Raw genomic sequence first — 262,300 nt, 5'->3', positions numbered from 1 at the left:
ACCGGGCCAGCCCCATATTCAGCGTTTAAACAAACATCATGTATTATCTCCCCCTTCCTATCCACTTACTTTCAAAAAGTACGGGAGTTGCCTTATAATAGGAAGAGTGATACAGAAGAACAAACGTTGTTGGTAAAGACAAAAGCCAAGTTGTAAAGCAAATAGGAACACACCCAGCTGAGGTCAAAGCAAAGGTGAACATTTCTAAGCCAGCGAGAACATCAACTGTGACCAGGTAAGGTCAACACATTCAGAAAATCATTTGGCCACATTGCAGCCTGCCCTGGTCTCGTCCCCAAGAGCATCAGGGCCTAGTCAGTGGAGCCTTTGGGGGAGAACTGGCCTCCGGTGTCTAGCAACCAGCCAGCTCGGAAGATGAGAACTGACCCTGAGTCATGAATGCCTAGTATGTTTCATGCGAATCCAGCTTTTGCATTCAGGAGCTCAAAGAACTACTTAATTCCAATCCCCACCCAGAGACATACACTGTGCCTCTGCCCAGATTACCTTTGTAACTGGATCTATGAAGTAGGGAAGCTTTGTAAAATAGTACTATCGATACTATCTAACAGAGGAAAAATAACTGCTGCAACCCAGCCTGAATTTACCCCAGTCTAAGAAATGCATTGTCTCTTTTGTAATCCTCAATTCCCCCCACCCCCTGAGAGGATCTTGCTATCCCTGTGTCACCAACCCTACGCTTCTGTGCCTTCTCACATGCACCCCCAAACCCTCCACTGAGCCCTCTGGAATCTGCTTAGTAGTTATGAACACCCCTACGTCCTCAACAGCTTCACGGAACCCACTCTGACTTCCTACCTTATCTGATAATGCCTTTCCCCATGTAGCCATCTCCAGTATAAACTGCGAAGTCCCTGACATCGCATATTCCACTGGGTCAGATGATAAAATTAGCATCCTCCCAGCTCCTCACAATTCTACCTACAATTCTACCACTTAAGCTTTCCCATCTTTTAGCCCACTCACTAACCTGTCATTCTGCTTTTCACTCAATTACTCCAATACACTCATTCTTTTCTGAAAGTTAGGTTTTTTGAGTTACAAATTTTTTTTTTTGAGGAACATTAGCCCTGAGCTAACTGCTGCCAATCCTCCTCTTTTTGCTGAGGAAGCCTGGCCCTGAGCTAACATCTGTGCCCATCTTCTTCTACTTTCTACGTGGGACGCCTACCACAGCATGGCTTGCCAAGTGGTGCTATGTCCGCACCCGGGATCTGAACCCGCGAACCCCAGGCCGCCAAGGAATGGAACGTTGGAACTTAACTGCTGTGCCACCGGGCTGGCCCCAAGTTACAAAATTTTCAAGCTTTATCCAGGTTTAATTGATAAACAATAAACTACATATATTTAAAGGGTACAATTTGATGCGTCTGGACATACATTTACAATCAGGAAAACATCATGACCATCAATATAATGAACACATTTGTCACCTCCAAAAGTTTCCTCACGGTCTGTTGTAATTTCTACCTCTCCTTTCCCAGGCAAGCACTGATCTGCTTTCTGTTACTGTAGATTAGTTTATATTTCCTAAAATTTTATATAAATGGAATCGTATACTATGTATTCTCTTTTGTTTTACCCCTTTCAATTTGAGATTTCATCTAGGTTGTGGCTTGTATCAATAGTGCATTCCTTTTCATTGCTGAGTAGCATTCCATTGTATGGCTACATCGCTACTGTTTATTTTTTATCCATTCATCAGTTACTACACATTGAGATGTTTCCAGTTGTTTTCTTTTTCCCAAAGATTGGCACCTGACCTAACATCTGTTGCCAATCTTCTTTTCCTTCTTTTCCTCCTCACCCCAAAGCCCCCCATTACATAGTTGTATATTCTAGTTGTGGTGCCTCTGGTTGTGGCATGTGGGATGCCGCCTCAGCATGGCCTGACGAGCAGTGCCATGTCCACACCCAGGATCCGAACCAGCAAAACCCCAGGCCATTGAAGCAGAGCATGCAAACCCAACCAGTCAGTCATGGGGCCGCCCCTCCAGTTTTTAACTAATACAGAAAAAGCTGCTGTGAAAAGTCATAGACAAATATGCTTTCATGTCTATTGAGGTATAATCCATTTACAATAAAATTGCACATTTTTTTTTTTGAGGAAGATTAGCCCTGAGCTTTTTTTCTTTTTGCTGAGGAAGACTGGCCCTGAGCTAACATCCATGCCTGTCTTCCTCTATTTTATATGTGAGAGCGCCTGCTGCAGCATGGCTTAGCAAGCAGTGGGTAGGTCCGCACCCAGGATCTGAACCAGTGAACCCTGGGTTGCCAAAGCAGAACTTGTAAACTTAACCGCTGCACCACTGGGCCGGCCCAAAATTGCACATTTTTAAGGTGTACAATTCTATTTGACAAATGTACATGGTATATAATTTGACAGACATATGCAGTCATGTAACCGCCACCATAATTAAGCTATAGAGTATGTCTATCACCCCAAAAAGTTCCCGTGAGTCCTTTTCCTCCACTCCCAGAGCGTGGCAACCACTGATTTGATTTCTGTCCCTGTAGCTCTGTCTTTTTAGAATGTCATATAAATGGAGTCAGACAGTATGTAGTGCTTTGCGCCTGGCTTCTCTCACTTAGCATGCTGGTTTTGAGAGTCAGCTATATTGCTGCATATATCAGCAGTTCATTCCTTTCTGTTGCTGAGTAGTACTCCATTGTGTCAACGTAAGATACTTTGTTTATCTGTTTACGAGTCGTTACACATTTGAGTAGTTTCCAGTTTTTGCCACTTATTAGAATAGCATCCATAAACATTCCCATACAGATTTTTTTTTTTAAGATTTTATTTTCCCTTTTTCTCCCAAAGCCCCCTGGTACATAGTGTGTATTTTTAGTTGTGGGTCCTTCCAGTTGTGGCATGTGGAACGCCGCCTCAGTGTGGCTTAATGAGCAGTGCCATGTCCGTGCCCAGGATTCGAACTGGCGAAACTCTGAGCCGCCAATGCAGAGCGCGCTAACTTAACCACTCAGCCACGGGGCCGGCCCCTGTACAGATATTTTTTGAGCATATGGTTTCATTTCTCATGAGTAAATATCTAGGAACGTGACTGCTGGGTCATATAGTAGGTATATGTTTAACTTTATAAGTACATTGGTTATTAATCTTTGATTTCTCTTATCCTTTGATCACTCTACTTTCTTCTTTTATATTGGCTAACTCTTATCTTCATCTTCCTTATCTAAATTAGATTCCATCTTTCATCATTTCAAACATACTTTTGTTCATATCCTCAACTCTTTGTCGTGTTACTTCCTGCCAAACTCACCTTACAAAACCCCATCTCCTGCATTAATCCAACCATCCCTCTTCTCTGTACCTAATCTGGGGCTACTTTGCATATCTTGAGAAAAGTCATTCAACGTACATATTGATGTGACATAAATTGGTTATCTCTAACACTGCAGAGAAACCTTTCACTGCCTTCTTGGTCAGCTCGTATTCTCCCCAGCAGCTATCTCAAACCTACTCTACTCTTACCAAGCTTCGGATCCCACTCCCACCTCCTTCTCCTGCTGAGATCTCAGTAGATGATGTCTTAGCCGACGCCATCAGCTACATACCTACTTGCATCTACACCCTTCCTCGCCTCCTGCCCTTCTGTTACAGTGAACAGTGGACCCAGGCTCTGGCTGCTTAAGGCTAATCTCGCCATCTGTGTTTGCTCCTAGTTTCTGAGTCCTTACTGTGTAGAATGCTCCTTTGCTCTCTATCTTCATCCTCTTTCCCTCTAGTAGATCCTTACTGTAGTTTGCTAGCTAGCTTGTTTGCTCTTTCTTTCCTTCTTTCTTTCTGGAAGATACTCCCTCCCCTTCCCCATCATGGCTCTACAGAGCTAGGCAGGAGAGTTTTTGGTTTTTTCTTTTCAGGAGATGCTCAGCTCTCTCAGAGAGGAATTAATGGCCTCTAACTGGCTCTGGGATCCTTGGGGCCCCAGCTGAGCCAGGGACGGAGGCACAAGGAGGCAAGGGGTCCTTGAGGCAAGGAATTAGTGTCCTTGACCAGGCTCAGACTGTAGGAGCTCAGGGGCCCTCAGGGGCCTAAAGAGACACCTCAAAGACTGGGATGGGGAACCCAGAGCTTCAATCAGCAATGCTCCTCTATCTGTAATATTTCTTTTGGATCGATTTTGGCACTTCAACAACAACAATAACTTTTGAAACTCCTGTCCTGGCCTCCTGATCTGAGTCTTAGGCTGCCCTCCTCCCTCTAGTCATGGGGAAAGATGTGCTCCCTCCTCCTGAAAGGTTTCTGCTCAGAGCCCGTCAGCTGCCAATTTACCAGCTGAGGGAGCTTCGGGCAAGCCCCTCCCCTGCACTGGGTGTCATTTTCTGTACAATATGGGTGGGAGGAGGCCAGACCTTGGCTCTGCACTTACGTTAAAGTGGGGTGATTCTAGAAGGAGGGCAGGGCAGGAAAACCAGACAGAGTCGCCCCTTCACAGACATACAACACATACATACTTCTTTTCCACCTCCACATAGGGGAACAGAAGCTAGGCAAGAGGTTGTGAAAATAGGAAACTTTAATATAAATAATAGGCCATGGGGAATACTATGCAGGAATGAAAATGAATGATTTTCATAGATTTATTACCACATGCAACAATACTGGTAAATCTCATAGACTTAATGTAAGTAAAAGAAGCCATAGAGCACGTATCATATGATTCTAGTTATCCAGGCTCTAGAATTAGGGCATGAAAACAAGTAAAACTGTTCTACTCTGTTACAAGTCAGAATACTGGTACCCTTGGGAAGGTGACCGAAAGGGAGTACAAGGGGAAGTGGGGCTTCTGGGATGCTGGTACAAGTTACATCAAGGTATCCAGTCTTAGAAGTCCGGCAGCATCACTTCCACTGCATTCTATTGGCTTAAGTAGTTACAAAGGTCAATCCAGGTCCACTGAGGAGGAAACATCGATACCTCCTCTCGGTAGAAGGACATCAACATCACATTCAAGACTATCTATCCAGATGGGATATATATTCGTGCAGCCATCTTTAATCTGCCACATGTATAATTTGCCACATAGTGCATCATCTTTGATCTTTTCTTTGTCCCCAGTCATTAATATGTGCAATAAATCACCAAAGCCTACTACTATCTCTTGATACTACTATGCCCTGAGTCTGTCTTTTTCAGTCTTTGGACAGCTTTTTGGGCCCCCCCCCCCCAAAGTCTAACAGGTGAATCTAGCAAGCAAACTGCACAGGCTTGAAGTCAGTACAATAAAATGCATGCTGTCCTGTGAAGCAGCCGGGCAGGTCATCTTCAGCCTGTGTCAAAGTGACCTTGCAGCCCCACACCTCATGACTGAAGACGCCAGCTGGACAGATCCACAACAGGAAAAGATAAAGGGTAGCTGGCTCTCACATCTCCCAGCTGCATTTCTTAGAGATTGAGGGAATAATTAACAACCCTGGTCCTTGCCTTCCTCCACACATAGATAACGTCAGCATCTCTGAACTTGTGTGATGTATAAACAAGGAATTCTTGTTTATGTTACCTTCAGTGTATGATCTAGAGAAAAGCCCAGATGTACTCTATCCCTTTTTTCACATATGTGAAATCTAGTTATAAAGGTTTTTTCTTTTCCTCTTCCCTACGCATACACTGTCTTGTGAAAGAGACAGAAGCTGTACTTAAAGTCACGCCCCTCAGAGCAGTTCCATCAGAGCGCTCTGTTGCGCTGTTCTGCCGAAGTTCGAATTCCTCATGCGGATATTTAATAAATTCCTTCACTAATATCATCTAGACTCTTTACTTCAGTCAACAAGAACAAGTCCATCACCATTTAGACCACCTTTATTTCATGCCTCCATCATCCCACCTGGATTACTGCGTAACCTCCTAACAAGAACAGTCTTTTTGCTTCCAGCCTTACACCTTTCCAATCTATTCTCCATACTGAAGCCAAAACAGCTAAAAAGCGAACAAACAGAAAGCCCACTTATTTGCTTAAGTATTCTTAAGAATGCTTATCCTGGGTAGAGATCTCCCCAGATTGCTTAAAGTGAAACACTGATTTGTAGTTTTCTCTTTCTTTACTGATACACAATCCACCACTCTTTACCATGATGGTTACTTTTCATCAAAAACTACAGTTTGGCCACCAGTTCCAAGAAGGGGTCTTTTATTTTCTTTTTTTTAAGATTTTATTTTTCCTCTTTCTCCCCAAAGCCCCCTGGTATGTAGTTGTGTATTTTTAGTTGTGGGTCCTTCTAGTTGTGGCATGTGGGACACCGCCTCAGCATGGCCTGATGAGCGGTGCTGTGTCTGCGCCCAGGATCTGAACCAGTGAAACCCTGAACCGCCAAAGCGGAGCGCGCGAACTTAACCACTTGGCCATGGGGCGGGCCCCAAAGGGGTCATTCTTTCCTGGTAATTTATTTATATGTAACACTACACTGCAGAATATTTCAACCAGTGTAGTGTTTCTCAAAGTGTAGTCCCAGAATCAACTGCAAAAGGTTTTGTGGGGGAGGGTCCCAAAATCTGTATCTAAATGAAGAATACCATGCGATTCTAAGGTACTCTAAAATTCGAGAACCACTAGTTAAAGTTTTTCATACTTGCCCAGTTAACCTAATGAGCTGAATTCATTTCATATTCCTCTACTTTCTCTAGCTTCTCATTGTTTTTTATTTTAAAGATTTTATTTTTCTTTTTCTCCCCAAAAGTCCCTGGTAGATAGTTGCATATTTTTAGTTGTGGGTCCTTCTAGTTGTGGCGTGTGGGATGCTGCCTCAGCATGGCTTGACAAGCGGTGCCATCTCTGGGCCCAGGATCCGAACCAGCGAAACCCTGGGCCGCCGAAGCAGAGTGCACAAACTTAACCACTTGGCCACAGGGACGGCCCCTCTAGATTCTCTTTGACGTCCCCTCCATTTTCAGCCAGCCTAGGGGAGGTGGGTAGCGGAGAAAGGAGAACACATATTCAGACCTGGGACTGGAGAGCTTCTTCACTGCTGGCAGCCCTGTTTCCTCAGCTTGGCTTGCTGCCTGTGAGATGAAGCCAGGGGTTCATTTAGTTGAGCTTGCTCTGTTCTTTTAAAGTCTCAGGGCCTTGACTCACTCTGCTCCTTCATTCTAGAATGCCTTTCTCTCCCAACTCCACCTCTCCAAAATCATCTAGTTATTAGAACTCTCTAAACAATTCTGGAGTTTCTCAGCCATTTTTGCTATGCTCTCAGTAATCCATGCAAGTGCCCATTCATACATTCAACAAATATCTATTGAGCACCTACTATGTACAAGGTGCTGTTCTAGGGCCTGGAGACTGGATCTTCATGAATCAAACCGGATAAAAATCCTTATCCTTGTGGAATTGATATTCTAATGAAGAAGACAGACAATAAGTAGTAAACAGACAAATAAGAAAGTAATATGAGATGTTAGGAGAAACAGGAGTATACAGGGGTGGCGGTCCAATTTAAGTAGCGTGGTGGTAAGAGAGCTTCATTGAGAAGATATGAAGCAGTGGGAAAGTCAGCCATACGGCTACTTAGGGGAGGAGCATGTCAGCCAGCAGTGCCAGGCAGGTTGGAAGCAGAGGGCAAGCAAGGAGGCCATTGTGACTGTAGCAGGGAGGGGGAAGAGGTCAGGGAGGTCATGGGTGGCCAGATTCCACAGGGCCTTGTAGGCCACTGTAAAAATTTGGGTTTTTACTCTGAGTGAAATGGGAGGACTTCGCAGGGTTTTAAGCAGGGGAGCGACATACTGTTTTACGTTTTTTAAGCGTCTCTCTGGCTGCAATGTGAAGACAAGACAAGAAGAGTGAAATCAAGAAGCTATTGCAATAATCCAGGTGAGGCGGGATGGTGGTTTGGACCATGGGGGCAGGTGTGGAAGTCATAAAATTACATTTGCTTAATTCAAGTTGCGGCATTATGGCTTGTATTGAATGCATCACTAATATGCTTCTGCGGTGGGTTTTCCCAGCCTGGATTTCAGGAAGGGTAGGAAGGGGAGGGGGTAAAGATGGTTTGCGGTTACCAAGGAAACAGAACATCACACATCTGAAAACCTGAGATGGTTCTAGGCCTTTAGGCCTCTGGCGCAGCAATAATTCCTGGTCTGAGACCACCAGCCGCTTCCCAACAACCATGCGCAACAGGCCAGGGTGGGAACCTATGGAAAGCACAGGACTTTCGCAAAGTGGGACGGGCGCATTCCGGGAATCGTAGTTCTGCGCCCCTGCGCAGGCGCAGTGGCTTCTCCCCCCCGCCGGCTTGCGCGCGCAGCCCCTGCAGGAATCGCTTCTAGAAGCTCATTGCGGTGGCGTTGGTCCTGGCTGCGGGTCCTGCGGCAGGTAGTGGTTGTCCCGGGCCCCTAGTTTAGGGGCTGCGGCCAAGTCGCGGGCTCCGAGGGTGCACTAGGGGCGGGCTGGGGGCCGAGGGCAGCCTACTGATCTCGCTGTGCGCTCCCGGTGCTGCAGCTTCTGTGGGAGGTGGGCACTCTCCCGAAGGACGGAGCTTTCCTCCTTCCCCTCCCTGCGCCCGTGGTCTCGCCACTTCGGTACTTGGACATTTTGGGCGGGAAAATTGCATGCTGTGTGTCGGGGGGATGAGGGACAGTCCCGTGTGTTGCAGGATGTTTAGCAGCATCCTTGCCTCTACCCACTGGGTACCGGTAGCATCCCTCCTCTGCAGTTGTAACCAGAATGTCTCCAGACATTGCTAAACGTCCCCTGTGGGGCAAATCCTCTCCTCTCCCCCGTTTGAGAACTTTTTTCTGCCTGCGTCACATTTTCACGGAGCCTCTCTTGTAAGCTCTCTGGAGACCGAGACGAGTGTCTTAGTCACCGCAGAGTTCCAGGTGCTCAGCACAGCGCCAGGTACTTGGTAGGTGCCTAATATTTGGTGGGGGAATAAATGACGTCATGCATACTGTGTGCCCGGCTCTGTGCTCGGAGGTGGGTATTGTTGGTATCAGTTGCAACAGGAGGAGAATGTCTTCTCACTTGCCGCAGTGTAGCACATCTCAGGCTGTATTGTCGTCTCCTGGGTGCTCTGTGAGGGCGGGGACCCTGTCTGACCTGTCCATGCCTGTCTCCGTAGTGCCGGGTTCCCAGCTCGTTGTGGACGTTCAGTTATTTGTAGAATGAAAAAATGCATGCAGCACAGGGCAGGCTCCGTGCAGAAGTGCACTTGGAGATCAGAGAAAGCTTCACACAGAGGTGACAGTTGAGAGGAGTCAAGTTTTAAAGAATGAGTAAAAGTGGCAGGAGAGGGAAAGAAGGCAGCATTCCCAGGAGAGGGAATGGCTCTCGTGCAAAGGATGGAAGGGATAGATGGGTGGCTGGGACTGGTGAAATACTTCTTCATGGCTGCATTGTCCTTTAGGGGCAGCTAGAGCTCAAGAGGTGAGCTCATGGGGTGGGGTCTCCAGATCATCAGGCATGGCCTTTGCATTTGAATTTTATCTTGAGACACCTGGGGAGCGATAGGACCATATTTTGCATAATAGAAGTTTCCTTGGGCTACAGTATGAGAATGGATTGAGGAAGCCAGTACTTAGGTAGTTTCAGAAGGAGAGAATGGAGAGGTTTGTAGGAAATAAAACCTCCAGAACGTGGTTATTGATAATGTGAGAAATTTCAGAGGCAAATATGAAATCAGGCTTCTGAGTTGAGCAACTGGTGGGAAATGGGTGACCATTCACTGAGAGGGAGCAGGAAGGGTTGAATAGGTTTGTGACTAGATCCTCTTGTAGCTGTGAGCCTTTTCTGACATGTTTTGTTTATGAAGAGGATCAAGTCTGAAGAAACTGTTTTCTTGGAGGTTACCTTTAATTACCTGTAAGTAACTCCGTGGCTTTTCATCTATGGAGAAAACTATTCTTTTAATACAGTACTTGGGCAGGGCTGTTCTAGGCTTCTGAGAGTATGTGTGTGTATGTATTTGAACCAAAGCAGGAACCGTGTTTTTAGGATTAACAGTTTGTTTCACTTACTTAATATCTTCTGTTTCTTGACAGTTTCTGCAAGGCCATACACTGAATTGTTGGAACCCTTGATATTTTGCTGTCTGTAGTGCCTCTTGGTGGACTATACTATATTCAACTAGAGTCTGAAGAGGACTGGATTCCTGCTGGTGACAGACATTGCAAGCCGTAGTACTCTTGAACGAGATGACTGCCGTCTCCCCAGACCCTCAAACTCTGGCCTCGAGTGAACAGAGCAAGGTCCTGAGAATGGATACTCGTGGGGATCGAGAAGCTGTGCTAAGAGGAGACCCCGCGGACCCAGAGTCGTTCAGGCAGAGGTTCAGGCGGTTTTGTTATTCAGAAGTGGCTGGACCCAGAAAAGCCCTGAATCAACTCTGGGAGCTCTGCATTCGGTGGCTGAGGCCAGACATCCACACGAAAGAACAGATTTTAGAGCTTTTGGTGTTTGAGCAGTTCCTGACCATTTTGCCTGGGGAGATCAGGATTTGGGTAAAGTCACAGCATCCTGAGAGTAGTGAGGAAGTGGTGACCCTAATAGAGGATTTGACCCAAGCACTTGAGGCAAAGGAAGGTGAGATTCATAGATGGAGGGAGGAAGTGGGAGAGGGCTCTTCAAGGTGCGAAATAGACTCCCCAAAAGAAAGCAGTTTATTGCTGGAAAAGAGTCTTAATTTTGGAGTTGAGGCTGGGTTTGAGTCGGCCTTGCGTTTTAGTGTGTGATCTTTGGTAAGTTACATAACCTCTCAGAACTTTACATTTTTATCTCTAAAAAGGAGATCTCTAGTTTTGTTGTGAGGATTAAACAAGATGAGGTGGATGCTCAGGAAATACTGATTTCTTTCCCTTCACCCTTGAGCAAGAGGGAGCTGAGAAGACAGGAAAGAAAGAAATTTGAAAATCTTTGGAGTCACAAGCATGTCATCCGGCCCGGGCCTCAACTTCTTGCTCCAGCATGTACAATAGCATGTTTCTAGAATGGGGCCATCCAGTATCGGCGATGGTGGAAATGCGTTCTGCACTGTTTTTGCACTTCAGCTTAATCGTATGAAATGTGGCTAGTGCAACTAAGGATTTGAATTTTTAGTTAAATTTAAATTTAAATAGTGATATGTGGTGAGCAACTGCCCTACTGGATAGTGTAGTTCCATAGCCTTAGGGGAGGAACAGCTGATTTATATTTTTATTACATTATTATACATTATATGTAAATGTATAAAATATAAACTATGAATTGCAACATAATTATACCATTGTAAAATATTGACGAAAAGACTTCTAGGGTGGGTAGCCCTTTGAGGGCATGTGGTTCAGCTTTTATAAAATCCCTCTAATATTCTACAAACATTCCAAATAGTTGTAGCATGTTATTTACCATAAGGCTCTCAATACGTATGTGTGACAATTTGTATTCTACCAAGCATTCTGAGAGAGAGAGGGAAATAGTGTTTACCTCCACAGAGGTAATTTGTGGTCATGCAGCTAATTGATGTATCTAAAATTTGGGTTTCCTGATTCCTCTCTGACTTGTCTGTCACTGCCACATGTGTGTCTCCAAAATTAGGGCCTCTGTGGAGGCCCCTGCAGTAAAGTTCATGAATTGGTTATCTAGCATTCTGTAAGATAAAACAGTTTCCTTAAAATGATCCCTCTTTTTTTTTGATTACATAATTCTGATTCTTAATGGATAAGCTGCCTAAAATTCTTTCATAAGAAAGTGAAAGATGATTTTAAAAAATACTTTTCCTTTATGAAAAGAAGAGCTGTTGAGATCTTAGGGTATTTCATACGTTTAGTTCATGTGTTCAGATTCCTGATTTCTGTCTGCAGGATTTGCTGGTGACCACAGAGGTGGAGTTAGTTCTTGAGACCAGCTTGGTGCTTTCATTCACAAAGTGACTCTTTTGTGAGACGCTGTGCTAGGACTACGAAGAAAACAAATTAATACATAAAACAATATGCTATTTTACCTTAATATATCTTATAAATCATAAATATTTTGAAACCCATTATTGCATGAATACATTAAAACTTGGGGTATATAGAATGAGGGAAGTCAGTTTTTGAGCTTAGGGATTAAAAGATTATTTTATGGGGTAAGAGAAAAGCTTGGGTTTTAGTAGGAAACTGTATCTGTGGCTTTTCTCTCAGTTTGAAAGAGTGGGGAAAACTGTTTTTCTGTTTCTTCTGACCTTTTTATCCAGAGGGACATATGTAAGAATTTCTAGTCTGAGGAGTCCATTTGAAAGACTGGACTGTGTTTTTTTCCCCTCCTTCCTAGATCCAGTCTCTGAGGATTCTGTTCTTTCCCAAGAGGAGCCTTCTGAGGAAGATAAAATGGTATCTGTCCTTCCAAATACCGAGTCCTGGGTAAGCTTCCTTTCACTCGTTTTCATTCTTAAGTAAATATTTAACTGAGCTCCTACTGAGTGGTATAAAGATACTAGAATAATTAAGACAGTCTCCTTTTCTTCCCATTCTTTACCTTCTTAGAGCTCATTATTCACATGCTGTTTTATTTCAGTTACAAGAATTTGTCACAAATCTGACTCTTATAAAAACAAAAAAATGACTTATTAGAAGTCAACAATTATTCCCAATGAAATTAGGTAGCAATAGAATTCCATTTCCTTAACATGGTAAAGAACATCTCCAGCTGGATAGTGTTGGAAAATAAAAAACAATCTTCACAACGCCAGTAAAATGATAAAGATGTCTAACCTTACTGCTATTAATGAGTATTTTCTGGATATTCTAGCCAATGCAGTAAGAGAAGAAAGAAATGAGGTAAGTATTGGTATGAAAGAGGCAAATGGATATTATTTGCAGATAATACTGACTATTTGGAAAACCTCAGAGAATCATCTGAATAAGTACTGGATCTCATAGAACAGTTGAGAAAAGTAACATTACAAATCACTAAGTTTCCTGTATACTAATAATTACTAGTGAGGAAAAAAATTTTTATTCACAATAGTAGATAATAGTGCTGTAGTAGGCTGATTAATGGCTCTCCAAAATATATGCACTTGCTGAGCCCTGGAACCTGTGAATGTTACTTTATTTGGAACAAAGGTCTTTGCACATGTGATTGAGTTAAGGATTTTGAAGTGAGATGAGGAAATGAGCTTGAATTATATGGGTGTGCCCTAAATGCCATCACAAGTGTCCTTGTAAGAGAGAGACAGAGGGAGATTGAACACACAACAGGAGTAGGCGGAGTGGGGGGTGTGGGGGTGTGCGGAGAGCTATGTGAAGATTGGAGCACTAAGGCCAGAGCCGAGGAACGCCAAAGAATGCTGGCAGCCACCAGAGAAGCTGGAAGAGGCAAGGAACAGATTTTCCCTCAGAGCCTCTGAAGGAAGTGCAGCTCTGCGAACACCTTGATCTCAGTCTTCTGGCCTCCAGGACTGTGGGAGAATAAGCTTCTGTTTTTTTATTTTTTATTTTTTAAAGATTTTATTTTTTTCCTTTTTCTCCCCAACGCCCCCCGGTACATAGTTGTGTATTCTTTGTTGTGGGTTCTTCTAGTTGTGGCATATGGGACGCTGCCTCAGCGTGGTCTGATGAGCAGTGCCATGTCCGCGCCCAGGATTCGAACCAACGAAACACTGGGCCGCCTGCAGTGGAGCGCGCGAACTTAACCACTCGACCACGGGGCCAGCCCCGAATAAGCTTCTGTTTTAAGCCCCCAAAGTTATGGTAATTTGTTACAGCAGCCAGAGGAAGCTAATAGAAGTGCTCATATTTGCTCTGTTACACTACCTCTCAAAATAGCCTGCAGAGGATGCTACAGAAAGTATATTTTAATATCGCTGTGCTTGTGTGTCATTTGGAATAATTGCAAGTGTGCATATGTTGAACACAGATTCCGTTTGATTGGGATAGAAAATAATTGCTACTTATAACCAACTGGAAATGAAAATATGGAATGTACTCACTGATAGTACTCTTATTATTGCCTGTAGTCAGCTTATGTTAATTCTCTGAATTTGGATTTGGGAATGTAATTTGTAGCTTTCATTTAATATTCTTCTATTAATCCTAGAAATCAGTGTGTTGGGGTGAACTTGATCAATGTTAGACATTCCAGAGAACCCTTGTCCAGCATTTCACACCAGGGACTAACTGGAAAAGGCAAGGATTGTGTCATAATCTTGCTCTGTATCGCATATAATAGTCATATAATAGCTACCTTGTAGCTTGGGTTTTGAGTTTTTAAAAAGTTGGATCCTGTCATAACTATTTATATCCTAACCACTTCTCTGAATCCTTAGGATCTATTTGGAATAATCCACTGCAAAAAGACTGTGTTTGGTGTTCTAGGAATCTGTGACATTCAAGGATGTGGCTGTGAACTTTTCCAGAGGAGAGTGGAGGAAGCTGGAGCCTTTTCAGAAGGAGCTGTATAAGGAAGTGCTACTGGAGAACTTTAGGAACCTAGAGTTTGTGGGTAAAGACATCTTCTCCTCATGATCTAGCATATAAACCAGATAGCTTTTTGTCCGCTATTATTAAAAGATAAGTGGTATTAGATGTTTTGGCTGGGCGTGCGGGGGTAATATGACTAATCCTAAAAATGGGTCCTGAAAATGTACTTTTCTGCAGTATTTCCCCTAAAAAAGAGTTTTTGTTCATTGAACTGGAGATGTTGAGCATCATTTTACTGTCATCAAGGCCATCCCTTCCCCACTTTTCTCCTCAAATTTCAGTACTGATGTCTGTATTTGACAGCGTCTTCTCTTCCCTGAGGCTGTGTGTGAATGTTGGAATGTCTTTGTTCTATGGAAAAACAGCCATTTTCTCTTCTTTTCTCTGTAAGCAGGCTTGCCAGTTTCCAAATTAGATTTGGTTTCCCAGCTAACGTGGGCTGAACTACCACGGCTGCTGGAAAAAGAAATCTCAAAAGGCTCCAGATCAGGTGAGTTGGTGAAAAGTAGACAAGGAAATTAGAACAGTTGCTTACCAACTCATTTGGGAAGAGCTCTTGAAATACTGGGTGGGCTAGATGCTAAAGTAGAAAGATGATGAGAATGTACCCCTTGCCTTCCTGGAATGTTCGTTTTAACATGGGAGACTCTGTTTGGGTCCTCTGAGAAGCACCTGTCAAGGCACGATTAGCCATGCCAGAAACTTACTGGGGAGAATTCCAGTGAAGGAAAATGGAGCGGGGGTTGGAAGAGGCCAGAAGAGCTGTCAGAGCATGATTCAGGTCTAACACTTGTGAATGGGAGAAGGAAGGAAGGAAGGTTGGGTGGGAAGAGTCTTAGACTGAAGTTGAGTTTTAAGAAGGTTTTGGGAAGGCCAAAAGAGAGTCTTCCAGGCAGAGTTGCCTGGCAGAGCCCTGTGTCTCACGGAAATGGGCCTGCTTAAGTATCCCTGCTCTCTTTGTCATTGACTGGGCGCAGCCCATGGGAAAGTGGCCTTGGTGTGAATGCCATGGTGGACTCATAGAGCAGCAGCAGGGACCCTTAGGTAAGTGCCCCAGAGGAGGAGATCTGAGAGGTGCATTTGTATGGATGCCATTGATACAGATATCAAAACAAAAAGTGTTAGGATTGAGTGTATGCTGTAATAGTGGCATGTGTAAGAAGCAGTGGGAAAATAGAGGAGCAAAGGCTTGATTAACATTTGAGTTGAATCTTGGACGATAAGTAGGAGTTCATCCAGTGGCTAGCACATATAGTATAATCCCGTTTTTGTTAAAAGAAAAAAATATACATATGTGTATGTCTAAATAGATAGACAGAGATTTTTAATATCTGGAGAATATTCATGTTAACCCTGGTTCTCATTGAGGGATTGCATTTTCTTGCTCCTTCCCTTAAAATTTAACAAGAAATATACTAAATTTATATTTTTAAAAATAAAAATAAATCATTACTTATATATCAATACCTTGGTTTGTTTTAAAGAAAAAAAGAGTTATTCACTTGGCTGTATTCCATCTTCTTAACAGTTCATTTTAGTCAACCTGTTGGCCGTTTCTAGTATAGTTACACAACTAACCGACGGCAATTGTCTTACTATGTTAAACTAGCATTTGAGAGAGTAATTCCAAAAATGGGTTCTAAAAAATGTTTTGACTAATCTAGCAGCATTGGTATAAATATATACCCCTCCCCCCAAGATACTTATGTAAACAAAGCATCATTTAGATGTACAACTTGTTTAAAAAGTCACTTACAGCAGACTGGAGAAAAAAGTTTTTGACAGACAAAGCAGAGTCCATAGCCATAATTTATAAAAAAGCTCATGCAAATCAATGAGGAACACTGAGTCTGTTAGAAAAATGGGCAAAGAACTTGGGCAGATAGCTGACAAAATTAAAAATAACTGACAAAATTAAATTTAAATAGCTGTGAACATGAAAACAAGTTCCCAGTCACTGGTCAACAATGAAAAATACATTTAAAGCAACGATACATTTGTTACCCATCAAATTTGCAAAGATTTAAAGAAAGATCATTTGACCAGAGATGAGTACCCAGGTACTTCTGCTCATCATATATTGTGTAGTAGTATAACTCTTCTACCCTTTGGTTCATTAATTCCACTGTTATGTCTCTCTTCTGAGGAAATATTAATCATTTGATAAACATTCAGTAAGGAAATAACTAAACAAACTATGATATATCTATGTGGTGGATTATTATGTGACTGATTAAAATTGTCTTTATGAAGAATACCAATGAAGTGGGAAAGAATTATGAATGAAAAAAGTAACTACATATTACACACAATTTTTCTATCCTAAAATATGTAGAAACTTTATAGAAGAAAATAGACAGGTTTTAACAATGGTTAACTTCTGGGTAATAGTATTTTGTGTTTTATAGTTACCTGTTTAAAAAATAGTGTTATAAAAGTAACAATATAATCTCATGATTAAGAGCCGAGGTGACTGATGTGGTGAATAAATGAATTCAAAGTTCTGAGAAGAGCATAAATAGTGAGTATATGGTATTGAAGAAAGCTCTGTGGAGACTGTAGGACTCGAACCCTGGGCCCTGCCAAATTTATATATTTGTGATGGTGAGGGTGCTGTGGAATTGCATTCTAGGTAGTATGAAGTATTAAGACTATTAATTAAGTATTAAGACCAAGGCAATAGGATTGAAAATGCTGTAACACGGACAGTAAATGGATGCCTGATTAAAGTATCCATAAGGTTGATAGGGCTGGATTGTGGTGACCTTTGAAAGTCTAGTATAGATGATGTCGCATATCTGTGATGTGATTAACTATCTATAGTTAATATTTTAAACTTATGCTGTGTGGCTGCTTTGGGGAGAAGCAATGTGGTCTAGGGACCAAAAGCATGGGCTTTGGTGTCAGGCTAGGTTAAAAATTTAGCTCTGCCACTTATAACACATGTGACCTTGGTCAAGCCATTTAGACTCTACGTGCCTAGTGGTCACATCCATAAGACAAGGATAGTAATAGGAACTACTTCATAGGGTTGTTGTGAAGATTAAGTGAAATATAAATGAAGTGCTTGATATGGCACCTGGCCTTTGGTAAGTATTTGATAAATACCTGCACTGTTGTCATTATTGTTTGGAAAGAGAATAGATTGGATATAGGCAGAATAAGTTTGAACCAAATATAGGAATTTGAATTGAGGGTGAGAACTTGCATTTCTAAGTATGAAGCGCAAAACTTTCATCTTCCTTAATATTTTCCCTAACCCCTGTGTTTTACCTGGTTTCCCTGTATCAGCTTTCCCTTCCCTTTGTAAGACTCGATTTGAGAACTGTCCAAGCCATTTTCCTTGTAATCATTACTGTCTCTCTTCCTATTTCAGTCCCAAATACAGCAGCTTTCTTTATTGCAAACAGGAAATATTCTGTTATTTCTTTTAGATTGTAAACGTAGAGGTGAATTGAAGGAATCTGTTCAAAATCAAGATGTTTGTTTGGAAGAAGCAACTTTAGATGAAATAATAGAAAGATACCTAATGGGTAGTGATTATGGCTTGATGGGAGAATCCTGGAAACATGGTGCATTAGAGGAGGATCGTAGCAATAAGGAATATTCACAATCAGCAGTCACACAGAAGAAAACGCGTGGGAGAGGCAAAAAGGGTGAGGAATTTGACCCAGAAAGGGGCCCCTTTGGAAGTAATTTCAAACAAACTTCAGACATAATTAAACATCTGAGAGTCTACTTAAGGAAGAAATCTCGAAGGTATAATGAATGCAAGAAGCCCTTTAGTTTTCATTCAGACCTTGTTCTGAACCGCAAAGAACACGGTGGAGAAAAGTCACGGAAATGTAATGAAGGCAGGAAAGTCTTAAGTCACTCTTCATCTCTTACTGACCATCAGAAACATCAGAAAATTCATTTTGGGGATAAGACTCAGAAGTGCACTAACTGTGGGGTGGCCTTTTTTCAAAGATCATCCCTTAGTAAGAGAAAAAGCTCTACGTGTGAAAAATGTCGGAAAAATTTATGTCAAGCCACCGCCTCGAATAAAGATGAGGGAACTGAGACTGAAGAAAAAACCCATAAATGTAGCAAGTGTGGAAAAGCCTTTGGCTATAGTGCCTCACTGACCAAGCACAGGAGGATTCACACTGGGGAGAAACCCTATATGTGCAATGAATGTGGAAAAGCTTTCAGTGACAGTTCATCACTCACGCCACATCACAGAACTCATAGTGGAGAGAAACCCTACAAGTGTGATGATTGTGGAAAAGCTTTCACCCTGAGTGCCCATCTCATTAAACATCAGAGAGTTCATACTGGAGAAAAACCCTATAAATGTAAAGAGTGTGGGAGACCCTTTAGTGACAGTTCGTCTCTTATTCAACATCAGCGAATTCATACTGGAGAAAAACCCTACACATGTAACAACTGTGGAAAATCCTTCAGTCATAGCTCATCCCTTTCCAAACATCAGAGGATTCATACTGGAGAGAAACCCTATAAATGTGGTGAATGTGGAAAAGCCTTTAGACAGAATTCTTGCCTTACCCGACATCAGAGAATTCACACTGGAGAAAAACCGTATTTATGTAATGACTGCGGGATGACTTTCAGCCATTTTACATCTGTCATTTACCATCAGAGACTTCACTCAGGAGAAAAACCCTACAAATGTAACCAGTGTGAGAAAGCCTTCCCTACTCATTCACTCCTTAGTCGTCATCAGAGAATTCATACTGGTGTAAAACCCTATAAATGTAAAGAATGTGGAAAGTCCTTCAGTCAGAGTTCATCTCTTAATGAACATCATCGTATTCATACTGGAGAGAAACCCTATGAATGTAACTATTGTGGAGCGACCTTTAGTCGAAGCTCAATCCTTGTGGAACACCTGAAAATCCATACCGGCAGGAGAGAATATGAATGTAATGAATGTGAGAAGACATTTAAAAGCAATTCAGGCCTCATCAGACATCGGGGATTTCACTCTGGAGAGTGACTCTTGGAAGATAGTAGGGTGGGGGGGTATTTAGTCAAAATTGTCCCTTATTTAAAAACCCAGGCTGTAAACTACCACAGCATTAATTAGTAGCTGCAACTTCGTTGGGTTGGCGGCTAGGAAAAATGTAATTTTTCCCATTGACCCCTCTTTCAAGGATGTCAGCTTTTGGTAGATAGTAATAGGGTTGGTAAATTCATATGAAAAGTGAAGAAAGTAGTATGAGATGAGAAATGATTCTAAAAGGCCAAATGTGCATTTAAAAAGCAGGGGAGGGGTGCACAGGACCCATCTTATAACCTTTTCTCTGGAGATTTCCCTCTCTTCTAGCTTCCCCTTCCACTACCGTGTAGTGTAATAGAAAGAGAACTTGACTGGGGTCAGATAACCTGGCTTTTCTCCCTGTTTGCTGACCCACTTGCTCTGTACCCTTGGGCAAATCATTTGACCTTTTTGAATTTTAGTTTCTCTACTGGTAGAATGAAGCAATGGGACTAATGATTTCTGAAGGGTTTTTTTTTTTTGATACCTCTGATATTCTCTGAAGCTGTGGGAATAAGTTAAACCTTTTTGATTCATTAGAATTTGCAAGTTTCTCTAGCAGAAAATTACTCCTTTAGGATACTGAACTTCGACTGAGTGAGAACGCAGTACGCTTTCTGAATACTTGATGCCGGGATTGCTAGGAAGTTGTAAAGAGAAGCAAGCCGGTGGAGCTCCAACAAGTTTGCCTTCAGGGAATCTTTTAATTGGACAAAGCATCCCAGCCTCTTTTTCCTCTGGCCACTGGCTGAGGGAATGGGGATCCTCGAGGGTGTGCACCTGAGCCGTCTCAGCCATGGGAATAACAGTCCTAGGAAAAGAGATTCGGGGGTTGTGGGGGATGGGAGGAAAATAGAGCTATTCTGGACAGATTGCCTTTCGGAAAATACAATTCTATTTTTTAAAATTTTACCTATACTAAGTACAGCTTCCTGTAACTGGATTGTAAACCTTCTGTATGACAAAGGTCACAAACTAAAATTGGGCCCTTTGACATGTTTTAATTGGTCTGTGCAGTAAGGGGTGGGTGTGTATGTATGTAAAAGTGGGTGGAATTAGTGCCACCATTTAAAAATAAGGAAATTTCATACCAAAAAAGAGAAAGACTTGTTTTGAAAAATAAAAAGTCTGACAACGCTGGCCCATACTCTGGTGGGTCAGTAGCTGGTCTGGGGTAGCAGCTGCTACTTTTAGATGGAGAATCTACTCTTCTACTTGCCAAGTTCTCTCACTTATGTAACCTGACTTGCCCACTGTGGGAATTTGAAATTATGATCCCCTGCTATCGGGAGAATATTTATCCTAAAATCTAAAGAGACTGCACTGATAGTAGAATTCAGGAAAAGAATATAGAAAAGATGCAGAATGAATTTTCAGTTAAGTTTTCTGATGTAAAAGTAGACCTCGAAGGACTAGTGTACAGATTTTAGTGGATTCTCCCTTAGAGATTTCGTTGGTGCAGTCAAATAATAATTTCTAACTGAAAAAGGAACTAAAAACCCAAAGTCAGTTAGGTTTGTCTCTCAGGTCATAGGGCTCTGAAAGAGTCCGACTGACTCAACAAGGTATAAAGTTCCTAAATTTGAAATCGGAGGCGGCTCCTATAAAAAGAGCACTAAACCAGAAAACTTGTGGCTCATCGACGTGAAGAGATCCGTAATGCTCATCTGAGACTCAGCAGTATTTGCTGTGATTTTAATGGGTTTAGGTTTGCAGTGCTACCTCTGGAGGGTATTTTTGGTTTCTTGTGCCCTGACTTCTCCCAAAGCCTATAGTTCAAACACTGCTGTGTGATGACTTGATCTGCAGTTACTGCTAAATGGACCAACCAGAGATGGTTCAGCTATGAACGGAATATGGCTTAGGAGAACCACTTACCCTGGTTTAAATGTTTTTCGGAAAAGACGTAAATGCTGGTTTGATTTTTTTGAGAAGATGTAATTTATGGAAAGAAATATGTAAAAATTCTTGAAAAGAGGCTTGTTCTAGGATGTTATATCCCTGAATTCATAAGAGAATGGTTTATACCACTATCAATTGGGAATCTGGAACATAAATTTTTTTATAACGAAGTATAAATTACATATCATAAAAATCATTTCAAGTGTACAGTTCCATGAGTTTTAGCGAATTCGTTGAGTCGTGCAATCATCACCATAATCCACTTTTAGAACATTTTATCACCTCAGTAAGATCCCTCATGCTCATTTACGGTTTATTCCCATTCCCACCCCTGGTTCAAGGCAACCACTAATTTGTCTACTCTCTCTGTAGTGTTGCCTTTTCTGGACATTTTATATAAATGGATTCATATGTGGTCTTTTGTTAGTTTTTCACGAACGTGTCTAAGTTCTTCCATGTTGTAGCATATCAGTACTTTATCCCTCTGTATTAATAATATCCACTTGTATGGGTATACCATATTTTGTCCATTCACCGGTTCAAGGACATATGGGTTGTTTCCAGTTTTTGGCTGTTAGGAATAATGCTGCTTCGAATGTTAACGTGAAAGTCTTCGTGTAGACATGTTTTCGTTTGTCTTAGATGCCTGAGTGGAGTTGCTGGGTCTTCTAGCCATCCTAGTGGTTGAAGTGGCGCCTGTGGTTTTAATTTGCGTTTCCCTGATGGCTAATGATGTTGAGAATCTTCTCATGTATTCTTTAGCTATTCATATATTTTCATTGGTGAAATGTTTTTTCACATGTTTTGTCCATTTAAAAAATAGGGTTATTAGTGAGTTGTAGTTCTTTTTATCTTACATACAAGCCTTCTTATCCAGTATCGACTTTCTAAATACCATGTTCTAGCCACAGAGGGCAACCTCAAACCCTGCTACACAATATTTATCCAAAGCTTGGTTTCAGTAACTACTTACATACCTTGCCTAAAGGATATTTAGTTTGACCCATCATCTAAATACTTAAATTCATTTTTGAATTCCGTCAGATCCTCAGAAGGTTTTTAACTTTTGACTCCTGGTAGAATTGCTTTTATTAGCTTATATTTAACTTTATGCCATTTGGCTACGTTGATGAGTATTAAAATCAGCCCTGTGACGTATTTTACTTTAAAATGAAGACCTTGCTTTTAAAAATGTTTCCTCTTGATGAGTTTCTATTGAAGAAATTCCTTTTAGGTCATAAGAAAAGACAAGGCTTCTCCTGTCAACGAATTTGCTTTTATTTCCTTATTTTAGAATTTTTTCTTTTTTTTTCTGCTTTTTCATCCCAAAGCCCCTCAGTATGTAGTTGTGTATCTTAGTTGTGGGTCCTTCTAGTTGTAGCATGTGGGATACCACCTCAACATGGCCTAACAAGCAGTGCCATGTCCACGCCCAGGATCCGAACTGGTGAAACCCTGGACCGCAGAAGCGAGCATGTGAACGCAACCACCCGGCCACAGGGCTGGCCCCCTAGAATTCTTTTTTAATGTGACAAAATATACGTAACATAAAATTGACCAACCCTTTTTGGGTGTACAGTTCAGTGGCATTAAGTACATTCATGTTGTGCGATCGTCACCGCTATTCATCTCCAGAACTTTCCCTCATCCCAAACTGAAACTCTCCTCATGAACCAGTGACTCCCCATTCTCGCCTCCCCCAAGTCCCGGGTAACAATATTCTACTTTCTGTCTCTATGAATTTGACTACTCTAGTCATACAAATGCAATAGTTCAGTATTTGTCTCTTTGTGTCTGGCTTGACTCATTTAGCATAATGTTTTTAAGCTTCTTGCAGTGTATGTCAGAATTCCATTCCTTTGTAGGGTTGAATAATATTCCATTGTATGTATATACCATGTTTTCTTTATTCATCTGTCCATGGACATTTAGGTTGTTTCCACCATTTTGGTTAATAACTCTTCCATGAACAGTGGTGTCATTTTCCCTTTGTTCATACATCAATTTCCTATCATTACCCATGTCTTCCTTGAGCTTTTTTTGATATGCTGGTATTTAGTAAAAGCTTGTTACCTGTAGGGCCTACATAAACGTATTTCATTTAATCTTTATAATACTTAACAAAGTAGGTACTGTCAACCTTAAACAGAGCAAAGGGCAATTTTGTTTAAGCACAAGTGGGTTTATTTGGGAATAGCAGAGGAATTTCATTTCAGGACAAGCAAACTATGGTGAGCCATAGGCAAGTGCAAAGAGACAAAAGACAGCTTTTATTAGGTTCTGGGGGGAAATTGGGGGAGGGTAGTTTTGAGCAAAAATTCATTGGAGGGAAACGACAGTTCCAGGTTGTGGCGGTTTCCCTTCAGCAGCAAGCGATGGTTAGTGTGTCATCTTGGGGGCGGGGAGGAATCGTCCTTCTTCCAGCTGGTTATGAGGCTGTGAGCAGTGGTTGCTGTGTGAGAACTCTCCCTTCATGGCTTCCCGACTCCATTTTGAATCCTATTTGAATTCCTTTATCCATTTTTCACTATTTTTTGCCCTTTTTGAAATGTTCAGAAGTATACCTAGACGTATCTGTGTAATATTCTGTGTTCCTAGTTTCCAAGAACTGTCTTACATCTTTCTTAATTCAATCCTACAAACACTTGTTAACAGTTAGTATATATAGGGCACTTTAAGGGATGAGGAGATAAGTGATAAATGTTCTGTACCCTGTAAAGATCAAGTCGTGTGTGTAAGACTGATGTGTGTATTGGAGGGCTAGGTGAGTATGCAGGTCATAGTATGGTCGCAGCCAACAGCTAAAGTGAACTGTGTTAAATGCTAAAAGTGAGATACAAACAGCACTGTGGGAGCACATAGGAGAGTGATGCTGAGCCGTGAAGTGGAGCTGGGAGTCCGTGCCACTGCTTGTTGCCACAGTGCAGGGCCTGCATTATAAGACCTTTCCAGCCCTTTTGAGGAGGTTGTGCCTTACTACCAGGGTAGTGGGGAACCAGTGGAGGTTCTGCCTGTGTGTGTATTGCTGGAGACTTGTTTTTGTTCTTGCTGTTTTGTGTTTTCTTCAGAATCATTTCTCAGATGCAGAACTGCTTGAGCAAAGGGGAGACACACTTTAGGATTTTTTTTTTTTAAGATTTTATTTTTTTTCCTTCTCCCCAAAGGCCCCCGGTACATAGTTGTATATTCTTCGTTGTGGGTCCTTCTAGTTGTGGCATGTGGGACGCTGCCTCAGCGTGGTTTGATGAGCAGTGCCATGTCCGCGCCAAGGATTCAAACCAACGGAACACTGGGCCACCTGCAGCAGAGCGCGCGAACTTAACCACTCGGCCACGGGGCCAGCTCCCACTTTAGGATTCTTAAAACCCAAATTATTGTCTGTAAAGTGTAGCACATTCATACAGTCTCTCCCATGTGTGGAAACGTTGATGTCTGTCAAGGTCTGACCTAAGGAAGCTTTTCCCAAAGCCAGGGCACCTGCAACGTGTCTCCGAACGAATCTTCTGGTGCTCAGTAAGTTGCATCTTGCTGGCAGAATGTTTTCCACCCCGAGAACATTGGGGCGATCTCTCTTCTGGACTCTCTTTCTTGTGGCTTCTAAGGTCGAGAGATTCTTCCAGGTTGGACTTCTTAGGTGTCTCTCCCTGTAGAGCGGTTCTGATAATCTGCAAGCTTTGCCAAATCTATCTGTAGCTATTCTGAGGGTTTTCCCTGTTGATATTCAAGATGTTTATAGTCTTAGAAAATGGGACCAAGGAAAGCATTTCCTTCTAAAGTGACAATGGATACATATTCCCCAGTTTTTTCTGCTTTGAAGAATCTTCTTCATGTTCTCTTTTGATCTGCCAGTACCATCAGAACCTTGCTTTTAGCTCTTTGAGCATCTTTAAGACAGTGGGTTTAAAGACTTTGTCTAGCAAGTCTGACTTCTGGGCTTTCTCAGGTACATTTTCTGTTGGTTTGTTTTATTCCTTCGAATGGGCCATACTTTCCTGTTTCTTTGTATGCCTTGTGATTTTTTATTGTTGTTGAAAACTAGACATTTGAATCTGATAAGTGTGATAGCTCTGGAAATCAGATTCTCCCTCTTCCCAGAGTTTGTTGTTATTTTGGTTGTGTTAGAGTGTCTCTGTGTTGGGGATCAGTCTGTGGTGAATGCTTAAACTTTTCTTGGTTGTTCTCCAAGCCTGTCTTTCCCTGGGCAGAGGCAATGGCTTTCTAAATTCTCCCATATATGCATTTTTTTTTCAATGTCCAAAAAAACCCAGGTGATGTCCCTTTAAATACCCTGAAAGCCACTTTTGGGCAGTGGGGGTTGGAAGAATGGCCGCTCGCCTCTGGTCTCTTCCTCCATGATCAGAAGCAGCCATCCCAGTCAGAAGCCAGAACGCTTATGTTTGGAGGAAAAGGTCTTCATTGCCCACCCTGGCTCCAGCAAGGCAAACTAGAAATGTGGGTTCCCTCCCCAGAGCTGCCTGCCATGGGGCTGGCCAGTGGGGGATGCGTAGCTGCTACCGTGCTGAAGGCTAAAATCCACCAGTATTAACTGCAGTTTACCAGTCAAGGTTTCCCCTGGAAGCTACAAGTTTTAAAATAGGCTCCTGTATTCCAGAATCACTTAACATACTTTCCACCAGTGCAATTGGTTAGGTAGAGAAATGGATTCCTGCTGCTTCCTACTCCCACCTTCTCTGACGTCACTTCCTCCATGTCTTAGATTTTTATCTTGCTCTCTGGCAGATTTCTCCAACTTTCTGTTCCATCTCTAATACTAAATGTTTTGAATGTTTTATTTCTGTTGTCAAACTTATATTTGCAAGTTCACTTTTGGATTCCCTGTTCCTTTTTTATAATACTCTATTTTTGTTTCATGAGCGAAATGGGTTTTTCTGTGAGAGGTAATATAGTGTCTTCAGTGTTACTCTTACTCCCTGCCTTCTCTTTCCTCTCAGTTGTTTTTACCTGTCTTCTCTCTTTCACACTGGAGGCTCTGCTCAAACTTCTGGTGAGCGTTGTCTGTTCACATTTAAGAAGAGGGCTCTGAAAAGCTGATCGGAAGGTGCTTCAGTTACTGCAGCACCGTCCAGTAGGAATATAACGTGAGCCACATGCGTAACTGCAAATTTTCTAGTAGCTACTCTTAAAAAGTAAAAGAAAACGGGTGAATAATATATTTTATGTCACTCAGTATATTGATAATATTATTTCAGCATATAATCAATGTAAAAAATCATTGATGAAACATTCTGTTATTTCTTTGCACTGTCTCCAAAACCCATTGTGTATTTACAGTTGCAGCGCATCTTAATTTATACACTGAAGTTTTCATTTGAACTACTTGATCTCTATTTAGATTTATAAACCTTAGAGTTGAAAAGTAGATTCACAAAGTTCTTACTTTGTTGTTACTCTAACAAAGTAACTGGATCAGATATCAAAAAATTATTTTCCTTTATATTTGTATCAACATGGACAAATTGTTCATCTTAGTAGAAGAATTGATTTGATTTTGAAGCAAAAGCATATCAGTTTCAAAACTCTATCTGTTTAAGTAAATTCACTAAATCTTGTGTCAACTCAGTATTTTTTAACATCAGATTCAGTGAGGTATTGCATAAATGTAAACTGAATTTATCAATATCAACAAACCATTCTTCACATTTTTCTTGTGTTTTGCAGCCAATTTATATAGTGTTGTTGATTACATTTAAAATTTGCATACTTACTAGTGTTGGAAAAACATAGTCATTTTTTATGTATATTATGAAATATTTCAATTTTAACTAACTTCTTTCACCTAAGTAGGTCACAAGTTTTTCCCGTTCTAAGGAGCTTCAAATTTAGCTCCTTCATATGCAGTGTGATACTAGAGAGAAACACGAATCACATTGCAACTATTTGTCTTTGATTTTTGAATATTTGGCAAACAGTTCTTTTGTGTCAAGAAAATCCTGAATTGGAATTGCTAGCACAGGAGATTTTTGGTAAATTCTCTTAACTCAAGTAAAGAATATTGGTAAAGAACACGAGATCATTAAAAACATTATCTTCAGCAGTTCCATAAACTGGCAATGATTATTTTATCAAATTTGCACATATATACTTAAGAATTTTAACATCTGTATCCATGAGTCTTTTCTTCGAATCTGCTGCAGAAAACCGAACACAAACATTTTCAATATTTATCGTACAATGGAACAAAGCAATGAGGGAAAACATTGTTCTCTTGCTTTAAAATTCCAGTACATCTGGTCTTTTAACATAGCTGGAGTCCCATCCTTATGATGGAAAGTATTTTTTCTTTCTCTAGCTGAAATTCTTTGACAGATGGAAAATTGTCACGAATATCTGTCGTGAATTTGAGTTTTTAGGCAATGAATTGACATTTCTTTGTAAATTTGGTTGTTCTTTGAGACAGAATATGCACAGTTTTCATTGGACAGTGTCTCATGTTACACAACTCATCTAAAGCTAAATACTTTAAATTTTTCAAATTTTGAATCAATTGATCTTTGATAATATTAGAAACTTCTTGTATTCTATGAGCAAAATTACTTAGAGGTTAATTGAAATTTTCAAGTTTTGTAAATGTCTTAAGTCTTCCTCAATTTTCTAACCAAATTACTGTAACTATAATGATTTCTTTTTATCATCTCTCCCATCTAAGATTCTTTTTGTTTGTGTGTATAAGAATTCAAACTATTTTTTTATAGGTGGCCAAGTTTACAAGCTTAAAATCCTGTTAGGTTATTTAAATTTCTTTGATGGAAATTTAATTCTCGTTTCTCATGATTAACTTCATGGATTCTTTTTTGACTATTAGGAGAATACTTTTCAAACTCACTAGATGGTTGCTGAAACATGACTTAAATATTAACTCTTGTCTTAAATATTGTCTACTGTACGTAACACTTTCGTATACAACAAACAGCTTCTTCATTTTGCTGTGCCTGCAGTCACTTGCAGTTGCCATTCCTCATTGTGCAGTCGTGTCCCTTCTTCTGCTCTCTTTACTGTACTGGTCATAGTACTGGCTTCTGTATTGCACTGAATTCTGCCTCAGTAATATGCCTTCATTTAAAATTTAAATATTTTTCCATTTTTCTAACCTAGAAGATAATTGAATTATAATTGAAATAGTGTCTCAGTTTATGATTATGAGTTACATAGGTATCACTGTGACTTGCGTGCTGTCTGCATAGGTATACTTGAACTTGTGCTATCTACATAAAATATCCAGGTAAACACATTGTGATGTTATTTCAGTGCATAGAAAAAACCATCTGAGCTGAATCAGTCTGTTGATACTGACTAGGTTGAAGTGCTTCTGTGATACTAGAAATAGTGCATGTTCCTGTACAAGCATTACGCTACAACAGCAATGTCCTATGCGATGCAACAGTTAAAGTGAATTGTAATTCTACCAAGATAATAAAGTTGTGTTTAATGGAAAAATACTTACTGGGCTTCAGTTTTTTTTAAATTCTGAAATGTGGCATTCTCTGTATTTCCAGTTCTCAGTAGCCTTAAGTGGCTACCATATTGGACAGTACAGAGTTGGAGTAAGCACTGTTAGCCACAGAGAACTCAATAAATCAGAGTGGCTTAACTCGATAAAAGTTTATTTCCCAGGCAGCCTTCCCACATTATGTAGCTTTGCCATCTGGAACATATGGCCTCCAAAGTCCCAGAGGAAGGGAAAGCAAGAACTGGAGCATTATGCAATGTTTTTAAGCACTGGCCTGGAAACAGCCTAGAACCATAGGTGTCAACTGGGTGCCAGGATGTCCCAGGGCGCTGTGGAGGACTCACAGGGGCTTCCCAGGATATTTACAATTTTAAGGAAACACAGCCATGACTATTAGAGATGGCACCAACGACTAGTATTATGTTGTCTGGACCAGTTTAGCAGACAGAACTGCTGAGTATTTCTTTTGTCCTAGGGGCACTGAAAAAATGATTGTAGTCCTAAGTCAGGATGCTGTAACCAAGAAAGTTGGGGAACCTCTGGCTTAGAAATCACTTCTGCTCTCTTCCATTGGCCAGAAGTCAGTCACAATACCCTACCTTAACTGCAGACGAGACTGAGAATTAAGGTCTTCCCTCATTGTGAGCACATTGATTGCTTCTGCCAGTCTGTCCTGATCCCCGTCCCCTTTCATTCTTCCCACACATAGTACATACTTTCTTTTCCTAAGGAAGACAATCCAAAGTCTGGTTTGGTTAGTGTTTACAAGTCCAGGGTCCCTGGATTAGAAGCTTGAATACGTGGGAGCCCTGGGTCAGTTTGTCAGCTTTCTAGAAGGGTGATTGGGTGTTCACTTTTTTTTTTTTTTAAAGATTGGCACCTGAGCTAACTGTTGCCAATCTTTTTTTTTCCCCTGCTTTATCTCCCGAAACCCCCCCTGGTACATAGTTGTATATCTTAGTTGTGGGTCCCTCTAGTCATGGTATGTGGGACGCCTCCTCAATGTGGCCTGATGAGCAGTGCCATGTCCGTGCCCAGGATCCGAACTGGCGAAGCCCTGGGCCACTGCAGGGAAGCATGCGAACTTAACCACTTGGCCACAGGGCCAGCCCCGGGTGTTCACTTTGATTTGCCTTTGGGATCCTAAATGTCAGTGTCTGTCAGTCATTCCTGGAGCAGTGCAATTTCTCCAGAAGGAGCTATGGTTTTTCCAGAGAAGGATCTGACCTGCTAAGGACTATAGGCCTGGCTATTGTGGAGCAGGCAGGAGAAAGCCCATGATGAGGTGGGAGCTGCATTTCACCCCCCTTATGCAGACTTCCATTTAATCTGTTTTCAACCTGACATCTCCTTTCCACCCTCCTCCAGGGCCAGGGGAACCAAGTGAAAAGCCTCCTTAGTTCTAGTTGGTTAAAGATTATACTTCAGTTTTCTGTGGAGGTTCTGGAGGGAGCGATAGTCACCTGACCACACGAGGTAGGAGTGGCCCTACCTTGGGCTTGAACTGCTCCTTATGCACATTTTCAAGCACTCTAATTTTAGCCCCTCGTTTTCTCCCCACTTCTGGGGTACCTGAGGCCTCCACCTCCTAAATGTTTCCAGATTTCATCAGTACTGTTTCAGAAGGCAGTTGTACCTTTTTCTTCTGTGCTAAGTCAATAAATTTTCTCTAAACAATGTGTGTCTTCATATGTTATTGTTTGGGTTACGTGTGTCTCAATTTTTTGTAGCAGCCTTATTGAGAGAATTCACCTCTCTTTTTTCCAGCTTTATTGCGATATAGTTGACATATAAAATTGTAAGATATTTAAAGCATGCAATGTGATGATTTGATATATGTATACATTGTGAAAGATTACCCCCACTGAGTTAGTTAACACACCCATCACCTCATGTGTTTACCTTGTTTTGGTGAGGGGAGAACATTTAAGTTCTGCTCAGCAAATTCCATTTATACAATACAGTGTTATCACCTGTAGTCCCAATGCTGTATATTAGATCCTTGGACCTTCATCTTATAACTGAATGTTGTACCCTTTTACCAACTTCTCCCTATTTCTGCCACCCTAGCCCTTGGCAACCTCTTTTTTCACTCCATTTCTATGAGTTAGCCATTTTTTTTTTTTAGATTCCGTATAAAAGTGATGCCATGCAGTATTTGTCTTTCTCTGTCTGGCTTGTTTCACTTAGCATACTGCTCTCCAGTTTCATCCATGTTGCAAGTGACAGAATTTTCTTCTTTTTTAAGTCAATAATATTCCATTGTATATGTATATACATATACACCGTATTTTCTTTATCCATTCATCTGTTGATGGATGCTTAGTTTTCATACCTTGGCTATTGTGAATAATGCAAAAATTCACCTCTTTAAAGTGTACAATTCAGTGTTTTTAGTATGGTCAGAAAGTTGTGCAACCATACCACTGTGTAATTCAAAACACTTCTGTTACCCTCCAAATAAATTATATACCTATTAGCCATCACTTCCTATTCCTCCCTGCTCCTAGTCCCTGACAACCACTAATCAACTTTCTGTCTCTAAGTTTGCCTGTTCTGGACGTTTCATATAAATGGAATCATACAATTATTCCATTCCAGCCTTTTGTGTGTGGCTTCTTAATGTTTTCAAAATCTATTCAAGTTGTAGCATGTATCAGTACTTCATTTCGGTTTGTGGCTATATAGTATTCCATTGTATGGATAGCCCATATCTTACCCATTCATCATTTGGTGGACATTTGGGTTGTTTCTTCTTTTGGCTGTTATGAACATTTGTCTGCAAGTTTTTGTATGGGTGTAGGTTTTCAGTTCTCTTGAGTATACACCTATGAGTGAAATTGCTGGTTCATCCAGTAACTCTAGGGTTAACATTTTGAGGAACTGCCAAACTCTTTTCCAAAGCAGCTACACCATTTTGCATTCCCAACAGCAATGTATGAGTATATTGGTAACATCAGTTTTCACGTCTTTGCCATCACTTGTTAGTGCTTGTCTTTTTGTTACAACCATCCTACTGTTTCCTCTAAATTTTTCTTAAAATGGAGTTTGTAATTTTGTTTCTTATATTCTGTGTTGTTTTGGATGATTTTCCTGAGGAGGAGGAGGCAGAATTCTTTACCTTAACATTAGAAGCTCTTTGGTCTTATTTAACTTTTGATTTGGGCTGATAAGATGCTGTCAAGGATGATAAGCTGCCTAGTTCTTCATCTGGCAATGTCTATGAGATGTTGGCTGTCACTTTACTATTGAGATTTCACTGAAAAAAATCATATGCCTGTAATATACACAAGTTCACAGAACGGAAACTCAGAATGGCTGAATTGTAGCATATCACATACTGTCAAAAATCGTATTTTTTTATGCAACTAGTTGTATCATATCAAGTTCAGGTAGCTACCTGGCGGCAGTTCTGGACAATGCTGTAGGCATCAGGCTAAAACATTGTGGCAGGTATTTTAAATGAGTTAATCTGAAATACTGTATTAAAAAGAGCACTGTTTTCTTTAATATTTTATTCCAAAATGCATGAATTGTACATAGATGGATAGTTAGGTGTACTTAAAAACTTTCCGAAACTCCAGCAATAACCAATAAAAAATGTAATGAAAGAAAATCCTATTCACATTAGTGGCAAAATAATGAAACACAAAGATCAGTTGATTGGGTGAGTCTAGAGATGGAACCAAGGATCCCTGAAGAGAATACATATTCAAGATGTATTTCAAATCAATGATGGAAAGTGTGATTATTCCATAAAGGGTGTAGGAAAAACTGGCTTGCAACTTGGAAAAAATAGATGGATACCTGTCTTGCTATCGGGACCAAAATAAATTCCAGAAAGAGATGTAGATGGGAGTGGAGGAAACATGATCTGTGTTCCTCCTGCCTCCTCTTAAGTTGAAAAATTACATCAGTGCCCACTTGGGAGGCTGTCCCATCAAGTATACGCCCTGTGGTCGTGGATCTTACAGACTTTGGCTTAACTTTGGTTGTTTATTGTACCTCTTTCTCCTTAGAAGTAAGCTAGGAGTCCATAGCTGTTTGGTAGCAAACAAGCTCTTCTCTTGTGGCCTACGTTTTGTACTGGACGTATTTTTCTTTTTTTTAAAATTAACTTTATTGAGGTATAATTCATATACAATAAGATGCACACATTTGAATGTACCATCTTAGGAGTTTTGACAAATGTCTACCCTTGTGTTATTTCAGCGTTCTGTTCACGCCAGCAAATTCTCTTACCCCTTTGGAGTCAATCCCAGTTCACTACTCCATGCTCCATCACAGATCTAACAGAAAAGCTAAAAATGTAAACCTTATAGAATAAAATACAGAAGGATTTTATTACCCTGAGGCAAAGATTTCTTGGGTGAGAAACTAAAAGCAGTAACCGTCAAAGAAAAAAGATAAACTTTACCAAAACTAAAAATATATGCTCGTGCCCTCTGGTTTCTGGTCTGGCATGTGTTGTGTTCAGAAGTTGTCACTCTGTCCTAACAAAAAATTGAACTGAAAAAATCAACTCTTTTTTTGACTTAGCAGAGAAAAGAGCAAACTCCTGCCCCGAAAGTTGGAAAGTCAGCCGGGCACATAGAGTCACGTTCCTGGAGTAGAAGCCCAAGAGCAGAAACCTCCATGCGAACCAGCAGCAGGGTGCGAACACTCTTATCCATAAATTGCTGGGGGCTCAGTGTCAACAAATCTGAGAGTTAAAAACACCAGGGGGCACCCACTCTTAGGGGTGCCCCTACTCTTCCTGAGTTTTATCTCACATTTTTCCTTTGGTTTTTTTGGGGTTTTTTTTGAGGAAGATTAGCCCTGAGCTAACTGCTGCCAATCATCCTCTCTTTGCTGAGGAAGACAGGCCCTGAGCTAACATCTGTGCCCATCTTCCTCTACATTATATGTGGGACGCCTACCACAGCATGGCTTGCCAAGCGGTGCCATGTCCACACCCAGGATTCGAACCGGTGAACCCAGGACTGCCGAAGCGGAACGTGCGAACTTAACCACTGTGCCACCGGGCCACCCCCTCACACATTTTTAATTATTATTTTTATAGAGGTCACATTGGTTTATAATATTATATAAATCTCAGGTGTACATCATATTTCAGCTTCTGTAGAGACTGCATCCTGTTCCCCACCAAAAGTCTAGTTGCCGTCTGTCATCGTACATATGTGCTCCTTTACCCTTTTCACCCTCCCCCCATCCCCTTCTCTGGTAACCACTAATCTGTTCTCCATATCTGTTTCTCTTCCACATGAGTGAAGGCATACAGTATTTGTCTTTCTCTCTATGACTTATTTCACTTAGCATAATACCTTCAGGGTCCATCCATGTTGTCACAAATGGCAAGATTTCATCTGTGTTTATAGCCGAGTAGGATTCCATTGTGTATATACACATCTTCTTTATCCAGTCATCAGTCGATGGGCACTTAGGTTGCTTCTAAGTCTTGGCTGTTATGAATAACGCTGCAGTGAACATAGGGGTGTGCATATCCTTTCAAATTAGCTCACACATGTTTTATTTCCCCTATGTGAGAAGGGACACAGAAGGGTTGGGATTTTTATTTTTTAATTGTATGTGTAATAGTGGATAAATAATTTGTTCCTAAGATTCAGAATTCAAAAAGTACAAAATGTTATACAGTGTCAAGTTTTTCTCTTATCCCCATCTTTCAGCTATTCCTCAGTTCTCTTCCCTGGGGACAAACCATAGTATTGCAGTTTATTACACACACACACACACACACACACACACTTTCCCCCCATTTTTTCATTGTACTGCAATTTAACACTTCCTCCGTTTGATGGCAGAATTGATCAAAAGAATTGGCATCTTTATGCTACTGAATAGTCCTGTCCAAGAGCAAGGTACCTTTCCATAGTTCAGGTCTTCTTTTGTGTTCCTTAGTAATGTTTGAAAGCTTTCTTCATATAAATCTTGCACATTTTTGTGCAATGATTATTTCTCGTGTAATCATAAGCAATAGGAGTGGTAATCTTATGACTTCAAATTCACCAATTTCTGCAGGGAATAGCTCACACTTATTGAATACCTAATATATGCCAGGCACTATGCTGCTGTTTTAAATAAATGTATAATATGGGTATGAGGCAGATGTTACTATCTTCAGTTTATAGAGGAAAAATCATAAGTCCAAGGTCACAGAGACAGTAAACTTTTGGACCCCAAAGCCATTATTTTCTACCATAACCCAGAAGGAGCTGTAGGAGACAGTGAGGTGACTGGCTGTTGTTCCCTAGGAAATTTTAATTCTCTGTTGCTAATTACATACCACTTAAATGTATTTTATTAGGTTGATCAAACTCATTACAATTACTATTTCTTACATACTGAAGGCAGTATACATTTTTTTATTAAGGTTATGAAAGTTAACAACCTTGTGAAATTACAGTTGTACATCATTATTAGTCATGTTGTAGGTACACCACTTCACCCCTAGTGCCCTCCCCCCAACCCCCTTTCCCCTAGCAGTATATGTTTTTACAAAATGGTTAAAAAGAAATTAATCATCCAAATAATCTCCAGATTCCATGTGCCTTTTTTTTTCTTAAGATTGGCCCTGAGCAAACATCTGTTGCCAATCTTTTTTTTTCCTTCTCCCCAAAGCCCCCCAGTACATAGGTATATATCTTAGTTGTAGGTCCTTCTAGTTCTTTGTGGGGTGCCACCTCAGCATGGCTTGATGAGTGGTCCTAGTTCCACGCCCAGGATCCGAACCAGCGAAACCCTGGGCCGCCAAAGCAGAGCACCCGAACTTAACCACTCAGCCACAGGGCTGGCCCCTGATATGCCACTTTTTTATGCCTTCACTATTGCTTTCCCCAAATTTTCTCCTTTCAGCATTCCCATAAATGCAGCTGGCATGTTTTCAAATCCTTCAGTGATGTGTTCATGGTACTGGATTTTACCCTGTATTAAAACAACAACAAATATAATAGATTAATTACATATTCTGCATGATACACTCTTCTCATCCTCGCAACAAATTTATCAGGTACATCATGGGACACTTGGAACTGTAAGATGGTAGCCCTGTCCTCCGTGAGCTTATAGTCATTTTGGGGGCACAGTCACACACACAGTGTACGTAACATTACAAAGTACACACAAGAAGGATTTAATAATAGGCGTCAGATCACAGTATAACAATAGGAGAAATGTCACAAGGGAAAGTGATTAAGCAATTTCTAAGTAAATTGTGTGGAAAAGGTTAATAAAAGTAATGATCTTAGAAGAGGTGGAAGTCGAGGAAGAAAGGGGTATCCTTCCAGGGTATTTATTATCTCTTTTAATCCTTCCAGTAGCCCAATGAGGTAGCACCGTTGCCTCCATTTGACCACTGAAGAGGCAGAGCCCGTTCAGGAAATGTAAATACCCTTGCAGTCTAATCATTGCTCCTCCCTTCAAGCCAAGATTCTTTCAACACGTGTTTAACATTCATTTAAGAGCATGGGAGGGAAGGGCTCATTCAGAGAGGAAGGCTTTTCATTTCTCTTTCTCCCACAAGGCACAGTCTGCTAAGTGGAACTAATTCACATTTTCAAGTTTGTTCTTTTGAAGGAGTCTTATGTGGAGACCTGTGTTACCTGATACCATTTTTTCCTAACGTTTCCCAGTGATGGTTTGGTACCATTATGGATTTATGGAGGGACTATTTGCTTGAGGTCACTCAACTAGTAAGTAGGGAAGCTGGGATTTGAATCCCTCACTCGAAAGCCCCAGCTCATTCGTACTCTTGAAGAGGCAAAGAACCTGGAAAGTGTCAAAAGCTATAACCCAGTTTAAAGGTCAAAGCAGAGCATGAAAATATAAAATGTTAATAATATGAAAAATTAGAGTATAGAACACAGGGTATAGGAACTCTTTACCATCTAATTTTTCTGTAAATTTAAAACTATTCTAAAATAAAAAGTGTATTTAAAAAAGGGAGGGATGAGGAAAAAAAAAGCAGATGAGAGAGAAATTAGAGTGGCTCACTAGTTACTTAAAACAAAATTATAATTAGGTTCACTTTGTCAGAAGGAAGCAGTAGGGACACCAGCCCAGTGGTTTCTTGTTGTCAGCTGTGGTCACAGAGGGTCTAGATTCGATTTCACCAACAGGGACAAAGAGGCTACACACTGGGAACTTAAAAACCATTCAGCTCTTCCCAGCTCTCCAAATCCAGCACAAATCCAGCACTCCAAGTGTTAGACTGGGAAAAATGCCAAGCTCCAGTGCCTGCCAGTGGAGCAATCTATTTCTTTGAATTGGGAAATGATCATAAAGCCAGGAATTAGGAAGTGTGATACCACTTTTCCCCTCTGAAACTAAAATAATGCACTTTGGTTATTCAGATTTCTGCTGACTGAAACTCTACATGGTGTGAGGTGGGAAAAAGATCACAACGCAGGAGAAAAGGGTTGGCTTCCTCCTCTGATCTAAAGCCATGGCTGTAAACACCTGGAAGAGTCACCGCACAAACAGATGCCCCTCTAACATTCATTCATTCAACGATATTCATCTAGTGCCCACATTGATTCAGACACTGTTCTGGGTGGGGACATGTCAGAAAACATTGCTGCCCTCGGGGAGGTTACATTCTCATGGGAGGGTGATGGGTGATAGATATAATAAATAAGTGAATTGTGGTATATATTATGTTAAAAGATGATAATTTCTATAAATTAAAGTAAGGAGGATCAAGAATGAAGGGGGGGTTGCAAATGTAAAAAAAAGGATCATTTAAAAAGTTGCCTCCTTCAGAAGGCACTTTTTTAGCAAAGATTAAAGGAGGTGAGAGAACTAAGGCAGCCACAGTGGGGGTGGCGGGTGGGAGGAGGGATTGGGCAGAGTGAGAAAGGGGGTGAACACTAAGAAATGAAATTAGAGAGGTAACGGGGGCCAGATCGTGGATAGCAGTGAAGGTTATTATAAGCACTTTGGATCTACTCTAAGTGAAACAGGGAGATTTGCAGGGTTTTGAGCATAAGAATGACAAGGTTTGATTTATGCTATGTGTTGGGAATTGTCTGCAGAAGCGCAGAGGTGGGAAGCCAGACAGAGGCCACTGCAACATCCAGGCAAGACGAGACAGTGGCCCAGAGCAGGGTGGTAACCATGGAGGTGGGAGAAGTGGTCAGATTCCATATGTATTTTGAAAGTTGAGGCACAGAACTTCCTGACCAATGAGACATGGCTATGAGAGAAAGAAAGGAATCAAAGATGGTGTCAAGGTTTTTGGATTGAGCAACTAGAAGGGTAGAGTTGCCATAACTGAGATGGTGAGGTCTGTATATGAAGCCAGTTTGGCAGGAAAGATGAAGACATATTTAGTTTTTGACATGCTAAGTCGGAGATGCGTATTACACATCCAAGTGCGGCTGTTGAGCAGTCCAGAGCTCAGAACAGAGGGCCGGGCTGGAGACAGTTAGGAGCTGTCAGCATACTAGTGACATTTAAAGCCAAGAGCCTGGATGGGCCAACTAAGGGCTAGAGAGCAAGTGAATAGAGAAGAAACAGGCCCAGTGACCATGCCTTGGGACACTCTGTTAGGAACCTGGAGAGAAGAAAAGAAGCTGGCAGAGGAGTCTGACGAGGACCAACCAGTGAGGAAAACCAAAGTGTACCAAAGAGACAGTGATCACCTCTGTCAGATGCTCCCCACAGCCAAGTGAGGCTAAGAATTGACCACTGGAGTTCACAATGGGAGGGACATCGGCGACCTTGAGAAAAGCAATTTTGGTGGCATGGCAACAGTGCAAAAGCCTGCTATGTGGGTTTAAGAAAGAGTGGGAAGAGAGGAACTGCAGACAGTAAGTGTAGACACTTGCAGGAATTTTGTTATAACGGGCGCAGTGAGATGGCCCTGTACTTGCAGTGGAAATGGAGTCAACAGCATCAAAAGGGAATAAGATCTCGTGCGCAATTGCAGGGAGTGGCTCGGGAGCCCCTTACCTCCAAGACCCATTTCAGCAAGTCTTTCAGAGCCTTCTCGCGGACTTCTCCTTGCCAGGTGGTGACGATGAACCCTTCCATGCGGAGTTGCTGATAGATCATATTCTCTGGGGGTGGGCCTGTGAAGAGGAGAGCACATTTGGGCAACAGGGTCCAGGGTGGTAGCCATGGTGAAAACATGAGCAGTGCAAGTCGCGTCCCTGTCCTCCTAGTGCCTCCTTTTCCATTTCCTCCACTCTTTTCTGATCCATGGGGCTGCCCACAAATCAACACGCACTCTGTGGTAGGCAGAATAATGGCCCCCAAAGATGTCCATGCCCTAATTCCCAGAACCTGTGAGTATCTTACCTTACATGGCAAAAGGGACTTTGCGGATAGGATTAAGTTAAGAACCTTTAGATGGGGAGATTGTTCTGTATTATACAGGTGGGCCCAATATAATCACAAAAGTCCTTGTAAGGGAAAGAGGGATGCAGAAAAGTCAGTCACGAAAAAGTATATGATGATGGAAGTAGAGAGCATAGAGAGAGAGAGAGAGAGTTGAAGATCTTATACTGCTGGCTTTGAAGATGGAGGAGGGGGCCATGAGCCAAGGAATGCAGGCAGCCTCTAGAAGCTGGAAAAGGTAAGAAAAGAGACTCTCCTGTTGAGTCTTCAGAAACAACACAGCCCTGCCGCTCAATTCTAGATTTTTGACCTCCAGAAGAGTAAGTCAATAAATCTGTGTTGTTTTTTTCTTTTTTTTTTTTAAAGATTTTTTATTTTTTTCCTTTTTCTCCCCAGGCCCCCCGGTACATAGTTGTATATTCTTAGCTGTGGGTCCTTCTAGTTGTGGCATGTGGGATGCCGCCTCAGCGTGGCCTGATGAGCAGTGCCATGTCCCCGCCCAGGATTCGAACCGCCGAAGCACTGGCCACCTGCAGCAGAACGCAGGAACTTAACCACTCGGCCACGGGGCCGGCGCCAAATCTGTGTTGTTTTAAGCCACTAAACTGGTGGTAATTTGTTAGAACAGCAATAGGAAACTAACACACGCTCAGAGTCCTTGCACTGACCGGGCAGCCAGGGAATGTTCATCCCTCATGAGCCAGAAGCAAAGCCCACCAGAAACTTCCCAAACAGTTCTGTGGAAGAGAAAGAGGTCTGAACATGTGAAAATGGTTCTGTGCTACTCAAGGATGAATACCCTGATATTCCCAATACTTCGCATGTTCTTCTTTATGGTTTAAAGCAGTCGCTCTATGGCATAAACCTGACTTTTCTGCATCCCTCTTTCCCTTATTTCCCTTCTGTTCTGTTCTCAAAGCAGATGCAAAACTATCGTGCACCCCTGGCCTAAGAGCCAGTAAGAGAGAAGAGATCAAGAGGCTCAGCAACTCCCACACCTGCTCCGGCCCTCGCCATTTCAGGATATCAAGAGTTAGCCTGTGGGGGCTGGCCCCATGGCCGAGTGGTTAAGTTTGTGCACTCTGCTTTGGTGGCCCAGGGTTTTGCCGGTTCGAATCCTGGGCGTGGACGTGGCACTGCTCATCAAGCCATGCTGAGGCAGCATCCCACATAACACAACTAGAAGGACCCACAACTAAAAAATACACAACTATGTACCAGGGGGCTTTGAAAGAAAGAGGAAAAATAAAATCTTAAAAAAAAAAAAGTAACATTAGCAGTCAGAAAAGTGGGGCTTCTTTTGGTCCTGAACCAATAGAAACTGAGGCAAGATAAGTGGGACGTGAGTGACATAAGAGAGTGACACATCTAAATGCTAGATTGGTCTTCCAGAAAGAGTGCTTCTTCAGACAACCCACACCAACCATATCTCTCTTTGCTTTTGGGGCTAAGGATTGAATCCTCATTTCCTCCTCTTGGAGGAGGAGGCAGGATTGTTTCTGAGCTTGTCCACCCTGATGGGAGTGCGGGTTTCTTTACTGAGAGCAAAAAACAAACGTGGCATTAAGGTTGGGGAAATAATTACTTGCCTCTGAGCTACCCTACCAGTGAAATATGTTAGCATTTCTGGAGATCAGAGCCAGGGCAGAATCCCATCTGATTACAATGGGATGGACATGGCCAGCTGATATCTCAAAGACCTATCTGAGCAGCTGAACTTCCAAAGACTAATTGTTAAAAAGACCGGATCAAGTTACTATAGCCAAAATATTTGGCTCTACCTAACTGGACTGCAGTCAAGAAAATGTATCCTGGAGCTTTGCTCAATTGGCAGGCAAAAGATTTCCCATGATTCTAGCTTAGCATCAATTAGAAAAATATAGGGAAAAAGAGTTCCTAACAGTAAGATTGCCAAGTGCGTCTGGAGTTTTCTTCTGGGAGAAGGTAGCGTCTTGGATTTTTCACAGCCCAAGAGGGGATCTACAAGTCGTCCTTCCTTCAGCCCCTTCCACCCTCACCCACCTGTCTCGGTGCAACTGTGGGAGGGCTAGAAGGTTTCATTCCCGTGAGTCAAGCCCATCACAGGATGAATAACCAATTTGTTTATGGTTGCCTAGATCCTGATGATAAACTGGAAGATTCCCTTTTTGTTCTTCCTTCTCCCCTTTTTGGATCACAGGTAAATCTGTTGTCTCACCAACAGCTACAATTTCTGCACAGAATTGTAGCAGAAAAGGACTCTGTATGAGGAGTTTGGAAGACCTGTCTTTGTTTTGGGTTTGTCGCTATTAGGATTTGAAGAGTCTCTGGTCCTCTCAGCCATTCATCTCCCCATTTGTAAATTAAGAGGCCTGTGCAACCTCTCTCAGAGGACTGGGGTTTAATGAATATAGTTCTCTAGTTGGTGCTGCTTTTGGGCGTCTGTGGTTGTGGAGGTGGGAAGGGGTGGTCTTGGCAAAGGAGAGGGGAGGAGGGGGGATGGAGGGAACGGCAGGGCACGGGAGAAACAAAAGAAGGACAATCAAGGAATGGAGGGGAAATGCACACTCCTTTCTTTTTTAGTGGAAATTGTCAGTTTGGTGAGGCCCAGAGGCCCTGCTGCCCTAGGAAGCACTGCCCACGACTGTCTGAAGGCAACGGCAGCCTGTTTTTTCCTTCACCCACATGGTCACCTTCTACCCATCCCCCACACCGCCAGCAATATCCCAAATATCCTGAAGAACCAGCCAGACCAAGGTGTTCTGTTTCTTAATCAAATCATGGCTGTCTTTTACAACATTGCCGAAAACAATAAGTAAAAAACTAAAACTTTTAATAACTGTAAGTGTTTCTTCCATATTTTCAGATCCTGTTATTTCTCTGTATCAAAATCTAATATAAGATGATTTAGCACAAATATACAACATTATATATTATTATTTTAATAAATACTATTTCATCAAGAATATCAGGAAATCTTTTAAATATCTTGATAGTCATTGGCCTATACCCTATCTGCAAATCTTCTCCTTGTCCAGTCTTCCCACATCTGTGACCATGTGCATGTGCTCATTACCTGGGGGAAGTTCGCCAGTACGGTTATATGTAGAGATGGCCCCACATATGGCAATTCTTCCGAATTTCTTCATCTGGCAGATAACAGTGTTTGAAAACACTCCACCTACCTAAACAGACAAGCCAAAAAAACCAAAAACACTTTAGCCCCGTGGCTAGTGGTTAAGTTTGGCACACTCCATTTTGGCAGCCTAGGTTCGGTTCCCGGGCATGGACCTACACCACTTGTCTGTCGGTGGCCATGCTGTCGTGGCAGCTCACATACAAAAAAAGGAAGATTGGCAATAGATGTTACCTCAGGGTGACTCTTCCTCAGCAAAAAAGAACCGAAAATACAAACCGTAAATAATATAACAGTAGAAGATTCAGGAGAATCATTAAGTGACAATTATCATTTCACAATAAGTGTTTTAGCAGCAACACCACTAATTAGCACAACAGAGCAGAAAATTGCATTTGGAGAAAGATCTTAGAAACTGAGTATTTCCATTTGACTGGAGGGACATACATTATATAACTTATAAATTTTACTTTGTTATATTTTGGGGTTCTCTGATCAATTCAGTAATCTCACTGCCTTATCTAAAAGTATGGAAAAATACTCAAGAGGCATTTAAAGAACAAAATTACAGGACACATTTTCCAATTTCAAAAACTGACTACAAAGCTATATTCATCAAGACAGTGTGAGAACAGAAATGTAGATCAATAGAACTGAATTGAGAGTCCAAAAATAAACCCTTACATTTACAGTCAACTGATTTTCAACAAGAGTGCCAAGACAATTCAATAGGAGAAAAAAATAGTCTTTTTGACAAATATTGCAGAACAAATGGATATCCATATGGAAAAGAATGAAATTGCACCCCTCCCTTACACTGTGCACAACAATTAAAATGCACCATAGACCCAAATGTAAGAGCTAAAACTATAAAACTCTTAGAAGAAAACACAGGACTAAATCTTTGTGACCTTGGGTTAGGCATAGCCTTCTTAGACATGACCCAAAAGCCCAAGCAACAAAAGAGAAAACAAATTGGACTTCATCAAAATTTAAAACTTTTGTGCTCCAAAGGACACCATCAAGAAAGTGAAAGACAACTCACAGAATAGGAGAAAATATTTGCAGACCATATACAGTTGATCCTCGTTATTAGTGTATTCCATATTTGCAAATTGGACTACTTGCTAAAATTTATTTATGACCCCCAAATCAGTATTCACAGAGCTCTCCTTGGTCATTTGCAGACATGCACAGAGCAGTGAAATAGACACAAAGTTCTCAGCCAAGGTCAGACAAAGCCATGGCTCTGCCTTCTTTGTGAAGCTCTCATACAGAGATTACCAGTAGGGGGCAGTGCAGAGTGGTTCAAGAAGCTTCCACTTTGGGGCCAGTTGGATGGGGTATGAATCCCAGCTCTGGGAGGATTAGTTAGTGGGGCGCCTCAGGCAAATTACTTAACACTTCTGAACTTCATTTTCTATTTTGTTAAATAAAGAAAATAGAAGTTACCAGGAGGAGTGGTTTTTAGGATTTAAGATTGTAATCTATGTGAAATATGTGCATATATATATACATACTTGCCCTAGGAGCAATGGTTCAGTGTTTGTGGTAACTTTATAGAATGTAACTACCAGGAATACTGAGAATTGACTATATCTGATAAGGGACTTGTATGCAGAATATATAAAGAACTCGTGGGGCCGCCCCGTGGCTGAGTGGTTAAGTTTCCGCGCTGCGCTTCAGCAGCCCAGGGTTTCACTGGTTTGGATCCTGAGCACAGACCTAGCACTGCTCATCAGGCCATGCTGGGTGGCATCCCACGTGGCAGAACTAGAAGGACCTACAACTAGAATATACAACTATGTAGTGGGGGGCTTTGGGGAAAAGAAGAAAAGAGAGAGAAAAAAAAAAACTCTTATAGCTCAACAAATTACCCAGTTGAAAAATGGGCAAAGAATTTGAATAGACATTTCTTCAAAGAAGACATACAAATGGCCAATAAGCACATGAAAAGATGCTCAATATCATTAGCCATTAGGGAAATGCAAATCAAAACCACGATGATACATCACTTCAAACCCTCTAGGATAGCCATAATGAAAACAACATGGGGCCGGCCCTGTGGCCGAGTGGTTAAGTTCGCGCGCTCCACTTCAGTGGCTCAGGGTTTCCCCGGTTCGGATCCTGGGCGCAGACATGGCACTACTCATCAGACCATGCTGAGGCAGCTTCCCACATGCCACAACTAGAAGGACCCACAACTAAAAGTATACAACTATGTACTGGGGAGCTTTGGAAAGAAGAAGGAAAAGTAAAAATCTTAAAAAAAAAAAAAGAAAACAGATAGTAAGTGTTGGTGAGGATGTGGGGAAATTGGAATTCTCATACATTGCTGGTGAGAATGTCAAATAATATCTTGAGGAACTGCAAAACAGTTTGGCAGTTGCTCAAAATGTTAAATACAGAGTTACATATGACCCAGCAATTCCACTTGTAGGTGTATACCCAAGAGAGATGAAAACACATGTCCACACAAAAACTTGTACATGAATGTTCATAGCAGCATTATACACAATAGCCAAGAAGTATAAATGACTCCAATGCCCACCAACTGATGAATGGATAAATAAAAAGTGATATATCCATACAATGGAACATTATTTGACCATAAAAAGGAATGAAGTATTGATACATTCTACAACATAGATGAACCTAGAAAACAAGCTGAGTGTAAGAAGCTAGTCACAAAAGACCACTTCTGGGGGAAGTGGGGAGTGACTGCTAAGGAGTACAGCATTTCTTTTGGGGATGATGAAAATGTTCTAAAATTGGTTGGAGTGATGGTTGTACAATTCTGTGACTATACAAAAAACCATTGAATTCTATACTTTAAATGAGTGAATTAATTCAATAAAACTTTTTTTAAAAAAGACATATGCACTTTCTTCATATATTTTATTTATTTATTTTTTATTTTCTTTTTCTGCTTTTTCTCCCCAAATCCCTCCAATACATAGTTGTATATTTTAGTTGTGGGTCCCTCCAGTTGTCCCATGTGGGACACCACCTCAGCGTGGCCTGATGAGCTGTGCCATGTCTGTGCCCAGGATCCGAACCAGTGAAACCCTGGGCTGCCGAAGCGGAGCGCGCGAACTTAACCACTCAGCCATGCGGCCGGCCCCTCTTCATATATTTTAGATGGAAACGCCAGAAGTATATTCCTTTTAGAGTACTTTGTTAGTAAATCAGATATTAAGTACAATTTGTACTTACGTTATCAAAATAACAATCATATCCATCAGGAGAGGCTTTTTTCAAAGTTTCTTCCAAAGACTCGACTTTCTTGTAGTTAAAGGCAACATCAAATCCAATCTTTTTAAGGTAGGCAACCTTTTCGTCAGACCCTGCTGCTCCAACAACTTTGCAGCCCTAAATGAGGAGAAAAATGGAAACCATTTATAAGCCACATGCATGGACCAACTCCACCCTCCTAGTCTAGAATGGTCAGGTTCCCCAGGAACACCCTCCTGGGTGCTGAACCACATATAGGAGGATACCATAATGGGTCAACAGGCCCCAGAGGTGAAATTAGTCCCTGAACTAGCCTACAACCCAACCATAACTTCACCTTCCTTTGAATACCCAATAGATCTCTCCTATGTTTGTGTGGTTTATAGTTCGTTTCAACCTGCTGGCTTGACAACCTATTCATTGGACTCTTACTTTAGTTTTGGGCTTCTCTTCCCTTGCAATGACTTGTGTGCTATCTGTGGGTGCAGTGGTTCTTGACTATAATTTTGGCTCAGTTCTGGAACTCTCATATCAGACAGCCCTCCTGGTAACTGTCCCCTTATTCTTTGATTTGGCCTAAAGCATTGGACTAGATGCTGCCTAATCATAGAGGAACTGGAGAGCCTTCTGAAAAACACTTTCAGGAGGAGACTAGAGATTGTATTGGTACATAGAAAGCAGCTCTTCAGAAAGGTCTGATATTATTGAAAGCTCTGAATGTATTGTGAAGACCAGAATGTGAGCCACCGTGCACTTTCAATTGGGGAGAGACCTTTGGGTTCATGCATGTATCTGCAAACAATGGCTGCCAGATACTTTTTCCATTCGTACATGATCCAAGAAAAAATTTTGCAAAAGCTCCATCCTTTGTCCTGTTTTCCTTCTAACCTTATGCTCACATAGGATGATCTCATTTACTCTTACGACCTCACTGTCACCTTCATGCAGACGATTCCCTCATCTGTTAACTCCAGCCATGCCTCTCTCCTGAGTTCCCAATTAGTATTTCCAATAACCTATGAGAGTCGTCACTTGGATCGCCTGAGGGACCTGATAATCAGTGTGTCTAAAATGGAATGTACTTTCCTTGCTTCTTACTTCTTATTCCTCTTCTATTCTCTGTTGTAGTAAATGATACCACCCAGTTATCCAAACCTGAAAAATGTGGGTCATAGGAGATGCTTTCCTTTCTCTCACTATCCACATCCAATCACCAGGTTTTATTCTTTTTTAATTTTTTTACTGAGGTCAAATTGGTATATAACATTGTAGAAGTTTCAGGTGTACATCTGCATAATTTGATATCTGTATACACTACAAAATGATCACCAAAGCTCTAGTTACCATCCATCACCACACACTTGACCCCTTTCACCCAGTTCGCCCACCCTGAACCGCTTTCCCCTCTGGTAACCACCAATCTGTTCTCTGTATCTATGAGTTCATTTTGTCTCATTTGTTTGTTTTGTTTCTTTTTAGATTCCACATGAGTGAAATCATACAGTATGTGTCTTTCTCAGTCTGACTTATTTCATTGGTATAATACCCTCAAGCAGGTTTTATTTATTTATTTTTTGCTGAGGAAGATTCTCCCTGAGTTAACATTTATTGCCAATCTTCCTCTTTTTGCTTGAGGAAGATTTGCCCTGAGCTAACATCTGTGCCAACTTCCTCTATTTTGTATGTGGAATGCTGCTACAGCATGGCTGCTGATGAGTGGTGTAAGTCTGTATCCGGGAACTGAACCTGGGCCACCGAAGTGGAATGTGCCAAACTTAACCACTAGGCCATGGGGCCAGCCCCAAAGCAGATTTTATTCTTTTCTACTGTATATTTTAAAATCCTGGCTCTGATCTCCACACTCCACTGTCAGTGCATGACAATTTTCATCTGAATTATTCTAAGAGCCTCCTAATTGGACATCTTGTTTCTAGTATTGTGTCCCTAGAAACTATTCTCCTAGCAAGGTCAAAGGGATTTCTCTAACATGCAAAACTAATCACATCACTGCTTTAAGGAGTAAGCACAAACTTCTTATCATGGCAGTCTCCAGTGGAGTTTCTAAAAGAATAGGTTTAAGGGTAAGTCCTATCAAACTTTTGAAATAAAAATCACTTCTAGTTTTAATAAAACATTTAAAATTTCAATCTTGGAAATATTACTAATTCATTTTGTAAGTCTAGCATAACCCAAAGCCAAACACTGGGTGAGTTCAGAACAAAAAACTTTAAACCAAACTCGCCTATGAATATAGATGCAAAAATTCCATTTAAATTGTTATCAAATCCAAAGGGATAAATCCATAATATACCATAGGTAAATAAAGCTTACTCCAGGAATGCTAGAATGGAAAACTAATGTAATTCATTAACTGCAAAGTTAACTTATAAATGCTGAAATGGCATTTGATAAAATTCAACATCTATTCCTATGTATTAATTTACTTATTGAAATAAATTCTCCCTGCAGCCTCTATGGTAGCCTCATCTCTTATTTGTATTCCAAGTTCCCAGTAGCACTGGAGACCAGCCCGAAGCCTTGGCTGTTGGTTGTAGCCCTGTACTCATCTGTATTCCTCCTAACTCTTTTCCTAGGAACTTCGTCCTGAATCCTGCATCCCAGCCTCTGGCAAAAGATCAGCCAAACCAGACTGCCACTATGTGATACGTCCTGCCCATGTGTGAGCTGCCTGCTGCCGTGTACCCTCACCATCAGATCAGATCTCTTCAGCACAGGCACCTGCCCAAATCAGAGCCAACTTTTCTGTGCCCTGGGTACCTCCCAGGGGTTAGTTCCCAAGCCATGGCCCCACTGCTCTGGGCTGACTGCAACAGCCTTTGTAGTGGGGCCATGTGGGTGATGACTCTCTTTGGCTGATCTCAAGTCCCTCCTTCTATGGTTGGTGGTAATCATGAAGGAAGGAGATTAAGCTGTAGCAAGAAATGTGCAGTAAGAACTCTGAAAATAGTTACTGCTTCCAATCTCACTACTCTAGACAGAGGCCATTTCTGGCTTGATACCTGCAATGTTATCAAATAATGTTCAGGTCATGTTTGCTAGACCATTTTCCTCATTCTCCCCATTTCTCAATCATTCCCAGTCTCCGACTTCTAAACAAGATCCACTAGAGTAAACTCTCTGAGGCTACGGAAGGTCTGCTGTGTTCACTGTGGCATTTCCAGCGCACACTGTGGGTGCCGGTACATGTTTGTTACTGGAGGAAGACACTTACCTTCAGCTTAGCTATCTGTCCCACAACAGAGCCCACTGCTCCCGCTGCTGCATTAACCATCACTGTTTCTCCACCCTTCACACCACAGATTTCAAGTAGGCCAAAGTAGGCTGTTAGGCTGAGGGAAGAAAATTAAGGACATGTGGATACATTTATAGCTTTCCCCTATAAATCATTCAGATATACCCTGAAGGCCTTCTCAGTAGCCCAGTGCCATGGGTCCAGGTAAAAGACAGAAAATATAGGAAATGAATATTGCCAACCACTAATAGTCCACCTCCTCTTTCCCTACCCCTAGATAGGAATAAAGATGGTGGGAACTAGGGAGGGATGGAGAGTTGGCTGGAAAGGGGCTACCCCAGGCCAAGTCTCAGGGGCAAAAGAAGATAGGTTTCTCCCTAAATTTTAGGGATCCAAGAATAGAGAACTTGTGCCTCATTCCCATTTAAGTCCTAGGGAGATGGCGAGCTTCATGGGGAAAGCCTCCACGTCATCAGGGTGCCAGAGCCACAGAGCAGGTATAATGTATGAGGTATCCAGGCATGAGAGGGTCAGAGAGAAACACCTTGAGTTTTCCATGGCTCCAAAGGTATGGAAGAACTCTTGAAATTTCCCCATCTCACCCCAAGTGAGAGGTCGAAGTTAACCTGCAGCGAAAGAACTCCCAGGCCTGCAAAGATGCAGCTCAGACAGTGCTGATGGGGACTCGGTGAAGAAAGCACCACACCGCAGTGGACTGCCAGGCTGGAAGGGGGTGTGGCTGAGGACTCAGTGGGGAAAGTCACACTTTGAGAAGACCAGCATAAGACTAAGATCAAGATCAAGAAGTCGTCCCCTTTCTTCTGACACTGAATTTATGTTACCCCTCGGAGCTTTTACATGAACCCTAGAGGGAAGAAAAAGGAAATTCCGAGTTTTAAACCTGAAAAGATCTGAGAAATCACTGCGTTTAACTGAGGTTTTATTTACTCTGCCAGTCGAGATGAGGGCTTGAGATAGAAATGAAGTACAGTAGTAGAAAAATTTTAAGTTACATTTTTGCACTCCTGAGTCCGAGCCCATGAAATCTATATCCATTATGGCGATTAGCAAGCCACTTGTAAAAATTCAGACAACGTCGTGTAAAGTTATTTCTATATAAAACAGAAACTACATGTTGGCATAACTTAAGCTTCCTCAGCCTCTGACTATATTTGGGGGCCCATTAGAGTTGGGCATTGATGGGAAGGCGGTGAAAGGCACAGACAGCACCTTTTCTGAGGAGCCAAGTATTGAATATTCCCTTAACGCAGTTTTTTTCAAAAGATGGATGGAGCACCACCTGCGTCAGAATCACCTGAAGTTTTATTAAAAACTTAGATTCCTAGGCCCCACCTCAGACCCACTGATTCAGAAATACTAGGATGCACAAATCCGAATTTTAATGAGACTCTAGGTGATTCTCATGAATACAAGCAACTGAGAACCAGCACCTTAATGAATGCTGATACCAGAGTGTGCTAGGCAAGTTAACCTAACTCCAAAAGAGAAGCAGAAGGTACACTTTCTGATTGTGTCCTTCCACCCACAATAACCAGTATCCCTTCTCCCTCAATCTCCCTTCTAGATATTTCCAGAGTCAGCTTTTAATTAGACATAATGAACTAAGATACACAAGACCTTTCCCAAACATTACCTCTTTTTAAAAATAAAATAGAGTTAAGATGGAGAAGCCAATGGTAAAGAAATCCTAGAGGGAAAATTAAAGGTACACTTTGGACTAAGTGGAACTTGATAGAATCAACAGGTTGGAGAGCAAAACACGTGAACTCTTTGAGCTTAACTGAGAAAGCAGAGGTCCCTGGTGAAGGAAAGAATGCAATACTTTGGGGGGAACATTAAATCTTTGGAGTCTGAACAGCTGAAAGACACCCTAGGTTTCAAGGTTCAACTTCTTTCAAAGTCTATAGCAGAAGTTCCAGCATTCTTGAAGGGTTGACCCATCCCATTGGTAAGTGGCTCATAACGGCAGGAATTCTCAAAGGATGGGTGGTGTGTTGTTGGAGGCTAGTAACATGGCAAAACTCCTCCCCTCAGTCACTGGGAAACCACTCAATGGTGTAAAGCTGATGGTTTGGAGTGGGAGTACTGTCCTTAGGGGCTCGGAAGAGATGAGTGAGAAATATACACACAAATGAATAAATTACCCTCTGTTACAGGATTCAAATCTAATATTTTACAAACTATTTTCTCCCCACCTAAGTCACAGGAGACTTGCTCCGAGGTTTCCTCATGTCTACGTTCATGCCCATGCTCCTACACTTGGCTCACAATTTACAGAGAGCGATGGGACAACAGAGTGGGAGGGAGACCTCTCATTGAGAGGGTACAGGCAGGCAGGAAAGACCAGGAAGTGCTGTAAGACTGCTTAGTGCTCACTAATTGAATGTAAGACGGTGTTAAGTATCCTCTAATTTCACAATGTTGTCTCTTGGCTGTGGCAATTCTGAGGAGTTCAGATTCTGTGCAATATGAACTTGGGGTGTATGGTACTGGTGTTTGCTAGAGGCTGATTGTTTGGGGTGTATGTTTCCATCTCATTGTTTAGAAGTCTTTCAAAGTGGGAAAAAGAAAGGGAAAAGGAGAATGGGAAGAAGGAAGGAAGGAATAAAAAGATCACACAACTTAGAGAAAGAAAAGAAATAAATGAATTCTAGGCTAGGAAAGTTTTGGGGACTCCAAAAGGAATTCAATCAACCTTGCTTCTCCAGGACATAAAAGGAAACTTGAGGTCCAAAGTGCAGCTGGGAGCTGGAGAGCAGACACAGCAGGAACTGACCACGAGTCTTCCTGAGGGATAAGGCCAAGAGACTCTTGAGTATTTTACTGTGCCAAGCTGAGTGACTGAACTTGTGACTCATCTCAGTTATTTAAACTTCAGATCCCCTTACACCTCAGGAAACGCAGATGTGAATAGGCAAAGATGAGGAATGAGGGACGTATAGAAAGGTCAAAGTAGTCAACTCTCTTTCTCATTTTAAACTCTCAAATGGAGACAGAGATGAGTGAGGAGTGAAGCCAAGCCCTTTCCATCGAGAAGAGGAGCTGGTTCCTTTCTGTTGCTATTTACCAGCTACTTGAGAGGGATCGTGCCGCATGCTGCTTCTCACGGGCACTTTCTTTTTGTACCTGAGGGTGTGTGACCTAATTTTCCTTTAGTGCCAAGGCCAACCGTAGTCTACTCTTCTTCCCTTCCTAGTCCCACCATCTTCTCTAATCAGCCCCTGAGCCTATAATATCTGATGTCTCTTCTTGTTGACCAAGTTCTGGACAAACCATTTTGGAAAACCAGAATGTCAGGCATTCAAACAAATGAAATATACCCACGAAACTCACCCTGGCATGCCAACTGTTCCCAGAGCCAAAGACAGTGGTAACGTGTCTGGCCAACCTGTAGGCAGCTTTTCCAGTGCTTTTCCATCAGAAATGGAATGCATTGTCCAGCCTGAATGGGCCAGTACAATAGTTCCTGTTGGAAAGGCTGAGTTTTGACTTTCCACAACTCTGAAAGATAAAGCACATTGAGACATGCGAACCCTCTTCCCTTTCAAGGGAGTCAGGATGGTGTATGGTTAATGTACACAAAACGGCATTGAAGTTGACAGTCCATGATTGAGTACCGCACTGCATCTCTCCATCTTAATTCTTAGCCATTGGTATCTCCTTCTCCTTGAGAAAATATATGAGCCAACAGAGAAGAATTCTGTCAATTGGTCCAGCATTTGTCCCTATTCTCATTCACTTTTCTCTAATCAAGAGGTGTTCATCTTCTGGCTCAAGGTACCCTGAATACCAGCCTCTTCAGTTCCTCAGGGACCATCTTCCTCTCTCTGAATCTTTAACATTTTCCTCTTGACTATCCCTTTCCCTCAGTAAATAAAGGAACCATCTCCTCCTTCTCTCTTCTTCCTTTTACAGCCAAACTTCTTCACTTGATGACCCAATGCAACCTGTCTTCCACCCCCACTAGTCTACTAAGGTCACAACCACCCCCTGGTGCAAAATCTAGTGTACCAGCATCATTCATTATCTGACTTTACCTTTCTATTGTACTCAACCCCGTGGGTCACCCAAAACTCTTCCCCACTGGTTTCCAGCATACTGATTTCTCCAGGCTTTTTGCTTCCCCCTTTTTCTAAGCTGCTCCTTTTCTGTCTCATTTGCTGATTCTTTCTTCCATCATCTCCCACTCTTACCTTTTTTTACTGTCTTCCTCCAGACCATAAAGTTATATAACACACATTTATTTTAGCAAATTAAAAACATATAAAATAAAAATAGCAGTTCTAATACCACAATACAAAGATAACTGCTAATATTTTGGTGTATTTTATGGCAATCTTGATATATTTTTAAGTCTAAATTATATGTATTTACATAATCAAAGTAATTTTATGTGTTTTGTAACCTTATTTTTCTCTCTCAACATTATACTAGTCTATATAAGTTATACTTTTTTTCCATGTTGGTAAGAATCCTTCAAAAACTGTAATGAATTTACATTATTCCCCTATTATTAGACATTTAGGTTATTTCCAGTATTTTTCCTAGTGTAAATTATACTTCAATTAATATTCATAAATATGAATTTATTATTTCTTTAGGTAATAGTTCTATAAATGGAATTACTAGGTCAAAGGATATTAAAACATTCGTAACTCTGGCTGCATATTGCCACATTCCTTTCTAGAAGATTATGCCAACTTCTGCCTCCACCCTTAATGTATGATTGTATCACAAAATTTGCATCACAAGGTATTATCTTTAAAAAAATAAAACTTTGCCAACTCAGCAAACATAAATATATGCTCATTTCTTTGATTCTTAGCAAGAAATGTGTAAGGCCTATACAAAGAAAATTGGTAATGGCCCATAAGACAAAAATGGGTAAGTGGAGAGATATACCTTGTGCTTGGAGAAAAACATTGTAAAGAAATCAGTTCACTCTAAATGAATCTATAAAGTCATCAAAATCCCAATAAAAATTCAAATAAGATTTCACTAAATGGTATTATAACTAGCTAGTCAGTTGGACATAAACACTTCAGTCCTTATTCCAAAATAAAAATTAAATGACTCCAAGATTTAAATGTAAAAATTACAGTATAAAATACTAGAAGGAAACATGAATAAATATTTTAGCCATTTTGGAGGGGAGAATGCCTTTCTTATCATGTAATGAAACCAAGATGTCATAATTACTAATATTAATAATTTTATCACATAAAAACTTTAAATTAGGATTGGGCACAGGAGAAAGATAAACAAAGACCCAAATATTGGCAACACTAATATTCCTAACACACAAGGAGCTTTTACAAATCAATATAAAAGATGAAAAGACCTAAAGGAAAAAGGCAAGGCACATAAACAGCTAATTCAGAGAAGAAAACTGCTAATGAATTTACAAAAAGAATGTGAACACCACTAATAATGAAAGAAATTCAAATTAAACTAAGCATGAAGTATCAACATATTCATCTCAGATTTCCAAGATTGATGGTAAGCAATGGGCATATAGGTATGAGAGAAACAGGTTCTTTAATACCCTACTGGTGGGAGTGGATACCCATACAATCTTTCTGAAGAGCAATTTATCATCATCTTTTCACATTAAAAAATGTGCATCTTACCTACACGACTGACAAACCATAATGTACCACTGAAATTTCACAAGGTTGTAAACTATCATAATCTCAATAAAAAGTTAAAAAAAAATGTGCATCTTCTTTGACCTAGAATTTATACTTCTGAGAATTCAATGTAAAGAAACATTCATCCAAGTGGGCAAAGAATACACAGAGACACGCAGATAGATGCATACATAGTCTTTGCAGAACTATTCGTAGTAGAAAAAAATTGGAAACAGTTGTTATCAGAAGTAGATTAATTAAATGGCAGATAAGAATGAAATAATCTGCAGCCATTAAAAGGTAGGTAGTATAATTATATACTGTCAACCAAAGATATCCATCACATAGTAAGCGAGAAAAAGCAATTTGCTGAAGGGCATTTAATCCCATTAAAAATTATACATATTAGTATGCGTACTGAACAACTTTTGAAATAATAATACATTAACAACAGTCATCTCCAAGGTTCAGATGATGGAGGAACTTTCAGTTTCCAAGATATAAATTTTTATTTTATTTGAATTTTTACCATAATCATGACCTGGATGAATACAATTTTTTTAGTAATTAAAAGTAAGGATAGCAAAATGAAGTTGACATGATGACAATTTCACACCCTTCCCTCCCTGAATTAGTCAGGAAGGGGTCAGACTTCCCAAGTTATTTCCAAGGTCTGACAGTGAGTGAACCACGTGAGCTGAAGAAATTGTAGGAGCAATGGACAGAGAGCAGGCCCAGCAGGAGGTAAACGGAAGACATATTTTCCAAGCACTGGAACAAATGGAAATAACTACCTGGCCACTTGTTGCCCCATCATCACATCACCCTCCTTCAATTTTGTTGCCGCTATTCTGAAAAACAAAAAGCAAAAAACAAAATTCCATTCTTAATACATAATAGCATCTGGGAAAAACGGTCTTGAGTTTCGAACCAAATAGAAAACTGCTGGGGAAGTGTGCACAGAAACAAAACCAGACACAGGAGGGCAGAACAACTGGTGAAATGTGGGAGGAAGGCTGTTATAGTTCTGCTCTGTAACCCCAAAGAAGCATTCTGAGAGGACTTTTCTATAAAATGAACATGAGAATCTTTCCATCATGCTCATTGTGGATGAGCTGCTACCAGTGACTTTAAGAACATAACCCAGACACTGCTGGGTACTTGTTACCCAAAACACTAGCCACACAAAAAGAAATGCTAGTTAACATTTTAAAACATATTTTTCACTTTAGATTTGAATCTAGCAATCAGTTATGAAAAAAAAATGATTTAAAAGAACGATGGCTATATTATTTACCTAGGCAAAAAATTACTGAGAAATTAGTGGCCCATGAAAGCTTTTCTTCCCTCCCCTTGTTTACTGAATACACACATTTGAGTCAACTGCATATTACCTAAATTAAAAGGATACAGGTAAACGGAAGGCAAGAAAATCTACTTCTGGTCTTAGCATCTTCCTCTACCCAAATATTTGCCAGTAGTGAAGTGGACACATTGGAGTTTGGCTTCTTTTTTCTTTTACTTTTTTGGGAAGCAATTCTGGTGAGCAATGAGAGGCAAATTGTGCACATTAAGATAGGAGATGGTTGTAAAATAAAGGGGTGAGGGGAGTTCCCCCCCAAGCTTCTCAGACCTTTGCCTGCAAGAGATGAGCATCCATGAATCCCATCACTGATACCAAAATGGGAGAAATGAGTGTTTTGAATCAGACGGATATTTTAAAAGACTGACTACTTCAAAATAGGGTCCAAAACACAACATAAGAATTTTTAGGAGGAAAATAATACCTCATGTAAGGATCCACGGTGAGGAACAAAGCTTCCAGCAAGACCTCTACAAAATAAAGCATTCAACAGGCAATTAGAAACTGAGGGCCTGGTGCCTTGTCTTTGGCATTCTAAATAAACACAGGCAATCCTTCTGCTTCAGGATTGCCCTTTTGTTTGTACTTTCTATTGAAGAGACAAGAAGGGCTCTCATTTTTGGCTTATCCTAGTTAATAACAATAATATTACATTATTATTATTATTATTTACTCAGCACTCACTCCATGCTTTACATGGATTATGCCATATGATATTCTCAACAATTATCCTTTCCATTTTATTTAAGCTTAGGTTAAGTAACTTGCCCAGGGCCACATTTGTAACTACTATGTTACAGTGCTCACATAATGTTTCATCACAAGCCCCAGTTAGTATTAAAAAATACACGCATTTTGCTGGAGTGACTCTGATGCATGCATTCTCTGAAATTTTGAATCCAAGTCCTGGCTACCTCAACTTAGATGGGGCCCATAACTGCCATGCTTCTTGATTGCATGCCCTTTTCTCAAAGCTTACCTACCTGTAAACACCCCTTACAGATACCCCTTATAATGTGCTCTACAAAGCTAATCTCCAAACATGTTATGGGGTGTGTTGCTATTTCTCTCCCTTAGATTTCTTTAGGTTTATCTTGTCCCCCCATCTCCCCGAAGTGGATGGGAGGCTCCTCAGTGACGAATGAGGGGTTTTCCCTCCTTGTCTGCTCACAGGGATATTCTGAGCTGTGCACAGCTGCTAGGCAGTGCTTACCCCATTGTCATCATCGGGCTACCAGGACAGAGGGGAAACCCTCCCCGTGGTCTGGTGAAAATCATGAAGAACTGCACCCAAGCATGAGTTTCAATAACCAAGAAAAGCAGAGGGATCCCCCAGCATGACATCCAGGCTTCACACAGACAATCTTGAAAACGTCTTTGCGGCAGATTGCAAAATGGCCACAAATACCTCCCATCCCTGTGTGCGGGCCTCTTTGCCACTCCTTCCATCAAGAAGTCTATTTGTCACCCCTTGAATCTGGGCTTGGCTATGTGACTTGCTTTGACATGACATATTAGCAAACATGATACAAGCAGGAGCTTGAAAAGTGCTTGCACATTGGACTTGCCAGTTCCTGCTGCTCCATATCCATGAGACCACTGTGGAAACAAAGCTCAAACTAGCTTGCTAGAAAGGCCACATAGAGGAGAACTGAGACATGCATCTCAGTAGAAAGTCTGCCAACCACTAGACATGTAAGTGATGCCCATCCTAGATTAACTATTGAGCCCAGGTGAGAGCTACAGAAGAACCATCAACTTAACCCAGTCCAAACTGCCAATCCACAGAATTGTGAACTAATAAATGATTGATCAAAGTCATTAAATTTGGGGGTAGCTTGTTATGCAGCAAAATCTAACTGATACAGTCTCTTCCAACTCAAATCTTATGAGTATGACTTACCTCCATTTTTTAAGGGTGGGAGTTCAACTGTCTTCAACTCAAAGTTACTATTAGTAGGGCTGCCTTCAAAGTGCTTCTTCAGGATCCAGGTCTTAGCATGAACCATCCTGAAGCTTCTAGAACACAGTAAACAGGTAGTCAACTGCCGTGAAGTGACTGGATTATTATGGCTCCCTAGTGGAGGCCATACGGGACTGAAAACAGAGAGCAGTGTCTACCCATCATCTACTTCTCATCATTATCATTGAACATCAATCACATTTATTTTGTATTCGGTGTGTTTCTGTTGCTGTGTTAAGCATTTCATATGCATCCTTTGATTTTATCCTCATAACTTCACTATACGATAGGCATTATTATCATTGCTGGTGTGCAGTGTGCAGAAGAGAAAACTGAGGCTTCCTCAGAAATCTCCAAGACCAAGGAAAATGTGAACCGATATAGAAATGCTTCCCAGCCACCGCTAGGGTTTCTGGAGGGAACTAAACAGCAACCTGGCGTGCAAATATTTCGTTTCTCTCTTCACGTGAAGCAAATCCTAAGAAAAAGCGTTAAACACAAAGAGTCGAATAGAAGACCACGCACATCTTTCAGGCGCGTTCTAAGGCAGTCTCAGGAACACCTGAATACCACCAGGGGAGCGCTGCTGCTCTACCCCATTCCAGGCACGAGTCTTCTTTGGCACCAGAGCGGAAATCAAGGATTTGTTTGAGCTTGACCTTACTCCCACATAGAACCAAGACCGGATGATTCCGGCTGCCCTGAGCACATTTGTCTGGGTCAGCACATTTTGCTGGGACTGATCTTCCCCGCATCACATGGGAGCTGTGCCTTCCCCACGAGCTAAGAGGCTGCAAACACGACCGCAGGCGCCGGCGATTTTACTCTGTCCAGGGACCAGAGGCAGGTAAGAGGAATAATTATAACTTGGAATGGGCACTTCTGCTTTGCAAGGGAACAGTCAGGGGCGGTCCGATCCGCAGCCACGCTGTTCCTTCTTGTCTCTTTTCCCAAAAAGGTAAGCCGCTGCGAATTCTGAACTCGCCACAAGTCCAGAAGCCCCCATGAAAGGGGGTCGCCGCAGAAGCAGGCGCTGTTCAGGGAGCGGCCCCCCCCCCCCCCATCAGAGGACGGGGGCCAGGTGCGGTGTCTGGCGCAGGCACACTCGCCCCCAGCTCCCGCCTCCTCGCCCCGCCCGCCTCCGTGCCCTTTAACCGAATTCAGACCCCGACTTTCTTCTCCTTCCCTACTTGTCCCAGTTTTGCAGTCCCGCAAGTTCCGTGGCTTAGCCGCCTCCCCGGTGCAGGCAGCCCTGTCATGCGGCCGAAATGCAGCCAGGCCACGCTCTTCCCTCCAGCACCCGTCTCCGATCTCTCCAAGAACCTGCAGGGCCCGGCAGGCATGAATCGGGACACCTGCTTCCAAGTTTCCTCCAGTGCAAGACCCAGACGGTATTCAGCCCATGGAGAGGGAGAGGAACGCGCACGCGCTCCGCAAGAGGGGAGTCTGGAAACTCAGCGGGAAAGACTGGTGGGGTTGGGGATGTTTACTTACAAGAGTTCGTGGAACCCACCAGCTAGAGAAAGCGGCTGGAATTGCGCAGCACAGTGCCAGGGGCGGAGATTTATTTCCTGCCGCTGAGGGTGCGGCTTCCCCGGGGGCGGAGCTGCCCGGACCCCGAGCGGTCACAGAGGGAAAACCAGGGTCGGAGGAGTGTGTGTGTGCGTGTGTGTACAAGGTGCTTCCGGTAGTAAAAGCCCCCATCGGAGCCTCGCCGGGGCGGTACGGACCCTGCACCAGCGTCCTCACTGGGAACGTGGCGGAAAGATGCTGCGTGGGAGTACTAGCGGTGGCTCACCGCCCAGGCAGGGAAGAGCCAAAGCCAGGGCCGCTGCCCGGCTCTGGTTCAAGGCTGCCTTTGGTCCCGGGCTCCTCCTTTGCCGGGCAGTTCGTCCGGCGTCCGCGCCTCCACCCCCGTGCCCGGGTGCTGGCCCCCTGTCCGCCCGTCCCCGCTCTCACTGGTGAACACCTCTTTTCCTTTCACGAGCCACTTCAAACGTCGCCTCTTCTGTAAGTCCTTCTCAGACTTTCCCAGGTGGGAGTGAGCGCTCCTGCAGCTGAGGCGCCTCCCGCCGTCCCAGCCTTGCCACATCCCGCCCTTGGCACGGCCTTCCCGGCTCGGGAGGAGAGGTGGTCTCCGGGAGGGGTTGTGTGCAAAGCGGAGGTGCTGGTTTTAGACTACCCTGGTTCGAAGCCTGCGTCCCCCACTTCCTAGTGGTGCAGTTTTGAGTGAGTTACGTGATCTCTTCCTACCTCAGTTCACTCATCTGCAAGATGGGGATAAGAATACTGCTTTATGAAAATTAAATGTCTTTTGAAGAATAAAATGAGTTAATAAACACCAGCTCTCAGTAACAATCTTTTGACCTCCCCACTGGCCCTAAGTCAGTCCCAGGCACCTGACACGGTCTCCAACTCCTAGCGTAATCCTTGTCAATTGTGTAATGTAAGTAATGAAGCAACGCGAAGATGTTTAAAGAACTTGAAAACGTCCCCTTCATTTCCTCCATTACCCCCTCCTTCAGTGACCAAAGTCGTCGGTGTAGTGTTTACCCGTCCACTCCCTTCTGCACAATCATTCAGACATACATATAGAAGGGCTTTTTTCCCCGTTTTTACAAAAATGGAATCAGAGTACCAACAATGGGATGGTACTCTGCACCTTTTTTCCTGATTTAACATCATGGACATTTCTCCACGAGACAGATAGAACTTGTTACTTAAATAGTTCTGGGGGCCGGCTGGCCAGTGGCCGGGTCGTAAAGTTCCCCCGCTCCGCTTCAGCGGCCCGGGATTTCGCTAGTTACGATCCTGGGCACGGACACGGCGCTGCTCATCGAGCCACGTTGAGGCGGCATCCCACATGCCACAACTGGAAGGACCCACAACTGAAAAAATACACAACTATGTACTGGGGGGATTGGGGGAGCAAAAAGCAAGAAAAAAAAGTGTTAGGGTAATGTTGAATAATTTTGGTGCATGATAATTGATTCCTCAATGTTGAGGACGTCTCTAGTTTTGTTTTCCTTTCTCAGTATCAACAGTGCAGCGATGTGTCCCTGTGTGGAGAGCTTTACTTTCTAATGCTTTTATTCCCATAGGCTAGATTTCCAAAAGTGAGATTGTTAGGTCAAAGAATACGTGTTTTTAATGTATTAGGTTGAATCATATGAAACTGTTGATATTCAACCACTTTGACCTAAAGAAATAGCAATTTCATAAGGTTAAACCTATTATATTGCCAGATTACTTTCCAAAAATATTGTAGCAATTTACATTCCTATCATCAACGTATGACAGTTTCTGTTAGCTAAAGCCAACATCAGGACTGATGTTTTTGCTGTGTTCTCTTTTTGCCAATCTTTTGAGTGCAAATGAACTTATGCTCCCACCCCTGCCCAAGGGCTGAGATCTGACTTCATTCACATTTGGTACCCTTGCACCTACCTGTATCATTTAGGATATTTTTGTCTTGCAAGTTACAGTAATTCATACAGGCCTAAAAAATAAGGGACATTTATTGGCTCATGTGACTGCAAAGTCCAGAAATAGGATGGGCTTCAGGGTGGGTCTGAATCAAGACCTGTCATATTTCATCCGTACACACTGCTTTCCATGGCATCAGCATAATCCCTCATGGTGACAGAATGGCTGCAGCAACTCTACTATCCTAAAAGAGAGAAAAATATCCATGCTCCCAAATTCCTAGCAAAAGTCCTCTACCTCTCATTGATTGGACCATCTCTAAACCAGTCTCTGACCAATTAAAGACTGAAAAGCTGAGGCCTGTGTGACCTAAACAAATCATGTGTCATGGGGGATAGGATTCCTCTTTTCTCTTTGCCAGACTTTCAATTAACGCACTGAGTGAAAGACTCCGAACTCTAAGAGATAGGCTTCTCAGTTTTCCCTATAAGATAGTGTCAAGTAATAATCAGTTGTTAGCTGTACAGTATTGTCAGTTTTGCAGGAAAAGTTGTTTGTTGGTTTCAAAAAAAAAAAACATTGAGGGGCTGGCCCAGTGGCGCAGCGGTTAAGTTTGTACTTTCTGCTTCTTGGCGCCCCAGTGTTCGCCGGTTAGGATCCCGGGTGCACACATGGCACCGCTTGGCAAAAGCCATGCTGTGGTAGGCGTCCCACGTATAAAAAGTAGAGGAAGATGGGCCTGGATGTTAGCTCAAGGCCAGTCTTCCTCAGCAAAATAGAGGAGGATTGGCAGCAGATGTTAGCTCAGGGCTAATCTTCCTCAAAAAAAAAAAAAAATGTTGAAAGAAGTCTGAGTGTCTCTGAGACAGAGTATATTAGATTGCTAGGGCTGCCTAAGAAAATACCATAGACTGGGGGGCTTAAACAATAGAAATTAATTTTCTCATGGTTATGGAGGCTGGAAGTCCCAGATCAAAGTGTTGGCCGGCTGGTGTCTCCTGAGCCCTTCTCCTTGGCTTGCTGATGGCTGCCTTCTTTCTGTATCCTCACGTGGTCTTTTCTCTGTGCACGCACGTGCCTGGTGTCTCTCTCTCTCTTCTAGAAGGACACCAGTCACATTGAATTAGGGGCTCTCCTAACAGTCTCAGTGGAATTTAATCATCTCTTTGACTGTCCTGTCTCCAAATACAGTCGCATGGACTAGAGCCCACTCGTATGACCTCCTTTAACCTTAATTATCTCTTTAAAGGTCCTATCTCCAAACATGATTACCTTCTGAGGTACTGGGGTCGGGACTTTGGCATATAAACTTGGGGGGAACACGTTCCAGCCTGTAACAGCGCGTATGGGTAAAATGTGGTGGATGCACCCTGTGAGGTATCATGCAGCAATCAGAAGCACTGGGCTAGATGTACATGCAACAATCTGGATGAATCCTACAAACACAGTGCAGCCCGAAATACCAAGGAACAGAGTGAGGCATGTAAGCCAATACCACGTTTATAAATTGAGTATATGTCCACAGTGCATGTTATGCAAGAACATTTACCAAAAAAACCAAACTACACATAAACACATCACAATAGTTACCTCTAGTAGGAGGAGGAGAAGAGTAGAGAAGGGGGATTTTTTTTTAAAAGGCACATAAATTGGGGCCAGCCCCATGGCCGAGTGGTTAAGTTTGCGCACTCCGCTTCAGCGGCTCAGAGTTTCCCCAGCTCGGATCCTGGGCGTGGACATGGCACCACTCATCAGGCCATGTTGAGGCAGCGTCCCGCATGCCGCAACTAGAAGGACCCACAACTAAAAAAACATACACAACTATGTACTGGGGGGCTTTGGGGAGAAAAAGGAAAAATAAAATCTTTAAAAGGCACATAAATTAATGAGAGAGAGAGGAAGTTTAACAGACCAGTGGTGGTAACATACCATAAACTTTAATGAGTATGAAAAATTCAACTTCCTGGTCCTGAGTTCCAAAGTGAGATATGAACAGTGAAGAAACCATGATGTCCCACCCTCATCTTCTGAGCATGGCAGACAGAGATTTTGCCACAGTTCAGCTCCATGGATGCAAGACAACCAACCTCCCTCTTTTTAATCTGAGATGCTTGGCGCAAGTGGTGACCTCCAATTGCAACATGTCCTTTCCCATTTGGGGCACAGAGAGTTTATGGAAATACTCTAATGGAAATACTGTAAAGGAACCAAAGTAATAAGCAGGTACAATTAATGGCAGACAGCCAGGACTTTGAAAAACATTTCACGCTTGGTATATCCAGGGGCAGATCATGCTGTTGCCTGTCCGATATCCATTCTTTGTCTTTCCTGTATCCATACCCCAGTTTTGTTCATGATAGCAGTGGGCCCGGTTAAGAACTCTACTTTCCAGGCTCTTTTGCAGCTGGCATTGTGATGCAGTTCAGGCCAATAAGACATGAGCAGCCATCCAATGGGTGGGACTTTTAGAAAAATTGTTGTTTTCCTGATTAAAATAAGAAGTGACAGGGGGCGGAGCAAAATGGCGGGGTGAGCAGACCCGGGATTCTCTCCCCTCCAAAATACAACAAAAGATTGGAAGAACTGAATTTCAGAAAATAAACATAATGCCAGCTCGTTAGAGACCTACAATACCCAGAAGGCAGAGATCATAAACCTTGCTTACAGCCTCGGAGGTGCTGGTAGGAGAGAACATCGCTCCCTCCCCTAGAGTCTGTGATCACTGCGGCGTGGGTTGGGAAGGAGCGGGGGAGGGGCTGCGCCACCGGGGGATCATCCAGGACTCCTGCCGCTGATTCAGTGGAGACCCGCTGACGGGGGGAAAGCTTCGGTCCGCGGGGACCCCATAAATCAAGGGCCTTGGGAGACCAGAACAGCCCCCCTGCCCCCACCCCCCCCCCCCCCCCCCCCCCCCCGCCCCGCCAAGCCAGTGGGCGCAGCCATCTTGCCCCAAGGCGGAGAGCTCATAACACGTGGCTCTTGACCCCCATCTAGCACGGACAGGCTGTAACTGCAACTGAATTCTACCACCATGCAAAAAAACCGCTCCTCTACCATCCAGCAATTTATAAAAGCCCCAGACCAGAAGGAAAACAATAAAAACATAGAATTAAGTCCTGAGGACTTGGAAGTAGGTAAACTAAGTGATAATGAGTTCAGAACAGCTATAATCAAAAAACTCCATGAGGTAGAGAGACAGATAGAGAAACAAGCCAAGTTCTGGAGTTACTTCACAAAAGAGATTGAAATCATAAAGAAGAATCAAACAGAATTACTTGAGATGAAAAACACAATGGACCAGATAAAACAGAATATGGATTCCCTGAATGCCCGTGTAGACAACATAGAGGAGAAAATTAGCATAATCGAAGATAGACAGGCTGAATGGCGCCAGACAGAGGAAGAAAGAGAACTAAGAATTAAAAAAAATGAGGAAAATCTCTGAGAGATAATGGATTCAATGAGGAGTAGGAACATAAGGATCATAGGAATTCCCGAGAATATGGAAAAGGAAAATGGAGCAGAAAGTGTGCTTAACGAAATTATTGAAGAGAACTTCCCAAATCTAGGGATCGACAGAGAAATGTGTGTAGAGGAGGGTTTTAGATCTCCTAGATTTGTCAATGTAAAAAGACCTACTGCAAGGCACATAGTAGTAAAGTTGGCAAAAAGGAACGATAAGGAAAGAATACTCAGGGAAGTAAGAAAAAAAAAGAGAATAACCAATAAAGGAGCCCCTATCAGACTGTCAGCGGATTTCTCTACAGAAACCCTACAAGCTAGGAGAGAATGGAGTGACATATTCAAAGCTTTAAAGGATAAAAACCTTCAGCCAAGAATACTCTATCCAGCAAGAATTTCCTTCAGATATGAGGGAGAAATTAAATCTTTTCCAGACAAACAAAAGTTAAGGGAATTTGTAACCAAAAGCCCTCCATTACAAGAAATCCTCAAGAAGGCTCTCATACCTGAAAAAAGAAAAAAGGGAGAAAGGGGACACAATCCACAGACTAGGGAGACCGATGGATAGAACCAGAACAGGATAGCAAATATTCAACTATAGCTTTAGGGTAAAAATAAGGAAACTACCAAAACAAGGACGATCTTAGCACTCTAACTACAAATTAATAAGATGAGTTGGAATAAAAAAATGAAAATAATTATTTAGGAGGGGAATAGCAAAGGGTCTAAATCAGTATTGGTCAAGTAAGTAAGAGACCACCAGAGAATAGACTATATTATACATGAGATTCTAAATACAAACTTCAAGGTAGACACTAAAATAAAGTACAGAACAGAGTCACAAATCATAAATAAGGAAAAATCTAAGAAACCCAGCATAAGAAATTGCAGTATTAAATGGGTAGTCTAAAGCAAACAGGAAAAGAAACGCAGGAAAACAAGATAACGAGCAACAGATTAACAGCACTAAGTCCACATGAATCAATAATCACTCTCAATGTGAATGGATTGAACTCTCCAATAAAAAGACACAGAGTGGCAAAATGGATTAAAGAACACGATCCAACAATTTGTTGCCTCCCGGAAACACACCTCACCCCAAGGACAAACACAGACTCAGGGTGAAGGGGTCGAGGACAATACTTCAAGCAAATAGCAAGGAAAAAAAGGCAGGTGTTGCAATTCTCATATCAGACCAAGTGGATTTCAAAATAAGAAAGGTAAAGAGAGACACAGAGGGACAATATATAATGATCAAAGGGACACTTCATCAAGAAGAAATAACGCTTATAAATATCTATGCACCCAACACAGGAGCACCAAGATTCATAAAGCAACTATTAACAGACCTAAAGGAAGATGTTAAAAACAACACAATAATAGTAGGGGACCTCAACACCCCACTCACATCAATGGACAGATCATCCAGACAGAAAATCAACAAGGAAATAATGGAGCTAAATGAAAAACTAAAACAATTGGACTTAATAGACATATATAGATCACTTCACCCTGAAAGAGCTGAATACACATTCTTCTCAAGTGCACATGGAACATTCTCTAGGATAGACCATATGTTGGGAAACAAGGCAAGCCTCTACAAATTTAAAAAAATTGAAATAATAACAAGCATCTTCTCAGATCATAGTGCTATAAGGCTAGAAATTAATTACAAGAAAAAAGCTGAGAAAGGCACAAAGATGTGGAGACTAAACAACACACTACTGAACAAGCAATGGATCATTGAAGAAATTAAAGAAGAAATAAAAAAATACCTGGAAACAAATGAAAATGATAGCATGCCATACCAACTCATATGGGATACAGCAAAAGCTGTCTTAAGAGGAAAATTCATCGCAATACAGGCACATCTTAACAAACAAGAAAAATCCCAAATAAGCAACCTTAAAGCACACCTAACTAAACTAGAGAAAAAAGAACAAATGAAGCCCAAAGTCAGCAGAAGGAGAGAAATAATAAAAATCAGAGCAGAAATAAATACTATTGAAATGAAAAAGGCAGTAGAAAGGATCAATGAGACAAAGAGCTGGTTTTTTGAGAAGATAAATAAAATTGACAAACCACTAGCCAGACTTACAAAGAAAAAAAGGGAGAAAGCTCAAATAAACAAAATCAGAAATGAGCGAGGAGAAATAACAACTAACTCTGCAGAAATACAACAGATTATAAGAGAATACTACAAAAAACTATATGCCAACAGGATGGATAACCTAGAGGAAATGGATAAATTCTTGGACTCCTACAATCTCCCGAAGCTCACTCAAGAAGAGGCAGACAATTTGAACAGACCAATCACAAGGAAAGAGATTGAAACAGCAATCAAAAACATCCCAAAGAATAAAACCCCAGGACCAGATGGCTTTCCTGGGGAATTCTACCAAACTTTCAGAGAGGATTTAATACCTATCCTTTTCAAGCTATTCCAAAAATTAGGGAAGATGGAACACTTCCTAACACATTCTATGAGGCCAGTATCACGCTGATACCAAAACCTGACAAGGACACCACGAAAAAAGAGAACTACAGGCCAATATCACTGATGAACATAGATGCAAAAATTCTAAACAAAATTTTGGCAACCAGAATTCAGCAATTCATCAAAAGCATCATACATCAGGATCAGGTGGGATTCATACCAGGGACACAGGGATGGTTCAACATCCGCAAATCAATCAACGTGATACACCACATCAACAAACTGAGGAATAAAAACCACATGATCATCTCAATAGATGCAGAGAAGGCATTTGACAAGATCCAACAGCCATTTATGATAAAAACTCTGAACAAAATGGGCATAGAAGGAAACTACCTCAACATAATAAAGGCCATATACAACAAACCCATAGCCAACATCATACTCAATGGGCAAAAACTGAATGCCATCCCCCTGAAAACAGGAACAAGACAAGGATGCCCTCTATCACCACTCTTATTTAACATAGTACTGGAGGTCCTGGCCAGAGCAATCAGGCAAGAAAAAGGAATAAAAGGAATCCAAATAGGGAGGGAAGAAGTGAACTCTTGCTGATTGCAGACGACATGATCTTATCTATAGAAAACCCCAAAGAATCCATTGGAAAACTGTTAGAAGTAATCAACAACTACAGCAAAGTTGCAGGGTACAAAATCAATTTGCATAAATCAGTAGCATTTCTATACTCCAGTAATGAACCAACAAAAAAAGAACTCAAGAATACAATACCATTCACAATCGCAACAAAAAGAATAAAGTACCTTGGGGTAAATTTAACTAAGGAAGTGAAGGACCTATATAATGAAAATTACAAGGCCTTTCTGAGAGAATTGGATGACGACATAAGGAGAAGGAAAGACATTCCATGTACATGGATTGGAAGAATAAACATAGTTAAAATGTCCCTTCTACCTAAAGCAATCTACAGATTCAACACCATCCCAATCAGAATCCCAATGACATTCTTTACAGAATTAGAACAAAGAATCCTAAAATTCATATGGGGCAACAAAAGACCCCGAATTTCTAAAGCAATCCTGAGAAAAAAGAACAAAATGGGAGGCATCACAATCTCTGACTTCAAAACATACTACAAAGCAACAGTAATCAAAACAGCATGGTAAAAGGTGCACAGATCAATGGAACAGAATTGAAAGCCCAGAAATAAAAACACACATCTATGGATAGCTTATCTTTGACAAAGGAGCTGAGGGCATACAATGGAGAAAAGAAAGTCTTTTCAACAAATTGTGCTGGGAAAACTGGAAAGCCACATGTAAAAGAATGAAAATTGACCATTCTTTTTCACCATTCACCGAAATAAACTCAAAATGGATCAAAGACCTAAAGGTGAGACCTGAAACCATAAGGCTTCTGGAAGAAAACGTAGGCAGTACACTCTTTGACATCAGTATTAAAAGGATCTTTTCGGACACCATGCCTTCTCAGAGAAGGGAAACAATAGAAAGAATAAACAAATGGGACTTCATCAGACTAAAGAGCTTCTTCAAGGCAAATGAAAACAGGATTGAAACAAAAAAACAACCCACTAACTGGGAAAAAATATTTGCAAGTCATATATCTGACAAGGGCTTAATATCCATAATATATAAAGAACTCTCGCAACTCAACCACAAAACATCAAACAACCCAATCAAAGACTGGGCTGGAGACACGAACAGACATTTCTCCAAAGAAGATATACTGATGGCCAATTGGCACATGAAAAGATGCTCATCATCACTGATCATCAGGGAAATGCAAATCAAAACTACACTAAGATATCACCTTACACCCGTTAGAATGACAAAAATATCTAAAACTAATACCAACAAATGTTGGAGAGGTTGTGGAGAAAAAGGAACCCTCATACACTGCTGGTGGGAATGCAAACTGGTGCAGCCACTATGGAAAACAGTATGGAGATTCCTCAAAAAATTAAAAATAGAACTACCATACGATCCAGCCGTCCCACTACTGGGTATTTATCCAATACCCAGCTTGAAGTCAGCAATCCCAAAAGTCCTATGCACCCCAATGTTTATTGCAGCACTGTTTACAATAGCCAAGACGTGGAAGCAACCTAAGTGTCCAGCAACAGACGAATGGATAAAGAAGATGTGGTACATATATACAATGGAATACTACTCAGCTGCAAAACAGAACAAAATCATTCCATTTGCAATAACATGGATGGACCTTGAGAGAATTATGTTGAGTGAAATAAGCCAGCGAGAGAAGGATAATCTGTGTATGACTCCACTCATATGAGGAATTTAAAATTATGGACTAAGAACAGTTTAGTGGATGCCAGGGGAAAGGTGGGGTGGGGGGTGGGCACAAAGGGTGAAGGGGTGTACCTACAACATGACTGACAAACGTTAATGTACAACTGAAATTTCACAAGATTGTAACCTATCAATAACTCAATTAAAAAAAAACACACACACACACACACACTGGAATAAAGGTCAGGAAATCTCCAAAAATAAAATAAAATAAAATAAGAAGTGACAAAATCAAACGACATACCTCTTGTGTTCTTTGTCTTTTCTCCTGCCTGGAATGTGGAGATGCTGCCTCGTGGTGCAACAAACATTTTGTGACCATGGAGGAGAAAGCCACTCATTACAGTTGGCAGTAGAGGAAGAGAAAAGGAGTTTGATTTCTGGAGCAGTGGCGTGAGCCCTGGACTTCCTACTTTGGACACCCTGTTATATGAGGGAGAAAAAGAGATTTGTAAGCCATTGTGGTTTTGGTTTCTGATCATGTCCCACCATGTTCCCTGGTGAGAATGTATCAAGTCCATCTTTCTTCTAAATGAAGGGAGGACTATCATGGCCATTGGTCAAGAAACCCCCTCTGCCTGTGGGATGAGAATTTTCAAAGCTTACCTGACACATGTGGAATGGATTTTAGGGACAAACCTGCAATGTCCACCACACTATTAAACAGGATTGTTGTAAAGCTTAAGTGTGACATAGGATATAAAGTACTGGCAAGTAGCAAGCCCCCTCTTCTCAATCTTGCTTTAAAAAAACCCAAACATTTGAATGTATACTTATTGAGAACCTATTGTGAACAGAGCATGTTTCAGGTATCTCAGAGAGTCAAAGATGAAAAAGACATCTTCTGCTATTGGATGCTGGAAGAGCTAATAAAATCATAGGTATGAAAAGTCTTTGCAAAGCAAATTAGAATTAAAGAAATATTGTGCCAGGAATAAAATAGCCCTCACACATTTACTCACTTGAAATTAAATGGAAAGTATAAGTAAGATTTGGCCATGCCAAATCAAACAGGATATCTTTGCCAATCCCTGTGACAGTCAGTGTTAGTGACTGAAATTAGTCAAGTCATGGTGATTAAGATAAGTCATGACTATTACATCAGCACACAGAGGGAGTTAGAATATCGAGAAAAGGATCAAGGAAAAAGCTTTTCCTTTATTGCTCTGAGACAACACCTTATTCAAAGCAGTCCTCTGACCTTAGGTTTCAGTGAACTCTGATCTAGCTGGCTGAAGGAAGAACTCACTTAAAATAGTACAATCTCACAAGTGATAAGAGAATGCAAATAATTCAGACCATATAGGTGTGTACAGTGTAAAAAGCAAAAGTCACGGTTACCTGTTTGGTGGGAATTCCTTCTGGATGTTTTTCTATGGCAACTCACTTTAAAAATAGTTTGAATAGCTCTGGTGATCATTCTGAGGAGCAACATAGCAACAGGCTCAAAGATTGTCCATACAAGAGCTGTTGTGGTGATTTCTCTGAAGTTTCTGTCGAGTTATTCCCTTTTATCTTGCATAGCTTTGGGAAAAGAGCAGTTTTAGTTTTCAGTGTTTTCAAGTCAGAAGGATGGAAGAAAATCAGAAATGTTAGTTTGGAGAGTTGTAGCCAAATATAGGAGAAACTAGAAGAGTTTAGGATCCATTTAGTTTACAGGTAGAAAACAAAACCTGAAAGATAATTAACAGCACTAGAATATGATATCTATAATGGTACATTACTGGAACATAATTTTTCTCTCTACAACCACTCACATTTTTATCAAAGATAACCACAATAAGACTAATTTGTTTGCAAATTAAGTGTAGTTTCAATAAACTTGGCCTGACGACAAAATTACAGCAAGAACAGTGATTAACCATATAGACTCTTTTGAAACTGCTTTGCTGGAACTTTTCATAGGGAATCTCAGAGTGAACTTTTTTTTTTTAACTTTTTATTAAGATTATGATAGTTTACAACCTCATGCCTCATCTCATCTGTGAAATGGGGTTAACCTCATAGAATTGTCCTGAGGCTTAAGTGAGACAAGGTATGAAAAGCACTTAAGAACTTAGAAGTATTCTTAATGCACAGTAAGCATTCTGTGAGTGTAGCTACTATTATTTTTGTCGGGAGACAATGTTCCATGTTTCTGCATGTCGTATGAGCAGAGGCGCTGATGACTTCTGTTCTGGGCTATCTTCTCCAGGATGCTTTTATAGCAAACAGCCTTGGGAGAGATAAGACCTCTCTCCAGATCAGACAGCGGGTTTGTTTTCTGTCCAGTGTAATAATGCCTCCCTTTGTGCAAATGTTTACCATGAAAGATTTCGGTTCCCTAAGCTGGGAGATCCTCAGCTGTGATGCAAATCTGCTGCATGCACAAGATTCATCTGGGCCCCTCTGTGTTGCCCTGTGGGCTTGGGGGTGCAAGGCAGAACCAACATGAATAGGAACCTCATGCTGCCTGCTGTGCCATGAGTAATAAAGTCCTTTAGCTCTGACCCAGGAGTCTTGCATTTTCTGCCAGCATCCATGCAACTGTAGCAGGCTAACTTGTTAGCTTGTGAAAGACAAAAATCTCAGCCCCTTCACAGTTCTTGACAATTATAAAGTACAAAACATGCAGTCATGGCAACTAAAAGTAATTTCATTTTTCACTCCCATCTCTAAATGACTATTTAAAAGGGTTCAATTTGTAATTACCTTATTGCATGACCATGGCACTATCCAGCCTCTCCCACATGCAGCCATAGTTCCCATCTTATCTCCTGGTTTGACAGGTACTGTCAATGACCCTTGAAGTCTAAAGCTACCAGGCCATTATCCAAAACCACTCCTCAGTGGGCAAGTGATACAACTGCAGAGGGTTTGAAAAGAATGTGCACTTCCGGACTTCCTTCAATATCTCAATGGCCCCCTTCCTCACCATCCCGGCAGGTGATACACGATTCCCAGTACCTTCCTCCGGAACACCCCTTCTCATAGCAACTATAGTTTTGCTGCTACTTCCTCAATCCACTCGGTACCATTGGTATCCTGATGGCTTAGTTATTCTTAAGGGAAATATAGGCCACCAAGAGGGACATCTGGGAAACCCTCTGGAGAGGCAAACGCTATTAGAAGAATAGTGATTGGTACTAGCTCCAGAGAGAAGATCCAAGTGGTGGACACTGCCTGGTTCTCCTACCACGATTTACACATGTCCAGGCCCAAAGCTGGAGGACAGGTGCTCGGATTCTTTCAGAGTGATGGAAGTTGTCAGGCCAAGGCACTTTGGACCCTGGTGTATCTACTCTGTCTTTTACTGTTCTTTGTTATGCCAAGTTCAATGGGGGCACAAAATAGACAACAAGAGAATGTTATTCAGGAGAAGCTGGACTCATGGCAAGTCCCAGTACACAGAGGAATGGTCGCGGGAATGGATCACTGTTAAGTGTATTAGAGCCTTGCTCCTCCAAGAGTGGTCCCTGGACCTGCAGCATCAGCACCAGCTGTGAGCCTGTTGGAAATGCAGAATCCCAGGTTCCACTTCAGACCTACTGATTCAGGAATTGCATTTTAAACAAGATCCCTGGGTGATTCAGGAGCACATTTGACAGTTTGGGAAGTATTGTGCTAAAGCTTTCTACGTGGGAAATCCAGGGAAATGCCAGTTCCGCTTTGTTAATGGTGATCTGGGTGTGAGGGTGTGTGTGGTGTGTGTACGTGTGTGATCTAGTGGCCTTGTGGCCCCTAATATTCTCCTCTTCACATAGCACTGTGGGCTCCACTCCATCATCCCAGGAAACGTCTCTCAGCTCCCGGCCTTCTGAAGCCATGTCATCTGTTCTGGGGTCTCTGCTTGCCATGTTGGCCCTCCCAAATTCTGCTTGTGTGGGAATGGGGGGTAATAACAAGCCATTTCTCTGCTAGAGTAACTACATGCCCAGCTAGAAGCTTTTGGCCAGGAAAAAGTGAGGTCTACGTTCTCTCTGGAAGCCTTGGGCTATAGATAGATAGATAGATAGATAGATAGATAGATATAAGAAAGTGGCCTAGGGGCTGGCCCCGTGGCTGAGTGGTTAAGTTCGCGCGCGCCGCTGCAGGCGGCCCAGTGTTTCGTTGGTTCGAATCCTGGGTGCGGACATGGCACTGCTCATCAAACCACGCTGAGGCAGCGTCCCACATGCCACAACTAGAAGGACCCACAACGAAGAATATACAACTATGTACTGGGGGGCGTTGGGGAGAAAAAGGAAAAAAATAAAATCTTTAAAAAAAAAAAAGAAAGTGGCCTATATTCTTTGATCTTTCTAGAAGGCTTGGGAGAAGAAACATCTCTTGGTTGGGTCTCCATAGTAGAGCCTGAGGGTTCTTCCTGGATACGTCTGGGCATACCTGTTTCGGCTGAGGCTGAATGAGTGCTGGTGTTTGCTAACGCCCTCAGCATACTTGTCAGGCTTCGTGAAAAGCCTCTCGCCAGGAAAGGAGCAAGGAATGAAGAGTTCACAGGGTTGGCACAGCATAAAGCTCAATTTTAGTAACCTTATGGGTCTTCTATTTATGTGTTCTTCTTTCCCTGGTTTTGACTTTCTGACCCTTTATTATCATTGTCATAGTGAGAATGAATTTTAGTCCAGTTTAGTTCAGATAAGTTTCCAAGCTGCTTCATTATAATTACTCACTGGCAAGTGCCTTCAGCTTCCTTTCCTCTCCCTTCTGCCTCAGTCACCTTGGCATAACCCCAACCCTGAATAAAACCAAAAGCTGCCTTTTCCACAGCTTCCCATGGGCAGCTGAATATTATTGGAGAAAATCACACAACCAGACTGGTTTTACTTTAATTATCAACATACAGGCACACTCAATGCTGCCCCACAACCCCAGCAATTCTCCAGTAAATTTGCTTTCTCACATGATGTGATAACAATTTTATATTTTCACTTCTGTTCTCAAACCTCAACCCTCAAGGGACAATCTGGGGCCAACCCCTTGGCTGAGTGGTCAAGTTCGTGTGCTCTGCTTTGGTGACCCGGGGTTCGCCAGTTTGGATCCTGGGTACAGACATGACACCACTCGTCAAGCCTTGCTGAGGCGGCGTCCCACATAGAAGAACTAGAATGACCTACAACTAGGATATACAGCTATGTACTGGGGCTGAGGGGAGAAAAGAAAACCGGAAGATTGGCAACAGATGTTAGCCCAGGGCCAATCTTCCTCACCAAAAAGAGTACTTAAAAAAAGGAGTGGGTAGGGACCGGCCCTGTGGCCGAGTGGTTAAGTTCGCACGCTCCACTTTGGTTGCCCAGGGTTTCACTGGTTCGGATGCTGGGCATGGACATGGCACCGCTCGTCAGGCCATGCTGAGGTGGCGTCCCACATGCCACAACTAGAAGGATCCACAACTAGAAATACACAACTATGTACCACGGGACTTTGGGGAGAAAAAGGAAAAATAAAATCTTTAAAAAAAAAGCGGGAGGATAATCTTAGCTTATGCTTCATTGAGAAAATAGAAGCCATTAGACCAGAGACCTTGTTTTTCATAGTCAAAGTTACAAATGTCTCTGCATCTGTATCAATCTTCTGTCTTCTTCCTGCGATGACGGAGGAAGCGTCTCCCCTCCCACCAAAGGTTAATGTACTTGGATCACACCTCTGCTAACCTCCCTAGATTACTTGGGTTATTTCTTTTCACCTGCATAACCAACCTCTTCTTTATCAACTAGAACACATTCCGCTGTAAATAAAAATACAAAAACCAGTTGTACACTAAAGACTCCCAAATTTATGGCTCCTGCCCACGCTCTGGAGCCAGACACCCAAGTGGATATTATATTCATTAGTAGATTTACGTGTCCTTAAGCTTCCCATGTAAAACCTTATCATAGAGAATATTTCTGAAGTGAGTGTTTCCCTGACTTCACAGATTATTTAGACAACAAGTAAATAGGTGTCAGCCTGCACATGGGAGATCTTTCTTTGCAAATGTTTTTCCACCCTTTGTAAACAGAGCCAAATGTCAGTGTTTAAATTGTGTTTGGCACAAAATCCACTTCACCACTATCCCATTATGAAGGAGTGGGCACTGGAGCTATGTTTAGCTTTTCCCTTTTGTCCGTGCAACCAATCAGATAGCTTTATTTCCCATCTTAGATGCTTGGTTGTAATAAGTGCTTCATTCGTGAATTCTGAGGAAAGGCTAAAAAAATGGAAACCACTGTAAATTGTGGAATTTAGCCATCAGCCATCTATAATAGACTGTGAGGAAATGGGTAATACCCTGTGGTGCACAGTTTTGGAACTGGCCTAGTCTCTGTCGGGTGCATATGAACCAGTTGGACATACAGGGCCAGGATGAGTTCTCTCCAGAACCTCTGCTCGGTAAGATTTTATCTGTTGCTCTCTGGTGGTCAGCAAGTAAGCAGCTGGCTTTGTCTCCCTGATGACTTAGCGGGTCCAGGATATAAATCCACTGGGAGTGGGCCGTGTGCATTGTGTGATTTTTCTGCTTGCCCTAACTAAGAATGCAGAGGAGTGGGAGAGTTGTAAAATGAGTTTCTCCACAGCAGTGACTGATTGGGCTGAACAGTAAAGGGCAAGTGGATGTGGAAAAACTGAAACTAATATAGTCAGAATTCCTCCCCTCGTTCTTCAAGTGGATGGCTGATAGAAGAAATAAGGAAGAAACAGATATTAACTCCTTAAAAAAAGTAGCCATCTATCAAGAAAGCAGAAGAGAGGGCAGGCCCGGTGGTGCAGCGGTTGAGTGCACGTGTTCTACTTCAGCCACCCAGGGTTCACTGGTTCCGATCCCAGGTGTGGACATGGCACCGCTCATCAAGCCCTGCTGTGGTTGGCATCCCACATATAAAGTAGAGGAAGATGGGCACAGATGTTAGCTCAGGGCCAGTCTTCCTCAGCAAAAAAGAGGAGGATTGGCAGCAGATGTTAGCTCAGGGCTAATCTTCCTCAAAAAAAAAAAAAGAAAGAAAGTAGAAGAGAAGTTATATGAGTCTGACAAAATTTTAAAATGGGGTTGGCAATGAAATTTGTGGTGTTCCAAGTACATAAACCAACTGCTTACACTAGCAGACCTCTGGGCTGGCAGATATGACCAAAGCAAGTTCAAGAGCAAGGCTAGTTTTCAGCTAGCTTTTTTTTTTTTTCAGTTTTATAATATTCTTCAGTTTTTAAAAAAGTTCTCGTAGTACCGATTCCTTGCCTTAGAAGTACAGAGAACTTTAAAATACTATAATATCCCTAAGTCATATATGGAACGGTTGTTTTTCAACTATTAATTTGTGAGTGTGTAGATGTAACTGTTTTTCACTTAATACAAATCAACTTTTAGGCCAAGCAAGTCAATGAAAGTATGAATGAAGTATACTCAACTTGAACAGAAAGACCTTTTAAAAGTCTTATATCTGGAAGTTATAACAAGAGGTCTTCTCTCATTTCAGGTAACTCGAGATTATTTCCCCATCTACACTGGTCTCTGACTTTTGGTCAGAGCAATCAATAGTCATCCAGCCTCCCAGTACAAAGATCAGCTATCTGGGAGGATGAATTATGACAACCTCCTGCTCTAGTTGGACAGTGTGGATCATTAGGCTAAAATGTATGGTTAGAGCAGTTTCTGATCTTGCCGTTTTGCCGTTGGATATGTAGATAAAGCCAATCAACTCCAAATTATTTTACGCAGATTGTTCACCTAATAGATTATCAATTTATTTATCTGTCAGAGAATTTTTATTGAATGTTAATTAAGTACAGGGCATTATGGGAATACAAATAATTACAAGGCATGGCCTCAGTATTTTTTTACCGACAATTTTTTTATGATTGCAATGTCGTTAAATTCGTTGAGACTTGCTTTATCAACTAACATGGTCTGTATTGGTAAATATACTATGTGCACTTGAAAGTGTTCATTTTGTACCTTTAAGGTACAGTATTCTATAAGCATCAATTAGGTCAAGGTGGTTGACAATGTTGTTCAGATCATCTATGTCTTTACTGATTTTTTTTATTGCATTCATAATAGTTTACAACGTAGTGGAATTTCAGTTGTACGTTATTATTTGTCCTTCTCCATGTGTGCGTTCCCCTTCACACTTTGTCCCCACCCCCCCACCCCCCGCCCAGCCCCCTTCCCCCTGGTAGCCACTGAACTGTGCTCTTTGTCCGTGTGTTTGTTTATCTTCCACATATGAGTGAAATCATATGGTGTTTGTCTTTCTCACAGATAGTTTTCTTACAGCAGTTTTAGGTTCACAGCAAAATTGAGTGGAAGGTACAGAGATTTACCATACGCCCCTTGCTCCCACGCATGCACAGCCTCCCCTATTATCAACATCCTCCACCCAAGTGGTACATTTGTTGCAACTGAGGAGTCTACACTGACACATCACAATCACCCAAAGGCCATAGTTTACATTAGGGTTCATTCTTGATGTGCATTCTATTTGTTTGGAGAAATGTGTAATGACATGTATCTGTCATTATAGTATCACACAGAGTATTTTCACCGCCCTAAAAATCTTCTGTGCTCTGCCTATTTGTCCTTCTCTCTCCCAGCCCCTGGCCACCACTCATCTTTTTACCGTATCCATAGTTTTGCCTTTTCCACTATGTCATATAGTTGGAATCATACAGTATGTAGCCTTTTCAGATGGGCTTTTTTCATTAATTAATATGCATTTAAGCTTCCTCCGTGTGTTTTCATGGCTTGATAGCTCATTTTCTTTTAATGATGAGCAATATTCCATTGCCAGAATGTATCACAGTTTATCCATTCACCTACTGAAGGATAACTTGGTGCTTCCAAGTGTTGGCAATTATGAATAAAACTGCTGTAAATATCTATGTGCAGGTTTTTGTGGACATACATTTTCAACTCCTTTGGGTATACCAAGGAATGTGATTGTGGATCATATGGTAAGAGTATGTTTAGTTTTACAAGAAAATGTCAAACTGCCTTCCAAAGTGACTGTAGCATTTTGCATTTCCAACAGCAATGAATGAGAGCTCCTGTTGGTCCAGATCCCCACCAGCATTTGGTGTCGGTGTTGTCAGTATTCTAGATTTTGCCTTTCTAACAGGTGTGTCGTGTTATTTCACTGTTGGTTTAATTTGCATTTCCCTGCTGACACATGATGGAGCATCTTTTCATAGGCTTATTTGCCATCTGGATAGCTTCTTTGGTGCGGTGTCTGTTCATGTCTCTGGCCCACCTTTTAATCAGGTTATTTATTTCCTCATTGTTGAGTTTTAAGAGTTCGTTGTATCTTTTTTTATTTTATTTTATTTTATTTATTTATTTTTTTTTTTTTAAAGATTTTATTTTTTCATTTTTCTCCCCAAGGCCCCCCGCTACATAGTTGTGTATTCTTCGTTGTGGGTTCTTCTAGTTGTGGCATGTGGGACGCTGCCTCAGCGTGGTCTGACGAGCAGTGCCATGTCCGCGCCCAGGATTCGAACTAACGAAACACTGGGCCGCCTGCAGCGGAGCGCACGAACTTAACCACTCGGCCACGGGGCCAGCCCCAAGAGTTCATTGTATCTTTTGGATAACAGTCCTTTATCAGATGTGTATTTGCAAGTATGTTCTTGCAGTCTGTGGCTTGTCTTCTCATTTTTGTGACATTGTCTTTCGCAGAGCAGAAGTTTTTAAATTTTAATGAAGTCTAGCTTATCACATATTTCTTTCATGGACTGTGCCTTTGGTGTTGTATCTTTTTTTTTTTTTTGGAAGATTAGCCCTAAGCTAACATCTGCTGTCAATCCTCCTCTTTTTGCTGAGGAAGACTGGCCCTGAGCTATCACCCATGCCCGTCTTCCTCTACTTTATATGTGGGACGCCTGTCACAGCATGGCTTGACATGCAGTGCATAGGTCTGCACCGGGATCCGAACCAGCAGACCCCAGGCCACCAAACTGGAACCTGCGAACTTAGCTGCCGCACCACCGGGCTGGCCACGGTGTTGTATCTTTAAAGTCACTGCCATGCTTGAGTCAGCTTTTTAAACTATGATTTTATTTTTTAAATATATGCTCATTGAAGCCTCTCTTTCTCCATTTTGAAGGGAAAGATTTCAATTTGGAGACTTCCTGCAATGCGTGTGAATTAATTGTGAGTGTACTTGCAAATTTGCAAATGTTGCTATTAATAGAGACTTCTATTTTGGAATAAGTATGCGTGCTTGGTCGTGACAAGTTAACATCAAATTAAATTAAGTTTATGGACTCAAGTCCATGTTGATAGTAGAAAATTAACTGTATTCCACCTGACTTTCCAATACTGTTTACAAAACATAGAAATGCTGTAGAGATCAATCTCAATGACCAGAATCCTAAATACAGTTGCGATCAAGTTGCTAATCACAAATTCTATTAATCTACAAAGCTACTAACTCACAGAAGTCATTTGGCTAAAGGTTATCTGTGAAGAAATCACTGTTTACTAGGCCTGTTATTTCTCCTTTTATAGCCCTTATGAGGAAATTCAAAGTACAACTAGACAATTAAGCAATGGAACATGAAGGCTACCTCTCAAATTCTGTTATCATCTAATCTTGAGCTTTGGACTAAAAGAAATACAGTCAAAGGCCAGAGTTTACGTAATAACAATGTTTTGGTTTAAGAGGCTATTACTCAATTTATCCTGGTCAACACAACCCCGGCAGAAGATTGTTCTGATTTACTGAACATGTTTTTCCCTAAGCAGTTGAGCCACTGGTAGTAGCAGCCCTCAAACCCCACTCCTTGCCTGGGTTCTCACATGAAAGAAACCGAAGAATGATATGCCGCTCTACTTCTTCTATTACAGCCTTGGGAAAGAAAGCTAGGAAGGAAAAAGTTCTGCTCTGTGGGCAGGGATTGTCAGGAACACATTATAAACGGCATAGCCCAGCAGCCACAGTGCGTGAAGCACAGTGAGTAAGCTCACTCCTAATCAAATGCAGGACTTTTTACAAACACTGTTGGAGTCAACTAGCTCTTATTTTCTTGCATTGTCCTTATCTGGTTTTGGAATCAGCATCACACTAACTTTATAAAAGGAGTAGGCAGGTTTTGAAAGTCTTCTTTTGTAAAAACTTGTTTTTGTCACAGCTTGTTCTTTTCAGGAGAGACAGCCTGAAGACTTTTTAGTTTCCTTAATATTTATACAAGCACCAACTTGGGCATTCTATATATGAAACCAGCAAACAGTTAGCCATTGGTGATTAAGTAGCTAGGAACTTAAGTTTTTTTTTGCAATTACTAATTATAGCTTTTAGCTGTTTAACCCACCTACTATTAACTGTGCTGTTGAGGCAACACGCTATCTGACTCCCACTAGGTTCTTATGGATAACTTTTCCCTGGAGCCTGGGTCACCATGGTAATGGGTGTGTTTTTCAGGAATTAGAAATCCTTGTCCACTTCAGGCCAGTTGAGACCACCAACTCATCAACTGGGCCCACACAGACGTGTGATAAGAGATCTTTTGATGTCAAGAGGCTAAAAATTCCACCCTCGGACCATGCTAATGCCGCCATTTTGTGAGCATGCATCTTATGAAGAGCCATGAAGTCAGATGACGCTTGTGCAGATCATCAATTACCTCACCTCTCCTCACCTCCAACCACATTTTTACATTTCAGACCATTTTGGCCCCTATCCCATAAATATCCCTGAGTCCCTATTTTGGGGGAAGCACATTCAAGACTCATTCTCTTGTTTCCTCACCTGACTGTCTTGTGATTAAAACCCTCTTTATGCTGCAATATCGTGATCTCTGTGTTTGCTTTTCCAGGCAGCAGGTAAAAATGAACCTGGTCTGGTAACATATATTTCTAGGAATTTTTGCATCTCATTCAAGTTTTCCAATTGTCTATCCAAACAATGGTTTTCCTAATATTTTATTCCAGATTCAGTTTCATGGAGTTTCCCACAATGAGAGAGATGAAGGGAGACCTGGTCAACACTTTTCAAGGACATCATCCAGCTGTCTGAGAAGGGTAATTCTGTCCTGGATGTTGCCTTCCATGACTAGTCTAGCATCTGACCCTTACCTGGCCTGGCCCTTCTCTGATGCTCCCTTGCTCCCCTCTAGTTTGCCTTATCTTCCCTCAGTGTTCTAAGTCCAGGTAAAGCATACTGCTTCACGGATCTGGCCATAGCTAATGACTAAAAGAGGTAAAAGAGAACTCTAAGGAGTACAGGCAAAAGTGTAGTAAATGCAGCCTTAATAGGTACAGGATTTCCTTTTGGGGTGATGAAAAGTTCTAGATCATGGTGATGGTTGCACAGCATTGTGAAGGTACGTAATGCCATTGAATTGTATACTTTAAAACAGTTCAGGGCCAGCCCTGGTGGCCTAGTGGTTAAGTTCAGCATGCTCTGCTTCAGTGGCCCGGGTTTGGTTCCCTGGTGTGGACCTACTCCACATCTCTCAGTGGCCATGCTGTGGTGGTGGCTCACACACACACAAAAAGGAAGATTGGCAGTGGATGTTAGCTCAGGGTGAATCTTCCTCAGCAAATAATAAAATAATAAAAGAAAAAAATACAATGGCTCAGGGGGCCAACCTGGTGGCACAGCAGTTAGGTTTCCACATTCCGCTTTGGGGGCCCAGGGTTCACCAGTTCGGATACCGGGTGTGGACATGGCACTGCTTGGCAAGCCATGCTGTTGTAGGCATCCCACATATAAAGTAGAGGAAGATGGGCATGGATGTTAGCTCGGGCCAGTCTTCCTCAGCAAAAAGAGGAGGATTGGCGGCAGATGTTAGCTCAGGGCTAATCTTTCTCAAAAAAAAAAAAAATGCAATGGTTCAGCTGGTAAATTTTGTTATGTGTATTTTATCACAATAAAAAAAGTTAATCTCGGACTTGGGGCAAGAGCCTCCTCTCAGTTTCTAGTTCCTTATTTGTTTACTTTTCTCTCAGCCCTAGGGGTAGTAGCCACTCTTTGCATTTATTATTTCTTTTTAATTTTTTTATTAGGTATAAACATAACATAAAATTTACCATCTTAGCCATTTTAAAGTGTACAATTCAGTGGCATTAAGTACCTTCACATTGTTGTGCAACCGTTAGTATGATCTAGTTCCAGAACTTTCCATCACTCCCAGATGAAATCCTGTACCCATTAAGCACGCATGTACTACTTTTGCTTTGAGGAGAGAGTGTGGTTGTCATAGGAGCATGCTGCCTGCTGCCATGGTGAAGAAACTAGCCTCTGCTGAGAGCTAACAGCTGCCACCAGTGTGGTGACAAAGACACTGATTGGAGCTGTATTAATTTCCTAGGACTGCTGTAACAAAGTACCATGAACTGGGTGGCTTCAAACAACAGAAATTTATTCTGTCACAGTTCTGGAGTTTATAAGTCTGAAATCAAGGTGTTGGCAGGGTTGGTTCCTTCTGGGGTCTCTGAGGGAGAATCTGTTCCACGCTTCTCTCCTAGCTTCTAGTGGTTGCTGGCAATCCTTGGCATTCCTTGGCTTGTGGTAGCATAACTCCAATTTCTGCCTGTGTCTTCACATGGTCATCTTCCCCATGTATGCATCTCTGTTTTCTCTTCTTGTAAGGATGTGAGTCTTTGGAGTAGGGCCTACCCTTATCTAGCGGGCCTTCATTTTACTAATTACATCTGCAAAGATCCTATTTCCAAATAAGGTCTCATTCACAGATATTGGAGGTTATGACTAGAACATATCTTTTCGGGGAGACACAATTCAACCCACAACAGAAGCCATCGCCAATGTGGTGGCAAAGAAACTGGCGTTGAACGGAGAACCTTGCACCTTGATCTGTTTACTTCAAGAAAAAAATGTTTCTTTTTCCTTTTCCAGCCTTGCAGTGTGCCTCAAGCACCCTCTATTGGCAGAGTTTAACATCCAGCCAGCTGGCAATGGGGAAATGCAGTTTGCAGATTGCAGTTCCCCGGGGCAAGAAATGGTGGGTTTGCAGCCCAGAGGCAACAAATTAATAATAGCCTCAGACCAAAGTTCTGTTTGCTTTGAAGTAAGTCTTTTCTTTGCTAGTTTGATGTTGACTTCTAGGCTCTAAATCAGCTGTGGGACTACGACCTGGGAAGGGAAGAGTCCAAGGAGAGGAGACACCTAGGCTAAGTCCTGCAGGATATAGGGGGTTGGTGGATGCCACTGTGCGGGACGGATGATGTGTTAGGCAGAGGGACCAGTATGAGTAACAGCAGACCATGTGAGACCCTAGATTGTCACAGAGTCCTGAAAGCCATCCTAAGGCATTTGAACTCTAATCTGAGGGTGAAGTTGAGTAAGCATAACATGACCAAATTTGTAATGTAGGAAATTTCCTTGACCTCAAGGCAGCATGGGAATTTCTTCCATTTGGGAAGGAGAGCCCCAAATAGGTAGAAAAGAACTTCTATAAGAGGAGCTTGCGTGGAGGACGTGAACTGGGAAACCTGCATATCTGAAGAGCCTTATGGGAAGCAGCGTTCGATGAAAATCATCAAATGTTTCAAACATGGAAATGACATGGTCTGTTCTGGAAATGGCTGGCATCTCAAACATTACATGTCTCAAATGAACGTGTCACCCTTGACCATAAGTCTACTTTCTTTCTGTTTTTCTTATTTCAGAGATGGCACCCGGTTGCCCAATCCAGAAACCTGAGCATTAACCCAACTCATTCCTCTCCTTCATTCCTCCAGAACCAATGACTAAATACTGCCCATTTTGCTTCATAAATGTGTCTCAACTTTTCTCCATTCTCAGGGCTACTACCTTGAAACAGGCCTGTAGCATCTCTTACTTGAACTCTTATAACTGTCTTATAATGGTCTTCCTGACATCTCCCAACTCATTTCCTCAGGCAGAGCAATTGTTCTGAAGATGTCACTCTACTACTGACAAGAAATTTTCACATGTTGAGGTATATGGGGGAGCTATTCTGGCCTGAACTAAAAAGAGCCTGACTTATAGCCTATCAAACATACATTGTACATCTGCTTTAACCATTAAGGTAAAAAAAATGCATTAATCAGTATCTCAAAGTAAAAGAATGCACTCTTTGAAGATAAGGATGCATACTTCCTCTCCTACCACGCCAGCTAGTATCTGGAAAGCCAGTATCAGTACTCTTGAAGATAAGCTTCCTTCCTACCCACTCGCCCCATATCAGGGTCATGTTGACCTGGAATCTGCAACTGAATATCTCTTTGAAACTTTGATGAATATGTATGCTAGGAGTGTTTTATGTATATTCTTTATTCTAAAAAGGTATAAAACTGGACTGAAAACCATGCTTCTCCAGAATGCTTTCATCCTTTGTGAACGTCGCCCTGCTGGGTTATAATCCTCAGCTTGACTCAAGTAAAATTCACCCTATCTCTCTTGTTTGTAGACTGGTTGTTGGTTATTTGCATTGACGCTACGTAAAAATTCCACACTGGCTCTCCATTGCTCTTAGGAGAAAGAACAACTTCTTCAACGTGGAATAAAATGACCCCTCCCAATCTGGCTTTTTCCACTTTCATCCCCTCTACTCCTCATGACTATCCCCAGTCATATGGACTGTTTTTCATTTCTTTAAAAGTTTCATGTTTTTTTTCTTGGCCATGTCTCTTTTCTCTTCTTGGTACTTACTTCACAACTTCCTTATCCCAAAACTCCTCCCTCCCTCCCACCCCTCAAGTCATCCTCTATTTGTTCTTCAAAATCAGTCTAGATGTTAATTCCTTCTGGAATTGACCTAACAACTGACCCTGACTCTAATAATTTCAGGTTAGGTGACTCTTCGATATGTTTCCATTAATTCTATATCTCTCTCTTTCATGTGTATATGTATTACATATAGTGCTATATATATCTTTACCTTGTTTCATTTTTTTAAAAGAATTTATTACAGCTTCAAGCTATTTATTTGCTTGTTTATTGTCTGTCATCCTCCACCAGAATATGTATGCTCCCTGAGATCAAGAACCTTGTCTGCCTTGCTCACCACTGTGTCCCCAGTGCCTACAACATAGCAAAGACTCAATAAATACCTACTGAGAGAATTACAGATACATTTTTTTATTGAGTTCATAATAGTTTACATCATTGTGAAATTTCAGCTGTACATTATTTCTTGTCTATCACCACAGAAGTGCTCCCCTTCACCCCTGGTGCCCACCTCCCACCCCACTTGCCCTGGTAACCACTGAACTGTTTTCTTTGTCCCTGTGTTTGTTTATATTCCACAAATGAGTGAAATCATATGGTGTTTGTCTTTCTCAGTCTGGCTTATTTCGCTTAGCATAATTCCCTCCAGGTCCATCCATGTTGTTGCAAATGGGATGAATTTTGTCTTTTTTTATGGCTGAGTAGTATTCCATTGTGTGTCTTCTTTATCCAGTCATCAGTCCATGGGCACTTGGATTGTTTCCATGTCTTGGCTATTGTCAACAGTGCTGCAATGAACATATGGGTGCATGTGTTACTTTGGATTGTTGATTTCAAACTGTTTGGGTAGATACCCACTAGTGGGATGGGTGGGTCATATGCTATTTCTATTTTTGGTTTTTTGAGGAATCTCCATGCTGTTTTCCATAGTGGCTGCACCAGTTTGCCTTCCCTCTTCTCCACACCCTCTCCAACATTTGTTATTTTTAGTCTTAGAGATCATAGCCATTTTAATGGGTGTAAGGTGTCATCTTAGTGTAGTTTTTATTTGCATTTCCCTGATAATTAGTGATGTTGAACATCTTTTCATGTATTTATTGGCCATGTGTATATCTTCTTTGGAAAAATGTCTGTTCATCTCCTCTGCCCATTTTTTGATTGGTCTTTTTGTTTTTTTGTTGTTGAATTGTGTGAGTTCCTTATATGTTACAGAGATTAACCCCTTGTCAGATATATGATTTGCAAATATTTTCTCCCAATTGGTGGGTTGTCTTTTTGTTTTGATCCTAGTTTCCTTTGCCTTGCAGAAGCTCTTTAGTCTGATGAAGTCCCACTTATTTTTTTCTTTTGTATCCCTTCTCTGAGAAGACACAGTGTTCGAAAAGATAAGTTCAATGTCAAGGAGTGTACTACCTATATTATCTTCCAGGAGTTTTATGGTTTCAGGACTTATCTTTAGGTATATGATCCACTTTGAGTTTATTTTCATATATGGCGTTAGATAATGGTCTACTTTCATTCTTTCGCAAGTGCTTGTCCAGATTTCCCAACACCATTTATTGAAGAGACTGTCTTTTCTCCACTGTATACCCGTGGCACCTTTGTTGAAGATTAGCTGTCCATAGATGTGCAGTTTTATTTCTGGGCTTTCAGTTCTGTTCTATACAGATACAATTCTTTTTGAGGGAAAGTTCTCCACGTTGCTGTATAGTCTCGTGGAATATTTCGGACATAATTATACTAAAAAATTATTTTTTGTTTACTGAAATTCCAATTTAACTGAGCGATCTGTATTTTTTCTAGCAATCCTACCCCCGGAACACATTTGACAATATCTAGAGACATTTTTGACTGTCACGACTAGGACTGTGGTACGCCTGGGCACACATCTTCCTGACGCTGGTAACCAAACGGCAAGAAAGCCAGACTACCAACTGCAGTAGGTGAAGTCATGATGTCAAAAAGCTCGTGTGTAAAGCGCACTGTAGACGGTAACGCGCTCTGCACACACTGGTTCAGCGCGCCTCTGACATAGAGACATCTTTTAAGCCCGACTAAGCACAGATCCTCCCGCCGCAGGGACTAGGAAGCCGTTCAGCGACAAACCGGAAGCGGCCGCGTGGCTGAGGCGTCCTTCCGCCCTAGCAACAGTCGTGAAGGAAGTGGCTGTCGCAGCCGCTCCCTGTGCGCATGCGCGCCGGCGCCGCCTGCTGACGTGGAGTTGGGCCCCGGCAGCCGATCCGGCGCGCCGCCCAGTGCGGGAGAGCGGCTGGGCTGGCGGAGCGGCGGCGGAGGCCGGGATGGCGGCGCCGCTAGCTTCGCGCCGGGGAGCCGGGGCTGCGGGCCGGCGCTGGGTGGGGCTGCTGCCGCCCGTGCTGCTGGCGCTGCTGCTGGCGCGGCCGGCGGGCGCTCTGGTGGAGGGGCTCTACTGCGGCGCGCGGGACTGCTACGAGGTGCTGGGCGTGAGCCGCGCGGCGGGCAAGGCGGAGATCGCGCGGGCCTACCGCCAGCTGGCCCGGCGCTACCACCCCGACCGCTACCGGCCCGAGCCTGGCGACGAGGGCCCCGGACGGACGCCGCAGAGCGCCGAGGAGGCCTTCCTGCTAGTGGCGACCGCCTACGAGACTCTCAAGGTGAGGCCTGGGGGCGCGGCTGGGCCGAGGGCCCTGTGGGGAGGCACGCGGCGCGGCGGCGGCGTCGGTCCCCCGCCGGGGGAGCGAGGTTCTCTGCGAGCCTGGCGTCCGCGCGGCCACCGGCACGACCCTGAAGAAGCTCACACCTTCCCACGTGGCCCCGGGAAAGAGCCCACGCGGCCCATTGACAACCATGGGAAACCCCCTCGGGCCGTGGGGGGACAACCAGCCCCCTCGTTTTTGTGACAGTCTTTTTTACGCAAAGCCGTGGGCATCTTAGGATTTAGTGAAAGGCATTTTAATAACGGGCAAGTCACACTCGGAAAGCAGGGTGATTGTTATTGCCAAGATCGGTGATGGAACCCAGGAAAGGTCTCCAATATTGAGTGACTGTGCTCCTGCCAATTTGAGATGACAGAAACTTGGTTTCTGGGGATAGTATTAATTGTGACATTTAGCTCGGGTTTAAGGATCTAGAAAAATACTGAAAAGAACAATGAACAACCAGTCAGAATACTGGATGTTTGACTTTTGGCTCTGACACCCCGGTATGACCTTGGATAGTGACTTCGTATGTTGAAATAGCTGTTTCTTCATATGCAAAATTGAGGCCATCCTCACAGGGTTATTATGAGGATTGAATGATAAGGGTGAGAAATCCCTATGTAGGACCTGTAAATAGGTGCTCAATGACTTGGGTTCAAGACTCTGAGAATTTGTAATAGGCAACATTTTGTGACTATGTGTGTAGTCGTTTGACAAAAGTTTTATTGAGTCCTGTGGGGAGGTCTAGCATGATCTGTTTTCTTCTCCTATTCAAAAATCAAAACATATAAGCAATCACAAAGTGTAAATCATCTTTGATGGAAGTGTCACTGCTTCAAGGCCCCCATCATGCTAATGTAACAGCAATTGTAGTTTGAAGATTTTTCTTTCCAGCTTTTTTTTTTTTGGAGGCAGAGTTTCCCATGTTGCTATATAGTCTGCTTTTAATAACTACTTTGAGTGAGTATGCTATAATTTAACCATGGATTATTTTTTCAGAGCTGAAAATACTGAGTCAAGGAGTTAACGGCTTTTCGTTCATGCTTTCCAGAGCAGTTTGGATAATATGGAAACATAAAATGAGCATGCCTAGTTCACTAAATTCTCACTAGCGTTGGTGAGATTGTAATTTTTATTGGCAGTTAGCTGAGGAATGGGTGGGAGGCTGGGAAGGTGCTGAGGCCAGAGGCTTTGGTTACCTATTTAGGATGCAGAGTGATTGAGGAAGGACTTCGGAAAAATGGGAAAGAATTCTCCTTCCAGGGCAGCCCAGCATCTGCAGCCTCAATCTGTGTTTTTCTGCAGTGAGCAAAGAAAGTGGTCCAGACAAACAGCCAGAAAGCCTGGCACATAAGGAAGCGCTGGGCAGAGGGAGGATTCCAGAAGAGAGGGCAGCAATAACACTGGCAAAGGTTGCCTTCTGCTGGGTTTGGAGATGGGTAGGTTTGGCATGAGAATGGTGAGCATGTTAGTAAAACAGGTGCCAAGAAATAGAGACAGTAGAGAAATTCTTGCTGGTGGGCCCCCAGGACAAAATAGTCTTGCCTCTTCTTAAAGAGACAAATTCGGAGGCTGATCTGGTGGATCTGTAAGGGTTGCATCTAAAGGTTTCTACCCCTGAAGTTTAGCACTGATTTGTCAGCCAATAAAAAGCTCAATAAAATAATTCGTCCACTCAAGAACGAGGAACTTTTGGGCAGTTAAAAACGAGTATGTCTGGAGAAAGTAACGCCTTTACTCTTGATTCCAACAGGAGGTGTGTGGTAGCCTGGAGATGCCTCCAAACAGGAAACGAGAATTGGAGTCGCACTGATGAGGAGGGAGTGAGGGAGCGTTCTGTAGTTGCCCAGCCGCACTCAGTGTTACTGCAAGAGAATGGAAATTATCTGTGAGAGAAGAGGGAAGGCTGGGGATGCTTTGGACCTAGGAAAATCGGACCTAGCTGAGCATTATGAAAACTCCTATTTTAAATTTATAGAAATGGACAGGGATTCCACTTCCAAGTGGAAATACTACAGAATTTTTTTTTTTTAAAACTGCATTGCAGATGCCCTCTCCTGGAGTAAGGAAACAGACTTTGACTTGCTGTGTGTGGAAAAAGTTACTAAAAATAAACAGGGTGGTCTGATTTTGTTTCTGTCATAATGGAAAATTGTGAGAAAGTTGCCAGAGAATATCATCTCTGGGTAATGCAAAGATCTCATGAACTGGGGTCATCCAATTTAGACAGCCTCGGCCTTCCAAATTATCGCTTTGAGGCAGTGGGGATATAACCACTGTTTTGGTTGGATTACAACCACAGGTTGGAAAGAGGGTGTGTGAGGCATAAGAGGTCCATGTGGCTTTTGCTAAGAGCAGGTCAGATAGAATAGTGGGAGAAGTTGATGAGTTCTGGTGACTCCGGAGTAAAGACAAGAGGCAGAAGCCTATCTAGAATTCCACATACCATCTGGTGGAGGCAGCAACTGTAGACCTGGGACCACGTTTCATTTCTATTTGCTGTTTTTGTTATATGCTGTATCTTTCTCCAGAAAGAATATTGGTAAACCCTGTAGGAGGAATACTTATTTGTGGAGCCAGCCAGAAAGGAGGGAGGGAGTTGGGAAGACTATGTCCTCCTTGACAGCCATGTTCAGTTATTCCTGCCGTATGGAAGGAAAAGTTGACTTTATATTTGCTTTGTAGAATGCACAGGTAGATTCCATCGCTGGAACAGTATATCTAACAGAAGTTGATTCTTTCTTGAAATCTGAAATAATGTAGTTGTAAATTCATTGGAGCCAGGAGCCTTTTTTCTTCCCCCATAATTTTTTGATAACCTTCTTAATTTCTCTTATTGTTGGTCTGTTCAAGTCTCTTAATATTTTTAATGTATGATATAAGTAGCTGTATTTTGTCCTTATAGTGGTGTTCCACCAAAACTTCTAATAACCAAGGATCTCTGAATATTGATAAATACGTTACCAAAATGGGAACTATATTCGTGTAAGATACAGTGGATTTATGACTCTGAGGTTGTCTTGGTCAGTGCCTCTTTGAGAGAGACAGATTTTTTAGATGGAGGTTGTTAAAATATACGTACACTAATGTGATTTAAATATAAATTAAATATAAATTAAATTGGTAAGGCAAGGAGATATTATCACACTTGGTCATTGTCATTTTAGCAACAGAAATTCTACCTGTGCATAGAGAGATTGAGGAAAATCAGAAAAAGAAGGATGGATTATAATGGAAGGAAAGGCACTCACCGGTCAGATGCTTTCACCACATCATGCTTAGTTCATATTCTCAAATAACTTAAAATTCCAGATCTCAGCAGGACTTGGAACCATTTTGATTTCACACACTGCCTTATATTTGCTTCATAGTGTAAGTTAAGACAGTGAATCGTATTTGGCGTATGTGACTAAAGGGGGTTCAGGGGATTCGTGGACTTTGGAAGTTAAGTAAACAGACTGTCACTGGCTGTGTCAACACTGGGTCTTTTTATGTGGATATAGCACTTATCACACTGCACTGTCAATATTGAGTGGTCTTTCTCCCCTCTCCCTTAAACCATGCCCCTCAGTTTTTGTATATATGTCCGTGGCACCTAGCACAATGTCTGGCACATCAGATAATGAATGTTTGTTAAATAAAAACTCATATCTGGAGATAGATTCAGATAGAATGAAAGTCGAAAGTGGATTTCTGGCATTTTGACATTGTTATATGAAGCCTACTTTGACATTTTACCCCAAATTAATTGTAATTTTAAGGAGTGGTACAGATAAAGTAGATTGGATGGGTATGAATGAAAAATTCCTACATGAGAGAAAAATTGCACTTCTATTTTTAAGGAGAAATTATGTTCTGAGGGTTTTTAAGCAAGAACATTAATCATTTTTGAATACAGAATAGAATTGGATGAAATAGTGGAAATAAGCATGGCAGAGAAATAAGCAGATGAAGGCACAGGTGGAAAGGATGCACTTAGAAAAACTATGATTGGTAGAAAATGGGAAAATAGAATTTGACAGCATTTGCGACATCACAAGAGAAGAACACAGCAAAGGTCTTGGAAGTATTACTGGCATGGAGGTTATCTGCTAAGGGGTGTGTCCAGAGAACCATCCACTGCTCCAGCCCTGTCTTGGCAGGGCAGTCGCAAGAACACTTTAGTGTCTTTGTGTCAGTCTTATTGATGGCGCAGGGCTTTAAGCACTTAGGAGGAATTTGGCAAAAAGGGGGATTCTGGACTCCCTGCCTTGTTATATTACTGTTGGTTGTTCTCTCTTCGTATTTTCTCTTACTCAGCCCTTTCTCTGACCAGTACTGACCTAGGTGCTGTGGGAGGAGACCATAACAGTGAAAAAGGCACAGTTCCTGCCTTTAAGCTTTTAATATAACAAGGAGACAGATACTTATTGTTTGGTTATTATTTGTTTAAGTTATATAATAAAAACACGTGTAGATTCTATCGCAGCACTGAGAGGAACAATTATTTTTTCCTGGGGGATTTGAGAAGAATGTACTCTTTGATCTGGATCTGGAAGTCACCAGGGTTGACGGTGAAGGGATGTTTCTGGTAGAGGGAAAAGCTGATTAACAAAACCATGGAGTCGTGAGTGTGCAAGGCTTGTCCAGGAATGAGATGTAGTTTGGTGAGGTATTGTAGTAGTGAGTATTCTCTCCACCAAGGATCACTTTTATTGTATTTCTCCCAGGGACTCTTTGTTTTGGGGGAAAAAATTAACTGCACTTGTTAGTATTACTATTTTTCTTTTGCAGCATTGATCCATATTTTAATCAGTTCATAATAATTTGGTATCCATAAAAATAGTAGAAATGATGTAAATTTCTATTATTGTTGTGATGCTGATAGACAGCCAAATTAAGTAAGCTTGGTGGCAGATCGTTTTCATTTCACATTCCAACTCTGCTCATGACTCCCTGCAACATTTGTCAAGGTTTTGAGGCCTGTTCTGGGTTTTCAGGCCTTGTCTGGGTTTTGTGGGAAAGATGGCATGTTTGAGAGTGATTTCTCCTAGGGGGCCCAGAAGAAGGGTGTGGTGCCTTATGTGCTGCCTTTGCTATTTCTGCTATAAACCCATAAGTGGTGTTTATTTTTTACTGAGCCCTTAATTCCAGTTGTTATTCCCTACTTATGACCAAAGTTGATGATCCACCAGATGTGTTTAATTCTAGTGCTGTGACTGCGTGACACTTGATGTTATCAACAACCAATCAGAGCTTTTGATTAACACAAAAACTACCGAGTTGATATAATTCTAGCCAGAAACCGTACACTTGACGTGTTCGTTTAGCTGGTGCAGATTTGTCATGGGTCAGTGGAACATTTGAGATATTCACATCACCAAGACCCATAGTACATTTTTCGTAGACTTTAGGGGGTCTACTGCTTCTTGGTTAGAAGCCTGTCAGGTGCATGGTAGGGAGAATGTTTCAGGAGACTGGAACATAGTTTGGGATAAGATGATGAAGAACCCTGTAGAGGTTTTAAAGTGGAGAAGGAACGCAGTGTGATGTTTGTTTCAGAAAGAAAATTCTGGGGACAATATTGAGGATGCGTTGGGGAAGGCACGAAGGTATTCTTGACTGAATTCATTTTATTTCCACTGTCATCTTCTGGAATCTCATCATTCCTTTTTGGTAACTGGAGAATCTCTCAGTTGGTTCATTTCTCATTCCTTTCACTGAGGTTTGCTTCTTTTAAAGCTACAGTCACATTTTTCTTCTCTCTTCGGTGTTGGCTCTCTTTATTTCTGCATCTCCCTTCCATCCAAGCTGTCGTAGACTAACATGGGCCTCAGCACACGCACTGGAACTGTTCTTATTGAGGTGAACAATGACGCTCTAAGCGTCAGATCTGGGGGCTGCTCTGTATTTCTTCCTCCTGGAAGTCTTTGTGGCATTCGATGGTGTTGACCATGTGGTTCTTGGACCTGTTCTCCCTTGATGTAATTCTCTCCCGTTTCTGCTATCTTTCTAGCCGTTTCTTTTCAGTCTTCTTTTCCTCTGCTTTCACCTTAAACATTGCTTTTCCTTAGAGTTCTTTCCTTTGGGTACTCTTTTCTTTTTATTTTCGAAGCTCTTCCTGATGAAACTCAGCTACATCCTTGACAACTTTAAAATGTGTGTGGTCTCTAGGTTCATATTTTCAATTGTCTCTCATCTGAGGCACAGGTACCCAAAATTAAACATGTCTGAAATCAATCTTTGTTAAAGCATAAATTTTAAAAGAGGATATAATCATGACTCTCATACCTTACATACCTTACAAAATGTGTCAGAGGTCTTTATTTGACTCATTAATTCATGAGGGAACCAATAAGATATTAAGACTCGTTCAAAAGAGAAAAAAATACCACAGGTTTATAGTCAGACAAGGAATGCTGAAATGCCTGTGAAACTGGCCAATATGACAAGGCAGTAATCAGTTGCATTTCACTGGACACACTTTGTCTTTCTGTGAAAAAGCATTATTTGCATTACTTCCAGTTTTCTGCAAGTTACTTCTGTCTCTACGAAGTGAAAATAGACTTTCCAAAGATAAGCAAAGGTGCGCTCCTCATACAGGTAGAGAGAATCCAGGGAGTGAAAAGATACCCAGTAATTTTTTTTCTCCCCATTTCAAAATCTTCCACAGTTTTCCCCTGCATCTTCTCCAAACTTGCTGTCCTCTCCCTCTGTTCGTTATCTTAGAGTAACATGTCCACACAGTAACTATAGTTAGAAACGTCACTAATCATGCTTGACGTGGTCGATTCTTAGACTCCTGTCAACACTAAGTTTTATTGATTCTGCTTGTTAGTCTCTAAAATTTCTTTGTCCCTCATTCCATTCTCTACGATACTATCAGTTATTTTTCAAAAATGCATATTTCTACTCAATGCTGTTGTTCTCATACTTTAAAACGTTTCATTTTTGAATAGCACAGACAATAACACCCTGACACTTCGGCTTGGCGTGTAAGATCCTCTGCAGTTCTTATCCAAACCTTTCTTCCTGGCCACATTTACTGCTCCTTTCTTCCTCAATTTCCCAGTGCTCAAGCCTCGCTGAATCCTTTATATTCGCTGATGCTTCTGTACTTTGACTTCTGCTGTTCCCTTTGCCTGGAAGACGTTTTCCCACATCTTTCTTGCTTTTCAAAATCCAGCACTCATTTCGTCTCTTCTGTGAATCCCATTACGGTGGTCTCAGGCAGTTAGTTAGTCCTCTAGTCCTTAGCACGTCAAATTGTGCTTTTCTTGCCAGCTAGGTTCTCCTAGATCGGAGAGTTCTTGAGGGCAGGACCTTATCTTGTCTTTTTATCCTTCTTTGAGTACAACACAAGGCTTAATGCCCTGCATAATTATTTGCTGAATCAAAAATAACTAAAGTTTCTAAAAGCTCCTATAACCAAGTAGATAGTAATACTGTACTATTAGCTGAAACACAGAGGAACAGATTTGGGTTTTGAGCATGTTGAATTTGAGATATTTTATTACATTTCAGAAGTGTTCAGGAGGTACACTATTTGAAAATAGGAGGATGCAGGAAAAGCAGACCTGAGTGTCCGTAGTATGTAGGTGATACTGCACGTCACGTCAGTTGTTGAGATCCCATGTAGTCTGAGAAGAGGAGCCATATGAGAAGATAGTTGCACTAGTGACTGGGGGGCGGGGAACAAGAAAAAAATGACACTGATAGCAGTTCATTTCCTTCCTCTTCAGTAGGATGTAACGGCCTGGAAAAAATTGAGGGGAACAGATGCTATTTTTTTTAAAGAATCATTTGTATGTGTGTATTGCTTTTAAAAATAGGATTAATATGTATTTTTAAGAATGAACAAAATAGGAATTTTCATATATTATTGATTCCTGGCCTTTACTATCCTAAAATGGTTTCTACTATCTGTGTACTAGAAAAATTTTAATGTAAAACTGGCTGCAATATCACATTATTGCAATTTATGTTTATTGAGATCAAACAATTCATTGTTTCTGTCAAGGGCAAGAACGTAATATATTTTTGCCTCTGGGGAGGGGGGAATGAATACTTTCATAAGAGAAGGAAGGACTCAGTGCTTTCTTTGCTTGTGGGTTTCCTCTTGTTCACTTTTGATCTAGATATTGGTGGTTCTGTTCCAGTCCTCCTGCATATAACCAAGAGGATTGGGAGTGGAGTGGACACCAGCAGAAGCACCATTTTTGCCTGTAGAGATTAGAAACAAGGAGCTTATTGCCCTGCTTGTCAAGGCTCAGGACAGAGAGGAGGAAGAAACAAGTATAAAGGTTTTGGTTTTGGAAAGAAGTTGGAATCTCCTGACCCTGGGACCTTAAGATCCACAAAATTGCTGAAAGAAAAAGTACTACCTTATGGAAAGGTAAGCTATTAAACTGTTTTAAGGTTTAAGCTATTTTAGCCAAAGTAGTGTATTTTCATAAGCTATGAAATCAAGCAATCATTTCTGCAAAGCCTAAGTTTTTGTGACATAATCACCCATCCAGCCTTCCTGCTGAGGTGGAAACCTCGGTGGCGGGAGATATGTTTATAGTGAGGGAGAGCCTTCCCAAAATTCCACTCATTTTAAAACGACATTTACTGAATGCCAGGCACTGTGCTAGGCCTTGGATATACAGAGATTAATGAGAAGTTCTCGTTCAAAGAAAAGAAAAAAACAATGATTACAATGTGATAAGTGCTATAATAAATAGGAAATATGTGCAATGAGAGTGGTCCAACTCTGTCTGAGGCAGTGACGTTTGTGTCCTACAGGATTAGTAGGAGCTCATGAGGCTGGAAGAAAGGGCTGGGCATTTGAGTTAGAATTATATGTTTAAAGACATAGGTATGAAAGAGCATCCTGTACTGGAGGAACACACCAAATTCCAGAAATTACTATCTGAATGTTGCTATGGGCAAAAGAGGGGAGAGTGATGAGATGTTTCTAGGTAAGATTGGGCCAGTTATGGAGGCTTTGTTGCATGCCAAGGAAATTTTAATTTATCTTATTAGCCACGGGGAAGCATTAGAGATAAAAAACAAAAAATTGCGGGACTACTTGAGTTGCAAGATGGGTAGGAGAAAAAATAAATATATGGTGTTAAAATAAGAATGTACCTGTAGCTCTCTAATTGGGTCCCAGTCTCTATCTTTTCTTTTTTGCTAATATTCCTGGTATCCTTATGTTCTTACTAGATTGATTCTAAACTTTGTAGGTTACTAAAGAGTAGGATTTTGTCTTAGAGTGTTAAGAATTCTCTCTCCAATTTGTGCCCACCTTGAAAACCTTCTAAAGTGTATATTGTGCGTGCCTCAGCCTAAAATCATTTTCTTCATTCTGAAGAGAAAGCCATACACCAAAGAGTAAAGTTTCTAGCTGCTTAAATGCTACAAGTAACTGGCCAAACTTCTTGTCTCTAATCATGACCAAAATAAGGTTATAAATTTGTGGTGACCTCAAGGAGAAGAAAACCATCCTAAGAGAAGTCAGACTTGACCCTGAAACGTTTTGCAAGAATTAAGTAGTTTGAGGACTCATTTGAGGGCCCAGAATCGACCCCACAGGCTCTGGTTACAGTAGAGGGGCCTGACACAAGGTAGAGATTTTAGAGTCGTTGGTTGCTGGAGCATCAGTTGACCGTCCTGTTAGAGGTGCTCAGAACTTGATGATGTCACAACTCTAGGGACTAATGAGAAGATGGTGACCCTGGGGGAAGGTTTGGGTGAAATACTTGAAGAGGGATATCTACATTCTATGGATTATGACCTTTACTAAGATAAGAGAACAAAGAAGAGAAGATAGCCACTGGAGCGGGACATTCACAAAGCAGATTTCAATGAGACTTAAAGCTCTTGCTGTGTCTTTCCCCAGGAGCAGTACAGACAGACTGGGGAAAGGGCTCTGCGTAGATTGTGATGCTGGAGGACTACAGGAAGCTGATCTGTACAGTTTCAAAACTACATGTAATCTAGGAGGAGCAAGGAGAAGAATCATGTTTGAAGAAATAACGTTTCAAAAGGCATCTACCAAGATTGGGAGGCTAAAAGTCAAGGATGTCAGGCCAAAAGTGGAGCATTTCTATGAAATAAGCCCAAAAAGCAAAAAATGGAGGGAGAATGGGAAAATTCTCAAAGGATATCTTGAAGTACTCAAAATGAGATACATCAAGAGACATGGGCTTTAGTCTTCAGAGCTATTTTTATGACCTATAAAGTTTTACCCTCTTTCTGTTAGAAGCTCTGAAATATGATGATGACTTGTAGAAGGAATAATGGATTGACAGTTGAAAGTGTGGCCATTGCCACCAGAAAATCTTTCTTCGATGGAAATGAATATACAAGGATCGAATCTGAAAATAACATCAGCCTGAGCTCAGTTCTCCTTATGTAACAGACATTTCTCCCATTGGCCCTCTATATAGTGCCATGGAATAGGCTTTACATATGTTTATATCTAGTTATACTAGATACTAGTTTATCTAGTTTCAAATTCTAATCAGAGGTAAAAATATTTTGAATATAATGAATTTAAGAAAATTGTCACTGAGAATACGCTCACTCAAATTCGGAATTCTTAGTAGAAAATATATAATGATTTGAATGGGTACAGGGAAGTTTTTGTCATTAGCAAACTTCTTGTTTAAATCTAAGAAACTGCACATTGGAGGACTCAGGAGGGGCTCTGAACAGACCCAGGGCCTCTGTCTGTGGTAGCAAAGCCCTGGGTGCAGATTTTGAAATGCCTTCAGGTAAGAATGTTGAATAATTCATCCTAGAAAGAAATTCTCTAGGTTAAAAAATATTTTTGTTTTCCTAATGGTTTCTGTTGTACTTACAGAGCGTAAAGAATTTGTTGTGGTTTTAGTCTTTGACATTCTTGGACAGGACAAAATAAGTTTCCTGTGCAATAAAAAGCAAATCATAACCTAGTTAAGCAGCTCTTCAATCTTTGTAGCTCAGTACAAGATTGGCATTTACCCCTGTTAGAGATTGGTTACAATTAGAGAAGGTTTTAAGAAATGTTTTATTTGTGAACTTTCAGGCAGCATTTCAAAGTGCTCTGATTTTTTCAACATGTTTGTGTGATTAAGAAAGATCTATATGTTACCTTATTTATGAACTGGGCTGTGACAATGTTATAGTAGTAAGGTACTATTTATTTGTAACATGTTTTTATATAATATATGTCATTTGATATTCAAAACAACCCTGCAAAATTAGTAGGGTAGGTATTATTATCTCCATTTTACAAAGGAAGAAGAGTGAGTGTCAGAGAGGCTAAAAATTTCACCCAAAGTCACAAAGCTAGACTTGGACCATTTCCTGCATCGATGTTTCTTCAGATGAGCGTAATTCAATTTTGTAGGCACAGACTGGCTTCGTCTGCTTTTTGTTGTCTTAATCATTGCTTTCAATGGGAAACTTTCTACACAAGGCTGGAAAATGATTGTGAACATATACAATGGAGATAAACATTTTTTTCTATCAACAGTTACAGAGAATAGGTGTCAACATGCTCTTTGGTTTTAAGAACATGATGACGTCCTTATTAGCACCACAACACCGGCTGTAAAGGCATGGTTAATTGTTATGAAAGTGTTCGTATTTTTCCAGGAAGACTCAGGAATTTGGGGAAATAAAGTTCTGGGAACAAATTTACATGTACCTTTGAAGAGTGATGGAAATTTTTTTGATTTTGACAGTTTCGGTTCTTTTATGCAGATTGATCTTACATAATGATAAAATTCTAGATTTGACTTATCAAGATTATAAACTAAGGCCATTTTATGAAATGTCCTATGAAATTGGCTATCTTGCTATTTTGCAGGATGAAGAAACACGCAAAGACTACGACTACATGCTGGATCACCCGGAAGAGTACTACAGCCATTATTACCACTACTACAGCAGGCGCTTAGCCCCTAAAGTGGATGTGAGGGTTGTGATCTTGGTCAGTGTGTGTGCTATTTCAGTGTTTCAGGTGTGTATTGATGGAAAGGTGTGTCTACGTGTTCCTTTGTGTAAAATTTTACTTCCAGTTGTGATTGTTTTAACATTAGAAAAATATTCATTTATTCAACCAGTTGATAATATTGGAATCTTTGTCAGTGGGAAGTCCAAGAAATTGAGGATGAACGTCATTATATGACTACAGAAAAACCCAACAGCAGATCTTTTTTTCATTGCCCCCTTTATTTTCCACATAACAGCCAGAGTGATTGTCAACCTGATCATATCATTTACTTTTGTAGAACTTTTCAGTGATTTTCCATTAAACTTGGGAAAAATCTGAACTTCTTAATATGACCTCACATATGACCCCTCATATTTGGCACCTATCCATCCACCAAATGCTAGTAGTGCTTGCCATCATTGTAATAACTGAAAATGTCCCACACATTTCTACGTGCCTGCTAAGGGTGGCTTTTGCTGGAGTTGAACACTACTAAAATAGATTAAAAGAACTACAGTAACTTTTTATGTTGTTTTAAAATATCACAAAAATTTAACTTCGGCCTGAAATGAGTGTTTCCTACTATTATTCTTTTTTTTTTTTTCCTGAGGAAGATTAGCCCTGAGCTAACATCTGCCAATCCTCCTCTTTTTGCTGAGGAAGACTGGCGCTGAGCTAACATCCGTGCCCATCTTCCTCTACTTCATATGTGGGACGCCTACCACAGCATGGCGTTGGCCAAGCGGTGCCATGTCTGTACCCAGGATCCGAACCGGTGAGCCCCGGGCCGCCGAAGCAGAACATGTGCACTTAACCGCTGCGCCACTGGGCCGGCCCCCCTACTATTATTCTTAAACTAACCACATCTATCATGAATTCCTTTAGAGGAAAAGACCATGTCAAGTGACTAGACTGAAGTAATTTGCTAGTTTGAAAATTGTTTCTCCAGTTTAATTCCCAGAAATGAGATTAAATTTATGTGATAAAAAGAATTCCTAAGCTAAGGTTGTATATTTTAAATGCATCCGCTTTTGTAGAGGTGTTGTCTACAGGGGAAAGCAGGGATAATTTTACTTTTCTGTTTTAGATAACGTAATATCCTAGTGACATTTTTTTTTTTTTTTGCTGTTCCTAATAGATCGCTACTAAAATATTTCAGGATATTATTGGTGTAACCACTATATTCACTCAGTAAAAGAGCAAGTCAAGTTTGAAAAGTGGGACTTTTTTTGACAATTAATAAAACCAATTGTGGTTGCTTATATTTATGAAATAAGTTAACGTTTCCTGTCCAAATAAGGAAAGAGTTCAAACATACTTGAATCTTTCAGTTCAGAAGCTGATTAGCATTACTATAGTATAGGTAGATGGTTTAGGAAAGAGGCAGGAATGAATATAGTTGCCTGAGTCTATATCCTGTGATTTTTTTTTAAACCAGTTCCTCACCAGCTAGTTTTGCCATTTAACTCCTCCTCCAGTATGTAGATTGCAGTCTTAACACAGAGATTTCTTGACAGTGATCGTAGGGAAGAGCCAAATGGTAAAGATGTGAAATCACAGGTGTGGTATGATTCCATCGGTCTATCCTCTGACCTTGGGTGTCCCTTGTCTGAATTAATGGCTTTTTGGCTCAGCTCAGGGCTTGCCTGACTTACCCAGCGTTGAGACCCCATGCACACATGGGTATTATTCGGTTGTATCTTGTACTTACAGACTAAGATGATTGAGGTCCCTATTTTTATTCAGAATGGGTTTCTCAGGGGATGGTGTTCACCAAGATGAATTTTGGTAGTAAAAATGACCCATTTTTCTTTGTTAAATGTTCTAGTTTTTCAGCTGGTGGAATAGCTACGACAAGGCAATCAGCTACCTAGCCACAGTGCCCAAGTACCGCATCCAGGCCATGGAGATTGCCAAGCAGCAGGGCTTGCTCAGAAAAGCCAAAGAGAAGGGCAGAAACAAAAAGTCCAAAGAGGAAATTCGTGATGAGGAGGAGAACATCATAAAGAACATTATAAAAAGTAAAATAGATATAAAGGGAGGCTATCAGAAACCCCAGATACGTGATCTTCTCCTGTTTCAAATTCTCTTAGCTCCTGTTCACCTGTGTTCATATATAGTGTGGTATTGCCGGTGGATCTATAATTTTAACATCAAGGGCAAAGAATATGGCGAAGAAGAACGACTGTATATCATACGTAAATCTATGAAGATGTCAAAGTCTCAGTTTGATAGTCTGGAAGATCATCAGAAAGAAACTTTTCTTAAACGGGAGCTCTGGATCAAGGAGAACTATGAGGTGGGTAATCCCTCTGCTGTGATGTCAGCGTTGCTCCTCTGCCACGCTACAGTGAGGCTGGGGCCCCAGGAGCGCACGCATTCCTCAAATCCCAGAGTCACGTAATAAACAAAGATCTTTCACTGAAAGTAGGACCGTATTTGGTAGTGGGACAGTGGGTTTTTAACCTGTAATTTGTCTTTTTTTTTAAGATTTTATTTTTTCTTTTTCTCCCCAAAGCCCCCCAGTACATAGTTGTGGGGTTTTTTCCCTATGTAGACCACCGATTTTTTTTCTTCTCTCTTTTTTTTTTTTGAGTTAATTTTTATTGAGTTAATGATAGGTTACAATCTTGTGAAATTTCAGTTGTACATTATTGTTTGTCAGTCGTGTTGTAGGTGCACCCCTTCACTCTTTGTGCCCACCCCTGCAACCCCCCTTTCCCCTGGTAGCCGCTAATCTGTTCTCTTTGTCCATATATTTAAATTCCTCATATGAGTGGAGTCATACAGCGATTGTCCTTCTCTGTCTGGCTTATTTCACTTAACATAATTCCCTCAAGGTCCATCCATGTTGTTGTAAATGGGACGATTTTGTTCTTTTTTATGGCTGAGTAGTATTCCATTGTATATATACCACATCTTCTTTATCCAATCATCAGTTGATGGGCACTTAGGTTGCTTCCATGTCTTGGCTATTGTGAATAATGCTGCAATGAACATTGGGGTGCATGGGACTTTTGGAATTGCTGACTTCAAGCTCTTTGGATGGATACCCAGCAGTGGGATAGCTGGATCGTATGGTAGTTCTATTTTTAATTTTTGAGAAATCTCCATACTGTTTTCCATAGTGGCTGCACCAGTTTGTATTCCCACCAGCAGTGTTTGAGGGTTCCTTTTTCTCCACAACCTCTCCAACATTTGTTACCATTTGTTTTGGTGATTTTTGTCATTCTAATGGGTGTAAGGTGATCTCTTAGTGTAGTTTTGATTTGCATTTCCATAGTTGTATATTTTTAGTTGTGGGTGCTTCTAGTCGTGGCATGGCCTGATGAGTGGTGCTATGTCGGCGCCCAGGATTTGAACTGGGGAAACCCTGGGCCGCCAAAGCAGAGTGCGCGAACTTAACCACTCAGCCATGGGGCCGGTCCCCCATTTTTTTGTAAAGTAACTTGTGTTTTTAAAAGATGAACTTCAAATACTTGAATTGACCGATGCTGAAAATTTTAAGAATGGTCTAATTGGTTGTGTTAAACTGCAGTGGGATGATGTATACGTTTGCATGGATTTCACAACTTTTTAATTTTGCTTTTAAATTAAATTGACTTACTATATTGCCGCTAAACCTTGGGCATTTTAATAAATACTATATTCTACAATCGTCAGCTATAACAATTGCTTTGAGGTGATCAGCTGCTCAGCTGAAGTCCTAAAGAAACTAGTAATCTCATCCTAATAATATTTTGGGTTTTGAATAAAATTAATTGGTTAAGGTATTAAAATAAGAATAAAGCACAGGGAAACCTTAAGAAATCTGAGATATATTTGGTTTTTTAGTTTCATACACATTCCTTTTTATATGTGGTGCCCTAAATATTAGATTTTACTGACAGTTTCATTCTGAATTAAATAAGTAACTTACTATGAATTGCCAGAATGTTTTGGCAAGTAGACATATTCAGCCTGCTTATAAATAACATAAAAATGGAAGGTAACATACAATTTTGCTCCTAAATTATTTGGAAGATTTTCTCTTTTTAGTAGGTTAAGCAGCCCAATCCACAAAACTGTCTTTCATAGCGTACCATCCTGGGCTGAATTATCGTAGGTTGTTATATGAGATTATCTTAGTTATTACTTCCTAAAATTTGGAAAAGAATAATTTCTTTCTGAAATCTGATGTGGCTGTAGAACTGCATTTGACGCCTTGTCCAATTAGCTATAACTGAAATCCACTAAAAGTTACAGAAATGCAGATGGTCTTTGTTCGTAATCTGTGTGGTGTACTTAACCTTCTTTGGGAACTTTAATAAACTATTTTGAAAAACTAGTAATTATCTTTGAAAATAGAAATAGCCGTAAGTTCAGTTTGGAGACACATGTCTACACAGGTCATTTTGTACCTTGGTAGGATCAACAAATACTGAAAGTCATCAGTTAAATTTACAGAGTACTGTGTTAAAAAAATAAAGTGTGATTCTTTAATATTGGACATTAGTTGTAGAGAGGAGATGTGTAATCCTTTTAAACTCAGCTTGTGTATGATTTCAATGAGGAAAAGAATGTATTCCCAGGTTACAGAAATCGGTGACAAAAAATTAGTATTCTTGTACAAGATGTTCTTTTTTTTTTAACACTGAAGGTTAAGGTGCTTAATTGCTTAGTATTTTCAGATGCATGCTCTTCAGAAGACAAACCGATACATTTATTGGGAAACTTTTACCTAAAGTTATATTTGAAAAATGTAAATATGCCATAAAGCTAATGACGCGTTTCCCTTTGGATCATAAAGTCAATTAGTGTTATTTATACTGATAGGTTTACAAACAAGAACAAGAAGAAGAACTAAAGAAAAAATTGGCAAACGATCCTAGATGGAAGAGATACAGGAGGTGGATGAAGAATGAAGGGCCGGGACGGTTAACGTTTGTGGATGACTGAAGATTGCCGGAATGCTATTATGCCAAACCTTAATTGTAACATTATTTTCATAACTGAATTATTTTAGAAATGTATCAGCTGCTCCTCAGCAGTAACTAAAATTCCTCAAATACTTGATTAAACAATAATATAGAAATTTAAACTTTTCCCTGAAAACTTTATACATAAGACATTTATGATTGTTCAATTTTTATAATCTATTTGTGGATTTTGTTAAAAGATTTGACATGAAAATTTATTAGTTGCCATTTAAGAATTTTATATGTTTAGTTAAAAGATTTGACGTGAAAATTTATTAGATACCATTTAAAATTTTTACGTGTTACGTGTTTATTCTTCCAAAGTGTTTCCTTACTCTTTGTTATAGTGCTGCATTTTTCTGCTTTCATGGCCTCTAATATTTTCACCAAACATAAAAAATTATAACAGCATTTAAGTACATGATTGTGAGTGTCTTTCTAGACACAGACTTCAGTAAAATGGTTTCAGCTATCATGCCATCTTCATTACAGTCATTCTAGGATTGCAGTATGTTCAGAATCTCTCTCTAGGAGAGTCTTCTGCTGGAATATCCTTATACTGTTTCCTCCCGTCATAATGTTCTTATCAGAGCAGAAACTCTCCAGGAGAGTGAGCCTACCTTCACGTCCTTGTGGGATGGTCTTGATTACAGTCATTATAGGACTATAAGTGTATTCTCAAACGCGTTTCCCAGAGAGACCTTGTAAGAAGGTCTTTTGTACCACAGTAATGCTTCTCCCCCACCCTTCAAGTAAAAAAAATAATGGAGCAAAAGTAGTGTACTGAAAAGTTGTTCATAGACCTGTATTATGAAGTCCTCGCGTGGTGAAAAATCCATTGTACATGGGTGCATTTACATGCATTTAAACCAGAAAGAAGAGGTGCATGGCTGTGTGCTGTTCTATCAATGAAATATAAATGTTTATACATGTGGAAGTGAAAGTAATTCACACGTAATTTGACTGAAGCAAGTGTGATACTGCACCAGAGTGTCGAGACACATTCATGGTAGTGAATCAATACTCCTGTGAAAGGATTTATCCGATTGCTTCATATTAATAAAATGGTTGCAAGATATCACAGTTCTGTTGGTATGACATTTTAAGTCAAAGATTAACATATTGCTTTTGTATTACATAATTTTAAAAGATTAGTGTAAATAGTAGATATTGAGTCTCTTTCTAGCTAAAGTAAACTAGTCCTTTTGGGAGCTCAGCGCAAATATGTGACATAGACCAAGAGGCAGGAGGGAAGAATCCCGCCCTTGCTAATGTGGACAAAGACCCGAGGCGAGTCCCTCAATCGGGTGAGGGCCTCATTTGCTTCGTTAGAAAATGGGGGGAGGAGTTTGACCAGATTATCACTAGGGCCCTTGTGCAGCTCTAAAATTTAGAAGTGACATGATTATATTTTTGTAAACTTAAAATGAAAGCGTCACATGCCTCCGTTCTTTTTAGGCGGGTGCAGAAACTACAGAGCCAAACTCCGGGAAGCTATGTTCCAAACCTGCAGGGCCCAACTCTTAACCAGAGACAAATGCCTTTCAAAGATGCTGTGGTCTTAGAGCCAGCAACCCGCCTTAGAATTCATTATCATATATTTAACACAGAATAGTATTTGTCATCTAAGAACAGAAGTATGTGCCATGTGTTATAAGGACCAAAAAGAAATGTAGGCACTTGGCCCTCTGTTAAAATTTCAAAGAAATTTCTGGTATTCTAGTAGTTTTCCCCCAGTGATAAGGAAAAATAAGAGGACTGGATATGTTAGTATTCGTAAAGCTTGGCTGATAAAAACCAGCTATCTTTGGATATTATTTGCATATCTGCTGGATTGCTGTATTTCTGACTTTCCAGAGATCTCATTTCAGGAATTGTCCCCAGCAGCCTGCTCACCTGGTAAAAGTGTGGTCTCTTTTTGGAATCATGGTCATTGCATAGGTCAAGATGAATGGATTCTCCTTAACGGAAGCACTATGATTCTTCTCTCCCCTTCCCTCGACAGAATAACTGCTGCAAAATCCTAGAGTGAAGGAAGGGCCATTAGTTGTCACAAGTGTCATTCAAGTACTCTGGGTATTGTCCATCCTCTACCCATCCCCCACCAAAAAACCAAAAGCTTCTCCGGCGTAGGACCATCTGGAGGAGGATCCTGGGTAGAGGACCTCACAACCCCACTCGTTAGGAAATTCTTCTTGTGCTTCACTTTAGGGCTCTCACCATCCCCCTTTTGCTTGACGTCCGCGGGTTTATAGTGCATTGCTGTTCATTGCTGTGTGTTATCACTTCATGTAATTGAGGTCTGTGCTAACATTACTAAGTCTTAGGGTTCTATTCCTGTCAAATATCTTCATAACAGATTCCAGTACTAACCTTTTCTCACTGGTCTTATTTCTTTATGAGTTCTTCAAGTTCTATCAATCATAGGTTGCTGTTTCATAACCCACCTGTTAGGTAGGTACCATGCCTAGAATCATCAACACTACAATTGGTATACAGGATTTTAAAATGTCACATAAAAAATAGTTTAGAGAATTAGCAATTATTTTCATACTATTGAATTTATGTCTAGAAAATCATAGTAGTTCATTTCTTTTGAGATTTTTTTCGGACTGAAAGCGTACTAAACTTTTATCACCCAAACGGAGATATTTCCTTGAGTGGAAGCCATTGCTAAGCTAACATTCAGCCAGTATTATGAACCAGTCTGCTGGCCCCAAATGGAGAGGTCTGTGGAAATTAAAGAGAAATGTCTTTTTTTTTTTTTTTAAAGATTTAATTTTTTTCCTTTTTCTCCCCAAAGGCCCCTGGTACATAGTTGTATATTCTTCGTTGTGGGTCCTTCTAGTTGTGGCATGTGGGACGCTGCCTCAGCATGGTTTGATGAGAGTGCCATGTCCGCGCCAAGGATTCGAACCAACGAAACACTGGACCGCCTGCAGCGGAGCATGCGAACCTAACCACTTGGCCAGGGGGCCAGCCCCAAGAAATGTCTTTTATTAGACATTAGTATAAATATATCTAGCTATTTTAAAACATTAAATCAGACATGGTCTCTGTTGAGTTATAACTGCATTTAAGGCAGATAAATGTTGGTCTTGATGAAACTACACGTATGGATGAAGTAGAATTAATTTTATTTACAAGATGTGATACTCTTCACATTTAAATATAGGCTAAGGCTAAACCTGGAACCTAATAACTAAATAAAATTTGCTAAACAAATTATTTAACCTTTCTGGTTTCCTCAACTATGAAATGAGGGGATCTTTGTAGATAATTAGGATTTAAAATTCTGTAGGCCTGCAAATACACATAGGTTTAGGATCTACAGTAGATTAGATTGCCCGCTATTGAGAAATGTTATGGGCGTGTAATTTAAAAGCCTGCATGGGGGGGCCCCGTGGCCTGTGGTGGTTTGGCACTGTGCTTCAGCGACCCGGGTTCTCAGGTTTGGATCCCAGGTGTGGACCTCTACCACTGTCTGTCAGCCATGCTGTGGCAGCGACCCATTTACAAAATAGAGGGAGCCGGGCACAGACGTTGGCTCAGGGCCGATCTTCCCCAACAACAACAACAAAACCCTACATGATTATTTGTAAACTTTAATCAGCTTCTTAGTACCTAGAGGATTCAGAGCGTCCTTGACAACTGTGCGTGGAATGGATCACATTGTCTCAAGACAGTGCCCTGTGGGACTTCTTACAGACTCCTCCCCGGTTTCATTAGGGGGTGGAAAAACTTCCTCCCATTCAGCACCCTCTCCTTTTAGAACCTCAAGAAGAGCGAGCAAGATGCAGCGGAACGGCTCTGGCGGCTCTGGCTTTGTAGCCTGGCACACCAAGGCTCGGGTTCTGGCGCTGCAACTGTCTGGTAGCTGGACTTTGGGCAGATTAACCTCTCAGCCATGTCTTCTCATTTTTAATAGTAAAATGAGATACTAGCTCCTAAAAGTAGGATCCTAGCGGGGCTGGCCCCGTGGCCAAGTGGTTAAGTTCGCGCGCTCCGCTGCAGGCGGCCCAGTGTTTCGTTGGTTCGAATCCTTGGCGCGGACATGGCACTGCTCATCAAACCACGCTGAGGCAGCGTCCCACATGCCACAACTAGAAGGACCCACAACGAAGAATATACAACTATGTACCAGGGGGCTTTGGGGAGAAAAAGGGAAAAAAAATAAAATCTTAAAAAAAAAAAGTAGGATCCTAGCTCCTTCACAGGATTATGACGAGAATTCAACAAGATGGGAGTAAGTGCTGGCACATACTAAGTGCTCAGTAAATGTTTCCTTGCCTTCAGAGGGAACATGAAAGAGTCATTCTCATTCGTTAAAATCCACGGGAATCAGAGTGTTTAGTGATGACTCCAAATCCACTGTTTAAAGTCTTTAGTCTTTTACTGGGTACTTCAATTCCTTGCCTGGCGCAGAGTTCTGTGCTGGAGTGAAAACAGTGATGCTCCTTAGGCTTGGAATTGTGTGTTAAAAGCAGCTGCCTGCCCCTTGTTGCCTTTGGGGTACAAGCTGAAGCAGCAGAGATAAGCCCGGAGGGAACGAACTTTCAGAGACAACAGAACAATCAGCCACTTGCTAGTTTAAGGCCTGTGTTTCCTGAGCCACACTTTGAATGAGGTAGAAGAGGCATCTCAGAATGGCTGCTCAAGAGGGTATTACCGTTAGCTCCCAAAGTGTAAAAATGCCTGGGAGAGTCTCCCCAGAGAAGCTGAAGCTACAAACCTGCTGAACCTTTAGCTCTCGATTCCTTATTCTCTATTCTAAAAATAATGCAATGGGTACAGGGAAGTGGAGTAATTTGGTTCCGGTGCATTATGCTGTGTCACATTAAATATAGTTGTTAATGTGTTTTCCTGTTTCTTTTTAATCATTTTAGAAAACCAAAGGTATATATTACTGTCATTTGATATAACATTGGCAGAAAAACACCTTCCCATTATATCATTATTTTTATGGAAAAGAGTAATTTAAGCTCCTTTTCTGGAAAAATAACCCACGGTTAGTAAAAAGGTGACAAAATACATGTCAGAGGAGTAAAGAATTATAGATCGTAACAGGGAAACAAATGAAACATTTGTCTTCATAAGGACACTGACATTTTGAAAAATTACTGAGATTCTTAGAAACAGTGGAAATTTACAAGTTTTTATTTTAACCAAGAGAAAAATGTGTAACAAATTCTTTAAAATAATATACCGGCGATGTGTGATTTGAGCTGGGGTGGGGAGGAAAGGACAGACTGTCCCCATGCCTCCCCTCCTTTCCGAGCTCCAGAAATAACTGCATATGTGGGAAGAGACTCTCGTCCTCCAGGTGAGCAGGCGCTCTTGAAAGCTAAAATGAAAGTTCTTTTCCCACTGGGCGTGATAGTAGGCAAGTCACTTTCCTTAGTGGGTCTTAGTTTCCTCATCTGTAAAGCTAGGAGTGGACTCCATTATCTGAAGTTCTACAGATAAGGGACTACGTTATTTCCACTCTGAAGTTCCATGATGTAAAGATAAAGGATGAGAAGACATTCTGGTAAAGTAGAAAGCAAAACACAGATGGTTGGCCCTCCTCAGCTACAAGTGGGCCCAGCCTGCTCACCCAGGCGTCGCTGCAGGAGGCTGTGTGCTAACACCTGGCTGTCTCTGTCTTTTTCTTTTTTTTTTAAGATTGGCTCCTGAGCTAACAACTGTTGCCAATCTTTTTTTTTTTTTCTGCTTTGTCTCCCCAAATCCCCCTGGTACCTAGCTGTATATCTTAGTTGTGGGTCCTTCTAGTATGGCATGTGGGATGCCACCTCAATGTGGCCTGACGAGTGGTGCCATGTCCGCGCCCAGGATCCGAACCAGCGAAACCCTAGGCCACCACAGCCCAGCCCGAGAATTTAACCACTCGGCCCCGGGGCCGGCCCCTGGCTGTCGCTTTCAAAGCCAGCCCACTTGTCTCCAAGACTAGCACAAGCGATCGTACAGAGGTGGGCATGAAGGAGGGAGGTGGCCCCCCCCCGGACTTTTTCTGCTACTACATGGCTGACACACAAGTAATACCTTATGTGTCCCCTCACTGTGGGCCACCCCAAAGCCGACTTTTCTAATTAGAGAGAATCTCATTTCTTCAGCTGTTATTGCACTCTGCTGATGTCTCCCACATCAACATCTTGCCTCTAAACATTTGCAACAGCCTTGAGGCACGTAGCAGTACAACTGAACAGTCAGTCCTAAACCAAACTCATCCCTGTTCGTTATTCCTCCCTCCGCACCTCGTCCTGTTTCCTGATTTCTGCTACGGCCATCGGTCTAGCCCACTCTGCCTCCGAAGCCTTTGCCCTCTTTCCCCTGCATTTCATAACCACCATGAAGCACTGTTGTTGGTCTTTTGAACTTTCTCCATCCTACCTTCACAGTCCTCTCTAGGGCCTCATTCCAGCCACTCTCTCCACCAAAAAGACAAAACAAAACTATTAATGAAAGTCATCTTGTCTCCCCAACTTCAGTTCATTTTATATCCTCATCCTGGATTAATAACCCTACAATGTCTTACCATGTGGCTACCCCAGTGTTTGCCACAAACTTTTCTGTTTCTCTTGAGGTTTTCTGTGACTTCTAGTCTTAACTGCTTTATCTTCTATTACTCACTAGAGCCTTCTCTATTCATTAATTCATTTATCCCATGTGTACATGGCCTCCTGGTCTCCCCCTTGTTGGAATGCTTTCCTCCTTCTTCTCTGCTATCTGCAGGACACATATTTTCAAGGTCCAGGTCTCACCATCTATGAGGAGATTTTCCTAATCCTTCCAGTCTATATCTTTACTCCGAGTTCTCCACCACATTTTTCTTTTGGTGAGGAAGATTGGCCCCGAGCTAACATCTGTTGCCAATCTTCTTCTTATTGCTTGAGGAAGATTGTCACTGAGCTCACATCTGTGCCTATCCTCCTCTACTTTTTGTATGTGGGACGCTGCCACAGCATAGCTTGATGAGCAGTGTATAGGTCCGCACTTGGGATCTGAACCTGCGAACCCCGGACCTCCAAAGTGGAGCGCACAAACTTAACCACTATGCCACAGGGCCAGCCCCTGCCACATCTGTTTGACATGCAACCATTCTATCCTGTCTTACCAATCTAGGGATGTTTCCAACGTGTACTTTTCTCTTTTGACTAGTATATATGTTAAGTTGTTTGTGGTGAGGGAACTTGCCACTAGAGAGGGCTTTAAAATTCGCAAGTCTGCTCTTGTCTCAAGAAAAACTCTTAACACCCCAAAGACTGAACCTATTGCTCACTAAATGAATAGAAGAAATAATCAGCCTCAACAGTTAAGACATTTAAAAGACTTGAGATACCATTGTCATCTATTGGGCTGGTAGTAGAGATAATCTCAGTACGGAATTGTGAGGCTGCAGAGAAACAGGCAGCCTTCTGGTGGGAATAACAAATGCTACCACCTTCTGGAGGGTAAAGTAGGGGAAAGTTTTAAAAACTGTTTGTATTCCTTGACCCATCAATTCCACTTCTAGGCATCTTAAGGAAACAACACAGACATGCACAAAGCTGTCTGTTAAGTTGGCCACCACAATGTTAAATAATAGGGCCGTAGTAAATAACTCATGATCCGGTGGTACAATGGAATACCATGCAGTCATTAAAAATAACAGAATAGGGCATATTTTTTTGACTGCCCCTGGCCCTCTTCTGGTTCCCGCATCCTGGTTTTCCTTTGGGGAACAACTCGCCCGACCCCCAAATCTATGTGGTTTGGGTGGGTGTCTTAGTTTGGGTTCCCCAGAGAAACGGACTTTGAGACGGTGATTTTTATGCAAAAAATTTATTGGGGAGTGTCAAAATCAACACATGTGGGGGTGTCCAGGAAGTGGGGCCTGGGCAGAGGGAGGAGTTGAACTGTGAAGGCCGTTGCCATAAGGGCCTCAGTTGGCCCCAGGGAGGCGCTCTGGAGCTGGCACCATCCCTTAACGTTGTCCCAACTTGAGACAAGGGCCTTGGAGTTCTGATCTTATATGTCCCACATCAGTCAACGGTTGAGAGCTGACCCTGGGAGGGCTGGCTCTCTGGCTAACGGCAGTTCCCAGAGAGGAACTTAGCTGAGAGCCAAGCTGCTGCTACTCCCAGCAGCCGGGGAAATGAGCGCCCCAGTCCTAAATGGGGAAGTTGGGTGCTGCACCCAGCACCCACTAGAGGTGGGGCTGACCCCCACCCCCATCCCACTCTCGGCCAGGTGCAGCCAATCTGAGCGTTCCAACTCCACATAACCCCTGCCTTCAAATAGTGACTGCTTCAGGGGTGGGCCCATGACTCAGGCCGGTCAGGGAGATCCATGACGGGGATTTTTGCTGGAACAATTAGAAAGGAAAGAGGCGCTCTTGCTCGTGGGTCTGCTAGGCTGGGTCAGTGAAAGCACGGAACCTTCCTTGATAGCCCTGCACAGGGTCTATTCACCACTGAAGAAAAAGAGGCCCACACTCGGAAAAAGCAGGGCCAAGAGACGGAGAAGGGGAGCCCAGAAGCTATTCTTTGAGCAATTAAATCCACTACTTTAAAATCTCTGGGCTTTTCAGTTACACAAGCCAATATATTACCTTTTTGCATTAGCCAGATTAAGTGGGTTCTGACAAATCAATGGTGTACGAGAATAACAAGGAAATACTCATGATACCTTAAGGGGAAAAATCCACGTTATATATACATATAGTACATATAGTAATGATGCCAGTTTTGTAAAACAAACGAATGTACACAGTAAAAACAAGAAAATGCAGCACGTAGAAACCATGGTTATAGTCCACCGGTGAGGTGGGAGTGCGGGGCTGCATTTAATTCTTTTCTCTAGGTTCGGCAAAGATGTCAGGGTCTGGGATTTGACTCCGCTTCCCTTACTTACCCCACCAAATCAACTGGCAGGATCCCCTGACACAGCGACAGGCCGGTTGATAGACCTGCTCCTGTCTCAAGGAAGTCCCACCACTTGTCCTTCCTCTCCCTCGGCATAATTGGTCCTCACGGCAGAGAAGCCGTCACCCCCGGCCCCTTAGGCCTCCAGCTCCTTTCCCACTTTGGCTCCAGCCACAAAGGATCACGGTTCTGATTGGCCAGGCCTGCGTCTTTGCCGTCTCCATCCCCACACCAACTCCGCTCATCCCAGAAGCTTCCCCGTGGAGAGGCGCGCTCGTGGGGGGCCCCCGACGCGGCTCGGGTTGCCAGTGTAGACGCGGGTATCATCTAGGCTCGGAAGGCAGCGAGGCGGGGTTCGGGCAGCTCGGGAGCCCCGGCGGCGGCGGCGGCCCAGGGCGCGGGGCGGGCGCGGCGGCTTCCCCGCCCCGAGCCGGCGCCGCCCCCGAGGGAGCGGAGCGAGCGCAGCGCCGCCGCCGCCATGGCTTCCGGGGCCAGCGTGCTCGCCCTGCAGCGCCTGGTGGAGCAGCTCAAGCTGGAGGCCGGCGTGGAGCGGATGAAGGTGCGCGCCGAGCGCGGCTGCGGCCCAGGCGCCAGAGGGGCGGCCGCGCGGACTGGCGCTCGGCCTCGGCGGGGCACCCTCGCAGGGCCGCGGGCCCGAGGGGCAGGAGGCCGCCGGCGGGCCCCGGGGAGACGCCCCTGTCCCCGCGAGGGTGGCCCGGGCCCGCGCGGCCGCGGGGCGTCTGCGTTCAGTGGCGTGGACGGGGACGGGACGCACGCGAGGAGAGCAGTAAGGCAGGCGGCGCTGGGGGCCTGCGCTCGGCCGCTGCGGGAGGATGGAGGCCGGAGACGCGGAGGCGACTGCAGGGGCGGGCCCTGGTGCGGATCGATGGGACGAGAGCGCGAGCAGGAGAAGGACGAGGCTCGGGGTCCGGCGTGCTGACGGGATGCGGGGCGCTGCCACCCGCGGCGGCAGAGAGGACGGGGAGAGCGGGCGCAGGGGGATGCTGGGTGCCGCTGTGGACGGGGGGACTGCGAGGGGACAGCCAGGAGGCTTTGGCTCCACGGGCTGAAGCTCGGAGACCCGGCTGAAAGAGGGAATTCGAGTGGATGGGGGTGAACACCCGGGGACCAGCCAACAGAGATGGCTGCGAGAAGAGGAGAACCAAGAGAAAGCAAGGAAAGGGTTTTCAGGAATTTGGGGCTTAGTCAACGGGTCCAATGTTTAGTGAGTTGATTAAAAAGCATCTGTTGTACGATTGTGTTTATCAACTAGTATGGCATTATTTGTGGAATGTGTGTATGAATGAACACTGCCGTGATGTGCCTCACTGATGCCTTTTCTGTGCCCCTGGCACTATCCTAGGTACCGAGAATACTGTGCCTCTAGTGGGGAAGGTAAATAATAAGCACATTAACCAATAAATAAAATAATTTCAGATAAGTGATGTGAAGATTATAAAACAAAGTAAAGAGAGAGGTTTGCAGAGGAGGTTTCAGTGACGTATGTAGTGGTAGAAGCAGGCTCTAGATTGTAACAGGGTAGGCAGACTTTAAGAAATTTGGTTTTAAAGAGGAACAACTTTTGTTTTAAATTTAGGAAATGAAAAGCCATATTTTGAAGGTAAAGGGAAGGAGCAAACGGTATTTTTCCGCCGAAGGGGAGAAACAAATGGAGGAGAGTTGTTGGTCCCTGAGTCAGGGGACCTGTCTATGGGGCGTGGGATTGGAGGGGCCCCTTCCGAGACAGAAAGGAAGGAGGTAAGGATATGGGTAAAGAGAGCTTTCCAGACATGGGCTTAAGGACTTGGATGATGCTAATTTTCTTTGTGAAACAGGAGACAGGTTTTCTTCCCCGGGGCAGAGGAAAGGGAGCTAATGGGGTCACAAGAGGGAGGGGGAGGGAGAGAGTGCTGCTGGGAAGGGGAGTGGACCTCCTAGCAGGCACATCCGTAGACACCTTGTGGTTCTGAAGACCCGACTGCTGTGAGATTGGAGACGGACTGTCCTGCTTGTGATTTTCCCCTCCTCCAGCAGTACATGGCCACCTAGGAATCTGAGTGCCCAAGGTGAATGGTAGTTAACCCAAGTAGTGGGTTAGCAGGGGAGGTAAGCCAGAAACGTGTAAGTAGGGGTGGAGGGCAAGGAGTTTGAGGGTCTGCCCAGAAAGAGGCTGAACCTAGGCTGCATAGAGAAGGCACAGAGCCCGCCTCCTGGTGATGGGTCAGAGCAAAGGGCAGGAGGTGTTCTCCCTGAGACCACAGAGCAGGTGCAGTGAGACTGCAGGAGGCGGCGCCCTGGATGGTAGGAGATTGTGATTGGAAAGTAGAGTGCTGGCGTGTAAGATGTCAGACGTAGAGCAGTTATGGCTGTTGGCTGTCACTACTGGCAGTGAGGAGAAGGTTGTTTGAGAGGGGGTCAGGGAACTGAAACTGAAAACGTTCAGGCTGATGTTGGACCTGAGGTGGAAAGGAAACTGTGAGCCCGATGGCTGCCTACCCTGTGAAGTAGCTAGGGAAGATATTCTTATCCACATTTAAAAAATAATGATGGGTGATGAAACTGAGATCGTTACCGCACAAAGGGCACGATCTGCTCACCCCAAGACAAAAGGCAGTCGCCAAGAGGCAAGATGGTGGCAGAGGAAGGGCATTTTATTACAGCTTGCTAGCAGGGGGGAAGATGGCTGACTAATGTCCAAAAGAACCATCTTCAGGGGGCACAGAAACTTGAAGCAGTTTTATAGGCCAGTGGGTTACAGGGGAGGGGTTAGGAATGTTGACCCTCTGGTGTTACAGACTGGGAGTGGCCACCCCAGATAGACTCTCTTTCTGGGGGTCATCGCATTCGTAAGGAACTCAAACGAGCATCTTATCCGAGCTGGGAGGTAGCTGCGCAAGCAGGGGTCATAAAATCTGCAGAGCAGGTAGATCTCCTGGAGGACGCGTATCCAGCTGGGTTAGTCAGTCAGAGGTGAAAGTTACAATGTGGTTTCTTTTCTACAATATGGCTTCCCTTATGTCAGCCTTGTGTTGAGCCGGTATCAAGACCCAGGGAATTTGAGTGAATTGCTCAAGGTCACACAGATAATAAGCTTATTTGAGAGTGTCCTCGTGGTGGTATGGTCTGGGGCGCCTGCCAGGGCTTCTCTTAGGCAGCACCTAGGGAGTCAGGACAATCCGGGGTCTGGTCTGCCTCATTTCAGGGCTCAATAGTGGATGTTCTCAGCACACCCAGAGATGTCTTCTCTTTAACAGACTTGCTAACTGGTAAATAAACCCGGACACCAATTTTCAAGCATATCATGGTGGGCATCCCTTCCCAGTGACTGGAATGCTCGATATCCTTCCAAGGACCCTGTCTTTCCTTAGGAGAAGCCGCCCAGAAGTTGCTGGGTGAACATGGCCTCAAACCAAGGAAAGTCATATAATTTGGGTGAAAATCATCCTGCCTCCAGTGGCAGGTGACGGCTTCCAAGTGTTTGGGCCTGTACTCTCCCAGTCTAGAGTCTCTCTCCCTTGCAAGTGCTAGAGAAATGCTGATCACTTCTGCTCTTTTTTTCTTTGCATGTCCTCTCACCATATCTTTTTGAGTATGTTTTTTGGGCTAGGGTCCCGTTGGTCCCATTTTTCCGGGGTCCTGGGATATAGTCTCCTTTCACTCAGGTGTGGAGTTTACCTGTTCTCTCTGATGCAGAGATAGTGAGCATGAGTATAATTGGTTCCAAATTTCTTTTGAATTAATAACTTATATTTAACCATTAATGCCAATTACGATTAATGTGAAAATGTCAGAACTTCCGTCGGGGGAAAAGTAAGGTTGAACATTAGTCTGATAATATTTTGTGTTTATATTTATATAACATGAAGTAAACTTATTATATTAACAAAACCAAAATTCCTAAAGCATTCTAGAAACTAGAAAGTAACTGTAACATAAGGAGTTAATTTTCCAGTTATTTGGAAGCTTAGAAAATTAACACAAACTAGTGGTAATACTTGAACAGCAACTGCCATCATTTTTCTGCAATATGAGTGAGATTTTATACAAAATGCTTTTTCAAGGCAAGAAAAATGGAAAGTGAGGAAAGCTTCCAAGTAAAACTGTGGATCAAATGGAGGATAAGAGGAAAGGCAGGATAATACCTTGTAAGTGCTGCCTAATAAACTTGTCTAAAACTTGGTGGTTAAAAACAACGTTTATTAAGTCAATTCTTGGGTCAACAATTTAAGCTGGATTCAACTGTCCAGTTCTGCTGATCTTTGCTGGGCTCTCCCGTGCATCTGCCATCAAATGGAGGGTTGGCTGGTGGCTGCATGCTCTCGGATGGCCTCACTCACATGTCTGGAGGTTGGTAGGCAGGTGGCTGGGGGCTGGCTGACTGGTTCTCTTCTGCAAGACCCCCGGTTGGCTAGCTTGGGCTCATTAGATGGTGGTTTTAGGGTTTCACCGCATCAAGAGAGGGCACTGCAAAGCCTCTTGAGGACTAGCCTTGGCACTTCTCCGTTATTTCTCCCGCATCCTCCTGGTCAAAGCAAGTCCCAAAGCCAGCCCAGATTCAAGGGGTGGATAAATAGATTCCACCTCTTGGTAGAGGAGCTGCAAAATATTGTGATCATTTTTTTGGCAGTCTGCCACAAATACGTTGCTAATTGTGTGTCAGCACTGTCCTAAGTGCTTTATATGCATTAACTCGCTTAACTGCCACATCAACCTAATGAGGTAGGAGCTCTTCCGAAATCCATTTCACAGCGAGATCGCACGTACTGAGAAGCTGCCCGAGGTCACACAGGCAGTGACGAGGCTGAGTCTGAGTCCAGACAGTCTGGTTCCAGAGGCTGTGCCCTTAACCAGTAAGCTATCCTGCCTCAGAAGCTTGGTGGAGGACCTTTGTCACTTGTGTTGAGCAGACTGGATAAGGCGCCAGCCTTAACATTCAAACAGTTTGCTCACATGGCAAACTTGGATATATCAATGCATGCTTCCTAAGTGAACATTTGTAAAGGGAACATTAGAATGAGCTATTTCTTTACTAATTCAGTCTCAAAACTAGGATTCTAAATGGATCAAAGATACAGCTTTATCTTTCCTTTATTGAACAAGCAACTAAACCAAATCCAAGTTGATAGAAATTGTAAGCTTTCCTCTTTGGAGTTCAGTTATTAGAACTTTCCTCACAAAAGAGACTTTTGGAGGTTGCGCAAAGTGTGGTCGGATTGTAAGATCCTTTTTCAGAGTATCGAATGGCCGCCCGCTGGGTCTGGCTGTGAGCAGCTGTGTCAGCTGTGGTGCCTGTTTCAGGTTTCTCAGGCAGCTGCAGAGCTTCAGCAGTACTGCATGCAGAATGCCTGCAAGGATGCCCTGCTGGTTGGTGTTCCAGCCGGAAGCAACCCCTTCCGGGAGCCCAGATCCTGCGCTTTACTCTGAAGACTGGTGAGTCATGATGCACTGTGCCGTCCTGGGGCCATGGCATTGTCACAGGGCTTCCCAAAGGATTTGGGCAACTGGGTTCTGAATGTCTGCTATTCTGGGGAGAATTAAAATAAGAAACAGCGAAATGCACACCTTTCCCTGATGGGTGACTCTAGTCTACAGTTACCTGGTCTGGGGAACACATCTACTTAGGAGAGACTCAATCCCCTTTGGCACCAACTCATGAGTGTGAATATCCTGTGTCCTTTAGCTCTTAAACTGAGTTGGCCCATGGTAATTTCTTGACCTTAATCCCGCCCTCTCTGTCCTTACACCATCCCAGAGTTGTGATCTGGTGCTTAGTGCTGTCACCTGACTCGCTGCTCTTGGGCCTAAGGACTCCCCAGAGGAGGAGACTTGTTCCTGCCACTGGCTGTGATTCTCTCCCAAAGGCTTTCAGAATAATCGCTGTTTTAGTGGAGGAGGAAATGTAGCTACTGGGGAAAGTGTGAGTAGGGTTAAAAGAGCTTTAAAGATGGGTTTTTGAAATGAAAACCCCTCTCTGGTGGTGTATTAGAAATTTCATGGGTTCTAGTGCTGTGTATTGGGGTCTCATTCACATTTTCACTCTGTTTTTTTGGAAGAGGTCAGAGAATAGATTCTTGGAGTCTTTTGGGGCAATACTTCAAATTGTGTCTTCTAAGGGGTGTTCAGATAGTACGTAGTTATCTTTGGTCCTTTTTCACATGCTTGTAAGAGGAAATTGTTCACATTAAAAAGAAGAAAGTAATCATACTATCAGGTTCTGTTGTACCTTTGAATGGAAAATGTCCACATTTATGGTATTAAAAGAATAGTCTTATTGCTGGCATAGCACTTTCCTTTTTACAAAGCACTTTCATGGGTGCTACTCATTCAGTGGTGTGAATGTTTTTTGTGTTAACTTGTTACTTTCTACTTTGAAAATGCTCATGTGACCTATGAAATGATGAGTAGTTAATTTTATGTATAAATCTTACTAAAGTGAAAACCTACCAAATTCTCTTTTCAGTCAAGAAGAAGTTCGCTGAGGAATGCTTTCAAGTGCAAAGTGATGAATAACTGCCTACAATTTCAAGAAAACAATTTTCTCCAGCCAAATGACTTTGAGATATTTCAGCCCTTTCCTGTGGCCTGGTCCTATAGCCAAAATTCTACAAAAATTGATGAGTTTCTGCTCAGATAAGGAAACTGGGTGAAGTAGGAGACTTTAAATAACAATGGCCTGTTTCTTTTGGTGAAGTGCTTTATACTTAAGACAACCTGAAACGTTCCCACCAAATATACCGACACACACCTCTTTCATAAGGGAATTCCTAGTGTTTCTATACCTGGAACATTATGTATGTTTATTTACAGGGTGTTTACATTTTGGGAAAGAAAACATTTTTATTTGTTAAAAAAATTGAATATTTGCAATTTGTCGTTCCTAAGATTTTTATACCATAACAAAATTTGTTCTTTTCTCATGAATTTACAATTTCTAAATGAAGACAAGCAAGTATAAAATTGGGGGAAGAATAGGCTTTACTAATCAAATGATGTCCTGATTTTTCTAAATGAGAAGATAGTTTTACTTGTAACACTAAACATGGGAGCTGTTTCTTAGCAAACTTGTTTGGGAAGATTAATGTTGAGTTATGTGTTAGGGATGTGATGACCCTAGCTTGTGTATGAAGCACATTTGGTCTTTGTCTTCTTACGTTCCTCTACTTTATAGTTGTGGTTGTACTTTTAAGAAAAATACTACATTATTTCATGTCTTTAAAAAAAATGCTTAAAATATGACCTATAGAACATTGTAAAGGATTAAAAACAAAGTAATGTGAAAATACTACAACCTAAATGAGTTCTTAATATCACAAGTGTTTTACTTTGATAATGTGCCTTTGGTTTAATTGGGGACACTTTTAAAAGGCAACTTTATTTGTGTTTGTAATAATCTTTGAAGAGCTTGGAAATAAAATTTCTGCTTAATTCATCATTTTCTATGACAGCAACACTTTGGTCTGATTTTGTTTTAAGGTTTCATGGATTTCTGTTTGCTTGTGAGATGGAGTATTGGAGGTGGGAAGTGAAATTTTTGTTTATAAGTTCTTGTAGAATTTTGTAAAAAATAGATATATGTGCAACATGTGGAAATATCTCAATTACTGGCAACGTTTGCTCTTTGAAATAGCTATGTATAAACCCATAAAGAAAGAAATGAAAATATCTTTGAGCATAAGTAGTGTTACAAGAGAGAAAGTAGAAGCATTAGATGAACCCCCTTAACTTGTGGTCACTAACTGTCCAAATCTAGGTGATCTGAGTCCCTCCCATTGGAGCATAAGTCAGGTATCCTTTTTCTAAGCCCTCTGTTTGTTCTCTGGATCTGTTTCGTCTTCCCTGAAGTGTCACACTATCAATTATCCTTTCTCTCCTTTATTTTCAACCTCTCTATTGGAGCCTTTCTATCAGCATTTAAACATGTTCCATTGTTCATCTTAACAACAATAAGTATTTTTGAAAATCTCCATTAAAAAAAACAAAGTTTTGGTTATATGAGTAAGTCCTAGAGATCTACTGTACAGCACAGTGCCTATAGTTAACAATACTGTATTGTATACTTAAAAATTTGCTGAGAGAGTAGATTTAATGTTGTGTTCTTGTCACAACAAAGAATACTAAGAGTGCAGGAGGAAACTTTTGGAGGTGGTGGATGCGTTTATGGCACAGATCATGGTGATGGTTTAACAGGTGTGTACTTATCTCCAGACTCATCAAGTTGTATACATTAATTACGTACAGCTTTTTGTTATGTCACAAAAAAGTCTTCTCTTGAGTCCACGTTCCCCTTCAGCAAAAACTTTATAAAATAGTACAAGAAAACTATAGAGATCTCATTTATGAACATAGATGTAAATGTCCTAAATATCACAAATCATTCAGTAGCGTATCGAGAGAAGATAGAATCTGACAAAGCTAGTTCAATATAAGGAAAAGTCCCAATGTAATTCATTACATGAATGGTTTAAAGAAGAAAATCTATGCCAACAAGTCATTTGATAAAATTCAATAGCCATTCTAAATAAAAACTAAGTGGATTGGTGAAACAGTAATAGAAGTTAAAGATGATAAAGGCAGTTTATCAAAACCAATAGCAAATTTCATACTACATGATGAAATATGGAAGCATTTAGCATACTAAGAACAAAACAAGGATACCTTTTATCATCACTATTCAGCATTACTTTGGAAGTCCCAGCTAATTCAGGAAGATAGAAAATGAAGTGGTGTAAACATTTGAGAAGAAAGAATATCTGTATTTATGGATTATATAATTGTACTCCTTTAAAACTCATAAGAATCTAGTAAGAGAAATACTTGAATTTGTAATAGAATTTGGGAGGCTGGCTGGATACAAAGTATGTATAGAAAAATAAAAGGCATTTTCTACACTGGCAAACGCGAGTTAAAAATGGAAATGGAAACTATATCTCATTTCCACTTTAAGGACAAAACTGTAAAAAATACTTGAGAATAAATTTAACAACAGTGCAAGAGTCATAAAGGTTTTATTGATATTTATAGAACAGGGTCTAAATAAATTTCAGGATATTAAGACAATTTTATTAAAATGCACTCAGTAGAATTCATATATAAATTTAATGGAATTCCTATTTTACTTTTTTCTTTTAGGGAAACTGGTTAAAATATCTAAGAAGTTCATATGGAAACTCAAGTGTCCACAAACAGCTTTTAACTCTGTGTGTGTGTGTGCATAAAGCAAGGGAGGGTGTAACTTGCCTTACTAGACAATAAAACTCACTTTGAAGCTGCTGAATCGAAACAATATTATTTTTAAAAACAAAATTAAAAACAAAAAGAAAACCCCAAATAAAGAATTTTGTGGTATAGGAATAGGCAAGTAGATGATTGGATCATAAAGTTCAGGAGTAGACGACTATTTTTTTCTATTCAGTGGTAAGTATGGTTTACTTAATAAATGGTGCTGGCATTATGGGCTCGCCATTTGGAAGAAAACAAAGTTGGGCCTGTATTACACTATATAAGAAAAATCCACATGGGTTCAAGAAAGATAACACAAAAGCATTAGAAGAGAAAGTGGGAGAATGGTTATATAACTTTAGGATAAAAGAGGTCTTCCTGAGCAAGGCAGGAAACCCAGAAATCAAAAAAGAAAAGATGTGCATATTAAGTTAAATAAATAAGCAATTTAATTTAAATAAACAATTGAAATATTGAATTAAAAACTCTTGTATGGTAAAAATAACAAACCAAATGAAAAAAAAGCAAAAGACAGAAAACATGTATTTTTTTCATCCTTCTGTAGGGGAAGAAGACATATCCTCTACCCTCTGGGTCCTTCTGGCTGAGCTATGAATTAAATTCACATGCGACAGAATAACAGGAGAAAATCAAACAAAGCTTTATAACATATACATGGGAGACACTCAGGAAAACTGAGCAACTTGCCAAAATGGCAGAGGCTCTCATCTTCAGCTAAAGACAAAGGAGGATGTTGGGGATAGTGGTTTGGATTTCAGAGGGGAGGAAGACAATTTACATGGAGACAGAAATGTAAATGGGCCAACTATACACAATGTGACCTGAGAGATACGTTTTACAGTACATTACAGTTATCTTATGGCATTAGCTCCTTCCTGGAACAGGCCCTTCTATTTTAAATTCTTTCAGGCAGTTGTGGTGGGGGGAGATCAAAGTTTCTTTCAGAGTCTTTTGTTCCTAAAATTAATCAAGCCAAAGAGACATATTTTGAGGTGGCCAATCTGATCCCCCACACCTCATTTTGGATTGTTATAGCAACCAAAGGCCTTCCAACCCAGGCTACTCCATCTATTAACATTGTTGGAGTCCTTGTTTTTTTGGGGGGGGGCTTATTATCTGGGGAGAATAACAAGGCTCTGACTGTGAGAAGCAAGGGGTGGGACACCCTGGTGTTGGTCCCCAGTTGTACACTGAGTCTCAGCGGCAAGGGAAGGAGGGTCTCAGGTCCACTCACAATTGGAAGGGTCAGCTGATGTTCTGGAGAGGCCTGCAGTTTGGGGTGGGCCTAGGATCTTGGGGTACGGCGACTCAAAAGCCCTCAAAGGTGAGCATCTCTGTCACCAGCAATGGATCTAAGGGCAAGTTAATTCCCCCTAGAACATGAAAAACCTCACAGGGAAATGCTTTCACAGAAAGAATGGAAGTTTCTATTGCAAGAGCTAATCTTGGACGTTGGCTGTTCCAAACAATTCCACGTGACACATGTTTGGGAGAGGATCTTGGAGGCTGGACTGACATTTCTGGCTCCCTAATAAGAGCCTATCCAGACCCTTTAGGCTTTTCCTATGGACCAGTCCAACCTGTCATGCGGTAATCACTCCCTGGAAATGCTCTGCTGGAGCGCAGCTCACCTACTTTATCCACTTTTCCCGGGCTCCCAACACAAGACTTACCTCCCAATAATACCTCTGAAAGGCTGCTCCAGGCCCAGGCAAAATGTGTCTTTTTTTAAACAGCAAGCATCATTGAGAAATGCAGGCAGAAGGACTCAGACGCTTTCACTCCATTTGGTGAGGGAGCAGAGAGGGGTGTTGATAGCTTGGCCTGAAGGCTCTATGGCCTATGAAGAAACTCCTCTCCCCTGGAAGCTGATTAAAGATGGGATAAAGCAGATCTGCAAGCTGGGGGTCCTTAGCCTTACCTTAGTTTAGGAGCAATCCTGCCAAAACTTTAAGAAAGTAGAACAGAAATTCTAATTAGATTTCCGGAAATGGTTTCTCTTTAAAGTCTCCACCCCCTACATACCCAAGCAAAAGCAAACATCCTAGAAATAAAAGCATAGAAAGAGAAGAGTAGAAAGAGGAAAGTAGGAGAGGCCGTGTAAAGTCAAGTTAAGCCTGTTTGAAAAAAGAAGAAAGTGATCAACAGTATCTAGAGCTGAAGAGAGGTCAAGTAAGATGACGTCTGAATGTCCTTTGGCTCTAAGAAGGTAGAGGCCAATTTCAGTAGTAACGGTGAAAATTTCAGAAGCCAGGAAGAGGAGAGAGTATGTCTGTAGTCTTCAAAAATTTCTGCTTGTGTACCACCTAAAATAAAGTAAAAAACCTGTTTATCTCCATTTTAGAGTTGACATACAAAAGTTTCATCACAACTTTGAATAGTAGCAAAGAATATAATTTTATTAGAAATTCTGACATTAAAATAAAATGATTACATCTTTCTTTTAAATGAATTAAATGGAATACAAATACCATAATAATTAGAAACCTACCATCATCCATTTAAAAATACACAAACTATCCTCCAAAAATGTTGTACCAACAATATAGGAAAGTGTTCTTTTTCTCTGATATTCTGACACTGGATATTATGAATTTTCAAAAATTTTGTCCATCCAATAGGTGAAAAAACAGTAACTTTTTGTTTTAATTTACATTTGCCTAATAAATAATGAAGCTGCCTATTACTTCAAATGTTTATTGCCTATTTTTGTTTCTTCTGTGAAATATCTATTCATATATCTTGACCTTCCAAAGAAAACTAAATAACCCTTTTATATACAAACACTAAAGTTTTCTATTTCTTAAAAAAAAAAAAGGCTTGGGATGTTTAGGTGAATGTAGGAGGTATTTAGATCTTATTGCAATTATTATGCTAATTGGAACATTTTGCTTACAAAGATGCAAACTATAGAATATATATTATGAAAATTTAATATAGAAACACTGAGAACATTTAAGAACAATTGCATTTTCTTTAATGTATGGGCAAATCTAAATCATTTTGTTATGGAGTTATCACCAAAAACAGTGGAGTATGGCGTGTAGCACCACTCTCTCTCTTAAAAAAACCTCAGCCGAGTCTGTCCATCAGCCCTCCCAGGGATTTTCTCATACACTAGACGCCGTTTTTTGAACTGTGGTAGTTGTGAGCACATGAAATCTGTTAAAAGGAGACAAAGGAAAACCATTTTATTGCTGATAAGAATAAAGTCTAGCTATTTTTTTCCAGCTATTCAAGTGGAGCCTTTCACTTCATCATCTATCTACAAAGTGTTAAATTTTCCAAAGTGGGATAAAATAATGACTATTAAAAAATTACATTTTTAGCATATGTGCACCTGTACCTAATGGCCCAGTACTAAAAATTAGTGTTAAATACACGTTAGTTGTATGTTCATGCCTTATACAAAAAATTAAATCTCCCTGGATTCTTGAGTTTCCCTCATTAAGCCATTTCCTTAACCCACACCTGTACTGTTGTGGAATGTATCCTGAGTTCTTGTATATGATAGGTGGTGCTCATGTATGGACTTACCTCATATGACTGTGTTTTATATGACACATTAGCCTGAAATATTCTAGATTTGGATACTTACAGAGGTCGATTGATTGAATCAGTAAAAAAAGGAAGGCTAAAATATTTAAAAGTTTTCTTAATTTTCCTAATATATTTTCATGATTGGAGCAGTTGGATGCCATTATAAGCAAATTTAAAAAGCAATGTACTAGGCAATTTTATCAGAGAGATCACAAATATACACCTACAAGACAAATGGAAAATTATCTTGAGGTTATGCCAGTGGCTCTGGATAAATTTTCTTTCTTTCTTTCTTTTTTATTCTTGAGGAAGATTGTCCCTGAGCTAACATCTGTGCCAATCTTTCCTCTATTTTGTATGTGGGGTGCCGTCACCACATGGCTTGATGAGTGGTGTAGGTCTGCACTAGGGATCCAAACCCAGGAACCTGGGGTCGCTGCAGCGGAGTGTGCCAGACTTAACCACTATACCACCAGGCTGGCCCCGGATAAATTTTCTAGGGCTGCATCAATAAGAATTCAAAAAGGGTTATATCTTAAATAACATATTTGGAGGTAATCAAAAAGGGTTATATCTTAAATAACATATTTGGAGGTAATGATGTGCTATGGAAAACCACAGCAAAAAAGTCAAAAGTTGCCATAGTGATAATGAAGATACTAACATCAAAGATTTATGTGAAATGTTTGAATGAAATTGTTTTATGGAAATAATTGGAAAGTAGAAAACAGCAATACTTCTAAACCAACATTATTTATATAATATATGATTTAAAAAATATATTTATAGCTAAATTAATGAATTAAAATGTAGGTAGATATTTGACTATTCCATTCATATTCCTAAATGCTTAACTACTAACATTATAAAAAAATAATTTATGAGATCTTATCACTGAGAAAATGATAAAGGGGATTATCTTATATATTGGGGCACCCTATGTTCAAAAATACATATCAATTCACATGCTTAATTTGTTTCAGAGTGGAAAAAAGATGGAATTTCATTCAGTTCATTTATGAAGGTGGAATAACCTTCATGTCAAAATACGACAGAGTACAAATACAGAACACAATCGATTAATTTCATTATGAATGTAGATATGAAAATCATAAATAAACATTAGCAACCATATTCAACAGCATATTAGAAGAATCACTCCTCAAAAGCCAGTTAGGTTTATCACAGAAATGGCAAAAATGATTTAATATTAGTAAACTCATAAATATAATCCTTGGCGTTAATAGATCAGTGGAGAAAACCTGTTTGATTTTCCCCAATAGGTGCCAAAGAGTTTGGATAAAATTCAACATCTGTTTCTCACAAAAGTTTTTACAGAACTAGAGATAGAAGGCTTCCCATTGAAATTAGGAACAGAACAAATTATGACTATTATATGGGACCAAATCCAAGTTCTGTGAGTCCTGGGGCTTATACAATTTGGGAGGACTTCGTTTAATAAAACAATACAAGATTTTCTGGGCTCTTCTCAGGCCTTACAAGAGGGCCTGTGCAAAAGAAGAGCTTTGAAGCTCCTCCCTTCTCCTTTTCTTCTTTTTTTTCCCCATCATAGTCAGGCCACCTTGTATTGCATTAGAACTTAATATTTTGTTCTATAGGCTCAGGCCAATACAATAAGAAATGACACAGAAAGAAAAGGTATAATTATGAAAAATGAGAAAACAAATTTATCCATTTAAAAAATTGATATAATTCAATGTTCAGAAATATCAACTGTAAAATAGAGCCAATAGTAGTATCTATTTAATAGGAATTGTCAGAATTAAATAATCCACATAAAGGGCTTAGAAAGGCAACTGGCATATAATAAACTCTTAATAAGTAAGTCCATTAAATATTCCTGCCTGACAGAGGCTAATTTCCTAATTCACTGATTTCTCTGTTTAATCTTTGCTAATTTTAGTCTTCCGCTTTACTTAGATTTGTTCTGTGTTTTTATTTTTAACTTCTTAAAGTGAGGCTTACTTCTTCTAGAGCGACAAGAATTTGAGATATTTTCTTTGCATTTATTTTCTCAGAAGTCTATAATTAGAATTTTGATTTTTCTCCTCCACCCAAAAGTCCCTGAAGATCCCTTAAGTGCAGTAAGTAAAACGATTTCTTTTTTTGTGATTTGGTGGTGGTTCTATCTTTGTAAATTACATTTGCGAGTAGTACTATCAACTATTGGATAGTGTTACCTGTTAGTGATTTCTTGTCTCCTGAGTCAGATGAAGATTCCAAGTGCCTCTTCTGTCCTAAACATTTTCCAGCTCTTTGGTAGAAATAAAGACTGTTGAATTCTTTTGGATTTACATTAGAATCAGAAGCACAAAATGAATCCAAACTGGGGACAGATGGTAATTCTCTCCAGAACGTGTTTTTAGTCCCAGTATGTGAACTTTCACGTATAAAGCTGTCTAACTCATCTGACAGACATCTTTGCTGATTAGTGAATAAATTATCTTTCTGAGAGTACCATTTGCCACATGTGGTCCGCTCTGCACCATATTGTAAGTTGAACGAGTGATTCTGTTGTTCCCAGACATTTTCCTTAAAGTTCCAATGAAGAGGAGATTGAGAGCCCTCTAGTGAAAAGAGAGGGGCAGATACTTCTTTATTTATATGTCCTTTTGCTTCATGTGTTCCCTTCTTTGGATAATTTATAAAATTAGAGGTAAGTCTCCTCTGAGTGTCAATTGGTGATATTATGGTTTCACCATTCATTTGTGTTAGACCCAAAGAAAAGACATCTGACTCTGAGCCATTCTGGTTTAGAAAGGAGTTTCCAGCCACGTTCCTTGATTCTCTATTAATCAGGAAAGGATTGTTCTGCACCATGTTAGGGTTACAACTGGAGTCTTTCCAGTAGCTGGTTTGATTGTAAGAAGCCACAGGTGGTGAAATACATGGCATGTCTCTCAGTGCCATAAGGGAAGAGTTGTCATTTGAAGCGGTGTTTGTGTCGTCATGCACTGTCTCTCCTAAGTCTGAATATTGGTCATATTTGTTATGTTCTTGAATGACAGAGTCTGAAGAGCCCGAAGCTGAAGTCTGAGAAGTAAAGGTACTAGTCTGATTCCCATTTTCCTGAAGTGACGAAATTTGAGGTGATTTTCTTACAGAAGAAGAATTAATCTTGAATAAGGAAGTGATGCCACAAAAATGCTAAAATATTAAAAATATTAATTAATATAATACAAATACAATATAAACATTAGTAAAGTAAATATAAATAGTGATGCTTATCTATATGGAAAGAAGGCAAATTATAACTAAGCAGTCCATTCATAGGTATTATTCTGATCCATGTAATAAGAACATAATTAGGATCCATTAAAAGAAAAACTTACTGAATTTGCATCTATTTTCTAATCACTTGTAATAGAATTTTTAGGTACATAAGTTATACATGAATACTATTTCCTTGATAAAAATTTAAAAACTTTACCAATAGGGCTAAAGTTCTTTCTAACTACTACTATAATGAGGGCATCAGGATTGTTTGAAAGAGATAATGTAAACACATATAGAGTGTGTAATTGAATATTTGTGGGGACAATAACATTTCAAAATGATTTAAAGTGTGATAAACTGACTGCACCAAATTATCTATATAAGATAGCTTTAAAATGTATAATGTGATTGACAGCCAATGAGAATTCATATGAAATTTAGTTCAAGGAAATTATTTTTTTGCTACGTGAAGACCAAAACAATTAAACTTGGATACCTTCATTTTGAAAACCTTTATGTAAAAACAGATACTCAAATGGAAAGGAAATAAACTCATATAAGAATATAGATGTCAAACTGACCTTTAACACTTTTTCTGGAACTTCAGGTAGGAGTTCCTGAAGTTGACCAAGAGTTGCTAATAATATCCAGTCCAGTGAAGGTCCTTTATTTAACATGAGCTGAGCCACCAATGGGTTAATACATGGAAAATCAAGTAAGTACATTTCTTCCTACAAAAGAGTTTAAGGAATAATCAGCCAGTGGTCTTTTGGAAGTGACTCATTTTACTCTACTCACTCTAGCAGATTAAAATTTTTGTCATTGCACCTACACTCAATTTGAGATGTCTAGGAAAAAGGTATGGCCAGGAGGGAAAGAAATTTCCTTAGCAGTGAAAATTCATACACTCTCAGAATTGGGAAGGATCTTAAAGTTCATTCAATCCAATCACTCATCCAAAAAGTTTTGGTACAGCTCATCTCCTTCAAATGACAATTGCTTTATCTGATGATAGATGTTCTAAAGAGAAATATTTTAAGAGTGTTAGTTACATGCTTTGAGATTTCTTTAGCTCTCTGTTTGTAGACCACATAGTATCAATATTAGATTAAAATGAACCATGTTTATGATATCTAACAGATGTTATAATTTCAAGAAGGCCTTGTGATGAGTATAGGAAGACTTCAATCAACCAGAATTGACCTTGACAGTCTAAAAATATGTTTTCAGAGAGATGTCACAAAAGTCTAGAAATATAGCAGCTATCTTTACTATTGCAATACTTCCTTTTTTTCTTGGTTACACTGGCTTTTTGCACTCTCTCTGATTTTGTCAAATGACAGACATGAATAGATTGGACACGACTTGACAGGAAAGAAACTGCACACATATACACACGGCATAGTTAATTATACCCATACTTTCAGATACTCCTATGTTCTATTTAGGCAGATAAAATTTCTGTGATTTAATGTATATGAGTATTTTATTTATTTGTTTTATAATTTTATTTTTTGAATAGGTAAAATAGTCATGTGGTTCAAAATTAAAAAGGTACTAAAAAGTATACAAAAAAAAGTGAAAAGTCTCATTCCCATCCTGTTATCTCAGTTCTTCTCTTTGAAGATAATTAATGTTATCATTTCTTGGTATCTTTCCAGAAATATTTTATTCATTCACAAACAAATACATGTTATTCTCCCTTTGTTTTACACAAATGGTAGTATCCTGCATGCTCTATGTTGCAACTTTCTTTTTTTTTCTGCTTTTTCTCCCCAAATCTGAAGGAAATTAGTTCAAGAAAATTATTTTTTTGCTACGTGAAGACCAAAACAATTAAACTTGGATAGCTTCATTTTGAAAACCTTTATGTAAAAACAGATACTCAAATGGAAAGCAAATAAACTCATATAAGAATATAGATGTCAAACTGACCTTGAACACTTTTTCTGGAACTTCAGGTAGGAGTTCCTGAAGTTGACCAAGAGTTGCTAATAATATCCAGTCCGGTGAAGGTCCTTTATTTAACATGAACTGAGCCACCAATGGGTTACATAGTTGTAACATACATACATACATACATACATACATACATACAGTACATAGTTGTATATATTTTAGTTGTGGGTCCTTCTAGTTGTGGCATGTGGGATGCCGGCTCAGCATGGCCTAATGAGCGGTGCCACGTCCGCACCCTGGATTTGAACCGGCGAAACCCCAGGCCACCAAAGCTGAGTGCCCAAACTTTACCAGTTGGCCACAGGGTCGGGCCCTATGCTGCAACTTTCACTTTTCACTTAACAATATATCTTGAAGGTCATTCCATGTGAGTACATCAAGAGCTTTGTTATTCTTTTATGGCTTCATGATTTGAATATATTTTAAAGTAAAGGTAACAGAAACAGTGGGTTGGTATGAGAACTTGGAAATATTTATGCTTAAACAAAAGGAATTTTAAAAATTAACTAATCTTATAAGTATTTCACAACTCTACTTTCAGTTTAATTATATAATTGAATTACTGACAAATCATGGAATGATAGAATTTTGGTATACTCTTAATATATTTACTATTCTTAAACATCTAAATTTAGGAATTAAAGGGGCCACTGGTGTAGTGGTTAAGTTTGTGCACTCCACTTTGGCGCCCCGGGGTTCGCAGGTTTGGATCATGGGCACAGACCTACACACCACTCATCAAGCCATGCTGTGGCAGCATCCCACATACAAAATAGAGGAAGATTGACACAGATTTAGCTGAGGGACAATCTTCCTCAAGCAAAAAGAGAAAGACTGGCAACAGATGTTAGCTCAGGGACAATCTTCCTCACCAAAAAAAAAAAAAAGAAAGAAAGAAAAGAAAAATAAACTTAGGAATTAGAAAAATAGTTATGTTTTTAAAAATATTAGGCATTAAAGCTATTAGATCACCCTCTAATAAGTTAGATTTGAAAGTTCATTATAAAATATCCCATTAAAATTTTGTGACATTGAAAAATACAAGTGATTCTGGAAAATGATCCAAGTAAATGTTGTTGTGCAATACAGTTATTGTTATATATGCTCATGCAAGCATTAAAGGACAAAAATATGCTACCAGAAAGAGAATTCAAATACATATATTTATATTTGATTTGCAAATATCTAATTTATTTATTTAGGAAATAAACCTTAGATGGTGAAACTTCAAGCCAGGATTTATCCAACCATTCATAAGGATCTCTCTTCGAGGTCATTAAATTGTGGTCAGCAATTTGTCGAATTATCAATGCAGTTTCTTCCACTCCTGGGGCAATTATAAGCTAAAATATATATTTCTTATGTTAGATTATATGAAATATTAGGCAGCAAAATATATCATTCAAAAATAGTTTTTAATTAGAAGAAAAATAAAAAACAGCAGATTCTAATCTTTGAACACTATTTTAGACATAATTTATTAAGCTATCTATGTGAAATCCAGGACATTTTATTTGTGAGGATAAGCAACTTTCTTTCCTTTCTTAAAAATGATATCCTTGTAGTTTCGAATTCCTGGAACTAAATTGTTTTTCTTCACTTCCATTTGGCATTTATTAACAAACTCTTTTTAATATATTTGGTGCTGTATTTCTTCTGTATTAGAAGAAAAAGCAATTTGGATATCACTAGTAATATTTAATATTTTGCCTTTTCTAGGTAAACCTAACAGTTCTCAACTAAAAATAAGAATTTTAAAAATATAATACAAGATTTTTCAAAAACAAAAGTTAAAATAAAGGCTATTTACAGATGAATTTGATGCTATATCAAAAAGAGAAAAATAAGGTTTGATTTAAAGTAGCCATCCCCACTGGAATTGTTCATCCAATCCTGGCTAATTTATACTAAGATACTCCTGCCAAAAATGTGTGTGTGTGTGTGTGTGTATTAAACTTAACTCTAAAATAGAATTTCTTAATATCCCCTACTTCCTGTCTGTCACTTGTGTTTCCCTCCATGCCCTTCTCTCGTCTGAAATGCCAGTCTTTTTCTTTCCCTTTCATTTCTATCCTTATCTCCTTCTTTTAGTTTCGATTGAAGGAAAGATAGCTCATGGGTTAGCAGTTTAATGTGGACAGAGAAATACTACCCCACACAAACCTATCTTATAAATATAAATATCCTGTCCTGCAGTGGAAATTTAAGAAACAAGGACTGTACAAACCTCGCACAATAATTACGACAATTTTTTCTTTCACAAAACTACAAATACAAAACTGTTAGTACATACATGGGGAGTATATGTATTCTAAAGAAGGACTTCCTTTAAATTACATTAAATATGTATAGAGTGCACAGAAATATACTGTTTGATTCCAAATTTATTTTATTGCCAAGTTTTGGGTGTTTTAAGAAGACTTGATACTTTTATTTAAATATAAATTTTAGTTTAAAAGGCATAATTTTATGATGGTGGTAATGAATATTACCTTAATTTATTAGAGCAAGGATTCTGGAGCTCATTGCTAGACTTTGGGAGATTCAGGAACCCCCCTGACATTGTTTTTAAAATTTTGCATATATGTGTATTTATGCATTTTTCTGCAGAGACTTTATAAGAAATTTATAGACCTCTTTTTTGGAATTAGAATGAAATATAGCATAATACTATGAGCAGTATTTTCTTTTAGTTTAAGAAAATGTACTTAAAATTCATAATACTTCGTTTATGGTTAGGCTCTTCAGAGGCCTGAAAATAAAAAAAATAATCCATACCAATGCACTCTAAAAGGCCAAAATCCATATTACTAAATAACATAAGATAAAGCAACAATATATTCTAAAATAATATGAGTCTAGGGAACCCCCTTCTAATGTGATAATGTCATCAAGTCAGGAGACTGGGAGGCTTGATGACTAGTGACATATTGATAACAGAGTAAATTGATCATAGTTGTTTCTCAAATTCCATGGAAAAACTGACCTACTTTGTAAATTACTGTGTAAAACTTGCAAAGCTTTTGGAATAGTTTGATCCAGGAGGGAGAGACTTTTGTCTGGAATGGATCGTGTGCTCGGACAGTACTTCCTACTTCATCCCCAAATGCCTTCCTTGGCACATGGCCTCTACGAGCCATGTCGCTGTACACGAATACAGAATCGCTCACTGGTATCACATACCCCTTGCATAGAGGAATAAAATGATTCTCTAAAGTGTATTTTGCATATAACCGCTCCCGTGAGCTGGGAAGAAAGAGGCTGATTAAGTGGTGAAACCTCACTTGAATGGATAAATGAGACAAATTTACAGTGCCATTCGTTTATTTAGATAACTTTTCCAAGAATTTCATTTCTATGTTTAATAGGCATCACAGGATCAAAATTATCTGGATTTTATTTCAAACTGATCATTTGTTGATTTTTAAACTGGTTGTGCTTTGGTTTAAAATTCTATTTAGGAGATGTTTGTTGAACATTTTTACCATGTACGAAGCACTGTGCCAGCTGCTGTATGTTTGACAAAGAAAAAAGGCCTAGTTTTTACCTTCCAGAGTGGAGGATATATGAATAAATAACCTCATTCTATAATAGAGGTATAAAGTGTCATTGGGAGAACGGGAGAAGGAGAGATTTATCCTGAGGGTATATTTGGGGCAAATTCTTTTTTTTTTCAATTATTTTATTGAAGTCATAATGGTTTATAACACTGTGTAATTTCAGGTGTACATTCTTATTTATCAGTTTCTGTATAGACTGCCTCGTGCTCACCAACAATAGACTAATTTTTATCTGCCACCATACATATGTGCCCCTTTACCCCTTTCACCCACTCCCAACCCCTTTCGCCTCTGGTAACCACTAATCTGTTCTCTTTATCCATGTGTTTGTTTATCTTTAATTGAGGCAAATTTCTTAAAAGAGGTAGTGTTCGAGGTGGGTAGAAAAAGACAGAACTATGAAGTCTGGCAGTAAGGGGATGGGGAATGATATTCCTGGGGGAAGACAGGCCAGAATGACATGTTTGCACAATGGCTGAGAGGTGACAGTGTGGGGGCATATTCAGGAAATGGTGAGTAGAATGATGTTAAAGGAAGGATTACTAGGGTCCAAATGGTGCAGGAGTGTGAATCTAGCTGAGTTGAACTCTATTTTGAATGAAGTAGGAAGCCATGGAAGGTCTTTCGGGCAAGAAAATTCAACTCAACAACATATATTTATCAAGAGCCTGCTGTGTATTTGGTACTGTGCTTAGTGCCAGGAACACCAAGATGAATAAACACGCTCCCCTTCTTTCAGGAGCTTACAGTCCAGGGAGTGAAATATTCACAGCTGTAGTTCAGAAATGCAACAGGTGTCAATATATAGGATGCACTGGACTGCAAAAAGAGTAAAAATGAGGAGATTCGTTAGGAAGCTACTTTAAAACTCCAAGTGAGAGGTGAAGGCCTGAATTTAGGGAAATAGTGGGAGTAGAAAGGAGAGACATAGTCTAGACACTGCAGAGTTAAAACAAGGATTTAGCTACTGATTTGGTGACAATAATAATGTTATAAACTCAGTTTGGGGGAAGATGAGAATGTTTTGGGCATGCAGAGTTTCACATACAGAGTTTGAGGTAGCTGTGGAATATTCATATGGCTATTTCCAGTAGAATGCTAGGATATAGGTGCAGACCTTAAGAAAAGTCAGGGAAATTTTAAGGATTATACTCAGAAACGAAAGCTAAATTTGTGGGACTGTCTGAGTTTACTGAGGAAAGAACATAAAGTGATAACAGAAGAGGAATGAACCCTGACTTTGGGGGAATGTCTAAATTTCAGAGGGGCCCTTGAAAAAAGGAGCCCAGAGAGGAGACTGAGCAGAGACAACCAAGACATTACTCTAGACATATGTCATAAGATTTCCATTTTACAGAGGATACAAACTTAGTGTATCTTTTATAAGTGAACATTTTTGATCAAGGAATATTTATTCATATACTTTCATGTTTCAAAAAAATCTAAGCAATAATTAAGAGACAAAATATGAATTTAAATTCATTCAGTTTAAGTGGAAAAAAATTTCTTAATTTGAAAACTGTTCTTTATATGGATTTTAAGCATTTTTAAGTTTAATCAATCAATGTTTCTTCTCACTGGGCCCTTGAGTTTGAATATAATTTTGGTTTATGAAAAATACTTATGAGCAAACATATAGGAAAAGAATACCTTTACATCCAGTTCTTCTGGTTTTAGCCCAAATGAACCCAAAGCTGCATAAATCAGTGCTAGGTGATGAAGTGTCTTTTCTGTAAGATGGTACCTAAAAAGAATTATATTACTGTACTTCTACTCATTTGATGTCTGACTGTACTTAGTAAAAATTCACTTCATTTTGCACATTTCACAATGTTATTAGAACAACCTGGCTAAGGCAATGCTAGTGTGGCAGACTCAGAGTTTCTTGTCCACTCAGCAGTCTTTTGGGGAAAAAATGCCTCCACCTCTATTCTTTAACAACATTGTTAAATCTAGGCGATGCTGAGAGTGGAGGAGGGGGATGGGAGAAGTTCAACTCATCGCCTTACTGGCCCCAGGGATGGCTATATGACTGAAGCCTAGCCAACTAGAATACCCTCTCCCCCTGGACAAAGTAAGGGGTTCAGATATGAACACATGACCAGAGCCAGGATAGTTAGATTCCTCCCTGGTCTTTTTCCTGAACTGTTAAGAAAAATACTATTTTTTTTTCCTTCTATGGTTATTAAGCAGGTCAGATGTGAGTCTTGAACTGTGGGTAGATATTTCTACTACCTTTCCCCACCTTAAGTATTCCAAGCAACAAAAAGGGAATTTATTGGCTCATATTACTAAGCAGTATAGGAGACAGCATTGTTGGGTCCAGAGGCTCAGTGTCATTGAGAAAACGGCTATCTTAATTTCTTGGCTCTTATTTCCTCTGTTGGCTTCTTTCTCTGGCAAGCTCTTTCATAGGAGTGGCTGATAAGAGTGGCTCGCTGTGCCTAAACTGTTGGTACAAACAACGTTGTACATTCTGTTGAACATTTGCTTTCCTTCTTGGAGTCTAGAATTTTGGTACGTGTTGAGCAGAGGGTGCCTACATGAGCAGCCCTAAGCAAAAGCCCTGGGCACTGAGACACTGATGCATTTTCCCGGTAGACAACATTTTATGGGTGTTGCCACAACTCATTGCTGGGAAAATTAAGCACATTCTGTGTGGTTCTACTAGGAAAGGACTCTTGGAAGCTTCGTCTGGACTTTGCTCCACGTGCTTTACCTTTTGCTGATTTTTCTTTGTAACCTTTTACCGTAAGAAATCATAGCCATGTACAAGTATATGCTGAGTCCTGTGAATCCTCCTGGCAAATCATCGAACCTGGGGTGGGGAGGGCTGGGAGACCCCTGACACATTTTCTCCAACAGAAACTAATGGCATGAACTACTAAGGTAATTCAAACCGTTTATTTGGTATTTTCAATTTTCCTCATTTGGTCAGTTGATTGAGATACTTTCTAAATGTTCCAATCATGTAAAAATATAGAACTGAGATAAGTAGCAGTCTGAAAACAATTACATCTTAAAGTATTATATTACTGTGAATAAACGATAGCTCTTCACATCCTTAACATAAAACTATCTCAGAGTATTACATCATTAATTTTTTTCATGAAAATCTGGGTAAAAATAAGTGTGAATCTTCTCTTATTCTCTCTTGTACTTCAATTGTACTTTAGAACTATAGGTGGATAGCATTATAAAAACAACTTAAAAGATTTCCAAATCACTTATTTATCTAGAACATTTCCAAGTTCTGGATAAAGCTTTATAGCTTTTATTAACCTTAAAAATGAAAGTTTTAGACCTCATTTATTATTTTTATTTTTCAGTACTGGTAGAAGGGAAAAACAGGTTAAACGATTTGCTAGAGGTTATCGTTAATAGAAGAATGAATAAGAACCAGGGTGTTTAGACTCATATTCCAGCTTATTCCCACATGATAATAATTGTATACAGAGAACTTGGTACAGTAGATATACAAAAATGGAGTCAAAAAAGAAAGTCAGTAAAGAATAAACATTACACAAGTAACGTCCCATAAGGTAAGCTGTCTGTACCTTCTCTAATAACTAAATTAAAGAATATTTTAAAAACTTCTATTATGAATGGTATGGTGTGTCGTGGTACTGTAGAGATAAAAAAAATGAACAAGACTAGCTTGCAATTTAGTAGAAAAGATCCATTCATCTATCAAGCAATATTTACCAAGCATCTATCATATGAATGCAATGTGCTCAGTGCTGTAGGGCAAGTCCTCCAAAACGACAATACAAAACAAAATGTGATAAATATTAAAGATAAGGGGAAAACAGACAACTACAGAGCTCAAAGGATGGAAAGGTCACCACTGAATATCTGTCTGTATGCCTGAGTGGGGAGGTGGGTATCGAGGAAAAGCTGAATAGAAAAAGCGATATTTGAGGATAGGTCCTGAAAAATAGGCACAATTTCAGCAGATGAAATAGTTGGAGGAAGTAGAGAATATTGTAGCAAGAGAGAAATGTATGAGCAAAAGGTAGAAGTGGGAAAGCAAGGAGCATGTTTGCAAGCCAATGAGCAGTCCTTTTGGTTGAAATGGAAAACAATGAAAATTAAGCCTGAAAATATAGGTTGGGATTATATTCTGAAGACTTTGAATTTGAGGATGAATGGTTTGCTGTATTCAGTAGATAATGCGGAAGTCAGTGAAGGTTTTTTGTTTGGTTTTTTTTTGAGGAAGATTAGCCCTGAGCTAACTACTGCCAATCCTTCTCTTTTTTTTGCTGAGGAAGACCAGCCCTGAGCTAACATCCATGCCCATCTTCCTCTACTTTATATGTGGGATGCCTACCACAGCATGGCTTTTCCCAAGCGGTGCCATGTCCGCACCCGGGATCTGAACCGGTGAACCCTGGGCCGCTGAGAAGCGAAACGTGCGAACTCAACCGCTGTGCCACCGGGCCGGCCCCTGTGAAGGCTTTTTATCAGAGTGAAATACCAGAGCCCGGTTTTAGGAATATTAATTGAGTGTATGAGACATTATGGAGAGTAAAACTGAAAGCCATCTAGGGGTGGGAAAACTGTTGGTGGTCTGTTATAATAGTCCACACAGAACACTGAGAATCTGAACTAAGGATGTTTGTAATATAAATGGAGGGAAGGGATAGATGGAAGAGAAAGTCCAGTGGTTGAATCTGTAGGATTTGTTTTCCAGTCTTGGTGACTAAAGGAAAGGCAATAATTATAAATAGCTAAAGGACAGAAAAGAGGAGATACAGTTTTGGAGGGGATAAAGAATATGATGAATTCATACTTGAACAAGTTTGAGAGTCTCTGGAATATCACAGTGGAAATATTTAATAGGAAATTAGAGACACATGTTAGGAATTTCAAAGAGAAACTGGAGCTGCAGAAATAAATATAATAATTATATGCAGAGAGATGATGACTGAAGCTATGGGAGCAGATAAGGTTTCCAGTGGATAGACTAGAAGAAAGAAGAAAACTCATACCAGATATATTTGGAGACTGGGACACGGAAGAAGTAAAGACAGAAAAGGAGTAGATAGAGAGGTAAAAAATCAAAAACACTGAAGTGTCACGGCACTGAAGAGTTTCAGGAAAGAAAGCACTGACAACAGTCTTAAATACTTCAGAGCAGTGAAAGATAAAAATATTTTTGGAGCAACACAAGAAAGTCATGTGTGATGAATGACATTTGAGAGACAGAGATCAGCACACAGGTAGGGAGAAAATCCAGATTGCAGAGAATAAAAGGAGAAAGTGGAAGCAGTGGGTTCACAAAATTTAGAAATGAGGAAAAGACAACATAATGATAACTCCAGCCAGTGTCTTAGCATGTATTTTTTCGTAATTAAGCACGTTAATGAAAGAACGTATAGCAAGATGCTATTTATATAATATTTAATATTTAATAAGATTTTAGAGAGAAGTGATTTAAGAATGACGTCTTTTAGCAGACAAGTCCAGAATTAAAAAGTAATAAGAAGTGAAACACTTAAAGCAGCAATTCTTAGTAAGGTAGAGGAGGGGAGGATGATTTGCACAGAATGTCCAAAGGAAATACATTATCTCCAAAATTCCAAATTGTTTTCTTATGGGCATGCCTCCACCTTGAGAATCCCTGACTGACAGCAAAACTAGAGGAGCAAGTGGAAAATTTGCATGCTACTTCTATTCAAAGAAGAGGATTGAGTAACTTAAGACATATGAATATGACTTTGGATGAAGAAATATTTACTTACTCTGAGTTTAACGTTTCTTTGGTATATAAAATTATCCAACAATAGCTGTACTGGAATGATAATGCCATCAGTCTTGTAATTACATTGTCTGATGCCTTCTCACAATTCAATTCTTCTAGGTCCTACCAAAAATAAACATAATGAAAATATTCACCAGGTTGAACAGTTGTTATGAAATTATTGTCACCATATTTCAAGAATCTATGATATAGGAATCATAACTTGAGAAGAAGCAGGGGTATGGGCTTCCATTTCATGGAAAAATTAAGATTACACTGGAAGTAACAGGGAAAGAGCTACAGCAGAGATAAAACAGCTAATGATAGCTTCAGTAAGGAGGGCTCATGAATCTCCCGAAGTCCTAGATGAGAAGAAAGCAGCCTACAGAGTGCCCCTATCCGGCAAAGTCCTTTGTAGACAGGGATCTGGCTACCGCTAAGGACAACAGAAAATACGTTTAAAAACGCAAGGGATAATCTGCACTGAATGCTTATTTAAGGAAGATTAGAAAGCAGCAGTTAATGGACTTCTAGGAATCTCTGTCAAATGGTCTAGAATCCCCTTTTTCCTTTAACACAAGTAATTTTTGATAGAGTGAATAATTCAGGAAGTGTCTTACTCTAACAGTAAGTCATGTAATTATGGATTAAAACAGTTTTCCCAAACAGTATTTCGCCCAAAATAATTGTCCTTTGAGAACCTTAAATATGCAAGACACAGTCTCTCTTAAGAACCCCTCTAGGGCTGGCCCTGTGGCCCAGTGGTTAAGTTCATTAAGTTTGCACACTCCGCTTCGGTGGCCCAGGGTCTCGCCGCTTTGGATCCTGGGCGTGGATATGGCACCACTCCTCATGCCATGCTGAGGCGGTGTCCCACATTCCAAAACTGAAAGGATCCACAACTAAAAATATACAACTATGTACCAGGGGGCTTCGGGGAGAAAAATGAAAAATAAAATCTTAAAAAAAAAAAAGAACCTCTCTAACAGAACTTTGTGTTTCCAACATGTCATTCTTATATTGTAACATTTGCTCACCAAATCAGACTTCTACCTTAACATAATATTTGCCATTAATTTATACTCCACACCATCAAACCTGGTTTCTGCTCCTCACTTCCATCCTATTAAATTAATTTCTTTGTAATTTGCAATCCATTCAAGCAAACATATCAGGGAGATTCAGTCAAGAATTTATACATCTTAAATTCCAAACTGTATGGATTTTTGAAGAGAATTTCTCTCTCTCTTTTTTTTTCTGAGGAAGACTAGCCCTGAGATAACATCTGCTGCCAATTCTCCTCTTTCTGCTGAGAAAGATGGGCCCTGAGCTAATATCGGTGCCCATCTTCCTCTATTGTTTTTTAAATATGCGGGACACCTGCCACAGCATGGCTTGATGAGCAGTGCGCAGGTCCGCACTGGGATGCAACCAGGTGAGCCCTAGGCTGCCAAAGCAGAGTGCGCAAAGCCAACCACTACGCCACTGGGCAGGCCCTGAGAATTTCTCTCTTTTTAAAAACTGGCTTACTTACAGGCAATCCCTATCTACCTTAGAGGAAATCATATATTACTATATGGATTAATAGACTACCTCCTTTTAAGAAACATAGTGTTTAGGATTTGCTTCTTAAAGTCTTCAACACTATAATTATTCTATAAATGTATTTAAAAATAGGTCAGTATACAATATTAAAGATTCTATATTTTCTTTGTCATCTTAAAGTATGTTAAAAATTATGAGGCATCAAAGAAGCTTGGTAATAGTCATTTTCCACAGTGATGGCCCATTTGCAAAGTTTGGAAGAAATCACTAACAGATTATATTATAGTTAAGCTCTCTATAGTAGAGCTGATAATAAATTTCATGGTTATGCATATATTTTAATATGTTTGATTTATATTTTTTACTGTGTAGTTTTACCTGCAAAATTACAGCAGTGTGTTCATCAATTGTCACCACTACATAGCGCTCTGTGCCCCCGAAGAGTTTCAACGCCTCACTGCAGCATCTCTCCACTAGTGTGATATTATAGCTGTAAAATATAATATTTTGGGTGCCATAAGGAAATGGATAAGAAAAATTCTTTAAGAAAAGCTGCATTGTCCTCCTGCATATTAAATTATTTGAACTACTGTGCGTTTTCTTTCATACATCGATTTACTCTATAAATTTGAGGAATGAAATTATGATTTATTCAACACATATGACAAATTAACTGAGATGTGTGTTGCCTTTGGTATTTTGGTATTTAATATTACTGCACAAAATACTATTACAAATGTCTTGACCAACTTATTCTAGCTCTTTAAATAATCATTCATGAAATTAAAACATTGTGTTAAGAGACTAAAACATTCTGCATTTATCAGAATTTTCTTTTCTTTCTCCTTAAAACTGGCCTAGATTTTACTTACCTTTTATAAGCTCATAGTCTTCTGTGAATGCCCCATAGTCTTAAGATACAAAAACAAAACATGGAAAATAGATCTGCATTTTAACTAAGGTCTCAGCATAATCATCCTTCCTTGATCTACAGCCTAACGTCTAACATTCCTGTGACAACTTGTGTGCTATCATAAAGCATTTTATATGATTTAAAAATGCTCAGTGTTGGTATGATCTTAGAACGAAAGGTCTAAAAACTTGAGAATTCATTTAGAACATCAAAATCCTGTTTCCCAGGCAGTATTTAAAGTCCTCTAAATATGAATACTCATTCTCAATATTATCAATGACACAAAGATACGACCATAATTCACAGAAAAAAAAAACCCACACGAAGTGTTCATATTTACTGGTAATAAAAGAAATGCAACTAACGTATAAATTTAACAATAATGAAAATTTTCCACAAAATCGATAAATATTACAAAACAGATAATATGCAATAATTATGACGATATACGATAGGGAGAGAAGTGTAAATTGACATAAACTGTCTGGAAAACTATTCTTATGTGATATAATTCCAGGTTTGAGTCATATAGAAGTAGTGCCACATATATAGCATAATATTTAGCCAATTAGGATATATATATCTTTGCTGAAGTTATGAAATCAATAACTTACTTGGATTCTAGCACCTGAAGAATCTCTGGAGTATTAAGAAGTCCTTCAGATGCAAAAAACACATATGGAATCTGAATTTCCAAAAGAAAACCACCAAATCTATCCAGCAAGGTGCTACCTAAATAAGAGAAAATTTACAAATATTTCTCTTTTTTTCTCATCTCCCAGCTTTTTCTCTTTGTTACTAAACACGAGAATAATAGGTGTACGTTCACAGGGTAGTATAAAAATAACAGATATTTATTGTAAAAAATCAGAAATCAGGGGGCTGTCCCAGTGGCGCAGCGGTTAAGTTCGCATGTTCCACATCTTGGCGGCCTGGGGTTCACCGGTTTGGATCCCGGGTGCGGACATGGCACCGCTTGGCAAAAGCCATGCTGTGGTAGGCGTCCCACGTATAAAGTAGAGGAAGATGGGCATGAATGTTAGCTCAGGGCCAGTCTTCCTCAGCAAAAAAAAAGAGAAGGATTAGCAGTAGTTAGCTCAGGGATCAGAAATCAGAATAAAGAAAGGTCTGAAGAATAAAATGAAAGCCCTGATATCCTCCTCTCTAGAAATAAAACAGAATTAACAGAATTTACTAAAACTACTATATGTTCAAAAAAAAGTTTAGTACTTAGAGACTTTTTTCTATATATTTGCTTGCCTATACTCACATATGTACACTAAAAAAAATATGAAAAAAATAGGATCATACTTTACCTGAATGTTACAGTCTGCTTTATTCGCTTAAGTATATATTTGACATTTGCTGTGCAAATATATAATGAGTATCATCAAAATTTAAAGTCATGCACAATAACCCATAGAGAATGACACAGATCAATAGGAAAAGAATAAATACCTCAATAGATAACTGGACAAAAGACATAAACAGGAAATTCACAAAAGAATGACTATACGAGATCAATTCACATATGAGAAGATATGGATAATCAAAGGTACACAAATTAGCATAACTATAAAATATTTTCTGCTTATAATTCTATCACAGATTTAAAAGATTAATAATACCTCTTTATAATAAAGATATGTGGGAAAGGATCCTCTCACACTTTCTGCATAAATATAAATCGGGATAGTGTTTCTGGGAGGATATTTGAAATATATAAATGTGTGCATACCTTTGACCCAGCAATTCATTTTACTTCTTGGAATTTTTACTTGTTAGAACAAATATACACAGATACATAAAATATATAAACTACTATAAATCTTGCAGTATAATAGTGGAAAACTGAAACATTGCAAATGCCCCCCAATAAGAAATTGATTGAATAAATTAAGTTCATCTTTGAGAGAATGGAAGAAGCCTCTAAATATAAACTAGACTGCTTATCTTTTAATCCTTTCTTGGGCCCATGTTTCAATTATTTAATCAATTGAATATTTCACTCTACATATACAGGACTCCAAAGTAACAATTATAGTGATTGTATTTTTAGAATTGAGTTGGAACGTCTCAGAGCTCAGCCTTCCCACTCATACTTGAGGTGGGTAGAAAGTATTGAAAGAGACGCACTGGGACTAAAATTATGTGGGCTTTTAAATTTAATGGGTCTGAGAATTCACAACCTTAGTCTTGTGAAGTGTTACTGAGAAATACAAAGAAATCAAATGATAGGCAAAGTGGTTTTAGACTTTTTCTAAGTATTTGTGGATAATTGGTTGCTGCATATTAAAAGTTTTCTGAACCATGGGGGCCAGCCCTGTGGCTGAGTGGTTAGGTTAGCACACTCCACATGGGTGGCCCAGGGTTTCGCCAGTTCGCATCCCGGGCGCGAACATAGCACAGCTTACCAGGTCATGTTGAGGCAGCATCCCACATAGCCCAACCAAAAGGACCTACAACAACTAGAATATACAACTATGTACTGGGGGGCTTTGTGGAGAGGAAGAAGGAAAAAGAAAAGATTGGCAACAGATGTTAGCTCAGCTGCCAATCTTAAAAAAATAGCTTTCTGAATCAGTCAACATACTATTACATATTTTTCCCTAAAACTCAATAACAAATACCATTGCATAAAGGTATCAGATTAAGATTAGATATAACTGTAATAAAACTGTGCTTTTATAAGAAAAAATTAGAAGTTAAAGTGCTGAAGATAATATCATATAATCAGTAAAGCTTACTTCACAAATGAGAAATATGAGGTAAGAAGATAGTTAAAGGACTTGCTCAAGGTCACACAGCAAGTGGTGAGGTTAGAGCTTGAACTCAAGTCTTCTAATTGCATAGCTTATTATCTTTCCACAAATCAGAAACAGAAAACAGAACATTTTCATTTTAATGGAGCAAAAAGAAGATTTTAGTTTATATCCTTACTCTTTACAACTGTGTCTGGAAGAATCGCTTTAAAGGCCATGTAAGGAATATTCAATTTTTCACAGTGTTTGGTCCAGCAAGAGTTTTCTACGTAATTATATTCCACCACAAATGAGAAACGACTCCAGGGGAAATCGGCTCCAATATACTGATTATGTACAACTACACAGGAACTCAAACTGAAGACAAAAGAAAGCCAGAAAAATGGAATTACACTTGTGTCATTATTTACTTGGAACACTAAGAAATGACTCTTTGGGGCTATGTTATTCTTCTCTAGTCTATACCTACTTATCTTGGAAAGGCACTGGTGTGTTTTCTGTTGATTTCTTCTCCAATTGTGCTAAACTTTTTTTTTTTTTTTTAAAGATAGAATTTTTTTTTTTTCCTTTTTCTCCCCAAAGCCCCCCGGTACATAGTTGTGTATTCTTCGTTGTGGGTTCTTCTAGTTGTGGCATGTGGGACGCTGCCTCAGCGTGGTCTGATGAGCAGTGCCATGTCCGCGCCCAGGATTCGAACTAACGAAACACTGGGCCGCCTGCAGTGGAGCGCGCGAACTTAACCACTCGGCCACGGGGCCAGCCCCTGTGCTAAACTCTTTTTATCTTTCCTTTTGATGGTCATCTTTTTTTTTTTTTTAAATGAAGATATAAAAAGCTACGGACTATTTCACATCCTCAAATGCAAGGGACTCTAATTTTATTACCTGAGTCCTATCAATAACGGACAAATCACAATGAGAAATCACTGTCATCTTCTTACAAATGTGAAGTTTTAATCTTTAGGAATCTATATATCTATATATCTATATAATCTATATATCTATATATCTATATAATCTATATATCTATATAATCTATATAACAGAATCTGACAACTTGGAATTTTTTTTCCTCAATGGGCGTAACAAACAAAAAAAGATGGATACTTAAATATCATAAGTTTATCTTTCCCATCTTCAAATTTCATGTAATAAGCACTCACTGTAATTAAAATTCCCTATTGCTGCTTTCTAGCTGGAGCAATCTAGGTAGAAGTTAAAAGGTATTCATGTCTAGCTTTTATGGGCTTCTATTTGATTTACATCTTCTCTTTTTATTATTTGGATCCCAATATTAGAAATAAATAATTTCTACATAAAATAAGGCAAATAAAAGCTTTTTAGACAACTCAACACTAAATTTATTATTAGTAGGCTCTCACTGAAAGGATCTCTAAAGGATATACTTCAGGAAGGAGAACCCAAAAGAAAGGAAGGAGATATAAGAAAGAATGCTGAGCAAAAAAACTGGTAAAAACAAGGATAAGTCTAAATAGACACTTCTTGTACTAATGATAATAATAATGACACTTTGGGGATATTAAAACGATTGAACTAAAATTCTGGACAACAATAATATACAATACACAAGGCAATGAACTGAGTTAAAGTGTTCTACGTAAAGCATTTTTCAGGAAGAGGGTAGAGACATTGATTAGTTTCAGATTTTATTAGACCTTTTTTAAAAGTTAAATTCTAGGGGAGATTTTGCTTTTCCTGTGGAACTGGTATGTTTTCTCCCCACAGATGAAGAAATACATTTTTACCCATTTAAAACAGCTTCGGATTCCAGAAAATCTTTTCTTCTGTTTGAATGTAAGGTAGTCAATGTTAAACCTGTTGGGGAAAAAAAAGTAACACAAAAAAAGTTTTTTCAGTGTTTTGTTCATATATATATATTTTAGGTGTACCATCTATTTCACTACCATAAAAACGAATCAAAGATCTGTGAACAAGGAAACTGCTTAAATACAATCTGCTGGATTATTTTCCTAAGTCTAGGATATCAGAAATAGGCAATATATCTGGTGTGTGTATATGTTGTCTGTGTATAAGTATGGAAATTCTGAATCTATTATGTAAAATAAAATGGATCAAAAACTTAATTGTGAAGTAACCAAATTAACCACTCATAGATTCTATGCTGTTAATTTTATTTTGCTAAAAAATCATCAAAGATTACACCTTGTTCTCTAGCCAAAAATTTAAGTACATAACTAAACAGCAAGAAATTGCACTTCAATGTGGTAGGAATGCTTTTCTTCCCTTTCTACTGGCTATTTAAGAAGCAGAAGACTTACTGGATACCACTCATTCCTTAGATTCACTCCTGCTTCTCAATTATAATTTAAATTTCTTATGTTACTAATTTCTTAACAAAATATACTAAATTTTAAAAAATTGTGTACCCACAATACAGTTTATTTTTGGTAGACATAACTGATATAAGAAAAGCTTATTCTAGTTAAAATAAATTCTACACTCTATTAGTGTACTTTTGTCACTGTGAAGTTCACAAAGGCATGCAGGATGTAATAATGACAGAGTAATGCTTAACAGTAATTTTATGTTTACTTGGCTTGATATGACAATAGATTTGGCAGCAATAAGAAAGGAGTGAGTACTGTTTCTCTTTCACAATTTATGAGGTCGTTCAGATGATTTAAAACCTAATCTCCTTAAATGATTTGTATTAGCTATGATCCCAAGGCAGATTACTTGCTGAGTGCATTACTATGGGGGTAGGACAGTTCTGCATTATCACAAGGTGGATGGCATAGCCAAGGAGTGAATTGAAGACGCATATCATTTTTGTTATGGAGGCCAAAGAAGCTATCAGGTCAGAGTGTTTAATGAATCATTCACACTAAAGACACCTAGGATAATGGCAGGACGAGGAGTGAAGAGAATACCATGAGCCAGGTGCACAACTGTCCATGGATGATGGGGAATGTCCTGGTAGTTACTTAATGATGGCAATAAGGAGTGGTAGAGAATGGTATGGCACAGCCTGAAAAGATGGAGGAATAATGGTTTGGAAAGGATAATGGAAAGCAAGAAATGGCCTTCTCATCTCTATGAGGTATATATAGAGAGAAAATTATCAGCTTCTATATGAGAGGAACACAGGGGAAGCAGTATCATGTGGGGAAAGCTGGGTTTCAGTTAAGACAAGCAGGTGAAGGAAAGAGTTTACACATAAGCAATGTGTTCCACAGCACAAGGTGGAACGGGTCGGCAGAGGGGGCAGTAGTGGGTAGAAGAGTTGAATGACATGGAAACAAGAGATACCTAGATTCAAATCCTGATTCCCTCACTTACAACCGTGAGATTTGGCATGTGGCATCAGCTTTATGAACTTTAGTTTCTTTATTTGTAAAGCTGAGCTAATAAAATCTATTCATAGAGTTGTTGTAAGTAGCCAGTATTATTTAGCAACTAGTAGGTAATCAACAAAAGGGGTCAATTAATAATATAAAAAGTATTATTATTAACTATAATAATAATGTACATAGAAGTATATTATAGTATGTTTATATTACAGACTTATAGTACAGATTGACTTAAAAATTCGTTAGAGGGGTCAGCCAGGTGGTGCAGTGGTTAAGTTCGCACGTTCTGCTTCGGCAGCCCAGGGTTTGCCAGTTTGGATCCCGGGTGCAGACATGGCACCGCTTGGCAAGCCATGCTGTGGTAGGCATCCCACATATAAAGTAGAGGAGGATGGGCACGGATGTTAGCTCAGGGCCAGTCTTCCTCAGCAAAAAGAGGAGGATTGCCAGCAGTTAGCTCAGGACCAATCTTCCTAAAAAAAAAAAGCTCTTTTCTGGGGCCGGCCCATGGCCGAGTGGTTAAGTCTGCGAGCTCCGCTTCGGCGGCCCAGGGTTTCACCAGTTTGGATCCTCGGCATGGACACGGCAATGCTCATCAGGCCATGTTGAGGCGGTGTCCCACATGCCACAACTAGAAGGACCCACAATTAAAAACATACAACTCTCTACTGAGGGATTTGGGGAGAAAAAGCAAAAAAAAAAAAAAAAAAAAAGGATTGGCAAGTTGTTCGCTCAGGTACCAACCTTCAAAAAAAACCAAAACAACTGGTTAGATCCCAATGAGTTGTTACTTTTAAAGGGTGAATTTTATGGTTTTTAAATTATATCTTAATTTTAAAACTTGGTTAGATCAATACATTTTTATATGTTCAAGCAATTATTATCAAGTGAAGCATAATTTAAAAATCCCTACCTTCCATTTTGTCAAGGATTTTAATGAGCGAATGTTTTTCAACATCTGAGTCCATTCTTATTATAATCAGCACCTGACCAAACATAAGAATTTCATATATATGTATATCTGAATAATTATTCTTTTCCATAGTTTTGCTACAGTGACAATAAACTTAATTGCTTACATGAAATTAATGACAATAAGACTGCAAAGTAAATATTTGTGCTGTAAAAAGATGCCAATGCTTAAATTCAAAGGAATAAATTCTGGTAAGATTGAATATCAATTAGGAAAATATTTGGGGTAGGGCATTCTTAGCATTCCTCAAGCATTCCTGCCTGGTGACTCTCTCCATACATACATTGTCTCCGCTTGTATTATAGTGTTAAATTCAACCCATACAAGTTAGAATTTGTTGGAGAAAACGAATGATTTGCTGCTATATTTCCTACTTAACATTAAAGAGTTTTTTTGGGGGGTGATGGGAACAGCAAATCAGTTTCAATTTTAAATTTCTTACTGATTGATTTAATTTATTTTAATGACTTAAGTAAGTTACCCAAGTAACCATAAAGTTGGGAATAAAGACATAGTGGAGACAGAGAGGAAAAAGAAAAAAAAGGTCAAATTTGTATCTAGATTTAATGTAGACCATTTGAAATTCTTTTCTGCTTGACAATATTTCTAAAAGTATTTTCTCTTAAATCTTTATTATTGCAACCTTCATATGCTTGAGGTCGGGCAAAAATTTCCAATGTAATCCAAGGCATAAACTAAGTGATTCTTTTGTAGAATCATATAAGATAAAATTCTAGTTCACTATCTAAAAATAAATTATTATAGTTCTTTTATTGGGCATATGTTCATGCACTTACAAGTACCAGATAAAATTTTTGAGAATTGGAGGACCAATCCCTAAAAAAACTGTGTATAAAAAAAAAATTAAAGTATTTTAAAATTCAAGATATATGAATAACAATACAAATCCTTTCTTTGGGTCTGATTCTGTTCTGTTAATTTACTTAAGGAGAAAACTGTCAATGGGCAAAATAGCGTAGACTATTTCATAATTTCAAAGTAAAATGCAAAAATTTATCTTACATCCAATTCTTATTTAAACTGATTACTTTTATCTGCTTTATTCCAATACTTAACCTGAATTTGCTGTTCACTTTGCATCCAATTTAGTATCTGACATTGCAATTCTTGTATCTTGTAGTTTGTTTCAGGATTTTTTTCCCTAATAAACTGTACAATTGCCAGCTGTCTCCAAATGTCATCCAAGTAAGAGCCTAAAATGCTTTTGTAGATATCTTTTGCATTTGACAAATATCCTGTTAAAAACAAAAGTAGGGAAAAAAAACAGCCTATCTTTTTGTGCTTTGAGTAACTCCATGGTAAAAATCTGAAAGGAAATAAGAGTCATAACAGAGACAGCCAAAATTTCATTTAATCCTTTTCTGATTTTGATCAAAGATATTGACTAATAAAACCTTAAAATTGAGTGAAGCTGAAAAATATGTACCAAATGTCTCTTTTTGAGCTACATTACACCAATATACCTGGAGATACTCTATATATTCTCTGCATATATCCCATCCTTTCCTGCCTTCTGGCTTGTTGAATGCTATTGCCTTCTTCCTACACTTACATGCAAGTTCTGCGGAAATCTCACTTCACTGGAATTTTCTTGGTATTTTATCTATACAACTTTTGTCCCTGATTTATGGTTATTTATGTATATGACTTAACCTCATTAATCTATAAGCTTGGGATATAATCTGTGATATTTATTCATAATTAATTTGTATAGCTGTTAAAATGGCAGTCCCTAAATTCAGGCTCATTAATGAAAGTTCTCACTAAAAATCCTGAGACCCATCCTTTAGAGTTCATATTCAGTAAATCTAAATAGTGTCCCAGGGATTTCTCTGTCTAAAGAGCTCTCCAGGTGATTCTGCTGCACGGTGAGTTTTGTGAATTACTGCAGTGGAGCACCTAGCATAGTATCTTAGGTAGATCAGGTGTTCAATGAGTATTTGGACAATAAATGAAATAAATTGTAAAAATTTAACGTTTATGTTCATTTTTAATATTGATGGGCATATTAATCCTAATTTTATATTAGTACAGCTAGACTGTTGGGCAATTTAGAAATTGACTCATGTTCTTTCTGCCTCCTAATCTCCAAACCTCCCACTGATTCTCCACACTGCCATTAGACTTAACCTTCTGGAAGACAAACCTAATCCAGTCGCATCCCTGTTTCAATGACTCCCTATCATCTACAGAATAAGGTCTAAACTCCTTTGTGTAGCTTAAAAGGCTCTTCATGGTCTGGCTCTTTCTTGCTTCTTAAGGCTTAGCTCTTCCTGCTTTCCACCTTGTACTCTTCAATGTAGCCATAAGGAACTGTTTGCAGCACACCGTCATTCTTCTGGGCTCTTAATTCTGCCTTTGATACTCCTTCATACTTCGTTTGCTTGACAAATGCCTACTTATTTGTTAAAAATATTCAGCTTAGGGTAACAGTCTCCATCCTTTGTGCCATTACTACTTATCTCTGCTATAGTACCCATTACACAAGCCTGCATTTATTTCTGGGTTGAAGCCCAGAAGTGAAACTGTTATACCTTTAACCTTGAAACTCGTTACCTTGCTAGCTTGGGAGAGGTAGCAAACTGGAAGCCGGGAAAAAATACAGAATTCTGGCAGGGAGCAGGGCAGGCAGCCAGACTCCCATGGACCTTTCTTCCTCCGCCACTATACAGAGAAAAGAAAGGAGGACAACCTAACCTGCTCTTTGATTTTGAGAGGTTTAGAGGAGTGAGAAAGCCCTCCACTAAAAATGTACAAGGCAGCTAGGTTATTCATTACAGCTTGGTACCTAGGGCTAAAGAAGTTAGTTTTCCAACAAGGATTTTACTGTAATAGTATTTCTCAAGGCAGCCAAATAGTAATGCCAACATATGATTTAACAAACGCATTTTTTGAGGAACAAAGCAATCTACTCCAAATATATAGCTCTTAATGGTCTCACTTAATCCCAGGGAAAAGTGTAGAGTCCTTAGAGGTGAATATCCTTCAGGCAATCCTCCATAAATATTATTTCTCTAATTCAAGGTTTTGATGAGTATTGAGCAGTAGTGAGTTATAACTGTATTCTCTCTGCAGCACTAGGAGCTCAGATATTCTCGATTCTGCTATTCTGCCTTACTATAATGCTTTAATAGGCAGTCTAGCTGTTGGTAGGACTGAATCTTTTATGGAAATCAAAAAGTATAGTGAAGACATGTGACTAACTAGAAGGGCCTGTGACACTGTACCCTTATACTAGCTCTAGATACTGTAAACTGGGACTACAGCCCCCAATCCTCAATTGTCTGGGATAGAGAGAAGACCACCTGATCCAGCATCAACACCCAAGTAGTTTAATTGGAGAACAAAGGCAAAGTATCATGTGGGGCTTTCTAAAGGTAGCTATAACTTAGTTATAAGACATGGTCAGATAATACTAATACAATACTTGTCTGAGTATGAGAACTCCCAGTGCTGTACAGTGAGTTCAATTGTGACTCACAGCTGCTCGATACTTATCAAAACCTTGGATTGGAGAAATAATATTTGTCTGGGTCAAAGATAAGAGAAAACCTCTGGGTCATAGATCAGAGAAAAATTATTTTCACTTTATATTTTAAATAGGTTCTAGAAAATTTAAATTACAAAATATAATCCTATAAGCATACCACTACTAAATAAGTCTAAACAATCCTGCAATAAGGGATCTAAAGCAGTAATGTAGAAAGACAGATATTTAATGGTTTTGATAGTTTAGAAAAAATTTCCAAAATCTTAAAAATTTCCAATACATTCCAATACTTTTATTTTTATCACTTAAGTGATCCATATCCTAATTTACATGCACAATTAAAAAAGAAATTGCAAAAATCCTACTACTGATAATAATTTAGTTATATTTCATCTAGCACGGATTCAAAGCCACAAACATTCAATGAGGACCTAAAATGTATATGGTAAAATGTCAAGTCTTACACTGAAAAGTAGTACATGATAATGACTATACAATCAATTCTGCTTAAGGCCACTAGGGCTATGTAATTGAGGCCTAGATTAGAGAATCCTAAACCTATTTTTCTAGGTGACAATTGGTGTTAAAGATAATTTTTTTAATGAATATAAGCAGAATAAAATATATATTCCATTATAATTATGTCAAATGTACATAATGTTTAACGTGGAAGTAAAGGAAGCTGCATAATTTCTTATAAAGCACATCCTTTTCATAAAAGTAAACATTATTTCACATGAAATTTTTCAATAGGAAGAAAAGGGGAAATAAAAAATTTTCCCACTAACCCAATGCGGTGTCCAAGCTGCATGTTAAAAGGAGATCTCTAATTGTTACCAGAAGGTGTAAGAGAGCAGCATGCTTGAATGTCATTTCTCTTTCATCATTTGTACCTAAGTAAGCAAACACATATTTAAAAACATAGGATACACATTCAAATTTTAGAATCTATATCATAATGCTTAACAATAATAGCTAATATTTGTCATTGAGTGCTTACTATGTGCTAGGCTGTAGATAAGTTGGTTATTCATTGAATCTATAACAACCCTATCAGGGAAGTTTATGATGATCCTTATTTTGTGGATGAGAAAATAGTCTTAATGAGGTTAAGTAACTGTCTGATGTGAATTTGTGAATGAATGGGGGAGCTGGCATTCAAACCTAGACAGCTAACCTTAGACCTCAGAATCTTGTTATGTCCAAAGAATATTCAATTATTTCCAGTCTTCATGGGGAAAAGCTCAATGATTCCCAGTTATGAAGCAAGAAGAAAATTAAACTCATAACTTGCCAACTGGTTAAGACAAAGGTAGAGGATCATAACATTAAAGTAATACCTAGAAATTGAGATGGACACCTGGGAATATTTGTCCAAAGATATGACCCAAACAAGAGATGTATTCACAGGGACAGGCCAATTGTCTAATTAATGTGTCTATGTAGTTCCAGAGCTTTTTAAAGATGATGCACTGGATTTTACTGCATGTAAAAGTGAGACCAAGAAGACAGAAGTCTAAGCCCACTGCCTCAATTTAATCAGAAAAGCTCTACTTTTCAGTGTTTCATATATTAGGATCCCATGAAACATTTATTTGAACAAAGAGTTCTGCCAAAAACTTTAAAATTGCTGATCTAATCAATGAAGATCAAGGCAGATATGTAGTGGTCATTGGGAATCAAGAGGCAACAGGAGACCCAATTACGGGTAGTATATCCAGCCCCTGGAAGGACTTGCAGGAACAAGTCAATCATGACCTGGAAGGGATAAGAATAGGGCAGAGAAACCAGATTTGGGATCATTTTTTTTCTGCCTTTAGGAGGTACTTTAACAGTTCTTGGAGTGCAGGTCTGTAGCTGATGAATTCTTTTAGCTTTTGTATGTCTGAAAATGTCTTTATCTCATCTTTATTTTTGTAATGTATTTTTTCCTAGTATAGAAAACTAAGTTGATGGTTTTTTTCTTTCAGTAATTTAAAGATATTACTCCATTGTCTTCTCACTTGTATTATTTCGGACAAGAAATCTGATGTAATCCTTATCTTTGTTTCCCATATGTAGCATTATTATTTCCCCCTGGCTGCTCCTACAATTTTCTTTTTCTTACTGGTTTTGAGCAATTCCATTATGATATGCCTTGGTATAGCTTTCTCATGATTCTTGTCCTTAGGGTTCATTGAATTTCTTGGATCTGTGGGCTTGTAGTTTTTACTAAGTTTGGAAAGTTTTCAGTCATTACTTCTTCAAATATTTTTTCTCTTTACCTCATTTTTGCCTCTCCTTTGAGAACTCTAATTACTAGTATGTTAGGCTTTGTGATGTTGTTTCTCAGCCCACTGATGCTCTTTTCTTTCTTTTTTTTTAATCCTTGTATCTACCTGTGTTTTACTTTGGATAGTTTCTATTGCTATGCCTTTAAGTTAACTAATCATTTTTCTGCAATATTTAATCTGTCATTAATTCCATCCAGTTCATTTTTCATTTCATATATCATAGCTTAATTTCTAGAAGTTTGATTTGGGTCGTTTTTATGTCTCTAATTTATTGAGCATATGGAATACAGTTATAATAAGTTTCAGTGTCCTTCTCTGATAATGCTAACATCTTTGTCAGTTCTTATTATTGATTGATTATTCTCATTATGGGTTGTGTTTCCCTGCCTCTTTTCATGCCTGATAATCTTCGATTGGATGCCAGACATTGTGAATTTTACCCTGTTGGGTGCTAGATACTTTTCTATTCATATAAATCCTCTTGAGCTTTGTTCTGGGATGCAGTTAAGTTCCTTAGAAACAGTTTGATCCTTTGGGTCTTGCTTTTTTTCTTTTTTTTAAATATTTTATTTTTCCTTTTTCCCCAGAAAGCCCCCCAGTACATAGTTGTATACTTTTAGATGTGGGTCCTTCTAGTTGTGGCATGTGGGATGCTGCCTCAGCAGGGCTTGATGAGCGGTGCCATGTCCATGCCCAGGATCTGAACCAGCAAAACCCTGGGCCGCTGAAGCAGAGCACGAACTTAACCACTCGGCCACAGGGCCGGCCCCTGGGTCTTGCTTTTATGATTTGTCAGGCAGGTCCAGAGCAGTGCTAAGTCTAGGGATAATTATTCCCCACTACTGAGGCAAGACATTCCTAAGCACTTTACTCAATGCCCCATGAATGAGTTTTCTAGTCTAGCTGGAAGGAACAGACACTATCCCCTGTCTGCCCCTGTGAATGTAGAGAACTCTTCCCTCTAATCGTTTCAGATGGTTTGTTTCTCCAACCTCAGGGAGTTTCTTTGCATATACTCTTCAATTAGTACTCTGCTGAATACTTGAGGGGGACAGACTCTTTGCAGATCCACATCTCCATGTGAAGCTCTCGGTTCTCTAATATTCTATCCTTTGAACTCTGGCTGCCTTGGTCTCCCCAGACTCTCAATTCTGTTTCCTGAACTCAGATTGTCCACTGGGCTCTGCTTCAGGTACCTCTCCCCGTGCCATGGCCTGGCATCTCTTTCAAGGCAGTAAGCTTGATGATAGGGCTCACCTCACTTGTTTCTCGTCTTTCAGGAGTCACTGTCCTTTATTGATTGATGTCTAGGGTCTTAAAAACTGGTTTTACGTATTTTGTCTTTGTCTTTTTTGGCTATTTCTGGCAGGAGGGTAAATCCAATTCCTATTATGCCATCTTGGCCAGAAGCAAAAATCCAGGATTGACGTTAATCTATTTTTTGACCTCCCTCCTTTTTTGGGAAGGAACTAAGTGGTTCAGACGCTAACAATAATAATAGGGTTAATTTGGTTTCTGCAATAGGAATCTGTCAAGTAATATACGTCAATGAGAAGCTTCACAGCAATGCCAGATAATACTTCTTACCTGTTTCTCCTTTCTTAGCTGACGTTGCAGTATTGGTTTGTGGGTGCCATATGCTGAATTACAGTTATGTTTTCATCCGTGACTAATTTCTGCATCTTCCATGTTTAATTTTTAATAATTTGATGCAATAATCCATAAATTTATATTCTTTTACATAATCTTTTATTTCCACTCACCTTGGTGAATAGCATCACTTATTACTTTTTGTTGTTCCTTTAAGAGGAACCTTGTTTGGTCAAAAACAACAGTGGCAAATTCCCAATTAGCAACAGGGAGAGTACAGAGGCATGCAAGTTTTTTAAAGATAGGAGTAGCTGCTGCTTCTAGGAGACAGTACGCTTGGCACTGGCTATCTGCAAAAACAAAAGTATTAAAGGCAGTGTTTTTATAAGGATGGTATGCTCTTTTTGACAAACCAATTAAACATGTTACTTCATGGAAACCTGAACTCTATCCAAATTCTTTTCTGAGTTAAAAATCATAAGGTTATATAGAGGCTTATTTTAGGATATCTATTCTAAATAAATTAGTAAAAACAACCTCCCCACCCCCATAGCATTAGTATAATTTTATGGCTATCTTGTTTATTAGAAAGGATTTATTCAGTAACTAATTTGACATGTCAACTATGAAGAGCCATATGAAGAGAATCACATAATTTTTTCTTTTCCCTCGATTATTAGCTTACAACTTTAAGCCAAACAAATTTATAACAGTGACAAATTGTTTTCAGTTTTCACTAAAATATCAGTATTTAAAGATTTTCATGATCACCTAAAGGTCATAAATAAAATTGAACCAAAAGAATGAAAAGCTATTCAAGAACCAGTGCCATATTTCCTTATTGATTTTAATAGTGAGCATGATGTTCTTAAACAGGCTGCTCTTTAGGAGTTTAGGAGAAGAATATTCTTCTTTACAGCAGGACAAAAAATGTAATCAGTACAGGAATCAATAATAACTTATTTACATCATCCTGATAGTGGGTAAGAGAAGAGAGAGAGCAACCATTAGCAGTTCATTTTCCGGACTGGGCACAAGAGTATGAGTAGTTTGCTCTTCTCTGATGAATGTGGGGAAGCAGCAGTTTAAATGAAGGAAGAAATAGCACTTAGTGGACTGGAGTAGGGCAAAAGGGACAGGCAGAGGCAGTGAATTGGGCATTCCAGGTTTGGAAATAACTTGAAAGTAGAAGTGGAATGAAGAAATATCTGAAATAAGTGAAGAAAATTACGTGGAAAATGAGGTATGTCCTAGATACCCAGGAAAGGGCTTTCAAATTTACTTAATTTAATGCATTTTAAAAGCATACAGCATACCTGATGCTTGAATTTCAATGACATTATCTGCTCTCCTTTCCTGATTTATTTTCTCTAGGGTTTTATCAGTACAAACAATAGGACTTTCTTCTTGAAGAGTCAAAGAATGTTCTTCTTTATCTCGAAATTCTAATAAAAATATTAATTTGCATCACTCAGGGAAACAATGTTGCTTTACTTAAAATGTCTTCTTATAATATCACAGTTGTTAAAGTTCTTTGAAACACATCAGTATTAAGTTGAACGCCTATTCAGGTCAATGGACTTAACACTATGTTGAGTAGCAAGCTGAATGGTAACAGAAGAAAGAACTTTGGCATCAGATTGGTGTTTCAATCTCAGTTCTGACGCTAGCCTGTTTCCTCATATGTAAAATATGGATAAATGTAGCTACTTTGAATATCGTTATAAGGATTAAACAAGTATGGCTCTCAACACCTAAAAGGCACATACTGTTTTACTTCATTTCTCTGCAAATTTTCTTATACCCTTCCTTCTGCTACTAATCCTCTCCTATGCCCCAAGCCCTCCCTGTCTCCATCCTTTCTTAATTAGGTCAATTCTTACTACTCACCCTTCAGCTCTCAGCATTTTCTGTAAGAAGCCTTATATAACTGCCCATCCTACTTCCAGGCCAGCAAAATGCCCCTCCTTTTTGTTTCCTTGGCACTCTGTGCATACCTCTGTCCTGGTGCTTACTACATTGTATTGAAGTTATCTATCTGCTTGTCTGGCCTACTCTATTACACTATAAGCTTCTCAAGGTCAGCAACAGCACCATATTTATCTCTAATGTGTAATTTAATGTCTGGCACATGATGTTCAATAAATCCTAGTTTTCTTCCTTATTCCCTAAATATTATTACAGAGGACTAAAAATATATATATATATATACTTACAAAGCTAATTTATTAATTTATAATTAGAGTTATATTAAGTAAATATCAATGTTACCCATTAATAATATGATTACAAGATAATTTTAGAAACACAATACCATCTTGAAACATTTTAAATTGTGAGCTTTAAATACATGGTGAAAAATAATGTAGTAAAACATCCTAAACTAGATTATGTTATTATTTTCAAGTATACTTTTTTTTTTAAAGATTTTATTTTTTCCTTTTTCTCCCCAAAGCCCCCCAGTACATAGCTGCATATTCTTCGTTGTGGGTCCTTCCAGTTGTAGCATGTGGGACGCTGCCTCAGCGTGGTTTCATGAGCAGTGCCATGTCCGTGCCCAGGATTTGAACCAACGAAACACTGGGCCGCCTGCAGTGGAGCGCACAGACTTAACCACTCGGCCACAGGGCCAGCCCCTTCAAGTATACTTTTAATTAACTATAAATAATTGGAATAGCTATTATTAAATACTATTAATTATTGGAATTTTTGAGGGGGCCTAATAAGTTGTAATATTTTTTCTTGCCCCTGAATCAACTATAAGATAAGACAAGAAGTAAAATATATATCAAAATATTACCTCTATTACTAGTAAAGACTAAGTTGGAAAAAGGAGCTTAGTTTGAGAGTTAAATGGGCGCTAATTAAACACCAGACCCAGGCAGTTCCCTACCTGTTCCCAGAAAACGCTGGACTGGGACGGATTCCCCATGGGAGGGGTCTGCTTGTGAAAGATCGATGACATAGAGAAGCAGAGGAGAATGCCTGTTGCTTGTGGGCAGCTCATTCTCTCAAGCTTAAGCCCGACTTATTCTTTCCAATTGACAACTCAGATAATTCATTCCAACTCCCCTGGGGAGATGTCTGGCCTATTCTATTTAAGGGCAAAGATGCCAGGAACATAACACTAAATGAGGAAACATCAGGAGTACAGAAGCATTCCCACCTAACATCAATAGCCCTTTAACTGTTTAGTAAACTAATGGCTAAATTTTTTTTTTTTACAAGAAAACATTCTTTTTATCTTTTCCTCCTTTCTTGCTGCTTTCTCTCATTTTCTGTTGTCAATATACCTTACTAGAAGCCATTATCACAAGTATGACAACCAGAAAAGGATGTCAGTATTAATTTTGGAGCGGTTTCCTATTTTTTTAACCCAAATATGAATAGATTATGAAAACATTCACAAATATGAAAGTAAATTTTTATTTATCACATTCATAAAGTAATTCTCTATATTTTGCTCATTCTAATATGCAGAAGTTATGCTCTGAATTATGGTACAAATATTGGTTAGAAAGATCTCAGTTACATACAGAATTGTCACCTAGCAAGGTAAGTTATAAGGCGGTAAAACTATTGCATAAAAAGAAAATTTTATGGTGAATATATATAAACATAAAGGATTGCAAAATTCTGAGATCTTTAAATACTATTCTGCACTTTTGCTGAATTTTTCATTGTGAAAAATGCACTGATTGACAAAGGAATATAACTTCAAACAGACCTGTAAAGGCTGTCATAGCATGTTGCCCACAAGCAACAGGCATTCTCCTCTGCTTCTCTATGTCATGAATCTTTCCCAAGCAACCCCCCACCATGGGGAATCCTGTCCCAGTCCAGCGTAGTCTGGGACTGGGGAGGTAACTCTGTCCAATTCTGATGTTTAGTTAGTAAGCCCATTTGACTCTCAAATTCAGCTCCTTTCTCCAACTTAGCCTTTATTAGTAATACAGTAAACTGCAAAATATATCCTTGTCTTATTTTACACTTGATCCAGGGGCCAGACACTGTGTACATTAATAGAATATAGGGCGGTAAGACCTAAGTATGCTCTACTTTCACACATAAATATTTCTACACTTACTTCATCTGGGCAATCTATGTCAACATATTCTAGAATACCTATTTTTTTTATTATTATTAATTTTTTTTAATTTTTTTTTAAAGATTTTATTTTTTTCCTTTTTCTCCCCAAAGCCCCCCGGTACATAGTTGTGTATTCTTCGTTGTGGGTTCTTCTAGTTGTGGCATGTGGGACGCTGCCTCAGCGTGGTCTGATGAGCAGTGCCATGTCCGCGCCCAGGATTCGAACTAACGAAACACTGGGCCGCCTGCAGCGGAGCGCGCGAACTTAACCACTCAGCCACGGGGCCAGCCCCTAGAATACCTATTTTTTACCAGAAGTGAAATGATATGACACTTTACACTACCTTTTATATGGTTATAAGCAGTGAATGTGAACAGTCACAACTCAAATAGAAATTCTTTGGTAAAGTTAAAAAGAGTAATAAGCAATGAGATGGGCAAAGTGTTCTGCAGTACCACACTAAAATATAAGTTAAAATACGAAGATAGAACTGTCAGCTAAGGGGCCAGCCCAGTGGCGGAGTGGTTAAGTGCGCATGTTCCACTTCGGCGGCCCGGGGTTTGCTGGTTCAGATCGCGGGTGTGGACATGGCACGGCTTGGCAAGCCATGCTGTGGTAGGCGTCCCACACATAAAGTGGACGAAGATGGGCACGGATGTTAGCTCAGGGCCAGTCTTCCTCAGCAAAAAGAGGAGGATTGGCAGCAGCAGTTTACTCAGGGCTAATCTTCCTCAAAACAAAAAAAACAAAACAAAAAAAACCACTGTCAGCTAAAAGAGAAAAAAGAATGGAAGAACGATCAGGAAAAGTAAGGAATACATACTATGAATCTGTATGGCCAAGTTGTAGAAAGCAAGTTTTACAAATAGTGATTTTTCTTACAAGTTCAAATGCACTTTTTAATTTTTTGGAAAATACATATCTACACTTACACCTGTATCTATATATCCATATCTATCTCCATACACAGTAAGTATCATGAATCAATAACATTTTCTTTGGCTTTGAAGAATAATATATTCTATCTAGAAGAGCTTTATTTCTTTACCTTCTATAATAAATTATACATTTAGTCCTTAAAGTTGTCATATCTACACCAAAATATTACTAAATTACCCACCATTTTTTTCATCACTGTCTGTGACTTCAGTATTTGAGGTGCAAGTCCTATATTTATTTCTCAGCATAATAAAGTCACTCAGAAGGTCCAAATCATTCTCCTGTTTTTCACCATTTTTAAAAGATGCTTTTTCCATTTTTGAAGGGGAAGATGATTCAATAGATGGTACTGTGCAGCCAAGTTCCAAGCAATCATTATTTTCTTCATTTTGGATTATTCTATGAACTAGTTCTAGATCATTCTTTGGTATTTCTTCTCTCATTAGGTTTTTAACAGAGATATCTTCATCAGAAAAACACAGGTCTGCCACAGATGCACTCTTTCGTGGAAGTGATAAATGATCATTTGCAGATTTCTCTTTAATAAGTACAATAGGTGAGGAACAACTTTCATATTCTAGCTGTGCTGAAAACAGAAAATAAAAAGATCCAAATGACTTCCATGCCTATATGAGTGTTCTACTATGGTATTAGGATAAATTTTAGTTGTGGCTTCTTGTTCATATAATTTGATCCTTAGGAATACTTTGTTTACTGCTTTGAAAATCAAGTTTTTGACCAAACAAAACAAAATTTTAAAAAGGATAAAAATCCAGCACCTCTTTTTCTTACTACTGGAGCTAGATTATCAGGCAAAGAAAAAATTCCAGAAAAACTCTATTGCCAATAGGCTTACAATAAGTCATAGCCTTGGAGGTAACAGTTACTATAAGGGTCAAAAACATATACCAAGCAAGCCACAGACCAGAAGAAAATACTTGCACTACATACACTTGAAAAATGACTGTATCCAAAATATATAAAGAACTCATAACTTAAAGTTTAAAAAGAAAGTCAATTAAAAATTTGGTAAAATATTTGAACAATTCTTCATATAAGATAGGCACATGCTGCAACATGGATGAATCTTGAAAACATGCTAACTGAAAGAAGCCATTCACGAAAGACCACATAGTGTGTGATTCCATTTATACGAAACACCCAGAATAGACAAATCTATAGAGACAGAGAATAGATTAGTGGTTCTACAGCTGGGGAAAATGGGCAGTGACTGCTAATGGGTACAAGATTTCTTTTTGGGTATAATAAAATTGATTGATGTTCTAAAATTGATTGTGGTGATGCTTACACAACTCTGAATACACTAAAATACATTGAATGGTATACTTTAAACGGGTGATTTGTACAGCATGTGAATTATATTTCAATAAAGCTGTTACATATTTTTTTAAAAAGAAAATATACAAATGGCCAATGAGCATATAAAAAGATGTTCATCATCATTACTTATCAGGAAAATACAAATTAAAACTACAGTGAGATACCACAACACACTCATTAGAATGGCTAAAATTTAAGAATGTCAATACCGAGTCTTGACAAGGATATAGAGTAATTGGAACTCTCACATATTGCTGGTGTGAATGTACAATGGTGCAACCACTCTGGAAAACAATTTAATAGTTTTTTATAAAGTTAAACATACACCTAGCATATGACCCAGCAATTCTACTCCTAGATATTCACTCAAGAGAAATGATAACACATGTCCACAGAAAGACTTCTATAAGACTATTCCTAGCACTTTTATTCCTGAGTAAAAAATTGGGGAAAAAAAAATCCAAGTAGAGTTGATAAACAAACCTTGGTACATCCAGATAATGAAAAATCCCTCAGCAATAAAAAGATATGAACTAGTGATACACACAACGTCAGAAATGTTATGCTGAGTGGAAGAAGCCAGATACAAAAGAGTTCACATTGTATGATTCCATAAACGAAATTCTAGAACAAGGGAAACTAATACAAAGTGACAGAAGGTAGACCAGTGGTTCCCTGATGTCAAGGGTTAAAGTTGGTAGGAAAGAGGGATGGGATGGGGGGAGAATGATTGCAGAACGCAAAGGGGCACAAGGGAACTTTTTAGTGACAGAAATATTCTATATCTTAATTGTGGTGGTAGTTTGATGAGTACATACATTTGTCAAAATGCATCAAGTTATACAGTTAGAATGGGTGCATTTTATTATATGTAAATTGTACCTCATAAAGTTTATTTGAAAAAAACTTAAGTGCCTATAGGGCCAGCTAAATAATGTAAATGAGTGAAGTAAATGGCCAGTGCTTAAATCATAATCTTTGAGAAGAAAATTTTGTATTTTTTTCTTCCAAAATGTAGTCTATAAATTGTTTTTGCTTTTTTTTTTGCTTTTATTAGAGACATTGGCATAAGAAACATTTTACTTTCCTCTTAACTATACTAAATGTAAGATAAAAGTGCAAGAGTAATGCTAAATGCCAACTAACACCTGGCCTCAATTTGTGAGTGCTTGGAACTGTGGTGAACCGGAGGGTGCATGGTCTGTCTAAAATGCTGATGTACTATTGGCCCCAGCCAACTGTTGCCATATAAGAATTTGAGTCTGGTTTTTTGAATTTTAAAGACAACCTCAAAATATAGATCATTTACGTGCAACCCTCCAAATTTTAAATGTTGGTAAATAATTAAAGCACCATATGGGTTAATATTACGTGGGTCGAATAGGATGTAAGTGCTACCAATTTGCAACCTCTGAGATATTTTCTAGAGATATCCTGGTATTTTTGGCAGGTAAATAGGAACTGTTTATTATTTCACTTTTCTGATTATTTTCCTCTAATATTTTTTCTTTAACCACTGCTATCCTGACAACTTGCCCATGGCCTCCTGACACAGTTATTGCATTTTAAGCTTCAGAATTAAACTATTATCACAATTCTATTGGACATCAAGGTGAATTATATGCTTTATTTTAACCTCAAAATAGTTACATATCATAATAAAGACTTTACATAGTTTTATAGATTTAATATATAATTCTGGATATTTGAAGACCTCATAAAATCTTCCTCTCTGTTTTCTTTGTCTAGCAATGTGACCTTTTAAAATCTGACCTGACCTCTTTTAAAATTCTTCTTCTACCAAGGGTAACCATCTAGGCCTTAGAATAGACTGGTCTGCATTTGCTTGAGACAGTCTGTTTATCTATTCTTCCTACCATGTCCAAAGCCCTCTGTCTTCTGTCTTTGAAACATCCCTTGCTGTTAACAATTCTCAACCCAATTCTTACCTCCTTAGAGCAGTCTCCCACCATATACAATAATTTCTAAAATTCACTTTTAAATGTATTTATTTACTCTATGATAAACTAAACGTAAAGTTTCCCAACTCCTTTAAGATCTAAATTTAATTATTGCACAAACTGATTTTAAAACAATATATATATACCTCAAAAAAGTATAACTCGGGCTAAGTATGTTCCATTTACTATAATGGCATACATAGCAACCAAAATAACTCAAAAGATAGATACTCAAAAGACATTTTTGCCTTCTTAAACTGTATAAGAATGCTAAAGAAGTAAACTTTTTGGTAATAAAGGAAGATTTTCCACTGTTGAAGAGAAATTAGTAGATATGATCAAACACTCAAAGTTCAGCTATGAGGTCGAAAAATAACAGTGCAGGTTTGTGCCTAGGCTGTTGTAAATGGAAACTGGACTAGCAACTAATAATTTACAAAAGGAAACAGTCACTTTAACTGAAAATGCCTAGAAGTCTAAAAACCGAGACTACGGAATTTTAGGACAGAAAAGGATTTTAGGATCAGCTTGTCAAACTTCTTCATTTTTTCAAGAAAGAAAATGAGGCTTAGTGAAGCTCAAAGTTATAAATTCTGGCAGAGCTAGAGCCAATATTGAAGGCTGGAATTTGGTTCTTTTTTCCTAACATTTTCTCATTCTGAAAATGTTCACACTATTTACTATTTACTATTTATGTACTTACATTCTAAATGAAGCAATTTTGTAGGCAAAAATATCTCCATTTTAGTATCATCAGAAGATAGATCATCATGAGACAAGTGTGTATTCAGATGTTCCAAAGTTTCTGTCACTATCAGATTTAGTCCTGCTTGTTTCCACCACTCTGCACTGACAGGATTAACCACAAGGCTTTCTTCTTCAATAGAAAGTATCTTTTTCAAATCTGTAGCTGAATATTGACTGTTGGGCTCTTCAGTTCTTGGCTCTTAAAAAACAATAACAAACCAAAAAACAAATAGTTGGAAACAGTCCACAGGGCAAAAGAGATGAAAAATACAATAAACAGAACTACACTGGAAATTTCTTATGAAATAGATTTTCACACATAAGGAAAAAAAGTGAAACTTGAAGTTATATCCAGTATTTTATCTTCAAGATGCTAATATTTATAAAAGTCCAAAATATTAAAGCAATAGAAGTCACACAAAGGATTTATTCCAATCTGTGTAAATATCACAAAGTTAAAATTATTCTGGGGCTAGCCCAGTGGCATAGTGGTTAAGTTCATGTGCTCCACTTTGGTGGCCTGGGGTTCACAGGTTCAGATCCCAGGCGTGGACCTACACACAGCTCATCAAGCCACATTGTGGCAGCGTCCCATATACAAAGCAGAGGAAGACCGGCATGGATGTCAGCTCAGGGCCAGTCTTCCTCACACACACACAAATTATTCTAATGTCTAGTAGGAGATGGAACCATTATTTCGTTTGACCAATTTAGTAATTACTAAATTAACTCATTTGATAACATTTTGATGAATTAATATAAGATTTATTAAATCAGAAATTCTAATTCATTATAATGAGCCTAAACAAGAGATATATTTAATCAGATCTTATGATGAATGTCACCTTAGATATTGTGGCACAGAGCATTCCATTTCATTACTTTTTTAGCCTATGCAGAGATGAATCATAAAGTATGGAGGAACTGAAGTAGCACAACTACTTAATATTATTATCTGCATTATAAGCATCAATCCAAAATTAGGATTATAAATTTTAAAATCCTAATTTTGGAACTGTGCTTTTTATAATGACAAAGATAATAATAATAACAAAACTGACAATACATTTCTACTGATTGTATCTTTTCATCTGTACTTTCTATTTAGTATTCAAAATCAATTAATCTTTACCTGAAAGCAAAAATGGATTCAAAGAGCTTCTGTAGCTTTCTAATTGCCGCACCATACAGTATTTGTTAGCTGATTCTTCAGCAGTAAGCAAACTACTGAAAAGGAAGATTTAAAGTTTAATACATTAATAATATTGAGTCTTTTTGTATAATAAAAATTTTTTTAAGAAAAGTATTTTTCTAAGTATTTCTTACACTCAAAAGCAAATGAAAAACTATTTCATAAATGCATAAACTGAAGTAGAGAGTTCCATAGACCAAATTTCAAATACTTACTTCCTCCTCCCTTGGGAGGGTTTGGCAATTAGTCAGCATCTTAACTGCTCCTGCTTGCCTATAACTTACTCCTACCCCTATCTCCTCAGTGCAACCTGGAGCCAGAGGCTGACTTGGGAGGGTTTTAGCACTTCCTTCCAAAACCTGTGCCAGCACCAACCCTATAAGCCACCCAAAATAAAAATAGAATTTAGGTAAAATTACTGTGCTTACCATACAAAATAGAAGCTTTAACACAAATTTTTACAAAATTGCTGTCCCCAAGTCCATTCTAAACAGAAATTCTGGAGCCTCTACTGGCTAGGGATTAGAACTATGAAAAAGTTACGTCTGCTCTACCTTCTCAGGAAGTGACAGGTCCTAAAGTTTAGTTCAAGTCCTTTAATTTTGGTGGGGTGTGAGTGATGTGTGTCTGTTTATGTGTTTTGGGGTGCTGGGGGAGAAGAGAGGAAATATGAATGACAATCAGTGTAAATCATAGCTCATCAGTAGCTATGAAGTTACTAGCCTTGGTAGCAAAGAGACCATTAATTCACAAATCCTTTAATCTATGCTCCAAACCTCCCACTCCGTCCTGAGTGAAAACTGATTGTATTCTGTTTCTCTATTCATATGGAATATACATGAGCATGCTAATTGTAAGTACTGCTAGTTAAATGGACAGCCCTGGGCAGTAGAAAGCTAGGTTTTATGTCTAAGCCATCCAATGTACACATGTGATCCAAAAATCTGGCATGTGGGAGCAAAATTTGAGAATCTAGACAATTCTCAAACCTTAAAAAGGTCTCTTTGACAACTAAACACCTCAGATTGTAGGCAATTATTTCAAAGTGAAAGGGGAAATATTTATGCAAGACCATAATATAGACAAATATTCTCAGTCTTAACACAGCTTCCTAAAGACATGTCCGAACTTGATATATTCTTTGGTCACATTTAAAAATATGTTCACAATTCAGTAATCAGTTAGTACGGAAACGAAGTCTTATGCCATATAGACTTTTATTCTTAGCCGCATAAAATCTAGCATAGAGTTTTAAATGTGGTAGGCACTAAAAATATCTGTTAACTGGGTACATTTCCAACCAAAATGCTGTGTTCTGAAATAAAAGTAATTGGGACCACAAAAACAAGTTAAGGGTACAATAACATTACATCTTATTTTTCCCTTTTTCTCTTCTGTTGTTTTTTAATTTTAACATGTCTTTGTTTTTAGTTCACAGTTGAGGTGTAAATCCATTTTTAAAATAGGGATTTTTAAGTTTTCATATTCTCAAACCAAACAGAAGTGATTTACCTCTTGCTAGAAAATGTAGTTAATGACGAGACAACTGCTTTAAGTTGTTTCAAATGACCCTAGAACCTTTGGCTAACTTAAAAGACTTTTTTTCTCTAACTTTGGCAAATCGATACATAGATAAGACTTACATTTCATAAATTCTCAATAGATGATTGAGTTATAACAATAAGTAGATATATAAATTGTGGGATTAAAAAGAGTTTATTGTAGTTTAAGAAAACACTTTTAATACCAGATTGAAATTCTGAGATTATTCTAATTTCTGCTAGATTCTGCTTCTAATTACCAATCTGCCTTAACAGATGGAGTAGGGTATATGGAGTAAATAAAAGAGTAAAAGAGGACTTAACAAGACAGTATAGGTCCTGCAAATAAACATCTTGCACCTTAGCAAAGGGACGAAAAGTATTTAGACCAATTATAGGTAGTTTCTGTACTCATCCCATGCTATTTTTAGAGCTCATATCTGATAATGGGCAGTTCTAGTTAACGGTAAAGCTCTGTGTAGCACAGATTTACCCCTCAAATGAAATAATTCTTTGCCAGAAGATGAAGATAATCGGGGCCCTGAAGGCCAGGCTCCTCCATCTCGTGCTGTGACGCCTTCCTGAGACCATTAACAGAAGCGGAGCAGCTAGTGATGAGTTGCTCTGGTTGCTCCCAGTGACCCAACAGCATTCTCCTCTGGCAACTCAGTCAATCACAGCTAAGAACTCAAAACCCAGCACACGGTTCTCACAGTGTCCTCTGTGGGAATAATTCATTAGAGACTTGTAGACTTTCCTGTAATTTTCCTGAAAATGTGTTATTTTAGGGTACATTAAGTTCCAGAATTACAGTGGGAAAGGAGGCTGTACTGGTTATGTTCCTAGTTTTGTAACTGGTGTAAGAAGTAGAGGAACAGGTGACTTTATTCCAGATAGCAGACTAATCTAACATAGAAAACATAAGTTTCATGTATGCCATATGGTATAAGACAGCAACCAAAGCTGTCTCAGGCTCTGTCAGAGGACAAAGATGCTGGGCTATTAAGCTATGCAATTTTGGCTCAAACTAGAATACAATGATCCAACCCTGCAATATCAATTCTGAGAAGATTACAGACTATTCTGCACAGCAACAATGGGTATGGAACAGATTTGTGGATCAAGCCTTGGTTCTACACGTCTGGTTCCCCCAATACCAATACCACATTGACAGAGGTAAACAAGGTCATCCTCTACTAGAAATGGGATGTGATCCCTGGTACTCCTTGGGGGTACCAAATCTATTGATCAACCACTGAACACACTGCTCTGTGATCCTTGGCTATTCCTGGTCAGAGAGCTATGACAAATCTTTTAGAAGACCTCATAACAACCTTGTGAGGTTATCCCAATACCACAGAAAAGGAAACTGAGGCATGGGCAACTAAGGTCACAGAACTAATAAGTGATAGAACCAGGTAACCTGGCTCTAGTTCAGGGGCTCTTAACCAGTTCTTATGGGCTGAATTGTGTCCCCCAAAATTCATATGTTGAAGCCCTAACACTCAGTACCCCAGAATGTGACTGTATTTGGAGCTAGGGCCTTTAAAAAGGTAATTAAGTTAAAATGGGGTGATCAGGGTGGGCCAGTGGGTGTCCTTATAAGAGGCGATTAGGCCACAGACATGGATGGAGGAAAGACCATATGAAGACAAAGGAAGAAGACAGCTATCTACCAGTCAAGGAGAGAGGCCTCAGAATGAATCCAGCCCTGCTGATATCTCATTCTCACACTACCAGCCTCCAGACTGTGAAGAAATAACTTTCTGCTGTTTAAGCCACCCTGTCTATGGCATTTGTTATGGCAGCCCTAGCAAACTAAGACACCACTACACCATCTTTCATGGCAGTGAGTGCCAACAGAGGCAGTGCCATTGGCAAGGGTCCAGTGGCAAAGTTCTAAGCAGATGGTTCCAGGGAGAATCTTTTAAATTTTTCAAACTGTCTATTTTTAATGGTAATATATTCACATTCAAAATACTGAAAGTATAAAGGAGCATGGCACTATCACTTACTAGCTCCCATATTGCCAGGCTACCCAGTTCCCTTCTGAACACAATCAGTGTTACCTGATTCTTCTATGTCCTTCTACAGATATTTTACACGTACAAAAACAAATATGTATATACATATTCACATATTCCCTCCAGTTGCTTACTATAGACACTGTTCTATCTTCTACATTTTTTCACAGAGATGTCTTGGAAATTGCCTTTATATGGAGAGATTTAATTAAAGACTGCTTGTTCTGAATTGTAATTTGAGTTCCAAATATAATCTTCACTTACATTTTACAAACAGGAGAAAATGGAAATGTCTGAAGTCCTGTACATAACGAACTCACTGAAGAACATTGGTTTGTTAGGTGCAGAGGACTTAAAGGCATTTCTAACTCCACTAGAATACAAAAAAATTTTAAAAATCATAATATTACATAAACATTGAATAAAATTGAGTATAATTTAGAATTTTCTATAAGGAACTATCATCTTTGATGATTATGTTGCAACAAAATTTTTCAATAAAATGAAATTTGGGTTATTTGAAATACAAAATAAGTTTTAAATTTCCACCTATATAAGGAATTACACATATATCACATGGTGTCTCAACTGAGATAGTGGTGACTTTTAAAAAATAGATTGACAACTAAACTTTATTGAGTTTATCATATGAGATAAATTTTAAGAGCTTTATGTAAAATAATGCTTTTAATTCTGACAACTTATGTTAGTACTTAGCAGATAGTACTATTTTTATCTCCATATATAAATACTGGTGATGTTAAGCAAGTAATACTAATGGAGAGTAATTCTTCACCTTAGTAAGTCTGGAGTCTAGGCAGCCTAGCACAGAGTTATATACTTACAGGGTGGGCTTGAAAAACAAATCCTCATTTATTCATAAGTAGTCAGTGTGCTTCTATCACTTTCAAAAATAAAGCAGTAAACTTCTAAACAGATGATTAGTGTGATCCTATTATAAATATAACTAAATAACAGTATCATCCACATGGTTCAGAAGCAATAGAATTTGGCATTACAACGACACAAAAGACGCCTCTGAGATTCTAAATTTGGTAGGACAATAATATTAATAATGATGGGATTGCTTTGGGGGATTAAAAAGTTAAATTTACATTTTAAGTGTAACAAGGGTCAGCAAGATAGCTAGTACTGAGATAAAATAATAGTATTTTATTACTGAGCTATAATAGTACAAGATTTCTATTTTTAATATTAATGCTATTTCCTCCATTACTCTTCCTCAATCTTTGTAACTCTCCTCTATACACTATTTAGTTTTGATGCTAGAAGAATAATGAGTTGATAGTAATAAATGTAAAGAAACAGATAGAAAAAATGACAACTTGGATTGCAATAATCAAATTTTAAACATGAAAACTGTCTCATAGTAGACTTTATATGTGAAAGTATTGTACTTTTACATCATATATAGGTAACCACTGATAAACAATAATTTATTCAATATTTCTACCAGGTTCACTGTGCTCTGGTTCGGACTGGCTTTGAATGGCCAAAATCTCTGTGGAGCTGCACTTTATATCTTCAATGTCAATTCCATGCTTGGTAATAAGCTCTGAAAAGGAAAGGAAGAAAGTCTACCACCAGCAAAAGTGTTATCCTGTTAGTATTTTTGTAATCTGGTTCATTCCTCTGTGGCAATGACTCTGTTTACCCAGTACACCATCGGAGACAAGTAAAGGCTGGGAGTGTAACACCACAGTCATTCAGTAAAGTCACCTGTCCTTTCCATCAGCATTCATAGATTTGTGTCCTGCTAACAAGCCCATGGGCCACGCTGCAGTTTTGAGCTCTGCTATATTTTCAAGTTCTGGTATGATATTGATCCACTTACTCAGGTTGCCTTTTCATTCCCTTGCTTTGACTTGTAGGCTGATCACTAACTCCCTTGATTTAGTCTTGTCTGCAAGAATTCTTTCAAGTCTGTGGTCTGTTGATGGCAAGCAACCCTGTTCTCAATGGATATCCCAAAGCCCTCTTCATTCCTCCCTAATATTATATATCTTTGATCTTTTCAACTGGAATTTGTGAGAGAGTAGTTAAACGTTCAGGCTCAAATTGTCATTAAAAAGAATTCAACAATATTTACTAAGTCTAACTGGGATGAAACATCTAAATTCTAGGTTATGACTCTCCTAGTCACCTGATTCCATGAAGTATAGCCTTACTCTGAGCTTTCCATACCTAACTAAAGTCAGCATAGAAGTTGTTAGTGCTTTGTTGTTGTATATAAGATAACAAATAAAAAAAATAATATATTCATAGGTGTTTTAATTTTACTTGTATATTATCTTGAAATGGTTAGATTAATTTCAGAGACATTTTAAGCTTGCAAGCATATAAAGAGAGAGACAATAAGAAAAGTCTCATCAAAAATAATTTTGAGATTTCACCATGTAACCTGCAGAACACTTTTTAAAATCTGGAGGTTCAGAAAAAGTTTAATGAATAAGAATTTTTGTAATAAATATTATTAAGCAGTTTTTACAAGTAATAGATTTCTAAATTAATTCTCACCTCTTTCGAAAAGGTTTCCACTTTCGTCTACATAATTTATTACTTCTGGCATTAAGTTTAATGACTCCTTCAGTTCTGAGAGTGATGGAATACCAACTTCTTGCTTGAGGCTTGTAGATACTAAGAATTCACAATCAGCCAAAATTGATGGCTGAAATAATATATAGGTAAAAAAAGTTTTTAGTGAGGTTTTCCAAATAAATATTTCTGAATTTATAAATAGATACATTTGCTTAATTGGTATACCAAATTTTAAACTAAACCTACAGTCAAAATTCTTAATGCTATGCATATATTGAAAAAACAGAAGTATAGTAGTCAAAAATATATTAGATTACAAGCGATGTTCTCTCTGTGTAATGTCCTTTATGGCCTCTGATTATACTAGTAATGTACAATATCCCTAGATGCGGAAATATCTTCTTTGGGGATAACAACAAATTAAAAAAATTCTAAATTATAAACAATCCCTGCAGCAGATGAGAGATGGTAAATGGAGAGAAGTGAAAAGGGTAGATGGAATGGAATGGAACTTTACTGCATTTCCTGGAACATGTTTCTCCTTCATTTCTACGGAACTAGATTCCTCAACAACCGAGACTGTATGTGTGAAAGTCTCAGAGTTAACAGGGGAGGGAGGGGAGGACTGGAGAAAAGGGTGAGTTAATATTTTTAGGTGAATTAATATTTTTACCATTTGTGTTAAAATTTTTTTTTAAAGATTTTAAAAAATTTTCTTCCTTCTTCTCCCCAAAGCCCCCTGGTACATAGTTGTATATTCTCAGTTGTGGGTCCTTCTAGTTGTGACATGTGGGATGCTGCCTCAGTGTGGCTCTATGAGTGGAGCCATGTACGCGCCCAGGATTCCAACCGATGAAACACTGGGCCACCTGCAGTGGAGCGCGTGAACTTAACCACTCCACCACGGGGCTGGCCCCTAAAATTTTTAAGTGTAAGGAAAACCTTTAAATGCTTTAAGACCATCATATATGTAATATATATATCCTTTTACTGTTTTAAGAAAAGCCCCAAATATAAAATACTTTACATTGTCTTCAAAAAAAAATTTTAAGATACTTTGTGAATGCATCTAACCTATATGGGTTTAGATTTTGAGCATGTTAAACTGCAGAAAGTTATTCACAATGTCAACTGCTAGAATTCTTTACAAACTAATATCATAATAACAATTTTGTGTGCTATTGGAACTCTATGCTAGAAAAAAAGAAAGGCTGCCATTTTCTTTTTCTTTTTTTTTTTTGTGGTGAGGAAAATTGGCACTAAGCTAACATCTGTTGCCAATCTTCTTTTTGCTTGAGGAAGACTGTCACTGAGCTAACATCTGTGGCAGTCTCCCTCTATTTTGCATGTGGGATAATGCCACAGTATGGCTTTACAAGTGCTGCATCCCACACTTGGGATCTAAACCTGCAAAGTCGCCAAAGCAGAGAGCTGAACTTAACTACTACACCACCAGGCCAGCCCTGAGGGACTGCTTTTAAGAAGTTTGACCTTTATTATGCAAAGATGTTATCTTCCTTGTTAACCACTGGTAGCACCTAAAATGCAGTCTCAGACCACATTTATTCTTACTCCTTCAATGAGATCACTTCTCTTATAGTTCAAGTAATATCTGTTTTGTGTATAACTCACAAATCAACATCTCTAGCTTGGGTCTCCAATTTTTAAACTAGAATATGACCACTTATTGTCCTATACTAGGTATATTGATTAAAACCATTGGGAGAGCTTTTAAAATTCCCTATACCTGGGCTGTACACCAGACCAAGTCAAAATATATCTCGGTAGAACCTAGGCATCAGTATTTTATGAAAACTCCCCAAGTAATTCCAGGGTGTAGCCAAGGTTGGAACCACTATCTTAGAAGTAAATTTGACTCCTTAATCGATACACATTCAACCCATTATCAAGTCTTTTTAACTTGACAATAGTAGATGGTCAATGTATGTTACTAAAATTTATAAAAGTGTGCTTTGCTACTTTTATAAAAATATTACTGAAAAGCAAGCATTACAGTTTCATTTAAACTTACTGTATCTTCTAGTTTCTCCTGACAAAAGTTCTCTTTATCCATGTAAAAATCTTCTTTCATAAAATCTTTCAAATCTCTTTGAAAAGAGAAACATTCCCTTAACAAAAAATAAAACATTAAATTAGTGTTTACTAATAGCCAGGTACATACTAAATGTATCCAACCAAAATATATAATGGTCAAAATTAGAGTTGAGTAAAGCAATGATAAAATATTATTATTGATAACCTCTGGACTTGTGAGCATACAAAGAATATGTTCTCCTCTTAAAAATATTGATGACATTGGGCAATTAAGTACCTGAAAAAATTAGCTTCTGTGAAGATCTGGCCTTGGAAATCTAAAAGGGGATCCTTTACCAAAAGTAGTTTCAGCCTACTCAACAGAGTATGCAAAGTTGGTAGGTGACTTTTATAGGCCATCAAATTATTTACAAAAATTATTTCTTCATCATCAATGGACAAATCTGAAAAGAAATAAGAAATATAAAGGAATGAGAAAAATTCTAAAAGTTATACAAGAGGATCTAGATAGTTACTGTAGTCAGCCGTTAGATGAGTTGGGATTTTCAAACACATTTTTAATTCTTTAGTTCTTCACTGCATTGTGCATATAAAGCATGTAGCAGAGTACTAGTACACAAGTTAAAACTCAGTGCATTTTAATATTATTCAGTACACTGAGTAGTAACCAAATATCCTGAAAGAGTTGTAATGGCTCATATTTTTTCAACAAAAAATAGTTTAATCAATGGAGGAAAACTTCTTGTGGCCACATGCTTCATAATAGCCAGCGGTAGCCTAAGCAAAGCTGTAAAGAAACAAAAGCATTTGAATTTTGCTGACCCCTAGTCTTTTCTTCTCCACATCGTTTTACTTCTTAACGTCTCTAATTCATGCCCAGAGACTCTGATGTGGAGAATGGAGATGGTCTACAAAGCCTACAAATGGGACCAACTCTGATTCTAGCACTCTAAAGCTACTCAAACGTGTTTGCCATAAAATTAATTACAGTGAAAGTTATAGAGCAAAGTACCTACTTGAGAAGTGTGATAATTCTTACACATTAGGAAACACTACTGCTAACAGTGAATTGCTAGAATAAATTTCTCCTCTTTACCCCCACCCTACCATGTGTGGGTTACTTTAGAATCTTAGCTAACTGTGTCAGTGCTTTAACAGTTTCTGAGCCAAGGGAGGGAACATAACACTTGCCCCCATTCTTCAATAAGCTCTTGAGTGGAAAGAGAAAAAGGAAAAGATAAGCTCAGATGAGGAACTACTCAGAAAGCCAAACTCCCCAGAGCAAAAGCCACCTTAAAGGATAAGCAACAGTCTCTTGTTCTGGACGGTGGTCTTTCGGTTAAGTCATTTTAGAAATGGCATGGAGAGGGATAGCAGGGAGTGATGTCTCCCATGACCAACTACATCCTTGGTATGCACGTGCTTAATAAATACGTGGTGCAAAGCAGTCAGCCAGGGACCATCCCTTTGTCTGGTGTTAACTTGAAATGCCAAAAGAGAACTTATTATATCAAATAGCCTCCTAAGAGATTGTTTATCCAAACCTAAGTTCCTGACAATCTTATGACCAAGAGCTTCCCATAACACACCAAAGAAAGCTGGCCAATCAGTTCCACATCTAAGCAAGTCTCATCTGAGACAATTTAAAGATGGTTCACCCTTACATCCATTCTGTAAGAATCAATGGACTCATATTAACAGTAAAAACCTAACACCATTCATTTATATCCCAATCTCCACCTTCCACTTCCAAACACAGACCCTCTAGCCATCTTCCCTTCCTACAGGCTCATCCTGGTATTTCTGGAGTCCATGGGACATCTCATACCAGTTATGAACTCTTGTTTCTAACCACCCTTTGCTGATGGAGCCACTTGAGGGCAGTATCATACCACAATCAATGTTCTTCATAACCACACAAAAGTTTTACCAAGGATGCTACTTCCTTATATTCTTATGGCTGTACAATACTCCCTGGAGTTCTTACTTTACTATGGCTATTATATGTACCAACACAGATCTGAGGAGACTATCTTCATCTGTTGAGGAGGAGTGCTAAATTGTCACAAGGAAACAAAATTTTGGCTAGTTAACTATGAGAAGAAGCAGAAAAGAAGTCTACTGATAGGAAAGAAGATAGGTTTATTCTTTGCAGAAGACACTTTTGTCAACTTAGAAAACGCAAGATAACTAACTGAAAACGAATAATGGAATGCACAAAAGTGTCTGATAAAAAATTTAAAAATCAATGGTTTTCAAATATATATAAACACCTAGTAAAAAATTAATGTAAAAATTCATTTATAATGGCCACAAATATACAAATACTGAGGAATAAACATAACAAAAACGTGCAGAAAGTATATGGAGGAAACTATAAAACTTTAATGAGGATCATTTAAAAAAAAACTTGAAGAAAAAGCAAGATAGACCATTTTCCTGGCTAAAAAGACAAATTGGTAAAAATTCTAAAAGATCACAATAACGTTTCAATTTCTCCAGAGGTCTGTTTTGGAACTTGGAAAACTGATTACAAAATAAATATTGAAGAATATAGATATGAGAGTAGGAAAAAATAGCAAAAAAGAGGAAACTATTAATACATGTCATCATTATATATTAAATAGTTAAAACTGTACTCTATTAACACAGTAATAGACAAATCAAGAGAACACCACAGAAAATCCAGAAACACACTCTAATGGGGATAAGGATTTGGCATATTATGTAAGTGACATTTCTAATCAGTGCGGAAAGGAAGGATTATTCCATAAATGACATTGGGACAACTGCCAACACATTTGAAAAAGTTTTTTTTCCTGAGGAAGATTTGCCCTAAGCTAACTTCCACTGCCAACCTTCCTCTTCTTTTTGCTTGAGGAAGATTAGCCCTGAGCTAACATCTGCACCAATCTTCCCCAATTTGTATGTGGATCACTGCCACAGCATAGTTGACAGGTGGTGTAGGTCTGCACCTGGGATCTGAACCTGCAAACTCAGCCTATTGAAGCGAAGTGCATGGAACTTTAACCACTAGGCAACAGGGCCAGCCTCCGGAAAAAGCATTTTGTATCCTTACTTTTAAATATATACCGAAGTCTTAAAGAAAATATGAATAATTATTTATCTAATTTGAGGAAGATTTTCTCAATATAAAACCAATGAAAGAAATCATACAGAAAAACATTGGCAGGACTGGTTAGATTCAAATTAAATATATTTGGGATTATTGATATTTTTGATATATAAAGATAAATTGTAAGAATAGAAAAATAGACAAAAGAGAGAATCATTTCACAAAATAAAAATATGCAAATAGCCACTAAATGCCAGTAATTTTTAAAATGCAAGTAAAAATATAAATTTTTGCCTATCACATTGGATAAATGTATTACTACAACATCAGTAGTAACATACCCACTGATGATAAGGCTGACATGAACTGTGTATTCTCATACCATGCTAGTGGACATATAGTGAAAAAAATACATCAAATAATTCCAGTTCCAGGAATTCACTCTAAGGAAATAATTGGAAATGGAAACATATATTTATGTACATATTTGAAATTAAAAAAAGTCTTCTCAAGTTGAGAAATATATGATACATAAATAAGATTAAAACCTGCAGTCATTAAAGCCATGCTTTTGTGGGGCTGGCCCACTGGCATAGTGGTTAAGTTCATGCACTCTGCTTTGGTGGCCCAGGGTTTTCAGGTTTGGATCCTGGGCGCAGACCTAGCACCACTTGTCAAGCTATGCTATGGCAGCATCCCACATAAAAAATGGAGGAAGACTGGCACAGATGTTAGCTCAGCAACAATCTTCCTCAAGCAAAAAGAGGAAGATTGGCAACAGATGTTAGCTCAGGGCCAATCTTCCTCACGTACAAAAAAATAAATAAGTAATATAATGCATATACAGTATGATCACAATAGTAAAACAATTTATGTTTAGTTTATAGGATTATAAGTTCTTAGTAAAAGGACATTCTACATATTCAACATGTAGATTTCTTAATAGTTATAGAAAAAGGCTAATAAAATTTAATACTTATTCATGATCAAAAGCTCTTAGTAAACAGAACAGAAGAAAGCTTCCTCAACCCAATAAAGTTAATTCTTCTAACATTTCACCATTGAGAATGATGTAAACATTGAAAATGATGTAAACATTGAAATGATATTTACATCACTTTTATAATTTTTTAAATATTTCCTTCACTGTCAGGAACAAGACAAGGATGGCAACTATCACTACTTCTATTGCACAATGTACTAGAGGTCCTAGTCGGCATAGTAAGACAAAAAAAGATATGTGTTGTAAAGGAAGAAACAGATGGCCAACAAAATCACAGTCTCTAAGAGATATCTGTACTCCCATGTTCACTGCAGCATTATTCACAATAGCTAAGGTATGAGAACAACTTAAGTGTCTGTCGACAGATGAATGGATGAAGAAAATGTTGTGTCATTTGCCATTTGCAACATAGATGAACATGGAGGGCATTATGCTAAGAGAAATAAACCAGACAGAGAACAACAAATATTGCATGGTATTACTTATATGTGGAATCTTAAAAAAAAAAAAGCCAAACTCATTGAAACAGAGGAGAACGGTGGTTGCCGGGGCTGAGGCTGGGAAGTGGGGAAAATAGGGAGAGGTTGGTAAAAGGGTACAGACTTCCACTTATAAGAGGAATAAGGTCCAAGGAGCTAACGTATAACATAGTGACTACAGTTGATAATACTGTAATATATAATTGAAATTTGCTAAGAGAGTGGAACTTAATTAAGTGTTCTCACACACACACGAAAAGGGAAATATGGGAGGTGATGGATGTGTTAATTAACTCATAGTGCGAATCCTTTCACAGTGTATACGTATAACAAATCATCACATTGTACACTTTAAATATATTATAATTTTATTTGCCAATTATACTTCAATAAAGCTGAAAAAAATATGTGAGTGATAGATGAAGCCAGGGGACTGCTGTTTTTTTATAATAAACCTTGAATAGCTACTTGACTCTCTAAACTATTTGCATTTGCTTATATATTCCCAGGATGTCTGAAGGATATTCATAAAATGGTGACATTTATTGACAAGTAATATATGAATGTTGTAGAAAAATTAGTATCTGTCAACAAATCAACAAACAATAAAAGAAAATTACCCACTGTTTTTATGTCTCAAAGAAATATATGCTTTGAAATTAACTTACAATTTAGTAACTAACTATATTTCTTAAAAGACAAAGCAAATTTACAGTATCAATTGAATTTCAAAGTATAATACATTCCTCTTGATTTGGTGAGATCAAAGTATCTATAAAACCAGTAGCAATCAATATAGCTGCAAAGAAAATAAGTGAAATTACAAATCTAAATGTATAAAATGATATCTAATGACACAGGACCCCCAAGGAAATATAGGATACAGACAACTCCCATGTATTTGGAAATCTCAAGTATATTTTCATTCAGTGAATTGTAGTTAAATAAGGTTCTGATTCTAGCTGATGATAGGAAATTTGCCAATAATAGCTTCTAGTTTGCAACATTAATAATAACAGCCATGTTAGGTACCATGTTATTTTCTACAAACCATCTCTTTACATGTACATACACATTATTTGACCCCTACAAAATTTTTAATAAAAATTTAGAAGAATAAATTAAAAGGGAGAAATTATAGAAGAAAATTGAAAAGCATAAAATTTTTAATAGCTGTCCCCAAATCGTATCACTTTTTAAGAGTAGATTTGGATTATCATTAAATCTTCTGATTACAAATTCAGGGTCTTCCTACGATATCATGCTCTCAAGTCTAGTCTGTAATGCAATCATACAGTCTTAAACTATAAGAGGGATTTAACTCTCTATATATCATCACATACCTCTGCCTACACTAAAAATTTTATATACAATTTATGTATCTACATAAAAGCAGCAGTAAAAGAACCAAACTATTTTTCATGCTCAAGCTATAGCATATCCTAAATGATAGTAGCAATTATATAATGGAGCCTTAAGTTTTTTAATTTAAAAAGGGAATAGGCTGTTACACATACAAGAAAGGTAGTTCTCAGAAGTTTCTGTACAGTTGGAAGAATTCAGCACCCTCTAGTAAGATGAGAGATTTGGAATACAGTTTGGATAAAATACACTTTTAATTATCACTTACAGTAAAATTGTAAAAACTGGGTGAATTTCCTGACCTAATACTGCAACTATTCCACCTCTACTTTGAATTATGGTTTCACATAAATTAGATGAGATTAAAAATCTTTGGCATATTTTGGGAAATAAAATATATCCATCACTTAATAAAATACTGATTTAATGTTACACCAGATTGCTGTGTCATCAGATTTGTACACAGATGCTAATATTATTATAGGAATATGTTGTGAGCACACTACGATCAAATCTCTGAGGCTATTTTGAGGCCCAGCATACTTAAACTCCAAAAGCAACCTAGTCTACAAAAAGGGAATTAATATAAAAGAGAACCAATGTGACCTCAATAAATAAATAAGAAAAAAATGAAAGAGAAAATATTTTTCTAATGTGGTAAAGCTTAGAATTATAATTTTGCAGGTGAATATCTTTAATAAAATAAAATCACTGAAATGAAAATCTGTATATCAGTAGGAAATGTTTTATAACAATGGAAATAAATGTTTTACCTTGGTTCTGCGCTTGAAGTCCTGGAGATTTTTCTAAACAGTTGACACGTGTAAAGACTTCACTGTAGTCCTTATGGGTGTATAAGCTGGCTTCCTCTACTTCAATTTGGGAGTTTGGGTTTGAACTTGGAACAATTTCCTCAAATTCACAATTAATCTGGGTCACCATTCCTGTAACTGTTTTTCTATGACATTATAAAATTACTGATTTTATGTATGTCTTATTTTAGAACATCTTTAATAACAGTTTATGTTCATTGTAGAAAAATTACCAAATTCCAGCAGATACAGAGAAAAACTACCCCACCATAGCCCCACCATTCAAGAGATAAATTCAAAGATTATGCATTTTCTCAATTATTTTTGAATATTTCTAAGCAAAAGTGGATTCATGTACATAGTATTCTGTAACTTGTTCTTTTTTGCTAAACAATGAAGCATGAGCACATTTATATGTCAATCAATGTATATTTACTTCATTTTTGAATAGACAAACAGGATTCTATTGTATCAGCAAATCATAACTTATTCAACCAGTTCCCTAATGTCAGAAATTTAAATTTGTTTTAATTGTGTCCACAATACAAGGAATATCTTTGTGCGCTTGTTTAATCATTTTCTCAAAATACGTCTCCTAAAAATGGAAATGATGAGGTTAAAGATATGCAGATTTTTCGACTTTGCCATGCACTGCCAAATTGCCCTTGTGCTGGATACTCAATGTCTGCTTTCCATAACATTATCAAACATTTTATATTCTGTTCTGCAACCTGGGAGGCTGATCTCTATGAACCAGCTATGCTCCCTTGCCTTCTGGCTTCTGGTTGGGTTCAGCCAATGGGAAGCACTGGTGGGAGATCAAAGGTGGGAAGAGAGACAGGTTAAGATATTATTCTTCCCAAATCCTGCCTCCAGGATCACAGTTTGGAAGTGGCTGCATTCTCCTACCAATGGTTACATCTCTTATCAGACAGCCCCTCTCCTATACTGGCTATAGGACCTTATGGAGTCTTCTTATTTGGTTGGTTACTGCTCAGTCTCCTTGCTCCTTCAAGCTTAGGGTGGTAACAACTTCCAGCTGTTGCTAGTCCTGGGGACTTTTTGGCTCCCTTGACCTTGCCCATGCCTTGCCTGTTTCCTGATTGATCCAGGTATCTCTGCCATTGTCTATACCATTGGGATCCTTGGAATTACAAGAGATTTTCCAATAGACAATATATTTTTGGTAATTTAGCTAAACATCTCAATATACCTTTTTTCTGAAATATTTTAGCCTTAATAATTCCCTATACAGACTGAAAGAATCAAAATCAATATAACTCCCCAATGTAACTGGAAGAAAAAAATGAGTATGCCATATCTGAAAAGCAGATAGAAAAATCTCTAAAGTTTCTCCTTTATTCTTTAAGAAAATACAAGGTACAAGAAAAAATATTTCAACTCACCTAGGTCCATATTACTCATAAAAACATTGATTCCCACGTGGATCTTTGTAGACTTCTAAATTTAATGCTTACATAGCTGCTATCTTTTTTTAAAATAAATGCTACTGACAGAGTCAGCACTTTGTAATCATCCTTGCTACTATAGTTTGAGAAAACCCCATCAACTCTCTTTCCCAAGATATTAATGATTTATGAAGACTAGTATTTCCTGGATCTCCTCCTACCTCCCTGTCCAATATTACCTATTCTTCATTCACTGGTGCCTCCTCCTCCGCCTAACCTGTAATACTGATGCTTCCCAGGCTTCCAATCCAGATTGTCTTTGCTTTATTTCCATATCATTCTTTTTGGATAAGTTCCTCTATTCCCATTCATTAATTCTTTAACTTAAAAGAAATATTTAATGAGTGTCTACAATGTGCCAACACTATTCTAGGCACTGGGAATGGAGGGGTAAACAAAGTTCTTGCCCTCAAGAAGCTTACCTGCTAATGGGACAATAGACAAATTAATAAATATATAGCATAATGTTAGGTAGTCATGAATGTTATTAATGAAATAAAATAAGATATTAGGAATCAAGTAACAGCCAGAAGGTTGGTGAGAGGTGTATTTTAGAGCAAGTAGTTAGTGAATGGCCCTCTGAGGAGTGATAATTCTGCAACTACCTGAATAATGGTAGAGAGTAAGCCACACAAGGCCTAAAGTTGGGGAACAAGGTTGGCATATTCCAGGAAAAGCAGAAAGGTCAGCGTGACTGGAACAGGGTAAGGTTAGATAGGTAGGCAGGGCCAGATCTTGTTGGATCTTGTAAGACTTGGTGAGAACTTTCATTTTATTCTATGTGCAATGGGATACTGTTGGTGGGTTATCACGGAGACATTTCATGATCTGATTTGTGTCTTTTAAAAAAAAATCACAGGGGCTGGCCCCGTTGGCCGAGTGGTTAAGTTTGCGCGCTCCGCTGCAGGCGGCCCAGTGTTTCGTTGGTTAGAATCCTGGGCGCAGACATGGCACTGCTCATCAAACCATGTTGAGGCGGCGTCCCACATGCCACAACTGGAAGGACCCACAACAAAGAATATACAACTATGTACCAGGGGGCTTTAGGGAGAAAAAGGAAAAAAAAAAAATCTTTAAAAAAAAAAAATCACACCCAAACTCTGAGAAGAAAATACAGGAGTAAATTCTTGTGACCTTGGATTAGGTAAAGCCTTCTTAGATACAACACCAAAAATACAAGTGACAAAAGAAAAAATAGATAAATTAGATTTTGTCAAAATTAAAGTTTTGCTTGGGGCCAGCCCGGAGGGGTAGTGGGTTAGTTCGCGCCTCCACTTCGGCATCCTGGGGTTTGCCACTTCAGATCCTGGGTGCAGACCTACACACTGCCTATCAAGCCATGCTGTGGGAGGGCTCCCAGATATAAAATAGAGGAAGATGGTCACGGATGTTAGCTCAGGGCTAATCTTCCTCAGCAAAAAGAGGATTGGCAGTGGATGTTAGTTTAGGGCTAATCTTCCTCAAAAAAAGTTTTGTGCTTCAAAGGATATCATCAAGAAAGGAAAAGGATAATTCAAAGGAGAAAATATTTGCAAATCATATATCTGACAAGGGACTTGTATCTAGAATATGTAAGAATTCTTAAACTCAATAATAAAAAGACACATAAACCAATTAAAAAATGCGAATAAACTGTAACCTTTATACACTGCTGGTGGGAATGTAAAATGTTACAGTTGCTTGGAAAACAGTCTGGTAAATTCCTCAAACAGTTAAAAACAGTTAAACATACTCCTAGATAGAGAAATGAAATATGTGTACACAAAAACTTGTACATAAATGTTTATAGTGGTATTACTCATTATAGGCAAAAAGTGGAAACAACCCAAATGTCTACCAGCTGATGAATGGATAAATAAAATGTGGTATGTCCATACCATGGAATATTATTTGGCCATAAAAAATGAAGTAGTGATACATGCTACAACATAGCTGAACCTTGAAAACATTATGCTGAGTGAAAGGAGCCAATCACAAAATGTCACATACTGAATGATTCCGTTCATATGAAACGTCCAGAATAGGCAATTATAGAGAGGCAGAAAGTAAATTAGTGATTGCCTTTTGAGGGGAAGTGAGAAAAGAATAAGGAGTGACTGCTAATGGATACAGGATTTGTTTTTATGTTAAGGAAAATGCTCTAAAATTGATTGTGATGGTTGTACATCTCAGTGAATATACTAAAAACTATTGGAATTGGACATTTTAAATGGGTGAATTATATAGAATATTAACTTAGCTCAACAAAGCTGCTATATTATAAAACATATATACAAAACAAAATGTTTTATGTATATAAACAAAACAAAAGAAGATAGGGTTTGACGTCAGACAGACCAGGATTTGAGGGTTTGAATCCCAGCTCCAACTATTGACTGGCTGCACTACTGTGGGCAAGTTACTTAATCTCTCTGAGTCTTAGTTTCTCATATACAATATTTGGATAGTAATACCCATCTCACACAGCTGTTATGAGGTGTATGGGAAATAAATATACATGCAATGTCCTGCATTCAATTGCATTCATCTGAATGCAGCACGCTACAGAGGAATAGGAAATACTGTCATATGCTCTTCCTCTTGCTCAGTTTGGCCATGTGCTTTGTCTTGGAAGCTTGGAAGCTTATTGCATGGCTCTCCCTGATCTTTTTGCATTTTGCCCTTGTCTCCATAATTCAATAGCTTCAACTCCTTTTTTAGCCTGTCCATCAAACTATCTTCATTTGTTTTAAGTCCTATATTTACTCTACTATGTATTTATATGTTAGGAATTTAATATGCCTTTTTATCTATGCTGGTGGTTTTTAAAATTAGAGTAGTTATTATTTTTATTAATGCTCTGCTGCAAGTTGCATAGCTTTGACTACAAAAGCTAATTTGGCTATATGCTCTGTTATTTTTAGTGTGCAATTTTGTAGAATATAAGGTTTTTCAGGAATACATGACAGAAAATGCCCATTATGTTAAAACACAGGATACCAACAAATTAGTAAAAGAATTAAGGCCTTAGAATCAATATTAGGAAATAACAAAAATAGGAACAAGAAACAAAGAGAGGTGAGAAAGAGAAGAAAAGCAAGATTTAGGAAATCTAGGTAGTGTTAATGATCAGAATGTTTATTCTAAAGTTCCACTAGGTAACAAAACCGTAGTAGCTCCTGAATTAGTTAAAATTAAATTTTAACATGGGAAATCTCTTTACTTTCTGTTCCATTTTGCTGTTAACCGAAAACCGCTCTAAAAAATAAGGTCTTAAAAATTAAACTTTACTGCATGAGACAAAATTGAAATTAATAACAGCTTAAACAAAAAATCTAGAGGTTAGAAGGGCATGGTTGGTAAGGCAGTTCCACAATTTGTCAGGGACTGCAGCTCCTTTTGTTTCACTCTGCGACTTTTAGATTTAGTTCTTGTCAGCATAGTCTAAGACAGCTGCTGGAGCCAGTCATTACGTCTGTATTCCAGTATCAGAAAAGAGAAAGATAAAAAAGAAAAACCTTGGGGCTGGCCCCATAGCCAAGTGGTTAAGTTCGCGTGCTCTGCTTCGGTGGCCCAGAGTCTCGCCAGTTCAGATCCTGGGCATGGACATGGCACTGCTCATCAACCCATGCTGAGGTGGTGTCCCACATGGCAGAATCAGAAGGACCTACAACTAGAATATGCAACTATGTACTGGGGGGCTTTGGGGAAAAAGGGAAGAAAAAGATTGGCAACAGACGTTAGCTCAGGTGCCAATCATTAAAAGAAAAAGAAAAACCTTCCTTTTAAGGATAGTCCTTAGAAATGCATAAGCCTCTTTTGCTTATATCCAGTTGAGAAGAACTTAGTTACACGGCTACATTTGACTACAGGGAAGCTGAGAAATGTACATTTTATTCTGGTGGTGCCTTCTTTGCCATAGGCTCTATCTTTTATCTTTTGGGTTTTTTCTTTCTTTCTTTCTTTCTTTCTTTTATTGCTAGGAAGATTAGCCCTGAGCTAATATCTGTGCCAATCTTCCTCCACTCTATATCTGGGTTGCTGCCATAGCATGACTGGCAAGTGGTGTAGGTCCATGCCCGGGATCCGAACCCATGAATCAAGGTTGCCGAAGCAGAGCATGCCGAACTTAACCACTACACCACGAGGCTGGCCCCATTGACTCTATCTTGATACCACAAAATGAATAGAAGGTCAGATATCATGGGATGTCCATTCCTTCAGGGCCTCCCATTTCTCTCATATACGAATCTTTTGTTTGAGCTAAACTAGCCTGATCATTGCCTTCGTTGCATACTTATGGTATATTCCTGTCTCTGTGCCTTCAGACCCGTCATTTTCTTTGCCTGAAATGTTTTCTCTCAAGTTAGTTTCTCCTTCAATGCCCAGTTCAAGCTCACTTCCTACTTCTTTGTGAAGCTAAGCTGATCTCTCCTGCTTATAAATGCACAGCCCTACCACTCCAGCTCATCGAGCGAAAAGAGATCTTAGAGATCATCTTCTATCTTGTTACTCAAAGTAGGTTCTTGGACTAGGAGCACATTAGGAACAAAGAAGCGCAGCCCCAACACAGAGCAATTGAATCTTCAGAATCTCCATTTTCAGTAAGATCCTCAGGTGATTCATATGTACATTAAAGTTCGAGAAGCGCTGATACATCATTATAGTGATAAAGAAAGCGAGGGTCAGAGAGATAAAATGACTACTCAAGTAGTTGGTACTTGACTTTTCAAATCAAGACTTGAAATCAACATCTTTTAACTCATAATGCAGAGCTCTTTTCACTACACCATCCCACTTCCTGACTACTCAGGAGTCCGCTCATGTGACAGATACTTTTTACTGGCTTTTTACGCCTTATGGTAGACATTATGTTGGTCATTTTTTATTATCATTTAATTCTTACACTTTAAATTTTCTATATGTTTATATATTATCTTCCTAATCTGACTTTTAAATCTCAGGATGACAGAAATGGTATATTGGACTTGTCTGTATTCAGAGTCTGGACACATTTAAATTGGTTATTTGTTTCTTTCAAGTGTAACTAAGGAAAACTTAAATTAGTAAAACTTGAGAATGTGAATAATAACTAAATCCTTCCTGGGTCTGATCAGCACTCTTTGCTTGAAGTGAAGCAACAGAGTAAATTATTTACTTTTGCACTGAAATCTCTAATTTATGTCTACATTAACAATATAGAATAGGTTAGATGTTCTTCCTCATATTATGCTCTGTGTTCTTATCTCCGTCATTGTACTTCCCACATTGTATTGTAATGATTTATTTATAAATCTTTATTCTCTAATTTCTTGAGTTCTTTAAGAGTAGAGACTGCGTCTTATTCACTTTTGTATCCTGGCACATACGATGGTATCCAATAAATACTTGATGAATGATGAATAAATAATGTTTTGACCAAATATGTTAGAAAATAGCATTAAATCTGCATTTATACTACAGGAAAAAAGACTGATTTTCATACAAAGGACTTTCTATAGACACTTTCTACAGAAAATTTACCTATTGATTAAAAGCAAAGTAACATATTTGCTTTATTTCTGTGTGTTCTTTGCAACACAAATGCATAGAGAAACAGTTAATATGTGATAAACAAGGGAAGGATAAAAAGAGAATGTAAATCTCTTCTAACTTCTCCTTTGTGGTTCAGATTAGGGCTTTTTCTTCAGAAAAAGAAGAAAATCTGTGAGGATATAAGGAAGGCATCTTTTCTCTTCAGGTGTCTGGAGGAACTTACTGTTTATCATCTGGGTGTAAGGGGGAAATTTGAGGTTAAGGACACATACTTCTCAAGGAAATCCTCCATAAAGAGACTTGCTTTCCATTGATCCAAGACTGAGATATCTGTCATTCCCCCAAATGGAACAGCTGACACTAAAAAGGAGAATGGTAAACATAAGCTTCTAGAATTTTCTTTCACACTTAATACAAGGAAGCCAAATATTCACCTTTTACATTATGGTGTTATATTTATTTGTTCACAAATGTAATTTTTTTCAAAGTAATACCAGATTCCAAATAATTAATCATTCTCATTATTACAACCCCTACAAAAGAACTTCAACCACAGTCAGAACAATATCATCTGAACATACCATTGTCATTTTTATAGCCTCTCTTTTGCCTGTGCAGCACTACCATCCCAGATAGTCCTGTTCAACAGCTCATGTCATTCCTCATAGAGTCTTTATTAACCATTCCAACTCACTCTGCCATATTTCCCTTGAAGGGCCACAATATTGTCAGTAGCACTCACCCTGACACTTAATCATATACAGTCATAGTTAAAAATTGTATGTATCTATAGCTTGTCTCCCAAATTAGACCCTTGGTCTCTCAAGGAGAGAGATCGTGTCATGTACTAGTATCAGAAGAAGCAATTAAGCGAAGTAAGAGTCAAATGACCTGTATTCTACCACCAGTGTTACTTCATACTCGTTTTGTTACTTTGAACAAACCACTTAACATCTGAGTCTGCCTCATTAAAAAAATAAGAAATTTAGTTGTTAAGGGTACAGGTTCTGGAATCACCCTGCCTACATTTTAATATTTGTACTGTTACTTATTAACTGTGTGACTTTGGGTAAATCTCTGAATCTCTATCCTTATCTATAAATTACGAATAATGATAGCCCTTTCATAGTGTTGTTATAAAGATTAAGTGTGATGAGACATGAAAATTGCTTAGAACAGTACCTGACATACTGTAAGCACCCAATAAATTTTGGCTGTCACTGTCATTATTATTATAAAAAAGAAGCAAAGGAAAAGAAATAAGAAGTGATAAACTCATTTTTTTCTTCTGTACTTTTAGAGAAGCAGTTTGATGAGAGTTATTCTTTATCTTGTTTCCAACCTGATTGAGACCTTCAATCCATTGATCCTTCCACATTTACAATATTTCCCATCCTCTCTCATGTCCTCACCTTCTTATTCACACAGTTCAGGTTCCATGGCCAGTCCCAGAACCACTCCCTTACAAAGACTCTTGATTCCCTTGCCTCTCTTTCCTTTGTGCTAACTTAGGAAAACCCTTACTTCCACTTTGTGTATATATATACTAGAATAGCTGAAAATTATTTTTAAAAAAGGTCACCCAGCCGTGCTGAATGAACTCATTTGAAATTATGACCATAAATTTCAAATGGGCATCCAACATTGACAGATTATAATAGAACACCTTTCTAATAAAATTGGCTTTCTCACTCCTCAAGACAACTATTTAACACATGCCTCACTCAAGTTTTCATCCCCTTATCCACTTTCAGTCTGTGGCTTTGCCTCCACATGGAAAATTTATACAAATAGAGAAGAATTACCTCATCTTCCCACACCAGTTCTACCAACCAACTGGCATAAATACCTACACACCCTGCCTTCCTATCTATAACCATGGAAGAACTACACAACTGCGCTGGCTCTTATCTAACACGAAGTCCTCCAGTTGTGCTCTTGATACTATCCCCTTTTACTAAGTTATACTTTATTTCCTACATGACCATTTTCTCTCTTTTTACCAAGATCATTTCCATTGGTAAATAAATATTTTACAGCCTTTTTCCTTATCACACTTTTTTTAAAAATCACACATCTTAAAAAAAAAAGCTAACAAAAACAACTCTCTTTACCCCACTTCTCCTTTCAGCTAGTGCTCCATTTTTCTATTCTCCTTCAGAGCAAAATTCCTCAAAAGAGTTGTCTATATTCACATCTCACATCCCCACTTCCCATTCTTTCCTCAACATACTCCAAACAGGTTTCCGTACCCAATATTCCAGTGAAACCACTCTTAGCAAGGTCATCAATGACCTACCTTTAGTCAACCTAATGGTCAACTCTCTATCTTCATCTTATCTGACCTTTTAACAGGGACCAATTCTTTTGACTACTTCCTCCCTCTTGAAACACTTTCTTTAGAATTCTACAACTCACACTCATCTGGCTTTCCTATCTCGTCTTCTTAGCTGATTCCTCCTTCTACACCAGCCTTTTAACTGTTGGAGTGTTCCAGCACTCTGTCCTAGGCTCTCTGCTCTATCTTTACTCATGCTCTCAGTGACTTTATCCATTTCCAAGCGTTTATGCGCAGTCTATATATCGATGACTCCAATTCAAAACTCCAGCTGTGCTCAAGATTAATACAGTAGCCCTTCCTTAGCCTCAGTTTCACTTTCAGTGGTTTCAGTTATCTATGGTCAACTGTGGTCCGAAAATACTAAATGAAAAATTCCAGAAATAAACAATTCTTAAGTTTTAAAGTGCCTGCCATTCTGAGTAGCTTGATGAAGTCTCTAGCCATCCCACTCCACCCTGCCCAGGACAGGAATCATCCCTTTGTCCCGGGCATCCACACTGTATATAGTTGCCCCTCAGTCACTTAGTAGCCGTCTGGGTTATCAGATCTACTGCCTCTGCTGGAGAAGCAAATGGGATTCACATTCATTAGCTGTCTGCTTCGGGCCAGGTATTTACTATATGCATGCTATCTTATTTTTTTTGTTTTAAAGCTTGGCAACTGAGCTAACAACTGTTGCCAATCTTCTTCTTCTTTTTTTTTTCCTGCTTTTTCTCCCCAAATCCCCCCAGTACATAGTTGTATATTTCAGTTGTGGAACCTTTTAGTTGTGGCATGTGAGACGCCACCTCAGCATGGCCTAATGAGCAGTGCCATGTCCACACCCAGGATCCAAACGAGGGAAACCCTGGGCCACCGAAGTGGAGCAGGTGAACTTAACCACTCAGCCATGGGGCCAGTCCCACATACTATCTAATTTTTATAACTATACACAGTAGTTATTGTCGTACTAATTTACAGATGAGGAAGCTGAGACTCAGAGAGGATAAGAAACTTCCCTGGGGTCACACAGTGAGAGATGGAGCCCATATTTAAGGAGAGATCTATTTGACTCTAACTTATGGGGTTTTTCCCATTATTCTTCTTTTTGAGCAATAAGCAGAATAAACTTGGGGACAAAGAAAGCAGAAAGGAAATGACAGATAAACTCCAGGGGTTCAGAAAATTATTTTCTCCATGTGTTCCAGCTAAATGTGAAGGCCAGTGTAAGGGGTGAAGGCAAAAAGGGTGGGAGACTTCCTATCTCTTCTAAGAACTAGGTTTTCTAGGCACAGAGCTTCATAATTTGGGAAGACCAGAGTCTCTTCCTAGGACAAACATTGATGCATAAAAATGCTTTCTATGCCACCTGATATTCTTAGTCCATTATCCATTATGAGTGTGAATTTCAAATGCCTTCCTTGTAAAGGTCAAGATTGCTCATCTTTCAGTTTTCCTCGAAACTCAGGTAGCATATTTATGATTTCCTCCATGTCCCATATTATGTTGTAGCGGGTCTTTGTCTTTTTCTAATTAATTCCACAAAGAATGCTTACTTAGTTCCGACACAATATTCAGGATTGCACAGATGCAGCTAAATAAATACAGACCCACCTATACAAGGTTACTATCATAACTGGGTGGCTCAGAGAACCTCAAGCTGACAACACGCATGCTGATCATAATGCCATTTTACCCTGAGCAGGATTCTTCCCCTTTCTGGGTCTTATTCCTCTTCTGTAAAATAAGAGGGGACTGGACCAGAGCAGTATTTCTCAATTAGAGGAGGAAAGAGTGGCATCCAAGTTATCTAAGGAGCACTGAACCGTTCTCCCATCCCCAATCTCAGTCAAAGCTGAAGATTCTGTTAGAGTTTCTCCCCCTTCCCCATGATCCTGAGTGAGAACCACTAGCTAGAGGAGCTCTCATCTAACATTCTCTGCAGACAAATTTCCAGGACTGACGTGAATAAAATATTAACTGTATATAAACAAAGAGGCTGGTATGTCAGCCTCAAAGATGTGGCTCAGACTCAGGGATGCTACCAGACTGACTGCACAAAACCCTCAGGATGGACACATCCCGGGTGTACCCTTTTCCCCTGGGTTCTAGGAGAGCACATTGAAAGCCATGCCCAGGGCATAACTCAGGAAGCACTGCGTCAGAATCTCACCACCCACGTGTCTTTTAGGTGTGACTAACCCAAAGGGAGGGGGCTAAAGGTCTCCTTTTATTCACCATCAGTCTGCTCTGAGCCAGCTCTAATGTATCTTCCTGGTACCTGGAGACAATGGAAACAGGATAAGCAGGTCAGACAGAAAAACTGCATAATGGTGACTTGGCTTTCCTTCTTGTAGGGTCTTATTGTCACCATGGGACCCACACCACACACATACTAACCAAACATACACACTTGTCATAACATGTGCATTAATCTACCACCCACCAACACACTAGGGCTCCTTCCAATACACATATACTCTGTCCTAACACACCTGCATGTGCGCATGTGCCCACTAACACACACACACACACACCCCTAGTCCAAACAAAAGCATATAACCTGTCCACATACAAATAACTTTTTAAAAAACATATCCAATCCATAAATAGGCAAAGATGTCCCAAAGCTACCTCTGGAATAAAAGAGAACACTCTGTTCCATCTGTTCTAACAAAAATTTGTAAGGAATTATTCTTTAATTAACTCATTCAACAAGTATTTCTTGAACTCCACTGGGCACCTACCATGCACTAGATTAGCTACTGGGGAAATAATGGCAAGAAAATCAGCCACAATCTCTGCTGCAAAATCTAGTAACAGTGACTTTTCTAGCAGTATTTGGAAATGGAACTATAAAAGAGAACTTGAGTAAATGGGAAGAAACGGTAACGCAAATTGGGAAAGATACAAGATTGTTCAATAACTGAAGAATTGTTCGTCATTTTGCTCTCTTGTTGAGATGGGAACAAGCGAGGAGGCAGAAATTGCAGGAGCGCAGGATTTGACATTAGATAAGGCCAGGACACAGTTTTGGTCCCAGAGAAAACTGAAGAGATGCCAATGGACTCCAAGGAGGTTAGATGGTAGGCATCTCCTGGATGTCTGGGGTAGCCCAGGATCCATGGGTGTCCATGATGCTAGGGTTCCAAGAGAAAATACAAAATGTTCAAATAAATTTGAATTTCAGCTAGACAAGAAAATTTTAGCATAGGCATATGTTATGCAATATTTGAAACATATACTAAAAAATGACCCATTATTTATCTAAAATTCTAATTTAACTGGGTCCCTGTATTTTTAGTTGTTAAATCTGGCAACCCTACATGATGCCAATAACAGATAAGGAAGACAAAGTTCTCTAATATGTGTACAGTAGTTCCCCCTTAACTATCGTTTTGCTTTCCATGGTTTCAGTTACCTGTAATCAACTGCAGTTCCAAAATATTAAATGGAAAATTCCAGAAATAAACAATTCATAAGTTTTAAATTGCACACCGATCTGAGTAGTGTGCTGAAATCCCATTCTGTCCCACCTGGGATGTGAATCATCCCTTTGTCCAGGGTATCTACACTGTATATACGCTACGTGCCGGTTAGTCACTTAGTAGCTGGCTTGGTTATCAGATCGATTGTCCCAGTATCACAGTGCTGGTGTTCAAGTAACCCTTATTTCACTTAATAATGGCCCCAAAGAGCAAGAGTAGTCATGCGGGCAATTCAGATAAGCCAAAGAGAAGCTGTGCTTCCTCTAAGTGAAAAGGTGAAAGTTCTGGACTTAATAAGGAAAGAAAAAAATTGTATGCTACGTTTGCTAATATCTACTGTAAGAACAAATCTTCTATTGGTGAAATTGTGAAGAAGGAAAAAGAAATTCGTGCCAGTTTTGCTGTTGCACCTCAAATATGTACGTATCAGAAAAAACATAGTATATATAAGGTTCAGTATTACCTGCGGTTTCAGGCATCCGCTGGGTTTCCTAGAACGTATCCTTCGCGGATAAGGGGGCGCTACTATATAACCAATTGCCTTCTTGAGTCTCCAGTTAGATGCCCAATAGGCATTTTACCCTGGGCAAAGCAGAGCTATTGACTCCAGCCACAAACTGGCTTCCCTATAAGCCTTTCTCTACCTTAGGAAATAGCACTGCCATCTACCCAGTCACTCAGGTCAAAACCGTAGAAGAGATTCTTTATTCTTAATTTTGTTTTTTTTTCAAACAGTCTCACTGTTGGCTGGACTTGTAAAATAATCCCAGTCTCATCCACTTCTCATATCTCCATTATTAGAAGCCTAGTCCAAAGCACCGTCATTTTTTACGTAGAGTGTAGATTCACCTAGGAGTCTAAATTCTGAATCATGACAATAAGCCACTTCCTGATTTAGTTTCCTATCTCTACTCTTGTCTCCCATTCCCTACCCATTCCATGCTGCAGACAATCAGAACGATTTTTCTAAAGAATAAATCAGGTTATACCACTCTCTTTCTTAAAATTGTCCAGTGACTTCCCACATCAGCCATAATATAAACAAACAAACTTGCTATTATGGCTTGCAAAGCCTTCTATCTTTCAGAAACTCCCTACTTCTCAGGTCTCCCCTTTTTCATCAACCAGTCACAATGGCCTAATTTTCTGGTCCTTACACACATGAAGTTTATTCCTGGGTCGGGAACTTTGCATTTGTTTGAAAGGCTCCTCCTCCATATCTTTTTATGGTTGCTGCCTTCTCATTACTCAGTTCTCAACTCAAATGTCCACCTCCTCATAGCACTCCCTACTCCTGAAATTTCATATCACATTACATTATTGTGTCTTCTCTGTACACTTACAAATACAAGATATTAATTTATACACTAAATGTTTTTATTGCTGCATCCTCCTTACCAGTCTGAAAACTCACTGAGGGCAGGGACTATTTGCGTGTCTTATTAGTAACTGTGTCATTAGCACCTGTAACATAGTGCCTAGTGCATAATACATGCTAAATAAATGCTGTTAACTGAGTTGACTCCCCCCTGAAGGCTACCTCTTTCTTAAGTCCATGACATGATAAAAGCAAAAGATGATATTTTGTACACATACCTTTAAAAATAGTTTTATAGTCAGTGTATCATTACAACTTAAAGTAGCACTCCTACAGTTGAGCAAGATCCATTATAACACAACAAATGTTTACAATGTTAGAATATTTTAAGACTTCATCATCTACATATCTTTTATTCGTTCTACTCATATTTAGTGTAAGCTTTCCAACTCCTTATTTTGTCACCTAAATTCCGTCACAAAAATATCAATTTATAAACTTCTTGGAATTCTGATATGAATAAATGCAATGCATTTTTATTTAATGAGAAAAACACTGCATTTTCTTAATAATTTACTCTGCTAAACAGAAATAATTTTTAAAATAGATTTTTTAGAAATAAAAACAAAACATACCTCTTGTCCATGGCCTCCTAAATGCACTATCAATAACTCCTGTAAGATAATCTCCATCTTGATATAAACATGAAGGGATTCGAAGCAAGAAAGCATCTCTAGAAAACTTCTTCCTAATTACATTCTATGTAAGAAAGTAAAATTATAAAATCTTTTAATATATTTATCAGATTTAATACATTTATCTATCCATATTTAGACTATTAAAACTCTCTATTCTTTTAAATGTATATTACTTTTATTTAAAGGTAATACATGCTCATTACAAAATATCAAATGACACAGCACCACATAACCAAGAAAGTCAAGGTCCCTAGCCGTATTATTAATAGTTAGGTGTATTTTCCTACAGACTTTTCTTTCTAGCTTAAGCTAAAATGTGTGTGTGCATGTTTGAGGAAAAAGTAAGATCATATCTCTATACCATTTGGCAATGTGCTTTTTTTTCCACATAACAGTATAATATGGCTGTCTTAACTTTTGTTTTCTATGTCTTTGCATTACTTCACTTATGACAACCAGCAAATATGTTTCTAATTAAAAAGAAATAGTTAATAAATAAAACTGTTTCTTTAAAGGACGTTAAGTCGGATAAGGAAACTTGTAAATCAGTTATCTATAATTTGGATCTGCCTTTATTTTCAGTTTTATCTCCCATACTCTGTACTACTAACTGTTCTTTTTTTAAAACAATTTTATTATTTATTAATTTTTTTTGATGAAGAAGATCAGCCCTGAGTTAACATCTATTGCCAATCTTTCTCTTTTTGCTTGAGGAAGATTGTCCCTGGGCTAACATCCATACCAATCTTCCTCTATTTTGTATGTGGGACGCTGGCACAGCATGACTTGATGAGCTGTGTGTAGGTCTATGCCCAGGATCCAGGCCGTGAACTTAACCACTATGCCACCAGGCCAGCCCCTAAATGTTCTCTTTAAATACACTAGTCTCCTCACTACCCCCTTAACATTTAGCAGTCACTTCCTCATCAACACCATGACCTACAGTGTGCCTTTGAAAAATGTCCTGCTACTCTTTTCTAGCTATCAAAATCCTATTCACCTCTCAAGGCCCATCTTAAGCAATATCTTCTCTATGAAACTTCCCCCCCCTCCATGACTCTCAGCTTCCCACAGAATTAATTATTCTATGAATTTGGACAAAAGATGGTTTCTTGCATTATTTCCCAAGTTTTATGTTTGCTGAAGGTGTTTTAACATACTAAATAAGAGGTCCTCAGTATCTAAGAATAAATGGTACAGAGAAAAGATCAGTTGAAGTAATTTATATAAAATCAGGACCAAAGACAGTAAAAAGGAAAAAAAGCTTGATTGGTACTTTATCTAAAGAAACGAAATAAAGTTATAAAAATTAAATTTTATACATAATAAAATTTCATTTATAATTAGCTTATATTTGATCTTTGTCAGAATTTCCCCACAAACTATATTATATGATGATGTGTATGATATTGGTCATTACTTCACCTTTAATCATAAAGAAGATATTTTTAGAAAATATTTGAGGATTTAATCAATTTTCCCCAAGGCGTCTCTGACTCCTTTGATATTCAAACCGTTCTGTTGCTCTTGTCTGTTAACTGATCTAATTTTGCAAGATCTTCATCTGCTAATAGCTTTATCTGTTGTCTGAGTGGTTCTTCAACATGGTTTACATGAACTTTACAAAATCCTGCATCTTTTACAAGACCATTGATTATTATCATATTTGTGCTGTATCATGGGGTGTGGTAGGCCACCAAAAAAGTAAGATATCATGGGCAAGGATAAAAGTTTAAGGATGTCTGAGTGGAGATTAATTTCCCAAGTGACCAATATATTCATAAACATATTTGTGCAACAATGACTTCTGATTCTGTTTCTCTTCCATGTATATGTTATAATGATACACTTGCCTTCCTCAGTTATGAGGGAATAATAAAACCTGAAGATGCCTATGTGTCCTTATTCCCTGTAAGATGTAACACAATTTTAGTTATACTGGAGTAATTTTTTTTCTTGGTAGATGCGGTCAAGGTTACAAAGAAAACCAAATTTTAACTTGTCAATTAAGATCATAAGAACAATGAACTGTTGTATGACAACCACTCTGATTAGTTTCTTAACAATGTGCCAGCTTGAATCTCAGCTTTGTACAAGCTATTTAACTTCTCTAGACATCAGTTTCCTAACCTGTAAAACCTGTGTAATAATAGTAGCTACCTCACGGGGTAGTTATGATGATCAAATGATACACTCCATCAAAAGAGCAAATGATCAAATAACATAATCCATCAAAAGAACAAAGTATCTGGCCCATAGTAAGTGGCTAACACATGCTGCTACTGTTATTTTATCATAAAGATACTGGGATTGATTTTTTCCCCACTCCTTTCAAGAAAGATCACTTAAGATTGTTCACAAAAACAGCCCAAACTTGCCAAAAGTTTCCATTTTTTTCTGCTGACAGTTTCAAATTGATGTTAAATTGTCAATAATTTCCTTCCAAAAGTGGCATTTTTAAGGTATTTTTAAAATGGAAAGTAATTTTAAGTGAATTTTAAACTAAGACTAAGGATTAGCCTAAGGACTACTGCAAAATTATCATAATCATATAGTGAATGCAGATAACAATTTTTTATATCATAATTCTTAGTAAATAGGCAGTCATCCAATAACACTTTACCTCATATAAATAATCTATTGCACAATATTTGAATGTTGAAAACATAGCTTCTTTCTTTGCAAGCAGTACAAATTTCAACACCTGGAAATACAAAAATTAAAATTAAATATTGGTAAAATAGCAAAGCCAGGAGCAGAAAACCACTCAATCTTAAAACTTTGGCTCATTCATTTAAAGACAGGCTCTAAATGATAAAAAATTAATTACAAAAATAACATTTATTACTATCATTTAAATCTAATATGAAAATAATACATGTTGATATAAAATTGTTCATATATTTTTCAAACTGTTTAATCCATATAACTTCTAGTTGGTGGATTAAATATATTTAATGTGATCATTTTGTTGCAAAAGAGGCTGGAGTTCACAAGTCTGGCAGAGTGGTTTTCTCAGGATAACCATAATTCTTAAGCGGTCTTGAAATCAAATAACCAAGGGCAAAACTGTATTGAAGCACGGAAGTAGAATTTGGGAAATTCCACTCTCCCATTTAGAAAATAAAAAGCCTGAAGTTTGAATTCCCTAATAGCTAGCTCATTTGGAATAAAGCAACGATGGTGCATTACTCCTAGGTCATTATTGGTAAACTAACAAATTAATCTAATGAAGCAATGAGTAAAATTTAGAATGCTGAATGAGTCCAAAACGGTTCTCACTTATGTGAGAACCAGAGGAATTACAGCTTAGAAAAACTACTCTAGGACAGAGTCCAGTTTATCAGATAGTTCTTAGCTTTATGATCAGTCATGTAAAATGTCTTGGGAAGTTCAGATGTAAGCTAGAAGTTTTCATATGGTAGTTTGTCAATAAGTTTGTTTGCTTTCTTTGCTGAGGAAGATTTGCCCTGAACTAACAACTGTTGCCAATATTCCCCTTTTTTTTCACTTGAGGAAGATTAGCCCTGAGCTAACACCTGTGCAATCTTCCTCTACTTTGCATGTAGGTTGCCCCCACAGCATGGCCAATGAGTGGTGTAGGTCTGCACCCAGGACCCAAACTCGTGAACCCAGCCCGCCAAAGTAGAGCACGTGGAACTTAACCACTGAGCCATGGGGTCGGCCCCTCAATAAGTTTTCAGTGAATGAAATATACATTTTAAACTGAATGGTCTTGCCTTAGTTTCATTATCATTTTAAATTTGTTTGAGGTTGACCTATTTTCTTATCTGTGATGAAGGTTCTGTACCAGAAGCCCTGATGGTCCCATCTACGTTAATTGGCTATGAAGCTGTTCCTGTTTTCAGTTATTATCAAGTCAATATTCTTAACTACTCAACTACCGGATTAAAAAAACTATGAGCAAACTTCTTAGTACAGCACACAATGATCTCATTTGAATAATGAATCAGAAGATATTTTGGATATTACTATAAGCTTTCCAATGAAAACAAACCCAATAAGTTATCTGAATTATTTTTAACATTGTTAGATTCTGTGGAATCAACAAGTGGGGAATACACAATGTTGGCGCCCTCTTTCACTCTTACTTGAACAATGCCAACACAGCATTTTCTTACTGGTGATTACGTCTCTGGAAATATTTCCAATCACTCTACTTCCATACCTTTTCCCTACAGTGTATCACTGATCTTTGAAGCACATATTGATTCTAGAATTTCCACTTCTTGATATTGTGCTTTCAGAAAAAGTTGATTGTGCCTCATCCTAGAAGTCATTTCAAAAAGCTACAAACATATCAACTCTGTGTAGTTTACCCATTTAGTTTATTGTCAGCATTTATCTTAGATGTTCCTTTCTTGTGAAGCCTAATCTTTCTATTAGCTTCGGATTCATCACTCTCATCAACTACCTTAAACAATAATCCCTGTTGTATTAAAGTTAATCATTCAAATTCACGCTAAATGTATAATACTTAAGATACCACGCCTTATATACATTCACAGAATGTCTTTCATCTGTCAACTTTATTTCATTGCATTACAGATATGTGAATCCACCTTAGAGTGGTGGATGGATAGGAAGAGAGATAAATTGGCCTTATTTCTAAAATCAAAGACAAGGGGGGAACAAGCAAAATCATGATTAGAGAGAAGGTGTTTTAAAATAACCAACTTTTGAATTGCAGCGGTTCCTGAAATATTTTTCCTTACCTGTTTGTAATGGTTTTATTTCTCCTGTGCTACCTCTTGACCGCTATCTTCTGGGGCAAAATGGAAATACAGACAACTCATTAGGTCAGGCTCTCATCCACAAGGCTGGAGAAGGAAAGTTTCCCAAGATTTTTTCTGCCCAAATAAAACTTGTGTCTATTTAAGGTGGACATATATACAATGGCATATTATTCCCAAGATTGTTTGAGACCACACGCAGGTGAGCGTGGTCTTCCGGGCTGGCTTCCCATCTCCTCCCACCGGAGGAGGGATCAGATTTCTTCCCTTCCTCGCTCCCTGGCATAAAGCTCACGCTTTAACCATGTAAAATGGCACAGGTGAGGTTCATATCTTTTCTCATGTTGCTTAAGCTATACAACTTCTGGTTAGTGGACTGAAGTCCCGTCGGCCCACCCGTGTCCTTCACATCCTCTGTTCTCGCCTAATTAGGTTAGGTGGACACCCGTTCTGGGGCTTTGTCCCCACAGGGTCACATCAGCCACGCCTCACAAATCTGTTTTCCAGAGATTTCGGAGCTGCCATACTCTAGCCCCACGTCGATCCTTTCTTCCCCTCAGTCTAAAAACACCTTCCCTCCCTCGTCTCTCCAGCCTCTCAGGGTACAGGCAGAGGGAAAACCGCCTCCTACCGGTCTTCTCAGGAGAAAATTCCCGCCCACTGCACATGTGACCTCTTACTTTGGGCTCAGCGCTTCCATTGGCCAGCCGGGCAAGGCCCCGCCCCCTGCCCCGCCCCTCGAGCTGCCGGCACTTCCGTCTGCGTGGGGCCCACATCCTGGAGCGCCCAGGCTTCCGAGGGGCAGACGGTGGGACCTGGTCCGGGCTGAGGTCCTGGCGGCTGAGCAGGATCTTCGCCGTGCGGCGCAGAGGGTGACAGTGGAGAAGGTGACCAGAAGCCAGAAGGAGCCTATGTGAAAGGTGGGAAGACCAGGAAAAGGAGTCTGGGCTTCTTGGGTAGTGGCAGCTCCGATGTTATTAGCTAATCCAGCCCAGAGGGAGGGCAAAGGCAGAGGCCTTCCAGAGGGGAAATTGAGAGGATTTAGCAACCAAACAGATTCAGGGAAAGAGGAAAGCAAAAGGGAGGAGGCAAACATGACTCACGTGTCTGGCTGGGCGTTGGCCATGCCTTGATGGCAGAAGAACATTTGAGGAAGGGCAGGAAGCTAAGTTAGAATTGAGACATGCAGACTGTATACCTTGATTGATAGCCACCTCCTCGCAAACACGCTCATTTAGCAATCACTGGAGCCACCCGATAGGGAAGAAGAATTGTCCCTTTCTCTGTATTTCTTAACTCCTGTCTTCCTTTCCATGACATAGCTTGGTATTAAATTCCTTCCCAGAAGATTGCAAGACGCAACATGCATTTATTTATTTTACTAACACATGGGTGTCTTTCAAGTTAATTATTAACAAAATACTAATTAAGAAACGTCAGTGGATAAGCCACATTATTTTCTTAAGTGACCTACTTCGTTCTGCTTTGTACAGGTTTGTGCGGTTTGCTTCAGCAATGTAGATTTAATGTTTGGTGATAATAAATTGTAAAGATGTTCATTGGGCATTGGGGTACATTATTCTGCATCCTTGGATATATACCTTTTATTACAACCAATTTTAAATTAAGTAGTTTTGTAAAAATTACAAAAGCAACAGCAACACATAGTTATAATCATTGTAACCAGTAAAAAACCATTCAAAAATGAATACAGAGAAAGTAATTTCCATTACCGCCTCGCCTCCCAAGTAACCAATGTTAATAATCTGGGGTGTAACTTTCCACACCTTCCTGCATGTTCATAGAAGTTTATATAGACATGCATACACAAAATAGGTTGGCCAATTATATAAAAATAGGTAACTTATTTTCCTCACCAAACAATACATTATGAACAACCTTCCAAATCACGATATGTAGATATAACTCATTTTTAACACCTGCATAATATTTCATAGTAAGGATATGCCATAATTTATTCCAAACATTCTACTACTGATGGATTTAACAGATTGCTTCTGGGTTTTTACATTGATAAATAATGCCACAATAAGAATTCTTGGACATGTGGTCTTGAATATTATTGCTGCTACTTCTGTGGTATAGATTTCTGTTACTTTTCTGGCTCAAATGGGTAAGAGCATTTCAAATTTGACGGATATTGCCAATTTACCTTCCAAAAATTTATAGCAATTTGTGTTACTAATGCCAAAGAGGGACCATTTTCCTCAATACTCAGCAGAAATGAATATATTGCTCTTTAAAATGTCTGCCAATGTGATGCATGGAAAATACTATCTCACTGTTGTTTTAATTTGCATTTCTCTAATTACTGCTGAGATTAAACACTTTTTGGATGTTTATGAACCCTTTGGATTTCTTTTCCCATGAATTGCACAATTGGGTGTGTGTGTGGGTGGGTGTGGGTGTGAGATCAGGCAATTTTTCTATTAAGTAGGTTGTCTTTTTGAAGATCTGATATATAGGTATATTAGTTAATATCAGGTTTGGCTGTATAAATATAGAAAATTCCAAAATAGTATAAAATTTATTTCTCTTTAATGTAAATGAAGTACAGAGGTAAAAGGTTCAGAGATTGATATGGCAGCTGTGCCCCAAAGTCCTCAGGGACTTACTTCCAGCTCATTTCTCTGATATTCCTATATTGTGATCCTTGTTCTCCTGGTCTCAGGTGGCAGTATCTATATTTTAGGCAGCAGGATGAAGGAATGAAAAAGAGAATAGACCAGGAGCATAATGTTTCTTTATATATCTGTAATGAAAATTGTGAAATATAATGTTCATATAGAAAAGTACATAGTACAGTTTTAAAAATTATTTTAAAGAAACATCCATACAACCTCCACTCAAGTGAAGAAACAGAGCATTGCAAGAATTTCAGAAACTGGTTTTTAATCACAATTCTCCCTAGAGGAAGTCTCCCCCAGACCTAGAGATTACTATAATCCTGATTTTATGGTAATCACTGCCTTGCTTTTCTTTAAAGTTTCACCCAAGTATGCCTTTCTAAATGATATAGTTCTGCCTCTTTTTGAATCATACTGTTTGTGCTAGATTGGTTCTTGATTCTTCTATTCAATGGATGTTGTTGTATGTGTATATGTTAATTTAATTTTATTGCTGAGTGGTATTCTATTGTGTAAATATACCTCAATTTATTTATCCATTCTGCTGTTGGTGGACCTTTAGATTATTGCAGTTTTTGGCAATTACAAATAATGCTGCAGTCAATATCCTTGTACATGTATCCTAATATACATAGGCATTTGTTTAGAATGTAAAATTAGGAATGAATTTCTGGATTATTGAGTATGCATATCTTCACTTTTATTCCATAATACCAAACTGTTTTGCAAAGTGATTGTACCAATTTACACTCCTACTAGCAATGTTTGAGAGCTCCTGTTGCTCTATATTCTCATCAACCCTTAGTAATTTCATTATATTTAATTTTGAGAATGTGGTAAGTATACAGTTGTCTCTTAAGGAAGGTTCCCATAAGATACCACCTAACACTTCTGCTTACGTTTCACTGTCCAGGCCCTAGTCACATGGTCACTCAGCAGCAATAAAGGCTGGAAGATTCAGTGTTTATTTTGGACAGTCATTGCATAGTTACAACTTGGAGATTCTATGATTAAAATAAGAAGAAGAGAACAGATTTGGGGAAATATATAGTAGTCTCTGCCACATTAAGAGTAATACTTTAAAAATAGCTAACTTTGATTGAACGACTACTTATAAAGTGGATACTATATTATAAACCCCAGTTTACAGATACGAAAACTGGGACATTGAAAATTTATCTTACCCAAGATTAAAGAGCTTGAAAGTATGAGACAGAATTGCAAACCCAAGCAGACTGGTTCAGAGTCCATGCTTTTAGCTAGAGCATACACTCTTTAAAAGGAATATTTGCTCTTGGTCTGCCATATGTTTTGCAAATATTTTCTCCCTGCTTATCTTTGGAAATTTCTAAAAGTAGTTTTCTTTATATATCTTTGGTGAATTTTACCATATTTAAATTATCTGTGTATTTTCCTCAGGAGTTAATGTTTCTGCATTGTTGTAAAATTATGCATATGAAGAGAATCTTAGAGCAATTACTTTTCCCTATAAGTTTTAACTCACCATTGTTTTTACCATTATTATTTTAAATCTAGGTAGAAATAAAACAAGTTTAGACACACTTGAATATAAACTAAGCTGAGGAGCCGTAAGGAAAGGGGAAATACCCTCTACTATCAAGACCAGTTCCACACATTTGTGGAAATCTCTTGTAATATTAAGCCTCATTGTTGTATTCACATGCTGTGCTGTTGAGGCTATGGTGATAATGTTTAATGTTCATTGAGAACTTACTTTGTGCCAGGCACAATACAAGGCACTGAAGATGCAAAAATAAGGAAAACAAATCTTTGCCTCAGAGAAGCTCACAAATCCTTGTCTGAAGTCACTCTTATTTTTCAGCTCTTCAGACAATTCTACACACTTCTGCCAAGATGATATTTCTAAAACATCTAACGGAGAATATTGCTCCCTGCTCAGACTCTTTCATCTTTCTATCATGTACGGGATAAAATCTGAAATCCTTAGCATGAAACAACTACTCATTCAACCCCATTTACTTTGGAACCCTGAGCCACTGGCCATTCTCTGAACGTCTCCCCCATCCTCTCACTTCCAAATCTTTAATCCTGCTGTTTTATTTTGTATTCTAAGCACCTGTTGAAACCCTATTTATTCTGTAAGGTCCTCTTCAAATGTTTTCTCCTCCTACTGGCATTCTTAGAATAGTTGTTACCTTTTTGGTACTCTTACAGTTTTTGTCAGTATCCCACTTTGGGAAATTTTCATGCTTTGCGTTACAATTGTTTTGTTCATGTCTACCTCCCCAACCAGACTGTAATGTTCTTGAGGCCATGGACCATGGACTATGTCTTAATTATCTTTATATACTTTGTAACTAGCTCAGTGCCTTATCTAGAGTAAACTCTGAAATGAATATTTAGTTTAAATCACTTAAAATCTGACACTTGGTCATTTTGGAGTAACAGCTATCATATATATATATATATATTTTTTTTTTTGGCATTTTTCTGTTACATGTAGGTTTTCAGTGTTTTTGCAGAAGCACTAATGTGTATGAAATATTACATGCACACACACACATACACATCAGCCAAAGTGAACGTGGCATGAATATGGCAGATAATCAGCTTGAGCCAGAATTGCAGATTGACCTGAACCTGCTCATGCAGACAATCTGGATATATGGAATGAAATAATATTGCACATTGTGTTGCATAAGTACCTTGTGGTTGCTAATTTATGGGTGTAGCCTCACATACTATCTTTTGATCAGTAAGGGACTATTTGATGTTAATAGATTGAAAGCAAACATTTCACCACAACATATTTAATCTAATTAAATTAGTAATCCTATAAAAGAGCTGTGGGTAGCATCAGCATGTAAAGAAATTTTTACAAGTATAGAAGAGAAACCTAACATTGCACATTCATGTAGTTCATGTAGTTTATTTCAAATAAAACCAACTGTTATTATAGCCTATTTTTGCAATATTTGTCTCTATAAGCATTATCACTTTTCTCTGTTCCATGTGTTCAACCCCTCAACATTTTTCTGATTTATGAGCCATCTCATACCTCATATGTTTATTGGATGTTTTACGCACATTGGAAAATTCACTTAAGCTAAGCTTCTGGCCAGGATGAAAACTTTATCCATGTTTAGACCTGACTCTGTACCCCCGAAGAAGCTACAAGTAGGAATAAACAGTTATACTTGAGTGTCCATTTCCTTGGGGAAAATGGAAAGCCTAACTCTACACTTTAACGTTTCCCTGGGTAACATTTACCGTAACGCTTCTCATATTTTATGGTCCAATGCGGTTAAGTGGTTTGCCCAAAATTACACAGGTGGGTCTAGAACACAGGTTGTCTGACTTCCACCCTGCAAGGTATAGTTGTTTACTCATTGATTTATCCATCAATTTTTTAAAGCATGTCTTATGTGCAAGGAACTTCATATTTTAAATTTAGACTCAGTCTTGTACGTCAGTATATAAATTAACAAATAGTTTTTGAACACTTACCATGTGCTCAGTGTATACTAACTTAATAGGAGGTTAAACAACTTATATTGTCTCTTACAGGAAAGAAAGGAAAAAATAGCCAGAAGCAATAGCATCTAACATTACTGACCATGTTATCCTCTAAATATTCTCCTCTTTTAGCTTCTAGCTTTCTGGTTTTTCTCACGTGTTCTCTCCATAATTTTGGGAGAAAATAACACACCAATAAAACCAGGCACATTGGTTCTGCTGCAAATATATGCTGTGTAATTTCACTTACTCCTTCAATGCCAATTGTCAGTCATTATTTCCCTTCATTATATATATATATCTTTATTTATAAGTATACATATATGTCTATACTATACTATAGTATATTGTATATATAGAGAGAAAGAGAGAGAGTCAGTGTGTGACAGCAGTGTTCTAGATGTGAGAAACAGAGTCTCTAACAAGACAATGTCCATATCTTTAGGCCTCTTATCATATTCCAGCAACGCTTAGATCAGTCCTTTTCAATTGGAGGTGATTTTGACTCCCAGGGGGCATTTGGGCATATCTGGAGACGTTGTTTGTCCCAACTGGGGGAAAGGGTGATACTGGCATCTAATGTGTAGAGACCAGGATGCTGCTTAACATCCTAAAATGGCGAGGAAAGCCGCCCACCTCTCCTAAGAAAAGTCATCCAGCCCAAAACATCAATAGTGCCAAAGTCGAGAAATCCTGATCTAAACTAACTAAAGACGAAACAAACTATTTCCACACTGTCCACACTCTGTAGTCATATATACAAAATCTACCCCATTCCCTGCAGATGAGTTCTCATTCTTCTTGAATTAGAAGTTATGTTCCTTCACTTTTCTCTTTTTGTTTCAAAATGTCTATGTAGCCTCATTTGTCGTTTTCTTACTCTCTTCTTTCTGTGGATAAGTATTCCTCTTTCTTTCCAAGACTATTCTCTTTCAATATTTATGCCCTTCCTTATTCCCCAAATTATTTATGCTATCTACAAAAATCCATTCTGTATTACAGAATAAAAAGATAAATCAGACAAAGAATACAATTCCCTTGGATTCCTTATCTCATCCCCACTCACCTCCTCCAGAATTTAATTCAAAGCTTATTTCCTGTCGTGTACATCTTCATTCTCTCCCCTATAATGAGGTTTCTCTCTGTGTCTAAAAAGTGCTCAATTATATTCTATTCTAAAATATTCTCTAAAACTCTTATTTTGGTCCTTCTGCTTTTTAAACTTTTCTGTAGCCCCTAGAACTCCTAGACTACTGTAATTTTGTTCTGTTATCCCAGCCTCTAATATAGTCTGCAGAGTGCTGTAGAATTGAGATTATGTCCACTACTCTCATCAAAGTCCTTCAGTAGTCAACCAATGCCTATACATAATAACTATGCCATATCAAGCATCTTTTATTTTCAAAGTACTGTGCTTGGAACTTGGCTTAAGTTAGTGTCTCCATCATATAGATGAGAAACTGAGGCTTAGAGAGGTTAAGTGACTTGCTCAAAACTATATAGCTAGAAAGTGAGGAGCGGGGATTCAAACCCAAGTCAGTCTTACACCAAAGTCTATACTTGTTATACAACTCTGCTTTACTTAAGGAATCATTCCGAACTCGTTAGTTTGACTGTCAGGACTCTTTGTGTACTGGCTCCAAATTTTTTCTACTTACTGCTGACCTTCATTCACCCCACACTCTTGTTAAAGTACTGTTGTTCTCTTCATACTCTTTGCTGGCTTTTCTTCTATTTCCTCCCTCTCATATCACACCCTCTGCGTATGGGGTCCTTCTCACACATCTGCAGAGGTCCAAATACCCGCCCCCTTTTCAAGCCCAACAAAGCTTCCCAGCTGAGTTCCCTAATCTTCTCTGAGCCTTTCATTTTTTTCCCCTGGTGGAGCTTTTCTCACTTTCAAACCTTGTTATTAATGATTATATATATGCTTTTTTGCCCTTCCTCTACTCTTACTTCCTTTAGAGCAGGGAACTTTGTTATGCGATAGTAACATATTTTTGTGTAAAATTTTACAAACACTCTTCCATATATGTTAAGAACCTGGCAAAGAGTGGGAGCTCAATCAATGTCTGTTTGCTTGTTTGGTTCTAATCTTCATAGCAATTTTCCAAGGTATTATTATACTTTATTAACAGATAAGGAAACTGAGGCTCAGTGACCTGCCAGAGGGCAGAAAGGTTCCAGGATGACCCAAGCTGTAACCCAAGAGTTCTGTCTCCAGCTGAGTGTTCCTTCTGCTGTACTACCTGTGGCTTCCAAGTTTTGTTGCCCCCACATATCCTACCTCTATACCTTGGTCTTAGTAGTTATTGCATATATACTGTGAGAATGAGTAAATGTCTCTTAACATATTCTGTCAGGTTGAGAGTCATGACAGATTTATTGGCCACCAAGAATAAGAGCACTTTAGGATGTGACTCATCCTCACACATAGTATTTATTGTTCATTTAGGCAGAAAGAAAACAAACCCTCCCATTCCGATAAAATATCTTAGACAACATTAAGTTGAAGTCTGTATTATTCACTTAAGAGCACCAGTGCCACATGCCTTTAACAAACAAGTTTTTATATGTTATTTAAAATCAGTAGGTAGGAAGAAAATTGAGAGAATACTTTTTCGATTTTTGTTTTTCATTTTTGTGTAGCCAAATTCATGATTCTCTTTCTTACTGTTTCTACTTTTAGGGTCCTGTTTAGAAAGACCATCTCCATCCCAAAGATTGTCTAAGTATTCAAATATGTTTTCTTCTATTTTTTATCATGTCATCCTTTACATTTAGAATCTTTTGGATTATGCACATATATGCATGTGTGTGTTTGTATGTGTATGTGTATAAGGCATGAAATAGTTTTATAATTTAATATTCTTCTTATGTAGTTTAGTGAGCTTATTGATTTTCCATTCTGATTTTAACATATCTTTATCATGTACTCTCATATGCTAAATTCATATATATATATTTTTTCTAGATTTATAGTTTGTTCTATTGATGGTTTACTCCTGAGCTGTTTTTATTTATTTATTTATACTGTTTTAATTATTGAAGTTTTAATTTCTGGGTGGCAATCTCATTCACTACTCTTCTTTTTAAAAAAATGTCCTGGCTATCTTCTAAGGTTTATTCTTAAAAATAAACATAAGAAATATTTTGTCAAGATCCCACTTTTTTTTTTTACTGGGATTCTGATTGAGATGGAATAAAAATTATAGATAAATTAGGAGAATTGACGTATTTTAATATAGATCTTCAAAATCAGAGAACCTGATTTGGTTTTCCATTTACTCAAGTCTTCTCTCTTTTCTCGCAGTACATTTATAATTTTACAGTTTCTGTGTATTTGTGTGTATGTGCATGCACACTGTAATGGAGCATAGTGCTTTAGAGCACGTATGCAAGAATCAGACTGTTTAGGGGGCCGGCTCTGTGGTCGAGTGGTTAAGTTTGCGTGCTCCACTGCAGCGGCCCAGGGTTTCACCAGTTCGAATCCTGGGCGCGGACATGACACCGCTTATCAGGCCACGCTGAGGGGGCATCCCACATGCCACAGCTAGAAGGACTCACAACTAAAAATACACAACTATGTACTGGGGGGCTTGGGGAGAAAAAGGAAAAATAAAATCTTAAAAAAAACCCAAAAGAATCAGACCATCTGGGTTCCAAACTCAGCTATGCCATTTATTAGCCATATAACCTCTTCTGTCACCTTTGTGTGCTTCATTTTTCCCTCCTGTAATATGGGGAATAATAGTGCCTCCTAGAGTCATTGTGAAGATTAAATGAGTTAATAAATATGAAGTGCTTAAAACCATTTCTGGCACGTAGTACGTACCATGTAAGTACTACCTATTATTATATGTGTATATATACGATATGCGTTTCATGTTTCTTACTAAATTTATTCTTAAGTGTTCTATATACTGTTGTTACAAAAGGGATCTTTTTTTCCTATTCTTATTGGTGGTGGTTTTATTAATTTTGGTTATGGAGTACAATCTCAATAAACACTTAACTTTGAAATTTTAGCCTCCAGAGGGCTTTCCTTTCTTGTGAATTACTGTCATTTCCCATAGCCTCTTTTATTTAAGAATTTTGTGTCACTTAGAGCTAAGTGATGAAACAGAAAATGTGCGTCTGATGGTTTTGAAAGGTCAAATAAGATAAAATCAACAGCTGGTCCACTGAAAATACAAACAGAACAAACAGTCCTCTTGCAAAGCTGATGAAAGAGAAAACAGCTGAAAGTGCAAAAAAAAAAAAAAAAGAAGAAGAAATTCACAAAGAATGTAAATATCCGAGAAGCTTAAAAATTGTAAAGCTACTCAAAGTTTAACCTGTGAATAAAGTGAAAATTTTAACAAAATAGGATGTTATCTAAGAAATACAAATTATGAAAATTGATACAAGAAGAGGCAGAAAACTTGAACTGATCAACAACAGTAGAAGAAATGGGAAACGCCAAATGTCTACTTCTGGAAAAGGTACTAGGTCAATGTGCTTCTAAACGCAGGTTCTATCAGAACGTTGAAAAAGGTGGAAAACTTTATATAACTCATTCTACAAGGCTAACATAACTATGGAAACAAATTAGTGAGGAATATCAGAAAAAGGAAAACTATGGGCCACTCTTAGTAATGACATAAATGCAAAAATCCTAAATAAAACATTAGCAAGCTGAATACAGCAGCATTTTAAAAGTTCAATGTACCATGACCAAATAGATTCTATTCCAGAAATGCAAAAATAATTCAGTGTATTAAAACATGAGCCTCTTATGGTTTATAGCTAAATAATGAGTAAATCTTTAAATATATCATTTTCCTCCTAATATTATCCTACTTTATTACTTTGTCTCTCCCTAGAACATTTTCTTCCTTTTCTTCCCCATCCAGCAAACTCCTGCTTCTCTTTAAAGACTCAACTCATGTCACCTCTGGGTCTCCTCTAACCTCTCTTTACCTCATGCTGAGAAGCTGCTACTCTTGTGTGCTTTCACAATACCCTGTATTTACCTCTGTTACAACACTTATCATACTGTTTTGTAATTGCTAGTTAACTTGTTTGTCTCCCTCACTAAACTGTGAGCCCTTGAGATAGAGTCAATTTATTTCTGTTTTCTGGAAACCTGGCACATAAAAATCCGGCAGAATCATTTGAGAAATAGACCATAGAACCAGAGTGTACATAAAAAATGTTAGCTAATTACTATAAAAGCTGTATTGGAGGATATGATTTTGATGTATGTCTAGACTAGACTTCCTAATATTTCACTTAAAACTTCGCTATCCTGTTATAGACAAAGTTGGGCAACCTCAGGCCTCCCTGGAAGGCACAAGCTTCTCACCACTGGTGGAGAACAGACTAGTGTTAACCTGCTCTGTAGAGAACCTAGAAGATGCTGAGTCAAACATGTTTCATTTCTTCTCCCAAATATATTAATCAATTCAGTCACTACTCCCATGGGTAAATGAGGGGTGAAGAGAAAGACCAGAAGTATTATTCAAGGTTAGGTTCTGGATGGAAACATGAAGCCAGGGAAATAGGGGTTACCCCCAGTAATGGCCAGCTAACTTACAATGTTGTCTTTTAGGACCTAGCTGCCTAAAATTTCAGAGAGAAATTTCAATTGCAGCAACTATGTTTAGCCTAAGTGCTCCAATGTAATTAGCAAGCCTTCAGTCTTTAATTTGTAATTTGATTTGTATGCTTCCTCAAATTTCTTTTGGAATAGATGGAGTAAAATAGGTAACCAAAAAACACATCGTTTCCTTACAAATCTATTTTCATTCTATTATGTTCTCTGTACTTTGTTCTAGTTAATGTACAGCAGATTGCTTTCAAGGCACTCTTGACCAGGTAAACTGTTCCATGTGTAGCCTCATGAGATTGGATAAGAAGGAATTGTCGTCTCCGTGTATCCTGGATCTATTCAGTCTAATAGCATGCTCTGCTAACACTGGCAGACAAGGGCAGGGCCAGCAAAAGCCAGAGAATGAGGGCACTCTTGGAATATGAGTCCATTCGCTTAGCATTTGCTATAGTAGCATTCTTGTCTGCTACTGATGCAACTAGTAGATAGATAAATTCTGGAGATGTAACACACTACAAGGTGATTATAGTCAACAATACTGTGTTATAGACTTCAAAAATGCTGAAAGACTAGATTTTAAATGTTCTTACCACAAAAAAGAAATGATAATTATGTGACATGCTAGAAGTGTTAAAGCTAATGGTGGTAATCATGTTGCAATATTTAAGTATATGAAATCAACACGTATACCTTAAATTTACCCAATGTTATATGTCAATTATATCTCAATAAAAAAATAAAGATATATCATAATTTGTTTTCACCTGTTGATGGACATTTATTTCCAGTTTTTGGCTATTCTAAATAAAGCTGCTATGAATTTTGGGTACAAGTCTTTGTGTGGATGTGTTTTCCTTTCTCTCGGATAAATACATAGGAGTGAATGGCCAGGTCTTACGGTTTGTGTGTGTATAATTTTGTTTTATTGAGACATAGTAGACATATAACATTATATTGGTTTCAGGGGTACAACATAATGATTCGATAATTGTGTATATTGTGAAATGATTACCTCAGTAAGTCTGGTTAATATCCATCATCATACGTAGTTACAATTTTTTTTCTTGTGGTGAGGAGTTTTAAGATTTATTCTCTTAGCAACTTTCAAATATATAATACAGTATGATTAACTATAGTTACCATGCTGTACATTACATCCCCAGGACTGACTTATTTTATAACTGGAAGTTTGTACCTTTTGACCAACTTTACCCATTTCACCCACACCCCACCAACCCCTGCCTCTGGCAACCACCAATCTGTTCTCTATATCTATGAGTTCAGTTTTTTGTTTGTTTCTTTTGTTTTTTAGATTCCACATATAGGTGAGATCATTTGGTATTTGTCTTTCTCTGTCTGACTTATTTCACTTAGTATAATGCCCTCAAGGTCTTTTTTGTCACAAATGGTAAGATTTACTTATTTTTTATGGCTGAATAATATTCCACTGTATATGTAAACCATATTTTCTTTATCCATTCATCCATCTATGGACACTTATGTTATTTCCAGGTCTTAGCCATTTTAAACAATGCTTCAATGAACATGGGGGTGCATATATCTTTTTGAGTTAGTGTTTCTGTTTTCTTTGGATAAATACCCAGAAGTGGAATTGCAGAATCATGTGGTATTTCTATTTTAAACTTTTTGAGTAACGTGCATATTGTTTTCCATAGTGGTTGCACCAACTTATATTCTCACCAACTGCACAAGGGTTTCCTTTTCTCCACATCCTCACCAACACTTTTTATTTCTTGTCTTTTTGATAGTAGTGATTCTAATAGATGTGAAATGATATCTCATTGTGGTTTTGATTTGCATTTCCCTGATGATTATGCAATGGGCCCTCCAGGACGAGTTCAACTGACCCCATCTTATCAACAGAGTAATTAAAAATGGTTTTTCAGGAACTGAGACCCCTTGTCCAGTTCAGGATGGTTGAGAACACCAACCTATCAACTGGGCCTGCACAAATGCTCGACAAGTGAACTTTTTGACATCAAGCAGCTGAAAACTCCACCCTCAGATTGTGGTAATGCTGCCATTTTGTGAACATGAGTCCCATGAAGAGGCATGAAGCTTGACTATGCTTGTTCAAATCATCAATTACTTCACTTCTCCTCACCTAGAATCATCTATCTCCACACTTCAGACTGCCCTGCCCCTCATCCAATAAGTTGTGCCCCAAGCCCTGGATCATGAGACAGATCTGAGGGTACATGCCCCCTGTCTCCTTACAGATCGATCCTACAAAATAAAGCCACCTTTCTTTTCCCAAAAGCTGATGCCGTAATAATTGGGTTTTTTTAATGTGCATTGGGCAAGAGAACCCCAATTTTGTGCAGTAACAATTTGTGATGTTGAGCATCTTCTCATATATCTATTAGCCATCTGTATATATTCTTTGGAAAAATGTCTATTTGGATGCTCTGCCTATGTTTTAATCAGATTGTTTTTTTGCTATTGAGTTGTATGTGTTCTTTATTTGGATATTAACCCCTTATCAGATATGTGATTTTCAAATATTTTCTCCCATTCAGTAGGTTGCCTTTTCATTTCGTTGATGATTTCCTTTGCTGTGCAGAAGCTTTTTAGTTTGATGTAGTCCCACTTGTTGATTTTTGCTTTTGTTGACTTTGTTTTTGGTGTCAGATCCAAAAAATCATTGCCAAGACTGATGTCAAGGAGCTTACCTCCTGTTTTCGTCTAGTTTTATGATTTCAAGTCTTACATTCAAGTCTTTAATCCATTTTGAGTTAATTTTTGTGTATGGTGTAAGATCGTGGTCCAGTTTTCCCAGCACCATTTATTGAAGAGGCTGTTTCTTTCCACATTGTATATTCTTGGTTCCTTTGTCATAAATAAATTGACCATATATGTGTGAGTTTATTTCTGTACTCTCTATTCTGTCCCATAGATCTGTGTGTCTGTTTTTATACTAATACCATACTATTTTGATTGGTATAGCTTTATAATATAATTTGAAATCAGGAAGTGTGATGCTGCAGCTTTGTTGTTCTTTCTCAAGATTGCTTTGGCTATTTGAGAGCAGTTTGCTTAAACCCTCAAATCTTATTGAGGACAGGCTTTTGTTTCCCATTTTCTCTTCTTGCATCTCCCCCCGCCCCATGTTTTCTTCTCTTATTCCTCTTCTTTTAAAAATTGGTTTTTCTTTCTACTTCTATTTCTCATCTTCTTTTGACTTTCCCGCCTCGTATTCATGTAATTTGTTCTTTTCTGTGTTTATTTAACACAAATGATGGGTTGCTTCTAACTTAAGCAGCAAAGTGAGAGTATTGGCAAATGCAGCCTCAGGGAAATTGTTACCGGTATATGCCTTAAGCAGCTTGAAGGAAGTTTTAAAAGAACTTAACGCTTCCTCAAGGTTGTTTTTCAGAGCTATGTTAGGAAGAAATACCATTGTCAATCAGCCTGAACCAGACTGAGCCCCATCACAAGGGCAGCACCTGAACAGATGATCCAGGAGGTGACCTAAAGTTGCCCTTTGCTTCATTTTAATACTAAAATCTCTGCCCCAGGAGGAGACGAAGACTTATTAGTATAACATGCGATGTATGTGAGGGCATGTCTTCAGACTGCACTTGCGCAAGCTAATACCTACCTCTACATATGATGATGAAACTTCCCTTTTGGTTTCTCATTCCCCACCTGGAATAAAAGACACCTGCTTTGCCTTGCTTGGGGAGCCATGGCTTTAGAAAGAATTCCACGTGGTCTCCTCATTTACAACAAATAAATTTTACTTTGTGTGACAACTACTTCTGGTGAAGCTGTGATTTCAACTCACCAAGAAGCAGACCCACTTTGGTCTGGTAACAAAATTATTCTGTAGTAGCAGGGTACAGATGTCTGAGAGTCTAGGGAGAGTATTGAGAAATATAATGAAAAAAGTAATTAGATTGCCAATACTGATACTGATGTCTGAGATGAAAGGAAGTTGAGAAGAGCATAGCTCTATATTTAAAGGAAATATATGCCTGGGAAATATCCCAAAAGGAATGCAGCTGTGATATTTTGATGTATAATAAGAAATATATATTTGTTTTTCATCCTAGTTCCTGGCACAGAGCTCCTAAACCCTTGGTATTTCCTTTGATGAGAGAGATAAAGGTTTCTTTTGTTATGTTAACAGGGCAACTTTTAGAAAGCACGTAAGGATGGGGGCCGGTTGCCAATGAAGCCAGTCACATGATTAGAAGGTTGAAATTTTCAGTCCCGTTATCCCTCACCCCCAACCTCTGGGAAGGGGAGAGGGGCTAGAGATTGAGTTCAGTCACCAATGGCCAATGATTTAACCAATCATGCCTATGTAATGAAACCTCCATAAAAAAACAAGATGACACGGGGCTGGCCCCGTGGCCGAGTGATTAAGTTCGCGCGCTCCGCTGCAGGCGGCCCAATGTTTCGTTGGTTCGAATCCTGGGCGCGGACATGGCACTGCTCATCAAACCACGCTGAGGCAGCGTCCCACATGCCACAACTAGAAGGACCCACAACGAAGAATATACAACTATGTACCGGGGGGCTTTGGGGAGAAAACGGAAAAAATAAAATCTTTAAAAAAAAAAAAACAAGATGACAGGGTTCTGAGAGCTTCCAGATTGGTGAACATGTGGAGATGTGGGGGGAGTGGTATGGTGAGAGAAGGCGTGGAAGCTCAGCTCACCTTTCCCCTTACCTTGCCCTATGCCTCTCTTCCATCTGGCTGTTCCTGAGTTATATCCTTTTATAATCAGCTAGTAATCTAGTAAGTAAAATGTTTCTCTGAGTTCTGTGAGCTGCTCCAGCAAATTAATCAGAACCAAGGAGGGTGTCATTCGAACCTCCAATATCTGGACTTGCAGTTGGCATCTGAAGTGGAGGTGAGGGGGCAGTCTTGTACAACTGAGCCCTTAACCTGTGGGATCTGATGCTATGTCTGGGTAGATAGTGTCAGAATTGACGTGAATTGTAGGACACCCAGCTGGTGTTGGAGAATTGCTTGATGTGGGGAAAGACCCTACACATTGGAATTGGGTGTAGAATCTTAAGAGTACACTCACCCTTTGAGTAATTTCTAATAGTCAAAAATCCTGCTTAGGAAAAACTAAGAAAGCAATGCATCTATGGGCTCCAGGTGGCCTGTTACTGATTTCCTATGATTATAAAGACTCCCACTAAATCCAGAATTGAGGGAACTTAAGGGACATTGTAATATAATCACCCCATGATTTCTATATGCCAAGGTGCCTCTTAACCAAAAGTAATTTGATCTGGCTATTTGGTAAAAGTACCTTAGGTTAAAGTGTGAATGCTGAAGATTTAACTGTTTGTAAGGACTACCCAACGATAAGAGGCTGATGCCAGGCAGATAGGCCTTGTCCAGTAAGGATTGTTGAAGCAATTTGTCTACTACTACTTACTTTTTTGGTTGCTGAACTATATTGTCTGGCTGGGCTTTGATTCAGTACCACTCCATTCCAGCAGACCTATCTGTCTTACAGAATAGGACTATTCTCAACACTTATACCATCCTACCTCAACCAATCAGGTGTGAAGGTGGAAAGCATGACCAAAAAATAAAAGAAGACAGTTCTAAATAGCCCTCTACGTTACCTAACTTTGGAGTTTATATGACAACATAAGAAAACAAAGTGTTTTGTATGATAGGACAGTACATGATCTCAAAAATTCTACTAAAGCTAAGTTAATTCAACTAATTCTGGACTGTCTGTCAGAACCTCCTTAGAGTGGTACAAACAGCATTTCTATACTCACCTGTGTGTGAGGAAGGTTAGACATAAATAAAAATGTTGACTTGTGGAAATGTAATCCTTGATAGTTAAAAAATACTACATTGATGTGAAACCAGAATTTTGGAGATTAGATTATAAATAAAGAGCCCATACAATTAATGGTCCAAACAAGACACTTTGGTGAATGAAAGAAGCAAATTAATAATCATGCCAGAGCAACAGGAACAAACTGAGGCTGTCCCAGACAAACCAGGGAGTATAGTCACCTTCATTATAAACCACATTTTGCATAAACGTATTCTGGATTTCTCAAGTGGAGGAAGAAGGATTTCTAGAGAGTTTCTCTGCGACTGCCTCCTCACTTTCCTTCCTTATTTCCCTAGGGTTTCCTAATGACTCCTTCAATATCCCCAGCCACTTTTTCTCATTCTTATCCACTTGAATGTGAGCTGAATTCAATATGATAATAAAACATTAAAACTAGTTTCATGAATACTTGAACTTCAGCTGCTATCTCTAGTTAGCAGCAAAATAGGTGTAGCTTTGGGGGAACTCCAGTGGCTACCAGTATGGCTGCTAGAGGTACAGCATTTATGTAAAAGATAAGTCTGTATTTCCTATTTTCCTTTAGAGAAGGACTTTATGCCCCTTTTCTGTTATGTAAGAAGTCAACGCTATTAGAATGGTTATTAGAAATGGAATGAAGTTTTATGCAGAGTAGCTAGTAGATCAATAAAGTACTTGATTCTTTTTTTTAATTGAGATATAATTGACATATAACATTGTGTGTGTTTAAGGTATACAATATATTGATTTGATACATTTATATATTGCAAATATGATTAACACTGTAGCATTAGTTTAACACCTCTAAATGTCCCATAATTATCGTTTCTTTTTTGTGATGAAAGTACTCTTGATTCTATCCTATATGGCACTCATGTGGCTTTTCATGTCTCCCCCAAGCAAAGAGAGAACAAGTGTGCCTTATTCATAAATTTGTATATCTTTGCTGAATGCTTTAAACACACACCATGCATGTCACAAGACATAATCATGTCTTCATAAGGTTAAAGAAAGAGGTAAACATGTGGCAGCCAGCCTAGTTCCCTCTGGGGTCTTCAAAAAAATGTCAGCTCCTTCCCATCAGACAGAAAGGTCAAAGGGAGAGCAAACAATAGGAGGAAGAGGTTCTCTCAGGCAACTTGTGAAAACTGGCTTTTTTTTCTTTAAAGATTTTATTTTTCTCCTTTTTCTCCCCAAAGCCCCCCTGTACATAGTTGTATATTCTTAGTTGTGGGTCCTTCCAGTTGTGGCATGTGGGATGCTGCCTCAGCGTGGCTGGATGAGCGGCACCATGTCCATGCCCAGGATCCGAACTGACGAAACACTGGGCCACCTGCAGCAGAGTGTGTGAACTTAACCACTCGGCCACGGGGCTGGACCCTTGAAAACTGTCTTTTAAAGTGGGAACCAGTGTATCCTTTCCTATAAATTGGACAAATACTTGTTCTCAAGTTCCTGGTATGAATGGGATCTGGGAACGAAGTCCTCTTTAAGTAGTGTCTGCACGTTTGTCTCAGGTCCATGGAAATCATTGTCAGAAGAAAGAGGGGGCACTCTTTTGAGAAACTCTTGTTAAAAAGAGACAACAGGTCCCAAATGCAGTCACTTGTGCTAACCCCATGTCGCCAAACCGAGACTTAACACCTAACCTAATTGCAGTTTCAGCCTCTCCCAGGAATATAATCTTAACCAGTCAGTCTGGAATTACCTAGTCAGCGCTAGTGAGGTAATCTGCCTGATAGACACCTGCTGTCCCCCAAAAGGAAGGTCACCTTGCCTGGAGCCATCAGCTCTTTGCTAGAATAACTTTCTTGTCTCACCTCCTTCTGCCTATAAAAGTCTTCCATTTTGTACAGCTCTTCAGAGGTCCTTTCTCTCTGCTAGATGGGATTTGTTCATGAATCATTGAATAAAGCCAATTAAGATGTTTAAATTTTACTCAGTTGAATTTTGTTTTTTGACAGATTTGGTGGCAGTGGTGGGATCCAAAGGAAACTTCTGACAGCTTTGACGGCAATGAGAAACACAAGTGTGGTACTCAGAAACCCTTTGAGTCTTTCTTGCCATTTCCAAGGGCTGTGAGTTGGTTCCTCTCAGTTCTGAGCTCCACTCTCTTTGCATCAAGTTCCCAATCTAATTGGCTTTCCACAACTCCCCATTTGATTGAAATCCTCAGCCCTTAGATCAGTCCCTGGATTCCATGTTGGGAACTTCCGGTGGTTCACTCTGCAGTCCCCCATTGTTTGGAATCCTAGTCCACACTTGCCATTCTTTGGGGTCCTTTCTCCAACCCCCAGATTCCACTTTGGGAACTGCTGCTGGTTACTTGCCAGAGCCCAATTTAAACACAATACTGGGTCCAACTTAGAAAGCAGACTGGGCCTGGGGTCGGACTAGGTCTGACTTAGACTGGACTGGGCCCAGTGTGAAGCTTTAGGTGAGCAAAATTTTGTTTTAGGCTATTGCTAATGGGAATCTTGGAAGCCAAAAGCCACAAAATTGGTGGGCATGAGTCAAGCCCTTAAAAGCTGTTAGAGTGCTCGCCACCTAACTTTAAGACTCCTGTGTTATGAAAAGTTGATCACAGAATGGGTTAGATTGATAGTAGCTCACCTGCCAAATTCAAGAAAATTTCCATGCAATGAAGTGCCCTGTAAAACACCACGCAATCCCCAACCCAGCAGAACATCCCTCTTAGATATTAGTTTGGCTTTGCGAGACCCAAAGCCCTAGCTAAAAAACAGAAAAGGGACCCTTAAATTCCAAAGAGTTGATTTTGCCACCTTGAGGCACACCTCCTTATTTTATGTCTAAGAACTATGGTCTCAGAAGCTATAAATACCTTCAAAAATGGCAAAATCTTACTAACAACAACCTAGAATTACAATGGCCGTTATGGGGAACATTCCAGTTAGACAAGATTATTTATTTAAGAAGCGCTCTTGAAAGCAAGGGTTCCCAAATTAAACAAATAGAATGGAATACCTACTTTAATTGGTATGCAGAAGCTTCCAAAAGGCTTCAGTATTCCAAAATAGCTTCATTATAAAATTTGTTACCAAAGGCTAATTAAAAGATACAAGAAAAATTAAAGATACAAGAGGTACGTGAAACACAAGACAATAGGAATGAGTTCTGTTCCTCTCTATCCTCCTTTACCTGAGTGTTGACATTCTAATTCTCTGTCTGAGCTGCCTTTCCACTCTGAAGAGACTATTAAGCAGTTACCTTTTAAAATAAAACTGAGACTACAGGTGAACCTTCTCAGATATCTTTCACTCCCTGGTCAAAAACTGAACTAAAGGCCATAGTTAAAGTATTTCCTAAACCCAGGGAAAATCTCCAAAAGTTTTCTGAAGAATTTAGAGTCCTTATCGGGGCCTATGACCCTGGGCTGCCAGATCTTCATCAACTTGTGCATATGTTAGTAGAACCTGGTTAAAACCCAAAAATGGATGCAGGAAGCAGAATGGGATAACCTCGAGGATGATATTCGAGATCCTCAATCTTCAACATGGTTGCCTCATGGACCAGAAAAGGCTCACAACCTCGCAAGTGATCTTTTTTTATTTTTTTCCTTTTTCTCCCCAAAGCCCCCCAGTACATAGTTGTATATTCTTCGTTGTGGGTCCTTCTAGTTGTGGCATGTGGGACTCTGCCTCAGCGTGGTTTGATGAGCAGTGCCATGTCCGCGCCCAGGATTTGAACCAACAAAACACTGGGCCGCCTGCAGCGGAGCGCGCGAACTTAACCCCTCGGCCATGGGACCAGCCCCCTGGCAACTGATCTTTTAAAAGCCATTTCCTGGAGTCTTTCCTGCCTACACCAATTGGTCTATTATTCAAACATGCAAACGAAAGAAAGATGAATCTGTGGCAGACTTTAAAGCCCATTTGGAAGCTCTCTTCCTGTGACGTTCTTGGTTTCATACAATAAATGAGGTCGCTCAATCTAGTCTAGCTGCCCTATTTGTAAATGGATTATCTCCTGAGATTAGTGGATTAATAAAAAGACGGAAAATAAGATGAGAGGCCACCAGTCTGACAGAACTAGTGACAACAGAACTAGTGACAATAGCTGAGCACTTTAAAAGGACTTTGGAACAAGACTGTAAACAAAATTCCACCAAGCTATTGGTCATTCAGCTATAATGGCTACAAGGCCAGAGACCTAAAATAACACCTCGACCTTCTGTATTGCACCCTCCTATGGGTCTGTCGTCAAAATGCCAGCCCAGGGATCAATGTCTCAATTGTAATCAACTGGGACACTGGAAAAAAGATTGTCCTCAAAGGTCCTGGGAAAATTCTTGAACATCAGCTCGAATGCCCTCGTATCTATCCACAAAGGAAGGTCCCCATGTGGGCCCCTCCCAGAGTTGATGGGACTCAAGGGATTCTCCAGGAAACTGCTACCAGTAATTCCCTTAAATAGCCAAAGGGAAACTAAAATTAAAATTAATGGGGAACCTTGCCAAATTCTGGTACATACTGGAGCTACACTCTCTACTTTAACCTACCCCCGTCCCCACTATAGGACAACAAATCCCTCAGAGTGAAAAAGAGGTTTCCATAGTGGGAGTGTCTAATAAAGTTCAGAGAGAATTTCTACCTCAACCAGTACAAATGACTCTGGGACCTTCTATGGGAAAACATTCCTTTTTGCTGTGTGATATAGCCCCAGTCAATCTATTAGGGAGAGATCTCCTTTCTTAATTAAAAGGGCTAATTCATTTTGCCTCCAATGGAGAGTTCACCCTAGGATTTCCTCTCCAGCCTGAACCTGATCTTTCTTTCTTTTTTTTTTTTTTTGAAGAAGGTTAGCCCTGAGCTAACTCCTGCCAATCCTCCTCTTTTTACTGAGGAAGACTGGCCCTGAGCTAACATCCATGCCCATCTTCCTCTACTTTATACGTGGGATGTCTACCACAGCATGGTGTGCCAAGCGGTGCCATGTCCGCACCCGGCATCGGAACCTGCGAACCCCGGGCCACTGAAGCGGAATGTGCACACTTAACCACTGTGCCACCAGGCTGGCCCCTGAACCTGATCTTTTATGTTCCTTACAATCTGTCCGTTACATAGAAGAAGAAGAATTCCAGCAAAACGTCTCTAATTTAACCGAGGTGCCTGAAAATCTGTGGGTAACTTCTAATGCTGATACTGGGAGAATAAAAAGTGCAGAACCTATCAAAATTCAGATGGATATAACTAAACCTCTTCCTGAATTGCCTCAATATCCATTAAAGCCTGAGGCCATACAAGGCCTCACACCAGTAGCAGAAGACCTAATTGCCTACAGGCTGATCATTCCCCATACCAGCCCCTGTAACACACCAGTCTTGCCAGTCCAGAAACCTAATAGTGGGGATGGCAACTTGTCCAGGACTTGAGAGCTATTAACCAGATAGTTATTCCCTGTTTCCCAGTTGTCCCAAACCCAAACACCCTTCTATCAGAAATTCTACCAGACTCAAAATGGTTCGCTGTTGTAGACGTTTGCTCAGCCTTTTTCAGCATCTCTGTAGACCAACAGCCAATATCTGCTTGCCTTTACTTGGAACACTCAACAATATACCTGGACAGCCATGCCTCAAGGCTTCACTGAGGCCCCTTCTTATTTCTCCCAAGTAGTCCACCCAGATTTAGGCACCCTCCAGTACCCTGGGAAATTGACCTTTTTTAAAATATGTAGATGACTTCTTTCTGTGCTTAGTTACCAAAGAGGCTTCCATAAAAGATTGCATTTATTTGCTGCAACAGTTAGCTGAAAAAAGAGGTCAAGTCTCTAAAGGAAAATTACAGTTATCTCTAGCCACTGTTCATTACCTAGGTCCTGATCTAAGCACCTGAAGGAATCCAGCTATCTCTAAAAAAGAGTTAAGCTTGTCTGAGAATCCCCTAGGCCCACAACTAAACAATAGCTTCATGGATTCCTAGGCCTGGCTGACTATTGTAGACAATGGGTTCCTAATTTACCTCTTCTCCACTCTATGAATTGACTAAAATTTTAGTCCCTGAACCCCTTCCTTGGGAAGGTAAACATGAACAGGCCTTTATAAGACTAAAACAAATGCTTCAAGATCTGCCTGCCCTAAGGTTACCTAACTATTCAAAACCTTTCACCTTATTTGTGCGTAAAAGAGATAACCAACCCTGGGAATGCTCATGCAAGATCATGGTAATAAACATAGGCCTATGACCTATTAAAGCGTACAACTGGTTCATGCCTATCCCAACTACCTTAAGGCTATAGCTGCAGCTGCAAAGTTAGTAGAAGCCTCAGCAGATTTAACCCTAGGAAATGACATTTATTTAGAAATTCCACATGCTGTCCAAAGTCTTCTTAATTCTGAATTGACTCAACATTTCTCTGCAAGCAGACTAACCTCCTAGGAGATCCTTCTGCTTTCACCATCTAATCTACATCTTAAACATGGCAACATTCTTAATCTTCCTGTGTTGCTACCCCTGTCTAATCAAGGCAAACCCCCTGACTGCGAGGTAAAAATGTCCCATTTTGTGACACTGCATCCTGATCTACTATCCATTTTTTGGCTATTCCTGATCTAATTTTGTTTATTGATGAGTCATACTCTAAAAATGAAAAAGGGAACTTCCAAGCTGGTTATGCTGTTACAACCCAATGTGAACTACTTAAGAGGCAAAGCCTCCTACAAACTAAATCAGCCCAACAAGCAGAGCTCCATGCCCTTACCAGGGCATGCTAGTTATCAGGAGGACAAATTAATATTTATACTGATAGCTGAGTTTCCTTTAGGTAGTCCATGATTTGGGGATGTTATGGAAACAAAGGAGTTTTCTGACATCCACTGGGACTCCACTAAAAAATGGACAAAAAGTAAATGACCTTCTTATTGCTATTCTCTTACCTTCTGAAATTGCTGTCATCACAGTTGAGGCTCACACTTAAAAAAGACCGAATCTGAGTATCAGTCAAATGCCCTGGCTGACTTTCATGCAAAGACAGCAGCAACTCAATCTATGAAGATGGCACATGTGGATGAACTCCATTCTGCTCCTGCAAAAAATGACCCCTTCTTGCCAGACTTTTGCCATCCTGATGTCCTTGCAACATAGTAAAAGTCTGCTCCTGAATTAGAGACATTAAGATGGGCAAACAATGGTTGTAAATTCACTGAATAGGTGGGTCTATGGGAAACCCAAGACAGACACTTGATTCTTCCTGGCTCCCTGGAAAACCCCCTTTTTTAGTTTTTGCATTCCTTCACCCACCATGGTGCATTTAAGATGACTCAAATTATGAGTAAACATTGGTGGGGAGACTTCTATAAAATTGTTAAAACAATTTACCACCAGTCTCTGACCTATCGGGTCCATAATCCTGGAAAAACTCTTTTGTTCCCAGAGGCCTCACACCTCCTCCCTCTGGACCCTTTGAGCACCTGCAGCTGGACTGCATTCAACTGCCGCTTAGTACGGGCTATCAATGTGTTCTTGTTATTAATGTATGTGCATCTTCTGGATAGCTTGAAACCTTCCTCTGATGTAAGGCTGATGCCCTCACAGTGACAAAAAAATTGTTGGAAAACTTGTTTCCCACTTGGGGTATACTTTCCATAATCTCCAGTGATCAAGGCACCCATTTCACTGGGCAAATCACACAAGCCTTAACAAAATCTTTGCAAACTTCTTGGAATCATCACTGTCACTATCACCTTCAATCATCAGGCAAGGTCGAGAGAACTAACGGGATCCCCAAACTTAAAATCTCTAAACTTCCTGAAACTACTGGACTCCCTTGGCCTAGGGGTATTGCCTTTGGTCTTGCTGACTTCACAGTGCGGCCTTTGGGAAACATAAACTCACTCCACATGAGATAGTCACTGGTTTACCATTTACTGGTTATTGGTATACAACTTTCTGCTGATCACTTGCTATCTCACGCTAGTATGACCAGCTACTGTAAGTCTTCAATGTCTTATGCTAAAGCCTATCATCAACAGATTAAAGAAGCTTTCCAAGATCCCAATTCAAAAGCTCCTGTTGGTCACAATCTGGAGTCTTGTGACTGAGTATTCTGGAAACATCATCAGAGGAAGATAGCCCTTGAACCCCATTGGAGAGGACCTTACCAATTGCTCCTGCTCACTGACACTGCTGTGAAACTAGAAAGCATTGAGCCTTGGGTACTCATCTTGCAGCTAAAGAAGGCTCTACTGACTGGTCCTGTGCAGATTCTGGAAACCTCTGAATCAAATTGACGAGGAAGAGAAGTAGTTGACATCAATGTAGAATGCCTCCACCCTGGGTCAGCCCCAGTGGCCTAGTGGTGAAGTTTGGTGCACTCCGCTTCAGTGGCCCAGGTTTGGTTCCTGGGCGTGGACCTACACCACTCATCTGTCAGTGGCCGTGCTGTTGCAGCAGCTCACATACAACAAGAGGAGGATTGGCAGCGGATGTTAGCTCAGGGCAAATGTTCCTCAGGAAAAAAAAAGAATGCCTCCACCCAAGACACCAGATCAAGGCTTCATACTTTAACTGAACATGAAACCCTCTCTTCTTCTCTTTCTTTCCTTCAGGCTGGCATTAGCCTGGAAAGATAATGCCATCATCCATATGTCCCAGGCCACTGCTAAAGGGAGATAACCTTTCAGACTGCTGGATCTGTCATCAAAAACTCCGATCTGCCCATGATGCTATAGAGCCCCTGGTCCTCTCTGTGGCCAATTCTCCTATTCCCAATGTCACCATAAACTACAGTCAACCCCCCTTAGAAGTTACTTACAGAGTCTGACTTTTATGGTGAGAACATCCATTCTCTGATTATGACTGTACGTGCCCAATTAGACACAAATACCTATGCAAATCATAGTACCTTTGATAGGTGATACGTTATGTGATATTGATACATCTGATATATGATATTACATCTCCACCCATACAGTTACCAGTAAAGAGCATAGATGGTTTATGCTGATAATTCTTAGTACTGAAAGCCTCACTAATTAAAATAGTCAACAACCACAAACCACTTTGGGAGTGAAACTGTTCCTTGTAATTGACCTCATTTTGCAAGTGAGGGGAGGAACAGGAGCACAGAAAAGGACAACAATACCCAGCCAAAACCACAGCTAGTTAAGGGCTAGGATAAAGACTAGAATTCAATGAACCCTGAATCAAATCACAATACCTATTCAATCAAACTTTGTCAGCCTTCAGCAATTTTATGGTTCTTTTCTGTGGTTGTGCTTGTGGGATTCCGAAGAGGGCTTTGTTGTTATTGTTTCTTGGTATATATACAAAGCAAAGCAAATTGTATTTAAAAATTGCTCCCTCTCTCTCATACACACACACATATACACACACACAGACAATCTATTGAGAAAATTCCTTCCTAAATAATGACCTACTGATAAATACTTTTAGATAATCAAAGGATAAGTACACCAAAAGTACCTGGTCCTGCCAGGTCCCTTTGGGGGGACTTGCAGGATAAGATGCTGTACATAGTGGTACCAGGAACACTTTAGGATGTAAGTGGTCCACTTCCGTGCTGCGTATGTTACCCTGTTCCTGGCCCTTTCAATTTAGCCAGCCCATAGAAAGTATGTCAAAGTCAGTCACCAGTATCAGCCCTCAATGCTAGTATCTGCCTAGGATCCTGGCATTTGCCCAGCTAGGATCCTGGTCCCAGGATGCATAAGTATCTTGTTTTTCTGAGTTCTCAGCTCCCTGAGCTCTCTGATGTTCTGTTTTGCTCTGGTTTTGAGAATCTATCTCATGCTCTTCTCTAGGTGACTGGTTTCATACCCCCAGTAACTCTACATTGCAGACTTTGTATCCATGATCTGTGTTACAGCCAAGCTAACAGCTGTAAAATATTTTGAGATATTGAAGGTTGTTTTCTTTTTGACCCTTAGGCTTTCTTGAACAAGCTATTGGGTGGCAGCAGCAGCTTCCAAAGGTACTGCCCTAGAAAGGAGGGCCTATACGGCCACAAAACTCAAAGTCTTGGCTTTCAGTTCTAAAGTGGACTCTTGAAATTGAAAGCAGAGACAATATACTTGCAAGTAGAGACTTTTAAATCGCAATCATTGGGCTCTTTGAAAGTGGAAGTATTTTTTTTTAAGTTGAGAAGCTTGGCTTTAAACTTTAGGAGCCAAGATCTAAATATAAAGTTTATACTATAATTATCAGACTTTGGAACAATATAGGATGATGTAAGAGCAGTTTTACTAGCCAAAAGGAAGTAAAATTTCTAGGACTTGGCAAGAGAAAGAGAATTGGAAGGGACATGAAAGGAATGTGGCTTCATGGGTGTAATTCTGTCCTTGACACTTTTCAGGCCAAGTCTCAAGAAGAATATTGAAGAAACACATCAGCTATTCCTCTGAGGTTTAGGGGGCTCTGAGAGCAGGAGAACCATCATTAGATTCCCCAGAGTGTGACCTGGTGAGATAGCACACCTTGTGGTGAATACTTAATCTCTAGGAGAGCATCTGAGCTGGGGAGGAGCAATAGCTAAATGAGGTCACCAGGTAGACAGGTCTGAGGCAGCTTCTCAGAGTCCTGCACACCCGTGCATGGTGTGAGAGAACCTTCAGAAGTTCCTATGCCACAGTGTGACAGTCCCTCACAAAATTTAACACAGAATTACCATATGATCCAGCAATTTCACTTCTAGCTATATATCCAAAAGAATTGAAAGCAGGAACTCAAACATATATTTTTATAACCATGTTCATAGCAGTATTATTCACAACAACCAAAAGGTGGAAACAACCCAAATATCCATTGACAAATGAATAAATAAAATGTGATATATACATACAATGGAATATTATTCAGCCTTAAAAGGAATAAAATTCTGATACATGCTACAATAGGAATGAAGCTATAAAACATTATGCTAAGTGAAATAAGCCAGATGCAAGAAGATAAATACTGTATGATTCCCCTTATATGAGATGTTTAGAATAGCTAAATTTATAAGACAGAAAGTAGGATAGTGGTGACCAGGGGCTTGTCTGGGAGAGAGAATGGGGAGTTGTTGTTTAATAGGTTTTGGGTTTCAGGTTGGGATAATGAAAAAGTTGTGGAGATGGATAGTGGTGATAGTTGCATAGCAATGTGAAAATGAACAATAACACCAATGAATTGTACATAAAAATAGTTAAAATGGGGGCCAGCCCCGTGGCCTAATGGTTAAGTTTGGTGCACTCCGCTTCGATGGCCCTGGTTCACAGGTTCAGATCCTGGTCACAGACCTACACCACTCATCAGCCATGTTGTGGCAGTGACCTACATATAAAATAGAGGAAGATTGGCAACAGGTGTTAGCTCAGCACTAATCTTCCTCAGCAAAAAAAAAAGGTTAAAATGGAAATTCTTTTTCCTCCCCACATCCCCCCAGAACATAGTTGTATATTTTAGTTGTGAGTCCTTCTAGTTGTGGCATGTGTAAAATGGAAATTTTTATGTGGTGCATATTTTACCACAATTTTAAAAAATCAAGGGGATAAAAAAGTTCCTAGGCCCCCAGTAGGAAGACAAAAATGACTGAAAGTGAGGCCAGTGGACCTGAAGTGGTCAAGACTGATGAGCCAAGGGGACACAGATATTTCAGTATGGTTATAGTGAGAATAGTCATCCAATAAAGGGAAGTAGGGATTGTTCCTCTCAGCAGAAGCCAACCAGGTGATTTGCTGGTGACCATGAACCATATTCCGCTCCCTCAAAGTCAGAATGATAGACCACCCAGGACTTGGATCATCCAGAACTTAGATTAGGAGTGCAAAGAAAATAATTCGAGTACTTATAGACAGCTGTTAGGGATGTGGCAATGAGAGTGATTAGTAGGGCTCAGGTGTTGGTATATGACGTGTTGGCAATTTTGATGATTAGATCTTTAGAATAGAACCCTGTAAGAAGAGGCATGCCAGTTAGTGCCAGACTTCTGATGATAAGTGAAGTTGTGGTAAAGGGTATTGCTTTGAATAGGCTGCCATTTTTTGGATGTCTTGTTCATTGTTTAGATTATGAAATGATGGATCCAGAGCATACAAATAGCATGGCCTTGAAAAATGCATGGGTACAGATCCGGAGGAATGCCAGGTAAGGTTGGTTAATACTGATGGTTACGCTTATTAGGCCTAATTGGCTTGAAGTGGAGAAGGCAGCAATTTTTTTAATATCATTTTGGGTAAGTGCACAGATTGCTGTGAATAGTGTGGTGATAGCTCCTAAGCACAGTGTGAGTGTTTGGATAGTCCTGTTGTTTTCTATTAATGGGTGGAAGCAGACTAGTAGGAATATGCCTGCTACAACTATTGTGCTTGAGTGAAGCAGGGCTGAGACTGGTGTGGGACCTTCTATGGCTGAGAGGAGTCATGGATGTAAGCTGAACTGGGCGGATTTACTGGTTAAGGCTAAGAGGCAGGTTGATGTGATTGAGGTTAAGCATGAAGATGACTACAAAGAAGGGACAAAAAGAGGTGAAGGGAGAAAATACTAACTTGACCATTTATCAAAAACAGATTGAGTTTAAATTGGAAGTTACTGGGATTACTGTGGATTACAGGGTTAGGTTTTCCATCGTCAGTGAAATAAGGACTCCAGAGCTAATATAAGTTGTGTTACAAGAAAATCATTTCCATGTTGCATGCAAGAATGTGTATGACTATGAAATGTATTTCCATCCCATTGCTTTATGCCTTTTCCAAACCTAAAACTAAGGTGCCCCTCAAATCTATGGCAATCCTCGAGCTCTTCTGCGAGGAACAAAGAGTTCTGCTTGGCTCAAGATTACTGCATCTTCTTTGGGCTCACCATCTGAAAGGGCCACACAGTTTCACTGATGGCCAACCTCTGGACCAACCCCAGAACATGAGTGTTCATGAAGCTGGATCTTAGGGGTACCAACAATTAAAGCAAGGAACAAGCATGGCTCTCCAGCTCCCAGGTTACACCTTGGCCTTTGAGAACACCTTTATACGATTTGGACTATTGGATAATCCTCCCACCAGCATCTTCCAGTGGTTAATGACAAGGATCCAGGAGGGCCTCCTGAACTAATAGCTATTAATAATTGCTAATATGTATTACTTATTCTTTGCTGGCACTGTGTTGACTACTTTATATGATTATCTCATTTAGGCCTCCCAACAAATTTATGAGATATGTACTACTATCATTCACTTTTTGCAGAAAGAGAAACTGAAGTTTAGTCAAAGCAGATAACTTGCTCTAGGTCACACAGCTAGTAAATGACAGAGCTAGGAAGAACCTAGAAACCTGACTTCACAGTTCAAGTGATAATCATGACACTACATTGCTTATATTAGTGGGACATCCTCCTGATCTACTCTAAAAATCTAGCTTCACATGGATCTCTGCCATGGCTATTCCTGGATGCAGTATAGAAAGAACTGGCTTAACCATTAGATCTGTGTTTGGGGACTCACAGGTTAATTACTGGTCCCCATAAACAAACAAGGCTTCCATATGATTACCTAGTAAGTTAACAACAGTTTTGAAATAGGACTTTCTCAAAATTATGGAAAGCATTTGGCATAGCTTGGGGTTTACCAGTCTTATGGGCAGTTCATCCCCCCACTTCTATCCAAACCAACTCATAAAAGAGAATATATTAGGTGATGCCGTACTGCATCTTCAAGCCATGAAAAACTCACACTATCCCAAGCCTTCCCCACCCCCATACCGTTTGAAGCTTTGCTTCTATTCCTCTGGGTTATCCTATTCATAGAGGAGCCAGATAACTGACTTCCACAACTACCTTGTGTGGGAGTGAGTTAATTGCTTTAGAGGCCGCCTTAGAAGCATGAAGGCCAAACCATGGGGAATGAGCTTGGAGCAGCTGAGATAGACCTAGGGATGTACCTCATGTCATACAAGATGGCCCAGCTTTTTGCCTCCGTCCTGTGTGCACTGGGCAGGCAGGTAGATAATGCCTTATCTCACAAACAAGGCAAGTAAACGTATAAACATTTCTCTATTCCTCGTTCCCTCTGCCCTGTAATATCTCAGCAATCCAGCTCCAGTGAGGACTGGCACTGTCTGGTACAGCAAGCAGCATGCAGATGCTCTGCACCTGAGCTTGATTATGACACCCCACCCCACCCCGAACCATCCAGAGCTGGCCCAAGGGAGTGCAGAATTCAGAGGGTAACTATTCTAACCAGGAAGAGCAGTTAAATCCAGGCCAGAGAAGCCCATCCCCAGGTGTTTTGTCTTTGTCCTAAAATGAACGTAGCCAACCTCTCCAGATTATCGAAAACCCTCTACACTCCCCACAGAGACATTTGTAAGCCTGACGTGCCCCCTTCTAACGTACAGACACTAATGACACCTGAACCAGATGTAAAAGCAGACCTGTGAAGGTCTAAGGAACTGCTCACCTGTTTATGATCCTGAATGTCCCTGGGACATCTTCCAGAGCATGTTCCTCCACATAATGTCCTTCCAGAGTTTAAAGTTCTGAGAGAATATTGTTTTCAAACTATAATCCAACACTAATCAAACTATTAAGGATAAGGGAAGAAAACAGATCTTTTGGGACACAAAAAGACTAAAATGTTATCTTCCAAGAACCTGTTCTCAGGACTTACTTGAGGATGTACCCCAGCAAAATCAGAGAACAGGCCAAGAAAGATGAGACCTGGAATCCAGGAATCAGTGTACTACTCTAATTCAGAAAAGCAGCAGAGGGAAGTTCCTGACTGAAGCTAATTAGCAAGTCTATGAAGCAGCTACTCCAGGTTGAAGATGGAAGATTAAAGACTCTTAGAAGGAAGTTTACAGAAACAAAGAGAACTGAATATTGAAGAAAGTATTTTTGACAACTTGGAAAATTTGAGGAAAATGTAAATACAAATAAGGGGAAAGAAAAGTCATTAGAAATTCCAGGAAAAGAGTTAAGAAACAGAAGAAAGTCATGATTCAAATATGAAGCAAGTGGACTTCCAGGTCAAGATGGTACAGTGGATTTATACCGTGAAAGCCCACTCTGCTCCATAAACATACCAATAATAAAAATAAAATATAAAGAAAGAAAACCAAAAGGCATAACTAGGCCCAAATACCAACTAAATACATTCAAATCCAAAAAAGAACAGAAACTCAAAACAGTGAAAAAGCAACTTGGCTTTTGTAATGTGAAAGGATTAAAAATGCTCACATGAGACAGTCGACTGAAACCAGACGCATAGCTCAAAGCCCTGAGCAGTAGTGGGGCACCTTCAACACTGTGAAACGAAAATGAAAATGAACTGCTGCCAAGTGCTGCCTGGAACCATAACTTCTAGTGAACTGCAGGCCTAAGGAGGCCAAGGTCAAGGTCATAGCCTTGCAACCAGGAGATAAACCAAGACATCCAATGGTATGTGACTAGATCTACCCATCCTTAATATCACTTCTGATCCACTGTTATGAGACTAGTTCTGAATTAGGGACCCAGAGGGCTGAGTGGAGGGAATTAAAAAACTGATAGGCAAAGAAGGGTGAGGAAAGAGGTTGAAAGAGAGAAAGCGATAAAATAAACAACAAATTCTCGCTTGAAATGAAACAAAATCTCAAGACATGAATTTATTGCGGGTAAAGATAGCCAATAAAATCTACAGTTGGAAAAGGAATTAAATCCAGATGAATACTTTACAGAACAGTCTGAAAAGACCTTAACCATAAATACGTTGAAGATGTTAAAAAATATAAATTAGGTCATAATTTCCCTTTGAAAGATCATAAGATTATAAAACAAAATAGGTAGAAATGAAAGTAGAATGGGTGGATATCTGAAAGAACCAATTCAAAATCTTGGAGATCAAAAATATAATCATTTTAAAAAGGAATGAACTACTGATACATACAACAGTGGGGTGAACCTCAAAAACATAATGTTAAATGAAAGCCAGATGCAAAATACTGTATATTGTATGATTCCATTTATATGAAATATCAAAAAAAAAAAAGCAAATCTAGAGAGACACAAAGTAGATTAGTGATTGCCTAGGGCTGGAAGTGGGGACGAGGATTGACTATTGTGGGGACTGGAATTGGCCACCCCAAGATATGTCTCTTTGGCATGAGGATTATTTGAAGCTGATTGCTTTTGATAAACTGGGACAGGGAAGGAGGCTCTGAGCAGTGGAACTTGCTTGCCCTTTGTTAGGAGACATTTACATTTGTAAGATAAATCTCTATCTGTAAAAGGTGCCTCCCCCTCTGTACCAGGAAGAAGAAAGGAGATGACCCTCTCTCTAGAAACTCTTAGTCAATGCCAAAGGCAAGGACTTAAATCTGCATTTTATTGTGCCCGTCTGGTAACCTCCTGTAACTGACTTCCCTCCTCCTCCCAACATTAGCGTCTCCTTAAGGATTAAGCATCTTTCCTTAGGCTAGGAACTGATTGCTGTGCTCACCTGTGACCACCCAGCTCAAGACAATAGACTTGCCTCCTGCTATGCCCTCTGAGATAGCAGACCACTATCTGCTGTGTCCATCAAGTGCTGTGCCGACAGGGCAATCTTGTGACTATTGTGGGAGGGACATTTCAATCATATGTGAAATACCCTGTTTGGGGATCTACAACCATTCTGTGCACCCCACTTCTTCAGTGCCCTTTCTTCCTTCGGGAAGAAAGTCCCCGGGCCATGGTCCTCATAAAGCTTTGTTTAATTTTCTCTTGCTATTCTCTCTCATGTGAATTTAATTCGTTCTCTGGCCAGACAAACCCACACTAGGTAGAGGAAAAGTCTTCCTCCCCTACACTATATTGACCTAAAGCAAATAAACAGCCATTTATTTTACCAGCAAAATGAGCTTATTTGGGAACAGCAAAGAATGTAATTCAAGACGTGGTCTGTGGCAAACCACAGGCAAGTCCAGAGAAAAAAAGCAGGGGAATGTTCTTTTATGAAGTTTAAGAGGGGCTGTTATAAATGAAGAGCCCCTTGGAGCAAACTGGGAGTTTAAAGTATAATGGCTTTTCATTAACTGAGTTATGGCAGTCTCTCATTGGCTGAGCTTTTACTGGGCAAGGAGGAATTTCTTGTTTCTGCTGGTGTAGTAAGGTAGTATCACTTCCTGTCGGAGTTGCAGGGTACATCTCTTCCTGTTAGGGTCTGTAGTGTGCGTTGAGTGGCATGTGCATGAGCATTCTCTCTTCTGGCCTCTTGATTCCATTTTAAATGAGGTTTGTGTTTATTAATTTTCACAACTACAAATGAGCAGAAGGAATTTGGGGGGGTGATGAAAATGTTCTAAAACTGGATTCTGGTGAGGGATCCACAACTCTATAAATTTACTAGGAATCTTCAAATTGTACCACTTAAAAATGAGTGTGGTTATGGTATATAAATTATACCTCAATGAAGTTGTTAAAAAATGTAATCGTTGGCATAAAAGAAGTGTTATAGTTAAGAATACTCTCAAAACAGGAGACAATTGGAAACTTAATTAGAAATTGAAGACGTTATTGGGGAACTCACTCAGTATGCCATGCAAAGAGACAAAGAAATTAACTATGAAAGAACATTAAAAGACGTGGAGGATAGATTTTGAGGCTTCAACAATTGTCTAATAAAAGTTCCTGAAGGTGAATAGAGCTAGGTTAGAGAAGAAATGTTTGAAGCAAGAATGGCTTAGAATTTCCAAAAATTGAAGAAAGACTGATTTATTTAAGAAATATTCGTTGGTTGCCTGTTTTGTGCCAGGCACTAGGAACATAACAGTGAACAAAATAATATCTCTGCCCTCACTCAGATTAGACATGTATGTTCAGTACCAAGCAGAATAAATAAAAATACCAAACTACATCTTAATAAAACTGCAGAACATTAAGGATAAAGACATAATCTTAAAATCTCCCATGGAAAATGAATGATTATCTACAGAGTAATGACAAATCAACAGCAGATTTAATATCAGCAACAATGGAAGTCAGAAAACAGTAATGATGGTGCTGATGAGAAATAACCATTCACATAGAATTTTTTATCTGGACAAATTATGATTAGAGGGGAAAAGATATGTTCAGATATACAAAAACCAAAAGAATTTATCATCCATAGAACTCCATTAAAAGAACTATTAAAGATGTTCTTTAGCATCTTTAGGAAAAACATGAACAGAGGGAAGACATGGGATATGAAAAACCGTGAATAAAGTATGTCAATAAATTTAACTATTTCCTGTAAAAAAATAACTCTAATTTACATGTATATTTTAATAGAGTTAAAACTATAAATAATGATAAGAAGATAAGGCTAGTATTCAATGGGTCTAGCATCCTAAGACCTGTGTTTGAGCTAGGAGTATAATAGAAATACTGAATTTTTATAGACTTTATTAGAAAAATTCATAATTCATTATGTAAATTTTTAACTTAAGAGTAGAACTATCATCTATAATAATTAATATTTAGTTAATTAATAGAGGAGAAGTTAATAGAGGCAGGAAAAAGAAGTGACTACCAGAAATTTTATGAAGTTATAGAAATAGAGAAAAAGGAAAAAAACAAAACAAGAAAAATGATAGTGAATAGGAAACACAAATTAAGATGGTAAAATTAAGTTAAAATATGTCATTAATCCCAAAGCATATAGATGAATTAAACTTACCTAACTGAAGAAAAAAGTGATCAAATTGGGTTCTTAAAAATCTAGCTCTATGGGAGCCAGCCTGGTGGCATAGCAGTTAAGTTCGTGTGCTCTGCTTTGGTGGCCCAGGGTTCCCCAGTTCAGATCCCGGGCATGGACCTAGCACTGCTTATCAAGCCATGCTGAGGCAGGCATCCCACATATAAAATAGAGGAAGATGGGCACAGATATTAGCCATCTTCCCCAGAAAAAAGAGGAGGATTGGCAGCAGATGTTAGCTCAAGGTCAATCTTCCTCAAAAAAAAAAAAAAAATCTAGCTCTATGTATCTGGGAGACACATCTAAAATGAAACTACCCAAAAAGGATGGAAATAGATAGGTGGAAATAGATTATTTGAATACTAATCTGGTAGAAGCCAGGGTAGCAATATTCATATAAGACAAGTATGATTTAAGGCAAATAAGAAATAAACTAAAATGTAGTATAATTTTAATTGGTTGTGTGGGGGATCAGAATTGCCACCCCAAAATGTATCTCTTTGGCTTGACTATTTTTAAGAATAAAAGACTCAAAGAAATTTTGACTTTCTCCCTAAGTGCTTAAATGAATTTAAGATTTAGGCAGACTTAAGAGAGGACCTATCCCAGGAAGGAGATATCACCATAGATAATGCTAGGTGCGACAGACAGAGAGAAACCTTGCTAGGCCCATTTTTATCAAAGTTCTCTCTTGGGTCACATTCCCTATAGATGGCCAGGCAAACATTTTTTTACCAAACATTTGTTTTTCCATCTCCATGTAAATCGCCTTCTTCCCCTTTGAAGCCCTAAACCACTACCCCCAACATCCTCCTTTGTCTTTAACTAAAGATGTTATTTAAGGTAGTGGCTTCAGCCATTTTGGCAAGTTACTCAGTTTTCCTGGGTTTCTTCCATGTATAAATGTTATTAAATTTTTTTTATTTTCTCCTATTGTGTCTTATGTCAACTTAATTCTTAGACCAATTAGGAGAACCTAGAGGGTAGAGGAATAATTTTTTCCTCCCCTTCAGTTGATAGTGTAAGAAAATAGATGCTTTGATGTGTCTTCAATGTTAGTAACAATTTGTTTTATACAGTTGAAGGATCATGACATTGGAGGAGCAAATATAATCCTAATATGCTACCTGGCCAGCACTGAACAATATTTACATTGTCGTACTAATGTAAATGTTGTTGACTGGTTTGTAACTTTCAGATTTATCTCAGAAAAACCAAGTAAATGTTGGTTGTAGTTGCAGGCAGAATGCATATGTTAACAACTTGGAGAAGTAAAAGTAAAGTGCTGACAGTGGTGGCACATGGAAGAGAGAAGAAAATGTATGGGAATTAACAATCTCGCATAAAGTAGGGAGTCAAATGGCCCTGGTAAAAGTTGATAGAATAAGAAATGGAAGTTTAAGCATATTTTTTAAAGTTAAACATATAATCAATGAAAGAACTAAAAATAATATAAAATTATCCAAGGGAATGGTGAGCCAAATCTTCAGCTTCCATAAATGAGAGTCAACAGATAATGCCTAAAATTGATAAATCAAGAAATAAAGAAATAAGAATGTGTATATAACATGATAGAGGTAACCAATAAAAGTTCTAAACTCTTAGAAGAGGCTGAGGCTGCCTCCTGAGAACAGAACTGGGGATGGAGTGGAGGTAGTGTGGGAGACTATTGTTTTTCATCATAAATAGAACGATTTGATATGTTACCATATCCATAAATTACTTCAATAAAAGTAAATATTAAAATGAAATTTAAATATAGGAGCTGTACTGCAAAAGAACAAGTTACTCTTTGGGCCTGGGCCACTCTGCATTTTCCCGTCAGGAAAAATCTCTGCAGCCTCAACAAATTATTGGAGGTGTAAACTGGAGCCACTTGGTATTTGGCTTGAGAGGTGCCATAGCTCCATGGGATTTCTGAGACTTTTTTTGGTATTAGCTTTGACACTGGAATTTTGGTTCTACCATTGTCAATAACAGCCACAAATTCTCACATCAACTAACATTGAGGCCAATGGAATTGGGGTTTTAGGGAAGCAGAATATGTCACCCCAAAAGGTCTCCGTGGCATAAGGATTGTTTTAGGCTGGTTATTTTTAAGAAACAGCACACATGAGAGAAGATCTGAAAACCAAGTAGAAGCCACCCCTTGTAAAAGATATTTACACATGTAAGGTAAATCTCCATTTGTAAGGGTGTCTCCCTCACTGTACCAGGAAGAGGGGGGTGACATAATCCCTAGAAACTCTTATCAATGGAAAAGGCATGAACTTAAATCTGCGTAGCAACCTTACCCTTGTTTACTGTGCTTTTCCTGGTAACCTCCCATAACTGACTCTCCCCACCCCCAACATGTTACTTTGCCTTTAGCTGAAGATGATATTTAAGGTGGTGGTTTTGGCCATTTTGGCAAGTTGCTCAGTTTTCCTGGGTCTCTCCCATGTATATAGGAGGTATACATGTTATTGAACTTCCGTTAGTTTTTCTCCTGTCAATTTGTCTCATGTCAATTTAATTCTTAGACTAGCCAGAAGAACTTAGAAGTGTAGAGGATAAATCTTTCCTCCCTGACAGGCTCCTTCCTGTCTTAAGTGACATATCTGAATTTCTGCTTCGCTGCCAGGAGGCAGCAGTCAACAGTCATTAAGAATTTTTCCTGAACATGCAGAACCCTGGCCAGAAAACATGTGAGTGGCATTGCAAAGATTTTCACCAGGGTTTTTATTGTTCAGTTAGAACCCTTCTCTTCTCCTCAGATAAAATTTCCAATAAAGAATAGGTGCATCTTTGAGGGGAATTGGGAGGTTAGTTGACAGAGGTAGGAAGGAGACTTACTTTTCTTAGTCTACACTTTGGTACATTTCAAACGTCAACGCAAATAACCAGTAACCACTCTATAGATAAGAAAGATAAGGCGAATTTACTTGAGCCAAGCTAAGGACTAGCCCGGGAACGTAGTCTCCACAAAGGGAAGAAAGCATTCTGGAGAAGCATGGTTTTCAGTACAGTTTTATACCTTTTTAGACAAAGAACATATACTAAACGTGTCCAGGATACATATTCCTCAAAGTTTCAAAGAGATGTTTAGTTACAGATTAACAGGTCAACATGACCCTGATGTCTGGGAAAGGAAACTTATCTTCAAAGGATATTGCTGTCTAGGAAAGGAAGTGTGTATCCCTATGTTCAAAGAGTGCATTCTTCACTTTGAGATAATGCCTAATGCATCCTTTACCTTAATGGTTAAAGCATATGTACAAGGTAGGCTTGACATGCCATAAGTCAGGCTTCTTTAGTTCACACGCAGGTCAGGCCGAATCATATTTAAACCAGAATAGCTTCCTCATATACCTCAATATGTGAACATTTCTTATCACAATTTGGGGCATGGATTTTGTTTTGTATTCAGAGAGTCTGTGGAAACCCACCTGCTTCAATTTCTAAATCTTAAATTGATAATATTACTGATTTTTTAGGTTCTCTCTATAAGGGTTTTTAAGACCAGGCCTTTCAGAACCTAAGCCTAAGATCCTATTGACAATTTTACAGAGAAGGCACCCAATAAATATTTGCTGACGTTGGTGGTGTTATTGTTGATAATGATTATGATAGTGCCAATGATGAGATGAGCAAGAACTCATTTTATCACCACACAAGCCAAATCATTGAAACTTTGTGAAGAGTCAACACCCTGGTCTCTCCAGAATGGTATGTCAACAATGCCGTTGCCCATTTCCTTCAGGGCTAGGCACTACCCTTGACATGAGTTCTACTTGCCATAAAGAGTCTCTCCTCTATACTTTCTCAACGTATCATTCTGCCCCCAAAATGGGTTTTCCAGACATTTCATCATTAGATCTGGTAGCCCCAACTCTATAAATTTTCTCCATTTAGTAGTTAATGTCGTGGTTGAGAGTGACCCATGCATTCAGGAAGCCATAAGTGCTCACTAGTCTAGCAAAGTATCATATGCAGAAAGCATATTATTAAGTGGTATGTTCTTATCTCTCAGGTGCCAAACACATCCACTAAAGCATTGTCTAGCAATTGCAGACCTGCAGACTGTGGGTAGGAGGAGAGACATATGGATACCATTGCCACCTAGACATACCATGTAGCCCAATGAATCATGCATCAGCTGTCTCAATACAGCATGGCCCAGAGCTGATGCTGGAATTCTATATTCTTCATCACATAGACATGATCTTTGTCACAGAGGAGTCTCCATCCCTGCTCCTCCCTCTCTCCCTCTTCTCCTTCTTCCTTTTTCCTTCCTCTGCTCACCAGACATCCTTTGAATGATGTATGCTAGACACTGCTCCAGTAAGAAGGTGCTAAGAATCATATGCCAACTTTAAATTTAGGAAAATCTGAAAGACTTCAACATCAGGAGTTGAAGTGGGTTCTCTCAGGAATAAATGGAACAGACTCCAATTAAAACTGAGCAATTCCAATCAGAGTTGCATCTGCTTGAGTAACGCCCTCTCCTACACCCACACCTGATTTGGTTGGTAAAATTCTGTGGGCAATTATAAGTATCATGGATGGGAAGATTCCCTTGACTTATCTGGGCTCTTTGGAGGAAGAACAGAAAGGGCCACTGCTCACTATGGTTGTGCAAATTGGGCTATGCAAAGGAGTGCCTGGAGGAGATGAGTCAGGGCAGAAACCTAGACCATGCTCTGCTCACTAAGCCAAGAGGCTAGGGGTGCAAAGGACAAGCACCTTTTTCTCATTCCCACAAAGGTAATATATGTTGTAGAAAGCAGATATGAGCTCTCTGATTGTAATTCTCTGGTGGGAAGGTCAAAGAGTTATAAATCAGAGTGGGGACACAGGCTGGGTAGAGAGGCACAGGCTTTACAAAGCAAGGTACAGAGTGGTTATCACCATCCACATCAGGTCCCCTGCTTGGAAACAGCCTAAGGCCAGGGTTTTTCTAAAGATCCTGATACATTTCTGACTTAGGATTCAGACTTCATAATGGGTCTTCTGTTTTCCACCCAGTAACTCCTCACACTAGTCCTGTTGATGTTTATTTCCCAAATAAATATATCTCCTGAATATAAATATATCCTCTTCATCCTCACAGACATTTCCATTTGGGAAATTTCTAGAGAATCCCCAGAAAGATGCAAACTGGACTTGAACACTAAGAATTTAAGGAGATGTGGCATAGAACTGCTGATTTCCCAGGGCCAACCATGTTGTCATCTAAAAAACCTGCCTGGAAGAGATCCAGGTTCCAGTCGTAGCTTTGATCCTAACTCTACGCCTGCCCTTGAATAAGTCCTCACCTCTCTCTGGGCTTCAGTCTCTTGGTCTGTACAATAAGAAGGTTGGGTCTTTACTGTTCTTTCAGACTGTAGTTATACTCAGTTTGGGTTCCAGAGGTTGGAAGCATAAAAGTGACTTGGCAGCAAGCCCTGGTTTGTAACCCCATGGAGCCTGCATCTAGGATGAGAAGGGAGATATGGTTGGAGGGTGCAGAGGCCTGTGTTTCTCTCCCTATTTGCCTCATGCCAAGTGAATCAAGGGTATAATTTCCCTTGGCATACCAAACATTACTGTACTTGCTTCATCTTCAGCTTCTCCTTTTGTTCGCTAAGCCGTTGTGGAAGTTGCCATCCCTCCCACCTGTACATAAATATGCAGGATGCTACAGTAAAAAAACAGGAGCTTTGAAGTCCCAGTACCACCCCTTATTAGCTATGTGACTGATTCCCAGTTTCCTAATCTGTAAAGTGGAGATAATAGTGTTTATGTCATGGAGTTACTGTGAGGATTAAATGAGATTCTGTCTACAAAGGGCCTGGCTGATACATGATAACCACCTTTCATTTTCCTCTCCTTCCTTTCCTTACCCTCCCTGCCCCCACCGGTATGCATATGTTGGTAAAGACTATTACAATTTTGCACCCTGGAGGAGTAGATTGACTGGCTAATGACACCAGTTCAGACAGGAAACAGGTATGCACTTGGCTATTTGTGAATTGAAATCTCACCCCTGCCATTTTTTCATTACGAAAAAATTTCATTTCATTCTTCATTTGAAGAGATGTCTCATTAGGATGATAAAAACATATATTTTTCTCTCTGAAGTGATGGGTGCCTCCAGTTATGCTGGGCGTGATAATCTTACATGTGTGTATGGAAGAGGTTAGCATCCAAGGGGTCCACTCAAATGGCATTAGGAAGTCCCCTTAAGTTTCAACCTCAGTGCTTTCTGATAAGTTGACCGTCTCCCACCATCCGTCTGTGATTTGAAGCCCCATTGTGTTGTTCCTGATATCCAGACACTGCTTGAAGAACTTCACCTCCTCACTTAGGCAGTCCATTCGATCTGTGAAGCGTTCTCTTTCAGTGAAATGTACAATCTGCAACAACCACACATTGTCCCTATCTGTATAAAACAAGTGGATTAGTAGAGCAAGGTCTCCATAGTCAGACTGATTTTGAAGACTGACTCTGCTACTTTCTACCTTTGTGACCTTAGGTATAGTTAACTTCTCATTTTCCTAATCTAAAAAATGAGGCCAATGGAACCAACTTGATAAGGTTGTTGAGAAGATTAAATGAGTCAATATATATAAAATGTCTGGTAAATAATACGTTCTCGTAAACATCTATTATTATTAATAATAGTAATGATCTCTTCTTCTTGTGATAAGTTGTCATATCCTAGAACAAAGTTGAGAATGGCCCAGTTAACTGTGGTAGTACTTAGTAGGTGGGGAGGAGCCAGTATCTAGAACTTGAATCATCCATTTCAGAGATATACTCAGCTGCAGGTCCTAGAAACCTTATCTTGGGACAAACTATTGTAACTAGAAGGAAAGACCATAGACAGTAGGTGGAAGATATTCAATATCGAGGGCAGTTTTCTGCCTATTGATCTCCTGCCTGATTGTGTAAGAGAGCTCAAGTCCCTCTCTCTGCCAGGTGGGACACCTGAGCAAAGTTAGGTCAGAATGGCTGTGAATTCCTGATCACCAGCCATCTTTGCAATGTTGGTTTAATGGCCATGACCCAACCATTCCCTGAAACTTCTAGACCATGGCCTTTCCCTTAGTCTGCTGCTGTGAACAGTATATGGAAGTATATGCAGCTTGTGTCAGTGACCAAATGGCTCCACCAGGAGTTGGAGTACGTGGTTGAAAGGACTTCTTGGAAGAAAAGGCAAAAGAGCTGCCCCTGGCGCCAACCTCATGCCTAAGTTCTAAGGGTGTGCTTGCTTGTTGCTGAAGGCCTGAGTCCTTAGGAAGGACCCATTAGAGAATCTGTTGGTAAAGTTTCCTCTGGCTTTGGTGTATCCTGCCATACAAAAAAAGAGGCAGGAATTCGGATATGTTAGGATTACTAAGGCTTCTTGGGAGTCAGAGTATGCAATAACTGCCCACTCCTGATCATTCTCAACTTGTTGGACCAGCTGAGGAAAGCTGGAATATTGGCAAAGTCTGAAATCAGGGAGATGTGTAACATCACCAGAATCTAGGAGGATGCCTGGAAGGCAGCATTCAACATGACTCAGACAATCTGAATACTGAGGGATGCCCTTCAGTTTCCGCACTTGAAGACATTAATTTTTAGAAGTACAGAGAATGAGGGATAAATAAAAACTACATTGGTGGGGAAAAGTTCCACGGCAAAAGTAGTCCACATATTGTGCTTCCACTTCCAAGACCAGCTTCGCAATTTCCCCTCACTACCACCCCTGGACCATGATGACTAAAGTCCTCTACATCTTTGACCTCTTCCTCCTGACATAACTGACACAGGTTCGCCCCTAAAAACACCACTTCCCCTGCTGCTCTAGATTATACTACATCTCCCTTCCTTGGATCAAACTACCATCTTCTTGGTCCCTCCTCTCCATTTACCTTTGGCCCCTGATCCATCTCCAGTCACATAATCACCATGGGTCACCACAATGTCCATGTCAATGACCTACCCATAAACTCCTTGACCTTTTCAACCCCATGACTTCCATGTAACTTTAGTTACCCCCATTCATAGACAAATCTTGGATTTTATCAATTGCCCCAAACCACTCTACCTCCAGACTCTTAAACTATAGTATCCTACCCTCTGGCTTCAATCTTCCATTTCTCTCAATCCTTTCTCCTTCTAGACTTGCTCTTTGATCTTAACAAGACCTCCCAGTATTTCATTCTTCCCTTTGTTTCCAATCTATTTGTCTTTCCCCATCCAACCTAAATTCTTAGCTCTTCAGATCAATTACTGCGTTGACAAAATTGTCTGTTCTTTTGTCCCCTTAACCTTTTATCTAACCCACCCAGGAAAACAGCTGGGCCTTCCATGACACATCACTGGTCAGCTTTCTCTCCTATTCCTCATAGAAGCTTAAGTTATTTCAAACTTCTCTATTCTCTTCAAACTCTGTATCCCTTCTGTGTCCCACCCTGCCCCTTCATTCTTACAAGATGGCCTCATTTAATATCTTTTTTTTTTAAGATTTTATTTTTTTCCTTTTTCTCCCCAAAGCCCCCTGGTACAAAGTTGTGTATTTTTAGTTGTGGGTCCTTCTAGTTGTGGCGTGTGGGATGCTGCCTCAGCATGGCTTGATGCGTGGTGCCATGTCTGCGCCTAGGATCCGAACCAGCGAAACCCTGGGCCGCCAAAGCGGAGCACGTGACCTTAACCACTTGGACGCAGGGCCGGCCCCTCATTTAATATCTTACAGAGAAAATAACAAGTATCAAAGAGTAATTACCATAAGTCTCTGTTTCTCATCTCGAGTACGCAAAATTCCCTTCCTCCTTCCTCTCTTCTAAAGCTAATCCTCTGACCTAAAGCTAATCTAAATTCAAAGCTCTCTGTGCTCTAAAGTTTCTCCCCCTCTACCTCCTCATGGGCCTTACCCCATCAATTAACTCTCTGGTATCATTAATTAGTCCCTCTCTACTTGCATCTCAGAAGCTTCTACACCAGGTAGGTTCCTGTTCACTAGGCCTTTGCCTCACCTGGGAAATATCCTCTTTAAGCATTTCTTCAGGGGCACCATTGATAGAATTAAGAAAGTCAGAAAAAGAGGAATATTTTTAGGAACAGAAATTAGGAATTGGGACTCCAGTTTTTTAAGTACAGAGTTTGATGGGTCATTCCAGTAGAAATGCAAAGTAAGAGACTTGGAGATGTACACACCTATCTTTAGGAGAGATCGATCCTTAGACATCCAACTTTCTTCCTTACTCTGACAAATCGAAAGCATATAATGACACATTAAGTTGGATTGTGGTGGTGGGGGGTGTGTCTCTGAGTATTTCTTTTGCTGGTGTTTTTCTCCAGAAGGGCTTTAAGTTTTTGGCATATTAACACATTTATTTTAAAGGGATTTCAATGGTGTTGAAAACCCAGATGTTGAAACTGAATTTCATCTCAATCTCCAGATGTGGAATCCAGAAAAAATTCTCTGATCTTATGACTGAGCAGGAAATGACGTGTCACTCTGGGTCCTTATTAGGAATTCTTATATTTTGGTATAATTGAGGAGACTCTTGGGGACAATTTGCAGCCATTATTTATTTTTTTAAAAAGGCTCCCAAAATTCTTGTTAGAAAATGACATTTTTTTTTTCCTATTTCTCTGAGAGTCAAAGTGCACTATTCTGCAGATGCTTCCACCTCCCCTTTTGAGTACCGCCTTGTAATAGGGTATATGCTACATTTAGAGTATAAAGTGGCAGAGGATGAGAAATGCTGATGAACTCTTGGCCTTGGTTGAAACTACTCCTCAGAAGTTTATCATATTCCACATTTCCTCTGATACAGTTGAGCTTTATTTCTCTGGTGGATAATTGCTTTGTCAGTCTCAATTACCTCATTATATACTTAAAGTTGTTTTATGTTGCCTTGAACTACCATAATCAACACACTCTTTTTTCATGATAACACACTGATTATAAATATCATCACAAAGTGCACTTGAACATTCAACAGAAACTTGAAGATTTCCTTGAACTAACAGGATGACATATATCAATGTACTTGAATATTGGCTTGCAGCTCTGCCAAATGGTCATCTGTCTTCTCTTTGAAGCATGGGTCATTATACAGAGTTCAGATGGATGAAAACCTATAAATAAAAAGACAGACTAGAAAGATAAGTTGAAGAGTCATTTAAAGGTCACCTACTCTTTTTAGAGACTATACTATAAAAGTCATTCCACATGATGAGATTTTATGATCTATTCCTATCTCCTTCCCTTTCTTCCTTCTTCCCGTCTTTTCTTCCTTGTCCTCCTCTTTACACAAACATTTACTGAGCAGTCAACAACATTCCAGGTCCTGTGTTAAGTACTGGGGATTTAGTGATGAACAATAATCAAGTCCTACCTTTAATACTCTGTCTAGTAGAGGAAAGAGAGAATGTGTTACTACATCCTCTAGCCCAGGCAGGACATCTATATTCTCTAACTCAATTGAGTGATGAGGAAATATTTCTAGGGAGGTACTTGAACTGATCCTTTAAAGGATGGGTAGCAATTAGCCAAGCAGGCAAGAGGGAAAGGGCATTCTAAACAGAAGAGACATCATGAGCATCATCATGGAAGAATGAGCGCACGTGGTGAAATTGTAATTGGGTGGCATGGCTGAGCATATTGTGTGAATGTGGATAAATGTGAGTCCTGGTCATCTATGCTGATGATGGCATTTCAGTATAAATAAAATTAACCCTTAATTTTAACCCTCTTCTTTAGCAGAATCCTTAAAAAACTGACAAGAAGAAAATCTGATTCTACATCATTTAATCAGAAGTGCCTCAGTACCAAATACAGGGAGAGGAAACTCAAAAGAAGTTTTTCATCTCTTCAACTTTCTTTTAAGAGTTGCTCTTCCTCTTTGCTGAGGGCAATGGTTATTAATAGGAGTAGTCAGAGGAACTCAGCTGATTTTCCTGACTGTATATCATTCAGATCAGAAGGATGTTAATTCTAATTTTTGTAAGATAAAGGAGTATGACCAGTTTTATCAAGTAGAATTCAAACCTCAAAGAGTTCCAAGTCAGTTTGGATTAGCCTCAGGAAATCCTGATTTTTATCTGATGTGGCCCATCTGTCCAATTATTATCCTTCCAAGAGAGGTTCTTTAAGGACTGGCTATTAACCTCATTTGGCATTCAGAGAAAGGAAGAGATAAATCTTAGAACAAGGTCACGTGACTTTTAGAACTGCTGTCATTGAAGTCTCTCTCCTCTCCCTCTTGATCTCTCTCTGGCCTTCCTTTTGATCCTCATCCTCCTCTTTGCCCTTTCTCTTTTTGTTTTGTCTATTTTTTTCCTTCGTAATTTATGTCTTATACCTACCTGTATCTCTTTGGGCATTTACATTTTCTGCTAGTGATACTTGGGTTTCTAACACTTTCCCTAAAAAAATATTTCAAATGACTCCTCAGACTGCGCACTTCTCAAGGAATGTCAAATAAGTTCCTCTTATGATGCCTCACATACTCCTATGCTTGACAGAACCACGCCTAGAGGAATGGAATTATTGTCTCTGTGTCACTCAGGGGCAAGTCTCTTGTGGAGGATCCTGTCTGTCCTTGGCCGTGCCCTGTTCGGCACTTTTAACAGGGTTGTGTAGGAAGACATAGATGACAGTATTACCAAATCTGCAGATGAATCAAAGCCAGGAAGGATGGCTAAGACCACAGATGACAGAATCAATTTCCAAAATGATCTCAACTGGCTGGAATGCTGGTATGAAACCAAAGAGCTGAAATTTAAATCAAGCAGATGTAAAGTCTGACATGTTAAATTTAAACAGAACCTGCAGAAACTCAAGTCCTGACATAGATTAGCTCATGTGGACTAGATTGAAGGGCTTTTATTGAATATTAGCTTAACATAAGCCCAAAACATGAAACAGCTGTTGAAAAGGCTAGCATATTATTAGACTGAATTAAAGGTAGCATCCAGATTAAAGGAAAGAATTGTCCTATTGTACTGTGTAATATATCGTATCTGAAACATGATTTCCTATGGTGAGGTGGATGGAGAGGGAAGGGCAGTAAGAAGTGACAAAACTAGAAAAGGGTGTATAAACCATGTCAGATGAAAGTGGTGAAAAACTTGGAAAGAAATAAGGAGGAGACCTGCTAGATTAATTCACCTATCCCAAGGTCAGTGTGAGCCCGAGAAAAACTCAAGAGGAATGTAGGAATAGCTTCAGTTGACCCTCGTCTCTGTCCCACCTGTGTTCCATGTCTCTGCTGAGTTCCTTTTATTTCTGTGAGTTCTCAAATGAGTCCAAGCTTCTTCCACCACTGTCCCTAGCTCTAAGTATATAGATTTATCTCTCTGTCACAATTAAGATGTGGACAGCATCAGCTTCATGGGTGTACAATCTGTGCTTTTGCACAGGGCGCCACACTTAGAGGGACCCGGTGCTCGGTTTCATATCTCCTTCTTGAAATCCATAATAATTTTTGAACAAGGGGCCTGGCATTTTTATTTTATGTAGAGCCCCACAAATTGTGCAGCCAGTCCTGGGTGTAGAAAACATCCTTTTCTTCTTACCAGTAGGAGTTTTCTAAAAGTAAGTTTTGCTATGAAAATGAGCTAGCAAACAAACAATGTCAGCTACACCGAAAGCTACAAAAGAATAAAATTTCAGATTACAGGTTAATCTCTAAGTGAACTAGAACTCAGCCAAAAATGTAATTAGTCAGCCCAGTTAATCTGTAACTGTCTGGCTATAGAGTTGATAGCTTCCGGCTCTTTTCCATCTCGTTTTTAGCTGCCCAAAGTGTTAAATTGAGATATCCACATGATCTGAGATGGATTTTGATTTGTAACGAAACCAAACTGTAGGATCTGTAGCACAGGCTCTATGCCAGGAATGGGCCCAAGGTCATTGACTCTAGCTCCATCACCATTTGCCAGATCCCTGTTTCTGACCTCCTCCTTCTGCTTCTTTCTATCCATTAGAGATATCTGGGGCTCTGGCTTCTCCAGTTTGACTCCATTTACCTCCTGTCTGTTTACTAGCCAATTGAAAAGGCCTGTTAGAGTAGTCCTCGCTTATCTGTGGAGGATATGCTCCAAGACCCCCAGTGGATGCCTGTAACTGTGGATAGTACTGAACCCTATATACACTGTTTTTTTCCTATACATACATACCTATGATAAAGTTTAATTTATGTTAGGCACAGTAAGAGATTAACGACAGTAACTAGTAATAAAATAGAACAAGTATAACAATATACTGTAACAAAAGTTATTGAAGATCTTAGCAACCTCAGCATACAGTTTTTTTTCTTTTCTTATTAAGTTGAGAACTTTCACCTTTTCACTTAAAGGAAGAACTTTATGGCTCCTCCTTGGCATATCTGAATTTCCAACGTCACTACTCTTGCACTTTGGGGCCATTATTAAGTAAAATAAGGGTTACTTGAACACCAGCACTGTGATACTGGGACAATCGATCTGATAACCAAGCCAGCTACTAAGTGACTGACCGGCACGTAGCGTATATACAGTGTAGATACCCTGGACAAAGGGATGATTCACATCCCAGGTGGGACAGAATGGGATTTCAGCACACTACTCAGATCGGTGTGCAATTTAAAACTTATGAATTGTTTATTTCTGGAATTTTCCATTTAATATTTTGGGACTGCCGTTGACTACAGGTAACTGAAACTGTGGAAAGCAAAATGATAGTTAAGGGGGGTACTATTGTACACAAATTGGAGAACTTTGTCTTCTTTATCTATTTTTGGCATCATGTAAGGTTGCCAGATTTAACAAATAAAAATACAGGATGCCCAGTTAAATTTGAATTTTAAATAAATAATGGATCATTTTTTAGTATACGTTTCAAATATTGCATGACATATGCTTATGCTAAAATTTTTTTGTTTAGCTGAAGTTCAAATTTATTTGAACATTCTGTATTTTCTCTTGGAACCCTAGCATCACGGACACCCATCTATCCTAGGCTGCCCTAGACATCAGGAGATGCCTACCATCTAACCTTCTTGGAGTCCATCGGCATCTCTTCAGTTTTTTCTGGGACAAAAACTGTCTCCTGGCCTTATCTAATGTCAAATCAGGTAGCATATTATTTCCTCATGTCCCATATTATGTTGTAGTGGGTCTTTGTCTTTTTCTAATTAATTTCACAAAGACTGCTTATTTAGCTCAGATGCTGTGCCCAGGGTTCTACAGATGGAGCTAAATAAATATGGACCCACCTACAAAAGGTTGCTATCTTAACTTGGTGCTCCTGCTGTTTCTGCCTGCTCTCTTGTTCCCATTTCAACAAGAGAGCAGAAATGACTAATGATTTCTCAGTTATTGAACAATCATGTATCTTTCCCAATTCACATTACTGTTTCTTTCCATTTACTCAAGTCTCTTTTATAGTTCCATTTCCAAACACCACTAGAAAAGTCACTGTTACTAGATTTTGCAACAGAGATTGTGGCTGGTTTTCTCACCATTATTTCCCCAGTAGTTACTCTAGTGCATGGTGGGCGCCCAGTGGAGTTCAAGAAATATTTGTTGAATGAGTTAATTAAAGAATAATTCCCTACAGAATGTTTGTTAGAAAAGATGGAACAGAGTTTTCTATTTTATTCCAGAGGTAGCTTTGGGACATCTTTGCCTATTTATAGACAGGATATGTTTTTTAAAAAGTTATTTGTATGTGGACAGGTTATATGCTTTTGTTTGGACTAGGGGTGTGTGTGTGTGTGTGTTAGTGGGCACATGCGCACATGCAGGTGTGTTAGGACAGAGTATATGAGTATTGGAAGGAGCCCTAGTGTGTTGGTGGGTGGTAGATTAATGCACATGTTATGACAAGTGTGTATGTTTGGTTAGTATGTGTGTGGTGTGGGTCCCATGGTGACAATAAGACCCTACAAGAAGGAAAGCCAAGTCACCATTATGCAGTTTTTCTGTCTGACCTGCTTATCCTGTTTCCATTGTCTCCAGGTACCAGGAAGATACATTAGAGCTGGCTGAGAGCAGGCTGATGGTGAATAAAAGGAGACCTTTAGCCCCCTCCCTTTGGGTTAGTCACACCTAAAAGACACGTGGGTGGTGAGATTCTGACGCAGTGCTTCCTGAGTTATGCCCTGGGCATGGCCTTCAATGTGCTCTCCTAGAACCCAGGGGAAAAGGGTACACCCGGGATGTGTCCACCCTGAGGGTTTTGTGCAGTCAGTCTGGTAGCATCCCTGAGTCTGAGCCACATCTTTGAGGCTGACATACCAGCCTCTTTGTTTATATACAGTTAATATTTTATTCACGTCAGTCCTGGAAATTTGTCTGCAGAGAATGTTAGATGAGAGCTCCTCTAGCTAGTGGTTCTCACTCAGGATCATGGGGAACGGGGAGAAACTCTAACAGAATCTTCAGCTGTGACTGAGATTGGGGATGGGAGAACGGTTCAGTGCTCCTTAGATAACTTGGATGCCACTCTTTCCTCCTCTAATTGAGAAATACTGCTCTGGTCCAGTCCCCTCTTATTTTACAGAAGAGGAATAAGACCCAGAAAGGGGAAGAATCCTGCTCAGAGTGAAAAGGTATTATGATCAGCATGAATTTTGCCAGCTTGAGGTTCTTGGAGCCACCTAGTTAAGATAATAACCCTTCATAGATGGTCTGTATTTATTTAGCTGCATCTGTGCAATCCTGAACGTAGCATCTGAACTAAATCAGCATTCTTTGTGAAAGTAATTAGAAAAAGACAAAGATCCGCTACAACATAATATGGGACATGGAGGAAATCATAAATATGCTACCTGAGTTTCGAGGAAAACTGAAAGATGAGCAATCGTGACCTTTACAAGGAAGACATTTGAAATTCACGCTCATAATGGATAATGGACTAAGAGTATCAGGTGGCATAGAAAGCATTTTTATGCGTCAGTGTTTGTCCTAGGAAGAGACTCTGGTCTTCCCAAATTATGAAGCTCTGTGCCTAGAAAACCTATTTCTTAGAAGACAGAGGAAATCTCCCACCCTTTTTGCCTTCCCAGTTTGCCTTCACCCCTTACACTGGCCTTCACATTTAGCTGGAACACTTGGAGGAATAATCTGAACCCCTGGAGTTTATCTGTCATTTCCTTTCTGCTTCCTTTGACCCCAAGTTTATTCTGCTTGCTGCTCAGAAAGAAGAACAACGGGAAAGAACTCATAATTTACAACCAAATAGATCTCTCCTTAAATATTGGCTCCATCTCTCACTGTGTGACCCCAGGCAAGTTTCTCAACCTCTCTGAGTCTCAGCTTCCCCACCTGTGAATTAGTATGATAACAACTACTGTTATAGTTATAAAAATTAGATAGTATGCATATAGTAAATACCTGGCCCGGAGCAGGCAGCCAATGAATGCGAGCCCTATTTCCTTCTCCAGCAGAGGCTTCTACCTCTCCCTGCTGTGCTGACAGGTACCTTTGTCCGGTAGAACCACTAAAGGCAGGAAACACCCCACACTTCATCTGCCAGTGAAGCGCGGCCGGGCCACGACTAGAGTAAGATGAGTGAGGTGTTTTCCTTGGGCAGAGAATTTAAGGAGGTGTCAAAGCCTCAGTAATCAAGATAAATAATATTCAATGTAATGATTCTTGAAACAACAATTGATGCTTTGGGTGATAAACATGTTCTAAATTTAGGGGGGCTGGCCCTGTGGCCGAGTGGTTAAGTTCGCACGCTCCGCTGCAGGCGGCCCAGTGTTTCGTTGGTTCGAATCCTGGGTGCAGACATGGCACTGCTCATCAAACCATGCTGAGGCGGCGTCCCACATGCCACAACTAGAAGGACCCACATGAAGAATATACAACTATGTACCGGGGGGCTTTGGGGAGAAAAAAGAAAAAAATAAAATCTTAAAAAAAAAAAAACATGTTCTAAAATTAGATAGTGGCAACAGCTGCCTAACTCTGAATAAGCTGAAAAAACACTGCATTGTACACTTTAAAAGGATGAATTTTGTGTTATGTGAATTATGTCTCAAAAGCTGTTATTAAAAATTAATACAAAAAAAACCATGATGAACAAAATAATAAAAATTTTAATGAAAGTGAGGATTAGGCCAGAACCTACCCAAACCCAAGGACACCAGATTCCAGATCTCAGGACCACAAATAGTGCTTTGAGAAAGGTGTGAAAGGGAAAGAAAGGGGGCCACATGTAGCCAGGAGGAGCGACATACTTTCTGTTTCCTTTTTGTGGTTTTAATTTTTCTTTCGCACGTCACAAGCCCTAACTTTCCCTGAGTGCTTCTCTTGACAGTCCTCTCAAGTCTGTTCCTTCCCGTTCCTCTCATTCTCCATAGTGGACAGTGGAGCATGCATGAGAGGAGAGAGAAGCAGGCTGGTAGATAAGCTTGGATGGGCTGGGGAAAGCAAGTCCATCCTGTTTGTTCCAGGCCCACCTGTAACCCTAGCAAAGCTTTGTAATATGGTGGAGAAAGTATTCAACCAACCACTGGCACCCAAATTTCTGAGGGAGGAAACTTAAGGAGGGAAAAATACCTCAAAAGTGTAGAAGATGGGACCCTAAGAGCTTGTGTTCAGCTGATGGTCGGGCTAAACGGACCAACCTTACTCCTTCAGTCAAAGAGAGGAATTTGTTTATCTGGAGCAGATGGAGTGGCAGTAGGACGTGAGAGAACAGTTGATTGTGATGGGAGAGGAAGGAGAGGGAATCTGGGGAAGGTATGAGACTGGGTTCTGCATGGACAGGACGGCCAGGAGAGGAGTCTCCGCATCAGGGAATGGGGAGGGGCAGCCAAAAGGCTTTTTAAAACAGGAATATCTAAAGCGGCTTTTAAAAGTTGTTTAATGTGCTCTGTGTGATATAATCTCTCCCTTATAGGCCTTTGCTCTTAAATAAAATGTATGTATATGAGCAGGGGTTCATATAGAAACACGTGGAGGAACTGAATTTCACGGATAGATTGACCTGCTCAGAATGTAGATGGGATAGAGGCAGAAGCCCAGGATGCAGAAGAGACTGTGAGGTGCATACCCCCTGGCCTGTTCCGAAATCTTCCACAGGGCTCTGAACTCTTGCTGGCCATGGAATTAGGACAGTTGAGTCAGTTTCATCTAGCTCCCAAGGATCAGGGAGGCCAAATCTGAGATCCAGGTTAAGGTCAGATCCATTAAACAGGGTTAAGTCCTGTTTGGAAGGTCCTTGTTGCCCAGTGGAGGAGTGGGGAGAATCTTGCCAGTACTTTACGTTTATATCTAAAAGGGTCATTGGAGGAAGGAAAAATAGACTGGATTGATACCAACCATATTCAACAGACTGAGTCTGTTGAACTCAGTCCAAATTCTCTAAGGCCCATACTTAAGTTTATTACTTGACATACTTCAAGGGGTTATTCACACTCAAGATATTAGAATCTACGTCAAGCTCCAGATCTCAGCTAGATAGACACATTTCTTATTTTTCTAACAGATGTCCCAACGTAAGAGTAGATGTTTGCAATATTACCTTGTGTATAAGATTCTCTTCTTTCCATTTCATTCTCTTATTTCCACCTTTAAGGAGGTTTCCCATCAAAAATATTTAATAGTTTAATAGGAACCATGACAGATCCTATAGTTTCATAGCACTGAAGAAGCATGAAGATGACTGTCTACTGGCTTTTCTATACTTGTTTCTTGTCAATAAATCATTTTCCTCCCCAGAACTTTCTGACTATAGCCCTATTCTGTTTTATGATGGGCAAGCCTCAAAAAGATTCATTCTGAGGCCAGCCCGGTGGCATAGTGGTTAAGTTTGCCCGCTCTGTTTCCATGGCCTGGGGTTTGTGGGTTCAGATCCCAAGGGTGGTCCTACACACTGCTCATCAAACCATGCTGTGGTGGCATCCCACATACAAAAAATAGAGGAAGATTGGCACAGCTGTTAACTCAGGGCCAATCTTCCTCCAGCAAAAAGAGGAAGATTGGCAACAGATGTTAGCTCAGGGCCGATCTTCCTCACCCCAGAAAAAAAAGACTCACTATGGCCCAAATCAGAAACCAGAGTTGGGTCTCTGGGCATCAGTATTTTTTGAAAGCTCTCTAGATTCTTCTAATGTTCTGCCTTAGTTGTGAATCACAGGAACTGAATGTGTTTTTGGAGGCATGTGTATTTTGAAAAATCATGATCCCTGCCTACCAGTTGAGAAATTTAGTGAAATGAGATTTAAGATTATCTAATTCTATGCATTGACTGATTAGTTATTTAATACTTGCTGTGTTTTTCCCCTCATTATCACTTGTTGAAAGCACAACCTAAGGAATGAGAATTTAGAAATCAGTATACTGATCTCGAAGTATCCTGATAATTTCATTCTTAATAATAATAATTTGAGTTACTCCATTAATTATTTCATTATCTCAGTTATTTCATTTATTAATTTGTTCATTAACTTAACACATTATTAAGCACCTTTTATGTGCTCATACTCTTCTAAGCACTGGGGATACTCAATTGAACAAGATACAGTCCCTGTCCCCAGGAAAAATGGACAAGTCAACAGGCAATTACAATCTACTGTGATGCATATTAAGAAAAGAGTAAACATTTGGAATTCTAGGTGCACACTGAAGGGCATTTAACTGAATCTTGAGGTTGGGAATGTTTAGAAAGTATTGTTTAAGCTGAGGCTCAGTGGATGAGAAAGACTTATCCAAATGAAAAGAAGGCATAGGAGAAGAGGAAGTTCAGAGACCAGAAGCGAAGCAGAACAAAACCAAACAAAGAGCACTCAAGGATCCACAAGTAATTTATTAGGTATACAGCTTCAAGTTCAAGGTGGGCAGAGATTAGAGATAAGGCTAAATGGATAAGTAGAATTCAGGTTATGAAGGACTGTCTATCATGTTATGGAGTTTGGACTTTATCTAGGTGAGGTGTCATAGAAAGATTTTTAAAGCCACCAGAATGGTTAAAATTAAAAAGATAGACAATACCAAGAGTTGATGAGGATGTGGAATAACTGGAATTCTTATAAGACCTACCTATAATACAATACCTACGAATACCTACCTAATACAATACAACACAACATAATAATAATACCTACTAATGCTCTCTGACCCAGCAATTCTGCTCTAGGTATGTACCAACAGAAATGTGTGCTTGTGTCAACCAGAAGATATAGGCAAAAATGTTCATAACAGTTTTATTCATAATATCTAAAACATCCATCAACAGTGAAAAGGGTAAATAAATTGAGATGTATTCACAGAATGAAATACTACATAGCAATAAAGAGGAGTGCCACATACTGAATGAATATCATAGACATTGAGTGAAAAAGTCATACACAAAAAAGAACCTATTGTATGATTCCACTTCTACGAGTTTTTAAAACAGGCAAAACTAATTTGTGGTGACAGAATTCAGAATAGTAGTTACCTTGGGGGTGGAGTATGACTCAAATGAGGGCATGAGAGAGCCTTCTGGAGTGCCAGAATGTTCTCTGTCTTGATCTGGTATACATATTTAAAAACATATCAAGTCATATATTTAAGATTTGGGCACTTTACTAAGTTAATACCTTTATTAAGTTATACTTCAATAAAAATTAAAATAAAAAGAGGAATGAGGGACCAGCCCCATGGCGGAGTGGTTAAGTTTGTGCACTCTGCTTCGGTGGCTCAGGATTTTACCAGTTCGGATCCTGGGCGCAGACATGGTACCACTCGTCAAGCCATGCCGAGGCGGCATCCCACATGCCACAACTAGAAGGAGCCACAACTAAAAATATACAGCTGTGTACCAGGGGAGCTTTGGGGAGAAAAAGGAAAAAATAAAATCTTGAAAAAAAAAAAAAAAAAAGAGGAACAAGAGCTAGTCCTGATGGCCTAGTGGTTAAAATTTGGCACACTCTGCTTTGGCGGCCTGGCTTTGGTTCCCAGGCAGAGATCCACACCACTTGTCTGTCAGTAGCCATGCTGTGGCAGCAGCTCACACAGAGGAACTAGAAAGACTTACAACTTAAATATACAACTGCGTGCTGGGGTGTTGGGGACTTAAAAAAAAAAAGAGGAAGATTGGCAGCAGATGTTAGCTCACGGTGAATCTTTCCCAGAAAAAAAAAAAAGAGGAATGACATAAAATTTGTGTTTTGAAGTGTAGAATTGGCTGGAGGCAAGGAGAAAAATTAGCAATAATATCAATAAGCGAGTACTGGCCTGAAATAGGGGATGGATTAATGTTACACATAAAAGATAAGGAAAAGGAGGCTTAATGTTTCCTGTATGTGGTGGATGATGGAGAGGGAGGTATCAAGAATGATTCAGAGGATTCTGGTTTAAGCAACAGGATGGACGGTGATGACGTTCACTGAGATAGAGAGTACAGAAGGTGGAGCAGCCTTGAGATCATATTTAGTAAATGAGAAAAACTCTGGGAAAGAGAACTGGGTGTGGCCAAGGCAGACCATGCACTCTCTCCAGCTGGTCTGATGAGAGGTTGGTAATCTCAATTTGAGTCACTTGCATTTTATTGGTACTGGAACGACAGGCTCTAGCAAGTCAGAGTGGTTGAGGGAGATATTTAGGAGCCGCTGTCACCTTGTGAATAGAAATCTGTGATTTGAAAACAAGGCCTGTGAGAAATAAAGATGGATTTAAAGCAATGGACCCCAAGTTTTCAAAGTGCCAGAAAATGAAAAAGTAAAGGTAGATTATGCCAAAGGAAATAACTATGCTGATACCTCTTTAGCCACGTGATGAGGAACACCAATCTTGGGCCTTTGAGAATGAGTTTATGTGGTTGGTTGTGTGCAGTGAGGGGTCATGGGAAGGGCATGGGCTCTGGGGCCAAACAGACACAGGTTCAAATTCCACCTCCACAACTTTCTTACACGGTGACTGAGGGCAAGCCAAGTAAACATCTGTAGCCTAAGTTTGCTTATTTGAAAATGTGGCAAATAATACCCACCGTCCCAGGTGTGATGTTTAAATAAATTCATGTATGTGGAAGAAGTTAATTCATTGTGGGTATCCAATATATGTGGGTTTCCCTTTCCTCTCGTTGTGGACAAAGCATGTCTCCTGTTAAAAGCATATAAAAAGTCCCAAAGGATAAATGCTGTTAAAGATTGTTATACAAGACTCTGAGATTGAATAATTGGCCTTATTAGGGTAGTTTAAAACATCAGCTCAACAAATGTATTAATTAGGATTAGTTTGGCAGCATTTAACCAAAAGCCCTAAAACAAAGTTGGCTCAAAAATAGAGAAATGTATTTCTCCAGTAAAAGAAGTCTGGAGGTCAGCGTTCCTGTGTTGGCCTGGCAGTTCTCTGAGAACATGAGAGTCTCAAGCTACAATGTTTCTGTCCATCATGTTGGCACATGGCTTCCATCTTCAGGGTACCTTTTGGTTCAAGACAGCAGCTGCAACTTCTGGCATCTTAGTTGCAGGCCAAAAGAAGAGACAAGATAGAAGGGCCACTTCCAGATATGGCAGAAAGTTCCATAAGACATTTCAGTTTACATTTCATTGACCAAATTTAGCTGCAAGGAAAGCGGGAAAACATAATTCCAGGTATTAGTATGCCCAGACAAAAATCTGGATTCTGTTACTAAGGAGGGAGGGAAGAATGCCTGTTGGGGTAGGCAACCAGTACTCTCTTCTCAGGGATCTTTTTCATCCAACAAATAATGATTGTGTGACTCTATTTGTTAGGCACCAAGCCCCATTCCAGACATTGGAGACTCATCAGGCAAAAAAAGGGACAAATTCTTATCTTCACAGAGCCTACATTCTAGTGGAATAATAATTGATAACGTTTATTAAGTGATTACTGTATGCCAGGCACGATTTTCAGCATTTTCCTTGCATTAATTTATTTGATGTTCACAAAAACCATTTGGGGTAGGTGCCATCATTGTCCATATTTTGTAAATAACAGAAACTGAGGCACAGAAAAGTTAATAACTTGCTCAGATTGATATGTCATAAGTGGTAGAGCCAGAATTTGAACTCAGTCTAACTCCAAAATGCATGTTTTTAAACTGTCTGCTATATTGCTTCTCCTCAATTTTTTCGTATGTTGAATTTTCTTTCTCTTTTCGGCATAAATAATTGTTTATATGTTTTGGAGGCACAAATAGTTGAGCCCAGTTCTCCTGCTTTTCTGTAGTGGTGGTGGGGCATTGGAAGGGGAATGGCTGGCTCTGCATTCTGTGAGGAGTTAATGGGAAAAAGTCACCCTATACAGGACTTAGGAAATCATCAGACTCCTTGAGACTTACAGTGCAGCTCAGGTGCAGTAGGGAGTAGGAAGTGTCTTCTTTTTTAAGAGCTGTAACTTGGAGTCGGTGATGGCATCACTAATTGCTCAATCCAGAAACCTGGACATCATTTCTGACTCTTCCCACTCCTTCAAACCCACATATCATCAATTAGTCCTTTTGACTGAACTTCGTAAATATTACTACAATTTGTCAGCTTATTTCCATCTCTATTGTCACATTTCCAAGTTCATGGAATTATCATCTTTTGTCTGTGTAATTCAATAGCCACATTTATGATGTCCCTGCCTCCAGTCAAGCCCTCTTGGGTCCACTTTCCACACTGTAGCCAGGGGATCTAATATCCACAGCTGGTCAAATCACCTCCTTCTTAAAACCCTTCAATGACTCCACCTTGTCCTGAGACTAACATCCAGGCTCT

The 262,300-nt window shown here is 39.4% G+C and overlaps 5 protein-coding genes and 1 long non-coding RNA gene across 9 annotated transcripts; 3 read left to right on the top strand and 3 right to left on the bottom strand.

Annotated features, from left to right (window-relative positions):
- Positions 1–8,248: 8,248 nt before the first annotated feature.
- On the top strand, positions 8,249–21,489 carry ZNF483 (zinc finger protein 483). Its single transcript, XM_014834499.3, has 6 exons — positions 8,249–8,348; positions 10,016–10,556; positions 12,264–12,352; positions 14,309–14,435; positions 14,808–14,903; positions 17,848–21,489. The coding sequence occupies exons 2-6, from the start codon at positions 10,169–10,171 to the stop codon at positions 19,410–19,412; spliced, it is 2,265 nt and encodes a 754-aa protein (XP_014689985.3). The 5' UTR covers positions 8,249–8,348; positions 10,016–10,168; the 3' UTR covers positions 19,413–21,489.
- A 13,636-nt stretch (positions 21,490–35,125) lies between these two features.
- PTGR1 (prostaglandin reductase 1) lies at positions 35,126–59,515 on the bottom strand. 4 transcript variants are annotated; one of them, XM_014834491.3, is made up of 10 exons: positions 59,254–59,515; positions 57,700–57,812; positions 56,221–56,266; positions 55,228–55,284; positions 52,137–52,304; positions 48,762–48,879; positions 45,512–45,667; positions 42,236–42,344; positions 38,794–38,912; positions 35,126–35,766 (listed from the first exon to the last, which is right to left on the bottom strand). In XM_014834491.3, the coding sequence occupies exons 2-10, from the start codon at positions 57,803–57,805 to the stop codon at positions 35,656–35,658; spliced, it is 990 nt and encodes a 329-aa protein (XP_014689977.1). In that variant the 5' UTR covers positions 57,806–57,812; positions 59,254–59,515; the 3' UTR covers positions 35,126–35,655. The 4 variants fall into 4 exon arrangements, with proteins under 4 accessions (XP_014689977.1, XP_014689976.1, XP_070375103.1 ...); XM_014834490.3 differs by having other exon boundaries at positions 57,700–57,815; positions 59,254–59,393; XM_070519002.1 differs by lacking the exon at positions 59,254–59,515 and adding an exon at positions 58,950–59,086 and having other exon boundaries at positions 57,700–57,815.
- Positions 59,516–87,237: 27,722 nt separating this feature from the next.
- On the top strand, positions 87,238–105,685 carry DNAJC25 (DnaJ heat shock protein family (Hsp40) member C25). Its single transcript, XM_014834461.3, has 4 exons — positions 87,238–87,670; positions 99,537–99,689; positions 101,491–101,961; positions 104,478–105,685. Exons 1-4 carry the CDS (start codon positions 87,338–87,340, stop codon positions 104,598–104,600), a joined length of 1,080 nt encoding a protein of 359 aa, XP_014689947.3. The 5' UTR covers positions 87,238–87,337; the 3' UTR covers positions 104,601–105,685.
- LOC106826894 (uncharacterized) lies at positions 87,677–113,684 on the bottom strand. Its single transcript, XR_006533226.2, has 3 exons — positions 113,513–113,684; positions 106,517–106,643; positions 87,677–95,450 (listed from the first exon to the last, which is right to left on the bottom strand). It is a non-coding gene; the product is annotated as an uncharacterized lncRNA (long non-coding RNA).
- A 168-nt stretch (positions 113,685–113,852) lies between these two features.
- Positions 113,853–120,955, top strand: GNG10 (G protein subunit gamma 10). Its single transcript, XM_044779050.2, has 3 exons — positions 113,853–114,082; positions 118,822–118,953; positions 119,984–120,955. The coding sequence occupies exons 1-2, from the start codon at positions 114,002–114,004 to the stop codon at positions 118,945–118,947; spliced, it is 207 nt and encodes a 68-aa protein (XP_044634985.1). The 5' UTR covers positions 113,853–114,001; the 3' UTR covers positions 118,948–118,953; positions 119,984–120,955.
- On the bottom strand, positions 120,735–200,386 carry SHOC1 (shortage in chiasmata 1). Its single transcript, XM_070518999.1, has 27 exons — positions 200,312–200,386; positions 197,626–197,749; positions 190,137–190,224; positions 182,843–183,027; positions 176,427–176,592; positions 176,109–176,223; positions 174,074–174,224; positions 173,010–173,111; positions 171,800–171,908; positions 167,911–168,005; positions 166,735–166,977; positions 162,911–163,315; positions 159,017–159,136; positions 157,874–158,050; positions 154,626–154,730; positions 151,404–151,582; positions 150,267–150,339; positions 147,788–147,857; positions 146,201–146,379; positions 143,875–143,992; positions 142,726–142,837; positions 140,804–140,925; positions 136,710–136,803; positions 132,711–132,842; positions 130,122–130,271; positions 128,505–129,471; positions 120,735–125,925 (listed from the first exon to the last, which is right to left on the bottom strand). The coding sequence occupies exons 1-27, from the start codon at positions 200,354–200,356 to the stop codon at positions 125,825–125,827; spliced, it is 4,527 nt and encodes a 1,508-aa protein (XP_070375100.1). The 5' UTR covers positions 200,357–200,386; the 3' UTR covers positions 120,735–125,824.
- Positions 200,387–262,300: the final 61,914 nt, after the last annotated feature.

The sequence above is a fragment of the Equus asinus genome, chromosome 10 (genome assembly GCF_041296235.1).
Source record: "Equus asinus isolate D_3611 breed Donkey chromosome 10, EquAss-T2T_v2, whole genome shotgun sequence".
Taxonomy (NCBI): Eukaryota; Metazoa; Chordata; class Mammalia; order Perissodactyla; family Equidae; genus Equus; species Equus asinus.
The sequence above is the reverse complement of the archived record's forward strand: the minus strand, read 5'-3'. Positions and strand labels throughout refer to the sequence as shown.

Bases quoted from the DNA above. Each gene is read 5' to 3' on its own strand.
- ZNF483 (XM_014834499.3), top strand. From the start codon at position 10,169: ATGACTGCCGTCTCCCCAGACCCTCAAACTCTGGCCTCGAGTGAACAG. The intron at 10,557-12,263 runs GTGAGATTCATA...CCTCCTTCCTAG, and splicing joins AGCACTTGAGGCAAAGGAAG to ATCCAGTCTCTGAGGATTCT. The intron at 12,353-14,308 runs GTAAGCTTCCTT...TTGGTGTTCTAG, and splicing joins TTCCAAATACCGAGTCCTGG to GAATCTGTGACATTCAAGGA.
- PTGR1 (XM_014834491.3), bottom strand. From the start codon at position 57,805: ATGGTTCATGCTAAGACCTGGATCCTGAAGAAGCACTTTGAAGGCAGC. The intron at 56,267-57,699 runs GTAAGTCATACT...TTTATTTTGTAG, and splicing joins CCCACCCTTAAAAAATGGAG to AGGTCTTGCTGGAAGCTTTG. The intron at 45,668-48,761 runs GTAAGTGTCTTC...CTCCTCATTTAG, and splicing joins GACAGATAGCTAAGCTGAAG to GGCTGCAAAGTTGTTGGAGC.
- DNAJC25 (XM_014834461.3), top strand. From the start codon at position 87,338: ATGGCGGCGCCGCTAGCTTCGCGCCGGGGAGCCGGGGCTGCGGGCCGG. The intron at 87,671-99,536 runs GTGAGGCCTGGG...GCTATTTTGCAG, and splicing joins CCGCCTACGAGACTCTCAAG to GATGAAGAAACACGCAAAGA. The intron at 101,962-104,477 runs GTGGGTAATCCC...TTATACTGATAG, and splicing joins GGATCAAGGAGAACTATGAG to GTTTACAAACAAGAACAAGA.
- GNG10 (XM_044779050.2), top strand. From the start codon at position 114,002: ATGGCTTCCGGGGCCAGCGTGCTCGCCCTGCAGCGCCTGGTGGAGCAG. The intron at 114,083-118,821 runs GTGCGCGCCGAG...TGCCTGTTTCAG, and splicing joins CCGGCGTGGAGCGGATGAAG to GTTTCTCAGGCAGCTGCAGA.
- SHOC1 (XM_070518999.1), bottom strand. From the start codon at position 200,356: ATGTTTTCAACATTCAAATATTGTGCAATAGATTATTTATATGAG. The intron at 136,804-140,803 runs GTAAGTAAATAT...AATTCTTTTTAG, and splicing joins AAAGAAACGTTAAACTCAGA to GTACCATCTTACAGAAAAGA. The intron at 125,926-128,504 runs GTAACACTATCC...TCCTTTTAACAG, and splicing joins AGACAAGAAATCACTAACAG to ATTTCATGTGCTCACAACTA.